A 288,358-nucleotide genomic window follows, 5' to 3' on the forward strand; every position below is an offset into this window, starting at 1 on the left:
TTTGTTACAGAACGTATAAGAAAGGATTGGAACAGTTATGACAGAGATCACATGGTTGACAAGTTCTTAAAAGTTTATTATCTGGCCCTCTTCAGAAAAAGCGTACTGTCTTCTGTCTTGGAAACAAAATTATCACTAATCTTTTTTTCTTTCTTTTTTTTTTTTTTTTTTTGAGGGGGAGTCTCCCTCTGTCACCCAGGCTGGAGTGCAGTGGCGCGATCTCGGCTCACTGCAAGCTCCGCCTCCCGGGCTCACACCATTCTCCTGCCTCAGCCTCCCGAGTTGCTGGGACTACAGGCGCCGCCACCTCGCCCGGCTAGTTTTTTGTATTTTTAGTAGAGACGGGGTTTCATCGTGTTAGTCAGGATGGTCTCGATCTCCTGACCTCGTGATCCGCCCTTCTCGGCCTCCCAAAGTGCTGGGATTACGGGCTTGAGCCACCGCGCCCGGCTTTTATCGCTAATCTTAGGAGGAGTATGTGAATAGGTAGGGGGGCACAGACTTTTTTTTTTTTGAATTGTGGCAATAAGCATGACAGACAGTATCACAATAGAATAATGCATAGTTGTTGAGGTAAGCTACATTGTGGCCCCAAAGATATCAAGTGGTAATGTCTAGAACATGCAAATGTTGTAAATGTTACCTTACTTGGATAAAGGGTCTTTACAGGTGTGATTAAGGATCTTGAGATGAGAAGATATACCTGGATTAGCTGGTGGGCCCTAAATGTCATCATGAATGTCCTCATAAGAAGACCTAAGTGGTGGAGGGAGATCTGCTATACACATAGGGAAGGCAATGTGAAGATAGAGGCAGAGATTGGAATGATAGGGCTGGCAAGTCAAGGAATGCAAGGAATGCTAGCAGCTGCCAGAAGCCAGAAGAGGCAAGGGATGGATTATCTCCAAGAGCCTCAGGAGGAAGCACAGTCACTGTTACTTTGATTTTGGACTTCTGGCTTCTAGAACTGTGAGTAAATAAATTTCTGTTGTTTTAAACCACCAAGGTGGCTATGATTATTTCCCATAATTTGTGGCAATTTGTGTTTATTTGTTACGGCAGCAATAGGAAACTAACATAGGTTGGAAGACCATTTTGGAAGATAACAACCTTTTCATTGGCCCATATGATTGAAGTCAATAGAAATTTTGTCTGCTTATGAATTCCAGACTCATTACTTCACATAATATCTGACTTTGGTGGAAGAAATGCAGGGAAATGCAAAAGAACATGCTCTGGGGACTTACGGACTTCGTGGGTATTCAAATCATTTAGCATTGTGTAAATGATTTCACAGTAATGCAGTCAAAGTTCTCAGAGTAAATCACTTTGACTCTCACTTCTGTCTGGCACAAAGAAGTAATCAGCACTTCAAAATGAGCCCTTGGCTGTTGTATTGTTGCCTCAATAACTGCTTACAGAGCACATGTGATGCCAGCTTACTTCTCCTCTGTTTTTATTATCAGCATTTCAAAGTCAGTAGTAATGTACATATATAGATTATACTACACTATTTTACAATGCATTATGTCATATGTGTGTGTATATAGATTTGAGATGGTTCTCCCACTTCATTACCGTATTTAATGTATTAAATATGCTAAATATTTAAATATTCTGCCATGCATCAGTGAAAACTATTTACGACTGGCTTTCTTATAGGTTGGCATATATTATTTGAACTCTTAGCATCTATAGTATAATGTTCTAGGTTTAATATATACTGTACTCTCCTGAGGAAGCTGTGTATCTTGGTAAAGACAGTAATCATAAAATTACCTATTAAGAGTTTGGCTGTTTAATATCAATCTTCCCGAAATGAATCCGATGATTCATTTTATTGTGCCAAGTCAAAGGCAAGTTCTACAACTCACATCAAGTGTTAATAATCCCTTTTCAGGGTAGCATACAGCTCTCTTGCCACATATCAAATTCTCCCTGCCTCCACTCTTTGTGCAGCCACAGATATGAAAGGTAATTCTGCATAGGCTTGACTTCTAATCCCATGGGTACCCTAGCAGAACAAGGACACAGGTATACCAGCTGTGCCACTCACTTCCTGCCCTGGGGTCTCTCTGAGGCCGTGTCTGTTGCTGAGGTTCATTTCATCATGATGTGAGCAGCCTCACGTGGTGGCCAACTCAACAATGCATCTTTGTGAAGACCCTCTCTTATTTCCTGTTTACCACCCTCCCTCCATCACACTTCTGAGTAGTCCAGTCAGGCAGCATCTTTTCTCTTAGTCTTCACTTTTTGGGAAACCCAGGCTAAGGTGATAGGATACCACGGTCAAGAGAAAACACCAGCAAAGATTAATTTTTAAAACCTTTCATTGTAGATATTTATAAATAAGCACAAAAGTATAGAGAAGAGTAAAAGCAACCCTCAGGAACCTTTCACCCCATCTACCCTTTCCCCAGTGTTATCTTTGAAAGACATTCCTAGACGTGGTTATTATAGAGGGGAGATAGAAAAATAAATACACATATAATTTTGTTGGTTATAACTAAATTCTGCATGATAAAGATTATATCATTGTAGATTCTTCTTACCAATGAAGTCTAAGAGAGCCTTTTTCTCTTTAGTCACCTTAATAGAGTACGTTGTCAAACTTTTGGATTTCTGCCAATCTCATCAGTGTACTTTTAATTGCATTCTTTTATTATATTAGAGATTGAGCATATTGTTGTGTTTATTTGTGGGTTCTTTCCTGGTATCTTTTGTCCATTTTTCTATAGGGCTATTAGCCTTTCTCTTCTTGTTTTCCAGAAGGTCTTCAACATAAGAGGTATTAACACTTTATTTGTGATATAATTTGAAAATACATTTATCCAGTTTTTGTCATTTAACTTTTACCTTTTTTTTGGTGTTTTCTTGAATGTTTTTGAGCATGTCTTTACAATGAGGGCCTTACAAAATAATCACTGGAGAAGAGATTTGCATGAGAGATTACGCTAAATAAATATTGAGTGAATTAGTTCGTATTAGACCATTTTGACTTCATGAAAGGATTTATAGAAAAGGTGGTGGATATGATCAGAACTGTTTTTTGGAAAGGTCAATCTGACTTTTGTATGGAAAACAGATTGTAAGAGTGCCTGAGTGGGAAGAAATCCAGACACGAGGTAGGGTCTATGATTTGAGAGAAGACAGTGAATGTGATTAGGGTGGGTGATAGCATGAGTATACCTGGTGCATTTCACAGTGGAGTACCTAATTTTTTAATACCTCCCCATGTGACAAATTATTTTCAGCAATCATCATGTGAAATAAACAGCTTCTAACAATAATGGCTAAAAAAGAAATACAAGGAAGGATTTTTTCATTGAACTTTGTGTGTATAATCATGCCAATTTTTAAAAAATTAAAAAATAAATAAGCAAGCACAAAATAGGAAAAAATAGTATTCATTCAATTATTTTTGTTTCTATTTAACATTTTGAACTTTAATGTCAGGTTATAGAGCTATTATAATATCTTATGTAAATAGTGTTTTGATAATAAGTGCATTTTAATAAAACCAAAATGTCTGCAAAAAAATACAATTTGGGAACAACGAGTTGATAACACTGATTAAATATTTTGTTTTCTTGATTGTTTGGCTTTAAGATGTTTACTAATTTATTTTTTTTAATTTTAAAGGTACTCTTCATTGGGGTAAACTAAAATTTGTAGTTAAGAAACAAAAATATTACATCTCATAATTCACACTTTCACTTTTTTGTCCTGCCATGACTTGGATATGGCCTGTTTGTCCCCCAGCAAGCCTCATATTGAAATGTAATCCTTAATGTTGGAGGTAGGGCCTGGTGCACGGTGTTTGGGTCATGGGGGCAGATCCTGCATGAATGGCTTGGAGACATTTTCTTGTATGTGAGTTCTTACTCTTAGTTCCTGCAAGAACTGATTGTTGAAAAGAGCCTGGCAGCTCCTCTTCTCTCTCTCACTTCTCTGGTTGTGTGATCCCTGCAGGCCAGCTCTCCTTTGCCTTCGGCCAAGAGTGGAAGCATCCTGAAGCCCCCACCAGAAGCAGATGCTGGTGCCTGTAGCATCTTGTACAGCCTGCAGAACCATAAGCCAAATTAACCTCTTTTCTTTATAAATCACTTAGCCTCATGAATTTCTTTATACAACACAAATGGACTAAGACAGGCTTTAAGTGGTCAACATAGAATGACAGAATTGAAGTAACTCAAATTCTGCTTCCTTGTCTTCACAATCACTGTGCTGTCATCATATATTCTGAATCTACTGTTTAAAAGAAACAATGAAAATTATATACAATATCCAAAATAAGCTCAAATGATTTCTGAACCATTAACATTTATATTAAAATGAAAGCATGTGCTGAACCAATAGGTATTAAATGCTGACTGTACAATTAATTAATTAATTAAACAATTAATTCTCTGAATTAATTTTCCTGTAAAAATATAATAGTTGTTAAAGGATACAACAGTTGTTAAAGGATAAGGGATAAAAATGTGCTAATTTAAAACTTATGTATACATTATCAAAACTTAATAGTAACCAGGAATATTATCTAGAAATTAGATCCACAAAAGATTTGGAAGAGGAGAAGTATTTTTATCACTGATAAAATGATAAAATTGTTTAGAATCACCAGCATATGATAATCATAAAAACAGATGCTTTAAAATGCTCTATAAATAATGTACCTCTTTTAACTGCTTGCACCAGAGGAAGAGCTCACCTACCATTTGATCTACTACTGGATGGCAGTGAATGTGGAGAAAAATTGATAAATTTACAGGGGAAGTAGTTCAGAAGTATAATAAACCTAGTTTCTGCTCTAAGAGAGCTTGTGCTATAGGTGGAGAAGACATTTAACTCTGATTTTAATGGCCTTCTTATACTTTCTGATAGAGAGGATAGCTAGTGAGAGTGAGCTGAGAGTGGACTTTGGCTGGAGACTGACAAAGATTCTTTGACCAAGTTCTAACCAGGCTTCTTTGATTCTTACTGTGGACTAGGCCTCAACCTTGGCCTACAAAGTCTTATAACATTAACATAGTTTCTAACAGCTTATGCTCTCATCCCTAGGACGATCCTAACCCCCCTTAAAGTACTTGACTGAGAAAACTCAAGGCTGGCAAGTTAATTTACTCTTTGTTTCAGCCAACACTTAAAGATAGGGTCCCTTTTGCCCAGCCTTCATGAGAACCTAAATTCAGTAAGTGCCAATTAACAAACCCAGGTGGGTTTCACATGGACCTATACTGCTTCCCCGTTTTGGTAACTTTTCACCTTCTTGACTATATTGAGGCCCTGATCACCTACTCCCTGTTTCTTTTTTATTTTTATTTACTGAAATAAAAAAAAATTTTTTTGTGAGTACATAGTAGGTATATCTATTTATGGGATATATGGGATATCTTGATACAGACATATAATGTATAATCCTCACATCAGGGTAAATGGGGGTATCCATCACCTCAAGTGTTTATGCTTTGTATTACGAACAATACAATTATACTCTTCTAGTTATTTTAAAATGTACAATTAAATTATTATTGACTATGGTCATCTTATGGTGCTGTCAATTATTAGATCTTATTCATTCTTTCTATTTCTTTGTACCCATTGATCATCACCCCTTCCCCCACCATCATTCTGCTCTCTATCTCCATGAATTCAACTCTTTTAATTTTTAGCTCCACAAATAAGTGAAAACATGGGAAGTTTGTCTTTCTGTGGCTTATTTCACTTAATGTAATGACCTCCAGTTCTATGTTGTTGTAAACGACAGGATCTCCTTTTTATGGCTGAATAGTAATCCATTGTGTATATACACCATCTTTTCTTTATCCATTCATCTGTTGATGGACATTTAGGATGCCTCCAAATCTTGGCCATTATGAATAGTGCTGCAATAAGCATGGGAGTGCAAATATCTCTGCAATATACTGATTTTCTTTATTTTGGGTGTATACCTAGTAGTGGGATTGCTGGGTTGTATACAAGCTCTATTTTTACATTTTGAGGAAGCTTCATACTGTTCTTCATAGTGGTTGTACTAATTTATATTCTCACCAACATGTGCAAGGGTTCCCTTTTCTCCACATCCTCGCCAGTATTTGTTATTGCCTCTCTTTTGGATATAAGCCATTTTATCTGAATTGAGATGATATCTCATTGTAGTTGATTTGCATTTCTCTGATGATCAATGATGATAAGCAATTTTTAATTTGCCATTTGTATGTCTTCTTTTGAAAAATATCTATTCAGATATTTTGCCTATTTTTAAATGGATTATTAGATTTTTTTCTTATAGAGTTATGAATCCTTTGTCAGATGGGTAGTTTGCAAATATTTTCTCCCTTTCTGTAGGTTGTCTTTTCACTTTGTTGATTGTGTTCTTTGCCGTGCATAAGCTTTTTAACTTGATGCGATCATATTTGTCCATTTTTGCTTCGGTTGCCTGTGCTTGTGGAGTTGTACTAAAAAATAATTGCCCAAACTAATGTCCTGGAGATTTTCTCCAATATTTTCTTGTGGTAGTTTCATGGTTTTATGCCTTAGATTGAAGTCTTTCATCCATTTTGATTTGAATTTTGTATATGGAAAGAAGAGTCTAGTTTCATGCTTCTGCATATGGATATCCAGTTTTCCAAGAACAATTTATTAAAGACACCATCCTTTTCCCAGTGTGTGTTTTCAGCACCGTTGTCAAAAATGATGTCACTGCAGATGTATGAATTTGTTTCTGGGTTCTCTATTCTGTTCCATTGGTCTATGTGTCTGTTTTTATGCTAGTAGCATCCCGTTTTGGTTACTATAGCTCTGCAGTATGAGTTGAAATCAGGTAATATGATTCCTCCAGCTTTGTTCTTTTTGCTCAGGATAGTTTTGGCTATTCTGGGTCTTTTGTGGTTCCATATAAATTTTAGGATTTTTTTATGTTTATATGAAGCATGTTATTGGTATTTTGATAGAGATTCCATTGAATCTGCAGATTGCTTTGGGTAGCACGGACATTTTAAATATTGATTCTTCCAATCCATGAACGTGAAGTATCTTTCCATTTTTTCTGTGTCATCTTTAATTTCTTTCACAATGTTTTATAGTTTTTATTGTAGAGCCCTTCCAGTTCTTTGGTTAATTCCTAGGCATTTAATTTCATTTGCAGCTATTGTAAATGGAATTACTTTCTTGATTTCTTTTTCAGATTGTTCACTGTTGGCATGTAGAAATACGGCTGATTTTCATATGTTGATTTTGTATCCTGTAACTTTACTAAATTTGTTTTTCAATTCAAATAGTTTCTTGGTGGAGTCTTTAGGTTTTTCCAAATATAAGATCATATCATCAATGAACAAGGATAATTCGACTTTTTTCTTTCCTATTTAGATGACCTTTATTTCTTTCTCTTGTCTGATTGCTCTAGCTAGAGATTTCAGTACTATGTTGAATAATAGTGGTGGAAGTGGGCATCCTTGTTGTGTTTCAGACCTTCAAAGCTTTCAGTTTTTCCTAATTTAGCATGATATTAACTGTGGGTCTATCATGTACAGCTTTTATTATGTTGAGGTATGTTCTTTCTACACCAAGTTTTTTGAGAGTTTTTATCAGAAAGGGATGTTGAATTTTATCAAATGCTTTTTCAGCATCAATTTAAATGATCTTATGGTTTCTGCTGTTCATTCATTCTGTTGGTTTGATATATCTCATTAATTGATTTGTATATGTTGAACCATCCTTGCATCTCACGGATACATTCCAGTTAGTCATGATGAATGATCTTTCTAATGTTGTGTTGAATTTTGTTTGCTAGTATTTTGTTGAAGATTTTTGCGTCAATGTTCATCAGAGATATCAGCCTGTTGTTTTCTTTTCTTGATGTGTCTTTGTCTGGTTTTGGTATCAGGGTAATACTGGCAACAAAGAATGAGTTTGGACGAATTCCCTTCACCTCTATTTTTTTTTTTTAAACAATAGTTTGAGTAGGATTGGTATTAGTTCTTTTTTAAATGTTTGGTAAAATTTTGCCGTGAAGGCTTTGGGCCCCAGGCTTTTCTTTGTTGGGAGATTTTCTTTAGGCTTTGATCTCATTATTTGTTATTGGTCTGTTCAGGTTTTTTATGTCTTCTTGGTTCAGTCTTGGTAGGTTGTTTGTCTAGGCATTTGTCCATTTCTTCTAGATTTTCCCATTTATTGGCATATAGTTGCTTATAGTAGGCTCTAATGTTCCTTTGGATTTCTGTTTTATCAGTTATAATGTCTCCTTTCTCATCTTTTATTTTATTTATTTTGATATTCTCTCCTTTTTTCACCACCACTGGGATTGTGCTGCAGCCAGCACAGCAATGGGTCTTGCCTGAGGCCTGCTGTAACCACTGCCTGTACCACCTATGTTCGCTCAAGGCCCTAGGGTCATACAATCAGCAGGTGGCAAAGTCAGCCAGTTTTGTGTCCTTCTCTTCAGGGCAGTTAGTTACTCTGGGCCCCTGGCAGGTCCAGAGATGCTGTTTGGGAGCCAGGGCCTGGAGTTGGAAGACTTAGAAATCTACCTGGTGTTCTTTTATACTGCGGCTGAGCTGGCACTCAAACCATGAGATGCAGTTCTTCCCACTCTTTTCTCCCCTTTCCACAAGCAGAGGAGCCTCGCCCCAAGGCCTATGGTGTGTACTATCTAGTTATTGCTGCTGATTATTCAGAGCCCAAGGTCTCTTTAGTGAGCAGGTGATGAATTCTACCAGGTCTGGGTCCTTCCCTGCAGGGCACTAGAGTCCCTTCTGGCCCACGGTATGTCTGGAAATGCTATCCAGGAGCTAGGGCCTGGAAGAGGAGACTCAGGGCTCTGCCTGATGCCTTATTCTAAAGTGGCTGGGCTGGAATACAAGCTGCAAGACAAAGTCCTCATTACTCTTCCCTCTCTTCCCCTCAAGTAAAAGAAAGGGGTCTCTTTTGGAGCTGCACACTGTGCTGCCTGAGGCTGGGGGAGGGGTGATGCGAGCACTGCCTTAGCCATCCTAACTGGTGCCTCAGTAGGTCATGTGCCCCTCCAAGTCCACTGGCTCCGAGGCCAGCACGGCAGTAGGACCTGCCTAGGAGTTGCAGTCCTTGTGATCTAGACAGGCTTTAGAGTTAATTTAGGGCTGTGCGTGGTGGCTCATGCCTGTAATCCCAGCACTTTGAGAGACTGAGGTGGGTGGATCATCTGAGGTCAGGAGTTCAAAATCAGCCTGGACAACATGGTGAAACCCTGTCTCTACTAAAAACATAAAAAATTAGCTGACTGTGGTAGTGGGTGCTTGTAATCCCAGCTATTCAGGAGGCTGAGGCAGGAAAATCTCTTGAACCCAGGAGGTGGAGGTTGCAGTGAGCCAAGATCGCAACATTGCACTCCAGCCTGGGCAACAAGAGCAAAAAACTCCATCTCAAAAAACAAAAAAGTTATTTCAGAACCCCAGAGCCCCTTAGCCCATGATGATGAGGATTGCTGAAACTCAAGCTCCAACTGCTGAAATGGACAATTCTTCTCCTGATAGAGCTGGTCTGAATGCTCCCTTTGTGGGCATCCACTGAGCTCTGCCTGGTATTGGCCGCACTGAGTTTCAATGCAAAGTTGCACAATCACTGTGCTCTCCCTCCCACAAGTGCACAGATTCTCTCTCCACACCACACATCCATTGCTGGGGGATGGGAGAGAGGTGGCTCAGCCATTCAAGACCGTGTTTTCCACCTTCTTCAGTTCTTCTTTCAGCAATATGAAGTTAAAACCAGGTACTGTAATCGCTTTCTTGATTGTCGGTTCTTATGTAGGTGCTTTTTCTGTGTGTAGAGAATTGTCAAAGTTGGTGTTCTTACAGGAAGAACAATTGGTGGAGGCTTCTATTCGTTATCTTGCTCTGCCTTTCCACCTCCCTGTTTCTTAATTCCCCCTTTAAAACACTCTGTTGCTTCTATACAAATCAAATCTGAGTTCAAGTCAGGCTGGACTTTTTATTGCAATAATATACTAGTGATTAAATCTATCCATACTACTTTAACAGATTTCCAACTTTGCTCATATTTGGCAAGATTTATAAATCAATCTAAATATATATTTGAACAAAGGCAGGCACATGAATCAAAGGCACCATTGGGATTAGATCCACAGGAAAATTCTACTACAAATATGGTCCTTCAAATGGAACACATTTGACTCTGTTGACTGTAGCTAGAAACAGAAGTCGGACCAGACATAGGACTGGTGGAAATTGAAACAGTTTGTCCGTCGGCAGGAACTAGCAATAGAGATGAAGATTCTAACTAAGGGCTTTGGAGTTGCCAGATGGAGAGGTAATGGATGGATGTCCCAGATGGATAGAGAACTTGTAGAATATACCGGGTTAGTGATAATTCTTAAGACGCCAATTTGTAAATAATTTGGAAATGTTTAAATTACAAGAGCCTTCAGATCAAACAAAAGCTTTCAGTTTTCCAACAAACTGTATGGGATGGGATGAAAGGGATAAGGCACAAATGAGAATTATTAGAGAAGGTCAAACACCATAATACTTGTGTGTGCTATTTTGACAAGTTATAGCTCCACTATACCAAGAAATGTGGCAATTTCATAGGAAGTCATATATACACAAAGAAGCACAGATTTTCTGATTATTAAATGCTGACATTATATTTGCTAATAAATCATTCATTTATTCTGTAAAATATTTATTGATGCTTGATGAATGTTAGCCTCTGGGCTATGCAGTGGTCCCCGTCTTCACAGAACATATAGATGAGTTATAATGGAGGTAGAAGTTCTCCAAGAGCCCTTAGGTGTGGGTGTCAGTCTTTTAACCATTGGTTCTTGAATCCATTCCTTGCCCTACTGCAGCTCTGCTCTGTATCTCAGAGACATAAACTTTCAGGCTACATTTCCCAGGCTTGGCACGATTTTGGCTGAGTTTGACCGAAGGAAGGAATCAAAAGGAGAATGAAAGATGGGAGGATTGTAGAAGGCAATGTACTTGTCCTCTTGCTCTACTCAGGCAGCATTTTGGAAACAGCAGCGTCTTTTGCACGGCTCCAAATTCTGCTTGACAGGCTCAGCTTCTGGTTTCTGGTGTGTGAACTCATAAGAGCTGAATCTCTTCATCTCTTCCCAGCTCTGCGTTTAGTGAAATGTTGCTATCTTGAAATCAGCCATGGTATGATATTAACACCACAGAAATTGGCAGTAAAGTTTTGTTTATCCCCAGACAGCTGGGTGTTAAGCACGAACCACTATACCATTGTTTCTAGTAATGATACTTCTACTGGTTCCTCAAACTCTAGAGGTGGTAGTTTGCTCTCTTGTGTTATTCACTCAGTTGCCTCAACTTCTCAATTCTTTCTTCCTCTGTACAATTATTTCCTTGTATTAAATCCCTTAGGCTGGAATACCTAGAGTAGTTTTTCTGATGAGATTCCAATGGATATTATAGGACACCTAACCTGGACTTGAATATTTAAATCTTGGATATACAGGAAAAAATCTTCAGAAGAAATAAAATATCTACTTTTAAAAATTTTATTTTCTTTCCTTGTAAGTTCTAGGATACATGTATGGGACATGCAGGTTTGTTACATATGTAAACATGTGCCATGGTGGTTTGCAGCACCTATCAACCCATCACCTAGGTATTAAGCCTCTCATGCATTAGCTACGTATCCTAATGCTCTCCCTCCCCCTGCCCCCCCCAACAGGCCCTAGTGTGTATTGTCCCCTTCCCTGTGTTTATATGTTGTCATTGTTCAGTTCCCACTTATAAGTGAGAGCATGTGGTGTTTGGTTTTCTGTTCTTGTGTTAGTTTGCTGAGGATAATGGCTTCCAGCTCCATCCATGTCCCTGCAAAGAACATGGTCTCATTTCTTTTCAGGGCTGCATAGTATTCCATGGTGTATATGTACCATATTTTCTTTATTCAGTCTATCATTGATGAGCATGTGGGTTGATTCCATGTCTTTGCTATTAAGACTAGTGCTAGAGTGAACATACGTGTGCATGTATCTTTATAATAATATGATTTCTATTTCCTTGGTTATATACCCAGTAATGGGATTGCTGGGTCAAATGGTATTTCTAGTTCTAGATCCTTGAGGAATTGCCACACTGTCTCCCACAGTGCTTGAACTAATTTACATTCCCACCAACAATGTAAAAGCATTCCTATTTCTCCACAGCCTTACCAGCATCTGTTATTAAAATACCTATTTTTTTTTTTTTTGAGATGGAGTCTCGCTCTGTTGCCCAGGCTGGAGTGCAGTGGCGGGATCTCAGCTCACTGCAAACTCCGCCTCGTGGGTTCCCGCCATTATCCTGCCTCAGCCTCCCCAGTAGCTGGGACTACAGGCGCCCGCCACCTCGCCCGGCTATTTTTTTGTATTTTTTTTTAGTAGAGACGGGGTTTCACCGTGTTAGCCAGGATGGTCTCGATCTCCTGACCTCATGATCCACCCGTCTCAGCCTCCCAAAGTGCTGGGATTACAGGCTTGAGCCACGGCGCCCGGCCCCAAAATACCTATTTTTAAAAGATAAAATGAACATAAGTTGGTAATAAGATGCAGGGATAGAAAAAGGGATGATCCAGCATCAGGTCTAGATTTTTGGTTTAGGAATGTAGGTGGATAATGGTGCAATTTTTCAAGAAAGAAAGCAAAATCCGAGGGTTTGGGGGTGGAAGTGGAGTTGATGAGTTGAGGTGCTTATAAGATCCCCAAGGATAAATACGTGCAGTAGGGTTCAGTGAAATCTGAAATACAGAGGGGATATCATTTCCTGAAACGCTCCTCCTCTTCCTAATCCCTTAGTTGCCTTGCCCAGTAGATTATCTTATTTCCTTTCTGTACTTTCAGAGTGCTATTCCAGGTTTCATTCGTATGTGCTCAATTCTCTCCTATCTTAAAACAACAACAACAACAACAACAACAACAAAATACTTTTCTTATTAAATTCCATATTTCCCGTCAGCTTCTGTGGAATTTCTTTTTTCCCTTCATGGGTAATTTTGTGTCCATAATAGCTGTTTCTACTTTCTCCTTTCCCATTCCTTCTTAATCCATTGAAACCTGGCTTCTAGCCCGACTCTCCTGAAAGTGATCTTGGCAAACAGCAATGACTTGCTTGTTGCTGAAGCCAATGGATTCTCAGCTCTGAGTGGGCCAGATGAGTGGCCAGTGCATAGTAAATATTCAGTAAATGGGAGTTGTTATTATTATGATTGGGCTGAATTAATTTTTTAGCGTCACTGCTAAATTTACTGTATCTCAAGAGAAATTATCTTTATAATTCATCACTTTGTGAAACCATTTTATTTCTTAGTGAATTTTTCTTTCTAATTACCTATCATTAAAACAACTGGAGAATTCAATGAGGAAAAATAACATCAATTACTTAGCGCTCCATGAAAAAAACAAAAATGTAAACTCTAAAAAACTGTTTGAGTAAAATTTTCACCTTCCTACTAGTTGTTTGTTTCATTACACAGAGAGAGCTTCAAAGGATGCAAATTGCCTTAGGGGAATGACAGATTAAAACATTTTTCTCCAAACTTTCTATGTTTTCTTGTGGTTTCCACAAATAGCTAGTACTCTTTAATAAGGAACAGAAATGAAGAATAAGGGTCGTTTACTAAGTGGCATGTTTGATTTACAGTCTGGTAGTTGCAAAGAATTAGTGGTGTATTCATATTTCAATAGCTCACAGCATAAAAGGCATGGCTATAGTGACGAGCACGCTCTTAAATCATATCTTTGCCTAAATGTAAAAGAGAATATACTTTAAAACAACTCTGCTACCTAAGCTTTCAGTATCTTTCAGAGGAAGGAACAAGATCTATAAATGAGATATGATACTTTATTTTTTACTTTTTACTTTGGCTTTCAAAAAATAGCAGTTTCTACTTTGTAGACAATTTGAATTTTGAAAGCCAAGCTTTGCCATGTGGACGTTTGTAATCATATATCCTCAGGTTTAATCCTGTGTCACTACCAATAAATCTCATGCTCTGAAGCATAAAAACCACAAGGCAATCTTGAAATCGTCAGTAAACTAACTTGCTTTGTAATGTAACACCTGTCATTGAAATCCAGGAACATTTTTAGGGTTCATTTAAGGGTACACTTAACATAGTATTTCTAATTAAAAGATTATGATGACCCAATGATCCATCTCTGTTAGATCTCAAATGAAACGTTAAAGTTGATAAACGAATTACAGATACAATCCTATATTAGTCTTAAATAAATAAACGATCCATTCTTTTAATAAATAAAGAGAGAGGAGGAGACCTAGTACCATGTTTATCTCAAATGTTCACCCATAATCTCTCTTTCATCACATGGAGAAGCTCTAAAGGAAATAAAATGCAGTGCTAAATGGAATCTGTCTTACCCAAATTACAGAATTTGAGTAAGAAAGTTCAGAAGAAAGAAGCATTTTAATTCAACATCGGGAACATTTTTTCTCATGTCTTCTCCTGCATTGTTCTTGTTTTTTTTATGCCCTTATATTCACCCAATAAGGTTATACTTAACTGCAGGATTTTAAAAAGCGAATGACCAATCAGGTAAGCTTACAAAAGAAAGAAAGCCAAAAAAAGCATCAGTGCATAGTCACACACAGGTGCACACACACAGATTGTTTTGATGATCTCTTGAAAATTTCTAAACTGTCCCTGTTTTGCTGACCACTATTAAGTTTCCTTTGGTAATTTCTCCTCTTTAACAGACTTGGGAAATAAGTCACCTTTTCTAACACATGGCATTATTTCTGTAGGTCAAAAACATCCATTCTGCTTTAAGGTATTGAGGCAAAGAACAGAGCCTCGCTCAAGTCATTGTGTGCCACAGGTTTTTCTCAGGACACATATGTAGGAATCAAGAAAAACTGAATCTTAGGAATTCTGGAAGAGCTGTGCACCCCAGGACAAGAGCTGAAAATCTTCCTGACATTTCATTCTCTTTCAAATAACCTGAAATTTTGCATAGTAGGCATTCACAACTTTAACCACTTTTCATTTGGCATTTTCAGTCTGATAAATCAACTGATTAATGAATACTTTCTTCTTCTGTTCATCCCATCCTACCTCCTTTTCGTTCTTTCCTTCTTTATTTCCTTCTTTCGTTTTGCTACCTGGAAGTTGTGCAATCTTGAGTAAGCTACTTAGCTCTTCTATGCTTTGGCTTCTTCTCTAATTGAAATAGTAATATTAACATTAATAATAGTAATATATTCTCTAGGGCTGTTGTGATGATTAAATGAGTTAATACATCTGTAATGCTCAAAGTATTGCCTATTATAAGAGCTTCAAATGTCATTTGTTATTATTAGTAGTTACTTTTCTTTCGTTTCATGAGAAGTATATAAATTTATTCTTGTAAAAACATAAAATGAATACAGAAATATGTACAGTACAATGTCAAAATTGCATTTTCTTACTTCCAATAGGCACTATCCTTGGCAGAGATAACAATTTGATATATATATAATTTTAGTTCTTTAGATAATTACATGCATGTGTGTGTCAAACACATACACAGTCCTATATATAAATAAATACACACATATTCTTAACATAAATGTGACTATATCATTTGTGTCTTTTTGGCAACACCAATAGATCTTAGATATTTTTCTATGCTAAAATACACAGTTCTATCGTATACGTTTGTAGAATAAATGAATTTATCAAACATACATTTATTCTTTACAAGATATCATTCTAGGCATTGGGGATTTAGTGATGAATAATAGATAAATTGTTTGCCCATAAAAGTTTTGATTCTAGTGAAAGATCTGGACATTAAAAAATGTGGCTCAATATTTAATATAATGTCAAGAGAAGGTAAATTAGACAAAGAAACATAAAAAGAGATAAAATGTAGAGAGGTTTGAGGTCAGGTTGGTGAGGAAAGTTCTCCCTGGGGGTGACATTTAACCAGAGACGCTGGAGAGAATGAATCAGCCTTGAGAATGGCTGGAGATATAACACGAGCAGAGGAATAAGTAAGGGCAAATGCCAGTGAGTTCTGAAGCAGGTGAGTGGTGGGGAAGGAGAGAAGAGATGAGTTCAGAAATGCAGGGACCAAATTATATGGGACTGCAGTTCAAAGTAAGGATGTTGGGTTTGATTTTAATTCTGTTGAATCCCTGCCTTTTTTTCTAATGAATGAAAATAGCATATCCTACTTCACCCTTCTTTCCTAATGATGGAAATATGTCAAATGTATCTCCTATGAACATTACAACGAAAATCCTTGCCTCATCTTTGTGCACATGTGGCTAATTTTGCAAGTTGTATTCCTGGAGTAGACTAACTGGGTTAAAAGGTGGTGAGCATAATGTAAATGCAGATAGATGCTGTCAAATTGCCTTAATAATTTTTATATTCCCACCCATGGGGTGTGGAGGTGACCATTTCCCTTTATTCTTTTCAATAGGAGATATTGTCACCCTTCTTATTTTCAATAATGAGACTTGTCACTCCTAATTTTCAACAATCCAATGGGAATAAAATCATGTCTGTCTCTTATTTTAGCTTGCATTTTCACTGCTAATAAAGCAGAAAAGGTTCTACAGGTTTATTAACCAGTTTGATTTTTTTTTTCTCTTATGAGTAGCCTATTGATCACATTTGCATTCCAGGTCATGCTCTGGCCATGCTTTGGATTGGCTGCCTTTGAGTCAAGTATTCACCCTCAATACAATCAGCTGTGTCTGGAGATCGGGGTTATATATTACAAAACATAGCTCTTTAAGGCTGCTCTTCAACATGGGCTATAAGTAGCACATGATAACCTATAAACTCTATGGGCAAAGCAGTTACAAAGCGGTTACCCTGACTAATGCCCAGTACAATTCGGTGGTGAGTGAAATTAGACATGTAACACATTATTTATTAAGCACACGCCAAAAGCGTCTAAGCTCTACTTTAGGTGTTATAGGTGACAAAAAGTTATACAAGACAGTGTCACTATCCTCAAGGAAAGACAAATTCAAAACTAATTATAATTCAGAATCCAATGTATTCTGAATTCCCCAAAATGATACTCACCAAATGTTTTGTTTTTTTTTTTTTTTTTTTTTTTTTTTTTTGAGACGGAGTCTCGCTCTGTCGCCCAGGCTGGAGTGCAGTGGCCGGATCTCAGCTCACTGCAAGCTCCGCCTCCCGGGTTCGGGCCATTCTCCTGTCTCAGCCTCCTGAGTAGCTGGGACTACAGGCGCCCGCCACCTCGCCCGGCTAGTTTTTTGTATTTTTTAGTAGAGACGGGGTTTCACCGTGTTAGCCAGGATGGTCTCGATCTCCTGACCTAGTGATCCGCCCGTCTCGGCCTCCCAAAGTGCTGGGATTACAGGCTTGAGCCACCGCGCCCGGCCGATACTCACCAAATGATAGAGTAATTCTGAGAGAAAGGAAATTGCATTCAGTCAGTAACCCTTGTAAGGTTTAGTGGTAGTAATAGTCTTTGCCCTCGATTTTGAATAGGTATAAGATTTTTTTTTTTTTTTTTTGAGACGGTGTCTCGCTCTGTCGCCCAGGCTGGAGTGCAGTGGCCGGATCTCAGCTCACTGCAAGCTCCGCCTCCCGGGTTCACGCCATTCTCCTGCCTCAGCTCCGGAGTAGCTGGGACTACAGGCGCCCGCCACCTCGCCCGGCTAGTTTTTTGTATTTTTTTAGTAGAGACGGGGTTTCACCATGTTAGCCAGGATGGTCTCGATCTCCTGACCTTGTGATCCGCCCGTCTCGGCCTCCCAAAGTGCTGGGATTACAGGCTTGAGCCACCGCGCCCGGCTGTTTTTTAAAGGCCTATATTGTTTTTGTAAAATAATTTCATGCTAATATATGACATAAAAGACCAAAGTAAAAATCAGCTATAGTGCCCCACTGGGAGAAAATCGCTATATTTTTTAGCGAATGACTCAATATTTTTGAGAAGGTCTCACCAGACATCTGTGTGTGTGTATGCATGTGTGTTCATATGAACATATGTAAAGTTTTACACCAATGGGGACTTTTTTTCTGTCAGTATTTGGTACATTGGCCAATGCAGATACTCAGTGTATATTTTTTGAATGAATGTATGTTTTATAGCTTGTTCTATGTTAATCAAAGGCATGTCTAATTAGTCATGTTTACTGACTGCATAGTGTTTCATGACATGTATAGCTGATTTAACCAGGATTCTATGCAAAACTTTTAGCTTTATATTCATCTGCTTTATTTTAAAAAAACACTGATAAAATAATCTCAGGTTAAATCTATTTTATATGTATATAACTATCTCCCTAGGGATACTTTTTAGGAATGCATTTTCTATAGGAAGGATAGAGCATATTTTAGAGCATAAATGGTGCACATAACCAAACTTCTGTCCTGCATAGAAATGTGAATTAAATTTTCAACAAGATTGGCAGCACATGGTTTCACAGACTGGCCAAAACCAGGTTTTAAAAACCTTTCGGTGAAGAGAAAAACAACAGATATTAGCATTTAACTGAGCAGGGAGGGTGAAAGGAGGGACAGGATCAGAAAAAATAACCACTGGATACGAGGCGTAGTACCTGGGTGATGAAATAATCTGTACAACAAATCTTTGTGACATGAGTTTACCTGTGTAACAAACTGTACACATGTAACCCTGAGCCTAAAATAAAAATTTAAAAAATGGATTACATTCTAGTTACTTATGTAGCAAAAAGAAATAGATAATTGAAAGTTGATTCGTTTTTTAAAGTGATGAACACGTGATAAGAAAGTCAATAGGCAGATGTCCTTAATTATTTATTATTATAAATTATGGTAATAAATTTTTTGGTGTAGTGGAAGTTAGAAATTCTAGTTGCTATTAAGTATGTGTCAGGAGGTAGAGGGGCATTGGGAGTGGGTATATTGTTTAGAAATATCATTTGCGATAAGGTTTATTTGGTCTGATTTGGAGGGTATGAATGTTCTAATTTTGTGTCTTTTACATGTTTGTCCATTTATTTTACTAATTTTATTTTTGGAAGCCACAAGCTGGTTCAGTATTTCTCAAACAAGAATCAAAGTGGACTTTTGGATGCACAGTGTATCTCCTTGTGTTCCATAATGAACGGGGAGTGGAAACTGAATTCTTATCTCTTTCTCTTTGTTAAAACTATGAGACTATGCTGAATTATACAGCTTCTTAGCAAGTTACAAAACTACATAAGCAGTTTAGCTATACCATAGTGTAACTAATCATGAACCAATTTTCAGTTATTTCAGAAGACTTTTCTGTGTATGGCTGTGCCACTTACTCCGCTATTGTCTCTCGGCTCAAACCACATTTCTAAAATTGCTTCATGATGCTGAAGCTGGAACTCTGCAAACACTATTTCTTGCTTTGCTCCCTGATTTCCCGTTATGCTCTGCCAAAAGGGGGCACAAGAGGGAGACTAGGACTGGAGGAGAAAGAAGGAACCAGGTCTTTCTTCTTTACTCCGTGTCGACTTCCTGTCCATTTGCAGTTCTTGTAAGCATCGTCTTGGCAGTGCTTCTTCACCCTGGCAGCAGTAGTTATTCCGTATGCGGTAGCTGAATTCAGTTGACAGTTTTTTAAACACTTGTGAAACAAGTCGCACTGTGTCACAGCTAACAATCACCAGCATCTGCTAACAGTATCCTGTTTTCTAAAGTCCGGGTCTCAGCCCTTGGGACTGCTCTTCCAAGCTCAGAGACACCAGTGTCTGTTGGGCAACTGAACCAGTAGCCCTCCTCAAAGCCCTGGGTTTCAGTTATGCAAGACCCCTCCTCCAGGTTTCTAAATTGTAATAAATCCAACCATGTCCCTTAGATTTTTTAACCATAAGGACGGTATCTGCTTCCTACATTTGCTGCCTCCATGATACATTAGCGTCCTCTTTTTATCTTTTCAGTTCCTGGTTCACAGCTTCATACCTGGTTGACAATTATTTACATTACATTCTCCCTGTTCAAAATCTCATATGTTTTCCATCCTCTTACCAGACCCCGATGGAGACAATGGTCATAGAAGAACTGTGGGAGTTTTGTATTAAGTATATGATAGTAGAAACCAAGTTTTGTGTTTTTAGAGAAGAAATGTTAATTCACAGCCACTATCTCTCTCTCCATCTCTCTCTCTCTTTCTCTCTCTCTCTCTCTGTATGTGTGTGTATATATATATATCTCCCTAGAAGAATTCTATGAGACAGGGAGAATGAAGAAAACCAAGGAGTGAGACTCATTCATTAAGTGTGATTCAATAAAATGTGTCCATGGAGCACTACCTTCACCACAGAGACTCCAGAAACCTCTTTGCATGTTTTTTTTTTTTTCTTCAATGTCATGAAGTCACATCTCCACAGCAGTAGCAGGATGGATTTTTTTGATGTAATCTGTCTAATAATGGGTTGTTTGTAGAGCCAAGGTGTTTCAGTGACCTGGGGTTATTCTGGAAGCTGCAATTACCTACAGAGAATAACCGTTGAAATTCCTACGTGGAGAAATCCAGGGAAATGTCATGGAGGTACATCTTTGAAATGGCCATGTTCGTAAATTATGGTTGAGGGCAGGATTTCGCGATTTACAGCAGAGAGATAAAATTCCTATCTGCAGTGACTGTGGTCATAACAGATTCTTTACTTTTGGTATTCATTTTCTATAAAGTTTTATGGTTTTAAAATTTCAAATTAACTATTAAAGCTCAACTATTGTTAAATAAGCATTAAGAATCAAGCTCATAGCTCTTCTGAAAATCAAAGTGATTGGAGAACTACTTTTTAACTGTGTTCTAGTGAAACAAGCTAATTGACCTGCTTATAGGCACAATTTCTTTTGTGCAATTAGTTCAAGGCTGTATCCATTCACCTGGAACCTTCTAGAAGTAAACCCTATTAGACTTCTTCAGTCATTGATGATTTTGGATGCAATTTCATCTGCTTTTGAAAAAAGGTTACTAAAACATTTCAGATACATTCTTCCTATCTTACAAAAGTAGACACAGCATAGCATCAAATTTATTTATGTCTGTAGTAACCTTTGTGATACATACTAATTTTCCATAAAGCTATGTTTGGGGGTTTTATGTAGATTATCTTATCAGTCGCAAATAATTACAATTTTGTTCCCTTCCCTGCCAGTCATTTTCCATTTACTTCTTCAGCTCCATTGCTTCCAATGCAATGTTGTGTAGAAATGGTGGGAGGGAGCATGCTTTCCTCACACCTGATTTGATGAGGAATAATTTTAAAGTTTCACTGCTGAGCATGTTGTTTACTGCACTCTTTTGATAAATCGCCTATATATCTATTAGAATTTAGTTCAGGAAACAAAAATCATTCTAGATATTATAAGGAGGGAAGCATGTAACAGGCACTTGAAAGGTCATTGGAAGGGCTGGAGGAGAGCATTTTGGGGATGAGGGGTGATGCTGAAATTTCATTTCATGATCACCTACCTCAGGTGTCATCAGAGGTCAGATAAATAAATTTGCTGGCACTGTCACAGCTGCCTCAAACCACAAATCTAGTACCAAAAACAGAGAATAATGAATGAACATATGTTATTGGTTCCTATTTGTTAGTAACTTTTGCCAAAGGAAGATGCCTCTGCTCTTTTATTAGTCAGCATCCGAAACAACCACAGAAGTTATTTCAGCACATGTGATTCCATACAAATATTTAAAAAGTGGTTGTTAATGTCACTCAGAAGAGGAAAAAATATTAAAAAAACCATTAGGTTGTGGAAATAGCAATCGCAGGCAGCAGTGACGCCCTCCTAGCCTTAGTGAAGAAAGAGAAGGATTAGAATTACTAAAATAAAAAGTTTTTTTGAAGAAACTTGTGGAGGTGAAACCAACCTTTCAGGAGATGAAGCTGGTTGGCTGGTGATCAGTTTCTCTGAGGAGGACTTAGGCCATTTCTGCAAGTTTTAGGAAAAAAAATCCGACTAGATTTAACTGTAGCTAAAGAAAGGAAGTGCCTCCGCTATGGTGTAGGAAAGAATTAATGTAGCAGGTCTGATGTTGCTCTTCCAAGGGCTTGCTAATCCTTGGCTGGTGTGTGAAAACTTGACTTTGGAATTTTCCCTTTGTTACTAAAGAATCCGGCTGTCTTGTATGCCTCGGTCACTGAGCCCTCCTTGCCTAGACTGTGCAAACAGTGTGATTGATGGTAAATACCTGCTTTCCTCCCAGGAACCTAGAACTTTGATAATCATTCCTGGCTACACCGGGAGAAAGTTCCGATGTGACCAGTCCGCCAGTAAAAACCTTGAACTCTCAATCTCAAGTGGGCTATCCCGGGCAAAATCACAGCACACATATTGCAGCATTTTGTTGCTAGAACAAAGAATGAGTTCTATGCCATCTATTCTAAGACCTACCTGGAAGGGAGCTTTTGCCTGGACTTTCTAGACTTTGATGCATTTTTTTTCCCTTGCTGATCTTGCTGTAAAATCAAATGAACTCCCTTGTAAAGCTGTCTGGATTCTGTTTCCATTTTTAAGTTTTAGAATTTCTTTCTCAGTGTTGTTGAAGGAATGCAACTTTATGAAATCAAACTCTTCATGATTGAAGCTCTATTCAGGTTTTCTATTTCTTCTTCACTCATTGTTTATCAAGCTCGTCAATTTAAACATTTAATTTTTTTTTTTTTTGCATTGAGGTGTTGTTTACTTACAACAAAATTCAAAAGTTTGAAGTATGCACTTTGAGTTTTGAAAAATATATAGAGTAGTATAATTAATGCAACAATTATGATATAGAACATTTCAATCTTCCCCAAAAAATTCTCTTAATGCCCCATTGAAGTCAATTCCTTAACCCACCCTACCCTTATGTTATTATACTTTGTTGTCTCCATAATTCCACATAAATGGAACTATACAGCATATAGCCTTTGGGTCTGACTTTTTTCACTTAGCACAATATTTTTGAGATTATCTGTGTTGTTTATACATAAGCAGTTTTTAAAATTGCTAAATATTATTTCTTTCTACATACTACAATTTTAAAACTTACTCACCAGTTAATGGGCATTTGGATTATTTATACATTTGGTTATTATGAATACAGTTTGCTGCAAATATTTGTTTGCAAGTGTTTGTGTGGATATGAGTGGGTTTTTAGAGAGGCTAAATTTCTAGTAGTAGAAATGCTATTATATGGTGTATTAGTCTGTTTTCCCACTGCTATAAAGATACTACATGGGACTGTAATTTATGAAGAAAAGAGGTTTAATTGACTATCAGTTTTGCATGACTGGGGAAGCCTCAGGAAATTTAGAATCATGGTGAAAGGCAAAGGGGGAAGCAAGGCACATTTTATATGGCAGCAGGAGACCGAAAGCATTCAGGGGAAACTGCCAGACACTTATCAAACAACAAGATGTCATGAGAACTCCCCCACTATCATGGGGACAGCACAGGGAAACTGCCCCCATAATCCAGTCACCTCCCACTAGGTTCTTCCCTCAACATGTAGGGATTACAATTAGAGATGAGATTTGGGTGGGGACACAGAGCCAGACCATATCCTACAGTAAGTTTTCAATTAGCTTTATTATAAAGAATTAAACTGCTTTCCAAAGTGACTATGAAATTTTACATTTTCACCAGCAATATATGAGCGTTGGAGTTGCTTCAAATCCTCTCCAACATTTAGTATTGTCAGACTTGTTAATTTTAGTAATTCAAGTAGATATATATTAGTAACTAACTGTAGTTTTAATTTGCATTTCGCTGATGCTTTGTTTATTGACACTAGTGTATCTTTACTGACATATGTGCTCAAACTATAAAAACAAAAATTGATAAAATGGATTCTAACAAAATTAAACCTTTTGCTTTTCAAAAGATACTATGAGGAAAAGTAGAAATATAAAAAGCAATTGGAAAACATATATCTGATAAAGTATTTGTATCTAGAATACATAAAGACTTCTCAATAAGAAGACAAATAACATTATAACATAGGGAGTTGTATTAGTTTATTCTCATACTGCTATAAAGATAGTACATGAGACTGGGTAATTTGTAAACAAATGAAAGAGTTTTAATTGACTCACAGTTCCTCATGGCTGGGGAGGCCTCAGGAAACTTACAACCATGGTGGAAGGGGAAACAGGTACCTTCTTCACAAGTTGGCAAGAGGGAGAAGAGTGTGTGAAGGAGGAACTGTCAAACACTTATAAAACCATCAGATCTCATGAGAATTCACTCACTATCACAAGAACAGCATGGGGGAGACTGCGCCCATGATCCAATCACCTTCCTCCCTCCACACGTGGAGATTACACATCTCACCTTCGACACATGGGGATTACAATTCCAGATGAGATTTGGGTGGGGACCTAGAGTTAAACCATTTCAGGGGACAAAGATTTGAGCACATACTTTTGTATTTTTTACTTAAAATGTATCTTATTTACAACATATAGTTTGTCCTGCATGTATATAGTTTGTCTCACCTTCTTGAAAACCCAGACTAATGATTTCTGCCTTCTGATTGGCATGTTTAGTACATTTATATTTAATATAATTAAAGATAGAATTCTATTCAGGTCTGCTATTCAACATTTGTTTTATTTTGGTTTATTTGTCTTATTCACTTTTTTATTAGTTTACCTTTGTTTTCTTCTTTTTCTGTTTTTTATGCTAATTAGGCAATTTTAATATTCTACTTTCTCTCTTAGCCCCCCTCAATATAGCTTTATTTTATTTTATTTATTTATTATGATTTTTTCAAACAGAATCTTGCTCTGTCACCCAGACTTGGGCTCGGTGGCATAATCTTGGCTCACTGCAACCTCCCAGGCTCAAGTGTTTCTCTTGCCTCAGTATCCCGAGCAGCTTGGATTACAGGCCTGAGCCACATCTACTAGCTACTTTTTTTGTATTTTTAGTAGAGATAGGGTTTTCCCATGTTGGCCAGGCTGGTCTCAAACCCTTAGCCTCAAGTGATCTGCCTGCCTTGGACTCCCAAAGTGCTGGGATTACAGGCATAATCCACCATGCCCAGCCTCTTTGTATTTTTTAAAGAAGCTGTTCTAGACATTATGATATGTATCTGACATATATCCCAATTACTTAGAGTTGAAGTTGAATTATTTCAGGTAAATGTTAGAAAACTCACAACGGAATATTTTTTATTACCCTGGGGACAGATTCATACTTTCCTGATTTTTTCTTTTTTTTTGTACATAGTTTAATTTTGGATTAAAATCTGGATATTATAGGTAACACACTGTAGCAATTCTAGAATCATCATATTGTTCAGAAGATTGGATTTTCGTTCTATGATTGTGTTATATTGCCTAGAATCAATCTAGAAACTTTGCCCCATACTCATTTCCCATGGTAGACAGCTGTTTATCATTCTAGCCCATTCTAGTGTCTTCCTACTGTTGCTTTTAAAGCTTCTCCCCCTTTCGATTTCCTCCATGCTTGCTAAATTTGGGCAGAGATGAGGAGCTAGGCAATGATTAGCATCATTCTCTCTGTTGTTTTCATGTTTCTATGAATTTTCCTAATTTTCAGCTGTTCTGTTAGGTTTGTCTTTAAACTTGGACACTTTAGGCTTTTTACCACCCAGGTTGCACATAATTGGAAAATTCAGTTTAAGAAAGAAAGAAAAGCATGTAGCTCACAAATTTGGATCCACATTGCTCTAGCTCTAAGGAGCAGATGTCTCTCTGGTCTCTGCCTGCTTTTTCATAATGCTCCCCTCTGGTTTTCCAGCACATCAATAGTTTTGCCAAGGATTTTGGCAGTCTATCTGAATTTGGGTATCACGGCTCCCCACACATTCATACAACTTCCTTCCTTTACTTGCTTCCTTAGTTAAGCATCATAGAATTTTATAACTGGAAAGTATCTTAGAAAGAATGTAGTCACCTCATTTGATATGGGAAGCACCAGCGGTCTCAAAAGGTGAAATGAGTTGTCCAGGGTCACGGAACCAGTTAATGGGTTGAATTCCTAATTCAGTCCTGATGAATAGCTGTGATGGTGGCACCGGGAGCACTGTCTGGTTCTAATGCAATTGGGCAGTGCAAAAGAAATGGAAGATACCATCCCAGTCCTCAGTACACTTGTATCTTTTTTAGGGAGATCAAATGTACACAAGAAAGCAAATCGTTAACAATTACAAAACCAACCTCACTTCTAGTTCAAAATAATATAGTACTAACTAAATACAAACTTGAGTAATAAGGCTTCAAGCTCAGGCAACCAACCTAGACTGCATTTGCCTTAGAGCCCTAGGAAAGACGACATGTTAATACATCAGAAATCCATGTAGTATTACTGTATTTCTTCAGACTACAAATGCATGATGCCAGTAAATGCATGATTGCTGTGGCACTGGTAAGTGTCAGAAGGGTTCTGAAATTTTTCCACTTTGAAATTTTGGCAAATTAAAATTGTTTTAAGTGCTTGGCTTTCAGTGTCTCTATTATGAATTCACTACAGATCTCTTTTGATAGAATGTTAGGTTACATTTCCAGGCATATAAGGACTAATTTTTAGGAACTTTCAGTTTCTTCTTCATCCCTGCATCTTTACATCTACTAATGGGAAAGGCATAACTTTATCTAGAGTATTCACTGTATCATGCAAGCTCTTGTTTGTGTATGAAGAATAGAAAATTTTTCTAATTATTTTTTCTAGGTAGCCTACTTGTTATAATGAAGTGACATAAGCATAGAGTTAAATTGTGGTTCTAAAACATGTGAATTGATGAATTAATCAAGAAGTGGATAAGTTAAATAATGATATAATTTTACATAAATATTTAATTTTTGATTAATTTGTAGCATATAACATAATTTTACTTAATTTCAAGTTTATATTCAAGGCTAGTTGTTACTCTTACAGGTATACTCCATTTAGTTTTTGTGTAAAGTCTTTGAATGGTTTATAATATGAATTGGGTGAAAGTAATAGCATATTATAAAAACAATCCCTTTCAAACTCTAGGAGCAATTAAAGCTGCGTTCGTTAACCAATTTGTTTATCTGAATAAAAGTCTTTCCGAATGAAGAATTTTATTTTGCAACACTCTTGCAAAATTCCTCCTTGGTTTTGGCTAGACTGCAGGCAGGCAGCATTCTGTTGCCCTTGTCAAATTGTCAAATGTCTTTTGATTCACAGCAATGGAAGGAAACGACTTTACCACCTTCTTCCTCTGGAAAGAAAGGAAGGATGTTGAAGCTAGAAGCAGCAATGTATTGGGCTGATACACTGATTGAACCAAAAGCCTTGTTTGAAGTGTGATATTTTGGCAGGCAGAGAGTTGTAGGGGGTGTTACATAATGGGTTCTGCAAGTGGCCACAAACTTATTTAAGTAAGCACTTACTGGAATTAATATTTATTGCCTGGGACATAAAGTGATTGCAAAATGCTCACATGAGTCTGAAATGATAAAGGCTTTCTGTATCCTGGGCCAGAGATTGGAAAAGAGAAGTTTGTCGATGGTATTTATACCCAAGTATTATGCGTAAGGATCAAAAAGCAACTATTATGGTTAAAAGTAATTTAGCTAAGACTTTTTTTGTTTGTTTTTTTGCAGCGAGCAGTTGAAGTGAAAACAAGATCACGGAAAATGAGATATTTTGATAAATTCAAGAATCCATGTTTGATAGAGTCTTCACTGAAAGAGTCAAAATTGACAACATGCTTATTGCTTTGGCTTTCGATGTCTGTTGGGAACATGGTTCTTGAACATCCACACTTCAAAGTAGATCTTACTTTTTGGAAGAGTAGAAAGCTCATTACATTAGTTAATTTGAGAAGTAAGACAAGGGCTCAGAAAGGTACTAGTTATTAGGACCTTATACACTAGCCTGCCTGGCATTCTTACCACGACAGTGAATTGTCATGGTAAGAGTTGTGGTTTTAAACCTCTTTTCCCCAGACATTGCATGGAGTAATATGTGTATCCACATACATATTAAAGTAGGGGGTAGATACTGTATTGACTGGGGACTTGTGGACATGAGACACAAAATAGGTGATGTTTGATGAAACTTGAAATGAGCCAAGAAAGGACAAATCTGGATAACACACTGTAGCTTTGGTGATGAGAAAGGAGAAAGGAAAGATAATGAAGATGGATATCATATTGTTTTGCCTTGAATTTGCAGAAAGAGATATTTGGATTATGATGTTACCTTAAAAAGGCATGTTGATACTACTCAGTGAAAGTTACGAAGCCAAGAAAACTATGTGTGTGTACATATATGTATATATATGTACATACTGTATTTCTTTTTTAAAAAAATTCTTACCTACTTCTCTACTATAACAAAATTAATTTCATTCCTTTTTGTTGCATTTAAACTTCATCTTGGTAATATTTATATTACAAATTTGCCTATATATTTGGTATTTTATTGTTACTATATAGATGTATTTGTAAGCATAAATGTGTGGTATTCGAATGTTTAACTGGTAATATTCATATTATGAATTTGCCTATGTATTTGGTATGATATTGTTACTATATTATATATTATATTATAATAGATATATTTGTAAGCATAAATGCGTGGTATTCAAATGTTTAACAACTCTCCATTTTTTCTCAAGTAACCCTCTGACAAAAGGCTGTATTTGTATAAAACTGACAGACTTTTATGGTGGATCATTTTTCTTACATTAATTACATAGGTAGTATTATTTTAGTTGGAGGTCAAATAACATACTATCAATGACAATTTAGAGATAAATTGCTTTGAAATCCTGATATGGAAGAGCTATAGAAATAACACGGGCGACCTCACGTTTTTAAGAGCCTCTGTGCACCATATGGCTAGTCCCAAATGGAGACCAAGAAAGCAAGGTCTTTTAAATCTCTACATACATCTTGCTTTCCTGGTTTAACACTAATCATTGATTGTATTCTGCATATTGGAAGGGAGCAGATGAAGGATACTAAGAATTCACTTTGAAAACATGTACTCAATGTTTCATATCCAAAAGCTCCCAGGGATTAAACAATCAGAAAACCCTACATCATTTGCATTTTAATAGATAAAAATAAAAGTTGAAACATTTCTTTACACTTAAACTACCATGAACAAGCTTGTGTAGCTATTAGGAGTGAAGTTAGGGAGAGGAGGAAGAAGGGGACTCTGAAATTTAAGGAAAATTCATTTCTTCTACAGAATTGAAGCTAGGCTGATTAAGTCAAGGTGCCTGACTCCACTAGAGACACATTTTCCTAATGAAAAATACTGTAACTTCAGACCTCTCACATTTTCCATGAATAGATGTCATTACTCATTATCACATTTATCATTACTTGTAAAACAATGAGGTGGCAGCAGGGGGAAAAGGACTAAAATAGAATTGAAAAAAAATTGATACTAGCTAAGGTAATTTCAATGAAGCTTCTTTTTCCAGAAGCAAAGGCGACCTCCATGATTACCCCATCATACCTTTGGGAAACTGACATACGGTGGTGGACAACTATGATGGAAAGAATAGTGGCTACGGTTTCTCTCCAACCTCCTCTAATTCTGCATTAGAAATGAAAAAAGCTCGACTGGTAAAATTCTGAAACAGATAATGAGTTGTTTAAGTGATAATTACTGAATCTCATTTTTAGAAGCCCATTAACAGGTATCTCTTTAGTCATGAGAAAATTATTCATAAATATTAAATTGTGTGATCACATGTGCAAGTTTCTTTCAAATTATAGTATCTGACTAATTTCACAGTAACTGTTTGCCATTAATTGGCTTTAAGATTTAATCAAGTAAAGACATCATTGATTAATTCCAATTTGTAAAGCCAAAAAAAAAAAAAAAGTGTAACATTATTATCTTTAGTCAAACTTCTTCAAATGTTCATGCAAGGTAGAAATTGAAAACAGGTACTCCTGTGCTTACAGTTTCTTCAGTTCAAAGAACGGAATTCATCAATGGGAAGCTGCAGTGGATCGAAGAGTAAAATCTTGCTGCCCAATTAGAGAATAAAAAGAGTTTGACCAGACTTGTAACAATGACATAATGGCCATTTTGGTGAGTTCTTAATGAGTTTAGTAGGTAGTGAAATGGGAAAGTTCCCTTGTCCCCCTTGCAGCGTGTGCGATGGGGGTGTGGCTTGCTTCTTCAGTGCCCCGCTGCTCAGACTTCCAGGGGAGCATACAGACGGGCAGGCTGTGGGGCTCCGACCGCACGGCAGTGTCCAGGGGTGGATGTTGACAGCTCCTGAAGCCCCGGTGGGAGTGTGTTACAGGGTGCTCTCTTAGTTTGCCCTCTCTAGGCAGCTTGTGTTAACCAGCTCAGTTGGACCCTCTACTTTGTCGCAAGGACAAAGGTCCTTCTGTATCTCGGGGTTCTTGCCTTGGGGTACCAGAAGAATCAATCACACGTGGTCTTGGAGAATGAGTGCAAAGTTTTATTGAGTGGAGGTAGCTCTCTGCTGCTCTTCCACCAGCATGCTCTCCACAACCAGCCGCTTGTGTGTTCTTCCACTGATGTGTCCTCTCAATGTCCAGACACTTCTGTCTCTGCTTTGCTAGGGTCTCGGGTTTTTATAGTCCTCGGACGGGAGGTGGTGGACCAGGGTGGTCTTGGGAAATGCAACATTTGGGCATGAAGTCAGGAGTACCTGTTCTTACCTAGGTCCACGGGGATAAAGCCCTAGCCAGGGACCATGCCTTCCTCTACCCAGCACTTCCCTTCCCCCATCACTATCTTTTAAAGGGACCACACTCTTCCTTTCCCAGCACTCCCATATCAGTAAGAAGAGAGAAGGAAACTCTAGATCACCATCAAGTTCAAGTAGTTTCACATTTTCAATGAATATATGTTCACTGTGTTCTTCAGGTACCAAGATGTAGGGAAATGATTAAAAGGCCCTGAGATATACAATACTGAATGGTAGGGGGGAGGAGGCCTTCTAGGTTGGAAAGTCCCATAGCTGACTAGCTGCTAAATGTTCTATCAGCTATTGATAAGACCGCGTTCAGAACATATGGAAATTATAGGATATAATTTTTGTATGTTACTTGTCACCAGCTGCTCAATATTATGGATTATACCTGAGACATTACAGAAGTTGAGAATGAATTGCGCCCGTAAACAGAAAACATATTAATCTATAGAATGCACTCGTTTGCCATGTAGAGACATGAATACCTCTAACTCAAGGAGTTGATATGTATAAAATAGGCAACTAGGGGTAAGCAAATATTGTAGAAATGGTGTTTCTGATTGGCACTGGCAGATTTATTATTCAAAATAATCCTGTTGGCAAATAAGGACTTTTTTTTCCATGTCACAAAATCTGATTTCAAAAACTTGCTCCTTTTTGACTTTCTCTATAAGTTTTTAAGTCTGCATTCTTCTCTCATTTTTATTTCCAGGTTCTATTGTAATTTATCTGTTGCTAAACAGTTTTCAATAAAATATATAATAAATAAGAATTTTGGTTTTTATTTTTCAATTATTCAGTTATTCATAAAGCTGACGGGAGATAGGAAATTAAAGTTTCCAGCAAGCATTCTTATAAGACTGTGGTTGTGTCTGTAGTCTTATATTTTTTGATGACTGTGAACATTAATTAAGCTATAACTATGCAGGTTGGAAGGTCTGTTATGGTCTGAATATCCACAAATTTATGTATTGAAATCCTAACTCCCAATATGATGACATTCAGATATTGGATCTTCGGGAGGCAATCATATCATGAATTCAGAGCCCTCATAAATGAGATGAGGTCCCTTAAAAGAAGACGCTCAAGGGAGTTTGTTTGCCACTTCTGCCACATGAGGACTCATGTAGAAGGTGCCCTCAATGAACTAGAAAGCAGGGCCATCACCAGACTCTGAATCTCCCAGTGCCTTTGTCTTAGAATTTTTAGTTTCTGAAACTGTGAGCAATAAATTTCTGTTGTTTAAAAACTACTCCAGAGAAGACACAAACAAATAGAAAAATGTCCTGTGCTCATGGATAGGAAGAATCAGTACCATTTAAATGGCTATACTGCAGGCATTCAGGGTGGCACTGACATGCCAGCCCCCTGCCCCTTCAGCCCCCTCTGGACTTTGGGCACTGACAAGCATGGAAGGGAGGTCGAGGTGGGGATAAGGGTGGCTTGGCACAGGCCTGCAGGGGACCCTCAGCACAAGCAGCCTGGATGCCATGGGCACTGTGGATGGCAGCTTAATGGCAGCAAGAGGCAGACAGGCTCCTGGCTGGAAAGGGGCAGGTCCCCAGTGAAACACCAGCTTCAGGCCAGGGATGACCTGAGTGGCCTGTGGGTCGGGCTGTCAGTTTCATGGACCAGAGTGAGAACTAATGGGGCTTTTTCAGGGCTTGCCTATAATCACCCATGGACCAATCAGCACGCACTTCCTCCCCTCTGAAGCCCATAAAAATCCCAGACTCAGCCAGACTCAGGCAGATGACAGGACAAACATGCCTGTGGAGAGAAGCTATCCACTGTAGGTCTCCTCTCTACTGAGAGCTCAGTAGAAGACAGGATGGCCTGCCTACATAAAGGAGGTACCCACTCCAGGGTCTCCTGTCTGCTGAGAGCTGCAGATTCATCAGGACGACCTGCCTGAGGAGAGAAGCTACCAACTACAAGTCTCTTCTGAACTGTTCTGTTGCTCAATAAAGTGCCTCTCTGCCTTGCTCACTTGTCCACATACATCATTTTTCCTGGATGTGGGACAAGAAGTCGAAACCTGCCAAATGGTGGGGCTGAAAGAGCTGTAACAAACGGTGCTGAAACATGACCCTTGCTCGCCTTGTTGCAGGTGACAAGAAGGAGAGAAGCGAGAAGGAGAGAAGAACTGTGGCTCCTAGGGGAGCCCAGACTTAGAAGCTCCCCAAGCCAGGGCAGTGACACCCTCTTTGGGGCTCTGTAGTTCCTGGTGTCTCCAAGCTTCCAGGAACCACTGTGTTTCCTGGTGCCAGCCGTGGAAGCTGTTTGCCGTACACCTGGTCCAGCCATAGCCTTGCAGTGAGCAGCCACTCGTGCCAGTACCTGGAGCTGCCTGCCCTGCCACAGCCAGAATGTCTGGCTATGCACAGTGACCAGACCCCACACTCTCTCACCCACCCCTCACCACTCCATGCCTGACTCACCCTTGGCAGGCAGAGGATCCAAGTGTAGCCTGCCAGGCCAAGTGGGTAGAAGAAGCCCAGAGGGCCTGAGCAAAACTCAGGCAAAGGTGCCACTGGCCACAGAGGTTACTGACTGGAAATGTGACACCCCAAAGATCCAGTGACAGTGTGGTGATGCGTACTTGCATTTTCTGAAACCCATATTTTGCACCTCCAAACTAGAGTCTGAAAGCTGAATATTTTATGCTGTGGACAATTTTCTGTAGCTTAAGGAAATATCAGCTACTTGGGAGGTGGGGAGGAAGCCATGCACACAGGAGAGCTGAGATGAAGTGGCATGAAATCTTTATTAGAACTCTGAGCTCTTCTGTCTCCTCTGCCCTATTCCAGGGTTCACTCCACCTTGTGGCAGACACTCTGGGGAAGGATTCTTTGTCCGTGTAACCCTGGAGCCTCTATTCCTATCAGAGATGTCTTGTAGTTTATTTTCCCTAAGTTCACCCACTTCGCCCCTGGAGCACTTTCCACTCATATTCAATCAAAATAAAAACATGCCAACATTTATATGGCATCAGGGAGGATTGACTGGCTCTTTTCCAGGATGAGGGCATGGTTGGGAGTGTCTTCCTTTTCTTCTGGAAACATTTGTTGCTTTCTTTGGACTGGCTTATTAAATTACAGTATGTTATTCTCTTGTTCGGGTTTGGTAGTTGCTGTTGAACATTTGCTGATTGGTTTTATTGCTCTGGTGTTCTTTTTTGTTCGTTTTGTGAAATTTTACGGGAGAGAAATTAAATTTTTGAACTCACGATCTTAACATGGAAGCTTGTAAACAATATTTTGCTGGCTCCCTTTATTCATCACTTAGAAAAGAAACTCAATCTACCAAAATTATACTTCAGATATAGGATTAATTATTTTGATGAAGTGAAATTTATTATACATATGGTGAGACCTAACTTGTGTTTTTAATATCCTTAAAGTGCCTCGATTGTGTGGTGATAGGAGCAATAAACATCAAATATAAATAAGTACTTTCATCTGACAAGTAATTTATAAACATTTTGCATGTACTATGACCATACTTATTTATGTACAGAAAATGCATAGTCAGACTATATCCACAAATAAAAATGCTGACCATATAAAGTGGTAATTCATAGGTATTACATGTCTCTTCTCTCTTGGTTTATTTTCCCCTGCATCTTTTCCCATAATTATTTCCTTAACTCATGGCTGTCAGTTCTTTTTCTTTTTTTTTTTTTTTTTTTTGAGACAGAGTCTTACTCTGTCACCCAGGCTGGAGTGCAATGGCACGATCTCAGCCCACTGCAACTTCCACCTCCCGGGTTCAAGCAATTCTCCTGCCTCAGCCTCCCGAGTAGCTGGGATTACAGGCACCTGCCACCATACCCAGCTAATTTTAGTATTTTTTATTAGGGACAGGGTTTCACCATGTTGGTTAGGCTGGTCTTGAACTCCAGCTGTCAGTTCTACTTTAAGGCAAAAGGCAAGGAAATGCAGTTTTTGAGTTTATGCCAGAAAGCTTTTTCTGCCTTGAAGAAAAATAATATTTCTAGCTCTACATTCCAGTTTTTAATAATCTGATGTTCCAAGTTAGCAACTGTTGTCTATTCTTGTTAAACTTTGTGTAAGCATATGTGAAATAAAGAAACTAAGTAAAGAAGCTATAGTCACAATATTATATGAAAAATAAATGCTCAAGAGAATTAATTCAGATGCCAACACTGTGTATAACCCATATTTAATTCTCTTCAGAGTTGCCACATAATCTGCTTATAGTTGATACATCTTTGAAATGTATAGATATTTCAACAAAAATTCAGTAGGACTCAAGAGAGAATATTTGATGGGATCATGAAACAGAGCTATAGCATACACACAAATGTACATAACACACACACACACACACATACACACACACACACACACACACAGAGTAAGTTAGATGCCACAGTGGCCTAAAACGTTTACCAACTACTTTAAAACAAGGAATTCAGGTGACTGTATGATATGGTTTGGCTGTGTCCCCACCCAAATCTCATCTTGAATTGTAGTTTCCATAATACCCAATGTGTCGTGGGAAGGACCCAGTGAAAGGTAATTGAATCATGGTTGAAGTTACCCCACGCTGCTGTTCTTGTGGCAGTGAGTTCCCAGAAGAGCTGATGGTTTCGTAGATTTTATAAGGGGCTTTTTCCTCTTTTGCTTGGCACTTCTCCTTCCTGCTGCCATGTGAATAAGTATGTGTTTGCTCCCCCTTCTGCCATGATTGTAAGTTTCCTGAGGCCTCTCCAGCCATCCTGAACTGTGAGTCAATTAAGCCTCTTTCCTTTATAAATTATCCAGTCTTAAGTATGTCTTAATTAGCAACATGAGAACAGACTAACACACTGTAATACAGCAATGGCTTGTAACTCTGTAAGTGACTGTCATCCCGCCCTGATTCCTGTCTCTAGCACAAAACAATTTCTATATATTCTAATATCTCATCAGTTCTATAAAGGAATAACTAATAAAAAATCTTTAATTTATTTTTCTTGTTCCAAGAAGCAAAAGTGCTAAAGGTAAGTCTAATTTATTTCATTAAAATTTATAACCACACCAACATACTTTAAACTGACAGTATGTGTAGACTACAAAAAAGATCATAATTTTATTCTATCCTCTGTTTGTTCATGTCTAGAATTATTAATAAGAAAAATCAGGAAGCCTAATAACTTTAGACACTATAATTCAGCTTATGAGAAATTTCTAATGAAATATCAATGAAGAGTCAATAGGTAATTCCAGATGCATATTATGTTGAGATGCATTTTCTACTATTTATGGGTCTAGGAGTCACTTGGATTAAGGTTATTCTTAAATTCCCAAGACAGCTCCTTCTCATTTCATTCTCTTGGAACAGCCTGAGTATACAACTAATATTCTCTAAGTGAAGCTATACAAAAAAAAATGCAATTTGATAAAGATTTGTATTTTTTTCATCTTACTGTTAGAGTATTGCTACGCTGGTTTAGAATATGTTAGTTCCAGTGCCCAAGCCCTACCAGATCTGCAAACATTCATTTATCGAGGCACGTTTTTGTGTGACTCTTCTATATGTTAGCCGTGGCTGAAATATCCTTTGACATGATAAGCTATGTCAGCTATAGCCACTACCCACATAACCTCTCTGAAATCTTTCTCTATGGTCTAGTGACTCACTCAGTGTTTACCAAAATAGAGCGGTAGGAAATAGTATAACTTGGGCACTATACATTTTCACTAGAGAATGTATATGAATGCTCTATAACCTCTGCCTCGTAAGGCTGCAGAAAGGCCCATGAACCCACTCCACTCTGCCCCCACTACCATAAAGCTACAGATGTCTCATTATACACTGACCCAACACACTCTCCAAATTTTTTCAGGTTAATTCTGAATAACCAATTGGTAAATTCATGCAATTTAAGCAGACAAAATAATTTGTTGATTCATGACCAACTTCGTGGTCCATTGGGCCAAGAATTAGAATAGCCGAATCCCACAGAAAAAAAGGGAATGACTAGTTTGGTTCTTTTTGCTAAATGAGCAGGTACTTATGTAATTATGTATTGCAGTAAATAGTCAATAAAGTCACCTTTTGCATTATCTTACTCTATGAGGACTCTGGACATTGACTACTAGAAAAGAAAATTGTCTTGCATTTTGTTTACCAAGGTGCGGTCAGTAAAATTTCCTACCACTTTAGTGAAAGTTCATTTGTTTTTCTGTCTAACTAAATAGTCACATTATTTTAGGAAGAAACTTCTAGAGACCATCTACTTAATAGGACTTAAACATTGTTACACAATATATGAAAGCCTCTCTAGTTTACTCAGTTCATTACTTTGAGTGTATTTCTTTTTAAGATTTTTATTAAAGTATAACTTACATTAATTGTGATTGTATAGCTTGATAGAAATTTACATATGTTTACACTAATGTAACCAACACCCTGATGAAGGTGTTTAAATTTCCAGCGTACCAGAAGTTATACATTTTGTAATTTTTCTGAACTTCAGAGAATAATGGGTAACAATGGGCTTTGCCCAAGTCCAAAGCACTGTGAAGTCAAATGAAGCAAATTAAAATGTCATTGGAAAACTATAAATTCCTACTCAAAGAGAAAGCTTAGCAGTAGTTGTCGTAATAGATAAGTAAGATTTCCCTTAACCTGGAGATCATTCTGTCATACTTTGTCCTTCCTATTGTATACAAACTCGCAAAAACTGATGGCTTAGCTATCAACAGATTAAATATTTCAAAGCTAGTTTTTCAAAAGCAAATTTGAAAACGATGTTTAAGCAGTCAAAAGTATTGCCATGGCATGGTTCATTAATGTTTCATCTATACTTACTTAAGTGTAAGCAGTTTAAATTATGTAATTACTGCTTCTCCTTTACTCAGGCCAAATTGTATGTATGTTTGTATCTGTATTAAAAACCATTGCCAAACTATGCAATTTGATCAGTATCTACTGGTGACAAACCAAGCAATAGGCTCGTATGGTTTATTCAATTTAAAAGAGAAATAAAACAAAACAAAGCAAAACAAAGTAGTTGTTGATATTCTCTTTAGGCAATACTAGGATATTACAACAGGATTTTTTGTTTCTGGTTTTATTTTTCCTAAAAGTTAATTGTCAGCATTAACACATTTTTTTTTTAACATTCTCTAAAGACTACATACATAACCAGAAAAATCAGCAGATTTGAAACAATAGAAAACTGTACAATTTTTTCAATGATGGATGGATTTAGTTGGATTATTGGCATTAATTTTCTAGTCATACATATTCAGTTTTTCACATACATAAATATACATGCCTACTGTATTTTTCATATTTATATTATTATAATCTATTATTTTAACTCTCTAAGGACAAGTATCACTTTGACTGTAACAGAACTTTCACCTCTTTGTTGGGCTTTAGCTAATATTCCTAGGACAGTCACAAATACAGCTCCAGAGAATTATGGGTAACTCTGAGAGAGAAATTGTTGTGTCTGCAGCCCAAGCTAGGAAACAGGTTGCCCATGGTGAGATTTATTGACTTCAACTTTCGTTTTCTAAAGTAACTAAGTTAAACTCATATTGACTCTGAGTGTCCTCAGCCATTGAAAACAATGTATACATTTAGGAAAGAATTACTGTTGTGACTATCGTAGTAAATGTGATGGTTTGGAACTGAATAGTTTCATTGCTCTGGGGCTGTCTTTGACAACTCAAGTAAAGAGCCTAATATTTTCTGAAAAGTTTTAGATAGTAATTTACTGTATATGAGAGTTGAGGGAGAGGCAGGAGCAGACTAATAGCATTAGTTTGAGTGGCATAGCCAAGAGGTTTGAAACATCCTCCTCAGAGTTCTTTTAATACTCTTCAGGCCTGACCTGAACACACAGTACTTGTCCATTGACAACAATGCAGACTGTTAATCTTCGCCCAACCCTTTCCAGTTACTGAAGAGAAACGTCCAAAAAGTAGAGTGATGCCCCAATTATTGAAACAGATTGAAAATGATTTTGGAATTTAGACTTCCTAATATAATTATTTAAAATGTTGAAATAGATTATATCATAGTTAGAATATCAATCACTGTCACTGTCATTATGTTTAAAAAATCCTTATTGTGATAGAGAAATATAATTAAGCGTTTACAGGTAAAACGTTCTGGTGATTGAGACTTGCTTTAAACATCGGTGATTGGGGAATACATGAAATAAAACTGTCAAGATGTTAACACATGGGAGTCATTATTTATTGTCTCTACTTTTAAGTATGTTGGACAAATTCCGTAATAAAAATGTGAAGAAGTCAAAGGTGATGATATGGATACCAGCACATTTGGGTTCTAGATAGAATGGAAACATTAACTAGTGGATAATCTCACAAGAGATAAATTATTTTGGTATATTGTGCTGTTTACATTTATGAAATAGGGAAGTAAGCAGCTAAAATGCCTTTCTTAAGATCTCAGAGAATTAGGTTGAGGGCGCTGTCTTTCCCAATGTTGACCAATATGTGCTGAGCAGCCTTATGTGTGGACAGAAGAGTGGCCCCTGATCCTGCTAATGTAAATAAAGTCTACTGCAGTCCAGGGAGGAAAATATTCACACCAACAGAGAATTACAATACAATGCTATAAATGCAAAGGAAGGCCATAGCATGTTTGAAGTGGTGTTAACCACAGGAGCAATAGTATGATGAACAGGAAATACATGCACTGCTGAAAAGCAACAAGCAGTTGAGTGTTGCTAGAGTTTGAAATGTAAGGTAGGAGAAAATGAGAGTGATGGAGGTGGGGCAGGCAGGGATCTTTATTCTGCGGATGGTGGGGAGCCACTGAAGAGATTTAAGGTGAGGCAGCAGGATGGAGGATAGGTTTGAGCAGACAACATCAGAGTCAGGGAAGACAGAAGTCTGTGATACTCAACCAGGTGAGAGATAATGACTTGAACTAGATCCAGACTTTCATGGGGAGAAGAGTAGGGAGGAAAGAGGATCTCAGATTAGGGTACTTTGGTAATAGTGGGTTACAATAGAATGTTAAGTGTTCCCTGCTTCTCTCTTCCTCCCCTCTCATCTCCTCTTTGTTCCCCATTTCTTGTCCCTCTCTTACCTTTCTCTTTCTCTTTCTTTTGTTGCATCTTGTGCAAATATTTAATTAAAACAATTTTTAAAATAGGTAATATATGTGAAGGGAACACAACCCAAAATTCAAAAGACACATAATTTAAAATATCTGTCTTCCTTTTCCCTTGCTCCTCAGCTGCTCAGTTCTCTTCCTTCAGTGGAACCAGCCATTGTTCCTTCCAAGGTTCTTGTGTATTGCTTCAAAGGAATGCCATGCAGTTGCAATCAGACATAACACACTTGCAAAGACTTTCAGCAATAACGTGCATGGAGAATTTGTGTACATACTTGACAAGTTAATTAGCATGCTAACTGCACTAGATTAAAATTCTATTCATTAATTTGATGGGTCATTTGATTATATAGCTCTAAAAGGAAGCGCAGGCTTGTTCTTGAAGACAACAATGAACTCATCAAGGATATTCACATGAATAATCTTTGGAAGATGAAAAATACTAAATTAAACTATCTGAGCCCATCTTTTTCTAATGGATCTGAAGACTGTTAATCGAATGTCTATCCGGAGTATTGATTAAACTTCATAAAACCTCAGTGAATACTCTTTTTTCCTGTTAAAAATCTGCTCATGCAACAACATATTACCCTGCTGAAAGGTCTTTATCCTAACTGAGCAATAAGTGAGACGCTAAATAAATTTGTTTTAGTTTTTTAAAAAATCAAAGAAAAATCCTTAACGTTTCTTCAGGGGTAGGTTGTGGCACATTCACGTGTGAAGCATTCCAGCTTTTATTTTCACCTTACGTGCACTGCAGTGAAACTCTTACCGCAATCACTCATGGAAGAGCAGAATATACGATGCTTTCATAAATAAGCGTTAGTGCATTAGTCTTCTTCCAGTCCAAGCCAGAGTTTCCTGGCTGCTTATTTCCCCAGGTGACCAGAATAATACAATCCCTAATAGAAAAACTGAACTGCTTCAGATACATATCTGATGAGAAGTCACACTTTCATAATGTTCTTGCATTTCTGTTGGTGAAATGTGGTGAGGTGTTTATCTAACACGCAAAATAAAATAGCCACACGCATGATTAGAGCAACCGTGTCTTAATTTGTGGTTATATTTTCCTTTTTAAAAAGTCTTCCTTAATAAGCACTTGCTCAAGGAGTAAGTCCTTCAAATACAGAAACATTTAGACAAAAAGAATGATTATGGCATGTGTGAATAGTTTCATTGCTCTGGGGCTATCTTTGACAACTCAAAACCAGCTTTTTCCTAATATGATTTTCAGTACTTAGAAGCATGGTGATGGAATTAAAGAGAATATAAATTCCTAAAAATATTAAGAACACTATTATCAAATTATACTTTTCCCCCAATAGGAAGCTAGCTAACATTCTCCAGGATGTCATAAGTCTCTTATATTTCAAGCAGATGCACTCCAATTTAATTGAGTACCCAAATTATGTTTAATGTTATTTTACAAAATCAGTTTGTTTTTATATGTTGGGTCTGAAATTATGTTATTGAACACAATTTCAATGTTATGCTGAATTATTTAACAATACTTTCTGCATTAATTCTCTAGAATATGTTTATTTGTTTCATTCACTGTTGTGTCCCAAAGACTTAGAACATAGTACGGGTTCAATCAATATTTTAAAAATGAACAAACATGACATTAACTATAACCCATATTTCCGTTAGAGTATCTTCTCAATCACCCATCGTACATCTTTTTCCAACCTCAATTTTATGCTTTGCTATTTCAAAATAAAACCTCTATAGCATAGGATTAAAAAATAAGATTGAAAAAATTTTGGCTTGATTAGCTCATTATATTCCAGTTGCAGCAAGGCTAGTTTAGAAAAATATTAACAATTTAATGGTTTAATTGTTTTCCATACTTTGTTTTCCTAGGTGATGATAAATATGGAAAAAGCTATGGATTCTAAAAAACAAACAAATAAACAAAATAGAGATAAAGAGGGAGGACTAGACAGCTAGGTCGTGAGTCACAGAGGCAGACATTGGTACTGGGAGGGAGAATCTTGCTTATGTGTCATTAGTGGGCCTTTTAAAACAAGGTGTCCCACACTACTCCACGCATTCCATCATGTGTTCATGAAAGAGGTGCTTTAATTAGGAAGATAGTAAGTGATTCAGAGGGTGAGAAAAGAAAGCAAGGATTCCAAACCATTGGAGCTAAACACATGAAGGGTCAGCTGCCAAGGGAGAGAAGGCCTGTGGCACAGGGCAGAAAGCAAGTAAGCTGCATGACATTGCAATAGCAGGGACTGGGAGGCAGCGACATCGTCCTCAATGAGAACTCACACCCGCACGGGTTAGAATATCACAGGGCCATGCTGGGCCTCCACCCTGACACACAGTATTAAGCCAATTTACCCTTTTTTCATTGTCAGAAGAAAAGCAGATTATCTCGAATTTTGGAAGGAGTCACTAAAATAATCTTACACTTGTTATTCACACTATTGGTTTAGTCTTAAGATCTGTAAAAGTTTTTTGACATTCCTTAGAGAGTCAATGGTCTGTCATTTGATACAGGAGAAAAAACAACAGTCCTGCTCCGAAGGAAACGTTGCCAACACTTTGACTATCAGGACACTGATCATTAGTAAGAGCTGTGCTCGTTTAGAAGAAACAGGTGAAAAATGGCATGTAAATGTGACATATGACCATAAATCACCAATACAGCATATCTCCTAGGTCTCCTTTTTCATTCCATTCTTACTCATGCTTTCTTCTCCTAGACACCCAGAGAAGCTATTTGGTGTAAGAAGAGAATACAATATTAAGGCATGATGAATACAAACAAGATTTCTATTTTTAAGAGGGAGATATTGACTTTCATCAGCATCTTAATTTAATTTTTGCTCTGGAAAACAAAGGTCTCCATAGGAATTAGTAGTGACCCTCTAGAAATGCATTGGATGAAGACCACTAAGCCAGTGCTACTCAAAATGTTAATCATAGCCTGATGCCTGCCTCTGAACTGTTACTGGATAGAAATAAGATAAGTACAGAAATGAAAATAAACATTAAAAAATTTTCACAGTAATTTGGCAAATTTTTTGTGTATTGAACTTAATCATAAAGAGTTGAGACATTTTATGAATGTCTTTCTTCATTCTTTCAGGGAATTTTCTCTTGCATAAATACTGGATTAACACTTATCTATCTTTTGATTACAAATATAAAATATCTTGCCACAGACCTTCTTTTGAATGCCTCTAAATATGCACAACTTTGAATATTATGAATTTCTGTTTCTTTATAATTTCTCTGCTATTTTACAAAGTAAATACATCTTAAATCTGGAATGCCTTTATATATTTTGGAAGGATTTTTAAAAATTCAGTCTTTGAAAATTAGAATTGAAATCATGCCTGTAAGGAACATTTCACTTTTGTATCAATAAACATTTTTAGGTGATTGTGGATGGAGATAGTAGTAGAAGAAGAGAGTCTGTCTGTACTACTCTTAGTAAACTACTAGGTTTTAAATTAAGTCATTGACAAATATCGACTGTGCCAGGAAAAATTTCTGCGCACTAAGTCATTAGATCATGTTAAGAGAAACAAATAAAACTGCAAATAATTGTGAACCAAGGCCATTTTGTCAAGTTGGACACAGGAGTACTTGAGCTGAAGGAACAATTTCAATAGTTTACAGTCATAAAACGGAGGTGTGAGAATGGACACATGTTACCAACAAATGTGAGACACCTTCAGTATCTACAGATAACTGCCAAGGCCCACGTCCTCTGCCTGAGCTACGTTCAGTCTCCAGAGACTGGGCAGCAAACCACCAGGAACTGCTAGAATACATTTTTTGAAAACTTCGCATACTACCTACCATCCTTGTTAGCTTTTTAATTTAATTTATTTAATTTAATTTAATTTTTTATAATTGATGTACAATAATTGTACTTATTTATGGAGTACATAGTGATACTTCAATCCATATAATGTATACAGATCAGATCAGTGTAATTAACATGTCCATCATCTCAAACATTTATTATTTATTTACAATGGGAATATTCAGTATCTTTCTTCTGAAACGATTTTTCTTCTAAAACTATCTTCTATTTGAAACTATATAACATTGTTGTCATTCTCTTTCTAGTCACATTTCCCCTCTTCTTCTTTTTGGCAGATTTTCCCCCTGACTACCTACATATTGCCTCAAATCCCCCTTTCAAGGCAAACAAAACAAATCCCTCTTTTCACACGTTATTGAACCTCTTCTTGAGATGACAGGAACCAGCCTGTTCCATAAGAACATAACTTTGCAAGTAGGAATTAGTTTTTTCCACATGTCCAATATGGGGACATGACATATCAGCCATCGTCCTAAAGGCTGCTTCGGGGCATTATTGCATTAGCCTTATGTAAAAATCCCCACTAATTGAGATTATTTCATCAGGTTATACTATTCTCTAGCCTTCATTTTTACTGTCACCTACTGATCTGAACACTCATTCTCATGACTTCAGTAATTTAGCGACTAACTCATTTTTTAATACTTTTTAAAAAAATTATTATACTTTAAGTTCTAGGGTACAATGTGCATAACCATTTTTTAATACTCTTAACTTCACATCCTACTCCTTTAACCACTCTATTGCTTGGTTACTTCATTTCCAGCAATGTTCCTGTCCTTAGTAACCCAGTACTGCGAGCACCCCGAGATAGTGTCATCATTTGAAACTGTCCCACCTCTGAAGCATTAACTCCGAATGCCCTGCTTTGACCACAGTCCTCCTCTGCCTGTCCTCTCTCCCAGTTATCCCCACCATTCCTCTCCTTGACTCCATGGAGCTGATGTCCTGTGATCCCTCTATTGGCTCCATCTTGTCTTTTTCTTTCTTGTCTTGCTTTGATGTCATGGACCCTCACTGCAATCATTCTTTTGGCAATTTTTAAATAAACTAGCTCCATTTCTGTTTTATCCATCCTCCTGGCAAATCCTCCATTCAAGTACCCTGTTTCTGTGTGTCTAACTTAGCTTCTGTTATTGAAGAGGTTTACACAACCGTACACATTGATAACACTATTAATTTCTGGTGGACAAACTCAACTAGGCCTTAACACTTTTCGTATTTCCTTATTCAGCTTTCTCTTTTCAAATCTTTACTATTTTCCTCACTATTGCCTGATACACTTGCCTGTTTGTTCAGAGAGAAAATAGAACTCCAACTTTCTGCCACTGAATTCCCAAACAGAAGCTCCAGGAAAGAGAAATTATTTCCCTGACTGAAGGTTAAACCCTGCATCTGTACTCACCGCCCCATCTCCGGCTTTCCCAGGAGACCCTTTCCTTTGTCTTCACTCTTTATTTTCCTTCTTCTCCTTTTCATCAGCCCAGAAACAGACTCAATGTCCTCACATTCTAATAATGTGTCCCCCAGCTTCACACCTTCTGCCAGCTTCTCTACTTTCTGACCCACTTCTTGACCACTGTGTCTAGTTCTCAGTTCTACTCACTCTTCAACCCCTTCCAATTTGGCTTTTGCTCTCAACACCCATAGAAACTGACCTTGCCAAAGTCTTCAACGATTGTCTTGCTGCTAAGTCAGTGAAGCCTTTCCTTTTTGGTCTCCCTGCTCCTCTTTCCATTGTTGAGTATCCTTTTTGTTCCGTAATGCCACACTCTCTCTCCATCCTATCTAATTGCATTGAAATCACAGGTTGCTTTGTAGAATCCTGGAATTTTGGTATTTCCCAGGGTTCTATATTAAATAGTCTCATTTCAATTTGCATAATTTCTAAGAATTGTCTCCCTCCTTTCCTGTTGTGGTTTCAAAAACCCTCTATCTATCCAGTGAAGACTCCCCCACTTTATCCTCTCTTCTCAAGGTTAGAACTGGAAATCCCTCTTCCCACAAGATGTCTCTCGCATGTTCAATGGATTCATCAAAGTCAACAGTCACATAACTGGGATCTTCTTTTTCATTAACCTGCTCCATTTCGCCTCTTGCCCACTGACAAAAACTGGCACTCCAAGCATCAGTCTTGACTGCTCCCTTTCTTCTGTGTTAAGATTCCTAGATATGGACTAATCCATCACCCTTTTCTTTATTCCCTCTGTTACTCACCTCATTCAGTACATCATGTTATTTTCAACACCGATTTTCTCTATCTAGGTGTCTCAGTTGGCTTCCTGCTGCTGTAACAGACTACTACAGACAGTGTAACTTACAAAAGCCAGACGCTTATTTGACTCACAATTCTGGAGGCTGCAAAGTCTAAGATCCAGGGGCCACATCTGGTGAGAACCTTCTTGCTGCACCATAAGATGGTGGAAGGCATCACATGGCAAAACAGCACACGTGAGAGCAAGGGAGGGTGGGAGAGAGCAAGAGAAAAATGGGGCCAAATTCATCCTTTTTACCAGGAACACACTCTTGTGATAACCACTCTCACAACGATGGCATTAGTCCATTTATGATGGTGGATCCCTCATGACCTAAGCATCTCCCATTAGGCCTCACCTACTAACAGTGTTGCATTGAGGATTCAGTTTCCAACACATGGATTTTGGAGAGGACAAACGTTCAAAAGACAGTACCTGTTCTCTCTTCAACTTATTCCTTACATTGTAGATCGTGACTTTTCTAAAACATGAGTGTAATGTTCGTGTTGCTGATAGGCTTAAAAGTGTTCAATCACTCTTCATTACACTGGGGGTAAAGTCCAAATTCTTTAGCAGGCCTCTGATGGTCCTTTCATCTTCTGGGCACTCCTTGCTATTCTTCTTTTTACCTTTTAATGTTTAAACCAGATTGCACTTCACCTAGATTTTCAAATATCTCATCTCATTTCTCTTACCCCAGCTGTCTTTCTCCCTCATGTCTTTGCATAGCCTCTTCCTTTTGTTTTGAATTTTACACACACGTGCACACACACTACACTACATGCTTTCCCTGGCTAAATTCTACACACCATCCAAGTCTCAGACATAATTTCCTCTGGGAAGACTATCTCGATACTATAACACTGGTTTGGGGATCCTCCTTTGTGCTTCCACAGCAATTAATATTTCATTTACATAATACTTATCACAATCTATTATACTTTTCTATTTTTGCCTTTTTATTCCCCATTAGCCTGTCAGCTCCATTAGAGCAAGAATTGTTTGCTTGTTTTGACTATAATGTTCTTGGCACATAGTAAGTTCTAATAATTATCCAACTCATGAATGCAGGAGGAAAAGAAAAGGATGATGGAGGCAGAGTCAAGCTAATAGAGGCAAGAAACTAAAGAGATGAAAACTAGATGTATAAGCCCAGGTCAGAAACTTAGCAAATTAGGGTTGGAAGAGTTAGGAGATGTACCTCTTTAGGCTCTCAGGTTGTAACAGGATCAGGACAAAAAGGCAAAATCCCTGCACCAAATACTTCTCTGCACTTGGACTTGTCTTTTTCATCGGGGTTGGCCCCATAAGTCCTGTCTACATGCTTCCCCAAGGGGTTGTTTCACAGTGTACAAGTCCATAGTTATTCAAAATTTCATTTCGACTATTATTGACAGTACCTGAGCATTCACTGATCTGCCTGGGATTGTTACCTAGGCATGATCCCTGCTCGCTCGAAGCCCTATACTCAGTCAAATGCAAAGCAGATACATCTAGTTGAGAAAAAATAAAATGAAAAGACTAAACAAAATTTATTTAACAAATATATACAAGGCAAATATGTTGTACCAAGTGACAAGTGAGAAGGAATCACAGGTGTTGCATGATTTAACCCACTCCTCTCAAAGTGCTCTGTGACTTACATGAATCTACTAGCCTTCTCACAGTTGTTTCCCAAATCATTCCTTCCCCACCCATTATTTATGATACCACATACCTGCTAAAGCAAATCAAAATTCCTTACGTAAACTAACTTCTCAGGATCCTGTCACTCGAGTCATCAACATGTGCAAAGGGATTTCTAAATTCTAATTTAGACTTAAACTTATACACCCATAACACTGCTAAGTTCTAAGTTGTAGATAGAGCAACTTCTTGTTTTGCAATTGATAGAACTAATAACAGTATTTCTGAAACATCAAAATTACAAACTGTGCTTCAAAGGTCATAATCAACAGAGTGAAAATGCAACCTAAGGAATCAGAGAAAGTATTTGCAAATTACATATCTCATAAGGGATTAATATCCAGATCATATAAAGAACTCCTACAGTTAAACAACAACAAAAAACAACCCAATTTAAAAGTGGGCAAAGCAGACTTCACCATTATGCAAAATATTCATGTAACAAAGCTGCACTTGTACCCCCTTGTATTAGTTCATTTTCATATTGCTATAAAGAACTACCTGAGATTGGGTAATTTATATTAAAAAAAAAAGGTTTAATTGGCTCATGGTTCTGCAGGCTGTACAGGAAGCATGGCTGGGGAGGCCTCAGGAAACTTTCAATTATGGAAGAAGGTGAAGGGGAAACCTGCACATTCCACAGGACTGGAGAATGGGAAGAGAGAGGGCAAAGGGAGAAGTGCTACACATTTTCAAACAACTGGATCTTATGAGAACTCACTCACTATCACAAGAATAGCAAGGGGTAAATCCACCCCCAAGATCCAATCGCCTCCCACCAAGTCCCTCCTCCAACATTGGGGATTACAATTCAACATGAGATTTGGGTGGGGACACAGAGCCAAACCACATCACCCATAAATCTATAAAAATAAAAAATAAAGATAAAGACAGCAGCAACATGAAAAACAAATAGGCAAAGGACTTGAATAGCTATTACTTCAAAGAAGATATACAAATGGCTAGGAAACATATGAAAATATGTTCAATGTCATTAGACAAAGGCAAACAAAACTGTGGTGACATAACACCTCATACCCATCAGGATGGCTACTTTAAAAAAACAATAACAAGTATTGGTGAGATTGTGGAGAAATTGGAACACGTACACACTGTTGGTGGAAATGTAAAATGGTGCAACTACTATGGAAAAGAGCATGGTGGTTGTTCAAAAAAATTTTAAAAAGGCCAGGCAGGGTGGCTCAGGCCTGTAATCCCAGCACTTTGGGATGCAAAGGTGGGTGGATTCCTTGAGGTCCAGGAGTTCGAGGCCAGCCCGGCCAATGTGAAACTCCATTTCATCACTCTATTTAAAAATAGAAAAGTTAGCCAGGCATGGTGGTGGGCACCTGTAGTCCTACCTACTCAGGAGGCTGAGACAAGAGAATAGCTTGAACCTGGGAGACAGAGATTGCAGTGATCACGCCACTGTACCCCAGCCTGGGCAACACAGCAAGACTCTGTCTCAAAAAATAAAATAAAATAAAATAAAATAAAATAAAATAAAATAAAGTAAAACTATGATATAATCCAGAAATTCCACTTTGGGATATATACCCAAAGGAAGTGAAAGCAGGAACTTGAACAAGTATTTGTACATGCGTGTTCATTGAGGCATTATTCACAAGAACCAAAAGGTAGAAGCAACCAAGTTTCTGTTGATGGATAAATAAAAAAACAAAGTGTGGTACAATGGCATAGTATTCAGCTCCGACACGTGCTACAACATGGATGAACTTTGAGGATATTATGCTGAGTAAAATACGCCAGTCACAAAAAGACAAATACCGTATGATTCCACTTATATGAGTTACTCAGAGTACTCAAATTTATAGAGACAGAAAGTAGAATGGTGGTGGCCTGGGTCTGGGAGGAGTGAGGAATGGAGAGTTGTTTAATGTATATAGAGTTTCAATTTTGCAAATGAAACAAGTTCTGGTGATTGGTTGCACAACAATGTGAATGTACTTAACACTACTGAACTGTACACTAACAAATGGTTAAAAATGGTGAGTTTTTACATAATATATGAGTTAACACAATTAACATTTTTTAAAAGGAGAAAAAATATTTCCAGAATGGTTGTACTGTGCATTTCTACTCAAGACCAACATTTCATGTAAATATCAAGCAAATTTGTAGATATTAAAGAATTGCATGTAGATCTCAAGCAATGGATTAAACCATTCCCTTGCCTCTACTCTATCACAAAAAAAATCATAAAATTTTTTTGGAGAAAAAATTTGCTTTCTTCTTACTAAATGTTCTATTACTCTTTTAATTGATGTATAATTTTCTTTAAAAACTAAAGCAATATATCATTATCAATGATGCAAAATATCATGATATATTCCATTAGAATATTTAGAAAATAAATGTGGAATGTTATTTGGGGTGCATCGTGTAAAATCTTTCCTGTGCTATAGTCATAGTTACCTCAATTTTTTGTTTTCTAGAAAATATGGAACTTTATTGTAATCAAACTTCAGAATGAATGAATGTGTGCACTAAGAACAATTAGTAGGTATTGATTAGTCAACAATACAGGTAGAGTAAAAATTTTAAATTCATTTAGTTGTCAGAGAACACCAATTATCTGAGAGTTTCGTAAGTCTCATGTAGCTACTATTTAGCGGCCCATTATCTTAATTCTTGTGCTATTGAGTGTACCATGGCAGGGAATCTCAAAGATGGCCCCAGTGATAACCTTCTACAATTCATGTCCTTGTATAATCAATCGCCTTCCTTCTCTAATTACGGGGCTTCTATTGAATAGAATATATCAGAAATGATGGTATGTCACTTCCCTAATTAAGTTACAAGAGATTGTGTCTTCCATCTTGGATGCCTTTTTTCCGGTCTTTGTCTCTCTCTGTCTTTCTCTTTTTGCTTCTCTCTATTTCTGTCTTCTCTTTCTTGGGAGAAACAAGCTATCAAGTTGTGAATAGCCTTATGGAGGAACCAGTGGCAGCAAAATCTGGAGATGACTTTGAGCATCTGAAGCCTGCCAAAGCCACATAAGTGAGCTTGGAAGTGGATCCTCTCCGATTTGAGAACACTATACCCCAGGCAAACATGTTTACTGAAACCTTATGAGAGACGTCAACCCAGAGGTACCCAGCTAAGCTGTGTCTGGATTTCTAGTTCACAGAAGCTATGCAATTATAAGTGTTTCTTTTTTAAAGTTGGTGAGTTTTGGGGGCAATATGTTAGACACTGATGGATACCTAATACATTCCCAAAGGTATGAAATATAATGACCTTTTAATAGTAATATTTTATATATAGTTTTTATACATTTATAGGTAAAGCTACATACTATAATTCTCTTTATTATAGTTTCTGTGCTCCTAGCTTGTCCCTAGTCTAATCCTATTACCATAGTCTAGCTTTGATGTGTGGATCACATGTGTTCAGCCTGACTCGATCAACACATTTTTCTAGTCCTATCATCTTTTCAATGTTCTTAGTAACCCCTGTCTTTTTTCTCTTGTCAATGTGAATTATAACATAATTTTTTCCAGTCTGCCTCTAAATCTTTAAAAATATTAGAAAGAAGAATAGAAAATATTTATGAGCTATAGGTGTGCTTGAGTAAGTGATGTAGTTTAAAAGGACAATTCCAATTGTTGACTAGGTCCTCAAATGCTTCAATCAGCAACAGAGTGATCCTTTGGTTCCTATTCAGAATCTGATGATTTCTCATCACCCAAAAAACCCACCATCACTTAACAGAATTATACCAATAGCTTCCGAATTGTTGTTCTTTCTTCTACTCTTACTTCTTGTTATAACCTGAATATGATGTTCCCTCAAAAATTCATGTTAAAACCCAGTCAACGAGGTGCTGGTATTGGAAGGTTGTGCTTCTGGGAGTGATTAGATCATAGGGGTTCCTCCCTCATGAATGAATTAGGGTCCTTTTAAAAAGGGCTTTGAGAGTGGGTTCTCCCTTTGAGAGTGAGTTCTCTCCCTTCCATCTTCTGCCATGTGAGGACACAGAATTTCTCCCCTCTGAAGAATGCAGCCCTCAGCAGAGAAACAAACCTGTCTTGATTTTGGACTTACCAGCCTCCAGAACTGTAAGAAGTAAATTTCTGTTCTTCATAAATTACCCAGTCTCAGGTATTTTGTTATAGCAGCACCAAATGAACTAAGACACTTTCCTTCAGTCTGTTCTCAACATAGAAGCCAGGATGATGCTGTTAAAACAAAGGTCGGGTTATGTCTCTCTTCTGTTCAAAGCTCTGCTGCAGCTTCTCATTGCACTAAGAATAAAAGACATTAGAGGCCTCAAAGTGTCTTCTAGCCCCAATTCTGTAATCCTGTACTCCATGAACTCCTTACCTACACCACAAGAACTCACTTCATTACAGCCACACTGTGCTCATTGCTAGTCTCCCACTTTCCAAGGATGCTGTCACTTCTGGGTGCTCGCTCTAGATATTTCCACTCCTGGAATCTTGTTTCCCCAAGTATGTTCTTGGCTAACTTATTACTCTTCCTTCTAGTCTTTTTTTACAATTTTAATTTACAGGGACTTACCTTGACCCCTACCCAATATAGTAACTCCTCATCCCCTGCTCCAGCCTTCTGAATTCACCACTATTTATTTGCTTCTAACATACCAAATAATATGCTTATTATTTATTGCATTTATGGTTTATTAACTGTCTCCTTCCACAAGGGATAAGTGCCATGATAAGAAGAATTCTTGTTTTGTTTACTGTTGTATCTCAATCACCTAGACCATTGCCAGGCACATAGTAGGTACTCAATAAATATTCATTGAACTGAACCGTGAACTGACTTGAATAGATGTGCCCTTTTAGCTCTCAAAATGTGAAAAGAGGTAACAAAGTATAACGATAAGTAAGTGGAAATGCTGAAAAAGTGATAGTAAGGGAAACGCTCTGGCAGCAGAATCTTTGTTTTCTCTCAAAATAACCTGATGGAGCTTATTAACAAACAGGGGCATGATTTATTCATCGCCATTTGCAACATCTTGACTGAGAAGATTAAATTGTTTTGTAGATGCTTGATACACTCGGAGACCTCTTCAATGTCTTCGCTGTTCTTCCCTTGCTAATTCTTCTTGTTTTCTTTAAAAGACTACAGGCAAGTAAGCAAAATTCTGCTCCTTTGGCAAGTAATTGATCACTTGGCCTCTTGAACTCCTTCATGGACAGTATGTCTCTGCAGGTTTACTAAGCATCCTGAGCTGGGTGATGGAATTAGAGAGGGATTTCTTACTGGAAACCATGAAAAAAAAAGAAAAGAGTCAGTGTTGCTTATTTTGGCCACAGTGCAAATGAAATAGAGAACCAGCAAAAGGCACTTTCCAACATCACTTTAAAGAGTATATATTTCACTCGCCTTTGTCTCAAAGGAAAAAAAAAGCTTCCCAATTCACCATTCCTGTTGCTGTCCATATTAGCATTAATATCAAATCACAGATTTGAAGTGGAAAGACACATTAGGTCTCTGATTTTAAATGAGAAAGTAAATTACGAAAATCAAATCAAATTCCTTTGCACTTAATATTAGCTAAAACATGATTAAAACATCATAGCTCGATTCCTTTCTAAAATATTGTTATAATGAGGATGTATGTATCTAAATAAAAATACTTCCCAAGCCTAGCTTCAGATCTAACAATTGTAAGTAACCACATCTAACACAACCAAATTTTAGAAAAGGAGTTAGTAAATCATTACCTTTTTTTGTAAATAAAGTTTTATTGGAACACATCTGTGTCCATTCTTTTATGTGTTGTCTGTGGCTGCTTTTGTGCTACGAAAGCAGAGTTGAATAGCTGTGCAGAGATTGGACCGCCTAAAACACAAAAATATGTACTATCTGACCCATTACAGAAAAAAAATTGCTGACTCTTGTCCTAGGAAAATAAAACATTGGTGCAGTTCCTTATGTTTCATCACACAGAAGTTAATCTCCATGTCCACTTCTTTCATTTAAGAGGGAAGGAGAACATGGAGAAATTTCTGAGTTTCTGAGTCTGGAGAGATGGCTGAAATTGATTAGGAAAAGACAGAAAGAGCTACTGGCTCATATGAGTCTCTCAGGCTGGCCACACTTACGGCTTCCTATAATCCCTCAATTTTCTTCCAAGTCCTCTCACTAAGTGCCTGAGGCACATGAGTCTCCCTTCAGATGCTTACTTTGAACAGAAGTGTTTAAGTTTTCCATCATGACCTTGCCTTACCTTCTTTCCTCTATCGATCTTCTCACTTTAGATTGTGGCTGGTGGTACGTGTCCACTGATTTGGCCCAATGCATTCTACAGCTCTCAGCTGCTGCATGCCCCAGTTCTGCCTCTTGGTCTTGATTGCCAAGCCTTAAACATGTGTAACAATTTCCAACTTCTGATTCTTAGATTTCCGTCTCAGGCTACCCTTCTTCTTCTGCTCCCTGATCAAACAAGAGAGAGTGACTGATAAAGAATTTATATAGCATTTTGAAATATCTAACGAGTCATCTGCGAAAAATAGTAGGACCTAGAATTAGTTAATCTTAAGGAGAGAGGGTGAATAGAAAATTATGATGCTAAATTCTTAAATTCCACAACTATATTTCATCGGGAGGAAGAAAATCATTGATTTGTATATCCATGGATACACAAATGTGAAAAAACCTGATAAACACGAAGAGTGTGATAAAACAGTAGAACAATATGTGCCAGGAATCACAAAATTTCCAGGATAGAAAAATTTCATAAACAAGACAGATATCAATTTCTTTGGATAGTCAGGTAGATATTGTAGTTTACATTCAGAGGTCAATATTGATCATCTATAAATATTTCTTCTAACTGATTGAAGTAATAGCTCTTCCGTCATTTTTACCAAGAAATGGTCAGAGACAAAGCAGAAAAGTCATGTTTTATAACATTTAAAAGAAACAACTATCATGAAAAAATATAGTTTTGAAGCATAAAATTTTACTTATTTTTAGCTACTCAAACTAGTCTTCTTCTTTAAGGCATTTGATCTTCAAGTTGCACTAAGAAGGGATTTCTTTATGCAAATTTAATAAAAATAAAAAATTTCAAGTACTTTTATGGTTTTATATTTACATTCTAGCATTTAATCCATATGGGATTTATTATATTTTTGTTTTCAGGTGGGAAGCTGAGCCTTCTTTTACCAAGTATGTATGTGGCTTTTCTGACCCCTTCGCTGAAGACTTCACCCTTACTCACTGATTTTTAAACACTGCCTTCAGAGTGTCTCTAATTCCCCTTGTCATTCATGGAGTCTACATAGACCTAATGGACTGTATAAAACTTCATATGCCTCTAATACTCAGTTCACCTTAAGAGATAGTATATTCTTACTATTTGTTATGGCAGGTCTTTATTCATCTTTTTGTTTGAAAGAATTCAGGCTACCATCCTATCTATATTCTTGCTGATCAGCTTTATAATATATGTAATCCAGTTTTGTAAAATGTACACACTGCATGCAGTGTCTATAAATACTCTGAAAAAAATTATTGCAGGCAAAGATTAAGCTGGGAAAGTTGGTTGTCTCAAGGAGGAGGAAGGAAAGGAGGGTCATGAAGTTTATGGGACCTGTTTACTGTGAGAATGGGGCTAATCTTTTGACTCAGCCTCAGGTGTCAAAGAAGGCTTTTTAAGAGTAGTCATTTGTGGCAATGGACGGTGCATTGGGCTTGTAAGAGTAGTCATTTGTATGGGATTTGAATACAAATAGAAATTGGTTGATGTGAAGAAGGAAAGGAGAATATTTAAAACAGAGGAAAAAATCATATGTAAAGTGGCATGTCTTCAGAGGACTGACTGCTAACTATTCAGAATGGTTTTAGTTCTGGGGGGTGTCTGAAGATTTGGTGACATGTTTGGGCAAGAGTCATATTATAAACAGCAATTATACCTACATCAGGAGCTTGAGTGTTTTGTAACAGTTTGGATAAATTGCTTAAAAATTCTAAACAAGGCATTGTTATGATCAGGTCTGCATCTTTAAAATGTCACTCTGATATCCAAGTGGAAGTTTGAAGGGAGTATTGAAGACATTAGAGAGAAGGTTACTGCAATATTCAACTGTGGACCGTGTAAACCTTGGTCTTCATGTGCACCGATCTCTTTGTGATGCCATAATCAAATAAACACAACTTTTGCCCTTGAAAATATTTAAATGCAACATAAGCCTTTATTAGAATTTCAGGAATAGTATTGGATCATCTTTCTTCACTCACCTTTCTATTTCTATCAAGCCCTAGCACTACGCTGAAAACTTTTTTCCATCCTTAGTTCAGGTGTAAACTTTTTAAAAAACTCTTCTCCTTGCTTTCCTGGATGTGTACCTTCTCCCCACCACCTTTCTTTCTCTCTTTCTTGGCCCTATTTATAGTTATTTCCAATTTTCAATTTTTTTAAACCATTATCACCACAGCAGATTGTTCTTAAGTAAATCCTGCAAAGGGAAGAAGGACACATAGCAAATACTTATGCAGAAGTCATTTTTATCTTCGTTAAACAGGAAAAGGTGATTAGAGCCGATTTTCACAGAGTCGTCGTAAGGATGAAGAAGAAGGCATGGATGTGAAAGTAATATTGGAAGCAGAATGGCGACATTGGGTCTTAGATGTAGAATGGCAGAAATTGGATATAGAGGGAACAAAAATGAGGGTTGTCTAGAAATATCTGCCCGGTTTGTGGCTCGGAAAAGAGGATAATTGGGGGTACTACTGACTAAGTAAGATACTACAACAGGAAGAGAAGAATTAGGGGAAATACATAATGCATTCTACCTTATGAAGATTGATTTTGAAGTGTTTTACTTTACCCAAGTGGAGCTTTCCAGAGACAGAGGGATAAATAAAATTAGACCTTAGAAGAGGAATGAACTTAACATTCATCACTGTAAAGGTGTTAGTTGAACCAGAGAATAAGGTTTAGAGGTGTCAGGACAGAATGCCAAGTAAAGAATAAGATAGAAGGCAAGGCACTTCCAACAGTCTGCAAAAATTAGAACAGAGAAGTGGGGAGAAAGTAAGGAAGTGGAGGAGGAAGATACTTCATACAGCAATGCCTAATATTACAGAGAAATTGAGAAACACGTGAACTGAGACTGGAAGTAGCCGGAAATAGTCCCAAGAATTGTCCATTGCATTTGACCCTATTAAGGGTGATTTCAATAGAAACAGGGACTGAAAGCTGATGAGGACTGGAAGGTAGACTGCTCTTTCCATAATCTTGTCTGCCAAGGAAAGAAATTGAGTTGAAATGGGGATCCAGAAGTATTAATAGACTGATCTTAGGTTCCAAGTAAAAGGAGCTGTGAGAAGGAGCAACCTTGTTTCAAGTGGACAAAATAGGAGGTCTCATCTTAAAGAAGAATCAGGTTAAAGAGGTGATTAGATGTAGGGAGAGCTGGGTGAAGTGCTTGAATGAACAGAGGAATTTATTTACAGGGAAATAAGGTTTCCAGAGAGTCCAGAGTTTCCAGAAAGAATTTAATGTAATTATCCAGCCATATATGATAACCAACTATGTGCCAGGAGCTATGGGGTAATGGGGAAAGAAGACATTATTCTTGCCTCCAAGAAGCTAATGGTCCAATAGAGATGCTTATCTCATTAACAAATATTTGGTAAGAACCTACCATGTGCTGGAAGATACTGTTCTAGGCACTGAGGATATGTTTGTAGGTACAGAACTTTCTAGGCCCTTAGAGGGATTCGATTCTAGTGGCAGCAGACATGCAAAAAAATTCTTTAACCGTTTATATCACAGCTGCTACACCTCACAAACTGGCAGTCTTCTCCATTTTTACACCCTATATGGAATGCAAACATAGAGGGGATTGTCAGTTCTATGAGGTGATGCAGCTAGCGGGAGGCAGGTGATGGTTCTCCTTTGCAGAGTTGACTGTGATGAGTCTTGAAAGGACAGTGGATTTTCACCAGGTGGAGCATGTAGTCAGGGCAGGCAGAGGGAGCAATGAGAGCAAAAGCCAGGAGGTTGGCGGGAAGTTGAGTGGGAATGGAAGGATGAGTCATAGGGGAGGAAACCGAGTAGCGTGAGGATGAGGATGTAAGAGACCAGATGATGCTGGGAGTGTGCATTTTGGGTGGAGGCCAACGATGGCAGGAATGAAAAGCTCTGCGGGATTAAGTGGCTCCAAAATTCTGAAAGACTCTGGCTTAGAGTGGTGTTCACTATGGCACAAAGAAAATCACTGATGAACGCTACAGTCTGCAGCCCAGCCCAGTCAGCAGGCTTGGTCAGGGTTCCAGAATAAATGCCTGGGCAAGGTAGTCTGTGGCTCTGTTGGGCTAGGCCCAGCATGGCTGGAAGGACAGAGGTGAAGTGGGATCACAGGCCTGATGGAAGCCTATGGGAAGTGAAAATTTCCACCAGTCTCATGGATACACAGCTATGGGGAGGCATCCAGACAAGGACTCTGGCAGGCCCATCATCGCGAGTCAGGGAGTCTCGCTTCCCTGTGGAATCCAGTTCTCATCCAAAATTAAAAAGGTCAGAATCAATGAAGTCTTAGGTCCTTTTTAGCTCTGAAATTCTAAGAATCTACTTGTGAGCACAATTTATTGAGACAAAGAAATGTGCTTTCCTTGTTTTTATTTTTCTAGTTTTACTTTGGTACAACCCCTTTCTCAAAAAAGGCAAATGACTTTTTAGGTAAAGTGCTCGCCACATAATAGAAGTACAATTAATAAGTAATTAATCGATTCGTTTCATCATGACAGGACATTTATATTCTTCACATTAAAAGTTAACCAGTCGTTATAAGTTCCATGTGCGAGTATTACGAATTGTATTTTCGTTGTAGTTTTTCTCCTTACCTTTTACTTTAGTTGACTGACTACAAATGCTTCCAAGTTTTTACTCTTTGAGATTTTCAGCTGTCAAATCAGCATGCAAATTAACCTGCATCCAAAAATCTGGGTCCCAAAAGTAGGGGGGTTGGGGATGACTAAATATCATTTTTATAGAGATTTTCAAACTTAAGAATATTCACTGCCATAAGTTCTATCATTATTTTGTTCAAATAAATATTGGAGCATAACTCAAAAACTTGAAAGATGATAAAACGACAGGCAAACTGGATTGTTTACATTGATCTACAGGTGTGGTCTAAATCTTTGAAATTCGGGAAGATATCTCTCAGTTATTTTCATATCAGTAACTTTGCAGGTGATTTTCCACTTCTATATTTCTAGCATTCTTTTGACTCAATGTAATTTTCCTTTTATTAATTTTACCCTCCTTCACATTGAGAGTCGGCTGTGATTTTATTCATATACTCTTGATTCCTTTGTAAGTAACACAGCTACTGACCAAAAATGAACTCGAATCCTGACTCATGGAGCCTCTCTGGACACTGTCTTCTGGTGGAAAACTCATCTACTGGCGCTTGATTGCACTGACATTTGTCATTACCCTTTGTTTACAGTCTTTGAGCCAGTTTTCAATCCATGCAACAGCATTTCTGTCCAAATCCACTTGTACTACTTTTTCAGTTCGGATTTCACAAGGCATTGGATCAAATGTATTGTGGAGGTCCGGGTATATGACATCTACACGTTTCCTTCCTCTAGTCATTTTGTAATTAGATTTTTTTAAAAGTCGGGGTGGCATGAGTGATGGGAGATCAAGTTTCACTGGCGCAACCTGCCTGCGCTGTGGCACCCCCTGGAGAAACCGCCATGTGGAAGTGTGGACGCCGGCATGAGCTGAATACCCACAGTAAGCTGGAGGGGTTTTCAATGAAACCGAAATGCCAGTTGCTCCTCACATTCCGCACGCCATATTGTCTAATGAAGCAGCCCCTTTTTCAACAGCTCTAGCCAGGAATCTTTGAGTCATTTTAGATCCACTTTTATCCTTTGATCAACGTTTGATCTATGGAATGAAGCCAAATTGTGAGTCCATCAGCTTCCCTCACTTGCGCTGTTTCCCTCTCTGTTTTATGCACTCAGCTATTAATACAGCCCTGAACTCATTTCTAACCAGCTGTACCTCTGCAAAGCTTTATTCTTTGGTTTAAGGTAGTCACTTAACTGTTGCAGGCTGTTTTAGTCAGCTGGTCAAGTTGACCCTGGTACCATGGGCACAGTCCTTATTACTCAGGCACTTCATGTTCTTAAATGAAGTTGCCCTGAAGTGTTGGCTAATATTGTCTCTCATCTTCAGTGGGCTGAGAGCAAACACGGCTATCTGGATTTCATTGCCATTTGTTTTTCTTTTTTAAGTCTGGAGATATTTAATCCCCAATAAAAAGTCAGCAGAGCTTGTGTGGTTGAGGTAAAGTGGTGAGCAGGGGAAGAGTTGGTGAAGTCCTTGCCTGTGCTTTCTGGGAGGGCTCTTAATACTTCTGTACAGCCTCGTGCTGTTTTAAAACAAAGGCAGTTTCAGTGCAGCTCCCTAAGTTGGGCCCCCACCCCCTTTTTTGGCAAATCACCCTGATGCAAAACTCTCAAAAGGCTAAAAAAAAAATACTGACAATAAATTATTGTAAGTGGCATGCTCATCTCCTTGTATATATTAGAATGTGTCTCTAGTCTCTCCTTCTCCAATGAAATTAGCCAATAGTTTTAATTTTTTTCTCATTTTCTAAAGTCTTGCTCTTCTCTGACTGTTTGAACTTTGCCCTGTGCAACTTTCTCAAATCTCTGCACCAAAATCCAGTTTTTAAATACTTGACCTTTTAATCTAGCAAATCAGACCCTTTTGTAATTAAATTAAACTTTTCATAGGATGAACCAAACTATCAAATGTCATCTTATCTTTAGCTGCAGAAGCTGATGCAGAAACATCAGACACTGTAGACAAGAAAGAGTCAAAACAGATCATTAACACCAGCATAAATGCCTTTAGACTGTTTTACAATGTCTTCGTGCTTAGCTGTTGAAAATAAGCTGTCAAAAACTATGTTGCTGTCTGTTCAAAGAATACAAAGTAACATACTAAGTACATTTGCTCTGAAGCTGTCTGGAGCAGCTTTGAGAAAGATCAGAAATTTAGGATGGACATGTGAGTGCTGAGGCGAATGGAATTGCCATCTTGGGGATAAGAAGCACTAAACGTAGAAGTGCTATATTATGCTTACAAGACTGCCCTTTGCTAATAAAAGCTAATGGAAAATGAGAAAGAACCAACTATTGATAGAATACATGGAATAAAAATAAACATTAGAAGATAGGGGCTAAACTGCCATTAAACATTAACATATACTTGAAATCCTTCTTAACATTTTAAAACACATTTATATTTATAATGAAAAATTCTTTCAAAAATCTATGAATAATAAACAGGTGAAGTTCAGTCATAATTTTCAAACTTCAAAAATAACTGCTGTCTTATTCCAGGCTCCAAAAATATTTAAGCAGATCTAATAAAACCAGCAAGACCTCTGAATAAAATCTGCCACATCTTATCCCCTTCATGATCTGTGAGGATCTATTTTCCGAGTAACCAAGCTGCTAGGGGATTTATTTTTTTTCATTTTTCATTTTTATTTTTTAGAGACAGGCTCTCTCTGTGTTGCCTAGGTTGAAGTGCAGTGGCATGATCATAGCTCACTGTGGCTTTGACCTCCTGGGCTTGAGTGATCATCCTGCCTCAGCCTCCCAAGTAGCTAGGACTAAAAGCGTGCACCACCACACCCAGCTAATATTATTTATTTATTTATTTGGGGAAGAGATGGGGTCTTACTAGGTTGCCCAAGCTGGGCTGGAACCGCTGGCCTCAAGTGATCCTCCTGCCTGGGCCTCCCAAAGTGTTGGGATAATGAGCATGAATACAGGCATGAACCACCACACCTGACTGCATATTTGTTACAGGCATATAAATATGTTCTTCTGTGAGGTCAAGAAGAAGCTGCTGACACCCTGTTTCTATGAACAGTAAAGGAAAGAGGTGTTGGATACAAAGCACATAACACTGGGTTTGGCACATAGTAAGTGCCCAATAAATGCCTTTCCCATTAAATAAACCTATTCAGCCAAAGTGTGATCAGATACTGTTGATAATACTTGGTGACTGGTTTGACAGCTACAAAATAAGATGCTTGCTTAGATAGGTATCTGCCTTTTCAAAGCTTAAGAGAACACAGAAATGCTCTGGTAAAGCTAACGCAGGTGGTGGTTACCCCTTGTCTCCAAAGACAAGAACGCAGAGGTCTTTGCAGTTATGTAGGCCAAAACATCTGTTTTCTAATCCAGGCCACAAGAGATACACGGCTTCAGGTCTCTCTGAGATTCAGATCTCTCATCTGAAAACTCTGAATAACACTGCCCACTTCACAGAGTTGTCATGAGCATCAAATGAAATCATGTTTGTAAAATGTGTATCAAATTGGCTAGTTATAGCAGGTGTTCATTAAATATCTTTAACAGATTAAATGTTCTTTTCCTTTTCTTTGAGGGAGTGAGTTGGCAAGAGCACAGTAGGGTGTCAAGGTGCTTGCTCAGCAGGCAGGAACAACAATTACATGGACCGAACCAACACAACTGGGGATGGTAAAGTCCATGGCAGAGTTGGCCAGGGCAGCCCATATCCCACTCTAGACCTACCATTAATTTTGTTAGCAGTAACAAAATTAATCTCAAATTACTTCCTGTTGAGCCTGCCTTATCCTTCTAGGGTCTGCATGGAGTACCAATTAGTGGTACTCAAACACATATGTAAATATCAGAATCACCCAGGGAACTTGGTAAGAATACAGAGGCCCGTATCCTATCCCTCTTCTACAATCCAGGGCCTCTGTGTTCTTTAATAGTTCTCCAGGTGATTCTGATATTCACCTGGAGAATTTTTTGTGAACAACTACAACTGGCATAGGTAAGATAGATGCAGCAGACATGGCTGAGGTCCCTTCTCTGGCTCCAGCCACACCTGGAGTAGAGAGTTCTAGTGCACTGTCCAGTTTTCTGACAGCAATGTCTTGGACTTCTGCCCTAGTTCTCTTTTGATGCCAAAGACTGAGGCCAGAGTGAGCTTCAGCAGAATAATGTTTGACCAATGGGGAATATAAGCCAGGGGATCAATGCTTCCTACCCACCCTCTGGTAGATAGTTTTGGGAAAAGCATTCTGTGGACCCTCAAGAGGTTTCAGTAGAGTAATTCACCATTCTCCACAGCAGCAGTCTCGAAAAAATATACTTATATTGGATTTTTATGCCCAATATGAGATTATATGTTCTTATTGGATTCCTCCCCGACCCCGTATTCATCCCACACTTCCTGGAAACTCGCTCCTGTTTCTTAGAGCCACCTCCCAAGTGAACTCTTGCACACAAGCCCTTACCTCAGGTGCTGCTTCGGGGAAGCCACAAGCTAAGGCAATGATGCAGTGGTTGAAAACATGTCTGGGACTGAGCAGAACATCTAGCTTCCACCAGGAAGCTTGTATCGCATGCAATGCAGTGACACAGCAAATTAAAAATAAATGAAGCTCCAAAGGGCAAGGGAGTTTTTGGTCAGAACTGTACCCAGTGGCACACTGTGGAAAAGGGAGGCATGCACAAAACTGGACCAAGTGTATATGGTCTGTTTGAGCGGACAACAGTTCAGGCCCCGGATTCTCTTACACAGATGCCAACAAGAGCATCTGGGAATACTGATAGAATATTTGATGTGTCCAAAAAACCACATCCTTGGAACAAAAATCATCTTTGCTGGTGTGCAGTAAGAATTAATTTTGTCCAAAGAAAGACTTGGTCTTTTTCCCTGGGCTCCTGGGAGGTGAATCTCTAAGACCTTGGAATGTCCTTGCCTTACACGAGTTCCTTTGTTTTCCTGGAGACCTTGGGCCACATCAGATTATCTATGCTAACAATGCGATTTATGGTGGAACAACATGTTATTTATTCTTGGGCAACATGTTACCGTTCTGACCTCTGGAGGGACTGGAGACTATGATCAGCCATGTGGTAAGTCATGGGGTCAGTGTGACCAAGTCCCCGTAAAACTCAGGACACTAAAACGTAGGTGAGCATCTCTAGTTGGTGATCCTCCATGTACACTGTCACTCATCATTGCTGGGAGAAGTAGGCACAGTCTGTACCACTGCACTGGGAGAGGACAACTGCAGCTTGCACATTTTGATGTCTCCCAGATCTGCCTTATGTGACTCTTCCCTTTATTAATTGTCATCTGTATTCTTTTGCTGTCATAACGTACAGCTGTGAATATAATGACTTTTCTGAGTTTCTGTGAATACCTCTATCAAACTAGCAAGGATAAGCATAATCTTGGAGCTTCCTGAATTTGCAGTTGGTATCAGAAGTGAGGATGGTCATGGGGACTCCAAAACTTTTCAGCTGGTACTTATAAGAAAGAGAGTGCAAACTTGATAGCAGATCTCAAAACAAACAAACAAAAAAACCTACTAATGAATAATAATAAGCCACTGCTTTACTTATTACAAAGGACAAATGCCCCATAACTGCTTAAAAGCAGGTGCTATATTTCAATTAATCTGATAAACCAGAATTCAGATCACTAATGGCTGATAGAACATTCTTGTTGAACAGTCCTGATTTAAATAAAATTGGCTGGTGGTTAAATGAATGTGATCATGCTCTTTGAATTTTGATAGTAATTCAGGTCCAGCAAGAATTATCACAATTTCCTCTCCTAAAGGCATAATTGGAATTGAGGTTAACCTGGATTAGTTAGGTCCAACTTTTCACAAAGCTGTTGATTGCCATCTCATAACTAGAGAAGATTGGTTTTCTATTTAGATTTACATAACTGGTTATATGAATATACTTTAATATGATGGTGAAATTCCTTCACTGTCTTATAAAGTAGAGTAATATTCACCTGTATTTAAATTTGCGTTCACCAGTTCGAGCTCTGTATCCTGGTATTTACACCTTTGTTTAATTTCTTCCCCCTGAGCATGAGCTGGAGTTAATGGCTTGCTTCTAAGAGACGCCACTTCCAAGATGAGGTTGTAAAAGTCAGTGACTTCTATTTTGCTCACATTCTGGGGCTGTCTTGTTTGCTCATTCTGGAAGCCAGCTGCCATGTTCTGAGCCACCCCGTGGAGAGCCCGCAAGGACTGCCTCCAGGCAACAGCCTGCAAGGAATTGAGGCCTTCACTCCAATAGCCAGCGAGGAACAGAATCCTGCCAACAACTATATGAGCTTGGAAGCGGATCCACTCTCAGTTGAACACTGGGGTGTCTGCAATTTTCTCCTAGTAAGCAACCCAGAGCCAGAGGACCCAGAGAAGCTATAAGGAATTGTGAAATAGTAAATGCTATTGTGTTAAGCCACTAAGTTGTGGAATAATTTGTTATGCAGCAGTAGATAATATATCTAGGCTTAAATCTCAGCTTCATTCCTTTGGAGTAGTATGATTGTTTATAGGTTATTTAAGCTTTATATGCCTTCATTGAATTGTCTGTAAGCTTTGGGAAAAGAGTAGTACCTACCTTATAAGGATATTGTAAGAACCAGTAAAATATATTAATCCATGGGAGGACAAAATAGAAGAAGTACAATGCATGTTAATTTTCATTCACACTGTCTCAGGAACTGTGTGGAATGACAGTGACTGTTACCTGCAAGGTGACAGGGAGTGGGGTCTTCCAAGCTGAGACAGAGTCACTTCTTCAACGATGCCATCTAATGAGACTATCAGTTGGATCTGATATTATCCAAATGATTAATTCAAATAATTTTGGGGGAAAAAGAGATATGTTGAAATTGAGTACCCAGTTTTCTATTTTGCACTAATGATTCAAAAAATAATGATAAAACCAAATATTTAAACATTTAGCACCAAATATTTAAAGTATAATTGTGACATCTGATAGACATATTATGTTCCTAAGATGTTAGCATTTCATTTTGAATACAGGCTGAAGTCAGAGGTCAATATTAGTGGTAATTAGAAAATATATACAAAGGAACTTAATATTGTCTCTTTCTTGTTAGTTTTGCATTTTGGACTATTTAAGTATCCAAGAGTTGTGAATTAGGATTTATGTTTGCCATAAAACAAATGAAATAAACTTACTGAATTTATCAGATTATCATCTTACTGTAACACATTAATTAAATATTACCTGTTGCATATTTGTGTCTATAATTACTATCCAGTAAGTATTAAACCAAGTCTGGTATTCTTGCAAATCAAACTATACAGTGCAAGTAAATTTTTACCTTCAAATCTTTTTTCTGGCCATTTGTCTCTCTCTTTTAATCATACATTTTCTTTGGAGTTGTAAAAAGAGCAAAGTCATACATTTGAGTAAGCGCAGATGGCCAAGATTAAGAGAACATTCAGGCTAGGGTCCCTCCAACATAATTTAATTTAGGGGTTCGAGAGTTCCATAAACCTTTCTGCTGGGGTAGAAAGGCATTTTAGGAGGACGTGAGTAACTGGCAGCCTTTGCCGAAGTAATTTGTATTCTCTTTCCAGCCAACTGCAATAGCATCAACTTCAAGTGATAAGAATACTGCTAAATTTGCTTTAATTAATGTCAGGTTCCTGAGTAATAAATCACTATTAATTCTTGAGTTAGTTTTTTGGAAATGGCTTAGCGTTTTTGGCTGTCGCTGAAATTTGGCTGGGAAAGTCTTCACTTGTGGAGGCCTACCTGCTCAATTATTTACTTTACTGTTCTTAGCTTTTCAAGGTGAAGATTTCATCAGGGCTGAAGGTCCATGAAATTACTCTCATTTTCTTTTGCAATTTTCCCGAAGAGTAGAATTTCATAACCTAATGTGGAATTCAAAAAAGGAAAACATTTATATGATTCTACTTTTCTGATCCCGAAGAGTAGAATTTCATAACCTAATGTGGAATTTGAAAAAGGAAAACATCTATATGATAGAAAATAACTGAACTTCTGACTTCATTTTTCAATATTTTCTGGAGATGGCAAGTAGGATACACAAAACCTGTATTTTCTTCCTCTCTTCTCCGTATAATTTAGAGATGCATTTCTGAGTTGCATAATTTCTAGAAAAGAATGTGCGTGCGTGTGCATGTGCGTGTGCATGCGCTTATGCGTGCGTGTGCGTGGGTGTGTGCACGTGGGTGTGTGCGTGTGTGTGCGTGCATGCATGTGTGTGCACTTGTGTGTGCGTGTGCGCACGTGTGTGTGCGCATGTGTGCTTGCATGTGTGTGTGCGTGTGTGCATGTGTGTGTGTGATCGTGTGCACGTGTGTGTGTGCGTGTGTGTGTGAGCGTGTGCACGTGTGTGTGTGTGCATGTGTGTATAAGTTCTCCTAGCTATTTGGTCTATCTTTAATTCAACTTCGTTGAGCTGGTTGGTCTCATCTAGTCTAACCTTGCAAAGAACCCGCTTTTCAACCAAGGATCCATCTTGTGCAATAGCTTCTTGCTTCTGAGGCTTCCTAGAGTTCTATTTTCAGTTCAATTTTGATTCGTATTTCTTGCTCCCACTGGATGACTTTATTCTTTGTAGTGTACACTGTCACAGGCATGCAGGAAATATACATAGGCAAGTCCTGGTCTGGGCTGATCCTATAGATGTTTGATATATTGTGTAATTATGCCTCCTTGATATGTAACCATAGGCCATTTCAAATTTTGTTAAATTTGAAAGATACCAAGTAGCATTATTGATTAGTTAATCCATGGACATCATAAATTCTGAACTCTTTTAATTGGCATATCTTGTATTGGTTCTTCAGTTCTCAGAGAAATGTGTCTGAACCAGGGGAAGAAAGAAACGACTTTCTTAATGCATTCCATTGCAATTCAGTGAATATGTTAAGCTACCACATTAGGAACCTGGCCAAGCTCTTTAGTCAATTTTCAATTAATTTTAAGTGGGGGGAGGGGCAAGGGGTGCTGAAAGAGAATTGGGCTAAGAATTAGAGAGCCTGACACTGACATCTGACACTTACCACAGACAATTTACTGAACCTCATTTTCACATCCATTAATTCAGTGAGAGCTGGATGGTTGGGCTAGGGAGTTCCTCATGTCCTTTCCACCGCTAACTTTCTATGAATAATTCTTAATGTCCACCTATAACCAGTCCATTGATTATCAATTTCTTTATTTCACAGGGAGTAGGAACAAAGTAAGGGTATTAAAATTCAGAAGGCTGGTTTTTTTTGTTGTTCTTACAACTTCTGGCATATAAGGTTAGGTTTGAAGGAAGAATTAAACCATTTACAAAAATAGAGAAGGAAATTATCTGCAGATTTGTGAACATACACAGCATCTTCTCATTTAGCATATAAAATTTAGAACTGGATTTTTAAAAAATAGAATCTTTGCGAAACAAATGCATATTTTTCTTTCAACTTTTCTTTGGCTACAAAAATTTCTGAATACTATTCCCCTCAATCATCACTTACAGTTCTTATGAAGCTACTGGCTTCTTAAAAGCTTTGAGTTTACTCATCTCTTGACAGTGATTATAAGAGCCTCATTTGCACTCAATCAAAAAGTATGCCTATTTCAATATCTTATTATACTTCAATGATTTTCTAGCTTCACCTCAGCAGTGATTTTGCGGGATAAAAGTGGAAACCACTGGAAAATAGAAGACTGAGCAGAATTGTGTAGCACCGTATAAGATATAGGTATGTGATGTTTTAATGGACTCCTCTTTACCCCATTATTGAGGAAGGGATTTCTACTCTAGGACTGAGGTGAGGGCCAAATACACAATACCTGGCACTGGACAGATGGGATAGACAGCAATTTATTAGTCACATATACTCACAGCCCAGGAGAGGAGGACACTGCATGCCAGGGAGTATATCACCAGGAACAGAGTGAACAACCAGAGGCTGTGGGAGCAGGTTTTGTAGTATCAAGAGGGCATGATGTCCTGGTTCCCATAAGATGATGTGATTGGCTTGTTTGAATAATTCCATAGGCTAGCTGGGAACTGAAACCTACTCCCCAATAATAGGCAGAAATTGTGCCTGGTCACCTCACTAAGGAGAGTTATTCAGCTAGGGGGCTTTATTCACAGGAGGAAAGTGAGGAGGGGAACTTGCAGTTAGACCATTTGAGACCCTCCATTTTTAGCAGATGTCATGCAAAAATAATACTGAATTTTAGTTTTAGTTCTAATGGCACATGGATACATGAGGTTATATGTTTTTTAAAAAATTTTATCCTAAAGCAACATTTTGAAAATCAAGAGGATCACATTTAAATAAACTATGGGAAACAATTATTAGGGAGAAATACATACTATTTTTTTTTTGGAATAATACGTCAGAAGATGTATTCAAGCTTTAATAAATAACATCAAAATCCTGGAGAAAATGTTTTGTTTGGATAGAAAGGGATGGGTGAATTTTAGAATCTTCCAGTTTTAAGCTTTTATCATTTATTATCACCTGATTGATAGCTTGTCTTTCTCGGGGATTTCATTAATAAGTATCTTTTTCTGGTTTGAATTACCCCTTTTGTTCTAAAGTTTCTCTGCATAGGAAATCTAAGCTCTTTCTGCATCTTACAAGCTTGAGGTTGCCTTTTCCAGTATTTACTGTCCTTGGTTTTCACAGTGCAAATCTGAATTTATGATATTAGGTTTGCTCAGCACTTTTGTATATAAGAAAATGCTCTGCAAACAACAATTCAATAGATTAGTTTATATGTAACTTATAAATTGCAACACATTTTTAATGAGAAGAAACTATTCAGAAGAATAGTATTAAGGATGAACCTAATGCTATTGAAAGACTATTTTTCAATAAGTGCTAGTGTAGTTTACAATCTTCTATGGTAGGAAATGTATTTACCGTGAGCAACTCCTTCAGTTTTCCTGGTACTTGTTTTGGTACTGAAAATATTGCATCCTAGGAAGCCCTTCAGTCCTGAGAAAACCAAGATGGGTTGGCCACTCTAGTTGTATTCCCATTAGAACTTATATTTCAGCAGGTCTGAAATAGATACAAGGTGACTGGCATATATCTTTATAAAAGTATTGTATTTCTTGCTATATCCCCGACACTTACAGGATTTCTGGGTGTGTATCTGGTTTTCAAAAAATATTTGATGGCAAAATGATTGAGAATATAGCCTACCAGTCAATGTCTAATTAATTCAGAAGGAGAAGGTGTATCTCACTGGAATATCATCTTTATCTGTTAGGAACCATCTCTTCTAATTCATGTGAGATAAAAATAGTTCTCTGATTGGAGAATACCTGGCGAAGTGTGCTGAATCAGTCGAAAGGAATTAGTGTTCCAAAATGTGAAAGCTAGTCAGTTTCTAATGAGTTATCATTGAAAATTCCAAGTTAAAAAGTCAGATGCTTGTTTACCATGTTACTCAAGACATCTTTAGTAACGTACCCAACCCTCTAAAATCATCAACTTCACCTAACCCTTTGTGAAGATTGCACATGTCCACTGAGGTCTGATGGTGTAGGAGAGGCGCTGCCGGAAACCCACGCTTGAGAAGGGACTCTGAGGCTACCTGTTGCAATCTGTCCAGCAGAGGGCGGTGGCACACCTCTGCAAAGACCAAGGCCCACGCTGGGATGCGCGAGCGTGGTCAGCAAGATGCCTAAGGCAGGCCTGCAAGCGCTGAAAAGTAAGAGCAGCGGGAATATTCTATGCAGGAAAGCTCTGAGGTCACTTGATACAAGCACAACGCTATCGTGCGCAAGTTGTGGGCTCCCAGTGAACAGTCTTAAGTCACTCACAAATATATGAAGTCTCATAATTTTACTTTAACCTAAAATAAAGCAAAAACAATAAATAATCATTCCTGAGGGCCAATGTACTAACTCCAAAGCTTATTAAAAAAAAAAAATTCAAACACTAAATACTCAAAACCAAGACAAAACACAAATGTATAAAGTTTAAAGCAAAAATCCTAATCATTTTTTCTAACTTCTGTTGATATCGAACATGTTTAGTGCCTTAAAGTTTCTCAAACTTACGCTGGCATTCTTTTAAACATACAGGCTTTTTGAGATCTTTAGGACTCCACTAGTTTTGTGTTTCGTGCCAAACTCTTGTGGCACAGAACAGTTAAGTGCTTTATTTAAGGACACATAGCTAGATGGAGTAGAGCCAGTTAGTTTGAAAATAAGTCTACTTCTGTCTGCACTCACCTATGGCACTCTCCAATTACATACCACATATTAAATAACATTATATTTGTCATTAATGACTACCCATGGGTTTTCTTTCTTTTTTTTTTTTTTTTGAGACGGAATCTCGCTCTGTCGCCCAGGCTGGAGTGCAGTGGCGCGATCTCGGCTCACTGCAAGCTCCGCCTCCCGGGTTCCCGCTATTCTCCTGCCTCAGCCTCCCGAGTAGCTGGGACTACAGGCGCCGCCACCATGCCCAGCTAGTTTTTCATATTTTTTTTTTTAGTAGAGACGAGGTTTCACCGTGTTAGCCAGGATGGACTCAATCTCCTGACCTCGTGATCCGCCCTCCTCGGCCTCCCAAAGTGCTGGGATTACAGGTGTGGGCCACCGCACCGGCTGATTACCCATGCCTTTAACTGAAGACATGTATTTCTTACAAATATTATGGTGATTTCACCAAGACTAAACTTGATAGGTAATCTGATTTGTGTCCTAAAATGTCAACTTGCCCTGTAAATAATAATTCAGAAAAAAAAAAAATTGAGTGAAGTGTTACTTTCCAAAGAGCAGGAAAAGTTCTGGGTGCAAGAAAGAAACACTATTTCTAGATATCATTAAGCGTTTCTTTAGTACTTTTAGAAAGGACACAAAGAATCTTTGGAAATGAGAAGATAATGGTGAAATGAGGGAGGTTCTGTGCTTGCCAGTGACATTCAATTTCCTTCGCTGAGGATGAAGAGGAAGATGAGGTCTCTGGGGGCAGCTCCTGACAGGCTTGCAGCAGAGTGACACTGTTGAATGCTTTTTCTGACTTCCATTTCAGGGTAGTGACAGCTGTTTGGCCTCTCCCCCTGGAATCTGCAGTCATTTGCCACCCTACAGCAAATCTGGGTGATCACAGTTAGGGAAAACTGGGTTCTGTGACTTGACATTTACATTCTGCACTAGTGTTCCTGGCCTCCATTATTTAAAAAAAAAAAAAAAAAAAAAAAAAAAGACTCTCAGGGGACTCCCTTTCTCTGGCCTTAGAAGCTACATGGCAAATCTACAGCGAAGCTATTTGAAGTGTACATGTACTTGTGAATGACAAATGGTCCGCTCACCATCAGGAACAGATCTTGTTCAAGCACAGTCATCTAATGTGAGCTGCTTGGCTTGGATCTCAGGAGTTGAACTGCATATGCTGTTTGGATTTGTTTGTGTCCGAATATATGTTTAACAGTAACTAATTTTTTTTTAATTGAGACTTCGCAACGGCAATAAAGAGTATTACTTCAGAATGACCAATCTGTAATTTACAATAAACTATATTTAATTTATTCTATTATGTATATAAAGCATATCTATGCATACATGTATGAAATGCCCAGAAACAGTGCTCAGCTTTAACTAAAATGAGATCCCTGGGTCCCCTACTAAACTTTTCTACGTTCTTTTTTTGTTTTGAGACAGAGTCTCACTCTGTCGCCTGGCTGGAGTGCAGTGGCACGATCTCGGCTCACTGCAGCCTCCATCACCTGGATTCAAGAATTCTCCTGCCTCAGCCTGAGTAGCTGGGACTACAGGCACTCGCCACCACTCCCAGCTAATTTTTGTATTTTTAGTAGAGACGGGGTTTCACCATGTTGGCCAGGATGGTCTCGATTTCTTGACCTTGTGATCCACCCGCCTTGGCCTCCCAAAGTGCTGGGATTACAGGTGTGAGCCACTGTACCTGTCCCCTACTAATCTTTTCTAGCTATGCACCATTTAGGGGGAAGGTAGCTTCAGTTTTGACCCTGATCCTCTTACTGTGTCATTATTTGAATTTTTTTTTTTTTTTTATCATGGGTTGACTTCCCTCTGTGTTCTCTGTTTTTATGTGGATTTGACTCAGTGTAGTCACTTCATTAAGTCAAGACAGATGTGCTAATTGGAATAATTCTCAGTCTCCCTCTGTTTGCAGCCATTTAGAGTTCAGACTTTAAAATATAGTCTTTGCAGCAGAATTTCCACAGCTTGTATTTCTGTTCTTATTTACTACTATACATAGCCCCGCAAGGGCTGGATATGTGAAACTGCTCCATTTCTGTGAATATGTCTATTGTAACTCTTGATTATATAATTCCTCTTCATCTCTACTATAGTGGCCTCTTCGAATTGGAATTCAGTATCCCTCTTATGTTTGCCTGTAGCACGCTACACTTGTCTTCTCACAGAACTCATCAAACTTTCTTCAAATTGTCTATTTATTATCTATTTCCCATTCGACTGTAAGGTCTGGGGACAGTAATAGTGCTATCTTTATTGGTTCATTCATGCAACCAGTGAGTTGTGTACTCCTGCGTTCATGCCACTAGTATTTGTTGAGCAGCTACTATGTGCTAGACATGTGACACCCACGTGTGCATGCACACACACACATCCTCAAACACACAAGATCAAAGCGGACATTTTCCTTGCAATCATTATGTCATCACTGAGCTTATAGGCTAATGAGGCGGGCAGAGGTTAATCAAATCATCAAACAGACAACATGAATTATCCTTAAATGTGATGAAAGAAGGAAAGGTACGTGATACCATGAGATTAATAAAAATGTAGCTGGGTGGGCAGTAGGTGAAGTGACTTCTGAACTAAAATTTAAATGATGATGAAGAGTTAACTAGAAAGAGAAGTGGGAAAATAGTATTGCAGGCTACAAAGCTGCAAGGCAGAAAGGGTAAGTTTGAGAAATGGAAGAGCACTGTGGTTGGATAACAGACAGTGAAAAAGACAGGGGTGGTAGATGAAGTTGGATTGACAGGTATGGAACGAATTATACAGGGCCTTGGCAGCCATGTTAGCAGTGTTAGCTTCCGTCTTAAGAGTCGGGGAAATCCAGTGGAGCATTTTAAACAGGAGAATATGAAATTGCTCTGGCTCCAGGGCAGAAAATGGATTGGATAGGATCCAAGTGAATGTAGAGATTTACCCAGGTGGCTCCTACAGCTGTCCAGGCAATAGATGACATAGTTTTAACTGGGATGTTGGGGGTAGAGAAGGCTAGAAATTGCCACATGGTGGGATGAAACTGGGTTCCTACAGCTTTCAGCAAAGTGAGGAAAATCTTTCCAGAAGTCACTGGTTATGAGTGCTGGGCATTACTTAGAATTTTCCCACTGTGCCTTGTTCACAATTTTATCTCCAGCACCTGACACATGCAGGTTGTTGTGGTTAGTGCTTAATACAATTTTTTTTTTTCAAGAAAAGACAGAGGAGAGTAAGAAAAGCAAGCAAAAGGGAAATGCATAATCTTACCAGGCTTTTAGTGAAAAGAAAAAAAATCTCCAGAGAGTTTTCACCACCATTCAAAATTCAGAAATCCTTTGCTGGTGTTTGATAGAAAGTAGCTCTCAAATCGAGTGCAAAATTTGATTGTTTGTTTATTTAGTGGCTACTTCCAGTGCTGGGTTGACAAGGATGCTGAGACCTGGCCTGGGCTTCACAGAACAGAGAGCTGTGCTCCTTTAACATTGTCTGCCATTGGCATGCAGTAGAGCAAAGGCAATGAAATAAGTACCACATGTTGCTGCTTCTACAGGTTACACTATAGCTCATTCCTATGTTGCATCATAATGGAAACTGTCACTGAAGGGTTTTTCTGCTTACCTATTTTATATCTAGTTGTGTTACATGTGCTCAGATCACACACGTTCATTCATACGCACACATTTTGCTGTTGTTTTGTTTTCACTAGAGTTATCATTAGTGAAAAGAACATGGTAGTTATGTTAGGTAGGTATGGGAAAAGATCTTCTTTTGACCACCTTAAATGTTGCACTCACTCTGTATAATGGATTCAAAAGACAAATAGTGCTCTCATTATTTCCATGAGAAAAGGACAAATTGGGACAGATTTAAGGACCCGTAAACCTAAACCACTCTCCAAAAGCACATTTCATGATTGAGATCACGTCTGCTTGTCCCACATCCATCCCCCGCTATTAATCCACTGCCCCCATTTCCAGCAGCTTTGCTCTTTCCACCATCTCAGTTAGTACCTGCCTCTCACGTTAGAACCTTCCACTTCACCAATGATCTGACCTTAACTCCTCTTCCTACAGGATACAGATTCTGTGTAGATTCTCAGACTCATTCCGTGGTGACTTCAAAGCTCCTCCTAGAAAAGCTGCAAGCATTTCTTTCTTTGAATTCACCCTCTTTAATTTGTGTCTTCAGGAATCTCTAAAGAATTAAGTGTGTATTTAGCTCCCGAAAGTTCAGAAGTTCAGACTGCCATCTGAACCTTTGAGTATGTTCTATCCACATAGCTAACACACAGAGTTAATTTCCTCTGTCATTAGAGATGACATTAATTGCTCCCAAATTCCCACATGCAAGAAGACTAAGCGGGAGCGTGCAACGCTAATTCCCGTCAGTCTCTAGACACCAAAACTCAACAGGAAATCCTAGGAGAAAACATTAAGCCCTCGGCAGGCTTAATTTACCCCACTGCAACAGTGTTGAGGGTTAAATGACGATATTCCCAGCAAGAACATGGTACCATACTGCTTCTGCCTAGAAATACATTGCTACTTCATGGCTCAGAAGAATAAGTGTGCATGAATATTTATTTGACTAAGAAGCAGCAGAAAATATATTGTGAAATAAAATAAAAAGAACGGTGTTAGTAACTTCTGGTGCTTATCCTAAGCTGGCTATCCTCATCTTCCTGGCACAAAGGGGAAATTGTACTTCTTTGACTTTTAAATTAAGCTGGACTATGCAACCAGCTCCTGGTAAAGTTTTGTGAGAAGCAATGATATGTGTTGTGTTGTCACTTTCACTCTAGAGCATTTAATTGTTACCGTAAGCATTCTCTTTTCCTGCTGCATCGACTGAGAAAGTGCGTGCTACAGACAATACAACTTTAGCATGGTGGAAAGTAACTCATCTGGGACCACTGAGTGAATGCATGGACAACAGACACCCTGGGGGAGTCACCAGAAACTCACAGCAGAATTTACATGAGCAAGAAATAAATGTGGACTATGTTAAACCGCTGAAGTTTGGGGTTTGCTACTTGATATGATTTGGCTTAGTGTCCCCACCCAGATCTCACCTTGAATTGTAATAATTCCCATGTGTCAAGGGTAGGACCAGGTGGAGATAATTGAATCATAAAGGTAGTTTTTCCCACGCTGTTCTCATGATAGTGAGTGAGTTCTCAAAGGATCTGATGGTTTTATAAGGGGCTTCCCCCTTCCCTAACCTCTCATTCTCTCTCCTGCTGCCTTGTGAAGAAGGATGTGTTTGCTTCCCCTTCTGCCATGATTGTAAGTTTCCTGAGGCCTCCCCAGCCGTGCAGAACTGTGAGTCAATTAAAACTTTCCTTTATAAACTACCCAGTCTCAGGTATGTCCTTACAGTAGCATGAGAATGAACTAATACACTACTATAGTATACCTGGTCTATTCTGATTAATGCGGTGACCTTAGGGAAATTGTCAATTTTTTAAACCAAGTGGAATAGCATTACCAGGTTTTGGATGGTTATACTAAGGACTTTATGGGAAGCTAGAATAAATGATGATAATCTACATCTGTTCTCTGGTCATGGCTTGGTTCTGTGTCAGTGAGTTTAGGTTTGGAATGAACTATCCCATGGTCGGGGTGATCTCAAATATATTGCATTGATTTTTTAGTTGATTTTATTGAGATACAATCCACATACACTAAAATTCACCATTTTTTTTAAACATGTAGCTTTATAAATCTTGATGAATGTAGGTATTTGTATAACCATTAATATCATCAAGATATACATAGAATATTTCCATCACTCCAAAAATTTCCCTTATACTTCTTTGTAGCACATTCTCTACCCTCATATCCAACTCCCTGACAATCATGTCTCTGATCTATGTCCCTTTAAATTTGCTTTTCTCAGATAATCATGTAACTGCAATCACATGGCATATAAGCTTTTGTGTCTGGCTTTCTTCAGTTAGCATGATGTTTTTGAGATTCATCCATGTTTTTGCATCAGTTTTTCACCTAGTTTTGCTTCTGAGTGGTACTTTGTTTAATGGAGTTATCACAATTTGTTTATCCATTCACCCCATCACTAATGATGAACATTCGTGTTGTTTTCAGTTTGAGGCAATTATGAGTAAAAAGGTTGTGAACATTCACATAGAGGTTTTTATGGGGACATGGGTTTTCATTACTCTTAGGTAAATACTTAGAGGATCTATTGATTGATCATATGTTAAGTATGTACTTATTTTTCAAATTACGTTTCAAAGTGATGATAACGTTTGCATTACTACTAGAAAAATGTATGAGTTTGAGATGTTCTACACCTTTACTGTGCTTTGTATTTTCAGCTTTTAAAGTTTTATGCACTCTAGTATAAGTGTAGTAATATCTTACTTTGATTTTAACTGGGGTTTCCCTCATGACTTGTGGTATTGGGTATCTTTTCATGAACTTACTTACCGCTTGGATTTCTCCCTTGGTGAGTTGTTTACTCAAGTTTTTTGTTAATATTTTTTATATGTGGTTTTGTGTCTTCTTTTATTATTCAGTTATAGATATTCTAGATATTTTAGTTTATATTTTTTAAACATAACTCCCTTTAATGTGTGTAAAGTAAACACTGTGTCATTTTTTAAATTAGATAAACTCAGCCAAACGGGAGAATATTGAAGGCCAGTGGTACAGTACAGGCCTGGGAAAGAAGGATCATTTTTATCCCTTTTTCTTCCCGGAGCCTTGGAGAGAAGAACAATGCATAGAGACAACATATGTAGCCTCATGCTTTTTATGTACAAATGGTGGAATTTTTCCATTTTCCATTTTCTTTCTTTATCTTCTGTATATCTTTGTCACCATGTTAGGGTAGCATCCAACCACATACCCCAAATCATCAATACCTTATGCCAATTCAGGGTGACTTAAAGATGCTTTGTATGCACTCTTATGCATAAAAGTAAGATTAAAAGATTTCAGCATATTCTCTCACTGCGACATCTTATGTTATTCTGAAATTAAGAGTTTACTAAAATTATATTCGATCATGATGAATCTTTTTAAAACCACTTAAGGAAATAGGAAACATTTCTTACATTCTGGAAATTTTGCCTGTGATAATAATTGTCATTGATTGTTATCCTTAGAATCAAAGGGGTTCATCACAAAACAACTTTTTATGGTAATGAGGAAGCAGATCATTCAAGTTTGTTTTTCTTCCTCAAGAATTCTTTGTAAATTATTTGGAAAATTTTAGTAGCCTTATTTTCTATATTAATTTTTGAATATTTAAAATAAATCATTTCTAGGTTTGAAAATTATCACCTGCATGAGGCAAATAACTAACTAAACAAAGAAGTTCTAATACTTGAATTGTAATTTCCCACATAGTATATGTATTTTTGTTCGATCTCTCTTGGATTAGGAAGAGATGAACTCAGAAGTTTGTTTCCATCTGTCATCAATAATATTTATAATAGTTCAATTACATTTCATTTATTATTTATGAATATTGAGAGATAAAAAGATTTTTCCTACATTGGAGTAGATAGGCATGTCATGATTACAAAATTAATCACTTAAACACCACCTTAAAAATTGATCCAAAAAAATATTGTGAATTAAAAAAATAAATACTGTGTGGTCAAAACTATCCCAGGGAAAGTATTCATTTCATGCAATTTAAATATCATCAGCCCCTTAGTGAAAACCTGCTTCTATGAGGGAGCATTACATGGTTTTCACCATGTTTGACTTATGTCACACAAAATAATCCTCCTCCCCTTTCTATTATCTGTCCAATGATAACTTTAAATTCTTTACTCTGGGCTAACCAAATTTTTATGTATTGTCATGTATTATTGTGTAGTCTCAATATGACTTAATGTATAATGAAAGTAAATATGATTGAAGCAGAACTTGTACAATGCAGAAGAAAGATATGGATCCCAAAAGTCATAAAGACAAAGTAGGAGACCAAAAAGCGTAGCTTGCCAAAAGTTTTTGTAGTCAAATGTTTTATTTCTTAACATGAAGTCTTTAGGGAATTGGATCATATCAAATAAAAAGAGACATGAGAAAAGTGAAACAATCACAGAAATAATCATTTGTTGAATATCTACTACATACTAGACCCTATTCTTCATGCTTTATATGCATTAACTCGCAAGCTTTACAGCAACTTAATGAGGTTGTTACTATTATTAGGCCCATTTTACAGAGTAGAAAACCAGGGTCACTCAGTCGGTAACTGACAGAGTCACAATTGCATCCTAGCAGTTGGGCCACTAAGCCCTTGGTTTTACTCAGTATGCTATGCTACCTCTCAATTAAGTTGATTAATAGCTCAAAAAGATCTTCTCTCATAACAAATTATTATAATTGTTGTTTGAAATTGGTATTGTTAGCTATAGCTCTAGAAAAAAACCTGATTTCTGTTTTCAAAGAATGTTTAGCTAATGGGTCATCTATAGATTGGATCTGTAAAGTAATGCAATTTATTAAAGTACCAACATTTATAAATCCAAATGCTTATTGTCCTTCTCAGAGTGGTTACCTTGAGAGACCTTATATTTATGGCAAAGATGCTATCATTACTCAAAATATTTTTGCTTTATCTTTTTAAATTGTCTTGGAAAACTGGGAATCTTAAAAATATTTCTGATGGTAGTAACATTAAACTTTCATTTTATTTTATTATTTTAATTGATTAATTTATTTTTGAGATGGAGTCTCACTGTGTTGCCCAGGCTAGAGTGCAGTGGCATGATCTTGGCTCACTGCAACCTCTGCCACCTAGGTTCAAGCAATTCTCATGACTCAGCCTCCCGAATAGCTAGAATTACGGGTGATCGCCACCATGCCCAGCTAATTTTTGTATTTTTAATAGAGAGAGGGTTTCACCATGTTGGCCAGGCTGGTCTTGAACTCCTGACCTCAAGTGACCCACCCGCCTCAGCCTCCCAGTGTTGGGATTACAGGCATGGGCCACTGTGCCTGGCCATATTAACTTTTTAAATGTGGATTTGAATGCTGGAAACAAGTTTGGTAGATAAAAATCCTGTTAGCCAAAATAAGATATAATTCTAAACAAAAATGAGTTCTTGCTGAGACTCAGGATGGCCTTTATTTCAGGTCTAAAACATTTAAAATGGTTGGAGAATGGGGCAATGACAATTTTGGAGTTTACTAAATTGTCTAGCTTACTAAGGTGTCTACAGCCTTGAAGCCAACTTTTGTTAATGTACATTCTGATATGTTTTATTAAAACAGACAATATTAATAGCTCATAGATCTGTGCCTAATATCTTGCTTTAACTCATAAGTGGGTTGGATGTTTCTGAATTAATAATAAAACCACTGTTTCAGTGTTCCATGTTGATCCTAATGGCAATAAAGGTGAATCGTTGATATTTTTTATCTTTGTATACAGAAGTGGTTTTTCTGCAATTTTACTTCATTAATGGATATCATATGTATTTCTCTGCCAAACCCTGTTATGAAGAAATTCACTTTTGCCTATCTGGTTGAAATGAGCAGATTTCTGCCTGTTTTTGAATAACAGGTAAGTAAATGGGAGAGCATGAACTAAGACAGACTCTTTTCTTACCACTTGCTATGTGAGTAGAGACTGGGCCATTGAAAATTATGTGTACCCTGGGAAAATGTTCCATTAACTCATTATTCTGAACTGAAATAAAATAAAACATTTTCATAATATTTTCAGAGCACAAGTTTTAGCCATAGAAATCGAGTTATTATTTAGATGAATTGTAGTGTTTCAGTGTAATTTCTGATAGTCCCATCTAGAAAGTAGACCAGTGGTTTCTAACCAGGAACAATTTCCTGATCCCAGGGACATTTGGGAATTTCTAGAGGCATGTTTTATTGACACAACTGGTGGAATGCTACTGGCACCTGGGGAGTGGAGGCCAGGGATGCTGCTAAACACAATACAATGAACAGCAAATCCTCCCACAAGAAAGAATTATCCAGCCCCAAACGTCAATCATGCCGTGACTGAAAAACTTTGGTCTAGAGAACTACCAATGAAGACAATAATAATAAGTTAAAGTGATAACTTAAAAAACAGACATAAAGTTAAGGTAAGCAGAATATTTAAAATAAATGTTTAGAGTACCAAATGTAATACCACAAATTATTTACCTCTTCAAATCTGAAGATGAGTCACTCGCTGTAGTGAATGGAATGATGGTTTCCACATAAGATATGTCCACCTGGAACCTGGGAATGTGACCTTATTCGCAAAAGGGATCTTTGCAGAGATAATTAAGTCAAGGATCTCAAGATGAGATCATCTGGAATTATCTTGATTGGCCCTAAATTCAATGAAAAATGTCCTGATACATAGAAAGGGAGAAAGCACGGGGGAGAGATCATACGAAGACAGAGGCAGAAATTGGAGTTACGTAGCTACACGTCAAGAATCTGGAATAGACAAGATTCTTGTCTATTCTCTCCCAGAGTCTTTGAAAACCTGTTGACACCTTGATTTCAGACTCTTGCCTCCACAAATATAAAAGAATGATTTTCTATAATCTTGAGCCACCAGTTTGTAATTCGTTATGACAGTCCTCGGAAACTAATACACCTGCTAATTATCCCTGCTCAAAAGAACTCAGAAAAAAAAGAAAAAAAAAAGTGAGAGAACACTTCAGGGGCATAGGAGGTTTGAAATAGTTGAAAGGATCAGGATGGACCTGTCTGAACCTTTAACTTTGCCAACAGAATGGGTCAAAAGGACTTCTAAGCCAAATCAGTCTCTTGGGGAGCCCTCTACTGGACATAATGTTCAGCCAGATTGAATTGGCTGTGAGGGATGAACTCTATATAGATACTTATCCAAAAGCCAAGACCAGAACCAAAATATGTCTAAAAGGTCAAGGCCAGAGAGGTGAAGTTTGTTAGGACGTTTATCCTGTTTCATCTTGAATGTGAAGAACATAGTATAGTATGTAGCACATCTAAAGAGAAATAAGCCCTATCACAAGAGGAAACTTTAAGGATCCCTCTTTACTTGTTTTTCTCCATTCAGAACATCAGAAACATCCATCTGGTATAGAAGGCTTTCTAAATCCAAAGTTCGTTCATTCAGCAAATACTCATTGGGTCTGTTGTTCTACATTATCTGTCCATCGAATCCTAACAGCAGATTCTTCAGCTCCAGGCTTTATGAAGAGGACAAATGGGTTTGTTAGTAGTGACTGATTCACAAATTACCATAATTTCTTGGACATGATATGGGCAAATATGGGCATCAGAGTTTGACTCTCCACTTTCTCTGGGGTAAGAAGCTGGTAGCAATCTTTAATCAGCATTATTGTAGGGAACAGCATTTTAAAAAAATTATTCGTTGTCTTACAAAGTCTGCCTTGGAATGTGTGTGTGTGTGTGTGTGTGTGTGTGTGTGTGTAAAGACCTTATTGCTAATTAGACTTAGTGTTCATGTGCATTTATTCCAAAGGCAATTTTTAATTATTTATAGTTTTACTTGATTTTTATGGAGGATTTGTTTTTCTTCACTATTTCTTAGAGTACTGTGTGAGGCTGTGTGATACTCAGTGCTACATATACTTCATTGCATGACTGTAAGCTCAGCATTCACATCTCTGGAGCAGTGTGGAAAGGGTTCTTTAAATCCCCTTTGGTAGCAAAAGTCACTCACTGCTCAGAATGTAATTAACAAGCTGATTCACTGTTGGTTAGAAACTTGGGCGCCATGCTTCCTGTGTAACATCATTAACTGCCCCCTGAGCAGTGGCCTATCAGCCTTCTCAGTTCAGTGGTGACTTGGGCAGGAAGAGCACCGTATAGTCACTTCACAGCCAAAGATTTTTATGTGGGATACAAAAAGATGATTATGTCTAAGGAGTGACATGGAGGTTGTTGATTTAGGAAGGCTTCACTATCTTTCTTGACATCTTCTTTGAAATATTAGGAATTTATTCCATTATTTCTACTTTTTAAAAAACACATTGGTCTAGATATTTAAAAAATCAAAACAATGTTTTAAAACTTTTCCTAGAGTTATTTATTAGGCTTGCAGCCTTACCACCTCTTACAATTGAGCATCTTAGGCTTGCTGCACAAGGGATGTTTTTCTTTTATAAGCTGAAAGTTGTCCATATTCACTATTAAATTTAAATTTTCCAGGGATTAATCATTTATTTGTCACTTTTTCTTTCTTTTTCCTGCTGCCTGCTTTGGACTTACTTTTCTCTGTGTGTGTGTGTGTGTGTGTGTGTGTGTGTGTGTGTGTTTCCTAGGCATTACCTTCAAGGAGTAGAGAAAGAAAAGAGATGAAAGACAAATCAGGTAACTTTATCATTCTATTTAACGTTTTACAGATGTGGAAAAGGAGCCAAATTCAATGGTTAAAGTACAAATGTATCTCTGCATTAAGTTACCAATGCTTAGCCCTGTTCATCAATACTGATACCCATGTTGATGGTAGTGAAAAATGTCCTCATGTGCATTTTAATTTTGAATAGCTGCTTTTTAGGGTAAAGGGGTTCTGCTGGCAGGGCCTGATGCATTTGTGGGCAAGCTGGGAAATCATTTCCTAATAATAAGACGGTGGGAAGGCAACACTGTTGTCCCACTTTGAGAATCCCTTCCAAGTTACTAAAATGTGCTTTGAAATCATTTATAAAACATAAATAATAGACGGTGAATCATCCTATTCAGTATTGTCACATATCTCTGCCATGATATCCACTGTTCAGCAACTCATATATTTCTTTCTGATTAAACAGTCATAGTTTTTTTTTTTTAAACAGAGTCTTGCTCTATTGCTCAGGCTAGAGTGCAGTGGCACCGTCTCAGCTCACTGCAATCTCTGCCTCCCGGGTTCAAGCAATTCTCCTGCCTCAGCCTCCCGAGTAGCTGGGATTGCAGGTGCACACCACCACGCTCAGCTAATTTTTATATTTTTAGTGGAAACGGAGTTTCACCATATTGGCCAGGCTGGTCTCGAACTCCTGACCTTGTGATCCTCCCACCTCGGCCTCTCAAAGTGTTGGGATTACAGGTGTGAGCCACCGCACCCAGACTAAAATTCTACTCTTTTTCTACTTAGCACTTGTAAATGTAATCCAGTCATTTCTCTTTCTTCTGAATGAACTGAATTAATCTTCGTTTGGGTTGAAAAAGAGTAGAATTTTAAGACCACACTCAATCCCCCTGTGTGGCACTGAGAAGGGGGAGTCATTAAGGAAACTGGTTATAAGGAAAGTAGAGCTTTGGTGTTTTTCACATTTTTATTTATTTGCAAAGATGCACATGCTTTATAGCTTTGTAGAGATGCCACATAAATCATTATATATAGGAGTCTCTCATTTCTTCTTCTAGAACCTGTACATGGTCTTATTCTGCAGCCAATATTTTACGGATTGCATTTTACCTCCATAGTGCAACTCTGAGAGCATGTCCCATATCTTTAGCCCGTGATCCTCAATTACCAGATACAGCCAGATTTTTAAATAAATGACTAAAAGTAAGAGAATTCTCAAAATTTCTTATACTCATTCCTTTAAGCCAAAACTTTAAAAGATGCTAACCATTTCAAAAGAAACTTTGCCAGAATAAATTCTTCTGTGCTTTTAAAAACAGAGAATGCAATCTTAATTCTGGTTCGTATTGTGGACTTAGGGTAGACTTCTATCCTAGTCAAATGGCAAAGCAGACCACAGTGGAGCACTGTCCCTGGGATTCTGAGGTGTGGAGAATTCCCCGTCTAGATGCCCATAGAAATACTATGCATTTTGACTTTCATTCCATACTCAACAAATATTTATTGGGCACTGGTGTGCTAGAGATGATGCTGATAACTGAGGCTACAAGGCTACAAAGGCACTAACTCTGCTCTCAAAAATTTACAAGTCAGTAAAGGACAAAGACAAATAAATGTCTGGCATATAGTTACCATTTGGGAAATGCTTTTAATAGAGGTGTGAACAGAGCTCTCCTGAGAGAATCAAGAAATAATTTTTAAATTTTCTTTTATTGAAAATATCTGTATTGCCTCTTCTGATCATAAACATGCTTGTAAAAAATTTAGCTAATATTTCAAAAGTGTAAGAAGAAAATAAGACCACTTGTAAGCTCATTACTAGAAAATAACCACAAATTCCATTTTGGTACAGTTTCTTTTGAATTTTTGTGGGGATTGTTGCATATAGTGGAGTGTATGTGTGTGTGTATGTGTGTGCACGTGTTTTTACCAGATTGTTTGCCACAAGGCGGACCCCCAGTCTACATAGCCATCCTGCCCACTTTGCAATTTCCTGCCTTCTGTCTCTATTGGGTGGGAAACCAGACAACCGAACTTGTTTGCACGGTGTCTAAAAGAAGAGCAAATTACACTGAGTGCAAGTCTGAGGGCCTCTTCTCAGAGAAAAGAGCATGAGCTTTAGCACATGGTTTCTATTTTGAGTCCTCAGAGGCCTTTTTTCCCTTGCTTCCTGGGCTTCAGCTGTGTTCCTGGTACTTGAGGTTATTGGAGAGATGACCTCTCCATAAGCGAGCCGCTTTTTTCTAAATGTAGTTCCTGACTTTTAGCAACTAATGAGAATTTGGCAATGCCCGGCTATCAATAGCTTGTCACTATTAAGCAGTGAGCAAAAGCGGCCTCAATTTTAAGCCTCTACTTTACCCCAGGAGAAGCCTGCCAATCTGCGCATAAAGGACACGTGGCAATTGGAACCCAATGCTAGTTATATTTGTTCTGTGTAAGCCTTCATCTAGGGTTGCCAGATAAAATATAGGACACCCAGTTAAATATGAGTTTAAATAAACAATGGGTGATTTTAAAATATAAGGATGTCTCATGCAATATTTGAAACATCCTTGTACTAAAAAACTGTGCCTTGTTCTATCTGAAATTCAACTGTAGCCAAGTGTTCTGTATTTTTATTTACTAAGTCTGACAATTTTACCCCATCTATTCCAGGCACCAAATCACCATCATCAAACTCTTCCCCTCCCTCTTTTACTTTTTTCTCGTTACTCACAAGGCTGGCCAGAGAGGCTCAGTTCACACAAGGCTGGCCAGAGAGGCTCAGTTCACACAAGGCTGGCCAGAGAGGCTCAGTTCACACAAGGCTGGCCAGAGAGGCTCAGTTCACACAAGGCTGGCCAGAGAGGCTCAGTTCACACAAGGCTGGCCAGAGAGGCTCAGTTCACACGAGGCTGGCCAGAGAGGCTCAGTTCACACGAGGCTGGCCAGAGAGGCTCAGTTCACACGAGGCTGGCCAGAGAGGCTCAGTTCACACGAGGCTGGCCAGAGAGGCTCAGTTCAGTTGCATAGAATTCACTTCCTACTTGGCTGTGATTCAGTTTAAACAGAAGACATGTTTGGTAATGGAATAATCTACTTTAAATAAATGAAATATCTTAACATAAATGCAGAACCTCATTCTAAGACAATTAAATTGAGGTCAAATATATATGTGTGAATAGATAGATAGAGAGGATCATTATGATTTGATAAGAAACAATTATTTCCACCTTAAGTTCATAATCTAAATCATAAGGATTTGAACAGAAAGTTACTTAACCAATAAAGGTTAAGTTAAATTATGGGGAAAGTTACCCAGAAAATAACTTTTCTCAATGCTTTTTTAGTGATTCTAAAACCATAGTCAAGGAAATTTGTCTATTAATGCCTTTAAAGCTACTGCTAGCACTAAGCCAAGTGCACTGAGATGATTGATCTACATTTCTTCCCAATGACGACAGTGATTATGATGCTTTTTAGAAAATACCTGTACAGAACTGGAGAATTTAGAGGTTTTTTGCCTATTCAATGTCTAAAATTCTGAGTTATTCTCTTATCTTAAAGTCAAAGAAGGCATAGTTAACAGTTTGTCCTGGATTAGAATTTGACCTCCGATCCTTATTTTTCAGACTGTACAGAAATCCCTTAAATGCTCTGAGCTCCAGTTCCAGTATCTGAACAAAAGGGTGATGATACCTGAGGATTTATGAGGCTTACATGAGGTGACATATGCAAAAATATCTGGCCTGGCACAGTGGTTACCCAATAAACATCATCATTGCAGTTCTTTTGGGATGTAATTGCTGTTAGACACTAAGATATCTGGAAATTAGAGCAACACACATATGAACAATCAATTCCTGCTTCTTGTGGTAAATCCTGGACTGCATCATTCATGTGTTCCCTCCTTTCTTCCTTTGCTTCTACATATCATAAGGCATGTTAAGTTACTCTGCAGTCCTTAATCTTACAATGTTCCTTTCACTTCTTGCCAAATTCCCAAAGCCATATATACAGGATGGTTTTCTCTTCAGTCTCTAACCTCTTAAGTTACCCAAGAGGTAATAAATAGAGTCTTGCATCCATGGCATTGATATTTTGCATACATTTATCTTTCCTCTGAAAATAGCCACTACTTATTTTTCTCCATTCTGGGTGAAGGAAAAGTGCTATAACCTGATATCACCTAAAAATAAAGTTTGGCCAATACTACACAGGTTTCATGTAAGTTCATCTTCAATGAAAGATAAAATGACTAAATTAAATAAAATGTCCTATAAGTGTTAAATAAAAGATATGTATAAGCATGGATTGAAACATAGCAGAAACAATTATTTTAAACAAAAAAAAATGCTGTTCAAAAATGTTACAAAGGTCACTCATTGCCTTGTTTGGAAAATTCTGGGGTTATAGTGGAGTAACATCAAATTAATATTTAAAAATATATGTTATATCAATATAATTATATAGCTTTCAATTTGAAACAAAAAAGATAAAATAGGTAGATCTACAGCTGACCTTTTTGCTATTGTTTCAGTTTGTCTTCCCCAAAACTCATGTTGAAATTTAATCCCTAACCTGGCAGTGTTGGGAGGTGAAACCTGCTGGGTGGTGCTTGGGTCACCGGGAGCAAATTTCTCATGAATGGTTTGGTGCTGTTCTCACGTTAGTGAACGAGTTCTTGCTCTGGCCAGGCTGGATTACTTCCTGTGGGAATGAATTACTTCCTGTGAGAGTGGGTTGTTAAAAAAGCAAAGAGGTCCCTTGGGTTTTGCTTCTTTGCACGTGTTTGCTTCCACTTTGATCTATACCATGTTTTGATGCAGCACCAAACCCTCACTGGAAGCCAGGGCCATGCTTTTGAATTTCTCAGCCTGCAAAACTGTGAACTAACTAAACCTGTTTTCTTCATAAATTATCCAGACTCAAGTACTCTGTTATAGCAACACAAAATATCCAAGACAGTAAGCCTCCCAGCAACCACCTCTTCCCTGTAATGCAGAGACCGTCTGAGATGTACTGTATAGTGAACAGTAGTATCTATCACTGAAGTTCTCACCAGCATGTCTATGCTATTTGAGTATTCTCAAATCATGGACCTAAACATTACAAAGTGTCTTGTGCATTTTCCTTCATATTTACTTTTAAAATAGCAGAACGCTGGCATTTTATAGTAGGTGACTGTCTTAGTCTGTTTGTACTAGTATAACAAAATACTGGATACTAGGTAATTTATAAATAGCAGAATTTTTTTTTTTCTCACAGTTCTATAGGCTGGAAAGCCTAAGATCAAGGTGCCAGCAGAGTTGGCATCTTCTGAGGGCTAGCTCCACTGATGGCATCCTCTCACAGTGACAGCCTCATATGGTGGAAGGGGGAAGAGCAAAAAGGGAAAACTATGTGTCCTCACCTAGTGGAAGAGATGGAAGGGCAAAATCGGCCTAGCTAGTCCCTTCCAGCACTTTTATCTGATCACTAATCTCATTCATGAGGGTTCTGCCTTCAGGACTTAATCACCTTCTGTATTAGTCCGTTTTCACACTGCTGAAAAAGACATAACCAAAACTGGGTAAATTAAAAAGAAAAAGAGGTTTACTGGACTCACAGTTTCCTGTGACTGGGGGAGGCCTCACAATCATGGTGGAAGGTGAAAGGCATGTCTTACATGGCAGCAGGCAAGAGAGAGAATGAGAACCAAGCGAAAGGGATTTCCCCTTCTAAAACCATCAGATCTCATAAGACTTATTCACTACCATGAGAACAGTATGGGGGAAACTGTTCCCATGGATATTGAGTATTCAATTGTCTACCACCAGGTCCCTCCTACAACATGTGGGAATTATGGGAGCTACAATTCAAGATGAGATTAGGGTGAGGACATAGCCAAACCATATCACTTCTTAAAGATCCCACCTCTTAATACAGTACTATCACACTGGAGTTGAAGTTCCAATATGAACTTTGGAGGAAATACAAATATTCAAATCATAGTATCTTTTCACTCACTTTTTAAAAAAAATTTTACTCTAAGTTATGGGATAAATGTGCAGAATGTGCAGGTTTGTTACATAGGTACACATGTGCCATTGTCATTTGCTGCATCTATCAACCTTGTTTCCCTCCCTATGTCCATGTGTTCTCATTGTTCAACTCCCACTTGGTTTTCTGTTTCTGTGTTAACTTGCTGAGGATAATGGCTTCCAGCTTCAATGTCCCTGCAAAGGACATTATCTTATTCCATTTTATGGTTGCATAGTATTCCATGGTGTATATGTACTACATTTTCTTTATCCAGTCTATCATTGATGGACATTTGGATTGGTTCTATGTCTTTGCTATTGAAAATAGTGCTGCAATAAACATACATGTACATGTGCTTTATAGTAGAACGATTTATATTCCTTTGGGTATCTACCGAGGAATGGGATTGCTGGGTTAAATGGTATTTCTGGTTCTAGATCCTTGAGGAATTGCCATACTGTCTTTCACAATGGTTGAACTAATTTACATTCCCACCAACAACGTAAAAGTGTTCCCATTTCTCCACAGCCTCGCCAGCATCTATTGTTTCTTGACTTTTTAATAATCACCATTCTGACTGACATGAGATGATATCTCATTGTGGTTTTGATTTGCATTTCTCTAATGATCAATGATGTTAAGCTTTTAAAAATATGTTTGTTGGCTGCATAAATGTCTTCTTTTGGGAAGTGTTTGCTCATATCCTTTGCTCATTTTTTGATGGGGTTGTTTGTTTCTTGTAAATTTGTTTAAGTTCCTTGTAGATTCTGGATATCAGATGTTTGTCAGATGGGTAGACTGCAAAAATTTTCTCCCATTCTGTAGGTTGCCTGTTCACTCTGATGATAGTTTCTTTTGCTGTGTGAAAGCTCTTTAATTTAATTAGATCCCATTTGTCAATTTTGGGTTTTGTTGCAATTGCTTTTGGCATTTTCATCATGAAATCTTTGCCGAGGTCTAAGTCCTGAATGGTATTGCCTAGGTTTCCTTCTAAGGTTTTTGTGGTTTTGGGTTTTACATTTAAGTCTTCAATCCACCTTGAGTTAACTTTTGTATAAGATATAAAGAAGGGGTCCAGTTTCAGTTTTCTGCATATGGCTAGCCAGTTTTCCCAGCACTATTTATTAAATAGGGAATCTTCCCCGTTGATTTTTTCGTCTGGTTTGTTGAAGATCAGATGGTTGTAGATGTGTGGTATTATTTCTGAGGTCCCTGTTCTGTTCCATTGGTCTATATGTCTGTTTTGGTACCAGTATCATGCTGTTTTGGTTACTGTAGCCTTGTAGTATAGTTTGAAGTCAGGTAGCATGATGTTTCTGACTTTGTTCTTTTTGCTTAGGATTGTCTTGGCTATAAGGGCTCTTTTTTGGTTCCATATGAAATTTAAAGTAGTTTTTTTTCTAATTCTGAGAAGACTATCAATGGTAGTTTGATGGGAGTAGTATTGAATCTTTCAAATACTTTGAGCAGTATGGACATTTTCATGATATTGATTCTTCCTATTCATGAGGATGAAATGTTTTTCCATTTGTTTGTGTCCTCTCTTATTTCCTTAAGACGTAGTTTGCAGCTCTCCTTGTAAAGGTTCTTCATGTCTTTTGTTAGCTGTATTCATAGGTATTTTATTCTCTTTGTAGCAATTGTGAATGGAAGTTCATTCATGGTTTGACTCTCTGTCTATTGTTGGTGTACAGGAATGTTTGTGATTATTGCACATTGATTTCATATCCTGAGACTTTGCTGAAGTTGCTTATCTGCTTAAGGAGTTTTTGGACTGAAACAATGGGGTTTTCTAAATACAGAATCATGTTGTCTGCAAACAGAGATGATTTGACTTCTTCTCTTCCTATCTGAATACCTTCTTTCTCTTTCCTGATGCCCTGGCCAGAACTTGCAATACTATGTTGAATAGGAGCAATGAGAGAGGGCATCCCTGTCTTGTGCCAGTTTTCAAAGAGAATACTTCCAGCTTTTGCCCATTCAATATGATATTGGCTGTGGGTTTGTCATAAATGGCTCTTATTATTTTGATATTTGTTCCATCAATACCTAGTTTATTGAGAGTTTTTAACACCAAGGGATGTTGAATTTTATTGAAGGACTTTTCTGCATCTATTGAGATAATCATGTGGTTTTTATTATTGATTCTGTTTATGTGATGGATTATGTTTATTCATTTGCATATGTTGAACCAGCTTTGCATCCCAGGGATGAAGCCGATTTGATCTTGGTGGATAAGCTTTTTGATGTAGTGCTGGTTTTAGTTTGCTGGTATTTTATTAAGATTTTTGCATCCATAACTCACCTTTGTAATCACTCCTTTGTGTAGGATCTAAGAGGAGAAAAGAAAGATTTCAACCCACTCACCAGAAAGGTTCAGCCATATCTGATGTTTTAGAGGTGGGAGAGAGTGATCTCCGAGGACAAAGGAAAGGGAACAATAAGAAGGAACTCACCAAAGAAAAGAGGTGGCATAATCCAGTGGTCTGGAGTCAGTAATAGGTCCTGGGTGGGGAGGGGGTTAACGGATGTGGGTATAGTTTGCCAGCTGATTACAGGAAGTGGACCAAACTACCTTATTTCACCTGGTAGTTGAATGATCCATCAAAGAAAACAAGATAACATTTGCAACTGAAGAAGCTTTGTTCTAGGAGCCCTGGCTGAGTATACTAGAGAAGGAACACTGTTTCTCTCACTTTGCAAGGGTGGCAGTGAGGGTTTTATCTGAATTACATTCTAAGCATGGCAGATTTTCCAGAATAAGAAATATCTTGCATTTTAGGCAGCGCTAGTTCTGATTTCAGTGACATGGAAAATGCAAGAGCCTCCATGTGGTACAGGCAGGAAGGATGGCAATGAGAGGAGAGTCTTAGCCTGGAAGAGGCCTTGGTGTTAGTGTCTGGAGCTTTAGAATTCTGGCTTATTCTCTATGGGGGTGAGTGAGAGTGTGAGGTACTGGATGCCTATTCCTTGAGACTCAACCGAAATTGCCATTAGAAGCACTAGCTAAGCCTAATGTAGGATGGGCATCATTTCTACCACCCAGTGACGCTCCACCTTCATGACAGAGGCACAGGCCCAGTTTCACTGGCATGTTGCATGTGAGATTCCCCTTGTGACCATAACAGTAGTGGCTATGAAAACAATATTTTAACCTTGGAACAGTTCTCCCATGAATCCAAACAGTTCTCCCATGAATCCAAGGGCCAAAGATTGGCGAGTTCTGGGTTGCTAGCCCTAGCAGCAAGCAACAAAGACTAACAAGTGCCCCCGGAGATGTTAGAATACTTGGGTAGGGAAACTACAAAACACTTGACTTCCTACAGTTAAACAGAAGGATAGTTTAGGAACAATACATGTAGGATATTAATATCCATGAGACTATCTTTATACTTAACTGGTAGGTGGAGTCCACAATGCTCGGACTTATTGTGAACACTTATTATCTCATGTGTTTATTCATTGACGTATCCAGGAAGGTTTACCGAACATCTGCTAGATGCTAGACACTGTGCTGTCCTCTGGGGACACATTAGAAATAAGGTAGACACGATCTCTCATTTCCCTGGATGGAATTTGCAGTCTAGCTCTTGCATATCTCCAAGGAAACTTCACTATTTTAAAATCATCTTTTCGTTAATTTAAGGCAATGAAATCCAAGGATTTAAAAATAAAAACCTTGCAAATCTGTGTAATAGTTAGGCATAGACACTACTTTTAGTGTGTAGAAATACTGATTTTTGCTATTGTTTCCTAAAATATGGTAGAGAGAAGGTGGAGCTCCTTTTATATTCTCGACTGTAGAATGTTCCTTCTTCTTCAAATAGGATGCTCATCGTCTCAATCTTATTTCACGATTTCAGCATCCAGGAATGAATAGGACAGCTGGCCAGCAAGCCAGATGAACTAATTCCACCCAGAAGTCAAATGGATTGCAGACAGTGCAGCCAAATGATCCTCTCATCCTAAAGGTTGGTGTTAGATATTTCCAATTCATGAGAGATAGGTCAAATGATTTTTCAGCTTCAGACTTTCAGAAAGAAAAATTGCTATTCCATTTTATGATAAATATGTTTGCCTAAAGTACCACCCACAACATGAAATATAACTTGGTCCTTTGGACCCTCTTTAATGGTATTATGTACATGTCAACACCTGCCATGTCAGGCATTAATAATGAGTCAAATAAAATAAATGCTTATTAACACTTAAGATGTGTTAGATTTTGCTAGGCAATAAGAAGTTTTTCAACCCTACAGAGGGATAAATAGATAATATACAGTATTGTTCAGACTGTCCAAAAATTATAATCCTATTGGGAAGATAAAATTAAAACACGTGAAACAAGACTAAACACAAAATATAAAGAAGTGTATAATGAAGTGCTGAAGCATTGGCAAGTGGTAAAGGGAATTAGGGAACATCACTAATGATTGTGACTGTCCAAGAAGGCTTTACAAACCAAACTGCACTTGTACTGAGTCTTGAGACAATGGCAAGTGTGTCACAGGTGAAAGTAAACAGGAATTTGCAGATAGCATAAAGAAAGGTGTAGGTAGTGGTATAAACTTTCTATGTTTCTAGAGCAATAAGTAAACTAGGCTCACTGGAGGGAGAAATGAAATAAGATCACTAGAAGGGTAGATGCTTTAGGGAGGATTTGAAAGCTAAACAGAGATGTTTTAGTGTGGGTAATGAGTAATAAACCATAGAAGATTCTGTTGCAGTGGAAGCACAAGCTTTAATTAGTGGCTATAGAAGAACTAATCTGAAAACAATAAGAGGGCTTGAAGTGAGAAAGATGAGTCAGGGAGACCATTAGGTTACCCAGCCACTGGCCAATGGTGTCATTGCTCCACATATAAAACTCTAGGCTTATCTATAAGGGATTTGTCGGCATGAACGGATAAGGGTATAAGTTAGAAAAGAGTAATTCAGTGAAAAGTCCAGAGACTGGGCAAGACAAGGGAGAGTCATTAGTTTAGAAAGTATGAGTTAGAAGGAGAAGACAAAAGGCAGAACATCTACTATTTGGAAGACCCTGGTAACACAATGCTCTGTGTTGGAAAGATTATCTTGGAAATTCTGTTAATGAGCAATAATTAGAGGGCCTTAAAAGAAATTATTAGCCGGGCCCTGACTCTGAATGACCTACACCACCCTGATGAAATGTACACATTATGGAGCAGTGTTTAGAGAAAAGAAAAATATTAAGGTCAATGTAAAACCCTATATCCACAAACAGGTCATTATCGGAGATCATCTCTAGATCAAAATGTGAAAAATGCACTATGTTCAAATTAGTATGCAAAATAAAGCATCAGCGTGGGGTGAATTTATGTGATTATGGCATGAATAATTCATTAGTACAAGCAGTACAATTAGCTGCTTATAATATAATGATATAACTATTGCATTCATGTACAATAAGCCTGACCCAAACTGTAGTAATAGCAAGACTTATTTTGAAAGCAAAAAAAAGCCCCAAATGTGTCAAATCCAAAAGCACTAGCATGTGTTGCTAGTGTGAAAAAAAAGTAGTAAGAGGACGGAACAAGTTTATGCCTAAAATTTGTTTTTTAAAAGGGTGTAATTGCTTATCTGAGCATTTTATCAAACATCAAATAAAATTGCTTTACTCAGCATTGTAATTTAATTGATATGTTTGCTAAATATATCTTGACACATTTAAAATTTACTATATAAAGCATGTAGATAAACAGTTAAATAGCTAGTTATGCTGAATGAAAAGCATTTTAACTATAGAAAAATCTTTCTCAGGCTTTCGGTAGATAGAAGTCAGGGTTAAACCTACAGAAGATAATCAATTCATGGGCTGGATCAATAAGTAATGGTATCTGCAGTCTGATTCAACAGCGTCTTTACTTTTCAGAATAGAGGTTCAATTCACTTTAAGTCCTGCTTTAATCATTTTTGTGATGAAATTCCATCTGTCTTGGACTTCCGCTGTGCTGGTGTAGGCTAAGCTTTCCCATTGAATAGACGTTTTGTGGGGTTTTCCTTAAAACTTAATTCTGCTCTTAAGAGTTGCCATGCTTTTACCTGTAAGAATCCAGGACAGTAATGTACTTCAACTTGGCTTTAGGTAACTTCTAGTTGATTTTGCTTTGACACTAATTAATGGACAACAGTAAAATATATGAATTGAAAATGGTAAACCAGAGTGATCATTTTTAAAAGATATACCAAAAATAATGCAATGTTCTTATCACTGTTCTTGCCATCCTCTTAGCGAGCCATTTTATGAAGGTGAGCAGTGATGCAGTGAGGTTTGAGGGGCTACTTTTAGTGAAATCATGCATCTCAAACAGGAATGCATGTTTATACTGTTTCCCACACTGGCAGTTTCAAGTTACTCATATTTCCCAGTTACAATAAGCAGTGATACATTATTGGGCATCCTTGCACATTTGTAACAATATACACAAAAGTAAACTGACATCTGATGAGTATTGGTGTAACAAGGCTCATCTTATGCTTCTTATATATATATAGTCTCTCTTAATTCCCGTAAATACCTTCTATAAGAGACTTTCATTTCTGGCAATACAGTGGGACACACATCCTCTAAAACCAATCTATTGAGAAACGTTTAACATATTGAAGAAAATACACACATGTGTGCAAAACACAGCCATACTTATATTGCTGAGTTGGCAAGAAAGGTCAAGCTAAGCCAAAACATGAGTCCAGAGCAAAGAGTGCTGGCTGAACTAGAGGTAATTTCCAGAATTATCTGAACAGGAGCTTTGATATTAATGAACTACATGTGTTAGGAAGCTATAAAACCTAAGACCTCCAAAGAGAGAACTGGGTTAGAACTTCAAATAAAGCTGGGATTTCAAAATTTGCTCATTTAAGTGGTTAGTGAGAAACAAAATAAAACCAATAAGTATCTCTTGTAAAGGTTATCATCAAAGAAAATTAGCTTTGTTCTTTGTCTTGATGAAGGGAAAAAATAAAACCCAAAAGCAAATGTAAACTAATACATTTAGCAAAGTTGCAGGATACAAAATCAACACACAAAAATCAGTTGTATTTCTATATACTAACAATAAATAATTCAGAAATAAAACTAAAAATAAATTCTTTTTATAAAAGTGTTATTTAACACTTTTATTATAAAATACTAGAATACTAGGTGATAAATTTAACAAAGGAGATACAAGACTTGTATACTGAAAACTATAAGATATTGTGGCAAGAAATTAAAGAAGACATAAATAAATGGAAAATCATCCTGTGTTAATGGATTAAAAGACAATATTGTTAAGTTGGCAATACTACTTAAAATAATCTACAGGTTCAATACAATCCCTATCAAAGTCCCAGTGACATTTTTTTCTTTGCTGAAAAAAATGCTAATGAAATTGTAAAGGGCCCTGGCTAACCAAAATAATAAAAAAAGAAGAAAAAAGAGTACTTATATTTATTGATTTTAAGACATCACAAAGCTTGAATAATCAAAATATTATAGCAGGAGAACAAGGGTAAACACATAGACTAATGAAATAAAATTGGGAGTCTAGAGATAAACCTATACATCTATGCACAATTGCTTTTCAATAATAGTGTCAAAATCATTTAATGGGGAAATATAATTTCTTCAATAAACTGTATTGGGACAACCAGATATCTACATACCAAAGAATAAAGCTGTTCCTTGATTTCATATATATAAATATTAACTCAAAGCTGATTAATGACCTAAATAGAATAAAAACTATACAACTCTTAGAAGAAAACCTTAGAAAGTTAATCATCATAATCTTAGGCTTAACAATGCATTGTTAGATATGACACTGAAAGCAACAACAAAAGCAAAAGTAAATAAATTAGACTTCAGCAAAACTGAAAATCCCTTTGTGCATCAGAGCACACTACAAAGAGTGACAATACAACCTACAAAATGGGAGCAGATATTTACAAATCATGTATCTAATAAGAGTCTATAGGCAGAATATATAAAGAACTCTTTTAACTCAACAACAAAATGACAACTCCTTTTAAAAAATGAGGAAGGACTAAGATGGCCACCTTGAAACAACTGTGGTTAGGGGGTCCCACCAAGAAGAACAAAAACAGCAGATGAATCCTGCACTGACAACTGAGGTATCCAGGTTCTTTCATTGGAACTGACTGCAGTTGGCGCAGCCCATGGAGAGTGAGGAAAAGCAGTGTGGAGCGACGGCCCACCCAGGAGCCACATGGAGCACGGAGAGCTCTCCCCCGAGCCAAGGCAGGCAGTGAGTGATGGTGCTGCCCCGCCTGGGAAACCACACTTTTTCCATGGGTCTGTGCAACCCAGAGATCAGGAGATCCCATCATGAGCCCGTGCCACCAGGAACCAGAGCTGTGCAGATTCTCAATGGCTGCTCGGCTGGAGACTGTCTAAGACGACTGAGCTCCCACGGGGAGAGGCGGTGGCCATCACTTCGGCTGCCTAAGACTACTGAGCTCCCAAGGCTTGGGGGCGGGGCGCGGTCACCGTCACTGCCGCTGCCTGGTGCCTAAGACGACTGAGCTACCGGGAGTGTGGTGGCTGCCATCACTGCAGCTCCACTCTGCCGTTTTCCCCTGCTGCGGTGGAGTTTGGACCCAGGAGGAATTCCCCACAGTGCAGCACAGTGGTTGTGGCAGATTGTGGCAACACGGCCTCTTTAGGCTGGACCTTGAACCAACCCTTATCACCAGGCAGGGCCTCCTTCTGAGAATTTCAGGACCTCCAGCCAGGCGTGTATGCACGGAACTCTGATCTCCCTGGCACAGAGCCCCTGCGGGGAGGGGTGGCCACAGTCTCCGCGGATCAGTGAACTTATTCTTTTCCCCTGCTGACTCTGAGGAATCCAGGCAGTCTGGACGAGAGGGAGTCCCCCCAGTGTAACGCACCCCCTCCACCAAGGGACAGCCAAAGTGCTTCATTAAGTGGGTTCCTGATCCCATGCCTCCTGACTGGGCAAGATCCCCCAAAAGGAGTCACCAGACACCTTATATAGGAGTGTTCCCGCTGACTTCAGCTTGGTGCACCTCTGGGACAGAGCTCCCAGAGGAAGGAGCAGGCAGCCATCTTTACTATTCTGCCTCCACTGGTGACATCTCCAGGAATCATGGGAGGGAGCCAGGCGAATAGGGTGTGGAATGGACCCCCAGCAAATGGCAGCGGCCTTACAGAAGAGGGCCTGGCTGTTGAAAGAAAAACAAACAGAAAGCAATAATAACAGTATCAACAAAATGTCCTCATAAAAACTCCATCCAAAGGTCAGCAGCCTCAAAGATTGCAGCTAAACTCATGAAGATGAGAAAAAGTCAACAAAAAATGCTGAAAACTCAAAAGGCCAGAGTGCCTCTTCTCCTCCAAGTGATCACAACACCTCTCCAGCAAGGGCACAGAACTGGGATGAGGCTGAAATGCATGACGTGACAGAAGTAGGCTTCAGAAGGTGGGTAATAATGAACTTTGCTGAGCTAAAGGAGCATTGTCTAACCCAATGCAAGGAAGATAAAAACCATGACAAAAATTACAGGAGTTGCTAATCAGAATAACCAGTTTAGAGAGTGTATTAGGGTTCCCTAGAGGGACAGAACTAATAGGATATATATACATATATAAAACTAATAGGATATATATATATTCAGAACTATAGGATATATATGTCAGAACTAATAGGATATATATAGACTAGGATATAGACAGAACTTATATATATATATATTATAATATAATTTTATATATATATATGATATTATAGGATATATATAGGGGAGTTTATTAAGTATTAACTTAGATGATCACAAGTTCCCACAATAGGCTATCTGCAAGCTTGAGGAGCAAGGAGAGCCAGTCCGATTCCCAAAGCTAAAGAACTTGAAGTCTGATGTTTGAGGGCAGAAAGCATCCAGCACAAGAGACAGATGTAGGCTGCTAGGCTAGGCCAACCTTGCCTTTTCATGTTTTTCTGCCTGCTTTATGTTCACTGGCAGCTGATTAGATTGTACCCACTAGATTAAGGGTGGGTCTGCGTTCTCCAGCCCACAAACTCAAATGTTAATCTCCTTTGACAACACCCTCACAGACACACCCAGGATCAATACTCTACATACTTCAATCCAATCAAGTTGACACTCAGTATTAACCATCACAGAGAAGAACATACATGACCTGATGGAGCTGAAAAACACAACACGAGAACTACACAATGCAACCACAAGTATGGAACAAGCAGAGGAAAGAATTTCAGAGCTTGAAGGCTATCTTGCTGAAATAAAGACAGGCAGACAAGATAAGAGAAAAAAGAATAAAAAGGAACAAACAAAACCTCCCAGAACTATAGGATTATGTAAAAAGACCAAACCTATGACTGATTGGGGTACCTGAAAGAGACGGGAAGAACGGAGGAACCAAGTTGGAAAACATACCTCAGGATATCATCCAGAATAACTTTCCCAACCTAGAAATACAGGCCAATGTTCAAATTGAAGAAATCCAGAGAACCCCAGTAAGATACTCCATGAGAAGATCAACCCCCCAAACACATAATCATCACATTCTTCAAGGTAAAAATGAAGGAAGAAATGTTAAGGGAAGCCAGAGTGAAAGATCAGGTCACCTACAAAGGGAAGCCCATTGGAATAATAGCAGACCTCTCAGCATAAACCCTACAAGCCAGAAAAGATTGGAGGGGTCAGTATTCACATTCTTAAAAAAATTTCCACCTCAGAATTTCATATCTGGCCAAACTGAGCTTTGTTAAGTGAAGGAGAAATAAAATCCTTTTCAGACAAGCAAATGCTGAGGAAATTCATTACCACCAGGCCTGTCTTGCAAGAGCTCCTGAAGGAAGCACTAAATATGGAAAGAACAAACTGTTACCAGACACTACAAAAACACACTGAAGTACACAGACTAATGACACTATGAAGCAACTACATCAACAAGCCTGCAAAATAACCCCTAGCATCATGATGACAGGATCAAATTCACACATAACAATATTAACCTTAAGTGTAAGTGGGATAAATGCCCCAATTAAATGACACAGAATGGCAAGCTGGATAAGGAGTCAAGACCCATTGGTGTGCTATATTCAAGAGAGTCATCTCACATGCAAAGACACACATAGGCTCAAAATAAAGGGATGGAGGAAAATCTACCAAGCAAATGGAAAGCGGAAAAAGCAGGAGTTGCAATCCTAGTTTCTGACAAAACAGACTTTAAAGGAACAAAGATCAAATAAGACAAAGAAGAGCATTACATGACAAAGGTTTCAATTCAACAAGAAGAGCTAACTATCCTAAATATATGTGCCCAGCACAGGAGCACCCAGATTCATAAAACAAGGTCTTGGAGACCTACGAAGAAACTTAGACTCCCACACAATAATAGTGGGAGACTTTAACACCCCACTGTTAATATTTGACAGATCACTGAGACAGAAAATTAACAAAGATATTCAGGACTTCAACTGAGCTCTGGATCAAGTCAGCCTGATAGATATCTACATAACTATCCACCCACTCCCCAAAACAGAATATACATTCTTATTGGTGCCACATGGCACTTACTCTAAAATCAATCACATAATTGTAAGTAAAACACTCCTCAGCAAATGCAAAAGAACCAAAATCAAAACAAGCAGTCTCTCAGACCACAGTGCAATCAAATTTGAACTCAAACTTAAGAAACTCACTCAAAATTACACAACTACATGAAAATTGAACAACGTGGTCCTGAATTACTCCTGGGTAAATAATGAAATTAAGGCAGAATCAAGAAATTTTTTGAAACCAATGGGAACAGAGAGACAATATACCAGAATCTCTGGAACATAACTAAAGTAGTGTGAAGAGGGAAATTTACAGCACTAAATGTCCACATAAAAAAACTAGAGAGATCTCAAATTGACATCCTAACATCACAACTAAAATAACTAGAGAAACAAGAGCAAGGAAACCCCAAAGCTAGCATAAGACAAGAAATAACCAAGATCAGAGCAGAACTGAAGGAGATATAGACAAGAAGAACTTTAAAAAAAAAAATCAATGAATCCAGAAGCTGGTTTTCTGAAAAAATTAATGAAATACATGGACTACTAGATGGACTAGAAAAGAAGAAAAGAGAGAAGAATCAAATAGACACTATAAAAAAGATAAAGGGGATATCGCCACAGACCCCACAGAAATACAAGTAAACATCAAAGAATACTACAAACACTTCTATGCAAACAAACTAGAAAATCAAGAAGAAATGGATAAGTTCCTGGACATACGCACCCTCATAAGACCGAACAAGGAAATAGTTAAATCTGTGAATAGACAAATAACAAGTTCTGAAGTTGAGACAGTAACGAAGCCTACCAACCAAAAATAGTCCAAGACCAGATGGATTTACAACTGAATTCTACCAGAGGTATGAAGAGGAGCTGGTACCATTTCTTCTAAAACTATTCCAAACAATTGAAATGGAGAGACTTCTCCCTAACTCATTTTATGAGGCCAGCATCATCCTGATGCCAAAACCTGGTGGAAATACAAAAGAAAAAAAAAACCTTCAGGCCAGTATCACTGATGAACATCACTGCAAAAATCCTCAGTAAAATACTGGCAAACCAAATTCAGCAGCACATCAAAAAGCTTAGCCACCACAATCAAGTTCATCCCTGGGATGCAAGGCTGGTTCAATATACACAAATCAATAAATGTAATTCATGACATAAACAGAACTAAAGACAAAAACTACATGATTATCTCAATATACACAGAAAAGGCCTTCAATAAAATTCAGCATTCCTTCATGTTAAAAACTCTCCATAAACTAGGTATTGATGGAGCATACCTCAAAATAATAAGAGTCGTTTATGACAAACCCACAGCCAATATTATACTGAGTGGGCAAGAGCTGGAAGCAAAATCAGCACAAGACAAGGATGCCCTATCTCAACATTCCAATTCAACATAGTATTGGAAGTTCTGGACAGAGCAATCAGGCAAGAGAAACAAATAAAAAGTATTCAAATAGAAAGAGTGGAAGCCAAACTGTCTCTGTTTACAGATGGCATGATCCTATATCTAGAAAACCCCATTGTCTCTGCCCCAAAGTTTCTAAAGTTGATAAGCCACTTCAGCAAAGTCTCAAGATACAAAATCAATATGTAAAATTATAAACATTCCTATACACGAACAATAGACAAGGAAAAAGCAAAATCATGCATGAATTCCCATTAACAACTGCTATAAAGGAAACAAAATACCTAAGAATATAGCTAACAAGGGAAGTGAAGGACCGCTTCAAGGAGAACTACAAACCACTGCTCAAGGACATCAGAGAGGACACAAACAAATGGAAAAACATTCCATGTTCGTAAATAGGAAGAATCAATATCATGAAAATGACTATACTGCCCAAAGTAATTTATAGATTCAATGCTATTCCTATTAAATTACCATTGACATTCTTCACAGAATTAGAAAAAAAACTACTTTAAAATTCATATGGCACCAAAAAGAGCCTGTATAGCCAAGACAATCCTAATCAAAAAGAAAAAAGCTGGAAGCATCATGCTACCTGACTTCAACTATACTACAAGACTATGTTAACCAAAACAGCATGGTACTGGCACAAAAACAGACACATAGACCAATGGAACAGAATAAAGAACTCAGAAATAATACTGTGTGTCCACAACCATCTGAGCTTTGATGAACCTGATAAAAACAAGCAATGGGGAAAGGATTGCCTACTTAATAAATGACGCTGGGATGCTAGTCATATGCAGAAAATGGAAACTGAACCCCTTCCTTACATCTTATACAAAAATTAACTCAAAATGCATTAAAGACTTAAATATAAAACTCCAAACTATAAAAACCCTAGAAGAAATTCCAGGCTGTGTCATTCAGGATGTAGGCATGGGCAAAGATTTCATGATGAAAATGTCAAAAGCAATTGCAAACAAAAGAAAAAATCGACAAATGGGATCTAATTAAACTAAAGAGCTCTGCACAGCACCAACAACAAACCTATCATCAGAGTGAACAGACAACCTACAGAATAGGAGAAAATTTTTGCAATCTATTCATTTGATGTAGGTCTAGTATTCAGAATCTACAAGAAACTTAAACAAATTTACAAGAAAAAAACAAAAAACTCTATCAAAAAGTGGGCAAAGGACATAAACAAACATTTCTCAAAATAAGATATTTATGTGGCCCACAAACATATGAAAAAAAAAAAGCTGAACATCACTGTTCACTAGAGAAATGCAAATCAATACTACAATGAGATACCACCTCATGCCAGTCAGAATGGTGATTATTAAAAAGTCAAGAAACAACAGATACTGGCAAGGCCGTGGAGAAATAGAAACACTTTCACACAGTTGGTGGAAATGTAAATTAGCTCAACCACTGTGGAAGACAGTGTGGTGATTCTTCAAGGATCTAGAACCAGAAATACCATTTGACTCAGCAATCCCATTACTGGGCATATACCCAAGGAATATAAATCATTATATTATAAAGATGCATGCATGCCTATGTTCACTGCAAGACTATTCACAATAGCAAAGATTGATTTCATGTCAACCCAAATGCATGTCAATGATAGACTGGATAAAGAAAATGTTGTACATATAAACCATGGAATACTATGCAGCCATAAAAAGGAAGGAGACCATGTCCTTTGCAGGGACATAGATGGAGCTGGAAGCCATTATCTTCAGCAAGCTAATGCAGGAACAGAAAACCAAGCACCAAAGTACCACATGTTTTCACTTGTAAGTGGGAGCTGAACAATGAGAACACATGGACACATAGAGAACAACACACACTGGGGCCTGCTGAGGAGAGATAGGGGAGGGAGAGCATCAGGAAAAATCGCTGGGCTTAATACCTGGGTGATGGGTTGATAGGTGGATGCATGCTGGGCTTAATACCTGGGTGATGGGTTGATAGGTGGAGCAAACCACCATGGCACACATTTACCTATGTAACAAACCTGCAGGTCCTGCACATGAATCCCGGAATTTAAAATAAAATAAAATAAAAATGAACAAACAACGTAAATGGACATTTCTCCAGAGAAGTTATCCAGATGGCCAATAAGCACATGGAAAGATTCTCAACATCATTATTTCTGAGGGAAATGCAAATCAAAACCGCAACGAGATACCACCTCACATCTGCTAGAACAGCTATATACAAAAGAAAAAAAAAAAAAGGAAAATAACCACTGTTGACGAGGATATGGAGAGATTGGAACCCTCATACATTGCTGTTGGGAATGTAAAATGGTACAACCCACAGTGGAAAACAATTTTGGGGTTCTTTAAAAAGTTAAACATACATTTACTACATGATCACAGTTCCCTTCTCAGGTATATACCTAAAAGTACTGAAAACAGATATTCAAAGACTTGAACATGAATGTTCACAGCATCACTATTCATAGTAGTCAAAAGGTATAAAAAACCCAAATGTCAATCAATGGATTAATGGCCATGCAAAATGTAATATGTGCATACAGTGGAATTTAGCCATGCAAGGGAATGAAATGCTGATACATGCTACAACATGGATGAACCTGGAAAGTATATTAAATGAAAGAAGCTAGACATCAGACATCACATTTTATATGATTCCATTTGTATAACAGATATAGAACAGGTAAGTCTATAAAGAGAGAAAGAGCACATCTGTGTTTGCCAGGGGAGAGGTAGTTGGGTAATGGGAAGTAACTGTTTAGTGTGTGTATTAGTCCATTCTCACGCTGCTAATGAAGACATACCCGAGACTGGTTTATTTATAAAGGAAAGAGGTTTAATTGACTCAGTTCTTCATGGTTGCCTAGACCTCAGGAAACTTACAATCATGGCAGAAGGGGAAGCAAACATGTCCTTCTTCACATGGTGGCAGCAAGGAGAAGTACCAAGTAAAATTTTAAAATTTTCGAAGGAAATAAAAAAAGGCATCAAATGTGTGAGTAAGGCATAAGACTGTGGAGACCGATCATGCACAGTAGCTCACACCTGTAATCCCAGCACTTTAGGAGGCTGAGGTGGGCTGATCTCCTGAGGTTGGGAGTTTAAGACCAGCCTGACTAACATGGAGAAACCCCATGTCTACTAAAAATACAAAATTAGCAACTCATGGTGGTGCATGCCTGTAATCTCAGCTACTTGGGAGGCTGAGGCAGGAGAATCTCTTGAACCCAGGAGGCAGAGGTTGCGGTGAGTTGAAATTGTGCCACTGCACTCCAGTCTGGGCAACAAGAGCAAAACTCCATCTCAAAAAAAAAAAAAAAAGAAAAAAAAAGAAAGAAAAAAAAAGAAAGAAAAAAGAAAGAAAGAAAGGAAAAAAAGCCCAATAATGTAGAAAATACTGTACTTATTTAAGTTACAAAACTGAAGTTTGGAGTATTTCCCCAAATCTACAAATAGTAATTGAGAGAGTCAGTGTTAATATCCTGGTCTATATGTCTCAAAGCATGTATTTTCTTATAATATATATACAATACTTGACCCAGCTGCATTGGTCTGCTTGGGCTGCCATAAGAAAATATAATAGACTGGGTGACTTAAACAACAAAACATTATTTTTTCATGATTCTGGAGGCTGGGAAGTTCAAGATCAAGGTGCTGACTAATTCCGTTTTTTATGAGGGCTCTCTTCCTGGCCTGCTGATGGCCCCCTTCTTGCTGCATTTTATACTGGGGATTAGAGTTTTGACATATGAATTTAGGGAGGACATATTTCAATCCATAGCATCATCCTTCCACATTGTTTAAATTCCTGAAAGTTAGTTATAAACCTGATGATTGAATTCACTCTAATTCTCATATTTAAATGGAAAATTTGGTACAAATTATTCCTTACTTTCCACACCAAATTCCTTTGCAACCCATGTTTTCCCTGCTGTGTGTCAGGAAGCTAACCCCTACTGAATCTTTTTACTGACCGATTACAGATGGTATTTTGCCACAAGATGCACTGGCAGGAGTTGACTGAGCTGCAAGGGAGGAAAGCCAGTCTTTTTCTTCTCTGCTGCCCTGTAGCTTCAGCACCACATCTTGGGCAGCTGCTACTTTTCTCCAAAACTACAGCTCCAACTTAGCAGCCCCTCCTCTGTGCTTCCAGTTCTCACTGGGTTCTGTTAACATTATTTCTTCTCATTGTCCCTTCAGCCCAAGAGGTTGTAACGTTGCTAGTCCCTGGGTAAATTATTTATTTGTTCCTAAAACTCTGCCTACACCTTTTTAGCGTCCTATCATTAACATATCTTCACTTAAACCATATTAAGGGTGAATCTCATTTCTTACTGGGACCCAGGACCTAACAGGCCTTGCTTACATATTGCATTTAAATTAAATCTCAGATTTATGGTACTTACATGCCATTCTACATTTGTATTTCAGAAAATATATATGTACATAGGCATCCATTCATTTAGGGAGAGAAAAATGAAAAGGATAAAGATGTCAGAAGGAATGAAAGGGGCCTTGCAAAACGACATAAAGAAATTCTCCCTTATGCCTTGAGAGAAACCTCACATTGCCAAAGGGTCTCTGGCAAAGAAGCCATACAGGAAAAAATGCCCCTTTGTCTCCTTATGCATAAATTGAACATCATTACCCAATGAATGTTCATTACCCAATGAACATCAATACCCATTACTGTCCATTCCTTCAATGGAAAGGTTATAAGAGGGGATTGTTCTTTTTCTTTATGATTGTTTTTTCATTTTTTTCCTTTTGGAGTGAGAATAATTAGACATTTTCAATACTTTAGTTTAAAATAGGTCATTTCCCTTTCACATTGTCAGAAAAGTCTTACTTCCCTAAATTGGGTGATTGGGGTGTATTTAGGGAGTTCCTCTACGCAGTGTAGCTGAGTTTCAAAATCAGTGTCCTTCTCGGTGTTTGAAATGTATGGTGGAAATCTTTGGGGATTGTTTTGTAAATGCAGAGCGAGGTCAGGTGAAGCCCAAAGGCAGTAGGTCAGAGTGGGCCCCGGGAATACGTCCAGCAGAGAAGCAGTTCAAATGGACAATGAGCAGGTGCAGGCAGGTTCGGATGCTGCGATAGAAAGGTCAAGAAAGGGGATCTGAAGAGAGGAGAAAAAGGACAGAGAAGGAACTTTTCTATGGGGGCAGGCCTTGTAGTTGGCTCTAACAATCTGAGAGAAAGTCTTTTTTCACATAGTAGACAAATTCACCAAGAGTATAGGAAGATGCCTAAGGAGGAACGGCTCGGGACTTCTGCTAATTCATTGAAAGTATATTTATGCATTCATGTAACATAGGTAGATTATATCCTTAAATTCTCCAGTGGTATTTTAGATGTCCCAACAACGTGTGCCACTGTGAAAGGCCAAAGTCAGAGAGAACAGTGAGTCAGGGAGGGAGGAAATTGTTTTTCACTGAGATAAGATTTTCGTCCCCTGGGTCTTTAAGAGGGTGATTACTCAAAAGCAAAGCCAAATTTAATAGCAGGGACTTCCAGGGTAGAGCATTCCAGCCCTGGCTTGTTCTCTATTAAACACCTTGAAAATTAAAAGCATGACTTTGCCACTTGGTATTCCCAATGCCCAGAACAAATGTCGTCCTCTAATAGGTAAACAGTGGATGCTTGCTGACTGATTGCAAAAACACTCACATGTCTGACTCCTTCAGTCCTCATACTCCTGGACGCACCTTAGCAGTCATGGACACAAGGAGACTGGGGCTTGCCTGGACCACCCACCTGGCCTGGGCTGTGCCAGCCGCTCTGCTCCAGTGTGTGGTTGCTCAAGTTTAGCTACAAGGCCATACAAGAGTCCTTCCAGGAGGAGGATGGGGCGAACTTTCCAGCTAGGGTTTGACCTAAGGAAAGATTTCAAAACTTGCCCCTGCAATGCTTTAACAGCATTAAAGTCAAATGGAGGCTTTTCATACAGTGAAATCCACAGTAGCTCTCTGTGGTATGCAGGGCTACCAGCCAGACAGACCTGAAAGCAAGCGCTTGCCTTGCTCTCTCTCTGCCACAGAACGATGATACAGGGATAACAAAGGGAAATACCAGGGAATGTCAAGTCAAACAAATCGTAGCTCTTCTCTGGCGGCTTCTTTGACCTTGTTCTGAGGTAAGTCACACCAGCAGGAGGGGCATTCAGGATAAGCATGTTTGTCATTTGAGGCTTCTATCTGCTCCAAAGGGAACTCTAAATCTTCCTTATGAAGGCACTGACATTTAGTTTGGCACATTTTCAGATACTAGAAAAAGAACCATGACTTGACAAAAAGAAAAAAAAAAGTTTAGTTAATATAAAGCAGAAGAGGCAATTATTTCAAGCCATTTAGAGAATAATTTGAACATAAATGTGGAAATATAGAAGTTTTTAGGTACTGGGATTTCTTTTTTTTTTTTTTTTCCTGTCAGTGAACACCAAAGGAAGATAATTACAAGTTTTTCAAGTCTTCTAAAATTGAGTAAGTTTTCTCTCTTTTTTTCCTTTGCAGTATCCAGGGATTTTGTTTGTTTGTTTATTGCCACATATGGTTTCTGTTTCAAGGTCTAAGAGCATCATATCAAGCTTTATCACATCTGAAGCTGAAGGGAGTAGTTCTTGCAGACAATCTGTAGCATCCATTTAAAAATAGATAGAAGTCTTCAGTTTGGCACGTGTTTATCTGATGAACCTCACTGTATATGTTCCACGTTTCAGTTCAATCTCATCTGAGGGAGCAGACCTATCTGTTGATTCGATGGGGCCTTTATACTCTTTTATGTGACAAAATAACCCAGAGATTCTCACAACTTAAGTGTAAGGGATCCAGAAAGGCTGAGGAGATACAAAACATTTTCCAAAATAGATGTGCAGTTTGTACTTGTTGATATACTTGCTGAGTATTTTGCTTTCTTCTTTGTTTTCAAAGGGACACCTAATTCTACATTCCCACCCTTTTCTTTCTTCTCCAACTTGTACATTCTGTAACTTCTATTGTCTTGACATTTTGAGGCAATGTTCCATCCCTCCAAGTCTGCGATATCATTTTACTCAGAAAAGCTAGCTCATGAATGAAATCAGAAGAGGAAAGTTCATTTTTGTAATTCCAGCAATGAGACATCTTCAACATTCATCACCACCCAAGTATCAGTTATTTGAAAGCAGATTTTTAAAAAAGGCCTGGTGTCAGAAACATTAGTATGTCATGCCCAAATCATACGGAGTCTCTTGAACTCAAAGGGGGAAGAAAAGGCAGCCTGCTTTTAGACCTTCTGCTTTCCTTATTAACTTTGACCTTAGCTATTTCTCAATCAGCTGCTTACACATCCATTTTATACACTAGAGGTGTAGAAAATTTCATAAGAAAAGCAACCAGCATAAAAATGACTTTTTAAAGAAAGTTCAGTAACCTCCATATAGATCGAATATGACATGTTCAAGTCACTGACTTCATTTATGAAATGCACTTCCCTGATGTGTTAAATAACTCTTCCTCCTAAGTGCAAAGGCTTTGTGTGGCTCCTCCTGCCCCCCTCTCTTCCCATCTCCATGATTTATGATGTTATCCTGACAGGCTTCATATGTCTAGGGCCCATTAGGTAGGAAGGTAGTTTAGCCTCTGGGTGAGTCCTGCAGTCATCCCGGGGTGAGTATTACTGTTTGGCAGTCTCCCTGTAAGTTTATGGAGGAACAACAAAAAAGAGAATCTCCTGGAATAGAGGTTTTAGGGAGAGATGGCCCCTGCTTGTGAAATAAGCTTTGGAGCTTTGTTTCTGGGTAAACCTTTTTTTTTTTTTTTTTTTTGAGATGGAGTTTTACTCTTGTTGCCCAGGCTGGAGTGCAGTGGCGCAATCTCGGCTCACTGCAACGTCTGCCTCCTGAGTTCAAGCAATTCTCCTGCCTCAGCCTCCTGAGTAGCTGGGATTACAGGCACCCACCACCATGCCTGGCTAATTTTTTTGTGTGTTTTTAGTAGAGACGGGGTTTCATCGTGTTGGGCAGGCTGCTCTCGAACTCCTGACCTCAGGCGATCCACCCGCCTCGACCTCCCAAAGTGCAAGGAATCCAGGTGTGAGCCACCACACCCAGCCAACTTTTATTATTATTATTTTTATTGTATAAATCCACAACGTTCTCTTTTTAAACAGAATGTTGAACTGGGGAAAAGACATTAAGAAACTGGCTCAACTGTCTGAAAAAGATTTGGGAAAAACGTGGAGCTGCCTAAGTTGTAAATTGGGGCCACTTGTGAGAACCCCGAGGACTGAAAAGTACATCTTGAATTAAAATATGGTCTTGTGCCTGTGAATCAGTAAAGGATGTTTATAGATGTGAGATGTTCTAATGTTGTCTGGAAACAGCTGCTGATCTTGGATGAGTATCAGGTGTGTGTGTGTAAAACAGACCTCCACACACAGAGAACACTGAAGCTGCTAGGGTGGATCAACTGTAAGTTAAGTATCTGAATAATTCAAGGTGACTATCTTTTCTAAACTTCTTTCCTGTAGAGTTTGATGTCTGAGAATACTTGGGAGCACTACCACCACTTCTCTGAGAATTGTTACTTTTAGGACTGATATTTAAGATGGAAATACTCAGATAGATAAAGATTTAGTCTGCAAGTATTTTGCATGAATTCCTTTAAAATGGGGTTGCAAATGTTTCAGTCTTTTCTCTTTCCTTTGGTTGGATTTTATTACTAGATCAAGAGCTGCCAACAGCTAGGCCCAGTGAAATGTGGAAATCACTCATGTCTTCCTACCTTGTAATAAGGTGAGGTTTCTGAATACCTTTTAGTTGAAGGAATAATAACAGTGCTTAAAACATAAAAATACTAGTTACTGATTGTTACCTGTCCCACGGCCTAGTTGCTAACACATTGTCATGATGAAAGAGCTCAGATCAAATCTAAATTTTGTGTTAGAAGTCCATTGCTGTATTAATCATCCGAAATAAAAATGTCACAGTTATGATTCTTTGGAAACTGCTGCACTTAACTTCCAAACTGTTGCTTTTTAAAAGGCTAATTCGGGGTTGGGTACATTAATGTCAATGTCCTATAAAACTGCCAGCTAAAAAAATGTCAGCAGAGACATTTTTTCTAGCCGATGTCAGCACAAAAGGCTGCCTCAGTTGTTTCATCTCCAAACAGCTGCATGCTTTCATTGACATTTGGTGACCTTTCTTTGTGCACCCGGCCTAACCTCTTAGGTTATTTCCTGGCCTCCCTTCTGTGACCTTTGACCAAGGCCAACCTTTAGCTGGAGAATGTGACATTTTGTTCTCCTCTGGCTGACATGTGATGCTCTCATTATTCAAAGGTATGTGAAAATAATGACCCCGAGTGACCTTTGAGTTTCCTTTCATTTATTGGTTGTTTTTGGTGCTTGTTCAGCGTGTACTCGCCTAGGTGAAGGGGGGTGAAAGTGACGATTGGGGTAGCCTTAGACGGCCCATATCTCATTTTATTTCATTTCTAATCTCTTTCCTTCCAGACATGCTACTTTACTGTTTATGACTCAACCTGATTGTTTTCTGTATACTGATCAAGGGACAAATTTGACCTGTGAAAAATGGGTCTTTTCGAAATTTAAGAAATTTGGTTTAGTGAGTGAAGCTGGTTATTTGTTTCTATCTTCTTCCTACCACAGACATGTCTGCATTTCTGAATATTATTTTCCATCTGGTAATGGTAACTCTTTTATATTTGAAAAATGAATAACATATAGAATGGTTGTAATATGTGACAAAATAAATACCTAAAAAGTTTGTCATTCATGTTTTATTTATATAATTCAGTTGGATATTTGAAAGAGTTCCTGTCTAAAAAATAATTTGCATGTTTTATCACATATTTATAATAAACTTGGTTATACTTATAGATTTAATGCTATATTAATTTAAATATGTATGTATATTAATATAGAAATGTGTACAGTGGGTACTAACTATGAAGAAGGAAAATTAAATTTAAGCACTGATAAAATAATTGTCACAAATTGCTTAAGTTAGATTTGGCATTTCAGGAACAAATTAGAGGACATTTATCCATAAGAATGTAGAGATATTTAAAATTATATTTCTCTCAAAGTATTTCACTAATTTGTGACATCTGAGACAAAGCATATTTCCATTTAAAAAATAATAAAGCAAGGAATTATCATGCTGCTTATATAACATATATCTGCATGTATTTTGCTCCTGTCAATTCTCTTCTCTAAGGTATTTACCTCTAGAATAGATCCAGCTGCTGTGGAAAATTGAAGATAAGAGTTTAGATTGCTTGGCCAAAATGTAAGCGTGGTCATTAACTCTGGGATTTCGTAACTTTCCAAGGCAAGCTGTTTAGGTGCTGATGATGAGTGACTAGAGAATTATTATAAGTACAGTAACAATTACAGTCTTTAGCAAAACACAGGGCCCTCTATCTGGACACATTCAGATAAAAAAAAGGCCATCATTCCTGAATTATGGTATCCTCTAATTTAATATCCAAATGCTAGAAGAAAAACTATAATTACACCATTTTACCAAACTGTTATTTATTTTTTAGTACAGTAAAAAATAAGACCTTTAATCCCATGACACATTTTCTACTTATGATTCAGTCCAGTGGTTAAGCCTGATTTAAGAAACTTTGACACAGACACAGTGCATTACTTCCCTACAAAAGACCTAAGATAAAACTATCCCTTCTCATTTCTGAATTCATGTGATTAATTTCAAGAAGGACACAAGAGAGGTAGGTGCTTTAAGAAGCAGGTTGTCTCAAGCCTGAACAATACCTGACAATCAACCATCCCTGATGCAGGGTGCCATTTTTCTGGAGAAAGCATGCTTTTATTTCTAATTTGCAAAAGGGTGGCATATGGGCTCTGCATTCAACAAATATCTGATAGTTACTTTATAGAGACAAAATCTACTAGACACATGGAGATAATATGAATCAGACATGCGTCTGGCCTTCAAGAAAGATGCAATCTGGTAGAAGAAAAAATCTTTATAACACACTGAAACTTCTAAGTACCACAAGAAAAAAAAAATTCCTATAGTTCCATAAATAATAAAGAACTCCAACTTAAATCAACATGTTTTGCCTATTTTTATAGCTCTATTTAAGGCATTCTAAAATTCCATTCATAGATAAGTTTTTGAGGTATCCATAAAATTCATTTCTCATGTCGTTGTCCTTGTGGCTAGTTAGTGTATATTGCTTTACCATCTACCAATCATGCAAGCAAACTTTACAAATAATTAGATTTAGACCCATTAACTACTCTAGGATGAAAGTTGAAGCTAATGTCAAAGCCGAATTTCATATTTCTCAAAAAACAACAATACATTTAAACTCCAAGATACGAGTTTTGTTTTTGTTTTTGTTTTTTGTTTTTGTTTTTTTTTTGAGACGGAGTCTCGCTCTGTCACCCAGGCTGGAGTGCTGTGGCGCTATATCTGCTCACTGCAAACTCTGCCTCCCGGGTGCACACGACTCTCCCGCCTCAGCCTCACCAAGTAGCTGGGACTACAGGTGCCCATTACCACGCCCAGCTAATTTTTTCTATCTTTAGCAGAGATGGGGTTTCGCCGTGTTAGCCAGGATGGTCTCAATCTCCTGACCTCGTGATCCACCCGCCTCAGTCTCCCAAAGTGCTGGGATTACAGGCGTGAGCCACCGCGCCCGGCCGGTTTTTTTTTTTTTTTGGCTACAAAACCAACTGGAGACATAATAATTAGAGTATGAGATTAAACTCATTTAATCAATGTAACCAAGAACACAAAGAAAAAAAAAGTAGGGTATTTACGGAATGGCTACATGTGTACTCCCAAGTTTTATCAATAAACACATTCTGCATGAACATTTGCTTCATACAAACTTTTCTTCTCTGCCTAATACTGAAAATTTAGTCTTTTATTCTTTTTTCTTTTTGCAACCAATGATATGCTTCAAAGACTTAGAAGGAAACCTCAAAAATGTCTCCGAAATGTTTCTCGTGATTCGCTGTGTGCAGACATGATCTCTCAGAGTTGTAATGGCTACTTCGTTTCCATTCAAATAGGTTTAATCCAATAAAGGAGGAAGTTTAAAATATTTCATGGGTCCTGTACTGAACTGAAGGGAGGGTATTGCACTAATTAATAAACAGACATGTATGCAGAGTAGATGTGCTGCCAGGGTAAAAATAGTCAATGAAAGGAAGCTTTAACAGGAAAACAACAAAAGCAAATAATTGATCAATATTTTAATAACTACATACCTTACATTGGAGGGAATATCTTCATTCTGTTATGTTGTAGGGTTTTAAAAATAAATTATTAGCTTTAAAATGTTTGAAGTTTCCCATTTAGAAATCCGTGGTGCATTTTTATCTCCTTTATTCATTTGTTATTTCTTTATTTTTAGAAGCAACATTAGAAACTTGTTTTTGCGCTTAGCTCACTTTGTTCTCTGTAAAGATTCTAACTTGTTGGGCATTTAATCACTATTAAAGACAAATGTTTTCACTTGTTCAAAAAAATTTTCACTTAATAATAAAATATGACTTGCCACATAAATGTCACCCTTCATGGACAAAGTGCTTTAAAGTGATAACAGGTAACCAAGTTATAAATGTTTAAAAATCATGTCTGGCAGGAGGCATAAGTTTCCCTCTCCAAATCCCAATAACCTAAAATTGAAGAGAGCCAAGGCCTGTTTCCTGCTTTGTGATACTGCCTTATTGTCATTTAGTCGTCTTTAACCACAAAGGCACCATGCTCCATGTGGTAGATTCCTAAACAGTCATAAATCTACCTCTTGACCAAGTATGGTTTTTCAGCATGTGTTTTGTTAAGCAACAGAAATGTGCACACAAGAACAGTAGGAAAGAATTACTCATATCTGGGTTCCCCTAATGGAATCCCCAGGTCTTTTGATACCTAAGGCTCCAAACATGGCCATGGTTTCTAGATTAGTATAAATTCCAAAAGTAGCACACCAAACTCTAAGAGCAGAAAAGATGTAGAAAAACTCAGTGTTGTGCAGTTTTTTAAAAGTGAATGTTTCATGGGTTGTCTGATTATATATGACAAAGTAAATTTCTCTATGGTTCTTTGTATAACTACAACTTTGTCTCCTTTTCACCTCCAGAGTGAGACATATTGTAGTTCTGGCTGATTTCACTGAAATTTCCTGTTGCTCCTCGAGAAGGAGTCTAGATATCACCAATACTTTTGTGCCATTATTAATTTAAAGGCACATATACTCCTGTTATCTCCTGGAATGAGGATTTATTTTTATTTTTTTAACCTAAATCTAATTAAGAGGAACAAATAGATTAATTTTCTAGACCATTTCTAGTCAAAACGACAGTCTCAGAAGCTATCAAAATTCACTGTATTTTTAATAGTTCTCTTTATTTTAAAATGAGTAAGAACATATTTTGAGTATCAGATTTTTGTCCTCTCATATCCAACTGATTACTTATTTTATTGGTATGAGTGAGCATGTATTCCCTTAAGAGTGAATTTTGAAATATTATTTTTAAAATTAACAGTAAAATTATTTTGATACTATACTGGAGGTTTTTGTTCCCAAAGATCAATAAATTACTCTGTAGGACATAATAACTCAGTGTGTATTCTCAAATGAAATTGAAATACCTTCCATATACATAAAATCTGCAAAGGAATTTATTTCAGTAGGATAATAGTTAATTTATAGTGTTAAGTTCAAAAAGGCAGAAGAAGATAACAACCCAATTTAGGTAAAGATGTAGCACATATAAGCTGAAGGAAAATAAATGTCAAATAGAAAACCATATCTGAAATTCAGATCATATTTAGATGCACAAAAAACTGTTAAGAGCAGTAGGGGGTGATTGTATTCCAATTAAATTTCCTTTACTCGCATCAACCAGTCTTGGCTTGAAAGTCAATCATATGATTTACTGGGCTCTTGAAACAGTAGAAAGGGGGCAGCCCATGAAAAGGAGAGGGAACTGATAACATAACATTTCTAAGAAGGCCATGAATTACAAAATTTGGGCTTGGGGTGGAGTTGGGGTAGGTTAAAAGAAAGTCATTAAAAATAATAATAAAAAAAATACAATTCGTTCTTTTTGTGTAAGTGATATCATTCACCGGCAATTTTTTTCTTTTCTGAAAAAAGGGAAAAGCCAGATAAAATATTGTAAGTTTTATGCAATCCTTCAAGAGACTATAACCAGAAATTAGAGCTTTCCTAAGGCTTGGAGTTGTTTGTCAGGGGTTTCCTGTGAACAGGATCAGGGTGGGCGCAACAGGGCATGCATTTATTGCAGTCCAGCACAAATGTCAATATATATTTTTTGGTTATGGGAAACTCAAAGAAGTTGTCTGCATCAAACTGCCTCTGGGTTTAATTTTGAGGAAATAGTACTGTTACTAGCTAGGTGAACTTGGAGAAGTAAGAAAGCATCACAAACGTGGGCCTGGAAAAGAAGTAGGTTTTGCTTTGTGCTTTTTTTCAAAACCCAAAGGGCAACACATAATCTGAAGAAGATTATAAACTGGAGACTTGGGGACAGGTCTAATGAGTTATTTATTGTTCCCAAAGGCCCTTGACATGTATACGGGATTGGACTACTACCAGCTTTATAAAACCACGGTAGCTTATAGTTGACTCTGTAAATATTGAAAAGCGCACAGCAGACTCATATGTCCACAGATTCTTGGGAAATTTTGGGTTGCTGTGGTGTCTTTAATTTCCTCTTCAATATGATGACTAACAAAAGCCATATAAATTGTTTTGACAGACATTTCAGATACTAGGAATCTTTTATTGTAAACTCTTCTATAATTTTCTTTGGAGTTTCTTGTACTCTGGAAAATCACAAAAAAGAAGACGACTAAATATCTTTATTATAGTGGCATTGTCACAGCCTTAGGTGACTTCCAATGTATTTGTTTATGCAATAATATTTTTTGATATTTTAAAAGTGTTGGTCTTAAAAATATTTCTATCATATTGGAACATAAGATGACATTAGGGACAGAGATAGTTATAAAGAAATCACTAGGAGTTATGCTGTAAATATGTATATAAGATCTTTTCATAATGCAGATTACATAAATTTGAATTGACTTATAAGAATATTGATTATTGATCTGTTAAACTATTAGAGCCATTAGGGCCTTTTGTGTAAACAACTATTTTTAAAATGCATGTAGCTTTATAATAAAAATTCTTATGAAAAACACTTATGATCTTTTGCATGCTGAATAGCCACTTTTTAACATTAAATGTCTTGGCCAAAAATGCTTTTTAAAATTAAGAATCATTTAAATTGTACAACCACAAAAAAAAAAAAAAAAAGCCCTCCTGGAATTACTCAGCATGCACCTCAGCACTATATTACTTTAAAATGGTCAAGCCACCTGTTTTAAATCCCTGTAAACGGCCGTGCACGGTGGCTCACGCCTGTAATCCCAGCACTTTGGGAGGTCAAGACAGGCAGATCACGAGGTCAGGAGATCGAGACCATCCTGGCCAACACCGTGAAACCCTGTCTCTACTAAAAATACAAAAAATGTTAGCCGGGCATGGTGGCAGACGCCTGTAGTCCCAGCTACTCGGGAGGCTGAGGCAGGAGAATGGCCTGAACCTGGGAAGCAGAGCTTGCAGTGAGCTGAGATTGTGCCACTGCACTCCAGCCTGGGTGACTGAGCGAGACTCTGTCTCAAAAAAAAAAAAAAAAAAAAAAAATTCTTGTAAACATGTCTTACATATTTTTAAAGCCATTTTATGCTTTACTGAGTACAGTATATACTCTGCCAAAAAATACCTATATATACTTTTTATTGTAGTACTAATTCCTATTTTTGAACATTTAGAATTCTCAAGAAGCCCTATGTAATGATAGCTGTATTCATAAAAACACATCATAGAAATATATCATCGCTGAAATGAAATGTGTTTAGTCTATGGATGAAAACTGAGCCTCCTTCTTTGTAGCTCTTTGTGACACCTCATCTTGGTGTAACAGAAAAAACTAGAAAGTGAACTTCCATTTACAAAATTTTGAATAAGGTCTATTAATGAATTAATGACATATCTTTGCCTAGACTGTAAGCTCCTTGAGGACAGGAACTACAGCTTATTTATTTTTAAGTACCAGCAATATTCTACTTGATAAATTGGTGGTGAATGCATGTATATAAAAGGAAGAAAATCGTTTTTCTATCCAAAGGAAAGAATTTTAGGTATCAGAAAGAAAACATATCTTTTCAAGGAAAGATATTACATAGAATGTGTCTTAGAATCATAGAATTTCGGAGTTGGAAGATATTCCTCAAAGTAAAAGTCATTGCATATACACACTCAATGCCACATTCATTCAACTTTTATACATTAGAAAAGTTTGGAGATTCCCTTTTTTTTAAGCTTGATTCTTTTGGGCTAGTCAACAGAAAATGAAACCCCAATGTATGGCACTTTTGCATGCTCAGCACTTTGTATTAAAGGAAGTTGGAAGGACTTAGAAGCTGCCCCAGAATTGAAGTTTCTCTGGCTTTCCCTTGGTTTCTCCTGCCCTGCCTTAGTTTCTCCCTCCAAGCACAGGCAGGAATTCTCTCTGAAGTTTTCTTATCTGACTGATTGAAGTTCTTCCAAAAAACACAGTTCCCTTCCCCTCACTAACCCGGGAATGTTAATCATGGGAAAAGAAACTAAGACCATGACCACACCCACCCAAACAGGCTTTTTATCTATTCCTATGAGGACTATTACCCAGAGACTTTATCTCCATAATAAGACAACCTTTGTTCACAATGCAGTGCTGCCCCTTACCCTTCTGTAAATTGTAACCATGTACCCCAGAGCCCAGAGGAAAATTATCCCAGGCTGTTGTCTGTTCTTCAGACCCATTAATCTCCTCTAAAAATCATTTTCTCTTCTATTACAATTGCCTATATCTACCACTTTCCTCTTTCCTATAAAGAGGACATTTAATCTTCAACCTTCTAGCCCTTGAGTTTTATACCTTATGTGACTCCCATGCACTTATAAATTATAAATTTGTTTAACTTTTCTCCCGTTAATCTTTCTATTGCCAATTTATTTTGGTAGATTCAATTATTGAACTTGCAGAGGAAAAGTTTGAACTTCCCTCCAATTTTCTCCCTCTCTACCAATTTGCTACTTTTCATCTTTCAGTGTAAAGGAAATAGCTCTCTCCTTTTATTGTTTACCTTATTTGGCACAATGTACATAGATAATTTTTACGATTAATATTACTTGGGCATTGAAAGGGAAATTGTTTCTCTAAACCTTTTGCCTCACTTGATTTGAGCACTATGTTAATGAGGACAGAGCAATGCATTTTCGCTCTGTAGCCACTCTTTGGCCTCTTAACCTTTTTCAGTGTTCTCAGTGAGAGGTCAGGAGAGAATAGAAGAATCTAGCACCACTGAAAAAGCAAGTCACTGTGTAGCCCTACTCTCAGCATTTCTTATACATTACTGTTTTACAGGGAAAACAGTATGATAATAATTTCTTGCAGTTCAGTCCTGAGCACTGTGGTACTACTATTATGGGATGCATAATGTCAGATTTGAGGTATACCACCTCTCCATCCTGGTTTCCATTCAATAAATGTTGATGAATACACAGAATGTTAAGGGTGGGGAATTACTATTATAAAATAATCCTAAATCATCACAAATATATCCATATAGGACAATTTCAACAGGCCAATACCCCAAGTTTCAACATGTTTTTAATGTCAGGTGAACTCCAAAAGATGCTTACCTTTCTTTGAAGCCAAGATAAATACCTGGTATTTTGTAAATGTTTGCCCTGGCATGAGAGTCTTGCTAGAATTTAAACCAGCCCTGGGCCCCCAGCTGGCACAAACATGGGGGTGAGAAGCATGGCTGAGGCAAGCTTACTCACCACCAATTCTTCTCAGGTCACTGAGCTCCATAATTACTGAAGAATCAATATTCAGTGCCAATTGTCAGGGCCTCTCTTGAGATTCCTTGGCCATGTGCTATTTTAATGTCATTTCTCTTTACCACCTGCTTTACACAGAACCTGATGCTTTTGTTGTCGTTGCTGTTGCTTTTGTTGTTGTTGTCTTTATCAGAGCATCATTTTGTTTCACGTGATTGTACGCTATAAATAATTTTAAACCTATAAGTATCTGAAGTATATTAGATGCTTAATAGAAAACGGGATCTATAACACTAGAAAGAATATCACTGAGTAAGAGCCCAATAGATAGGAATTGCCCTTTAAAAAAGGAATCTAATAGACAAACACAAAGCATTGCTGCACAGTAGCCCAAAGTAATTTCTTAGCCTAGTGGACTTCAGTAAGACAAACACATCTCAAAAATCATATCCAAGAGGCTGTATGTGTTGGGGACTGGAATCTAAAAGGTAAGTCTCGTTTACACCTAGTAGGCCCTACTGGTACTGCTAGACCAGGGTTTACAGTTGGACTTCGTTGAGATTGTCCAGAACCCAGGCAGTCCCACTTCTTGAATGTTTCAAATTATCAGCAGGTCTAAAAGGATTTTTGAAATAATTGTTTGCCTGTTGTTAAATAATACTATACTAAATACTCACTCGCTTTTTCTTCCTAAAATTTCACAGCCACGCTGGGAAATAAGCAAGCAGGATTCATTATCCCCACCTGAGTGATGAAGAAATAAGATTTAGAGGGATTAGAGAAATCTTGTGTTTGTGTTTTTCCCACACTAGTAAACCATTATTCCTGTCTACACATGTATAGCAACGAGTTCACTCCCAGCACTAGAGCTCTATTCTGTTTACAAGTGAAGCCCAAATAACTCTTCGGAGGCAGAGGCACTATTTTGCACATTAAAAACACACACCTGTCTGTGCTGGCAAAGTCCTTCCACTTCTCTGCATGCTTGCATGAGAAGAGGCAAAAGGGAAGAACTCAGAGGAGACTGTGTTCTGTCCTTACCAGTTGGAGGGCTCTGCCTAGGCCACTTCACTTCTTGGAACCTTGGTCTTCTCATCTGTAAAGTGAGGAGATAGCTGATATGGTTTGGATGTTTGTCCCCTCCAAATCTCATGTAGAAATATGATCCCCAGTGTTAGAGGTGGGGCCTAGCGGGAGGTATTTGGATCATGGAGGTGGATCCCTCATGAATGACTTGCTGCCCTCCCCACAGCAATGAGTGAGTTCTCACTCTATTACTTTACTCAAGAGCTGATTGTTTAAAGCATCCTGGCACCTCCTCCTCTCTCTTGCTGGATGACACACCTGCTCCCTCTTCATCTTCTGCCATAAGTAAAAGCTACCTGGGACTTCACCAGAAGCCAAGCTAATGCTGGTGCCATGCATATATTGCCTGCAGAACCATGAGCTAAATAAACCTCTTTTCTTCATAAATTAACCAGTTTCAGGTATTCCTTTATAGCAACGCAAAACACACTAATGTAGTGGCCCCACACTGAGGAGTGGCATTGGTTGATGCCCCCACACACCCAAATGCACCATGCTCTTTGGCTGCTGTACCTAATGCTTTCTTGTTCCTTTAAAAACTTTCTTCTGGGAAAGAAAGGAAGCTGTTTCACCAAGAAATTGATAGTGGGTACCAGCTTAAAGGGTTACTCCTCAGAAATGTTTGCATTAAAATTAATATCTGGAAGGTGATATTTTAGTAGCCATCATCAATATGCATATGGTAAGGAAGAACATTTTTGTGGAGTAACATGGGAGGTGTGTTGGTCACCTAGATGTGCCACTCAGATCCCCCTGTAGGGAGAGATGTGGTGCCCAGCTTTAGGGCATGTGGTCAACAGACAGCCTCCAACCAGTGTCCCCTCAAGGGGTGGCCCCAGCTACAGAGTGCAGCTTACCTTTCCCAAGGTCCCACCCACTCCAGGGCACCTACATCCAATGAAAAGCAAAGGTGTGTGCGAGGGAACAACAAGACCCTGCTTCATGGGGAAACCTGACAGGTAATTCCCTCTTCAGAGCTCCCTTTTGGGATATCTAGGACTTTGGTTCACCTTTAATATTGTAGGTCAGTTTCTATCCTACCTACCAATAATGGAAGCCCAGGTGGAACTGGGGGAAGGGGGAACTGGGAAGAGGAGCTGTAGAGAAAGACAAGGCATCTCACTGTCTGTTTTCTAAAACTTCATTTAACGCAGAAGAATAGGGAAACACACGTACAAAGGACCACAGTAAGAAACAGAAAAAGCAGGAAAACAAGGAATCATGGATGTTTTCTCAGGAAAGTACCTAATTGTGGAGGTCCCAAGAGACAATGATGTCGTAATGGCTGAGATTCTTCCTGGAGGACTTTGGGAAGTGTCAAGCTCAGAATAGTATCTGGCTCACTTCCTGTCCTCTCGTTTCTGTTTAGGACTCTCCTGAGGAAGGTGCTCAGTTCCACTGAATGAAGTAGTACATTTATGGCCACAGTCTTGACTTCAAAATGACTTCCAGATTTCAGTTTTTCTGTACATCCTTTCAGGAAACTGCAGGCTATGCTTGACTTTCTGCCACCATACACACAACTATCACACCAAAAACATGTAACTTACGTCAGGCCAAGGTTAATAACAGGAAAATTTGATTTCTTAGGTTTTTACAGAGGACATCATGCTATCTGTTCTTGTTTAAGAGCCACAGAACATGAAATGGTACAGTAAAAGGAGTGGTTGATGTCAGTGGCTAAGCCCTGGATGGCCCACAGAAAGGTCAGTTCTTGGTGTCAAAAGTCACAGAGATGCCACATGGCCTCTTAATGAATGCAGGGTGGAGTATTACCCTTAAGAAATACTGGCCATCAGAACAAAGGGAGTTTACTATTGTGCAAATTATTACTGTTTAAGGGATGACTCAATTTGGTGATTATACTAGTATCACCCAAAAATGGAGCTTTTGAGTTTGCTCCAGATTTTGATAAATTGATTCTTACTGAAAAGGACTAAAATCTCTATGTCAGCGTTCAGTGTCTTAACACATTATCTTCTTATCTACAGGCAGCTTAAACCGGTATCTTAAGTGAAGGGCTGGAAGCCAGGAATTTTGAGACTGGGTATAGCCTAGCAGAAAAAGCATGGGTAACAGGGCACTATTTAAAATCTCTGTTTGAAAGATGTGAAAATCTTGATTTTGAAAATCTTGAATCTCTCTTTGCCAGCTAGCCAGCTCTGAACTTGGAGGCACTTCTAAGATCCTTCTGAGCCCCACTTTCTGAATCTGCAAAAGAGGCACAATCATTCTTGCTTTGCAGAATTATTGTGAAGTTTACATTAGATCCTATATGCTATGCACAGGATGTGTGAGGTTTACAAAAAGCCTTTTCCTACAGCTTCTTGGTGAGGTAGGATGAGTTCATGTTGCACAAGAGTCCATTTTCTGAATCTAACTTACCCTTCTTATGAGAAATTAATAATTAAAAGATTGTGACATTTTTATCATTGTGACATAGCAGAAAAATACTTAACAATTGAAGTAAAATGGCATTCATCATCGATCTCGTTTTGAGAGGGTAGACTCACAAATAGAACTTCTTTTCTTGCTTATGATATTCATATAGCTATATTCATATCTTTAAGAATCATGACTTATCTTTTATCTTTATGTATATATTTCATGCTTTATTTTTTCAAATATAAATACAGTTAATATGCAATCTTCTTTTGCCTTTGAATTTCACTTCCAAAGACATGTTTCTATTTCCCAATATTTGCCTATTATCTATAATAAAATTCACCATCCTCTTAAAAATGTGTTGTGTCAATGTGCAACCCCAGTATACTTGAGTCTCTGACACACACCCTCTGAGCAGAGCGGTCAGAGTTGCACCGTGAAGCTCTCTTCTTTGTGGCACTCATTCAGAGTATACGTAGACCAAAAGACAACCCTTGTCTCACTTTCATTATGATTTCCCAATAAGCCTCCTGAAAAGCTTCTACAGTGAAACTGACTCTGCATGAAATATAATTTATGAACTTGAACAAACACATTTTTAACGTTTTGCAGCTGAGATGATATGTCATGTAAAGGGTTATCATCTCCTTTCAAAAATGATCGCCCGGTTATAAACCCATTATCAAGATACTAACTAAGACCAAAATCTTTACTGGCTTTGGAGTTAAACTTGGGTTCAAGTATTTATCCCACAATAAACTGTTTGTACAAATTTGGGAAAATTGTTTGCCTTTTTTGAGCCTCAGCTTCCTCATCTGTTAAGATTGGGTTAGTAATGATACTACTTCATGATGACATCATGAGATGATGAGAGAAAGCACATAGGGCATGTAGTAGAGCCTCCACACATAGGAGTTGGTCAATTCACAACTCCAGTTATTACCAGTTTTCTCTTCTTTACAACTGGATGATCATACCACTATAATAGGGTTATTATAAGGACAAAATGGCGGGTAATGCATGGTGCTATGAAGATGCACAGGAGAGTACCTCTCCCGAAGAGAAGGCTTTCTAGAGAAATTCTGTCTCATCTGAAACTTGAAAGATGTATAGTGTTAGCCAAGCCAAGAAGGTGTCTTAAAAGAAATGATCAAGCTTGCATAGAATATTCTTTATGGTTTTATCATACCAGTGATGGCATCTCTTGTCATATACATGCATTTAGGTCATAAACTACATTTTATTTAGCATTGAACATCTCCAGCATCCCCCTGCCTTTATAGGAATAAGCAACAAAAGATAAATTGAACTACACTGAAGTTAAAAGCTTTTGTGCTGCAAATGATACTATCAAGAAAGTGAAACGATAACCCATAGAATGGGAAAATATTTGTAACAAGGGCGAACCTTGAAAACATTAAGCTAAGTGAAAGGAACAAATTACCAAAGATTACATATTGTGTGACTTCATTTCTATGGAAGTTCATAATAGACATATCTATAGTGACAGAATGTTGATTGGGGTAACTAGGGCTGGCATGGTGGAAGAGGGAAAATCAGATTAACTGCTAATAAATAGGGGTTCTTTGGGGGAATGATGAAAAGTTCTAAACCTAGATGACAACGATGGTTACAGAACTCTCAGAATTCATTAAAACCATTCAAATTGGTAAATTTTATGGTATGTAAATTGTTTCAATGAAGAGTATTAGAAAAACGAAAACCATACAGGGGTCTATGCACCATTGTCAGAAGATGATGGAAATTCCAAAGCTCATTGCATTTCTGAGGTATTTTTGAAACTACAGATATTCTAAAAAAATGCATGTATAATTGTATTTGAAACATCCCGATGTAGAAAACAAACTACTTTTCAACTTAAGTGAAACTAGATTGAGATAAACTCAAAATAAAGTTAAGTCTGTCCAAGTGATTTGATACCACTACAAAATTATTTGACATTCACTATTTATCAGGTTAAATTTTTGTAGCCTCTTCTGAATTGCTCTCTAGGCATGTGGGATTGTGGAACTATTACTCTGGCTAATATTTAAGTATTAAGGCATAATGTCTAGCAGATACAGTAATAGACAGTATCTGATTTATCTGTTTTTGATCTGATAGTAATAGATATACTTTCATTAACATAATAAAATAATTTCACAATTATTTTAATGCACCAGCTAGACACAGAAAATAACTTTGATTTTGTGTCTAGTGCCCTTTCCCACTTAAACGTGGCCTGCAAACTTGTCTTTTCCTACTGCTTGGGTTAAATCTCAAGAATTCACACAATAAAAATTCATCCAGTCACTCTGAGTTACAAATAAGATCTCATTTTATCAACTGAAATATCTAGTACAGAGTCATAATCAGAACTCCAGACTCATGCCTATTTAGTTCTCTTCTTCTCTGACAGCTTAGTTCTGCATTATGTCTGAAAGCCCATAGCAAGAAGGGAATGGGCAGATATGACCCCCTTCTTGACTACTCGCGGACTATGCTTTCTGATCCTTCCAGGGTAAGGCTCAGGAGGGCATGAATCAGAGACCCAAAACAGGAACTTTGAGATTATTTAGCCAAGGGGTTAAGAGAAGACTGAAATTCTGCTCCCACTCTGCTTACCAACTCATGTGTCCTGGCATATGGCATTGTGTCCACCAGGAAGAAGCGATACCATTCAAATCTTCACACGCCCATCATCTGTTCACAAGTATTTTGCCCCCGGGGTGGGGCTGCATCTACTTCAAGAATGTATCATTTAGCTTTTTTTAAAAAAAAAAAAAAAAAAACTAGCACTATTTTAACATCATAAAGATAGAGCTGTCCTATACCATTACCCAGCTTAAAAAATTACCAAATCTTAGAGATGTCTTTTCATTTCAAATGAAGCTGTAGGGGAGATGGGAATTTTTCCCTCCCCCCTGAAGTTTCAAATCTGCTAAAATAAACTGACAATGGATTTATAAGAGGAAAAGCACACAAATTTATTAACATGTAAGTGTTTACGGGAACCATACAAAATATGAAACTCAAAAAGGGGCAAGGTGGTTGAAGCTTAAATACTCTCTTCATAGGGAAGAGAGAAATGAGAAATGTAGGTAATTTTAAGGGGTAGTGACTTTCAGGGAGATTGAATGAGTCCAAAGAACAGCCAATGTCCTAGAACAAAGTTTCTCTGATCTCTGAAGGATGTTCCAACAAATTGCAGCAAGGTGAGGGACAGAACTCCATACTAAGCAAAGGTCGTCGTCTTACGTAGGTAAAATCTCCCAGGTAATTTCTGAGAGCTAGTCTCAGAAGAATAGAGGAACAGTGTCTGGGCATGGTGATAGCATTTAGTCTTTTCTCTGTGCTTAATCTTCTTTGGTTATTTGATGAGATTCCTAAGAAGGGGGTTTTAAGATAATTGGGTTTCTTTTGGATGAAGTTTCTACAGCCAGACAAGAGAACTTCCAGAGAGAAGCTGTCCCTGTGCTTGGTGAGGAGGAGAAACAAGAAAAGATTAGAAAGTCCTTGTTTCTGAGTCTGCTTCTAAGGCCTTTTAATTTCCTATAGTTCAAAGTGCTCAGCATGCTGCAGTGCCATACTTTGGAGGACTGGGCCCCACCAAAGGTATCATTCTATGGACTCCCAGAGGCCTTAAACACGCTGCTTGTAAACCTACCTTAGTGATGACTTCATATGCCTTTAGGCTACATAAACCCTCCCCTCCACAGTCCTCACCACTTGTCTAAATCATACCTGTCCTTTCAGTTTCACCTCCTTTGTAAGATCCTGCACTGATTGTCCTGGCATAGCCATTCCTTCATCCATTGAGAACCCAAAGCATCCAGTACCAGTTCTCTGGATACTTTTCTAGTGATATGTTATATTCCTTCCCTCCCTTTCTCTTCCTTCACCTTTCTCCTTCCCTCTTCCTCTCTTGTTCTTTTTTCTTTTTTGTCTTTCTTCCTAATCTTTTATTTCCAATTATGGGCCTGGTTTAGAAAGTCAAGTGACCCTTTAAGTGAAAAGAGTAGTGCCTTACTCCAAACTTCTTGCCCACTAGTCCTGTGCCTCAGAGTGATCACTTTTTATTGCTTTGCTTGTCTCTTCTGCCCTTTATCCTCATGGTTCTAAATCAAATGCATCTGTTGCTTTTAGAGCTTTTTCAATTTTATACGTTGTCTTTTTACTTCCTTCCAACAAAGACTAGGATTTAGCTGTCTTATGCCAGTGCTAACACACATACTTCATGCTTTCATGGTAATTCCTTGATACATCTTAAAGTCAAGATTTGGTGTTTGCATGGTTATGTTTAAGTTAGATTTTTGTTCATATCAAGTCTTGTAGAAAACATGATAATATTTCTTTTCTTGTATAACTCTTTATTTTTCCTGGATTTAATAATTGCCTCATTTATTTGCTTGTGTCTATAATTGATGTGTCTATAATCTGTCTGACTGAACTCTAAGCCCTATAAATGCAGTCGTTCAGACTTGGTTTTATGGTGTTCTCGGAGATACCCCTCCTGGAACCATCTGTTTTCTATTCTGATCTGAACTGACTGCTCTGCTAGCCTCAGTGTAGTTATTTTCCTGGGACTTTCCTTCATCTTCATCCTGGGAATTCCCTTAGCTTGTCTTCTATGTTTGGTCCCAGTTTCTGAGTCATTTGTCTTTTTTGATTTGGAGCCTTTGATTTTGGGAACACATACACCCGTATCCTCCCAGGAAAGTGAGTGTGCCTGAGAATGGGCAGAGGGATGGATGATTGTTTTGAAATTTTGCTGCATGTCTAAAGATGTCTTTATTTTACCCACATCATTGATTTATAATTTGGAATTTTGTGTTGTTACTTGTGTTCCCTCAAATTTCACAGGTGTTCTCCACTGAATTCTAGCTTCCAGGAAGGCTACCTGTAATTCCAAAGCCATTTTAATGCTAATCTTTCTCTGCAAGCTTTTAAGATACTCTCTTTGTCTCAGGCTTTCCCACTGAGGGTTCTTTTCATTCACTGCCATGCCTGCAAGTAAATTCTTTAGAATTTGTGCTGCAGACATTTATCAAGTTCTCGCTATATGCAGGAACTATCTTAAAACTCATGTCTGGAGTGCTATAAACTTTTCTTTTATTATTTCCTATTATTTCCTATTTCCTACCCTTCATTTTCTGTCTTCTCAATTTATAAGGCTCCTATTGTCTGTCTGTTGGATATCAGATTTGACTCTCTAGTTTTCTTACCTTTTCTCACCTATTTTCAATTTCAGTTTCTTTTGAATAGTTACCTTCCTATTCAAGAGATGTCCTAAATTATCTTCTGTTCTTGTTTTAAAAATGCAACTTCTTAACTATCTGATTATATTAATTAAAGTTTTAAAGTTTATTTTTTCATTTATCTTGTTTCATGTAAGTTCATTTTTTTTTCTGTTTTGGATTTTATATTTAATAATGGCAGCATGTCTCAAATAATTGGATTTCACTCCACTTCAGAGTATGGCTCTGAGAACAGGTAGTAAGCTACGAGAGACCAGCCTTATTGTCTACAACTATATTCTCTGTAGGACTAATACATTCTGCTAAAGCTGGTCCTCCATTCTCCTGCCAATCAGGATATAAAGCTAGCATCCTTCAATCTGAATCTTCCAGGGGAAGGAAAGAGAAAGAGTGGACCAGATGTCTCACCATTTAGAATGAAAATGATCACCCAGGGTCTTCATTTTCAGTGCTGGCCTTCCTTCCATGGTCAGTGTGTCTTGTGTCCACTTACGGAAATCTTCATGATAACGCCTTTCTCCCAGAGTCAGGGACGGACAGCTGCTCAGCTGTGTGGGATGAGAGAAGGCATCTGAGGACATAGCTTTTCCCTACAATGTTTCATTCCATTCATCTGGGTCAGCGGCCTCCCACACTCCTCTTTCTAAGCTACCTGCTGCTTCTAGTCCCTGAGAGTTTTCAAGGTTTTGTGGTCTGTTCTTGGCTTCTTTTCATTAGGCGTGTACATTCCCAGAAAGTTCAAATCTGTGTGAGTTACCACTTGGTGATGACTCATCTGCTGTTTTGTCTGTTCTTTGTCTCTATGTTCTTACCATTTGGGGGATTTGGGCAGATAAGCATATATGTTCAATTGGATGCATTTAATTTCGAGTCTATTTTACTGTTTCTAGCCACTTTTCCTTTGGTCAAAACATTTTCTCTCCCCTCATTTTTTTCTTCCCAGACTCCCAGTACCCTAAAGCAATGATCATGGCCTGCCATCGGTCTGTGAAGTGGGCAGCAAAGTCATGGCAGGACTGATTTTCAAGAGATGGGAACTGAGAAAGGTGGCCTGACCTCAGCCTGTACTATGACTTTTGAGGGGCACTGTGCAGGGCATTGCTGGGCTGGTCTGGGGATGGAAGGCAGCTGGTCAGTAATAATTACTACAGGCTGAGAATTGCTCCAGGTTGCCTGGAAAGGAAAAGATGGGCATTGTAGGGATCACCTGGACCTGGTAAGGAGATTCTCAGAAACTCTAAGGAGATCCTGGGGTGATTGAGGTCACCAACTAAAAGGCAAGAATGATTTCCGTCTGCTGCATTCATGATTGCAGCTCCACGGTTTTCTAGCTGTGGGGTCCTCAGGAAACTTGCTTAATTCTCTGAAATTCAGTTTATTCAGCTGCAAAATGGGATCATTAGCCATACCTTCCTCCTAGAGTTGTGAAGATTAATCCTTTAATATATTAAATGACTAATATAGTTTCATGTAGTCACTCAAAAAAAAAAAATGATGTGGGAGGACTAGTCTTCTCATGCTTCACGTGTGACACATGGTAGGTCCTGTTAAGAAACTTTTGTTAACTAGTTGAGTGAAATCCATCTAGAGCTAATCATGCTGAATTGAATTTTATAGCCAGTTTTCTATGCTAGGCAAGAAAACTAACAAAAAACTGTTTTAGTTATTGCTTTTAGCCAGAATAATTAGCCACATAGCACTGCAATTGAAAAGATGTATACTTCCAAATCTCTTCCAATAACACTGCCAGGTAGACAAATCATGACTGATTAACCAAGAGCTATGCTTTATTTGGTCCAGTAACAACTCTGCCCCAGGCACGTCGGCACAGTCTTCCAGGGACTCTGACTGATCAGCAAAGAACCAAATGGCTGGTAATTTCTAATTTATAAACACTGCTTGACGTAGGCAGTTGGGCATTCTGCCACACTGCTATGGCCTGAAATGGCCCAACCACTTTTCAGTGCGCGAAAAGCAATTTCAAGTGACTTAATAACTCTTTACCTACCCCTCTGTTGGGGTCCACAGACACCGTTGGATGGAGATGGCCACCAAGTGGCCTCAGGACAAGGAGCTCAGATTACTGCTTCGTAGGGTTTCCAGCTGAACAATGAGTATATTGTGAAGGACCCATCTGTCAAAGTAATCAAAGTATAAAGAGGGAAATAATACAATTAGACCTTTAAGGCACATACATTTATCTTTGGTTTTTCAAAACTATTGCAATTTGGCAAGGTTTCCCTTGGCGAAGAAGATAGGAGAGATTGGCATTCGTTGATACAAACTGAAATCTTGCTTAAAATGAATCTCTGAGTACAAAGGTGAGAATACAAAGAAGCAACTAGGACTATTGAGGGGGTCTTGGAAAAGCCCTTTATATAAACTAAGTGTTCCAATAAGACAGATAACTAATTAGCTTAGGTTAAGCACTATTTTTTTTTTTTTAATGAAACATATCCACCTGCTAATAACACGGAAGGCTATATACAGAAAAAAAAAAAAAAAAGAACTGAGATAACTCCCTATGGTAAAATGCCACTGTCCTCTCTGGTTGCTGTGACCTCTAGCAGTGTTGCTGCTGGACTCCTGGTTCCCTCGTCAGTTTCCTTCTGTACTCAGGGGCCCATGCAGAATTCACACTCTCACTTTCTGCCTCCTTGGCAGCTGCAGTCGTGTCTCACTGTTTGAAACTGGTGGGATGCTCCTCCACCTTTCAGATGCTTTCCCTCTGCTCACCCCAAAGTCATTCCTCACCTCTGCCATCAGCCATCTATGCACCAGTGACACACAAGCCCCACTGCTTCAAAACAGCTATCATCCCTCAGTGACCCGAGCCCAGACTGCCACACTCAGACTAACCATCTTTAGACTCAGCCTGGAGCCACATGGTACTGGTTACGATTTCCACACAAAAATCATTACCCTTCCTGAAGGAGAACTTTGCCTCCTCTCCTATCTTCCCCATTCCCTTAGCAAAGCAAGACTCATTATCCAGGTGCTATGGCCTCTTCTTGCTTCTCTGGTGAATGAATTATTGGATATTCGGGGCACCTACAACCTTGTCTGGATCTGAAAGGGCATCTCATGGAAGGCAGGCAGACACTCAGACATCCCTTAACAACTCTGAATGCCATTAGGCTGGTGTCCTTCCTCCTGCAAGGTGCCTTAGAGGGAGGGCTCATCATCAATTGTCTAGACAAAAATCCTGATCTGTTTAATGAATCTAGCCTTACGAGAACCTCAGATACAAGCAGGAGCATCACCCCAGGACCAGTCCTAAGAAATGTGTGTTTAAGAGCCTGAATGGAATTTCTAGGCCAGATTTTGTCCTGCCAACACAGGGGAATAATGCTGGACTAAATATTCGTGAAATATCCCTCAAGATGATTAGAGATAGGCCGTCATTTTGGGGGTCCACTGTTGATTACTCCTAACTAGTTCTTCATTTTCTACCTTGATGGTAGAAAAGATCTCCTTGGGAAAGGGAAGTGCTTGCCCAGTCCCAGTCACATCTGTAAACTTCTGGCATTTAAAAACTGGGTTGATATTTACTGTGGTGCCAGTCTACTCTACCTTACATAATAGAGACACCAAGGCTTCTCATTTTAAAGGAGGCAGGGAATCCCTTTCCAGCATTGATGTCTTCCGGCAACAGTACTGGGGAAAGTCAATTGACTAATGTTAGAGCTGGACTTTTAATGATCAAGATTACTTTGGGCCACCTAGACTTCTGCTTCTTATGAGAGCTGAAGCATACCTAGAAATTGAGACTCCGAGGGATTAGATCAGGTTTCAGGGCATTTTGTGTCTTCATCAAGTAGGAGCAGCCAACCAGGAAAGCGTCATACATATCAAGGGGGAATACCCAGGACAATGGGGTTACTCCAATGTTTTACGTTTTCTGTCCCAGTAACTTCAAGCTGCAGGTGAATGAAATGACCTGGTGAAGCCAGTTCATCATTGAGCTCCATCCCCAGCCCTTTAAATCTAAGTGGTTCGCTCACACATCATGGTGCGAAGAGCATGGAATCAAACTATAAATATCAAACTCCTCTCGAATATTTGCCTGACACTTTCAGGCTTTGCCACCTGACCTGTTATTTCCAGCTCCTCAATCTTCTGGCTGTTCCAGCTCCCCAAATTTGGCTTTAATAATCCTCTTGCTATTTAGCACTCCATTCAAACCTCATTCATTGGTTTTTAACCTCAAATTCCTGCTATACTCTTGGGATCACAGCAGGGCTGTTTCCCTACATGTTTTGGCTTTCCAGAATACAGACTGTCACTCACACCCCACCATTATGGCCAGGTCAGCCCCCTTAAGCTCCTTTTTAAATTTTTGTTAGAGGAAGATGTGATTATTCATTAAATGCCTAAAGAGACATTGCCATATAAAATATTTTAACTGAATTTTTTTAACTTTTTGAGCTGTGTGTATCACCTCTGCAAGCCAAGCACATAATGCTGTAAGTCAACCTAACTCATTTTTGAAGACTCCAATTAGATGTGCTGCTATTATGGCCTCCTATCTCTATCTCCACAGCTACATTCTCATGTTATTGATGCTGAGCTAAGCAATCCATTAATACATAAACATATACTCACAAAAAATTAATCTTCCTTTCATCCCTAATTCCTGCTTGTAAATAGATTGTCTTTGCCATATCTGTGTTTGCATCTGATTCTGATTCTTGGCCATTATTTTCCTCTGGATTCAGTTAAAGTCACTTCTTTCCATTCCTGCCATTTTCTCCCAGCTGACTACCCAGCCACCTTTACACAGCAGTGTGTTCTGAGACCATCTTATGCCAAAAATTCTGTGTTTGCTCTTGAGGACAGAACCAAAATAGATAAGGTAAAATTACTGAGCAGAAAATGGTATCTTAATATAAGGAAAATCTAGCCATGTGTGATATTTTGCAATAAAGCCGGCTATCTCCAAAGCGATGAACTCAACAGCAATTAATATACTTAAGTCAAGGTTGAAGGACTAACACGATACATTTATTTTTTGGAAAGAGATGCATTAGAGAACACCAAAGAGTCTTTCTACTTCTAATATTGATATAGAAATAATATGTTCAAATAACATTAAACTCAATTTTGTCTGAGGCATCAAAGCCTGAGAGTAAATGGTGACTCTCACATCCCTGAGTGAGGTGAAGGAGCAGATTCTCTGCAAAGCACATGTTATGGGAGAGAAACTGGTTCTGCCAGCATGGGGAGCCAATCAGGAAAAGAGAATTGTTGCGGAGAAAGGGATAACCCCATAGCCTCTGCCATATATAGCTGCTGAACACCATTCTCCCGCCTCCTCCAACCAAATCTAAGCTTTGAAGAGAGAGTTTGACTTGTGTTCTTACACCCGGGGAAATGCACAGAAATAAAGAATGGGGCCAGACACAAGTTTTAGAAATTTAAAAGTGACAGGAGTCAGTCACTAAAGCTGCCTTCCTCATGGCAGAGAAAGATGACACAAGTCCTAGAAAGGGAGCTACACTTACAATAACAGGCTCAGTTTCCCCCTGGGGCAAATGAAGCTGTTCTTGAACCATCCTGAAGGAGCCTCCACCCAAGAGGGTTGCCTGAATACCAAGGCGACCCTAAAACAAACAATCCCTAGGTGAGGGAGCGCCGGGATCCGGGGCCTGAGGGCGACGGAGTGCGGGGATCCAGGGCCTGAGGGAGGAAGTGGGAAGCTGAGGCTGGAAGAAGCATTCAAGTATCAGCTAATATTCAGCCAATCAATACACACCTCTATATGTGGAGGTCCCTTGTGTGTTCTGAGGATACGTAGAATGGATTGCTTGGAATGATTGGGAGTTTGGGGAACTATCACTGGAGCATGAGGTTAGGACCAGACTTTGAAGGTCAACCTCAATTGTATGATCTAAAGCAATACACGAATTCAGCCTAGATATTAGGCTGAGAAAGATCATCACGTCAGATGACTGGGGAATATATTCTTCCTTGGTCCCACTTATTTCCCTATCATGAAGCAGGTTTTTCCCAAGTTAAATTAAACCAATTTCTACTGAGGTTTATTCCATTCTTTCCTTTATCCTTGTACTCAGCTTTTGGCTTTCCATATGTTTTTTGTTCACCTACATGAAGCCAGATTTAATCTTGTCTTCAGTGCTCTATGCTAGTATTACATTGCCTGCTAATATCATTCCTACTCCGTGATATCATTAAACACAAGGCACTGATACATTTTATCAGAGTCCTTATTTCAATTCATATCCACCAAACCCAAACTTTCTGTCTGATGTGATCCTCACTTCCTTAGAAATGCATCTGACTTGATCATCAAATCATTTTACTTAAGTCTTTCAAAATTTAGTTAAAAAATCAATTCATCTATAATGCATATAATATTTCTACAAAATCAAAGTCATTATCCCAAAGGAAAAATTCCAAATTAAAGTTATAGAAAACGATATCCATCCTAAAAAATTCCACTGTGCCTCACCTTACTTCCAACTTCTATTTAATTCTTATTTGAGCCTAGGCTCTTTCTTGAGATAGGGCTGGGTTTTGATGGAGCTGTCCACCCTAGCAAATGTCTCAGCATTTCAAAGTGTTAATTATAACAGCAGTTAGTTAGAAATGGTTCTGGCAGCTTTCTAGCTCTGAAAGTGTTTTCTAATAATAACTATTAGTGATATCAATAAACAATCATGGGAAGAACGAACAACTATATCTATAAAACTGTATTTCTCAATACGCATTATTATTGTCTCTGAAGACTCTGTTGCATATTTTTATTTGTTTATTTAATGCCAAAATCCTGGAAGTGCTCTTGTGGGACATATACAAGGAAAGTGTCTCTGGTCTCTGAGGGCTTTCCTAATTCATCAAAATGTACTAGGAAAGAAAAGTGACTATCTTGGCAAAGAACCACAGTAGTTTGCTGCGTTTGTTTGTTTTTATTAACACAACTCATATTTGAAATAAAAACACATTTTATACAGTACTCTTTGTTCCCCTCATTTTATATGCATTTTTTAAAATAAGTATATGTGGAAGGGTTTTATTTTTGTTTTCTGACTAACAGTTGAGAACGTGTGTGTGTGTGTGTGTTTTAAGAATTCCTTTAGGTCTGTTTAATTTACCTCATTTTGTTTTGTTTGTGTAACTTAAAATCACTAATCGTTTTCTTGTTTAATGTTAAAATGGTTCAGATAAAATGCAAAAGCAAGAAATTGCACCTGATACTTGAAAGTTGCTATTCCTGACAGCACTTCATCTTTTTTCATGCCCATATTGGCTTTTCTCCCAGCCCATCCATTCCTTAATGTAAGTATTATAAATTGCTCTAAAGTGCCATAAAGCATAATAAACATAAATCAATATTTCTTGGTTAAAAACTTAGAAATTCTGGTCCACCTCAGGTTGGTTGTAGGTGTCCTGAATCGATCATGTCCCTTCGTTACTTCATCTTACCAGAAGTCACTTCTGGGCCCAAGAATGCCTCCCTTTTTGTTTTTCTCTCTGACCTTTGTCCCCTGGACACTTGCAGTGACACATCAGGATGGATTGTGGGGAAGATATCATCCAGCAGCCTTAGAAAAGCCCCATTCTTTTTCCTTTTGGCCTCTCATCCTGGCAACTTTGGAGGAGTGGAGTGACGTTCTCAGACAAAGTCAGACCGCGGGCTGGCAATATGTCAGGCTCATCTGAGGCAAATTCCAGTTTGTCATGGGGAAAAAAATGTTCATTTTCTTCTGGGATTCAATGAATTAAGCAAAAGCCCACTCTTTTCCTTCTGGTTTTTACAAATGTGTCATCTGATCTAAATGGAACACCTGCAGGCAGCTTAATGACAAAAACGACACATTTGAATTCTGCTATCTTGGGAATTTTTTAATATCATATGCCGCACCCTTGGGTAGAAAACCACATCCCTCTCCTGGAAATGACAGCTTGCCCCCACAGCCAACTGATGCTATTTATGTGGCGTTGTTGTTATTTATACCCATCTCAAAGGGGATGATTGAATGGCTTTGTGGTTTCTCCCAAGATGCTGTAAGAGCTATATAGTATGAAATCTGCAAGCTCAGGTGATCATCTTTCTTGAGAAGATTTTCACAGGCGGCTCTTTGGAAATTGCATGAAAAGGTTGGTAGGACATTAGACAAAGTGATTTTATTAAGCTTATTGACTCATAGTTCACTTTTCCTACTAATTGTGATCCATTGCCCACAGAAGGCAGACTACCTTCTCCCTAAAACCTCACTCAGCTCCAGCGGAAAGCAGGTTCTCCCTGGATACCAAGAAGCAGCTTTTGCCTGAGGAAGACACAGCTACCTAGACTGTGTTTCATGGGAATAGAGATGGGGAGAATGAGACAGACTCCAATCCCCCAGTTATCCCCCTCCCACCTGTCCCAGTCTCAAACACTTTCATTGACATTCATTGCTTAGGATTTGGAAAACTTATAGATCAATAGAAAACTAAATGATCTCTAAATATATGAAAAGATGCTTAGCTGTACTCATAAGGGCAATATAAATAGAAAAGATTCTCAGATGTCATTTTTTTATGAATGATATTGGCCAATTTTAACACAAGAAGGTTTTGTTATATCATCGCTGGTGGTTCAAGCCTGGTGGAGAAGCACAAGGAGTAGCTGTCAAACTTACAGATGCAATTGCTCTTGGATTTCAGCAATTCCATCTTAGGACTTGATCATATATATACATATATATACACACACACACACACACACATATATATACACCCTGCACATATGAGTGACAAATATATGAAATTATTTCTTGCAGAACTCTGTAAACATCAAAAATTCAAAACAACTTAAATTTATTTACTAAAGAACTGGTTAAATTAACCATAGGATATACACACAATTGACTATTATACAATAGCATAAAAGAAAGTGGAGGCCGGGCGCAGTGGCTTACGCCTGTAATCCCAGCACTTTGGGAGGCCGAGGTGGGCAGATCATGAGGTCAGGAGATTGAGACCATCCTGGCTAACACAGTGAAACCCCATCTCTACTAAAAATACAAAAAATTAGCCGGGCATGGTGGCGGGCGCCTGTAGTTCCAGCTACTCGGGAGGCTGAGGCAGGAGAATGGCGTGAACCTGGGAGACGGAGCTTGCAGTGACCTGAGATCGTGCCACTGCACTCCAGCCTGGGCAACAGAGCAAGACTCTGCCAAAAAAAAAAAAAAAAAAAAAAAAAAAAAAGTGGCAGCTCTTTATATACTGGAAATAGCTCTAGGATGTATCTTTAAATGGAAAAATATAGAACAGTACATACGTGTTAATATATGTATACATGAAAGGGGCAAAAAAATCATATTTAGTCTTGCTTTCTATTTGCATAAAGATATACTTAAAATATACATTAAAAACTAGTAACAGAGGTTACCTGTGGGGAGTGGGGAGTGATGAGAGGAATAAAACTGATGAGACTGGAGAGAAGAGTGAGAATTCTCAAAGTATACTGCTATGATTTTTGAGCTATGTGAAAGTGTAACTATTCAAAACATTTTAAAGATAAGAAGTCAACATTTATTTATTTTGTAAAGCATTTTATTGTGGTAAAACGTGCATAACAAAATTTACCACTGTAACTATTTTTACGTTGAGAATTCAGTGGCATTAGTTACATTTACAATGTTGTACAACCCTCACCACTTTCGATTTCCAAAAATTTTCATCAACCTGAATAGAAACTCTGTATTCATGAAGCAATAACTTTCTGTTCTCCACTCTCCCCATCCCCTAGTAACCTCTGATGTACTTTCTGTTTCTATGAATCTGCCTACTCTCGATACTTCATATCAGTGGAATCATACAATAGTTGTCATTTTGTGTCTAACTGATTTCACTTAGCATAATGTCTTCAAGGTTCATCCATGTTGTAGCATGTATCAGAATTTCATTCCTTTTTACGGCTGAATAATATTTTATTGTACGTATATAACGTTTTGTTTATTCATCTGTAGATGGATATTAGGGTTGTTACCACCTTTTGATTATTGGGATTAGTACTTCAATACACAGTAGCATATGATTACCTGTTTGAGCCTCTGTTTTCAATTATTTTGGTTATTTACGTAGGAGTGACTTGCTGGGTCATGTGGTAATTCCATATGTAGCTTTCTGAGAAAATTCCAAACCATTTCCCATAACAGCTACCCCATTTACACTTCTACCAGAAATATACGAGGGTTCTAATTTCTCTATACTGTCATCAACACTTGTCATTTTCTGCTATTTTGATTATAGCCATCCTAATGGCTATGGAGTAATATCTCATTGGGGTTGACCTACTCAAAATGTTTAAGTTGATAAGAAAGCTATTCATAAATGCCTTCTATTAAGATGTGGAAGATAAAATTGATGACTCTTGCCTGTAATCCCAGCACTTTGGGAGGCCTAGGTGGGAGGATCGCTAGAGCTCAGGAGTACAAGGACAGCCTGTGCAACATGGTGAAACCTCTATCCTTACAAAAAATCCAAAAATTAGCCAGGTGTGGTGGTGTGTGCCTGTGGTCCTACCTACTTGGGAGGCTGAGGTAGGAGAATCGCTTGAGCCTGAGATGTAGAGATTGCAGTGAGCCAAAACTGCACCACTGCACTCCGTCCTCCAGCCTGGGTGACAGAGTGAGAACCTGTCTCAAAAAAAAAAAAAAAAAAAAAAGAGTAATACTGTGAAGAAACACTATCTCAAATTTGTTACTAAATCAACAAGTTGGCTGACATTTAGCAGACCTCAAGTTGCCAAGGTGGGGGCACTGGCTATGCCCTATCCTCTGAATGTACATAAAAGCCACTCATAATTACAGTTGGCATTATCATTGTTGAATGTCTATCAAATGCTAGCACTTTATGCCATTGTTTTCCCCTGAAAGTTCTCTGAGGTAGATATTTTTTATCCCTATTTTATAGATGAGGAAGCTAAAGGTCTTCTAGGATGAGAAAGCCAAAGTCAAACCGCTGGTAAATGGCAATGCCAGGATTTGAATTAAAGTTGTCTTGACCTCTGGATTTTTTTCCACCCAGAACAAGGCCTTTAGGCCCAAGTCTTTTCCTTTCTTTCTGATTTGATACTGTGGCATCGGAGCTAGTTTACACCATTTTCTCTGAAATCTCAGGCTCACAAGACACCACCAAAGAACACAGATCTTTCTATCTAGCTTGGCACCTGGAACTTTCTCCTTTCTTTGAGACCTGAAAATTTAAATATATCTGCAGCCAAATGGCAGCTTCCTTCATGGAAGGAAGTAAGCTGTAATGCACAAGAGACAGGCTGACTGCTCCGCTAATCTGAATTGGGATCTGACAGGAGAAAGGTGAGCAGACCCAATGGCCAGAGCTTTCCATCCATGATCTGACAAGTGGAATGAATGGTCAACCCCTTCTTTGTACAACATGCCTTACTCTGAGCACAGGGCCCTCATCTGTGAATAGCTGCTGCCAAAATGCTGGATGAAGTGGCCTAACCCACCTGAGAGAGTCTACTGAAAAGCTCACCAATCACCTCTTCTCCAGGTCCATGTGTGAGTGGGTTGTTAGCAAGACCCATCTGCACACAGGGAAATATGAAGTCCTGGGAAATTCATGATCTTGCCAATTATGCTGAATTCTTTCCCCTACAAACACAAAGTGCTTTTTTTTTTACCACTTCACTGAAACACAGAGAAGATTTTAATATAACATATTACAATAGGATATATTACAATGGTTTTATATATATATGTACACACATACATATATATACATATATACACACACTATATATATATATTTCCATATATATATATATGAAAACTACTTATTCAGGGAAAACACCACATTTCTGTTGTATTAGTCTGTTCTCACACTGCTAATAAAGACATACCCAATAGTGGTTAATTTATGAAGGAAAGAGGTTTAATTAACACAGTTTGGCAGGGCTGGGGAGGCCTCAGTAAACTTACAATCATGGTGGAAGGGGAAGCAAACACGTCCTTCTTCACAGTATGGCAGGAAGGAGAAGAATGAGTGCCCAGGAAAGGGGGAAACCCCTTACAAAATCATGAGATCTCGTGAGAACTAACTTACTATCATGAGAACAGGATGGGAGAAACCACCCTTGTGATTCAACTATCTCCACCTGGTCCCTCCCACAACATGTGGAAATTATGGGAACTACAATTCAAGATGAGACTTGGGTGGGGACACGGCAAAACCGTATCATCTATCTTGGTAGATTGTTGATTTGAGCTCAAAGGGAAGGTCAAAAGAAAATGAGATCTGGAGCCTGTTTGAAAGATCTGGAATACATGTTCCACTCTGCTTTTTCCTTTGTTCTACTTGTAACAGTGTGACTGTCCACCCAACTCAGGAATCTTCAGGACCCTACTGCTGCCTCTTTTTTTTTAGGTTTAATTATTTTTAAAATTTTATTATAAGTAGTAAAAATAAAATGTGAAATTTCTTTTTGCTGTAAACTTTTAATAGAGAAAAAGTGAATTCCCCTTACTTCTCCCCAGTCTCCTTCCACATAGATATTGTCCATTCCTAAATCCTTGTGTATTCCTTGAGGTCTTTTAATAAACACATTAGTACATTACGACTCAGCTTTTTAATCAGTGAACCTCTATACAACAAATAATTTTTAAGCACTTACTATTTAGAAGGCTTTCGGTTAGGCACAGGGGATATGGAAAGATTAAGTCATAATATATTGAAGACTTTTGCCAGGAATTTTGCTGAGGGGTTCATTTTTGGTATTGTATTTAATCTGCACAACAATCCCCAAAAATGTGCTACCATATCAATGAGAAAACTGAAACCCAGAGAAGCTAAGTAATTTCCCAAAGGTCGCATAGATGATAGAACGCAGAGCCCAGATTCAAACAGAGGGGTGGCTGTCTAGAGCACCTAGTCCTAACGACACAGCACAGCAATATACTAAAATAATTGTCAGTCTTTCATCCACTGTGTAAGACCCTTTCCTCACGACTTTACATAGATTGGCTTATTTAGTGTTCATGGGAACCTGAATGCAGACTGTTATTATGCTCATTTTACAGATGAAGCTATTGAGGCGCGGTGAGGTTAATTACCGTATTGAGATTATACTAGTTACAAGTGCAGAACTGGGACTGGAGTCACTACAGTCTGGTTCCATAGTTGCTTCTCCTGACTCCCATATTAGATGCCTATTCTAATATTATGTGCATAGATGCATACTCATGCTTGAGTACTCTGCAGCTCTTAATCACGTTTGCTTAGAGTTTTTGATAACATTGAAAAATGCTTAGCTATAATGTAATAAAAATAGAGAACTGCAGATATGCTATGATTCTAATTATATCAACTATATATAGCAGAAAAATTTTGTGAGAAATTAATCGGTTTGGGTTCCTCCTGATAAAGAGTATTTTTGTTGTTGTTATTTCAAGAAAGTCACCCATTCTCTGTGTTTCCATATCTCATTGGAGACTTTAATATCTCTGTTCTACTTGTAACAGTGTGACTGTCCACCCAACCCAGGACTCTCTCTTACCTCTTTTTTTAGGTTTAATTATTTTTAAATTTTTATTATGCCTTTAATATTAATAAAATTATTACAGGCATAATAATAATGGGAAGGTCCAAAGCAGAAGTTTCCAGACACTCCACAGATGCCGTGCCCACCTCCACCCCAGCCTCCTGGAAGAGATTGTGCTAAGTGGGGATATGGAGGGATGACTGGGAGGCAAGTGTTTCTAGAGTGAAAAAGTGGAAAAAGGAGAATTAGCAATGGAGAGGTTAGGAGCTTCTCCCATCCCTGGGAAGTGGTTGAGACTTTTGTTTCCCCCTCAGTTTCCTTCTACCTGGTGACAGCCAGCCTACTAGTAATAGAACTTTTGGAGGACTAGTGCAGGTGTGTGGTGCCCTCTCATAGGTTTTGGGGAAAAATGGTAGAATATTAAAAATCATGGACTGGGAGTCCATATCAAAGGTTCCTACACCTGGAGTTAAAAAGTTGGAGAACTGTGGTGACCAGTGTGGAATGGAGAAGCATGTTCTTTTTCAGAATTCAACTGCAGAAAACCACACACGAGTCTTTCAAAAGACATTCTGTCTACCCAATCTCCATCTAAGATAGGAGTTAATAATTGCTGGTATTTTCCTCCAACTCAGCTGGTGAGGACTACAATTTAATTTGATTTAAAAACAGAAGGAATGTGACATTCCACCTAGAGAAAAGACACAAGAAAATCCCAACAATTGTCTTCAGGTAGTAGAATGGTGGGTGATTTTTTTTTCTTTATAATTTTATATATTTTTAAGTTTTCTATGATTCTCACTTTCTACTTACAAAATCATAAAACCAATTACTTTATTTAAACTCTTATTAGTTATATCACTTCCCCATCCATCTGGCTGAGTTATGCTTTATTTTCATCTAGACATTTTTACACTGCAAATGTTTGTTACAAGTAGGACAGCTATGATTTTTCTCTAGAATCCAATCCTAGAATTTGCATTTAGATATATGTAAATTAAAACAATTTAGGCCAACATCATTCTACATCCTACTTTTAAAAGAATTTTTGAAAACTAGAGGGGTTTCATCATTTCGTTCCCTGCCATCCTTTAAATTCAGGATCAGGAACATAACAGGCAGCGTGGGCCAAGACAGAGTCATGAAGGAATGAAGCCACACCTTGAACAATGCTCCTCCAAATGGTAATTTTTGGCAACTAATTCAAACTTAAAAAATGGAATGTGGGCCAAATACATATGCCTAGAAGAGAACCTCATGAGCTGCTTGCAGAATAACAGCAACCACTTTGCGGTTTCTGCTTGAGCCAGTCACTGGTTTACGGTTGTAGTTATTCACTTCAATTAGATGTGAACTGATACCAAAAATAGATGTACTGTGTCAGGTTACTTTATCCCAGACTGTAGCCAAGTGTACTGTAATCCTACATAAAAACGAGCCCTCTTTAAGGACCATCTCGAGACAGATCTCTCCTTTAACAGTCCCCCAAAGCTTTAGCACCAGGGCTGTTAATTTCAGGTACAATTCCTAGGTATTCCCTGTTTGTCTCATATATGTGAGACTCTCAGAGGAATTTCAGTTGCTTGATAGTAATTTTTTCTGTGTCCCATAGTCCTGCCTGTAATTTGCATTGCAGTTTTTTGCAAGAACTCATTGTTTTCCCTCAAGTCATTCCACTGTGTTTTTGAGTTTATTGTCCCATTGTAACCTGGGCTAAGTAAATGCAGACTGGGTCCTAACATTCAGTCTTGTATGATTTCTTTGAGCCTGTTTGCCAGCCTTCCTTGCGTTTCCCAGAACCCCGTAGGGGTATGTTCAGATAAATGCTTGCTACTTATGGCTTCAGATCTGGACCACCTTTCTTGGCCCATTCCTGCTAAAATATATATTCCTTGGGTCATCATCTCCTCCTAATGCATCTTTCCAAGCAATAGAAGAGTACATCTTCTTACCATCTTCCTTACTCTCCAACAAATTAACATTTTGGGTCTTCATTCTTCACCACTCATATAATAAAGTTCCATAAACATTTATTGAGTAACCAACCGTCTTATGTTGACACTATTTCAGGTACACAAAGGTGAATAAAATGAAATGTTTGCCCATAACGAAGCTAAACTTTAGTGGGTTTATTTTTTCCTAGGGCTGCAGTAACAAAATGCATGACTTAGAACAACATAAATGTATTGTCTCATAGTTTTGATAGTTAAAAGTCTGAAACCAAAATCAAGGTGTCGGTTGGGTTGGTTTCTTCTAAAGGCTCTGAGGGAGAATCTGTTCCAGGCCTCTCTTGTAGCTTCTGGTGCACTCAGGCTGTGGTCTCAGTGCCTGTAGCCTCGGGCACTCTCTGGCTTGCAGACGGTGTTCTCCCTGCACCCTGAATCTTCACCATGTCTTCTCAGTATGAGCGTCTGTGTCCAAATTTCCCCATTCAGGGCCCACCCTACACCAGTATGACCTTATCTTAACTAATTACATCTGCAACATCCCTATTTCCAAATAGGGTCATATGCTGAGGTACTGGGGGTTAATCCCAACATATGAACTTTAGGGTAACTCACTTCAACCCAAAACAATAGGCAAAAATGCATACACATGAAATTAACTGGAATAAAAGATGAGAAGCTGAATACTAATGATAAGCACTAAATGCTAGCAAAGCACAAAGAAGGAGTATTACATTGTGATTGGGGTAGACTGGGCAGAGATTGCAAAATGAAGCTCTCATTCGAACAGCATTGTCAAGGATTCTCCTGGTGTTGCTGCCCGGAGCAGAGAAGAATGTCCCGCTGTTGCCGAACATGTAAAAGCCCTCCTCTTCTCTGGGCTCTTTAGGGCACACCTTTGACCCATTTCTGAGTCCACCACAGACGAAATGGTCTCCCCACAGCCTGAGCTATGCATCTAATATCTGAATATTAGACTCTACTGTACTTATCAGATTTATTAGATAAAATCACCTGAGGGCGGAAGTACCAATAAGTATGAGTAATTAAAACACTGAGCAGCAATATTATTAAAGGTATATTAAAATCAATGACATCCATTTGAAAAGATATATTTCACACCCTGTCCTCCACAGTGGGAGACGTGGCTGAGCAGAAACAGGTCAAGCAGGGAGTATTGTTAATGAAAATCCTTGTGGAAAACGCTGCCTGAGACAAAATGAGTTAAAATCTTTATTGTGTCTTGACAGCCCACATGAATCTATGATGATGATAAATGTTCTCATTTAGAACTTTTTCTTTTCCTGAGATATTTTACATGTTATCTCCAATTTGCTTTGAATTTCTCAAAAGACATATGTTCACAGAAGAAAGTCTCTGCCTGCTTTTCATTAAGTAAGATCTTATCAGGCTGTTTGCATGTGGCATCACGTTTGAACTATTAATCTTATGACAGGATATTAAAAAGGGGGGAGGGGGATTCCTTAACAGGTTGAGGGCCATTACACTTGAGAAACAGCCCTCAGCACCCAGGAACAAGAACCAGCACAGGAATTGCAACTGCGATGATTAATAAGACTTTCCTGAAGCTAACGCTCTAGGCAAAAAGGTTGCTTCTTACCAGGGCGTACACTGGACAGAGGAAGCTAAAATGACTTGTGTGCCACGTGGCTGGACTGAGGTGCTGCTGGATCATTGACCTGCAGGATCATGGTGGAGGCACCAGGGAATGATTATTAATCAGATTGGTGTCAAGCGATTGTTAACTCTCAGTGACATTAAGGCTTCTCTGGAATTGGGGCACAAACCAGTGCGGCAAAACACAGATCTAGAGTAAAAGGAAAAATAATAATTCTGTATCCCTACTATAGCAAGTCTATAAAGTACAGAAACACAAACACACTAGTGTACACTCAAACACACACACAAAGAGAGACAAAAAAACAACACTCTAAGAAACCAACAGGAAACTGGCTTAAGAGAAGGCTTTGCGGGTAAGTGAGGTCTTCGTGACTTTCTGGGCCATAAGACTAGGACAAGACTTTGACATTTGTCTCAACAGTGGTGAGAATCTTTGATGGATTTTAAGCAAAGAAAATACACAATCAGGATTGTATTTTTCAAAGGTTATTTTGACAGTGGTTATTAATCGATTTAAAATATGGCAAGAAAAAGTCAGAATGCTATAGAAGTCCAGGTGGACACCTTCGCCTATGGTTGGCCTATGGAAATGATGAAAGTATATAAATTCCAGAAGTGTTTTGAAGTTCAAATTAAAGAACTTGATGATGGCTTAAACACCAGGAATGGGGAAGAGGAGGGCATCAAGGGAGATTTCCAGTTTTCTGGGTGTACAACCAGACCAATGGTAGGGAATGAGGCAGAAATGGGGATAGCAGATATGGTGGGGCAGATCATGAGTTGGATTTTGGACATATTATGTTTGCAATGCCTATGAAGTGTCTAAGTAGGGATGTTAGGTTGTATATTTCCATCTAATGGCTATGAAATGCCATAAAGTAGCCTGGTATGTGATCTACTCAATACTGTCTAGATAACTCTCATTCATTTTTCTAAGTCTTCAATTAAAAAAATTGAAATATTTTTGCATTTGAACAAAATAGAAAATCTTAGTATTATTGCAAATTTATAAATTAAGTTGACTCAAAATATCCTGAGCTTCTTTCTCCCTTTTCCATCCAGGAAAAGTGTTGTCATTTGAAAGTCAAGGGTTTCTCAGACCACCAGAAAATGTAGCCAAACCAGGCCAATGTTGACGTGGGCCTAAGAAAAATTAGGGTTATCATCAGTAGAGAATATGTGTTTTTGCTATATGTTAACCAGTTGTTTTCTCTTCTTCTCCAGATTACCTCCTTTTGATATCTCGGCTTAGAAGAATACAGAATGTGGCCACATGTTACTCTTCTACCAATGTCAGGATAAAGCGTGCCTTAGGACCCCTCAATGGAGAACTACGTCCATTCCATGCTCCTTCCAACTACCTTGAGAAATGGCTCCAAATTTTCCTTAATATTATTCTGAATTGCTCTATGAAGTAAATGTCAAGTATTTTATTTCCATTTCCCTAAAATAGAGAATGGGTTGCTAGGGAAAATGCCTAAGCCAGCCATAAAGCATTTCCAAAGGGAGGACATGGTGAATAAAAATGTTAATTCCTGTCTTGTTTAACAATCTTTCGTGGCAGCTTCAAGGGGTAGTAAAATTTATACTCCTACCAGGACAGCTCTAGAATATGGCGTCAGCATGGGATGGAAAGTAGCCCTGGGAAACAGAATACTGTGGTTGCCTGCTACCCTTTACTTAGCGGGATAGTTTGTCTCTGCTGTGCCTAGGAGGTTTGCACCTCATGGGGTGGGAGGCGGTGCAATCAGGTAAGAATGCTCTTTACTTACTCCTTTGTCAGAAAAAGGATGACTGTAATGTGTGGGCTGGAGTGGAGTGGAACTGAGTTTAAAATCTGCACTAACAGAAAATTAAAGACTAGATATTAACAATGGCTTTGCACTCTGAGTTGCCATGGGCTGAGAGGGACAGCTGGACAGCTAGAGGGATTCCAGAGGGAGTTGGCAGGTGAGAGCAGTGTAAGCCATCCTACTGCCTCATCTGTAGGAGCACATCAGACTTCAGTAACACAAGATTTATCTCAGTATTCATTTTTTCTGATTCTCAGTTTTCTTATCCACAAAATAGATTAAATAAGATATGCTTTGTGAACTTCTTGTGAAGATTAAATGAGATGAAAAATGCAAAGTGCTGGAGGACCACCAGCAGGAGCTCTATACATGAAAAACTGTTGTTATTATTGACAAAATAAAGGTAAAGGCTGCATTCAAGACTGTTAAGAAATTGTTACAGAAAATATTTTTATTAGTCATTGTACAGATAAAGAAAGTGATTCTCATATAAAGAAAATTTTCTATTTAAACTTTTTATTTAAATTTAAATGTTCTATTTAAAATGAAAAAATTACAATGCTTCTGCCTTTTATGATGAGAGATAACAAGTCATGTTAGTAGAAGAATAAATCAAAATATTCCCTTACCTACAAAAATTGATGAGTGTACAAGCCACACTTAAGAATTTGTGATCATGTTTAAGGAAAGACGACAATATGAAGACCTTGAGTATTGCCTTAGTTTTGCAAAAGACCTCGCTACGCCTTCCTGATTAGCTCAAGAAAAGTCCCCAGAGAAGGTTTTAAGGAAGAAGAAAGAGGACAAGAAAACTGGACATAACCTAAGCGAAAATTTTGACATGGACATATCCTCATAGAACAAGACACAATACTGTAAGGGGCAGCAGGGTGGATGGCTCTGTGTGACGGTCTTGGTTGCATACTCCCCTTCACTTAGGTCAAACAAAACCCAAACATCTCTTTGTAAACACCTCTCATTTTCATTGTCCAGGTGGAGAAGCTCAGAGCTTTCATTTGGCTTAAGTGACCTACTAACCACTTTACAGCCTATTCAGGTGCAGTTTTTAATACTGCACATGTTGGAAATGAAACTGGTGCTTATAACTCCTAGAAGTATAAATTTTAATGAAGATTCTAAAAACTTTATCTTGGGCCTGTGAAGGTGTAGATTAAAAAAAGTTCCATTTCTTGGGGAAAGGATTCCCTATTTAATAAATGGTGCTGGGAAAATTGGCTAGCCATAAGTAGAAAGCTGTAACTGGATCCTTTCCTTACTCCTTATACGAAAATTAATTCAAGATGGATTAGAGACTTAAATGTTAGACCTAATACCATAAAAACCCTAGAAGAAAACCTAGGTAATACCATTCAGGACACAGGCATGGGCAAGGACTTCATGTCTAAAACACCAAAAGGAACGGCAACAAAAGCCAAAATTGACTAATGAGATCTAATTAAACTAAAGAGCTTCTGCACAGCAAAAGAAACTACCATCAGAGTGAACAGGCAACCTACAGAATGGGAGAAAATTTTTGCAATCTACTCATCTGACAAAGGGCTATATCCAGAACCTACAAAGAACTCAAACAAATTTACAAGAAAAAAACAAACAACCCCATCGAAAAGTGGGCAAAGGATATGAACAGACATTTCTCAAAAGAAGACATTCATACAGCCAACAGACACATGAAAAAATGCTCATCATCGCTGGCCATCAGAGAAATGCAAATCAAAACCACAATGAGATACCATCTCACACCAGTTAGAATGGCAATCATTAAAAAGTCAGGAAACAACAGGTGCTGGAGAGGATGTGGAGAAATAGGAACACTTTTACACTGTTGGTGGGATTGCAAACTAGTTCAACCATTATGGAAAACAGTATGGTGATTCCTCAAGGATCTAGAACTAGAAGTACCATATGACCCAGCCATCCCATTACTGGGGATATACCCAAAGGATTATAAATCATGCTGCTATAAAGACACATGCACACGTATGTTTATTGCGGCACTATTCACAATAGCAAAGACTTGGAATCAACCCAAATGTCCATCAGTGACAGACTGGATTAAGAAACTGTGGCACATATACACCATGGAATACTATGCAGCCATAAAAAAGCATGAGTTTGTGTCCTTTGTAGGGACATGGATGCAGCTGGAAACCATCATTCTCAGCAAACTATCACAAGAACAGAAAACCAAACACCGCATGTTCTCACTCATAGGTGGGAACTGAACAATGAGATCACTTGGACTCGGGAAGGGGAACATCACACACCGGGGCCTATCACGGGGAGGGGAGAGGGGGGAGGGATTGCATTGGGAGTTATACCTGATGTAAATGACGAGTTGATGGGTGCTGACGAGTTGATGGGTGCAGCACGCCAACATGGCACAGGTATACATATGTAACAAACCTGCACGTTATCCACACGTACCCTAGAACTTAAAGTATAATTTAAAAAAAAAAAAAAGTTCCGTTTCTGACATGTCTATAATGAACTTCATTGCTGCTTTTAAAAAATTTTTCCTTTCGATAAGAAATTAAAGACTGATTTCCTCTTTACAAAAGAAAATGCCACTTTATTCCCCATAGACACCCTCTCTCTTAGTAAAACAACTCTGATTTTTATAGCTGGGCATCTTGCCACCCAGTTAAAGATATATTTCCCTTGCAGCTAAATAAGGCCAAGTGACTATGCTCTTGCCAATAATATGTAAACTGAAGTGTAGCATGGTACTCTTGGAAAGTCTCTTTAAAAAGCATCCTCTCTTTTGTATTTGTCCCTTCGTCTTCCTCCTACTTGAGATGTACATATAATGGCAGGCACTTCTGTAGGCATTTTGGACCATGAAGTGTCTTTGATGGAAACTAAGAAAAGTAGAGCAACAGAATTGAAGGTTTTACAATTCTAAAACATTTGTAAAGGTTTTGTAAAACGTTTATATGGATATATCCTGTAAAAGTTTTACAAAACCTTTACAAAGGTTTTACAATTCAAGGTAATTAATATTACAGTATTAATTATAGCAAAGGTCATGCTTCTGCAGAAAAAAAAAAGAGTACCTTGACATGATGGTTCAAACAAGTTAGGAAAAGCAGACTGTGCTTCTCAAAATCACCAGAGAATCAGACTGGCCGAGCACACTGCCATCCTCAATGCATGGCTTCTCTATTGCTTTAGCATTTATCATTCGAAGCCAATAGGAAGCAAGGAGAACATCAAAGCTCATTATCAATGACTGAAAGCATCCACCACTTCTGCTAACATCATTTTGACAATGTGACAGTCTTCTTGACCACACTTGAATGCTGGGGAAGCTAAGCAGTGTAGTACAACTGGACAATCAGTTCCTATGTCCAAGAACTTTTTTAAGACAGTAGGGTAGAATGCTTACTCTTGATCAAAAAGCAGTCTCCACCAAAACTGTAGGTCTTCATATTTTATCCAGATGATAAAAAATCTACTTTTCTCTTGTTTAGCTTACTACATGCCTGGCCTTTATTATTTATAGTTGAACATAATCTTCACTGATATACCCCTTTTATGGTTTTTCAATGAACCTCATCAGTACATCATTAATTGGATTATTAGATAAGTGCTCAATAATCCTCCAGCTGTAAAATTCTAAGAACAATTAAAACTTCCTTTCTTAACATTCTTAGTGAACAACTTACAGGTTAAAAAACAAATCCAAAGAGATTATTTCCTGCAAAGAGTCTTTAGTATGGTAGCACCTACTTCTAGAAGGCCCATCATAAACTGTCGTCTAGTGAAAGTGATGAAAAGGAGTGACTGAGAGTCCATCTTATCAGGAGGTGGAACAGGTGAAGCCCTCACCAGTGAAAAATCTTGGCAGATGCAGCCACTAAGATTTCCTACTACGAAGAATAACAGCAGTTAGAAAAGCAGGTTGGAGATTTTGTTTTGTTCAACAATACTTCATTCTCTTACTTATCCCAGCAAAGTTTACTCCCATAGGATAAGAGATTTGTATTAGTCAGAATACTTTTAACTTTGCAGGTGACTGACAACTTACGCCAAAAAGACTTAAGTAATGTATGACATATATCTAGAGTTATATTTGTTTGAATAGAGAGAGCAAGTTGTTTGGATAAGAGCTTGATTCCTGGTTCAAATGAAGTCAACAGATTCATTTCTTGGTTCTGCTTCTGAGTTGACTTCATTTATAGGTGAGCCAGATCTAGGTCCCCAGCAGCACAAAAGAGAAAGCTTGCTTCCCCATTCAGCAGTCCTAGAATTGTGCCTCATTGTTCTGATTGCACAGACTTGGCTTATATCCCTGATATGAACCCAAGCACGATGACCAGGAAGTGAAACAAGCAGGTTGACTTAACCTTGGTCGCACACCAAACTGTCGTAGATTGAGAGAGAGTTGGCCTCGTGCTAAGCACATAAGCTGAATGCGGGGAAGTCAGCACACTGTGTTCCCAAAACAGAGAGTAGATAATGAGTGTCAAGGACAACAGATGAAACCTCCATGTATTCTCTTTGTTTTGTCCAAAATGTGAAACCTCAAAGGGAGACAGTTCAAGGTCTCATTTAATTAATGTGTCCATCTTCAGGTCTCAAATCTCTGAGGGATGTGCACCCAGTGAGATTAGGATACAGGTCCCCGGGGTTCACTGATCCATGGCTAATCCATGGCTAATTAACCATCCCTACATATCCGGTGTGCAATGGGGAGGAAGGACCCTGTACCTATAACCAAAACACATATAGAAAGGATGAGGGGGAATGAAAAACAATGCACAATGAATCCTATTTCATCGTACACACCTATCCCATGGGCAGGAAAAGCAATGACTCACCACTCTGGCTAAAGTCCTTTGGTCAGTCAGTGTGGCTGACCTTGGCTCTGTTCTCTTAAATCATTGCCCATTTCCATTTTTTCCCCCATATCTCCTGGTTCTGGTCTGTGGAAGGATGCCCATTGAGTACTGTCCTACTTAAGAGATGCGTAGTGAGGATGATGTCCTTTCAGGGACCTGCACCTCTTTTGAAGCCCACTTCATTTTGGTGCATGTCAGGAGCCTGAGAATTATTTTAGATGTTGACCAGAAACCTTTGGTGACTTATCTCCTCTTCTCAGAAATTTTACATTCTACGTTCAAGAGTTTGTAACACAACATTCCAGAAGTTAATTTTAATACATTTAGTGCTCTTTTACTTGAAAAAGATAAAAAGCTCAAATCAATCTGGCTTAAGCAAAAGGGGAATTTTTTGATGTAGATAACCGAGAAGTCCAGGGATAGCATTGGCTTCAGGTAGAACTTGATTTCAGCTGTGCACAATGCACGGTCTATTGATCTGCTTCTTCTATGTCTATTTCATTCTCAGACTCCCTATGGTGATGACCAGTATCTTCAAACTCATACTAGAGTAAAGCCTTGTAGGTTTTGTTTCTCTGAATCAAATCAAGATCATTACCAGAAAAGTAAACATATTCTAGATAGCATGAAACAAACAAACAAACAAACAAATGAAACCCACCACACAAATCTAGTTAATGTGTGGACAGAATGGTGAAGATTGCTCATGTTTCCTCACATTCCATATTTGAGAAGAAACCTATAAACCCAGATTCCCTGAGATAGAAAACATACAGTTTAGTCTAGCTCTAACCAGCTCAGCAGAGGGTGTGGTGCAGGAAAAATATTGCCTAAATAACTTGTATTTATGGCTTTGTTCTGTGAATACTTCTTTTTGCTCCTGAGAATTGGAAGAAAGAAAATGTACAAAAAATCAGTAAACAACACAATGTCTGAGATGATAGTAGCTGTGTAGCACCTCCCTGACATGCTCTGATGGTTAATTTGATATGTCAACATGGCTAGACCATGATACCCAGAAATTTGGTCAAATACTCAAGGGGATGTTGTTTGAAGGTATTATTTTCAGACCACATTAGCATTTGAGTCAGTAGACTGTGAGTAAAGCAAAGAATCATCTGTATTGTGGGTAGGCCTCATCTTATTAATTGAAGGCCTGAAGAGAAAAAGATCGAGTGAGGTCCCTCTAGGAAGAGGGAATTCCTCCTCCAAACTATATTTGAACATGAAATGTAACATCAGTTCTTCCCTAAGTCTCCAGCCTGCTAGTCTACCCTTGCACATTTTTTGGACTTTCCAGACTCTAAAATCATGTGAGCCAATTCCTTAAAAGAAATAATAAATACCTCTCTTTGAGTCTTTCTTTCTTTCTCTCTCTCTCTGGGTGTATCTCCCTCTCCTTCTTTCTCCTTTTCTCTCTCTCTCTCTGTCCCTCTCTACATATAAAGAAGTAATACACACACACACACACACACACACACACACACACACACACAGAGAGAGAGAGAGAGAGAGAGAGAGAGAGAGAGAGATGCCCTCACGATTCTGTTTCTCTGGGGAACCCTAGCACATGTACTAATGTAGACGTGGTGCTAATACACTGGGAAGAGCCAATATAACACTTGCCTTAGTTTCCTATTGCTGCTATAATAAATTACCATAAATTTAGTGGCTGAAAATAGCATACATTTTTATATTGTAGTTTTGGAGGTCAAAAGTGTGACACAGGTCTTGGCTAAAATCAAGGTGTTAGCAAGGCTGCATTCCCCTGGAGGCTTTAGGGGAGAATTCATCTTGTCCAGTTGCCTTTGCCGGTTCCTTGCATTCCTTGGCTCGTGACCACGTCTTCCACCATCGGAGCCAATAGCACAGCACTTTCCAGTCTCTCTCCAACTCTGGCTCTCATGCCTCTCTCTAATAAGGGCCCTTGTGATTAGAGTGGATGTACTTGGATAATCCAGGATAATCTTTCTCAAAATATAATTATATCTGCAAAGTAGCTTTTGCCATGTAAATTGACATATTCACAGGTTCTATGGATTAAGGCGTGAACATCCTGAGGGGGTATATTATTCTGCGTACTGCAGACATTTATAAAGACTGGTATTTAGTGACGCATTCAGTCATACATTCAATAAGTGCTTACTGTATAGTATGAGCTGAGACTTCTTTGTGCTACTCTAGAGGTCAACGTATCAGCCAACAGTGAAGAAAACGCATCTGATTTTTATGCCCACGGAGCTTACATCTAACAGGACCAGTCAAAAATAGATAAGAAGATTATATGGTCTGAATGTTTGTGTCCCTCCAAAATTCAATGTTGAATTTCTAATTCCCAAGATGATGGTTTCAGGAGATGAGAACTTTGCAGGGACGTGCTCTTATGAATGGAATTTGTGTTCTTATAAAAGAGGCCTGGGAAAATGAGCACTGTAGTCCCTTCTAATATATGAAGTGACAGTGAGAAGACATCCATCTATGAAGAAAGTGGGCCCTCATCAACACCCCCCATGCTAGTTCTCTGATCTTGGACTTCTCAGCATTGAGGACTATGAGACACAAATTTCTGATTTTTATAAGCTACCCAATTTATGGTGTTTTTGTTATAGCAGCCCAGGTGGCTTTAAACAGGAAGTAAATGTGTACACAAGACAATTTCAAATAGTGATAAGAAAGTTGAAAAAACAAAACGTGATAGAGTAACCGGATGTAGGATGAGGTAGCTTCTAAGGTGAAGGCTTTCCAGCTGCCACTTGAATTAGCAGTCTCCAGCCCTGTGAGGATCTGTGAGAAGAGATTTCAGGCAGAGGAAATAGCTGTTGCTCAGGCCAGGTTGGGATTAGGGTGATTTTTTTTTTGTCTTGTGTTGTTTTGTTTTTTGAGATAGAGTCTTACTCTGTCACCCAGGCTGGAGTGCAGTGTTGCCATTTCGGATCACTGCAACCTCCGCCTTCCGGCTTCAAGCAATTCTCATGCTTCAGCCTCCCAAGAAGCTGGGATTACAGACATGCGCCACCATGCCTGGCTAATTTTTGTATTTTTAGTAGAGATGGGGTTTCCCCATGTGGGCCAGGTTGGTCTCGAAGTACTAGCCTCAAGAGATCCACTCGCCTCAGCCTCCCAAAGTTCTGGGATTACAGGTAAGAGCTACTGTGCCCGACCGTGAATTAGTGTGATGTAGTTGAGAAAATGGTCACACCAGAGCACACTGACCAAGTGAAAGCATAGTACAAGATGGTGTCAGAAAGATAGGCAGAGCCATACCACGTAGGACTTTGTTAAAGGGTTTGGAGAATATGTTAGTCCATTCTTGCATTACTATGAAGAAATACCTGAGACTGGGTCATTTCTTAACAAAAAGAAAGAAAGAAAAAAAAGAGGTTTAATTGGCTTACAGTTCTGCAGGCTTTACACACATGGTGCCTGCATCTGCCTGGCTTCTTGGGAGGCCTCAGGGAGCTTTTACCCATGGTGGAAGGTGAAGCAGGAGTGGGTGTCACACTGCAAAAGCAGGAATAAGAGAGAGAGAAGGGAGAAGTCCCACATGGTTTTAAATAAGGAGATCTGTGTCAGTGAGAGCTCATGTTCTACCAAGACCAGGGAACCAAGCCATGAGGCATCAGCTCCCATGATCCAAACACCTCCCACCAGGCCCCACCTCCAACCCTGGAGATTACATTTCAACATGAGATTTCAGGGGCTAAACATCCAAACTGTATCAGAGAACCCATTATTTTTCCCTCATGAGATGCTCCTTGGTAGAGAAAAATGTAATAATATTAAGAATCTGCTCACCACATAAAGTGTTGATCACCAGAATCCTTCCTACCAGACCATCGATTTGTCAGAGTTAGTGTGCCTGCAGAATTTAAGCAGTTAGTACAAATTATTTGAGCTTACATACAAATATCTGGATTTGCTGATCATTTCCAAGTGCATTTTGCTATGGGTATGTGGAAATATCCATGGAATATTCATAGGAAAAAAAGGAAATGAGTTATGTTGTACTCCTAGCCAACAATTTAGTATTAGGTTTTTTTTTTTATCACTAACCAATAAAAAAGTATAGGTGCTCTTTGCTTCTCCCCCATTACAACATAGCTAGGTTTGGAAAAGATCTATTTTAGGTTTCTTTATTTCACAACAGGAGAAAGTCTGTGTTTCTCAACACTTATAGAGCTGCGGGAAAAAGAGCTGAAAATAAAAGGGAAAATTGCTTTGGTCATTTTGCAGGATAATTCAACTTGAAAAGAATCAATGTTACGACCTTATATTTAAAGTCCAAATAAAAAGAAATGTGTCCTGTGGTGTCTGGGAAGACAGGCCAGAAATCAGGAGCCCAGATAATTAGCAATTTGAGAATCGTGGTCAGAAAATAGTAAATTAAACAAAAAGCGTTATAGGGGAAAAATAACACCATGACAAACTAAGGCTGACTTGGTCCTTGATAAATATTTAGTTGTTCTCTCTCTCTCTCTCTCTCTCTCTCTCTCTCTCTCTAGCTTTATCCATATCTGAATTCTCCCTTCCTCACATTTCCACCCATTTTCATTAATTTATTGTTATTCTTTCTGTGTTTCTTTTAGCAAAAATAAGAAACTATATAGATATTCTTATTACCTTGTCTTTCTTATAAAAAAATGGAAACATAGTACCCTGTGTTTTGCTTTTGGTCCACATATCTTTGTAAAAAATCTTTCGTATCTGTTGATTTCTTTCTCTCTCTGTGATTTCACAGTACCTTGTTTTACGGCTCTTCGGTGTACTCAGTATCCCATAAATGGTTATTTGGGCTGTTTTCTCTATATTGCTACTATATTGCTATATTATCTATCTATATCGTATTATCTATATTATATAATAGATTATATTATCTATATTGTATAATATATTATCTATATTGTATAATATATTATCTATATTATATTATCTATATATTGCTATTATAAATAATGATGCATGTGTAACTCGGTTTTGTTATTTGTGGGCGTATGTCTTCAGACATATTCCTAGAAGTGGATTGTTGCATCAGAGGATAAATGTGTGTGGCGTTTTGTTGGACACTGCCACTTCCCTTCCATAGGGATGGTATCATTTTGCACACACACCAGCAATTTCTAACTGCCTTTTTTCTCCAAAGCCTCACCAACAGAGTGGGTTCTTAAGCTTTTTAATTGGTGCCAAACAAGTTAATAGGTAAGAAATTGTAGCACAAGGTAGCTTTAATTAGCATTTCTTTGAATATGAGTGAAGTTGAGTACTTTCCCCATGTTTTTTAAATGCCATTTTTTTTCTGTCAGATTTTGATATTTCCTCCCTTTGACAGTAAAGGACTCTTTATGCATCCAGGAAATCAGCCTTTTATCCATGACACCTCAACTATTTTATCACAGTGTTATTTTCTTTATCTTTTACTATGGTTTATTTGTCATGCAATTTGTTTCTATTCAGTAAAATTTACTACTCTTTTTGTTGTTATTATTATTGCAACTGGATTTTGAGTCAAATTACAAAGGTTTTCCTTACTTTAAGCTTATAAAAAATGTGCCCATGTTTTCCTCTTGTACATATCTCTCTCATTGTTTATACTTACATTTCAGATCCATTTGGAGTTCTTTCTGATGCATTATGTGAGTATGAATCCAATTTTCTTTTTCTTTTTCCAAATGACTATCCAGTTGTGCCAAATTCATTTATTTAATGTCCATGTCTGCCTCAATGATTTGAGGTCTTACCTATGTTAAGTTTCCATATGCACTTCAGCTTGTTCCCAGGCTCTCTATTGTGTTTCATTGGTGTGTCTGTCTGTTATATCTCAGTATCACATTTTAAAAATAGAACTTAATAGCGTATTTTAATGTCTAGTAGGGCTAGTTCCCCTTTATTCCTCTTCTTCTTAAGGGGTTTTCAAGCTATTTTTGCACATTGATTTTTGTTGATTTTTTTCATTCGGTCTTCAGAACAACTTATCTTATTCCAGAGAAATAAGCAAACAAATGAACACATTATTTGTATTGCAATTGCACTAAATTTATACATGAAACTGAAAAAAATTGATATCTTTATGAAGTTGCATAATCCTATCCAAGGACAGATATCTCCTTCCATTTGGTAAGTCTTTCTCAGAAATGCTTTCAAGTTTTCATCATATATGCTTTGCTCATTTCTTGTTAAGTTTATTTCTAAGTATTAGAAGGGAAGGGCAGAATTATAAGAGATTTTTTCCTAACATTTTCCAATGATTTATTCTCTCTATTTATGAAAGTTATTGATTTTTATGTAAATTTTATATCTTGTTGCCATACTTAAATGTTGTGTTAGTTTTACTTTAGATCTTCCTCGTTAATAGGTGCTCTTTGACACATAATATATTATTAAATTTTATAAAATTTTAATGGATGTTGGAAAAGTGCATGCTCAATTTTTAAAGTAGAAAATTCAATATATCCATGAACTGGTGCTCAAGAATTCTGCTAGTCAAATTTTCTGAGTTAGTTCTGGCATATTTGATCACAAAGTCTGTTGATATTTGTTAACGTTTCCCAACTGAAAAAGTTATATTTAAAAATTTTTTCCTTTTTCTAATAGCTTTTGCTTTACTAATTTGAATCCATGTGATTTGTCAAGTGATAATTTGTACTATATCTTCATTGTGCATTATAGTCATCAACTTAACTATGTCATTCATATATTCCTCAAATTAAGGTTATCATTTTGCTTTATTTTTTCTGTCTCAACAATGACATTTTTACTCTTTTTAGTCTAAGTTTTCCTTTTACCTTTTGTTTTACACATATTTCTTCTAAGGAGACTCTTATTTTTGTGGCTATAGTGTAATTTTACTACATGTTTTCAAATGTGGTAGAGACCACCAAACTGTTCTCCCAAAATATACTTAGTGATTTGTACCCCACCAGCAGCCAACGAGAGTTCAGATTGCACCATATTTTCACAAGTCCATACATTTCACCCAGATGATGGCGGTAAAATGGATTTACATTGTGACTTTTTAAACATTTTTTCTTTTCTTTTTTTCTAATTTCAATTTTTAGATTCAGGGAGTACATGTGCAGTTTATGTGACTACACTGCATGATGCTGAGAAAGGGGTATGGATCCTGTCATGCAGATAGTGAGTATAATACCCACAAGGTGGTTTTTCAACCCATGAGTCTTTGTGTCCATGAGCACCCAATGTTTAGTTCCTATTTTCTTGTTCTCCACTTCTGCAAAATGCTTGTTTAGATACTTACTTGTATTTCCCTTATTAATTTGTAGTTCTCTAAACATTCTGGATGCTACTCATTTGTGAGTATACTCACTGGGAATTTTTGTTCATTTTTTATTTATTGATTTTTTTTAACAGTTTTTGGTTTCAATTTTAGTTTCTAAATGGTATTTTATAATGAACAAAAGTATAGTTTAATACAAATAGGTTATTGATCTTTGCTTTCATGACTTGTGCTTCTTTTGTGTCTTATTTAAAAATGCTTCTGTGAGTTCTAGCCAGAGCAATCAGCCAAGAGAAAGAAAGAAAGGTCATCCAAATAGGAAAAGAAGTCCGAATATCTCTCTTCACTGACTGTATAATTCTATACCTAGAAACTGTAAAGACTCCACCAAAGGTCTCTTAGAACTAATAAATGACTTCGGTAAAGCTTTAGGACACAAATTAATGTACAAAAGTCATTAGCATTTTGATACACTGATAACGTTCAAGCGGAGAGTGAAATCAGGAACACAATCTCATTACCATATAGCCATGTACAAAAAAAAAAAAATGCCTAGGAATACATCTAGCCAAGGAGGTGAAAGATCTCTACAAGGAGAACTACAAAACACTGCTTAAAAAATCATAGATAACACAAAAAAATGGAAAAATATTCCATGCTCATGGATTGGAAGAATCAATATCGTTAAAATGGCCACACTGCCCAAAGCAATCTATAGATTCAGTGCTAGTGCTATCAAGCTACCAATGTCATTTTTCACAGAACTAGAAAAAAAAATACTAAAATTCATATGGAACCAAAAAAGAGTCTGAAAAACCAAAGCAATCTTAAGTAAAAAGAACAAAGCTGGAAACAGACAAATGAAACAGAATAGAGAATCCAGAAATAAAGCCACACATGTACAGCCATCTGATCTTCAACAAAATCAACAAAAATAAGCAATGGGGAAAGGACTTCCTATTCAATAAATAGTACAGGGATAGCTGACTACTCATATGCAGGAGAATGAAACTGGACTTATACCTTTTATTATATACTGAAATTCACTCAAGATGGATTAAAGATTTAAATGTAAGACCTCAAACTATAAGAAACCTGGAAGAAAATCTGGGAAACAGCATTCTGAATGTTGGCCTTGGGAAAGAATTTATCATTAAGTCCTCAAAAGCAATTGTGAGTCCTGTCTCTACAAAAAGTAAAAACAATTAGCTAGGCATGATAGTGCATGCCTGTGTGAGGCTGAGGTGGGAGGATAACTTGAGCCCAGGAAGTTGAGGCTGTGGTGAGCCATGTTTGCACCACTGCACTCCAGCATGGGCAACAGAGTGAGACCCTCTTTCAAAAAAAAAAAAAAAAAAGCAATTGACAAGTGGAACCTAATCAAACTAAAGAGCTTCTGCATAGCAAAAGAAACTATCGACAGAGTAAACAGACAATCCACAGAATGGGAAAAATATTCACAAACTATACATCTAACAAATATCTAGTATCCAGAACCTATAAGGAACTTAATTCAACAAACAAAATAACAAATAACTCCATTAAAAAATGGGCAAAAGACGACTGGGCATGGTGGCTCATGCCTGGAATCCCAGCACTTTGGGAGGCCAAGGCAGGCAGTGAGGTCAGGAGTTCAAGACCAGCCTGGTCAATGTGGTGAAACCCCATCTCTACTAAAAATACAAAAATTAGTCGGACGTGGTGGCACACACTGGTAATCCCAGATACTTGGGAGGCTGAGGCAGGAGAATTGCTGGAGCCCAGGAGACAGAGGTTGCAGTGAGCCAAGATTGTGCCACCTCTCTCCAGCCTAGCCTACAGAGTAAGACTCTGTCTCAAAAAAAAAAAAAAAAAAAAAGGCAAAAGACATGAACAGGTACTTCTCCAAAGAAGACAAGAAAGCAAACGACATATGAAACGTTGCTAGTATCGCTAATCATCAAAGAAATGCAAATCAAAATTACAATGAGATACCATCTCACACTAGTCAGAATGGCTCTTATTAAAATGTCAAAAACAACATGTTGAGGCTGTGGAGAAAAGGGAATGCTTATACACTATCGATGGAAATGTAAATTAATTAAACTGCTGTGGAAGGCAGTTAGGGAATTTCTCAAAGAACTTAAAACAGAGCTACCATTTGACCCACCAATCTCATTAATGGGTATATACTCAAAAGAAAATAAATTGTTCTACCAAACACACAGGCACTCGTGTGTTCATCACAGTGCTATTCACAATAGCAAAGACATGGACTCAATCCAGGTGCCCATCAATGGTGTGTTAAAAGAAAAAATTTAGCCACATCAAATTTAAAAGAGTTTAATTGCGCAAAGAATCATTTGTGAATCAAGCAGCCTGGTGAGCCACAGTAGGCTCAGAGACTCCAGTGCAGCCACGTAGTGGAATAAGATCATGGACAGAAAAAGGAAAGTGATCTACAGAACATGGAAGTGAGGTACAAAAACAGATGGATTGGTTACAGCTCAGTGTTTGCATTATTTGAACACTCTTTGAATAGGTGGCCACCTTTGGTCAAAACTCAGTGATTGGCACAACAGTAATTTACAGTCTATTTATAATTCAATTTAAGTTACAGTTTGTGATGTACAGAGAAATGTTTAGGCTGAACTTAAAGTATGTAAGGAGGCAGTTTTAGGCTAAACTTGATTTAACAGGTGCATTGAATACAGAAAATGTGATATACATACACCGTGAAATACTACACAGCCATGAAAAGGAATGAAATCATGTCCTTTGCAGCAACATAGGTGCAGCTGGAGAGCATTTTCCTAATTGAATTAATGTAGGAACAGTAAACCAAATATTGCATGCTCTCACTTATAAGTGGAAGCTAGGCACTGGGTACTCATGAACGTAAGGATGGCAACAACACACACTGGGGACTACTAGAGAGAGGAAGGAGGAAGTGGAGCAAGATTTGAAAAACTATTGGGTACTATGGGCACTACCTGGTGATGGGATCATTCACATCCTAACTTCAGCATCATGCAATATACTCATGTAGCAGACCTGCACGTGTACCCCAAAACCTAAAAGTTGAAATCATTTTTAAAACTTATAAATGATATAAAATATTTATAGAAAATAGAAACAGAAAAACCCTTCTTTGAGGCTTTTTTTTCTTTGTTTCTTTTCCTTTTTTTGTTCTCTTTGAGGTTTAAAACATAATCTCTATTATTTTCTACTGAGATTTTACACTGTTTCTTTTTCACTTTTAAGTTTTGGATACATCTGAAATTGACTTTTTTGCATGGTGTAAGGTAGGCATAGAATTTAATGTTTCTCTATATGAATAACCAGTTTTCCCAACTTATATTTAATAGTCTATACTTCCCATGCTGTTCTAAAATGACACTTTGCTTTACTTCAAATTTTCTTTATTTATGGTACTATTTATGGACTTTCTATCGTGTTGTATTGGCCTCTTTGTCTTTACCTATCTTAAAATTATGTGGCAGTGCATTTTATTGCTTTATAATAAACCTTGATATCTGGTGGAAAATTTATGTCAGTTTTCTGGCTATTCTTTGCCTTTCATGTGAATTTTATAATAAGCTTGTCAGGACATGAAAATCCTTGTTAAGATTTTTACAGTCATCCTTTGGTATTGGCAGAGATTGGTTCCAGGAATCCCTGAAGGTACCAACCAACATTCATGAATGCTCAAGTCCTTTATATAAAATGGTATAGTAGTATTTGTATATAGCCTACATACATCCTTCCATATACTTGCAAATAGCTCTAGATTACCAATAGTGCCTAATACACTGTGAATAACCATGTAAATCATTATTTTACTGTATGTTCAGGGAATAATGACAAGAAAAAAATGTTTGTACATGTTTAATACAGATGCAACCATTCATTGTTTTCCAAATATTTTACATCCACAGTTGGTTGAATGCAGGGATGCAGAACCCATGGACCACAGAGGGCAACTGTATTTAAAATGCTTTCTATTTATGCATTCACTTCTTGTAGAATTAATACTGAGTCACCCTATCCATGAATACAGCCTACCACTCCATTTATCTCATTTGTCTTTAATGTCATTTCCCCATAGGTTGGATATTTCCTCTTATTTGTGCTATTTGTTCTTGTTATACTCAATTATCTTTCAGAGAAATTTTAAGAGCATGAAAAATGTCTTTTATATCTACAAGCATATTTAACATTTCTGGTGTTCTTCTCCTCTTTGGGCAGATTTGGTTTTCCATCTGTCATCACTTTCCTTCAGCCTGAAGAATTTTAACATTTCTTGTAATGGAGGTTTGTTGGCAATAAAGTTGTTCATAATATTACCTTATTATACTTTGCATGTGTATAGTATTCTTTTGCGATTTCCTTTCTTGCATTACTGATACTGGCAAATTGTGTTTTCTCTTAATTTTCTTGATTAGTGTAGCTAGAAGTTTGTTTGCCCTCTGTGGTCCATTAGTTAACTTGATTGATCTTTGCAGAGAACCAAATTTTGCTTTTAATAACTTACTCTATTCAATTCCCTTTCTAGATCTTTGACTTCTGTTGTTTTCTTTATTACTTCCTTCACTACTCTTACTTGTTTTCTTTGCTCTACTTTTATTTAACTTAGGATGGAAGCTTATATAATTTACACCTTTCTTTTTTACTAATGTGTAGGCATGAAAATCATAAATTTATCTCTAAGTATTGTTTGTATTTCACAAAGTGTGTATGTTGTGTTTTTGTTATCATCCAGTTCCGAATATTTTCTAACTTCACCTAGAACTTTTCTTCTGACCCACGAGTTATTTAGAATTCTTTTCACTCTGTTTTTGAAAATTTCTTTCTTTACTTTCATTTTTGCAAAATATTTTTACTGGATATAGTATTCAATAGCAATTATTTTTTTCATTTCAGCAGTTTAAAAATGTCAATTTCTTGTGTTTTATCTTGCATTGTTTGTGATGAGAAACAATGTCTTTTTTCTTCCTCTTTGTAACCTGTCTCTTTTTCTCTGGTTGCTTTTAAGATTTCTCTTAATCATTATTTTTTATAAATTTGATTACAATATGTTTTGTGGTTTTTCTTGGGCTTCTTTTCTTGAACTTTATTGATCTTCTTGGATGTGTATGTGGATAGCTTTCATTAAATACAGAGAATGTCTGGCTCAGTATTTCTTTAAATACATTTTCTGACTTCTGTGGTCTCCATGGGAGTCAATGACATGTTTGTTAGACTGCTTCATATTATCTTACAGGTCAGTGAAGCTCTGCTTTGATTGCTTTATACTATTTTTTATGTTTTAGAATTGGGGGGGTCTCACTCTGTCAACCAGGCTGGGGTGCACTGGTGCAGTCAAAGCTTACTGCAGCCTTGAAATCCTGGGCTCAAGCAATCCTCCCACCTTAGGCTCCTGTGTAGCTGGAATTACAGGTGTCCACAACCACTTATCCTACATTGTTTTCTACTTGCTTGGATTATATCATCAAGTTCCCTGATCTTTTCTCTTGCCATGTATATACTCTATCTTAGCCCATCTAGGAATATTTTTTTTTCTGATATTTTATCTTTTGGCTTTTGATGTTCTATTTCTTAATGACATAATTTCCTTTCCCCCATCTAACCCCCACCCCACAAATCCTAGCTGCTGGTAACATCATTCTGTTCTTGGCTTTTATGTGTTCTTTCTCTCTCTTTTTTCTTAAGCTTTCACATATGAGAGTATGCAGTGTTTATCTTTCTCTGTCTGGCTTATTTCACTTAGCATAATGTCCTCCAGGTTCATCCATTGTGTTATAAGTGACATAATTTCTCTCTTCTTTAAATGCTGACTAGTATTCCATTGTGTATATATACCACATGTTAAAATCAACCCATCGGTTGATGGACGCCTAGGTTGATTCTATAAGTTGGCTATTGTGAATAATGCTGAAATAAACATGGAAGTACAGATATATCTCTGACATAGTGATTTCAAATCCTTAGGATGTGTACCCAGAAGTGGGACTGCTGGATCATACTGAAGCAGGGTAGTTCCCTTGACTCCTATGCAGGACTTGTAAAGGGGTGGCTCGCTTAGTCCACAGCACTCAAACCCCTTGCAGGAGCAGGGGGCACGCAGGTGAGCAGGTGCAGGAGCCGGGGAGAGTGCCTTAAAACCCCATACCAGCCTGTGGCAGCATGTAGGGGTTGCCCACGAACTCTTGAGCCACAAAGGGCATGTGTTACAGTGCACTCCTTTAGCTTTGCTGTCCACGGATGGCTTAAGTGTTAAGCAGCTCAGTGGAGGGTCAGTGTGACAGCCTCTTTCACCCACACCTGGATCCTTGTCTGGTGTCCAGGAGGAATGAGGTTGTGCAAACAGATTGGAGGGTGGTTCATGCAAAGCATTTTATTGAGCAGTGGAAGTGGCTCTCAGTGGGATGGGGAGCTGGAAAGGGGATGGAGTGTCCAGCAGGTCTTTCCCTGGGGTTCAGCCATCCCTGGCCAAACTCCTTTCCAACAATAGTCTCCAATGTCCAGCTGCTTCTTTCCTCTCGATGTTCAGACACTTTTCTCTTTTAGTTTTTACTAAAAGACAAATTTAGTGAGCTTAATACGTGAGCTTCTTGGGATTGCTACTGGATGCCCAGCATACTGAGTGAGCTCACTTAACTCTGGATGGCTGGAACTTGAATATCTTCTACTCTTCTGGTCTATGGATTTCAGTAGTTGTCCAGTTTATTATTACTCAGTGCTTTGTCATTCTCCAGGAGTTATTTGTTCTGATTTGTAAAATGCACAGAAATCTGTGCAGGGGCTCTTTTGAGTCTCTGGCAAACGCTAAGATTTCTGGGCATCTTTCTCTGAATAATTCCCTTCTTTTCATTCAGCCCCACAAATTCTAGACACCTAATCCTTCCCAAGTTCTGATCAATGTTTCTTTAATTCAAAGAGACCACACTGTTCTTAAATGTTTTCCACTTCCATGCACCAGTCTGGAGCATGCCTCCAAGCAGAAACCTGGGGAAATGATAGGGCTCATCTCATTTGTTTCCTTTCTCTCAGAGATTATAGTCTCGCAATTTTTTCCCCAAAGTCTAGAAATAGTTATCTTTCATAATTTTTTTCACTTTTAATATGGTTTACATCAGAAACTGTTTACATCAGTAGTTACTCCAGTACTAGTTACCTCATCATGGCTAGAAGTGGGAGCTCTCTGCATAGCACTTTACTCTTCAAAGAAGTCAAGACTACTACAGTTAGAAAAAAAAATCTCATGAGTCATCAATAGATCAATCCACCCCAACCTCATAGGACTTGAATTTCATTTTCTAACTATTCAATAAATGGCTATTTAGGCTATACTTGGTCACCTCTAGTGATGATGAGATCACTCTCTCCAAGGTAGGCATACATTTCAGGCTGGCAGGATCATCTTCTTTTTCATGTTCAGAACTCCATCTCTCTGCAACTCACTCTTGTCTTACCTCTTGATTCTGTGTATGGAAGACACTACTCTCTCTTCCACTAAACAGTCCTACAAATAGTTGACAGTAGCATCGTGTTCCCACAGAGCCAGCTTTTCTTCATGATAAGCATGCCCAGTTTCTTCAACTTATTCCACAAGAGTGAACAAGTAAGGTAAAAAGACAACTGCTTTATTCTCCTCCCTGCCCTTAAGTATATGCCCTAAGACTTTTGAAATCTCAGGAGAAAATTCCTTTTGAAGCCCTCCTGCACTCTTAGCTTGAATCAGACATGCTTAATTTGATCATTTGATCAAAGGATCACTCAGCCATTGCAAACAGTCTATGTAGTTAGCATCTTCAACATCTCCTAGGACTGTACGAATACAGCCTCTTCCTAGTTTTATGATGCAGAAAACGCCAGTCCTGACCATGCCCTCAAATGGAACTACAGAACTATTAGATAATTGCTTCATTTATTGGGAAGTGGGAACTAGAAGAGACCAAAGTATAATTCTATTGAATTACATGTTTCCATTTTCTAATTGATAACTTTAAGAATAAGATTGAACATAACATTTCAGGCCCCAATGGTCAGTTAACATATCTGAAGATTAGGGGTACATTATGGTCCTAATATTATTTGTTGCTCAACTTATTTTATTTATTTATTTTTTTTGAGATGGAGTTTTGCTCTTTTGCCCACACTGGAGTGAAGTGGCGTGATCTTGGCTCGCTGCAACCTCTACTTCCTAGGTTCAAGCAATTCTCCTGCCTCGGCTCCCGAGTAGTTAGGATTATAGGTGCCTGCCACCACACCCAGCTAATTTTTGTATTTTTAGTAGAAACAGGGTTTCACCATGTTGGTCAGGTTGCTCTCAAACTCCTGACCTCAGGTGATTTGCCTGCCTCGGCCTCCCAAAGTGCTGAGATTACAGGTGTGAGCCACCATGCCCGGCCGACTTTTCAGTCCTAAAATTGAGCTTTCAGTACTTTGTTTTTACTCCAAAGTCAGGATTAATCTTACTTAATAACTGTCTTGTAGTGAGGTTAAATAAAAGTCCTGAAAAACATGTTCACCTGCACCTCTTCATTCTTAATAAGAACAGGTTTGGGGGCAGTGGGCCTCATAGACTAAACCTGACAGTTTGTTTTAATTGGTTTCTGATTCATCTCTTTAGGCTACGCCTTATTTCTCTTAGTCTCCAGGTCTGTACAAATCTGCATAACAGCATTAACAGAACATTGCAAAACATAATTCTCACTCATTAAAAAAATGCAGATGCTAAATGTCACACATTTACATTTTGAAACAGTGATTTCCTTCAATCTACTTTATCTTATTTAACTTTTAAAAAATGATTTTCCAAGGGCTATAGTGTAGGAAAACCTTGGTAAGTAACTTTACCTCAAGCATTTTTTAATCACATAGAGAGATAACAGTTGCACCAAAGTGTCTCCTTATTAGCATGTAATGTCTCTTATGGTGTGATGGGTTCTGCAGCTGAGGAATAGCTATAAACATTTTTTGTTGCCTAAGACAAAATGGTTGATGGTTAATACTTGCTTTCTCTTAACAGGCTCTTTATTTGCCCAATTAAACTTGTCTCATAAACTCTCTCATTTTAATATAATGATGAGGCTCTAGGGTTAGATCTGATGCTGGAGTCAGATATTTAGCTGTTCACCTTTACTACCCACAGAGAGGAAATGTTTTCAGTAGCTTGTGATAAAAAATAGAAGGGAATAATAGATTTGAAGTGTCTGATATTTTGTAATCTGTTACATTTTCCTTGTCACTTCAAGACATGGCTGGAAAAAGAAAAGGAAGTGACCAGAAGATAGGCCTGGAAGTTGGTTTCAAATAGAGGAGTTGGACAAACTCTGCACTGCAGGCTTTGACAGTCAATGAACTAGAGTCTGAACAGCAAGGACTAACCTGCAACTTCTATCATTAGTCTTCACCTTATTTCTAATACTAGGTGACTGTGGACCCACAGGCATTAGTCACCACCAAATAGGGGTCAAGAGCTCTCTAGTTTTAGCTAATTTTTATTAATTTCTCTGTCCCCACTCCACCACCAACATTCTTTTTTTAAATTCACCAAACTACATTGCACTCTTACTGTGAGCCAAGCCCGAAACTAGGTGCTAGAAATGCAAAAATAAATGTCAAGTTCTCTGCCTTAAAAGAAATTCACAGATAGGACTATAAAACAGGCAATTCAAAAACAGTTTGATAAGGCTTACAACCAAGATTGGCCAAGTTCAAAACTAAATTTTAGTGGATCAGAGAGAATTTCTTGAAAGAATTAAAACATAAACTAAACTTAACGGATAAGTGGTTAGCTTAGACAATGCAGGGGTAGAAGAGATGAAAATGTTGGGAATGAGAGAGAAAGGAGACTTCAGGTACCATAGTGTGGAAGTCTGAAGGAACATGATGGCCTCAGGTAATGATAATTGGTTTAGTGTGGTGGGGACTTTAGGCATTTGTATGTTAGCCCCTATTTCTATTATTAGTATGAATCAGTTGCCCAAATGAGAGACCTACCTTTGCATATGCCTTAGTATTACAGCCTCAGACATGGCTTTGAAATATAATTCCTCTCTCTATCCTCACTATCACTGCCTTAGGTCTCCCCTGGACTATTGTGTCTTCTACCTGGAAGTCAAGCCTTCGTGCTGTCTTTTCTCCATTCCAACCTCCATGGGAAGAAGAGATAATATCATTTTCTAGCTGTATATAAAAAAAAGTACCAGGAATTTTTTGTTGACTACAGGTATATTTAAAACCCTTTATCTTGTCATACAAGTCTCAATCTAACTGAGCTGAGCTTACCTTATCAAGCTACATTCTTGCCACTCCCACATCATACAGGTCATTCTGTAACCCATGACATATTTTTAGAATTCTACTTTGAGGTCTTCCCTGAGACTTGAATGTACAATTTTTCTTCTCTTTTTAGACAAATACCTACTCATCTATCAGGATCCAGCTCAAATGCAATTTTGCTATGAATCTCTCCGTGGCTTTACTGATGAAATTAGTCAGTCTATCATTTCTCTTCTCTTAGTACATTGTAAATAATTCTATTAAACATCTTATATTATGTGGCGATTATGTTTTCATATCTATAAACAGATTGCAAGGTCTAAGCATATCCATTTTGTGACTCATGGTGCCAAACTCTAGATACTGTAGTGAGTTGAATGATGGCCCCCAAAAAGATATGTCCATGTCCTGATCTTGGGAACCTGTGAATGTTACCTTATTTGAAGAAACGGTCTTTGTAGCTGTAATTAAATGAAGGATTTTTTTAGATAAGGAGATCATCCTGGATTATCCATACAGGCCCTAAATCCAATGACAAGTGCTTTTATAAAGGTGAGACGGTGAGATATTTGACACAGAACAGGAGGAGCCAATGTGACCCTGGAGGAGTCATTAGAATATGGTCCCAGCCAAGGAATGCCAGCAGCTACCAGAATCTGAAAGAGGCAAAAATTGGATTTTCTGCTAGAGCCTCCAGAGGAAGTTTGGCCCTGGCAATACCTTGATTTGAGATTTCTTACCACTAGAACTGTAAAAGAATAAATTTCTGCAAATTTAAGCCATGCAGTTTGTAGTAATTTATTGCAGAAGTTACAGGACACTAATAGACTAAAAGGTGGTGAGTATCACTCTTATTGTCATTAATAGAATACAAATTCACCAGGATATAAAATGTATACATTACATTTCAGGTTCCTTTTTATGCCATAAATATAAATAACAAGATTCACCTATATCGTTCATTCATTAATTTATTCACATATAAGTATTTATGGTTTGAGCCTTTTCTATGTGCTAAGTAGTATGCTTAGGACCTTAAATATATTATCTACTTGAATATTCACAGCAACATTCTTAGGGAGAAATAATTATTACAGCTTTGCAGATGACTTGAAAGAGACTCTAAGTTTTAAGTATTTTGTTCAGTCATGAGGAAGTGACTGAGGCAAAATTAAAACCAGTTTTTTCTGAACCTAAAGTCTATACCCTTAACCCTGATGATCCACAACCATATGATTTTAAAACATGCAGCCAAAATTAGGTATGTGACAACATAAACAGTATTTGTTTTAGTGATTCTTCTTTTGCCAAAGTCCAAAGTTACATGTCAATCAAAAACATATTCTTAAACATTATCATATTGGATAAAACAAATAGACTTCATTTCACTGTTTTTATTAATGGAACTAAGTTGCATAGTCCCATTCCAATGATAAATATTATTTATCTAAAACTTCAAGCTTAGAATTTAAAAATAACATAGGATTTCACTCTAATAGTTTCTACTAGCGAAACAAGAGAGTTCCCTGACGCCCTTCACAGGATGTGCGACAGGAGTGTGGCTTGTGTGTTCAGCTGCTATGTGCTCAAACCCCTTACAGAAGGGGGAGCATGGAGATGGGCAGGTGCAGGAGCTTGGACAAGCACTTTGGGACTCCAATCCCACAGTAGCATCTAGGGTGGGTGCCTCCAACTCCTGAAGCCCAAGTTGGCATGGCATGTGTTACAGTGCACTCCTTTAGCTTTGCCATCTGCAGATGGCTTAAGTGTTAACCAGCTCAGTGCCCTCTTGGTACTCAGGTCCTTGTCTGGTGTTCAGGAAGAATCAGGTCACACATGGACTTGAAAGATGAATGCAGGGGTTTTACTGATTGGTGGAGGTGGCTTTCAGTGGGATGGATGGGGAGCTGGAAAGCGGATGGAGTGGGAAGATGATCTTCTGGAGTTTGGCTATCCAGCAGCCGATCTCCTCTTTGACTGCCCCCAGTTAAACTCTTCTTGGCGTTTGGATGTTCCTTCTCTTCTCTCTGCTGTGCTGTTCTGCCATTCTTCTACTCTTCTGCTCGTCTCTGCCTTGTGTGCTTCTGGAACCTGGGGTCTGGGGTTTATATGAGTACAAGATGGGAGGGTGTGGTGGGCCAAAAGGCAACTTTTGGGTGCAAAACCAGGAATGCCTGTTCCCACTTAGGGTCATGGGTTTTCAGACTTGAGGGTGGGGCCTTTGCAGGGGAACTGCCTTCTTCTACACAGTATTTTCCTGTCTCCTTTCCATGTCATTAGTAGCAGATACACTTGAATCAAAGTAATAATAGGATTCAACCAAGGTAAAGAGAGGAGAATTTGAGTTTTCACTCAAAAATACAACTCTGTTCTATAAGAAAATAATTTGGTCATCAACTGCCTTAATCTTTACTTGGATTACCTTAATTACATTTTGTTAATTCTACTCTAGTTTCTTCAGAGACTGACAGGCACAGTTTTGTTGTTGTATTTTATTTAAGTGGATCAGGTTTGTAGACAACCTGTTTTCAGAAACATCAACAGGATTATCTTCTGTATCAAATAAAGGATGATAATCTGTTTTTAAAGCTTATAGCAGAATAGTTCTGAAAGCAGTAATGGAGTCCAGGAAGAGATGAGGTAGAGATGGCAAAAGGCCATTGATTGCCCAGAAGTTTTCTTCCAAAATCTTAGACCTTGCACAAATATACAAATACCATTAACCATAAATAATTACATTACTTTAGCCTGAGCTATATTTAAGCTAGGTCATTTGTTAGTTTGCTTATTTGTTTTAAGATCAGTGTTTCGTAAGGAAAATCATGTTTATGGTAAGACAAAAACTCAATCCACACTACTAATACAGAGCTGCAAATATCTACAAAGCCACTTCTGTCTTACTTTTTCAGGAAATAACAGATATAAAAGACATTATTTGTATGGCATGAGCCTCATATTTGTCAGAGCTTAGTCATGGATGTCTGCCAACTTGGTAGTGTGAAAGCGCACTGGACTGAATTGGGAGATGTAGGTGCTAATCCTCTTTCATTACTAATTGTAGGAACCTCAGATAGTCACTTTTCTCCCTGGGTTTTAGTTTTTTATTATAAAGACAATGAGTAGGGCAAGATGCCCCTAAGGTCCATTTCTAACTTTAAAGTTTACCATTTCAATCCCAAAAGAAAGGAATTAGGTATAATATTTTTATTTTGTTTCATCCAAGATCAAATGATACCCATTTACAGTGCAACTTCTAAGAGGCTCCATTAGCTTCATATTGTTTCACAGAACTTCAGGCTTTGCCTTACATAGTTATTTTACAAAATTATGGGCTTAACATATATTTTGGAGGTTGAATTGACAAGATTTTGTGGTGATATGAATACGGAAATAAAGCAGAAAAAAAGTGTTAAAGATGAAATGCTTGTTCCTGGCATAAACCATTGGGTGGTTGCTAAAATCAGAAATACTGGAAGAAAACTAGATTGGAAGGAAAGGTCAAAAATTTCGTTTTGGGCAACTCAAATCTGGGGTGCTTCTAAGAATGAAATGTATATGTAGGTAAATATTCAAGTTTGGAGTTTAGAAGAGAGGTCAGGCAGGGAGATATGAATATGGCTATGATAAAAATATGTTAATGGGAGCAGTATGAAAGCAAAAACCAGGCAAAGCAGGTAGTCATAGGGTAGGGAGCTCTTACAAGTTTCCTGTCCCTTCCCATCACCACTGAAGGAGCCTTGCTTTGCCCCAGGGACAGAGGAGGAGGATGTCCTAAGTCACTTGCCCTTGGTGGCTATGCCACAAGCAAAATGTCCTATTACATCTTTACCCCTTTTCTTTCTTCATCTAGAAGGACTTTCTTCCATGTATTTCCAAATAAAATCCTACTAATTCTCCAAAAAACAATTTAAATGCCTTAAACCTTCCTTAATATCCCCAGATCAAAGTTGCCTTTATTTCTTCTGAGTTCAAATATTCCTTGTCCTTCTTTGTTAATCATTTTCTTTTTATAGGATTTACTATCTTTATCAGACTGTCAATCCCTTCATATCAGGAACCAAGTCCTCTCACCTTTGCTCTTAGCAAAACGTTTTAAGCAAAGACTTACTAACTACCTATTGAATTGAAACAGAATACAAATTGTTGAGGTATATTGTTGCAATACAATGTATTTTGTAGACGTGTAATGTGTATTTTTGAGATTTGTCATTATCTCCTTCCAAGTGAAATGGGAGAGTTCTCTGACCTCCCTGACGGGACATGCAACAGAGGCGTGGTTTGTGTGTTCAGCTCCCACATACTCAAACCCCTTATGGGAGGGGGAACATGCAGATGGGCAGGTGCAGGAGCCAAGGTGAGTGCTTCTGGTCTGTGGCCCCATGGTAGCTTCTAGGCGTGGGTGCCTGTGACTCTCAAAGCCCCAGTGGGTGTGTTACAGTGCTCCTTTAGCTCTGTGTATTAAGTCATCATACACAGATGACTTAAGTGTTAGCCAGCTCAGTGTCCTTTTGCTACCTAAATTCTTGTCTGGCATCCAGGAAGAATCAAGCCACATGGACAGATTGAAGGATGGTAAATGTGGGGGATTTTATTGCTGGATAGAGGTGGTTCTCAGTGGGATGAATGGGGAGCTGGAAATGGGATGGAGTGGGAAGATGATCTTCACCAGGAGATCAGCCTTCCTGCTGCTGATCTCCTCTCTGAACGCCCCCAGACAAACTCCTCTTGATGTTCAGATGCTCCTTTTCTCCTCTCCTTCTCTGCCACACCATTCTGCTACTCTGCTGCTCTTCTGCCCCTCTTCTCTTCCGCTCATGGAGCCTGGGATTTGGGGTTTACATGGGTACAGAATAGGGGAATGGGGCCAAAAGGCAACTTTCAGGCATGAAAACAGGAATGCCTGTTCCTATTTAGGGCCATGGGTTTCCAGGCTTAGAGTGGGGCTTTTGCCAGGGAACTGTCCTCTTCTACCCAGTATTTCCCTGCCTCCTCCCCATATGACAAGCAAATACCCTCTTGAAGTTAGGTGTCCCCATGTGACTTGCATTGGGCAACAAAATGAGAACAGAAACGGAGGTCGTCACTTCTGAGTTGAGGCATGTAGAGTGGTGTGTTTCCCCCACACTCTCTTCCCCTGCTGGGGAAGCCCCTGCAGACGTGGAGGTGCTTTACGAGCCTGGCAGCCTGCAGTGCTGAGCCTCCACATGAGGGCAGTTGCCTTGGAGAGTTGCTGGATGATGAAATTTTTGAGCTGTTTGTTCCCCAGCATAATGAAATTTATGTTGAGGTAAAAGAAAGTCAAGTTTTAAAAGAGAGAGAGAGAGAGAGAGAGAGAGAGAGCTGAATTCAAATCCTGGATTTGCCACTTCACAGTAATGTGACTTTTAAGAAGTTCAGTAAAATCTTATACCTCAGTTTCTTTGTTTGTAAAATGGAAGCTGTTACTCTCTCTACCTTCCACATTTAACAGAAGGTTATAGAAAATATCATAAGTATTGATCATATAACAGATGCTTAATAAATAGTATTTATTTATCTATAATATTATATCATATATATCTTACATTTTCGCACTTTCTGGGTCACCTAGCACAATGCCAAGAATAATACCATGGCCTGGGTAAAGTTGGCTGATTAATCTGAATATTTATAATAGAATACCTATAGACTATACAATGAGAGACTTACAGAGGTACTCAAGAGACCATTTCTAAATTAACAAAGAATGCAAATGAAGTCTGGTATAAAGTTGACCCTGACCTTTAGAGAATTCAGAGGGCAGTGTGTTCTTAAATAATGAACTGTACTTGAATAATTTCTTCAATGTGTTGGTTCCAGCCATTCAGCATACATTGCATACCAGACCTCCCTGTTCTCACTGCCTTGTTCCTAGATGATTGTTCTGTAATTAACTTTGGACAACTCCCACTCTTCATTTTTCCTCCTCTTGTATCCTTCCTAATGTATCATTTAGCCAATGTAGAGGTTTGGCTTGATCCAGCTTCTAAGGTTTTGATTTCTCAGACTCATTACACACTGGCAACATGCCATGATCATCAACACTAGCCATTTCTATTTAATAGAAAATTAATTATTCTACTCCATAACATTCATGGTTTTTTTCTTTTTTTACTGCTATTGCTCTGTTTGCCTAAGAAAGATTTGAGATTAAAAAAACTCTCATTACAAAATGGTATTTTGTTCTAAATGTCTAAATAATTTAAACTCAATCATAAAGATGTAAAGGATAGTTTGGAAGATGTTTGATGTTGTCAGGGAAAGAGCATGGGCTTTAGAATGAGAGGAGAATCTGAATTTTAGCTTCTCCACTTGATAGCTCTTTATTTAGGGTAAATCTGGCTTTTTACAACCTCACTGTCTCACTTCCTTTATCTGTGAAGTTCAGATAATAATAATATTTACATCTTAGATTAGTAAGACTGGATGAAATAATATTTAAAAATCCATGTAAAATCCATAGAAGTGCCTACTAGAAAGTTAGCACTGGATGAAAATGTGGGTTCCATCACGGAAGTTACAGTTTACTTAGGAGATAAATGGAAACATTTGATATTGAAGAAGGAGCTCTGTAAAATTGATCTTGAATGAGCATCTTTATCCACAGAAAGGGCAATTAAGGGCTGATTTCTGTGATAAGCACTTTAGGTGCACCAGCAGGGCACAGGAGGAGGCGGCCAGTGAATGCAGGAGATGAGAATTTTAGTGCTTAGAGAACCTTAAAGAGAAACCAATGATATGATGCAGGATTTGAGATTTTATCTGAACTCAGGAGTGTAGATACGACTTGGATAGATGAAGACATTAGGTGGGAGGTAGAAAGCACAGCTGAGGTGCTATGTTATGACAATAGAATTTTTTCATATATGGAAAAGAATAAGATGATCAGCTAACTGGAGCTACGAGTTTGCCTTAGGAACCAGCATAAAAATGGGAGGGAAGGATTGCATTCATTTAGGGAGAATCTGAGATCCACAGTTACTTTCACTTTACCTTGAAGGAAATTTGGAGCCATTTTAGGGTAGTAACATGACAAAGCAGTGCTTTAGTATGATTCTCTCTGGCAGCTGTGCTTGCAAGATGATATCAGATGTAGCACACATTGGGGCAGAACGGTTTGTTAAAGAGATGATGAGAGTAATACTTATTTGGGAGATGGAGACTTGAAGTAGTGGCAAACGTGAATAGAAGATAAATGGTGACATCCACAGCCATTCTCAGGAAAACATAGGGTTTGACAGTAGATTCCTAACAGGAAATTAAGAAGAGGTAATAATTATGAATGACCTATAGATGAGTGTTTGTGCATCAAACTCAGAAAGTCCATCTCACTCACCAAAGAATCTTTGAAAACTCCCTATTGTGAAGCATTCATTGAACTTTGCATGATGAATTAGAACAAAATTGTATGTTATTATGTTTTAAGGTGGCCTTTGTGTTGACTGGTTTATTGGGAGAGACAAAGTATCAATACCAGTCTGCTTTGCCTGGTACCTAATAGACCTATAGGCTCAAAATGGAAAGATGTGGATATCTTGTATTTTATTTGTTTACCCACTTTCGCATCATGGAGCTGGAGACTCAGAAGGCAACCTAGACAAGTTCCTGCTCTGCTCTAAATGTGGTGATGACTTCTGTCGCAAGAAAGGGCTTGTTCCATCATATCAATTCTCATATAACCTGAAAATTCCTCATGCGGTTGGCTTTCACACCCTGTGCATGTCTGATCCTACTCTCTTCCTTTTATCAATGGTGGTTTATGCATGGACTCCCCCTTTGTTAGCAACAAGCTCACATTTACGTAACTCACCCCAATGGGAAATTAACATGCCACAAAGTCAGGGGAAAAATGAACTAAATTGAAAAATGTGCTAAGTGGGAACAAAATGTGTACATAAATTTGTATCTTTCAGCCCAACATTTAAAGAACTGCATCAAGAGAACAGGTCTGGAGAGATCATTTAGTCCATACAAATAACTTCAGCGAACGTAGGGGCTCTCAACCCTGAATACGTAGGAGAATTTTACAGGAACTTCTGATAGATACCAATCTCATCCCCAGAGATCCTGTTTAATTATGTATAGAGGGATACCTTGAGATCAGGACATTTTGAAATCTCCCTAGGAAACTGTAAAGTGCAACTAGGGTTGAGACATATTCTTTTGTACCCTGGCCTGGCTGCTCATTAGGATCAATTGGGGAGTCTATAAAAAAATATGCCCAGTTTCAACTCCCAAAAGATTCTCGTGTAAGTGGTCTTGGGCAAAATCTGAGCATTGATGTATTGGAAAGTTCTCCACGTGATTCTCCTGTAGAGCCAGTTTGAGAATCTATGAGCTGAGGAGTAACTCCTAAACATCAAAATCCCCTGAAAAGGTTGTCAACACAAAAGATTGCTGGATCCCATTTCCACAAACTCTGCTTCAGTAGTTGTGGGTGGAACCAGATAATTTACATGTCCAACAAGTTCCTAGGTTCTGTTGCTGTTGCCAGTGTGGAGACTCCATTTTGAGAAACACGGAAGTAAAACTCGTCTGTATTAAAAATATCTCTGAAGTAGATTAGTCTCCTTTGTAAATATCCTACAACACTTCAGCCTCACCTTAATGCATCCAATTTATTTCCTTAACAAGGTCTTAGTTATTTGAAGTTGAGATGGTCAGTGAATTCATATGAACACCACTAGTTACCAATGAATTCCTTCACTTATTATCCCTCTCTCCCCCTAAAAAGTGATTTTTTTTTCTTTTGTAATTTCAGTTCAGAAGAAATGTAAGCAAATAACTGCTAACCATTCAAAATTTGATTTTTGACTTCTAAGGGTTAAGGTCCACTGATCCACAGTAATTTAAAAAAATCATATAAACACAAAAGAGTAGGAGGCACAGATAAGACACCATTGCAGGTATCATATAATAAAACTCAAGGTCACGTTGACCCATAGGTTAGAGAATGCTATCTACAAAGCACAAAGGAAAACAAATTGTCACATTTTTTTTTTCTGTCAGTGGTTGTAAATGAAAGAAGATATTTTGAGGAACAGGATTAATAAAACATTAAAATAACTAGGAAAAAAGGCTGGTAATTAAAGATGTACTGTAATTCAAACCCAGCCTGAACAATGGCTCTTCTCTTCTGATGCTGCTTCTTTTTAATTACAGAAATAACAGCTCTTCCTGGATCAGCCCTCTCCCGTCTGTCATCTCCAACAGATACAAAGCCAGCTTTAAAAAGACCAAACCTGCAAAAATCATTCATGCTCTCTGCCTCCATGTTTTTCTTTCCAACCTAGTTCCTCCAGAAAATGTAAAAGAGCAACCGAACCGTCAACTGGTACAATGACTTCTACACGTCAGACCTCGGCCACACCACAGCCATCAGATTATTCTATCACAGCGTCTCTCAACCGTGGAATATGGTCTCCAAGGGAAACAAGCCAGAGAGGGCTCAGGAGCATTGCTATAAAGCAGAAGGCAAATGGAAATCTTTCCCCAAAGGGCATACTAGGATTGTTAGGTGAGGGCTGCTCAATCCATTAAAAGTTAAACTAACAAAAAAAAAAAAAAAAGAAAAAAAAAAGAAAAATAAACCTTTTGAAAAAAAGCAACCTGTTCCAGATTTTAAGTATAAAAGAGAGTTTATTCAGGGGACTGAAATGTTGACAGTGAGTCAATTGGGAGGATATTTTCAATCAGGACCGTCAGACTGACAGCTTTCATATTATTAATGCACATACTAGGAGACATCAAATTTGAAGGGCAGGCATTGTGCTAAGTCAAACTTCTACCTAAAAATGCATTACATTTTGTCTGTAAATCAAGGTCAGTTATTAAATTAAGGTGCTCTTATCCCTAAATACTTTATTCCATCATTGTGTTTAATTAATCACAAACCCCTTACTTGGGGTTCTTTAGGATGTGATGAGCAAAACCCATAAAAAATTAAGAGAAAAAGTGACAGATATCTTTAAAGAAACAGGGAATAAGTGCAAGGAAATTTAAGTATAAGTAAAAAAATTTGCATGATTCTTTAAATAAATGATAGATACAATAATAATAATTTTGGAGCCCTACAATTCCACAGCACATTAATCTTTTCAAATTGTTATTTTTCATCATTAAAACAATCATGTAAAACAGGTAGAGTACATCAATATTCCAATTTCACAGATGCGTACACTGAATCAAGGAAAAGTTAAGTTTATCTATTAAGTCATCCAGCTTACTGGAAATGGAACTGAGACTTGAAAGCATATCTTCTAAATCCCACCTCTTCTCTAAAGATGGTGTCACCTCTTCTCCAAAGATAGTGTCAGGACATAGAAAGCAGAAGTTAAACTGTATGCACTATTCTGCCTTCCATATTTATTTTTCCCAATAAGTAATTTAAAAAACACATCAGAGATAATGCTTGTGAAACACTTTGCTAAATGCTAAATTGTGCAAATACTTTGGAAAAGAGTGGCAGTTTCTTAAAAAATTAACAAAGAATTACCATATGACCCAGCAATTCCACTCCTAGCCGTGTACCCAAGAGAACTGAAAATATGCGTTCATGTAAGAACTTAAGAGTTAAATATTTGTAGCAGCTTTATTTAAAATATCCAAAGAGTGGAAACAACCGCAAAAAATGTACCTCAATGATGGATGTGTAAATAAAACATGCTGTATATATAACAATGAAATATTATTTAGCCACAAAAAGAAATGAAGTTTCTTTTTCTATTACTTGGTCATAAAGTGTTTTGTTTATTTGTTTGTTTGTTTGTTTTTGTAGCATGTACTGACCTGGAAAACCTCATGCTAAGTGAAAGAAGGCAGTTACAAAGGACCACATAGTTTTGATACCATTTATATAACATGTCTAGAACAGGCAAATCTAGAGAGATGGAAAGTAGGTTAGTGGTTGTCTAGTACTACAGTAAGCAGGGATTGGAGAGTGTTGGCTAAGGAATACAGGGTTTCTTTCCGTGGTGATTTTATTAAAAAGTTCTAAAATTGATTGTTGTGTTGTTTGCACAATGCTGTGAATATCCTAAAAGCTATTGAGTGATACACTTTAAATGGGTGAATTGTATTGTAGGTAAATTATGTCTCAAGAAAACTGTGAAAAAAACACACAAGCATACTCTGTTTCAAGTGGTGCATAAGATCATCTCTGCCTTCAAAAGAGATAAAAGAAACTCTCTTTCTTTACTTCCTTTACTTTTTCTTCTATCAGTCTTCCCAGTTTTTAGGATCAGAACTCAAGTTGTTGTGATAAGTAATTTGCAAAGTACGAAGGAGTTTGATTCACTTTGATTTGCCTGAGATCTAAACCCAGATGTAGTACTTTGATGGGCATTCTGAGTTTTCAGCATCTTACTCACAGAAAGACTGCCTGGAAGGGCATAATCCTTCTGTACAAAGGACACTGAGTATTCTTTAATCTTGTATCTATTTTTGTTTCTGCCTCTTACCTGGATTCTTGTGTTGCATCATCCACATTTAACATAACAATTCATGACTTCAACTCCAGGCCATTAGATTAGTGGGTTTAAAAAACCCTGTAGCCAAGCATGGTGCCTTAGGCCTGTTATCTCAGCATTTCGGGAGGCCGAGGTGGGAGGATGGCTTGTGGCCAGGGGTTCAAGACCAGCCAGAGCAATGCAGTCAGATCCTGTCTCTACAAAAAAATGAAAAAACTAGCCAGGCATGTCACCCGCATGCCTGCAGTCCTAACTACTCAAGAGGCTGAGGTGGAAGGATCGCTTGAGCCCAGGAAATTGAAGCTGCATGAACTATGATTATAGGATGGCATCCCAGCCTGGGCACACAGCAAATAAAATAAAATAAAATAAAATAATAAAATAAAATAAAATAGAATAAAACAAAACAAAATAAAATAAAATAAAATAGAAAAATTTTAAAATAGACACTGTAACCACTATTACTTACTTGACTTCCCATCTTTCCTTTTTCTAGTTTTTAGAGAAATGGCTCTTAGTATCTCTGCAAACCACCTACCTAATCACTAGCTTCATTTGATATAATAAAATAAAATTTACATAAAATCATTCCCATAGTAACTATCTACACAATTAGATACAATAGTTCTCTAATTTTAAGAGGTGACTGCTCTCTTTTCAGGTGCAAAGTTAACCTAAAAAGAGCACAATGTATTTTTTTAAAAATACATTAGTCAAATCTAAGCAGGCATGTTAAACAATAAAAGGAGGTGATTTCCTCACATGCACAAAGCTGAAAACTTTTTTCTTGCTTAATTATTTAAAGATTGTGAACTTTTTGATGGAAAGATGTGTTTTTTAATTCATTTTTATGCCCGTAAATATCTTGAATATTTCCTACCATATAATGGGTGCTTAATGTGAATGAATGGATAAACAAAGGAGTGAATGAAAGTCTGAATTAGCCACATCTGTTTTTAACAGACTGGAATTAAAGAGCCCTGGACCCGAGACATGATTTTTTCAATTCCTTTTTTTGTACATGTGTGTAATTTGATATCGGTTAGACTTAGTTTTCTCATCAGCTACATGGGGTTGCTAATGTGTTGTGAGCATAAATAACAGTGTGAACTCAGAAAATCTGAGACAGGTTACAGTTAATTTAGAAAGTTTACTTTGCCACAGTTGATGATGTGCATATGACACAGCCTTGGGAAATCCTGACCATACGTGCCCAAGGTGGTTGGGGCACAGCCTGATTTTATACATTTTAGGGAGACATGAGACATCAATCAATGTATGTAAGAAGTGCATTGGTTCCATCTGGAAAGGCGGGACAACTTGAAGCAAAGGCAGGAGGACTGGAAGTGGGGAGGGAGCTTCCAGGTCACAGATGAGAGACACAGAAGAATAGGTTGCATTCTTTTGACTTTCTGATTAGCCTTTCCAAAGGAGGCAATCAGATATGCATCCATGTCAGTGAGCAGAGGGGATAACTTTGAATAGAGTGGGAGGCAGGTTTGCCCTAAGCAGTTTCCAGTTTGAGTTTTCCTTAGTGATTTCAGGGGCCCAAGATATTTTCCTTTCACAACAGCATACAGTTCCAGAAAAGCAGGTAGCATTGAAAACATGTAGACTATTAGCTTATAGGCATTACTTTATGTAATAATCAGGTGGGTCACAGAAAAAGCCAGAACTTATAGATAAACAGGAGAAGAAAGAGGAAAAGAGGATGAAACCAAAGCAAATTTACTAGCTGAATATGATTGTGATCAGCCTGATGATTTTGAAGAACTATGAGGAAAAAATCCAAATTTGTTGCAAATCATCATTATGGTTTGTTGCAAATCATGTCCTCCATTCCGTGAAGCAGACGTTTTTCTTACTGTCCTGAAAACTTTGATGGTGGGGACTTGTAAAGAAATAAATTATGACTTAAAGAAAGGTCAAGAATAATCTATTCCAGCTGCGGCTTGAGGAAGCTAATTTGAATTTAAAAGAAAGCAAAAATCCTTTTTATTTCCCTCCTTCACTCAAGATTTTTAATATTGTGGACTTCTAACAGATATAATTTCATGGCATTAATAGAGGACTCAAAAGGAATACTCAAATGGTAGAAAATCTACGGATAGTTTGGAGAAGAATCCCTGATACATTTATTGAAAAAGTAAATTATGTACGGTAGCTGTCAGGCCCAGACAAAGGTTGTTCTTGTTAAATATAGTGAACTCCAAGTTTCTCTTCAAAGAATCAGTATGTCAGTATGTTCAGCTCTCTTATTCTCTGTTCTCCATTTTAAACTGTGACTTCCTGGTTCTCTTTGCCCCCTTGCCTCTAGTTTCTGTAAACAATTTTCCCACCAGTTCTAATCAATAGTTCAAATCTGTTCCCCTGGTCACCTGCTTTGACCTGAGTCACCCCTGGTCACCTGCTCCATCCCGACTCATCCTGAGTCATCTGTTCTGTAACCGTCCTTCCTGCCAAACTACTCGCCCCACCACTCCAACTCATACCCCTGCTGTCTTTAAAATAGCCAATCAGAATTAGCTTAGACTGTGTGGTCCAATCCTAGCCAGTAGGGGAATGACACAGCAGTAGGGGCTACCTGTGTCAGGAATAAAATCCCCTTTGCCTCCCTTGTTCAGGTGTGCTCTTGGCATTGCTCCATCCATGAGATGCACCCTTCTATGGAAGTAAAAAATTGCCTTGCTGAGAAAATTTATATTTGAGTGTTATTCTTTTATTTTTGTGGCACCAAAAAATTTGCTTCTAACATTCTTCTCCCAACATGGCACCCAAACCCTGCCCTGCTCTGCTGCCTCATTCAACCTCTTCCCATTGTGGTCACTTATGATTTTTGGCACGTAGTTTCATTGTTCTGTCTAATAGTCCTCCAGAGTTCACTGAAATCCTGCTACCTGGGAGTGTATCCTTGGCTAGCAAGTATTGGAGAAGACATGGTCTCATTCCCTGAAAGACCCTAAAATCTGCTGTAGAAAATTCATCCTTCTTTCTACCACTCATTATTTCTTATAATCTTATTTTATCACTGAAGCTTTGGGAATTTAGTAGAGTGCTCTCTTAACCTCAAATTGTTGCTACTTTTCAGCTATTTTGGTGAGATAAAACTTTTCAGTTATATAATAGCTGATTTTCCTAAAATTTTTTCTTGACCCGGAAAGAATTTTATTAAAGATTATATGAAATAAACATATTTGACCAGCTCCCAACTACTCTGGTCAGATAAGCTTTCTTTTGGGTTTATATTGTTTAAAACTTCTGCAAATGTTCAGAATACTTCTTTTTAAAAGAGTTTTGTGAAAGATAGGTTATTTTGCAAAGTAATACTACTAAAAGATGTGAGAATAAAACTATTTATTCTACAAAAAATACTCACATTTTAGTGTGAGATTAGACTTGGCAAAGTCCATTTTACTGATTTCTTATGATGAGATAAATTTTCAAATATTTACTATATATTATGCTATTTGCAAGTTATTCTTAGATATTCAAGTTATTCTAAGAATAACTTGATTCTATAGAATATCAAGTTATTCTAAGAATAATTCTTATTCTTAGAATTATTAACACATATGTATTTAGAGAAATTTTAATTGTATGCTGTGTCATTTTATACAGGGTTAGGCATCCCTAATCAGACTATATTTGTAAGGTGTATATGGAACATAAATGAATTTTGTGTTTAGACTTAGGGCTCATCTCCAAGATACCTCACCAGGCATATGCAAATATTTCTTAATCTGGAAATATCCTAAATCTAAAACACTTCTGGTCCTAAGCATGGATAGATAGATATAGATAAAGGATACTCAATCTATAATTGATATTTCATATTGGAACAAGTTTATCTACTGGAAAGTTGAAGAAAGATTGAGATTTCTTTTTTTTTTTAGTCTCTTTCTTCTAAGATAACATTCACCATGATAGATCATATACAGAGCCATAAAAAGTCTTAATATTTCCAATAATTGAAACCATATGGAGTATGATTTCTAACTGCAACAAAATCAATCTATAAATCTAGATGAAAAGATATTTTAAACATTCCTAAAATTTGGAGCCCTAAAAACACACCACCAGGTAAGCCATGCATCAAAGGAGAAATAACAAGTTAACTACAAAGAATAAATTGAATATAAATAAAAATGAAACATATCAAAATTTAATGCATACAGTTAAAGTATTCCTTGGAGTTTTTTCTATAACTTTTAGAAGAAATACAGAGCAAAACATTTATATGATTGGGTAGGCAAAAATTTTTAGGACACAAAAAACATGAGTCTTAAAAGAAAAAAATGATGAATTAGATTTCATTCAAATTAAAAACTTATAGTCTTTGCAAGACACCATTTAGAAATTAAAAGGCAAGCCACAGATTGGGAGAAAATATTGACAATACTTATTTCTGACAAATAATTTATAACTAGAATACATTAAGAACTCCTACAATTCAATAAGACAAACAACTTTTAAAACTGCTAAAAGATTTGAACAGAAGGCTCACAAAAGAAAATGTACAAATGAACAATAACATAAAAAGATGCTTAACATCATTAGTCATCAGGAAAAGGCAAATAATTGAAATAATAGGTAGTGCAGAGTGTCGCTGAAGATACAAAGCAACTGAAAATGTTCTTGCTACTATTGGGAAAAGTAAAATTTTGCAACCACTTTGGTAAAAAAATTTGGCAGGTTATTTTTATGAGGTTAAAAGTTCACTTATACAACTCAGCAATTCTACTCTTAGGTGTTTACCCAAGAGAAACCAAAACATATATTCACATGAAGACTTAGGTATGAATGTTCATAGCAACTGTGGTCATAATAGCAAAAAACTAGAAACCAACAGTCTATCAAGAGATAAATATATAAATAAACTGTGGTTTATCTGTCCATACAATGAAATACTTCTTGGAAACAAACAAACAAAAAACACACACAAATCTGTAATATATACAACAACATAAGAGAATATCAAAAATATGCTGAGTAAAAGAAGCAGATCTAAAGGAGTAGGTACTGTATGATTTCATTTATATACAATTCTACAAAGGCAAAACAATTTATAAAGATAGAAAGTGTACATGGTGGCTCATGCCTGTAATCCCAGCATGTTGGGAGGCTGAGGCAGGTGGATCACTTGAGGTCAGGAGTTCAAGACAAGCCTGGCCAACATGGCAAAACTACTTCTCTACTAAAAATACAAAAATTAGCCAGTCATAGTGGTGGGTGTTTCTAGTCCCAGCTACCTGGGAGGCTAAGGCCGGAGAATCGCTTGAACCCAGGAGGTGGAGATTGTAGTGAGCCGAGATAGTACTACTGCACTTGAGCCTAGGCGACACAGCAAGAGTCCATCTCAAAAAAAAAAAAAAAAAAAAAGAGAAAGAAAGCATATTGATGACTGCCAAGGGCCAAGGATGAGGGTGTAAAGTTGAGTTCCTGGGAAAATGAAGGAACTTTTTGCTTTGGTGGTGGTTACTTGCTGTACACATTTATCAAAAACCATTGAACTATACACCTAAAAGGGGTGCATTTTATTATATGAAAATTATGCCTCAATTAAATTGATTTTTTTCAAAGCTGACAAAAAAACCACCAAGATCAGCTTTGTATTGATGAACTAAAGAATTAGGGTTTTCCCTTGTTTTTTTTTACTTTTTTCCTCTCTTTCCTATATGTTTTTAAATGTGCAAGCATTTCTTCTATAGTAGAAAAATACCAATATTCTTAAAAGCTCCTATACAAATTTCCATATAGGTTTGCTTTCTTCTATTTCATACTGCCTTGTTACTTCTTTGCTTTTTAAAAAGACTGGAGTACTAAGGGAGTATTAAAAAGGATATCTCACATATTCCTCAATTTTCAGGTCTCACCGTTTTAAAGTAAAATATCCCTCGCACACAGGTCTTCTACATGTTTTATTTGCCAGAAAATTATGTGGGTTGAAGAGCTCAGCAGAGCTATTGTTTGTGATCACTCTGCTGCCTCATCTCGACCTTTATGTCATCAAAGTTGAGCTTCTGAGGAACAGAAGGAAGGGTGTTTCATTTAGCATTTCCAGGGTACTGCCGATCCTTCCTTCTTCTCTGGTCTTAAAGCCACCTTAGCAAAGTTAACATTGGAGACTCCCAGTTTCTACAGGCAGTCTGATTAAGCAGGTTGTTGAAATGGTACAAGGGGTAATTTTGTGTACATTCATTTAAAAAGTAAAAAGGAATACCCTGGCACAAGGCCATGCTGCCCTCTCCTACTTAGTAAAATTAATTAAATTGGCCTATTCCTAGGTGGGGTTTTCTGCTTGAGTTTGAATAGTTAGTGCAGGTAAGGTTTACAAAACTCTGTTTGTATAGGTGTCCAATTATATTTTCCAATTTAGGCTGTGCTGAGCTGATATACATTTTTGAGCCATTCGGTGCATTTTGATTTTCTAATTTTCTGGGTCATGTTTTCCAGCACTACAGAGGCTAAAAGAACATACTTGATGAATCAGTGAAATCAAAAAGGAAACAAAGCATTTCTAATACATGGAGAGAATCCAGAGAAAATATTCACAGGCCTCTTCTTCATTTATCTTTTAGTGGCAATCTTACTATTGTCAATCATTCACTTACTCATCTTATGTGATCTCTTATATTTTTCATTTATTCTGTCATTTGTTTATTGAGTCCATACTAAGCACCCAGTCCTCAAAGATGTGATGATAATAACAGCTACCATTTTCAGAACATCTTAGGTTTGCGGCATTGTACGTACTTCGTTTCTAACATTAAAATTATTTTTGAAAGCAACGTCTTAATTATCCTTTTTCTAGATGAGGGCAATGAAACTGAACCAGGATTTGAACTCAAATATCATCGATAGAAAAACTCAGACTCATTTCACTAAACCACCCTGGCTTCCAAGTCATATTCTAGAGATAAACTCAAAAGGTTTAATAGTAATTAAGACAGCATGCAAAGCTGGAAAAAGCACAAGTCTAGGAGGTAAGAATTCTAATCCTATCTTTGACAAACTAGACTTGGGATCTTGGAGAGACACTTTATCTGTGGGAGATGGATGTATAAATCCCCTATAAAACAGGAAGTGCATTAAGTTATTTTTTATGATTGCTTCTCTTCCAATTGTAAACATTTCTAATTCTGTCATTTTTGCCTTGAACATTATAAACAGTTGACTTGAAATTTCAGTTTTTAGAGATTTTGCAATTTTAAAACTTATTCTGTTTTCTGCTTTCTCTCCTTTCTAACTAGCTCAGCAGTTAAGCTCCAAAATGATAAAAAGAGGTATTGGGTACCTAAATTTGGGGGAAATCAGCTATTGAACTATCAACTGATTCCAAATTATGTCAAGCAACTTGTGAGCTGGTGGCTCTTGAGCTCCAGTTTCTCACATTCCTCTTGGCAATGGTCCTCGAACATGACAACATAATGATGTTCTGAATTTGGTGATTTTTTAAATATTTTAATCTTAATGAATGAATACGGAATAAGTTGTGTTTGCTGAGCTCAAATTTCACCAAGTGTGAGAAAACTACATTTCAGTTGTATGTCCTGTTACACAATGTTCTTGGAACTTCTCATATGTCATTCTGTCTGTTCATGTGCAATCTGATAACTAACTGCAATTAGCAAACGAAATATTTATGTATGCTGCCACATACTCAGTCCATATGTGCAAAATATTGCAAGTTCCTCAGTAGCATTTAGCATCACCCATTGTTATGTTAGTTTCTTGAAACAGACCTTATGGTGCCTTACAAAGTGTGTCCAAAACGCATGCAATTTCCTTGCTTTGCATGTTCATGGTAGAGCTGAAGTCAGCCTCGGTGAGGTTTGTTCTCTAACAAAATTCAGCACCACCAACACAGAGTCATCCTCTGTGTCACTCACATCCTTAACTTATAAGTTACTCCCTGTCCCACAGAGCAGTGTACGTCCACATGGCCCAACCAGTTACTGTTTTATTTTAAACGATTTCTAGTCATTGCTCCAACAGAAATAGTGGAAGGTTGCACTGAGACTCTCAAAAAGGAAATTTCAACCTTGAACAGAGACACATTCTCTATAATTAGCACATGCACAACAGGACGAGTTTGTTGACTTTTTAAAAACTCTTCCTGAAAGTGGAAATTCATAAATGGAAAGAAAACATGCATTGGATTGACTTCTGAATTAAATTAAAGGACGTTCAACAGTTGAAAGAATACAGGGCAGCTGCCCTCCGTAAAATACCGGTATTTGTAGGCTTTCTCCCCTTCCAAGTCTGATCACATTACATTAAGCAATGGAGAGTGTAAGAAAGTGAGATTCTGCCTGCAACCTTAGGTTTGTGAATAACCTTATTTATCAAAAAGGTTCAAGCGATCCCAAATAAATCACAACACAAAACAGAGAGGGAGAGGGAATGCAGAAGAGACAGAGAAGAGGGAGAGGTGAAGGAGAACATGAGGTGATTGACGTGCCCCTTGTGAGGGGTTCTGGTACTTGCGCTGGTACGAAGTATCTGGTATGAACAAGATACTTGTAACCTGAGCTAATGATACAGCCAATCGAAATTGCTGAAATGTGGTGAGCAGAGAAAGGTCCTGGTTATTAGACCAATATAAATAAGAACATCTCTAAACACAGCTAAGATCTAGTTCCAGGGGATATTGATGCCATTAATTTATGACCTGTATGTTTTTTATAATACAAACCGTGTTAATAATACAGTCTCTTGAAACGTACAATTCCACAGCTCTTAAGAACAACCTTGAAAAAGAAGGTAGTTTATGTTACAATAATGGCGTCGTGTCACTACAGTTGGAAGGAGGGAGGGATGCATTATTTCCTGTCTTTTTATATTGTAATAGATTTGTGGTGGGATGGTTTAAGAGGCTCCTGCTGTCTCAAACTGTTCCCTTCAAGTGCTGACCATGAACTGGGCTCCGAGATGATTTGGACACTTAACATTCTCAAGGACAAAAATTTCTCCCTATGTGGCAGAGAGAGCAAGATGGGAAGAAAAGATTATTTTATCATTCTGCTTTACTCTACCAAGGCAAACTCAGAGACAGGGGAGAGACTAAAAAAACAGAGATTCCAATACTGAACTTGCAGTGCATAATTGCATACCGTATAAATTAATGGCATAAATGCCTACAAAGGAATAAAAATACACAGTGCTATTTAAGCAATGGTTTAAACAAATACAGCATATTTTCAGTTAGAAATGCTAACTTGGCCACTCACTGCCAAATCTCTTTGCAAGGCCTGTCGGCCACACTGTTTCCCCCACCGTGACAGATTGGACTTAATTGAAAAGTTGCTAGTTCAGAGCTGTCGCTGAAAACTTGTATCACAAAAGAAAATCATCCTCGTGATTGCCCTTCAGTCTATTTTTATATAGGCTCTTCATCCTGGTCATCAATTTTTTTTAGGAATTAATATTAATATTTCCCAAAGCCATAAAAAATATTTAACCCAGAGGGGTACTATATTTTAAAACTATCAAAGTCTCAGAGATCATTACTGCTTCTGATTCTTGTTTCCTGACATCAGTGAACTTTATGTGCCCTGTTCATTACATGGGATGGTTTTTAAAGAGACACTTGTAACCTAGTTAGCTTGCTCTCAAAATGAAGTGAGGTGAGCAAACTGGAATAAATAATCTATAGGAGAGGGAGTAACATGAAGGCAAATAAGGAAGAAGGTGGGAAATCAAGAAGTTAATGAGTCTAACTGTCCCAGTTGGGAACACTCCATATTTCTTTAAGTCTTGTTTCCTAAATTTCTCTCCAATGCCTATTGCTGCATGTGACTTAGAGCATCCTCATGGACAAAATCAGTTTCGGTGAGTTGTCACGTAATGATCTATCTTTCACAAAAATTACCAGGAGTTTTCTGTTGTCCAGAGCTACACTGCAGGCAAGCTTTATGAGCCTTTTCAAAGGAAATAGAAGGCGTGGTTGCTACTCAGAAAGTAAAAATTTAATTATACCTCAGTAAATATCAGTAAGTAGTTATCCTGGTGACTGTGATCCTAAGGAGCCCCCATGCCTTGCTACTCAACATTTGCTCATGAATCAGCATCATCAGGATTACCTGGGAGCTTGTTGGAGATGCAGATTATCAGGCCCTGCTTAAATCTGCAATTTAGCAAGATCCTACAGTGATTCAGTATGCTCTCAAAACTCCAGAGGCCTCTCCCCAGTGAATATGTATGGGACACCTGTGTGAATTTCCTTGAAAAATTCTTTAAGTTTAGAAAGTATCCTCTACTTTTCTTATTCTCATTTTTAACCACATAGACCTGCAAAACAGATGGCTACATTTAGAATTTAAGAAAACAGGTCCAGGAAAGGCAGTCTGATTTTTGACATTGGAGTTTCCACCATCCAGGTGCTTAGTCCATTTGGAGACAGGAAACGACGCCCGAAGAGTGAGGACTAAGGACGCTGTGGGTTGATGGCAAACTCAATTGCACACAGGTGCAGAGGATACATTAAGTAGCTACTGCGCTGACACATATTAGCATCAGCTATGTAAGCATAATTATTGGTCAAGGGCAGATTGTTGTAAAACAGCTAATAAACAGGAAACATTAACTTCCCTCACACTGGACCTTCGCAAAACCAATATTAGGCCTATGTGTTCTGTACATGTATTTTCTCTGAAGCCAATTAACCTCTTTATTGGAAAACAAGAGCTTCGTTATTGTTGAACATGGCAGCTAATCCTTCACAGTAGATAACTTTCATTGAGCAAGAGTGGAATAAGTTGTGTTTACTTCACTGACTGACATTCCTATACAATTAAAGGCAAGATTAATTGTTTAATTTCCTCAACATTGGTGCTGGTGAAGGCTAGGAGATCCATAAAACTAAAAACTGTAGTTTTTCATTTATCCAAGGCCAAGGGAGCAGTGGAAATTAATTTTGGTATGGTATATATCTTTTTATTATCCTGACCATGTAAGGAAGGTTGAGGGCTTGAGTATCTTTGCAGAATCAATTTTTATTATATTTCCCTCCATATAACTTTGAAGGTTTAGAATGGAACAAGATACGAGCCCATAGATCTGTCAAATCACTTTGATGTTTCAGACTTAGACTATCTGGCTGATACACAGTGCATGGAATACGCTAACAGAGAAGAATAACAAAAATATGAGCAATGACCACTTCAGTAGATAAAAAATGCTGAAGGTATACTTAATAATAATAACTTGTACCATTACACTGAGTCCACCCAAACTTGCAGGAAGAAATTTCATGAGCAATAATAGTGCAAAATCATCGACCTTGCTGAATGTACTTGGAAATCAAATATATGAGATTTGCAGTATAGGGTAACAAATCAAGAGGATAGGAGCTCTGTGGCGGGGGTGTGTGTGTGTGTCTACTGTGGTACTCTTGTTATTTTGCATTGATGTTTCATCAACTGATCCATTGGCTTTGCTTTCTGCAGTCATTTGATTCCCTAACTATATTGCTCCCCTTTTTCCTTTTTCTTGAACTTTCTTCTCCACACATCCAGGTTAAAGTCCATCCTTCCTTATTTCATTTCTTAGAGTGGAAAACTTTTGTTTCCTTTATTTTTTAAAGTGACTTCAGGCACGGAAGTCATAGAGATACAAATATCTAAGGCCGGCTTCTAGGTCAGAAACAGAATGTGAGCAACCTGTGCAACTTTAAATTGTTACATAGAATTTTCTAATAGAAATGTTAAAAAGTAAAACAAATTATTTTAATAATGTACGTATTTAACCAAATATGTCCAAATTATTATCTTTCCAACATGTAATCAAAATAAGAATATGATTGAGATATTTTACATTTTTTTGTGGGGGATTTGAAATCCTACATATATTTCACACTTCATAGCACATCTCGATTCAGACTAGCCACATTTTAAATGTCCAATAGCCACATGTGGCTAGGGGCTACCATATCATCAGATGATAAATCTTATATCACAAAGGACTGAATGTTTTTTCTTCCATGAATGCAAAATACCATTTATAAACAGGGAAAGTATACTTTCCTTATTAGACCAGGGGAAGGCCCATCTCCATCAAGGACAATAACACATATAGGACTTTAGAGTGTTTGTTGAACAACTGTCAATTTGAAAACTATTACTTTGATAGGTACTTTTCATCTTATTCTCTCTTGTTAAAAACCTAAACACCTTAATATAACTATATGTTATTTTTCCTCATTCATTTTTGGCTGAGGGTCGTATGGAAGAGGACATAGACTTCCTTCTCTGGAAGGGTTCTTGCACACACCTCTTTTGATTTATAGGCTCCCAGAAAAATCAAAGGACTTGGATAATTCACACTGATAAAATGTAATAATAATGTCACCATTTATGTTGATGTTTTCTATTTTTTATTACAGCTTTGACTGTCCTTGGCATGTTATAGTGTCTTTAAAGTATTTGTGATGACGATACCCCATCTTCTTTCTAAAGCTTTCCTCTGCCTCCTGAGTAGAAATGTGTACAGCATGTCTTATTAGTCAGAAAAGCCCACGGGATGTCCTGTCTTTCAAGTACTTTAAAAAAATCTCTTAGGTTTGTTCTGCCACTTCCAGCAACCTTTATCAAGGGAAAGAACATAATTCTCAATGTCAACTTTGTGATCCAGATCACAGAGCATGCTCTAAAATGGGTTTATCAAAGACAGCTCATATTATCTTTTAGGGCACAAGTTAGGAAAACTGTAAAGGAATAGAGATGGCCCCAAATTTAAGACGACCTGAAATATGAAAACCCAAACCCGTTAAAGAGATGCAGTGGAGGGAGTTTCTTCTGTGGCTCAAAATGATTTTTCTTTTCACCATTAGAATTGCTTTAAATCAAAATCTCTTCATCTTCCTTACATTTAAGTATTCGTTTGTAAATCAATAACTACTTGAAAGACTAAAGAAAAGAGAAAATGAAAGCTGAAGCATTGGGAATCAGTGCCAAATTGAGATTAATAAAAAATGAAGATAAACTATCTTTAAATTTACCGAAAGTCAAGGGGAAAATAAGGTCTAACATTTAAACTTTCAATTGTGCTCATTTTCACCTTAATGTGTGCCTGAAGAAATTATGAAATAAAATTCTACAATTATCTATACTCATTAATGGCCTTCTTAAAACTAATGTCCCTGAGCGCCCCTACACGCTACCATGAAATACACACCCACACAGACATATTTCCAGTTTCGTTCCAAACAACTCCATGATGCCCTTGTGAAATCATAGCCACTGATTAATGTTTATCTGAGGAGTATAACCGTAAGTTTCCAGAGCTGCTGGAAAGCCAGTTCTTACCCAAAACAGCTGTGAAACCAGACTGACTTTTAACCTCCCCTGTTGAATACAGGAACTCTTGGCACAATTACAGTGCAGTTAGCACAGAACCTATGGGGTTACCATTATAGAAACAGACTTGGCCAGCAGGAAATGTTTACATCCTGCACGAAACCCTGATGTTTGACATAAAACTGGAACTGCTCACCATAGTTTTAGAAAACAAAAGTCTCCCTCTTTGAACTTGCCTCGTGGCCCAAACGAACAAATGGTCCCATTTCCTTTCCATCAAATACCTCAATCCCAACTATTTCTTTCATTGAACTGTTTTTATACTCTGTAGATACAGGAAATAAACAGCCCTGCAGTGTTCTGCCTGTAATGGAATACAAGCCACTTCCACCAAGGATAACACTCAGTAAGTAACAATAAAGAGAGACAGACTCTGGGTTGGTCCTTGCAATTCCTCAAGCATCTCATAGGTAAGGCAATTATATTTTAATAAAATGAACTAGGCTTCATACTACAAAAGCAACACCACCAGATTTCTCTATAACTTACTGAATTTGAGTCTTAGAACTCAAGAGGTAATATTTACATGCTGGCTTTCACCAGTTTCTCCTTTATCAAAGATAGCCATGTGAAGATGGCAAAATGAAGAAAACCTGGGCTAAGAGGTTGAGCTGGCTGAACCCAAGGATTTAGAAGAGATAAGTTAAAGCCTTTTTACAACTTCCAGCAGCCCTCGGCAAAGTTACAGCACCAGAAAACCACCTGGTCACCCAGTTTCCTGCCAGTAACTGGACAAAAGAGGGAGGCTAGCGAAGCCCCCCAAAGGACTGTTAATTAGTTTAAGGGACAACCTACACCTGATGCCCTTGATTATTTCTCCTCCCCTGTTAGCAAAAAATTAAAGGGACAGGAAACATGAAGAGGTCACCGACTATTATCTTTCATTGTGGCTGATAAATGCATCTTTCTCTTTTTTTTTTTTTTTTAAAGCAAATTACTGGTATTGCTGTTTTCTTAGGTGTAACGCAGAGCCTCTCAGAGGTCAGACAATTTTGTTGTGACCTCAGCAGGCTACTATGATTAGACTATATTGGTTTGTTCCTTTCATGTGTTAAGATGACCATGCAAATGCGTGGACTTCTTAACTGCAGAAGGCCAAAAGGAAATCGGGCAGCCAAAAGGAAATTGTGCGTAATCATCCCTCTTCCAAATTGACTTGGATTTCTTAAGCATATATGGGCAGAGAATGTTTGAAAGCCTTTGAAGCAATGTGCCTGGGGGCAGGGTGGAAAGTGGGTTTTAGTGCTGGATCCATTCTGTTATTTGGAGTATCTTATAAATATATTTAATCTCTCCGTTTCTTCATCTACAATGAAGGAATAAATCGCCTTCTCAGGACATTCAGGTACAGTGGGGAAGGGTCCAGGCACTCTAGACCAGTACCTATACTTGAATATGAGGGAAGGAAACTGCTTCTCATTTGAAATCTTCAAATTCACCATTTTGGTTGTTTCTTCATTCAACTGAAAAAAAAAAGTCATGACACTATGTATTAATTTTCCATTGCAGCTGTAACACAGTGCCACAGATGTTGTAGATGAAAACCACAAATTCATTTTCTTGCACTTCTCTAGATTAGACGTGTGACATAGACCAAACGGGGGTAAAAGCATGGTGTTAGCAGGGCTGTGTTTCTTCCTGGAGAATCTGTTTCCTTCCTTTTTCCAGCTTCTAGAGGCCACCCACAAGCCATGGCTCATGGCCCTCTTCCTCTGTCTTCAATATCAGCAAGATTACGTCTTCCTGACCATAGCCAAGACAGTTTTCTGATTTTTAAGGAGCCATGTGATCACATGGAGCTCACCTGGATAATCCAGAATATTCTTCCCCATCTCAAAGTCCATTTTTAATCACATCGGCAAAGTCTCTCTTGCCCTGTAAGGTAACATGTTCACAGGTTCCTGGGAATAGGATGTGGAAATCTTTGGGAACCACTGTTCTGTCTACCATACTCTGGAAAGTAGCAGAATCTTATAAATGCTCATTATTTATTAGAATACATCTTTGCAGCCTTGACCCTGTTTTTAGGGTATATATGGGCAATTCTAGAACTTTCCACTGTCCTCCAAATAGTTTCCGAGTGTCGAATGTGATAATATCAAGTAAATTGGATAGGAAATAAGATTTAACTGCATCTAATTTTTTGGTCAGATTATGTACAAGATATGTTTTTGACCAACTATTTTAAAATGTCAGTTTTTTTACAGAAAAATTAGGCCAAAGGTGTTGAATAATCTAACAACTAAGTTGCTGGAACTATACATTTCAAAAATAGTAAAATCAATATCATGTCTTAATCACCATCAAAATGTAGACATCAATATTTCTGTCCCTTTTAAATATTCCCAAGGTCATCAAAAATATCAATGACTCTCATATTCTGATCATTTTTCTCATTATAGCTACAGACTTCTTTGACCCAAATTGTTTTCAATTTACACTACTCAATTACACCCAATACCCACCAGAATCCTGCTATAACACGTTCTAGTCCTTTTTGATCTTTTTAGCTGAGTGCTTCCTTCCTGCATTATTAGAGTTTAAATGTTAGAATTCCCAGGAGTCCGTTTTAGGGTAATGTTATTTAGTTACACTAAATCCTTGCCTAATCACATCAGGTCCTACAGCTTTATCTAACATCTGTATTCTAACAAATGCTAAAGTTATATTTCCAGGCCCAACCTCTGCCAAAGTCACATATGACATCTCTACCTAGATGCCTAATACCCATATGAAACCTACACTTTCAGAAGTCTTGCCCATCTCAGTAAACGGCAAAATGGCAACTATATTGTCTATGTTGCCCAAACTCTCCAGTGTTCCTTGATAATCTTCTGTCTCTCGCAGTCAACATATGTAAACTATGACAGCTCTCTTCTTTCCAAAGGCATCCAGAATATGATTGCTTTTCTCACTGCCAGACTCACTATTTTTCTAGCCCATGACACCATCATCTCTCACCAGGATTACTGCAGTAGTTCCTAAATGCTCTTCTTGCTTCTATCCTTACCTTCTCCTTTGTTCAAAAATGCCCTGTGATTTCCTATGTCGCTCAGAATAAATTACTACAAAGTCCACATTATGGAAACAAGGCCCCATATAATCCAGCCTCTACCTCACTGCTCTCATTTCCTGCTGTTCACTCGTTTGCCTACTAGGCTTCGGGCACTCTGGCCTCGTTGGGTCCTTCCGACTTGCTATGCTAAAGACCTTCCATTTTTCCCTGAAGATCCACTCTCCGTGCTTCTCTTCTCTATTCTGTGCCCTGAGAGGGAGAACGGTATGGACTTTATCAATGGGTGCATTAGCCTTCTGTTTTCAGCCAATAGTGGGCAGTGTCAAGAAATCAGAGGGAGGACAAGAGTAAGATTAGAGTGTATATTCACTGTCTGCCTCTCTACAGGTTCTTTGCTGGCAGGACACAGGCATCCTTTGTTGAAGGGATTTACTCCTACAAAGTAGCCCTCTTTACACATTTCTCTCTGTCTCTGATTCCTACAATTAATCTCACCCCTCGCCCTTTTGGGTCTAACATCAGTAATGGAGACTTACTGTTATTAGTCCTAGGTACTGTATTTTTCCCAATGACTTTCTTATATTCTCTTTGTTCTTTATATAGAGTATTGATTAGACTCTACTCAAATTATTTTGCTGGGAGCCAGACTGATATAAATGCCAATCACAGTCCTGCTTTAAGGTATTTGCAGTTATTCTTTTCTTTTTTTAAAATAATTTCAACTTTATTTTGTATAGATTCAGTGGGTACATGTGAAGGTTTGCTACATGGGTGTATTACAAAATGCTGAGGTTTAGGGTGTGATTGATTCCATCACCCAGGTACTGAGCATACTTCCTAATAGTTAGTTTTCCAACTCTTTCTTCCCTCCTATTCTCCCACCTCTAGTAGTTCTCAGTGTCCATTGTTCTCTTATTTATTTATTTATTTATTTATTTATTGAGATGGAGTCTTGCTCTGTCACCCAGGCTGCAATGCAGTGGCACAATCTTGGCTCACTGCAACCTCTGCCTCCCAGGTTCAAGCGATTCTCCTGTCTCAGCCTCCTGAGTAGCTGGGGCTAAAGGCACATGCTACCATGCCCGGCTGATTTTTGTATTTTTAGTAGAGATGGGGTTTCACCATATTGGTCAGGCTGGTGTCGAACTCCTGATCTTAAGTGATCCACCTGCCTCTGCCTCCCAAAGTGCTGAGGTTACAGGCGTGAGCCACCGTGCCTGGCCCATTGCTCCCACCTTTATATCCATGTGTAGTCAGAGTTTATCTCCCAGTTATAAGTGAGAACATGTGTATTTGTTCTGTTCCTGCCTTTATTCACTTATGATAATGGCCTCCAACTGCATTCATGTTCCTGCAGAGAACATGATTTCATTTGTTTTTATGACTACGTAGTATTCTGTTTTTATGGCTACATAGCAGTAAACTAAAATATATCTATAAAATATATAACACATTTTCTTTATCCAATCCACCATTGATGGGCACTTATGTTGATTCCATGCCTTTGCTATTGTGAATAGTGCTGTCATAAATATATAGTGAAGGTATCTGTTGGTAGAATAATTTATTTGCTTTTGGATATATACACAGTAATGGGATTATTGGGTTAAATGGTAGTTCTGTTGTAAGTTCTTTTATTTATTTATTTTTTAATACAGAGTCTTGCTCTGTTGCCCAGGCTGGAGTGCAGTGACACGATCTCAGCTCACTGCAACCTCTGCCTCCCACATTCAAGTGATTCTCCTGCCTCACCCTCCTGAGTAGCTGGGATTACAGGCATGCACCATGATGCCTGGCTACTTTTCTGTATTTTTAGTAGAGAGGGGGTTTCGCCATGTTGACCAGGCTGGTCTAGAATTTCTGACCTCACGTGATCCACTCACCTCAGCCTCCCAAAGTGCTGGAATTACAGGTGTGAGCCACCGTGCCCAGCCTGTTTTAAGTTCTTTGAGAAATAAATCTCCAAACAGCTTCCCACAGTGGCTGAACCAATTCCCACCACTGGTGGCATTCCCACTAATGGTGTATAAGTGTTTCCTTTACTCAGCAGCCCTGCCAGCATCGTTGTTTTTTGACTTTTTTTTTTTTTTTTTTTTTTTGAGATGGAGTCTTGCACTGTTACCCAGGCTGGTATGCAGTGGTGCAATCTCTGCTCACTGAAACCTCCACCTCCCAGTTTCAACTGATTCTCCTGCCTCAGCCTCCAGAGTAACTGGGATTACAGGTGTCTGCCACCACGCCCAGCTAATGTTTTTGTATTTTTAGTAGAGACAGGGTTTCACTATGATGGCCAGGCTGGTCTTGAACTCCTGACCTCGTGATCTGCCCTCCTCAACCTCCCAAAGTTTTGGATTACAGGCTTGAGCCACCGCACCCTGCAGTTTTTTGACTTTTTAATAAGAGCCTCTCTGATGGATGTGAGATGCTATGCCACCATAGTTTTGATTCACATTTCTCTGATGATTGGTGATGTTGAGATGTGAGATGCTATTCCACCATCTTTTTGATTCATGTTTCTCTGATGATTGGTGATGTTGAGGTGTGAGATGCTATCCCACCATCGTTTTGATTCACGTTTCTCTGATGATTGGTGATGTTGAGCATTTGTTCGTATTTTTGTTGGTCACTTGTACGACTTCTTTTGAGAAGTGTTTGTTCATGTCTTTTGGTCATTTTTTAATGGGATTATTTGTTTCTCGTTTGTTGAGTTTGTAATGTTCTTTGTAGATTCTGGATATTAGACCTTTTTCAGATTTGTGGTTTGCAAATATTTGCTCATTCTTTAGGCTGACTGTTACCTTGTTGATAATTTCATTTGCTGTGCAGAAGCACTTTAGTTTAATTAGCTACCACTTTTCAGTTTGTTGTTGTGATTGCTTTTTAGGACTTAGCTATACATTCTTTTCCAAATTTCTTGTAGGATTTTTATAGTTTGAGGTCTAACATTTAAATATTTAATCCATCTTGAGTGAATTTTTATGTATTGTGAGAGATAAGGTGTAGTTTCATTCTTCTGAAAATATCTAGACAGCTACCCCTGTACCATTTATTGAATAAGGAGTCTTTCATGTATGTTTATTGAGGCACTATTCACAATGCCAAAGACTTGGAATCAACCCAAATGTCCATCAGTGACAGACTGGATTAAGAAAATGTGGCACATATACACCATGGAATACTATGCAGCCATCAAAAAGGATGAGTTTGTGTCCTTTGTAGGGACATGGATGCAGCTGGAAACCATCATTCTCAGCAAACTATCACAAGAACAGAAAACCAAATACTGCATGTTCTCACTCATAGGTGGGAATTGAACAATGAGATCACTTGGACACAGGAAGGGGAACATCACACACTGGGTCCTATTGTGGGGAATGGGGGAGGGATAGCATTAGGAGATATACCTAATGTAAATGACGAGTTAATGGGTGCAGCACACCAACATGGCACATGTATACATATGTAACAAACCTGCACGTTGTGCACATGTACCCTAGAACTTGAAGTATAATAATAATAAAAAAAGGAGTCTTTTCCACGTAGATTATTTTTGTCAACTTAGTTTGTCAAAGATCAGATGACTGTAGGTATGTGACTTTATGCCTGGGTTCTCTAGACCATTTCCTTTGTCTATGTGTCTGTTTTTGTACAACTACTAAGCTCTTTGGGTTACTGTAGTCTTATAGTATAGTTTGAAGTTGGGTAATGTGATGCCTCCAGCTTTGTTCTTTTTGCTTAGGATTGCTTTGGCTATTCAAGCTCTTCCATTATTCCATATACATTTTAGAATATTTTTTTCTAGCTCTGTGATAAATGACAGTAGTTTGATAGGAATAGCATTGAATCTGCAGATTGCTTTGGGTAGTATGGCCATTTTAATAATATTGATTCCTCCAATCTATAAGCATGGAATGTTTTCCAATTTGTTTGTGTTATCTACAATTTATTTCAGCATTGTTTTGTAGTTTTTCTTGTAGACACCTTTCACCTTCTTGGTAAGATGTATTCCTAGATATTTTATTTTCTTTTTATTTTTTTTGCAGCTATTGTAAATGGGATTACATTTTTGATTTTGTTCTCAGATTGAATGTTATCAGTGTATAGAAATGCTACTAATTTTTATACATTTATTTTGTATCCTGACACTTTACTAAAGTCCTTTATCAGTTCTAGGAGGCTTTCAGTGGAATCTTTAGGGTTTTCGAGGTATAGAAGGTGGAGTCTTTAGAGCTTTCTATCATATAGTCAGTGAAGAGAGATAGTTTTTCTTCTTTTCCAATTTGGATGCCTTTTATTTCTTTTGTCTGATTGCATTGGATGGGATTTCTAGTGCTACGTTTCAAAGGAGTAGCGAGGGTAGGTATCCTTAGCTTGTTCTCAAGAGGAATGCTTTCAGTTTTGCCCATTCAGTGTGATGTTAGCTGTGGGTTTGTCATACATGGTTCTAATTATTTTGAGGTCTATTCCTTTAATGCCTAGTTTGTTGAGGGTTTTTTATTTTTTTTTTAATCATGAAACGATGTTAAATTTATCTAAAGTTTTTTTCCATGTCTATGGAGATAATCATAGTTTTTGTTTTTAATTTTGTTTCTGTGGTGAATCACATTTATTTATTTGCATATGTTGAACCAATTTTGCATCCCAGGAGTGAAGCCTACTTGATCATAGTGAATTAACTTCTTGATGATTAGGTTTGCTACTATTTTGTTGAGGACTTTTGCGTCTATGTTCATCAGGGATATTGGCCTGCAGTTTTCTTTATTTGTTGTTTCTTTTCCAGGTTTTGGTGTCAGGGTAATGCTGATTTTGTAGATTGAGTTAGCAAGGAGTCCCTCTGCCTCAATTTTTGGAATAGTTTTGGTAAGATTGGTACTCCCTCTTCTTTGTCTGCATGGCAGAATTCAGCTGTGAATCCATCTGGTCCAGGAAATTTTTTTGGTTGGTAGGTTTTTACTATTGATTCAATTTTGAAGCTTGATATTGTTCTGCAGGGTTTCAATTTCTTCCTGATTCCATCTTGGGAGATTGTGTGTTTCCAGAAATTTATCCATTTCCTCTAGATTTCCTGGTTCACAGAGGCATTCATAGTAATCTCACAGATACTATAGTATTTCTGTGAGATTGGTTGTGGTGTCTGATTTTATGCAAGAAGAATTCAAAGAGCAGTGAAAGAAAGTTTGTGTGTTTCTGGAAATTTATCTGATTTGTTTTTTCTGATTTTGCTTATTTAAATCTCTCTTCTTCATTAATCTAGCTAGATGTCAATCCATCTTGTTTATCCTTTCAGAAAACCAACTTCTGATTCTGTTGATTCTTTGCATGGATTTCAGGGTCTCAATTTCATTCAGTTTTGTTCTGATTTTAGTTATTTCTTTTCTCCTGCTAGTTTTGGAATTGGTTTGTTTTTGTTTTTCTAGTCCTCCGGTGTGATGTTAGATCATTAGTTTGAAATCTTTTTAACTTTTTGAGATAGGTCTTTAGTGCTATAAACTTTCCTCTTAACACTGCTTTTACTGTATCCCAGAGATTTTGGTATGTCATGTGTCTGTTTTCATTTATTTCATAAATTTTCCTATTTCTGTCTTAATTTTGTTGTTTACCTAAAACTCATTGAAGAGCAAGTTGTTTAATTTGTATATTAATTGTGTGCTTTCGAGGATTATTTTGGTATTCATTTCTATTTTCATTCCACTGTGGTCCAAATGTATAGTTGATGTTATTTCAATTTTTAAAAGTTTATTCATTCTTGCTTTATGTCTGAGCATGTGGTTGATCTTGGAATATGTTCTGTGTTTGCACTTATTCTTTCCCATGCTAGGTTCATTCATTGCATTGACAGTCCTATGGCTCATTTCCTCCTTCATATTCTGTTCAAATATCACCCGCAAAGAGAGGCTTTACTTGACTAGTCTATGTAAATAACACAATGTCCTCCACCTCCCTATCCTATTGCCTTGTTAGTTTTCTTTTCCTGAAAGCATATTTCTTCCACCAATGTGCTATGTATCTCTTTGTTTATTGTCTGTCTTCTCCTATAGGAAAACAAGAAAGACTTTGTTTGGAAAGAAACTATGTTGTGCTCTGTAGTATCCCTCAAGCTTAGAACATGACTGTCCATATACAAGGCACACAGTTACTGTATGTTGAATGAATAACTTAATTGAATCACATTTTGAATAACATGGGCAGAGGTTGTAGTTAATGAGAGCCCTGGGAACACTCCATTATTATGTCTTGACGTCGCATCTGGAAAAGGACATTATATCAAGTGTCTAGTGTTTCTCCCACATGACCTCTATATTGTTTCTGATCCTGCACTCTCTATTCAAACTTTCTTTCACTCCTCTTTGAATTCTTCTTGCATAAATCAAATGAAGGGAAACAACTGTGGAAGATATAAATGTAGTTTGAAGACAGAATAAAAGAGAACCATATTGAAGACTGTGATGAGCAGAAATAGAGTTGAAACCTACAAAGTTTAAGCAGAATATGAATGAGGGGAATGGGAAGAAGGATGAGTCTAGATCTAGAAAGAGAAAACTATTCTGCCCTAGAGACATCTGGGATTGACAGTTCATCTATTGTTCCTGATTGATTTTCAGGAACAAAATAGAAGGGTGGGTTGGTAGTCGAAGTAACTGTGACTTGATATATGTTACCTACTTATTGTAAGTTATCTTTAAGGCACCAGTAGTGTTTATTGAACAGTTTATTTTTAAGATTATGGAATAAAAGCGTAAGAGAGTAGACCACAGAAGCAAGTAAATTTTCAGGAGGTAAAGCTACATTTCTCTCATTTTAATCATTAAAAGTTGCAAACAGACCAGGTGTGTGGCTCACACCTGTAATCCCAGCACTTTGGGAGGCCGAGGCAGGTGGATCACCTGAGGTCAGGAGTTCAAGACCAACCTGACAAACATGGGGAAATCACATCTCTACTAAAAATACGAAAAAATCAGCCAGGCCTGGTGGCAGGTGCCTATAGTCCCAGCTACTCCGGAGGCTGAGGCAGGAGAATCACTTGCAACCAGGAGGTGAAGGTTGTAGTAAGCCGAGATCATGCCATTGCACTCCAGCCTGGGTGACAGGAGCAAAACTCCGTCTCAAAAAAAAAAAAAAAAAAAAAATTGCAAACAGACAAAGTGAGTAATACCACCTAAAATCATTGTGTAGCTTAATAATAACTGTGAGTTTCAGGAACTGGTAAACATATTTCATCTTTTGATGAATTTCCCATTAATTTTATAAGTAGAATCACTGAAAATCATGCATTAAAATATACATGTCTTCTGGATGAGAATCACTTAGTGTTGTATATTTTAAAAATCTGTTCAGTTGTTTAACATGAATGTTAGAAGTGCAGTTTAATTCCCCCAAAATTTTTCAAGTATCTTCTATATATTAATCACATATTCATATTCTAAAGAGACATAAATAAAGAAAACTCCTGGTTCTTCCCCTGAAGAAATTTACAGTCTATTAAAGGAAACAAGCATTTCACAAGAAGTGATTATTATCAAAGGTGTTTTGCTAGAGCACACATAAAATACTGTGGGAAACTGAAGAAGGGAAAGGTTAATATCTCATGGAAGATAATTAAACTAAAAGACTATCAGTAAAAGTTTTAAAGGGAATCACACTGGAATTTAACCCTGGAAATTATTTTTTTTTTGTAATAGTTCGTTAAGAAACATCACTCAGGTAAAGAAAACATCAGGGACAAAGATAGATTTTCAGGAAATAGTGAGAAAAGACCAAAAAGTGAGTAGGCAGATAAGAATTCATAACATTGAGACACATTAAGGATAGGATGAAAAGATAAGAGAACCACTTGTTTTCTATATATATAAAACTATAAAGAATGGATAAGATGTGACGGATTCAAAAAACATTTCAGAGTTAGATTTGACAAGACACACTAACTGATTGAATTTGTGTGGAGAGAATGGAAGAAGTCAAAGTTGGCTCCTAAACTTCTAGTTTGGGAAAATAAATGTGCGAATAATAACCCCAATATTGAATAAAGTAAGGATATCAGGTTTCAAGAGTTGGAAGATGGCTGCAGTTTGGAACACAATGTGGAGAGGAACCTCTGTAACTTTCCTTGTATAAGTAAATTTATACGTGAGGCTAATTCATGGAATGGATTAAATAAACCATGGAGAAGACATCAAGGAAAAAGAACTGAATTTCTAGACTAGAAATAGATGGAGAACAATTACATTTGCGTTTGGCCATGTAGATTTTGCCCTGTACAATTTTAGGAAGACAATTCATTTACACTATGAAGTGAACGGTGTTACTGGACTTGTTCAATGTAGGCATCCTGAGATTAGAAAAAATAAATCAGATAGAATATCTCAAGAGAAGAGACATGAGATTGAAGGACAATGAGGAACACCAAATGTCAGGGGTAGAAGACAAAGAAGAATCTAAATATATGAATAAGAATTGTTAGAAAGGTAAGATGTAAATCAGAAGTACTGTGCTTGGAAACAGAGGAGCCTTGATTCTCAATTTTAAATTCCATGAAATGATCAAGTAAGATGCAGAATTAAGGAATGATTGCTGGTGCCAGTAAGATCCAAGATTAAGGCATGGATCAGAAGTCATAGTGTAGCAGGTTAAATAATGACTTAGAAAAGATAACATGGAATTAATGCATGGACATTATATCTACAAAGACATTGGTTTAATATTTTTGTTATTTGGGTGTACATTTTATCTCCCCTTCTAAATTCTTTGTTCTTTCTATTCAGAGAAAGAATATTATGAGACTTTATTTTTTACATATCGCTACAGCATCTCTGCAGAGCATTCCACCCTGCTGAACAAGGCTAATAAGCTCATTCCAGCCTCTGTGTTCCTAACATTCCCATGACCTGGAATACCTTCTTTCTGTGACTCTCACATAGGATCCAATGGTGTTCTACAGAAATTATACATTTTAAATTAACGAATAGGCATTAAAGTTTTGCTCTTGTTTACCTAACTCTACAAATTATATTTTACTGATTGACTATTAATTTACATGTCTATCTGTTTAGCTGTAGTGGAGACATCGATCTCTGTGCTATTTCTAATAAATGGAGTTGTTGCTTTGAGAGCTGTATTCAGAAGGATTTTGTATCTGCTCAACTCAAAAGTGCAAAAATATCCATCACAAAAAACTGAAGGGTGCCCCATGCTCATTTTGAGAATAATGACTTTATCTCTTTTTATAGCCCCAACACCTTGTGCAATTTCTGTTCCAGGCAATGAATAACTGTTGAGAGAATGAATGAATATAGTCTGAATTATAGTTGATTTGATTTGAGTCTTAATAAATAAACAGGATTCAATTTGACTTGATCCATGCTTTTCGATCAATGCCATGATACACCTGTGGCACGGGCTATAGATAATTTGCTGCTAAAATAATTTGCAAAGCCTTGCCAATTATTTCATTTAAAACAATAGATTTGGTTCACAGTATATAATTCTCTCTTATATTCCAACTTTATTTCCGGAATGAAAGATAAATGAGATTTAGAGCTGAATTTCTAAGAAGCATAAGAGATGCTGGTTACATGCAGTTATGGTGGTGTTTCCCAGGCATGCGCTTCATCCATCATAATAATGAGGTACATAGAAAATCATAAAAAGTGTTGAGTCACTATAGATAGGGGAGAGAAAGAAAAATATCAGACAGAAAGAAGGTATTCCAGGTCATGGGAATGTTAGGAACAGAGAGGCTGGAATGAGTTTGGCACAAGCAAGGACATACACTAGCCTTGTTCAGCAGGATGGAATGCTCTGTAGAGATGCTGTAGAGATATGTAAAAAATAAGGTCTCATTACGGTCATACATGAGGTGAAATATTGGGAAATATGTTCTCCCTTCGCCTGGAAAAAAGGAATTGGATTTCTACTTAATGAGAGAGTCAGTGTGGTTTATTACCAAGGCCAAAAACATGGTAGAAATAAAAAGCCATTCAATACAATCGTAGATTCTGGTTGAAAGAGGGCAATGCCACAGAAACATTTACTGGTCAAGTTTTCCAGACTGACCTTCAAAAAGTGAAATAGCCATTATCCTAACAGCGCATGAAATGCATACAATGTAAGTAAGTAATATCATTTTATCATTCTAGGTCATGTTAACCTTCTTGAAGATAGAGCCAAGTACTCCCTAAGTTAATCATCAGTTACTTTAGACTTGATGGCTATTTTGGCTTTAAGTTTTGTTTAGAATAAGCATGTGAAAGACTGTTGAATTGCTATATTTGTTTATGTAAGGTCAGATTAACCTAGAGGTCTTCAAGTATTATAAAGTGGAAAAAAATTTAGATTAGTCCACTGTTGTGTGTTTGATTGTGCAAAAGATAAACCCTTCTTTGCCACCCTACGAGGTCATGCTACTCTTAATGCTAAGTGCACTTTACTGAAATAGTAACCATTCAACTGACTGTGAAATACACTTGATGCATAGACTTATCTAGAAAGTTTTATCACAAAACATTTTTTTTCAGTGTATAGAAGAAGCAAATGTAGGCATTGAGAGTAGTGTCAAATCTTGAGAATTACTTTAAGACATCATAAAAGAGAGCCCTCAGTTATAAAGTTAATAATTCACTGACTCATGTCTAAACAATCAGCATATTTTTTGGTGAAGAGACTACTGGTCTGAAAATTAACAATTAATTTTATATTAAGTTTGGCAGAATGGGAACAGCACAGTCAATAGTGCTAGCAAACACTATGATTTATATATCACTTTTAATTAAACATGAATTCCTTAAAGTTATTATAAAAATGAACACATTGAATTTGGTTCCTTTATGATAAATATTTTAGTAGGGCTATAATGGGTGCAATTTTATACATGCGTGTTTTTTTACATACCATCGGTGCTACCTGTCTAAATGCCAATATATGGATGAAAACAATGATTACAAAGATAAATGACCCAAAGGAGACTTTCAGAACAACTGATAATGAAGCTGAGATGAATTTGATATTTTAAGTGATCTTTCTCAAGGAACAGCATGTTATTTGGAAGCAGCCATTCAATTTTTTAGCATTAAATGTTTTCCAGCTATTACAATTGAAACGAGCTAAAAACTTATGACTAAGTAAAATTCAGGAGGAGAGAATATATTTCTATATGTTAAGCTTGGAAAAAAGTCTTGAATAGGAAGGCTGCCATTTTTCAAAAAATAAGCATTTTCTTTTCCTTAGTAGAGGTCAGTTTAGAAGTCTTCAGAATGATTTAGGATGATTGGCTTTAAACTGAGTAACTTCAATAAAATACAGATACGTGATCTCAAGTATTGCTTTTCTAAGAAGTATAATGCAAGAAATATTGTGGCAAAGGAAATATGAATGAGGACACAAATGAGAGGGAAACTTTTACCTCCAGAAATCTATTGATAAACCACAAAGTTGAACAATGTGGAAAAACAAACAGAAATCATACCGTAAATATTTAACTTTAGAAATATATGTAGAATAGCCCTCTAAATCTAAGTAATATTCTGTGAATTATTTGATGAATGTTTTATTTAAGAAATATTAATAGACTATTCATTAATTTCCAGGCACTGTGCTGGGAAAAAGCATAGAACAGGAAGTTAAGAGAGAGATTTGTTTTCTGATCACCCAAAGCTTACAGGCTACTGAGGGTGACAAAGACTCATAAAATCATACTAGCAAGTATATGATTACAACTGATGCCCATAGGCTGTCAAAAGAAAGAAAAAGGATTCTGACAAAGAAATCCAACTTTCACTGAGAATTCCAAGAATATCTGAGCTTCGGTTTTAAGTTTGAGTTGAAATCAACTAGGGGAAAGGGGAACTCTCAAGTTAGATTTGCTGAATGAATAAAAAGAAATTCCAGATAGTTGTCCTGTGGCAACAGATAGCATAGTATCATAGTTCACCTGCAAAATTTAACAAAAGTCAACGAGGTCAGAGCACAGAGAGCAGAGTTAAATTGGTTAAAAAAAAAAAGTAGGCAGAGACCAATACATACAGGGACTTGGTCTTTGAGGAACAAGAATGTACTAGTCCGTTTTCACACTGCTATAAAGAAATGTTCCAGACTGGGTAACTTATAAAGGAAAGAGGTTTAATTGACTCTCAATTTCATGGCTGAGGAAGCCTTAGGAAATTTACAATCGTAGCGGAAGGGGAAGCACGCACCTTCTTCACAAGGTGGCAGGAGAGAGAGCCTCTGAGGCAGGAACCGTGAAACACATAAAACCGTCAGATCTCATGAGACCTCACTCACTAGCATGAGAATAGCATGGAGGAAACCACCTCCGTGATCCACTCACCTCCCTCCCTCCACACATGGGGATTACAGATCCCTCCCTCCACACATGGGAAATATAATTCAAGATAAGATTTGGGTGCGGACACAGAGCCAAACAATATCAAAGAAGAAGCCATTAAAGGATTTAAGCCAAGTGAAATGATCAGTTTGTGTTTTTAACAGTTCCCTCTAGCGGCAGTGTAGATGAATTCTGAAAGGATATGCAAGGATATGGGTAGAAGAGGTCGGAAGTCATTGCCTTAGAATGAAAATAGGTGCTTTAGCTTGCACTTTCATGGTAGTAGTAATGAAGATTGAGACACATGGAGAGTTTCCAAGGTAATTAGGAAAGAAAACTGAAAGTCTTTAGCAATTGTGCTGATCAAGTTTCTTGGTTGAGAATAACAGAAGCCAACTCCAGAAGATGAGGAATTTATTGGAAAGATATCAGGAAGCTAACAGAATTGATGGGAAATTGGAAAATTGATGTTGGAAAACACGTGAGAACAAAAGAAGAGTAGGTAGCCAAGAATACAGTCAAAGTCATTCCAGAGGAATAGGCTGTAAGAACACCACACTGGACTCTCAATCTCACCATGTCCACTGTGGACAATCACAAACTGTTCTTGCATCTTTGCATATTCACATCTCAAGAGTCAAAGACCTAGCTGGGGAATCCACTTTCCATAGTCTAATTTATAAGCCAATGACTTGATGGCTGTGGAAGAAAGAAGATAAAATATTTGCTCCTGCTCAGTTTCTACCCTTGGATAATAGGCTCTGTCTCCCACAGTGACCCAACCAATCAAGGAATACCCTAATTGTTAGTTTATTCACACTATGCCTAACAATAAAATTGCAACGGATGCACTAGACAGTGTTGGACTGGATATGGCTGATAGCGGAGAGCAAGACAGGGGAGACGACCATGGCATGCTACTTCCTTAGGTGGGAACCCTGAAAAAGTGATTGGTTTCATTTAGGCTTAGGGATTTTTTTTTTTTTCCTGAGGAAAAGGGGGAATCAAGAGGGTTTTTTTGTTTGTTTTTTTGTGGTTTTTTTTTTTTTTTGGGGGCAGGTAGGTGCCTTTGGGTAAGACTTGGACCTAAATTTTATTATCTTATTCCCTTTGCCCCAAAGCATTCAAATATTGATATCTCTAAGAAGGGAACTCTGTCTGCTGTTAGTTAAAATGAGCAAAGTTTAGTCATTATTACTAATAGAGTATGTATCTTTTTCATCTTAATCATTTAAAACACTCTTTCTTTGATAAAATATTTTTCATAATATTTAATGTAAATAAAATGAGATGGTTCCCCTCATTCTGTCACTCTATAGCACACTTATTTTATTAATGCCTTAGGTAACAGCCATGGATGAGAAACAGTTTACTGCTGGTTATTGTAGGTACCTACCAGAAATCATCCAGAAAATTAACTCTATGTATCACTGAATTTTTAATTAGTAGCTTACAAATGTTCTGGACATGTTAAAATAACTGTAGTCTGTAGTCACGTAGTTCAGACTAAGAAAGATATTCTCTGCTAGTGAAGAATGACACTCCATGGGAATCAGTTTTAAACAGTGTGTTTTGAGGAAGGACCATTCTTAAAAATGAATAGGTGCTCTAACTCCCAATTAGTTTAAAATACTCATATACAGAACATAAAAGATGATTGGAATTAGTGTATAACTCAAAATAAATGATTTTTAAAGTTCTTTTCTAAACTCAGCTGTAATTTGTATAACATAAAACACACCATTTAAAAAATAATGTTTAACTGAGAAAGAAAAATTGTATATACATCTTGTACAACATGATGTTTTTAAATATTTATACATTGCGTAATGGCTAGATCAAGCTAATTAACATACGCATTACCTCACATATTTATTTTTCATAATAAAAGCACTTGAAATCTACTCTCTTAGCAATTGTCAAGAAAATAATACATTGTCGTTAACTATTGTCATCATGCTATACATTAAGTATCTTGAACTTACTCTTTCTATCTACTTGAAATTTTATATCCTTTGACCAACACCTTCCCAACTGCCTTCTTTCCAGTCCCTGGCAACCATCATTGTATTCGCTGCTTCCCTGAGTTCAAGTGTTTTAGATTCCACATGTAAGTGAGATCATGAGGGATTGTCTTTCTGAGCCTGGTTTGTTTCACTTAACATAATGTTCTCCAAATTCACTCATGTTGTTTCAAATGACAGTATTTGCGTCTTTTTAAAGGCTGAATGGTGTTCCATACGTTCTACATGTTCGTTATCCATTCCTCTGTTGATGGACACTTAGGTTGATTCTATATCTTGGCGATTCTGAATAACGTTGCAATAAAAATGGGTGTGCAGATATCTAACATACTGATTTCATTTCCCTTGAATATACATGCACTAGTCGGATTGCTTGATCATACAGTAGTTCTATTTTTAATTTTTTGAGCAATCTCCATTGTTTTCATTATGGCTGTATTAATTTTTATTCCACCAATAGTGTGCAAGGGTTTCCCTTTCTCCACATCCTTGCCAATGCTTGTTATTTTTCTTTTTTCTTATAATAGCGATTTTAACAGATATGATGTGATATCTCTTTGTTGTTTTAATTTGCATTTCCCTGATGATGAGTGATGCTGAGTGTTTTTTCATGTACCTGTTGACTATTTGTAAGTCTTCTATTGAGATGTCTATTCAGGTCCCTTGCCCATTTTAAACAGTGGTATTTCTTTCCTTGCTGCTGAGTTGTTTGAATTTCTTATATATTTTGGATATTAACCCCTTATCAGCCATGTAGTTTGAAAATAGCTTTCTCCCATTCCAGAGGTTGACTCTGTTGGTCCTTTCCTTTGCTGCATAGAAGCATTTTAGTTTGATTTAGTGCCACCTGTTTGTTTTTGCCTTTTGTTGCCTGTCCTTTTGGTGTCATTTAAAAGAAAATGCCAAAACCAACATTATGGAGCATTTCCTCTATGCTATCTTCTGGTAGTTCTCAGTTTCAGGTCTTAAGTTCAACTATTTAATCCATTTTGAATTGATTTTGGTATGTGGTGTGAGATATTGGTCTAATTTCATTCTTCTGCATGCGTATGTCCAATTTTCTCAACACCACTTATTGAAGAGACTGTCCTTTCCCCATTGGGTATTCTCAGCACCTGTGTCAAAAATTAATCAACTGTAAATGTATGGATTTATTTCTGGGCAAAATCCACCATTTTATAGTGTATGATTCAGAGAGTTTTTAGCATATTCATTATGTTGTACAACTATCATCATTATCTAATTCCAGAACATTTTCATCACCTCAAAAAGAAACTAGTATGTATCAGCCATTAGGCCCAATCACCTCTCCCCACAATCTCCTGCACATATGAATCTACCTTCCACTTGTATGGATTTGTCTGTACTGGACATTCCATAGAAAAGGTATCATACAATATGTGACCTTTTATGTCTGGCTCATTTCACTTAGCATAATGTTTTCAAGGTTCATCTGTGTTGCAGCATGTAACAGTGCTTCATTTCTTTTTGTGGTTAAATAATATTCCATTATATGAATATAATACATTTTCTTTATTCATTAGATGATGAACATTGGGGGGCCATTTCTACATTTTGGCCATTATGAATAATGCTGCTATGAACTCTTGTGTTCCAGATTTTTATGTAGATATATGTTTGTATTTCTTTTTTCTTTTTTCTTTTTTTTTTGGAGACAGAGTCTCGGCCTGTCACCCAGGTTGGAGTGCAGTGATCTCGGCTCACTGCAAGCTCCACCTCCTGGGTTCCTGCCATTCTCCTGCCTCAGCCTCCCGAGTAGCTGGGACTACAGGCCCCCGCCACCACACCTGGCTAATTTTTTATTTTTATTTTTAGTAGAGACAGGGTTTCACTGTGTTAGCCAAGATTGTCTTGATCTCCTAACCTCGTGATCTGCCTGTCTCGGCCTCCCAAAGTGCTGGGATTATAGGCGTGAGCCACCGTGCCCAGCCATATTTGTATTTCTTTTGGGTATATAACTAGGAGTGGAATTGTTGGAGTATATGGTAAATCTTTGTTTAACTTTTTCATGAACAAAACTGTCTTCGATAGTAACTGCAATATTTTATATTCTTTCCAGCAGTGTATTAGTATTCCACTTTCTCCACATTCTCACTAACACCTGTTCTAGTCCTTAAAAAAGTTATTATTATTGCCATCTTCATAATTGTAATGTGGTTCTCATTAAAGGTTTAATTTGTGTCTCCCTAATAATTAATGATGGATATTTTTATATCTTTTCTTCCCTAAAAATGTCTCTTTTGATCCTTTATTTTTTGATTGGGTTACTTGTCTTTTTACTGTTGAGTTGTAAGTGTTCTTTATGTATTCTGTATGCTAGACCTCTTAACAATTGTATGATTTGCAAATATTTCCTCCCAATCTGTGGGTTGTCTTTTTCCTTTCTTGATAGTGTCATTTAAAGCACAAAAGTTTTTAACTTATTATAGTCAAATTTATGCACTGTTTATTATTATTACTTATGCTTTTGGTGGCCATATCTAAGAAACTATTCTCTAGTCCAAGACTTTGCAGACTTACACCTATGTTTTCTTCTGATAGTATTATGAAACACTATACATTTAGCTCTTGGATCCATTTTGAGTTAATTCTTGTGTATGGTATGAAGCAGGGGTCCAATTTCTTTTTTCTGTAGATGGCTATTCATTTGTTCCAGCACTATTTGTTGAAAATACTATTTTTTCCCTCATCGCATGGCCTTGGTACTCTGTGGAAAATCAGTTTTATATGGACAAATGGATTTTTTTTTGGACTATCAATTCTATCCCATGCATCTGTATGTGTGTCATTATGCCACTACCTCACTGTCCTAATGAATGTAGCCTTGTAGTAAGATTTGAAGGTGAGATGTATGATTCTTCCAACTTTCTTTTTCTGTTTTGACTATTCAGGGTTCCTTGAATTTCTGTATAAATTTTAGGATAATCTTGTCAGTTTTTGAAAAAAAGAAAAAAGAAGAAGAAGCAGTTGAAATGTTGATGAGATTATGTTGAATCTTCAGAAAAATTTTGAAATTGTGATTGCCTTAACATTAATAGGTCTTCAAGCCCATGACACAAGATGTCTTTTTATTTATTTAGATATTTAATTTATTTCAACAATGCTTTATAATTTTCAGTGTACGAGTCTTTCACTTCTTTGGCAAAATTTATCATTATGGTGGATAAAGAAAATATGCATACACCATAGAATACTATGTAGCCATAAAAACTGATGAAATCATGTTTTTCCCAGGAACATGGATGGGATGGGAGGACATTACCCTAAGTGAAATAACTCTGAAACATAAAATCAAATGCCTCACCTTCCCTCTTTAAGTGAGAGCTAAACAATGTCTACACATGTTCATAAAGATGGAGATAAACACTGGGGACTCCAAAAGATGGGAAAGTAGGAGTAGGTTGAGAGTTGTAAAACTATTAGGTACTCTGTTTACTATTTGGGAGACAAGTTTACTAGAAGCCCAAACTTCAATATTAGACAATATACCTACGTAACAAAACTACATACGTACCCCCTTGAATTTATAATTTTTTATAAAAAGAGAAAAATTATCATGTGTTTTATTCTTTTTGATCTATTATAAATGGACTTGTACCAATTTTACTACATGTTGTTAATTTCTACTGTTTAAATATCCAGCTGATGTTTATATATTGTTCTTGTATACTACAACTTTGCTGAATTCATTTATTAGCTCTAAAACATCTAGGAGTTTATATATATAAGATCATGTCCTCTTAAATACAGGTACTTTTACTTTTTTCTCTTCAATCTGCCTAACTTCATTTTTATTTGTTTATCTTGTTTAATTGCCCAGACTGGAACCTCAAATATAATGTTTAATAGAATGACAAGAGCAGACATTCATGTCCTTATTCCCGATTTTGGAAAGAATATTTTCAGTTTAGTAAATAATATTTTAGAGTAGATTTTATTCTTGTACTTTCTTTTGAGTGCTGGTGTACATTACTTGGGAATTTGCAATACTTAAGTAAAATATTTTAAAAATCCAGTGTGAAGCCCTGAATCAGCAGAAGCAGGAAAGTAACTCACGTTTTGCCTCTTGGTCTTATTTATTTCTTTGCCAATTCAATTTCACATTCAAATTGTTCTATGACATTAGCTTTAAATGAGTTGTCCTTTTGCTGAATCACTTGCTTTTCAGCATTTTCTTTTAGCTGAAAAGCATGATAAAATATTTTATCTTTAAAAACCTGCCTGCAGAGTGATATCAATAAGATGGTGGAGATACCAACCTTTGCCTCCTCACCAGAAAAACAATTAGAAAGTTATCCATGAAAGAAAATAGCCCTGAAATAGCTCAAGAGTCCAATTAAGAATATGCAGCAACACAGTGGAGCAAACAAGAGAGAATAACCACACAGCATTTTTGGGGAAGATAGGCATACCTAGGCTATCTAGAGATGATAGGAGCAAAGAAGGGCAAGAGCTATTGAAATCAGCCACAGGACAGGTGACACCACAGCCACCAGCAGCCTGCTCTGCAGAGGACCCCATCCATATTTGCTATTAAGGACCTCAACAGCCTTGTGGTAAGGCTACAGAGTCCCTGCAACTTTTACAGTGAAAGTGTGTTCGCCCAGTGTTCATTGGTCTGGATCACAGTGGTCTCCGTCATAAAAAAAAAAAAAAAAAACACTAAAACACTGTCAGATTTCACCACTGAGGTAACTAGTAGCCATTGCCACTGTGGACCCCCTGAAGAGGGAGTTCCTAGTGCATATCTTTCTCCTCCAAGAAGAATCTGTTGTTGTGCTTCCTTGTGACTGCACCCCCACCTCCAACCCTGTACCTGTGCTCAGGACCCCAGTTTTGCTGCCACGCTGTGAGCCCCTGCCTCTTAAATATAAAAGTTACAGCTAAAGTGAGCTAGATTTAGCTCCAGACTTCAACTCTGCAGATGCTTTACAAGCTCTTGCACCGTAGACACTACTGCAGCAGGCCTATCAATGCCTCAAATTTCAGAACATCGGTTGCTCTGCACATTCTTGTGTGGCTGCTTCAGGATCTCCTATACCTACAACTGGAAACACCACCATAGTGGTGTGCCTGAGCCCCAGACCTCAGAATTGCTGCAGCTCTGGTTGTGCCTATACTCTGAACCCTGGCTACCCAGGTGCTTCCCACGCAGCTTTATCTTGCACATCATTACCAATGCTGTGGCAAGTCCATCTGTGCATAGGCCACAGTGCCACCACTGTTCCATATCCCACAGTCGTGATCTCTGCACGCATGCCTGCATTCTAGACTCTGGTACAGTGGCTGCTCCGTGGGTGCTACACATCAGACTCCAGTGAAACCACCACTGCAAGCATGCCTGTGGTCTGAAACCAGTGACAAACAGATCCTATCAGCCATTACTTCTCCATTTGGGAAAAAAATGATAAGGAAGATCCCAGCAGCAGCTTTTACCTGCTGGGTAAATGCACACGGTTTTGGCTGATGAGGACCCCTAAAATCTTCACAAACACTGACCTCAGCTGACAGAGCTGCAAAGAGACGATGCCACTGAGCCAGATCCACCATAGCCCACCCAACTGGTGCCCTCACACTCACTGTCAAGTGAATGTCATTCCCCACCAAAACCAGTTCATAGTGTGCAATAGGTGACTGCAATAGGTGACTGCTCCATTACATGCATAGACATCTACACAGCACAAAAAGAAACATGAAAAAAAAATGGGAAAATATGATACCAAAAAAGGAACATAATAAATCTCCAGTTACCAGCCCTGGAGGTAATCTCCAGTTACCTTAGCACTTTGGGAGGCCAAGGCAGGCAGATCATGAGGTCAGGAGTTTGAGACCTGTCTGACCAACATGGTGAAACCCCGTCTCTACTAAAAATACAAAAATTAGCCAGGCGTGGTGGTGCACACCTATAATTCCAGCCACTCAGGAGGCTGAGGCAGGAGAATCACTTGAACCTGGGAGGCGGAGGTTGCAGTCACTGCACTCAGGCCTGGGTGACACAACAAGATTCCATCTCAAAAAACAACAACAACAACAACAGACAAACATAAGAACAAAATCAAAATGAGAAGCCTGAAAAAGAGATAGAAATTTTTTTAAAAAAGAGAACCAAATAGAAATACTAGGTCTAAAGAATAAAATAAATTAAATGAAATATGCAATAAAGAGCATCAGTAGCTTACTTGACCAAGCAGAAAAAGAAATCTGTAAACTCAAAGACAGATCATTTAAAAATATCCCATCATACAAGAAAAACTATAAAAAAAAAAGTCTATGCAATTTCTGAGACACAATCAAGAATGTTAACTTTTTCATTATACTATTTTAAGAAAGACAAAAGAGAGAGACAGGGCTAGAAAAAATCTTTAAAGAAATCATTCATGACTAAAAGCTCCCTAAATCTGGAGAGAGAGATGTACATCAAGGTATATAAAACTTAAATATCTCCAATCAGGTTTAACCCAAAAGAGTCTTCACCAAGAAACATTATAATCAAACTGTCAGAGGCTGCCAGGGGAACCTTCCTTCCCCAGGGAAGTGGTGAGTGAATGTGTGACCGCAGGAAACCATGCTTCTCCTATGGATCTTTGTAACTCTTGAGTAAGAAGACCTTTCTGTGAAACCACGCCACCAGGGCCTTTAGTCTGACAGACAGAGCTGGGTGGAATCTCAGCAGAGCAGCCACTCAGGCACAGGTAGCGACTCAGGAGCTTTAGATACTCGGGCTTTCTGGCAGAAGGAGCTGCAGGTCCAGCGCAGTGGGAGGTTAGCCTCTGTACATAACCCTAGGAAAGAGACTGAATCCAGGGGGCTGAGCAGGAACACCTGGCAAGCCCCACTTCGACGGCACCTCACAGGATAAGAACCACTGGCTTGCAATTCCAGCCAGCCACTGGTAGCAGTTTTGCACCGCCCTGAGAGGGAGCTCCCAGAGGGTGGGCCAGGTCGCCATCTTTGCTGTTTGGGCAACTTAGCCACTCCGGCCTTCAGGCTTTGGACAGTCTGAGCTGACTGGGGGCAGAAATCCCCCAGTACAGCACTGCTGCTCTATGAAAGCATAGCCAGATTGCTGCTAAGTGGGTTCCAAATCCTATTTCTCTTCACTGGGCAGGACCTCCCAACCGGGGCTTCCAACCACCCCACTGCTGTTCTCCAGCTGACAGAGATTTGTAACCTCCCAGAGGGAGGGGCAGACCACCATTGTTGCTGTTTGGGCGATTTAGCCGTTCCAGTCTTCAGGCTTTGGAATGTCCAAGGTGACTGGGGGTTGAAGTGGACCCCCAGCACAGAACAGACGCTCTACCAAAACATGGCCAGACTGCTTTTTGAAGCAGGTCCCCAATCCCATTCCTCCTCACTAGGAGGGATCTCCTAACTGGGGTCTCCAGCCCCCTCCTACAGGTGTGTTTGAGCCAGCAACAGGGATGAATGTCCCTGGGATGAAGCTCCCAGAAGGAGGGGTAGGCTGCCATCTTTGCTGTTTTGCAGGCTTCACTGTTGCTATTGCCAGGTACTGAAAAATTCGAGGTGACTAGAGACTGGGATGGGTCCTCAGCATACCACAGCAGCCCTGTGGAAAAGTAGCTAGATTGTTATGTGGGTGGTGGTTCTTATATCTCCTCACCATGCAGGTCCTCCAGGCCTAGGCCTCCAGTTGCCCCCTGCCAGAGCTATTGAGTCAGTAGCAAACTCAGCAACTCCCTGGATAGAGCCTTCAGGGGCAACTGAAAGCCGCTCTGCTACTGCCCCTGCAGTAGAACTGCCCTTGCCACCCTTGCGCTAATGAAGAGGCAGAAAACCTAAGTGCTTTATCCACATCTTCAACAAGCTATAGTTGACACAAGGAAAGGAGGCCAGTCCATCTCTCGTGGGTCACACACACATCCTACTGCTTATCAGCAGACCCCTAGCTTGGGACCACAGCACAGACCCTCCATCCTGGGCTGATTACACTGAGTGATTAATGACCTGAATCTCTCTGAGGTGGAGCCCTCAGGAGATAAGCAAATGACCCTTGACCTCAACCACTACTGAGCTTCCTTCCTCTCTTGCCTCCAAGTTGGGGAAAGAATATAACCACCGTGATTGCCTCAGAGCTGCACTGGTCAACCAAGGAGTGCCAAGCTGGGATCTACAGCCAGCACACAAGGGAAAGAAGAACCCACACTTTCAGAGCACTGAGAGGGAACACAGCTGCAACTGTGAAGAAACACAAAAGAACCACAAAATCGAGCAAGAGTCTACCAACTGAACAATAAGCCTAAATGCCACCTGCTGGATCCCACAGCTTCAACACCAAAAATACCTCACTAACATACTCCATTCTGAAACAAGGAACAGGAAGTCAGCTTCAAATAAAAACCCTGCACAAAGCCTCAGCTCAGTGAAAATATCCAGAAAATAAGTCATGACTATACTTAATCTACACTGAAGTTAAAGGAACACCCACATTCAGAGATAAGAAAGAACCAGCACAAGAACTCCAGTAGCTCAAAGGGCCAGAGTGTCGTATGTCCTCCAAACAACTGTACCTGTTCTCCAATAAGAGTTCTTAACTAGGCTAAACTGGCAGAAATGACAGAAATAGGTAGGAACAAAGATTGGTAAGATTCAGGAGGATGACAAAGCTCAGTCCAAGGAAAGTAAGAACCATAATAAAGCAACACATGAGGTGAAGGACAAAATAGTTAGTAGAAAAAAGAATCTAATGGATCTCACAGAGCTGAATAACACAAGGCAGGAGTTTCACAATGTGATCACAAGTATTAACGGCAGAATAAAGCAAGCTGAGGAAATCATTTCAGACCTTGAAGACTGGTTCACTGAAATAAGACAGTCAGACAAAGATAAAGAAAAAATAATAAAAAGGAAGAAACAAAACCTCTGGAAGTATGGAATTATTTAAAGAAGCCAAATCTATGAATCACTGGCATCACTGAAAGGAAGGGAAAGAAAGCAAAAAACTTGGAAGACATAATTTAGGGTAATACGTAATACCCATGATAATGTCCCCAACCTTGCTAGAGAGGCCAACAGTCAAATTCAGGAAATACAGAGAACTCCTGCAAGCTTCTATATAAGAAGATCATTCTCAAGAAACATAACCATCATATTTTCCAAGGTCAAAATTAAAAAAAAAAAAAAAGAATGTTAAAGGCAGCTAGAGAGAAAGGACACATCACCTACAAAGGGAACTTCATCAGGCTAACAGCAGATATCTCAGCTGAAACCTTACAAGCCAGATGATATTGGGGGCCTATAGTCAACATTTTAAAGAAAAAAATCTTCAACCAAGAATTTCACTTCTAGCCAAATCAAGCTTCCTAAGTGAAGGAGAAAGATCCTTTTCAGATAAGCAAATGTTAAGAGAATCTATTACCAACAGACCTGTTTTACAAGAGATATTGAAAGGAGCACTAAATATAGAAAAATGTTACTACCAGCTAATACAAAAGCACACTTAAACACACAGACCAGTGTGACTCTATAAAGCTACCATACAAACAAACCAACATAATAACCAGCTAACAGCACAATGACAGGATCAAATCCACACATATCAATACTAACCTTGATGTAAATGGGTTAAATGCTCCACTTAAAAGGCACAGAGTGGAAAGCTGGATAAAAAAGCAAGATCCAATAGTATGCTGTCTTCAGAAGCCCATCTCACATGTAATGACCTTCATAGGCTCAAAATGAAGGGATGGAGGAAAATCTATCAAGCAAATGGAGAACAGAAAAAAGCAGGAGTTGCAATTCTAATTTCAGACAAAACAGACTTCAAATCAACAAAGATTTAAAAAAAAAAAAAGACACAGAAGGACATTACATAATGGTTAAGGGTTTAATTCAACAACAAGAACTAACTATCCTGAATATATATGTACCCAACAAAGGAGCACCCAGATTCATCCAAAGCAAGTTCTTAGAGACCTAGAAAGAGACATTGATTCACACACAGTGATAGTGGAAGACTCCAACACTCCACTGACAGTACCAGACAGATCATCAAAGCAGAAAATAAACAAAGATATTCAGGACCTGAACTTAACATTAGACCAAACCGATCTGATAGGCCTTTGCATAACTCCTTACTGAAAAACAACAGAATATGCATTCTTCTCATTGCCACATGTCACTTGCTCTAAAATCGACCACATAATTGGACATAAAACAATTCTCAACAAATGCAAAAGAAACAAAATCATACCAAACACACACTCAGACCACTTAGAAATGAAAATAAAAGTCAAGACTATGAAAATCACTCAAAACCATGCAATTACATGTAAATTAAACAACATGTTCCTGAATGACTTTTAGGTAAATAATGACATTAAGACAGAAATTAATAAGTGGAAATAATCACAACAAAGATACAACATACCAAAATCACTGAGGCACAGCTAAGGCAATGTTAAGAGGAAAATTCATAACATTAATGTTCCCATTAAAAAGTTAGAAAGATCTCAATTTAATAACCTAACATTACAACTGAAAGAATTAGAGAAGCAAGAATGAATCAACCCCAAAGCCAGCGGATGAAAAGAAAAATTAAAATCACAGCTGAACTGAAGGAAATAGTGACACGAAAAACCATTCAAAAGCAGTGAATCCAGTTTTTTTTGTTTTTTTTTTTTTTTTTTGGAAAAATTTAATAAGATAGGTCTATAGGTAGGCTAATAAAGAAGAAAAGAGACAAGAGTCAAATAAACACAATTAGAAATGATGAAGGGAATGTTACTATTGACCCCAGAAAAATTAAAAATACCCATCATAAACCTCTGTGCACACAAACTATAAAACCCAGAAGAGATTAATAAATCCCTGGACACATACACCCTCCCAAGACTGAGCTAGGAAAAAAATTGATTTCCTGAAAAGACCAATACGAAGCTTTTACACTGAATTAGTAATAAACAGCCTACCAACCAAAAACAGCCAACGAACTGATGGTTTTACAGCTGAATTCCACCAGATGTACAAAGAGGAGTTCATACTATTTCTACAGAAACTATTTCAAAAAATTGAGAAGAAGCAACTCCTCCTCAGCTCATTCTATAAGGCCAGTATCATCTTGATACACAAATCTGGCAGAGACACAACAAAAAAAGATTTCAGGCCAATATCTTTGATGAATATCAGCTCAAAAAATTCTCAACAAAGTACTTTCAAACAGAATCCAACAGCACATCAAAAAGCGAACCCACCATGATTAAATAGGCTTTATCCCCAAGATGCAAAGTTTGTTTCAACATACGCAAATCAATAATTGTGATTTACCACAGAAACAGAACTAAAGACAAAATGCACATGATCATCTCCATAGATGCAGAAAAGGCTTTTAATAAGATTCGACACCACTTCATGTTAAAAACTGTCAATAAGCTAGGTGTTGAAGGAACATACCTCAAAATAATAAGAGGTCATCTATGAGAAACCCACAGCCAACATCACACTGAATTGGCAAAAGCTAGAAACATTCCCCTTGAAAAGTGGCATGAGACAAAAATGCCCTCTCTCACCACTTCTATTCAACATAGTATTGGATGTCCTAGCCAGAGCAATCAGGCAAGAGAAAGAAATAAAGGGCATACAAATAGGAAGCAAGGAAGTCAAACTATCTCTGTTTGCAGGTTACATAATTGTATATCTAGAAAAACCCATAGTCTTGGCTCAAAAGCTCCTTCAGTATTAATTTGGTGTCCTAGTATGCTAGTGATAGACAACTTTGCTGAAGTTGTTTATACTAGCATACTAGGAGACCAAATTAATATACAAAAATTATTAGCATTCCTATACAGCAACAACAGCCAAACCAAGAGCCAAACCAGAAAGATAATCTCATTCACAACTGCCACAAAAAGAATAAAATACGTAGGACTACAGCTAACCAGGGAGGTGAAAGATCCCTACAATTAGAATTTCAAAATGCTGCTCAAAGAAATTAGAGAAGATGCAAACAAATGGAAAAACATCCCATGCCATGGAAAGGAAGAATCAATATCATTAAAATTACTATAGCGCCCAAAGCAGGTTACAGATTCAATGCTATTCCTATCAAAAAGCCAACAACATTCTTCACAGAAGAAGAAAAAACTATTTTAAAAGTCGTACAGAACCAAAAAAGAGCCTGACTAGCCAAGGCAATTCTAAGCAAAATGAATAAAGTTGGAAGCATCATGTTACCCAACTTCAAACAATACTAGAGGGTTACAGTAATGAAAGCCGCATGATACTGGTACAAAAACAGGTGCACAGACCAATGGAACAGAATAGAGAGCCCACAAATAAGGCCACACATCTATGACCATATGATCTTTAATAAAGCTGACAAAAAAAGGGGGGAAGACTCCATATTCAATAAATGGTGCTAGTTAAACTGGCTAGCCATATGCAGAAGATCGAAGCTGAACCACTTCCTTACACCATATACAAAAATCAACTCCAGAGGAAATAAAGACTTAAATGTAAAACTCAAAACTCTAAAACCCCTGGAAGACAACCTAGGCAATACCATCCTGGACATAGGAATGGGCAAAGATTTCTTGACAAAGACCCCAAAAGTAATCACAACAAAAGCAAAAGTTGACAAATGGGATCTAATTAAACTTGTTTCTGCTTGTTTTTTTATTTTAAACTTGTTACCTTTTAAAATTAGAATGTAAAACATTAACATTATTTTAAAAGTCTAAACTGTATTAAAGGGTGTTCTCGGTGAATGCATCCTCTCCACCCATGCCCATTCCCTGATCCTTTCCTGCAGGTCTCCAATCTCATTAGCTTGTAGTTTATTCTTCTTGTGTTTCTTTTTGTACAAATGAACAGACAGATGTGTATTTTCTAACTTTTCTTCCTTTCTAACTCAAAAGGTAGCATGCTATAAATAGTCCTTTGCTTTTTTCCAATAGGTCCTGGAAATTACTTCATACCGATTTCTTCTTCTCTTTTACAGCTGCACTCTACTCCATTGTGTGCATGTATATAGTTTGCTCGCCTACTCTCTTATGTATGAGTGTATAGCTTATTTCCTATATTTTGCCTTTTTAAATTTTTCCATAGGTTATTGGGGTACACGTAGTTACATGAGTAAGTTCTTTAATGGTGATTTGTGAGATTTTGGTGCACCCGTCACGCGAGCAGTATACACTGCATCCTATTTGTAGTCTTTTAACCCTCCCACCTTTCCTCCCAAGTCCCCGAAGTCCATTGTATCATTCTTACACCTTTGTGTCCTCATAAGTTAGCTTCCATATATCAGTGAGAACATACGACGTTTGGTTTTTCATTCCTAAGTTACTTCAATCAGAATAATAGTCTCCAATCTCATTCAGGTACCTGTGACTGCCATTAGTTTATACCTTTTTATAGCTGATTTGTGTGTGTGTGTGTGTGTGTGTGTGTGTATATATATATATATCTCCAATGCGTGGATAAAGAAACTATCGTTGATTCTTGGGCATTTGGGTTGGTTCCACAATTCTGCAATTGTGAATCGTGCTGCTATAAACATGCGTATGCAGGTATCTTTCTCGTATAATGACTTCTCTGGGTAGATACCCAGTAGTGGGATTGCTGGATCAAATGGTAGTTCTATTTTTAGTTATTTAAGGAATCTTCACACTGTTTTCCATAGTGTCTGTATTAGTTTACATTCCCAACAGCATTATAGAAGTGTTCCCTGATAACCACATCCACATCAACATCTACTGTTTTATGATTTTTTTATTTTGGCCATACTTGCAGTAGTAAGGTGATATTGCTTTGTGGTTTTGATTTGCATTTCCTTGATTATTAGTGATGTTGAGCATTTTTTCATAAATTTGTTCGCCATTTGTCTACCTTCTTTTGAGAATTGTCTATTCATGTCCTTAGTCCACTTTTTGATGGGATTTTTTTTTTTTAAATTTTTTCTTGATGATTGGTTTGAGTTTGTCGTAGATTTTTTGTAGATTCTGGATATTAGTCCTTTGTCAGATGTATAGATTGTGAAGATTTTCTTCCAATCTGTGGGTTGTCAGTTTACTCTGCTGACTGTTCCATTTGCTGTGCAAAAGCTCTTTAGTTTAATTAAGTCCCAGCTATTTATCTTTGTTTATATTGCATTTGCTTTTGGTTTCTTGGTTATGAAATCCTTGCCTAAGGCTGGGCGTGGTGGCTCATGCCTGTAATCCTAGCACTTTGGGAGGCTGAGGCGGGTGGATCACGAGATCAGGAGATCGAGATCATCCTGGCCAACAGGGTGAAACCCCGTCTCTACTAAAAATACAAAAAATTAGCTGGGCATGGTGGCACACGCCTGTAGTCCCAGCTACTCGGGTGGCTGAGGCAGGAGAACCGCTTGAACTTGGGAGGCGGAGCTTGCAGTGAGCCAAGATCACACCACTCTACTACAGCCTGGCAACAGAGCAAAACTCTGTCTCCAAAACAAACAAACAAACAAACAAATAAATCCTTGCCTAAGTCAATGTCTAGAAGGGTTTTTTCAATGTTATCTTCTGGAAGTTCTATAGTTTCTGGTATTATATTTAGTCTATCTAGAGTTGATTTTTGTATACGGTGTAAGGAAGGGGTTCAGCTTCAATCTTCCGCATATGGCTCGTCAGATTAACTAGCACCATTTATTGAATAGGGAGTCTTTCCCCCCTTAGTTTTTTCTGTCCTTAATCCATCTTTAGTTGATTTTTGTATAGATGAGAGATGAAGATCCAGTTTCATTCTTCTACATGTGGCTAGCCAATTATCCCAGCACCACTTGTTGAAAAGGGTGTCCTTTCCCTACTTCATGTTTTTGTTTGTTTTGTTAAAGATCAGTTGGCTATAAGTATTTGGGAATGTTTCTTGTTCTCTATTCTGTTCCACTATCCCATGTGCCTATTTTTATACCAGTATCATGATGTTTTGGTGACTATGGCCTTATGGGATAGTTTGAAATCAGGTGGCGTGATACCTCCAAGTTTGTTCTTTTTGCTTAGTGTTGCTTTGGCTATGCAGGCTCTTTTTTGATTCCATATGAATTGATTTTTCTAATTCTATGAAGAAATATGGTGGTATTTTGATGGGGATTGTGTTGAATTTGTAGATTGCTTTCGGCAGTGTGGTCATTTTCAAAATATTGATTCTACCCATCCATGAGCATGGAATGTGTTTCCATTTGTTTGTGTCATCTATGATTTCTTTCAGCAGTGTTTTGTAGTTTTCCTTTTACAGGTCTTTTGCCTCCATGGTTAGGTATATGTGTAAGTATTTTATTTTTTATTTTTAGCATTATCTCAAGAGGGGTTGAGTTCTTGATTCAATTATCTCTTTGTTTGCTGTTGGTGTATAGAAAAGCCACTGATTTGTGTACATTAATCTTATATCTGGAAACTTTGCTGAATTCTTTTATAAGTTCTAGGAGCTTTCTGGAGGAGACTTTAGGGTTTTCTAGGTAAACAATCATATCATCAGCAAGCAGTGACAGTTTGACTTTCTGTTTACTGATTTGGATGCCCTTTATTTCTTTCTCTTGTCTGATTGATCTGGCTAGGACTTCCAGTACTGTGATGAAGAGGAGTGGTGAGAGTGGACATCCTTGTCTTGTTCCAATTCTCGGAGGGAATGCTTTCAATTTTTCCCCATTCTGTATTATGTTCTCTGTGGGTTTGTCATAGATGGCTTTTGTTATATTGAGGTATGTTCCTTGTATGCCAATTTTGCTGAGAGTTTTAATCATAAAGCAATGCTGGATTTTGTCAAATGCTTTTTCTGCATCTATTGAGATGATCATGTGATTTTTGCTTTTAATTCTGTTTATATGGTGTATCACATTTATTGACTTGTATATGTTAAACCATTCCTGCATCCCTGGTATGAAACTCACCCGATCATGGTGGATTATCCTGTTGATAGGTTGTTGAATTTGGTTAGCTAGTATTTAGTTAAGGATTTTAGCATTTATGTTGGTCAGTGATATATGTCTGTAGTATTCTTTTTTGGTTATGTCCTTTCCTGGTTTTGGTATTAGGGTGATTCTGGCTTTATAGAATAAATTAGGGAAGGTTCCCTCTTCTTTATCTTGTAGAATAGTGTCAAAAGAATTGGTATCATTTCTTATTTAAATGTCTGGTATAATTCTGCTGTGAATTGGTCTGGTCCTTACCTTTCTTTTGTTGGTAATTTTTAAATTACCATTTCATCCTCACTGCTTGTTATTGGTCTGTTCAGGGCGTCTAATTCTTCCTGATTTAATCTAGGAGGGTTATATTTTTCCAGGAATTTATGCATCTGTTCTAGGTTTTCTAGTTTGTGTGCATAAAGGTGTTCCTAATAGACTTGAATAACTTTTTGTATTTCTGTGATGTCAGTTGTAATATCTCTCATTTCATTTCTTATTGAGGTTATTTGGATTTCCTCTCTTCTTGGTTAATCTTGCTAATGGTCTATGAATTTTATTTATGTTTTTAAAGAACCAGCTTTTTGTTTCTTTTATCTTTTGTATTTTTCTTTCAATTTCATTTAGTTCTGCTCTGATCTAGGTTATTTCCTTTCTTCTGCTGGGTTTGGGTTTGGTTTGTTCTTGTTTCTCAAGTTCCTTGAGGTGTGACTTTAGAAGGTCAGTTTGTGCTCTTTCAGTCTTTTTGATGTGGTCATTTGGGGCTATGAACTTTCCTCTGAGCACCACCTTTGCTATATCCCAGAGGTTTTGAAAGGTTGTGTCATTATTGTCGTTGAGTTCAAATAATTTTTTAATTTCCAACTTGATTTTGGTTTTGATCCATTGATCATTCAAGAGCAGGTTATTGAATTTCCATGTATTTGCATGGTTTTAAAGGTTCCTTTTGGAGTTGATTTCCAGTTTTATTGCACTGGGGTCTGAAAGAGTGCTTCCTGTAATTTCAATTTTCTTAAATTTATTGAGGCTTGCTTTGTGGCCTGTCATATGGTCTATCTTGGAGAAAGTTCCGTGTGCTGTTCAATGGAATGTGTATTCCACGGTTATTGAAATGTTCTGTAACGTCTGTTACAGAATGAAATATAGAATGAAATGTTCTGTATACATCTGTTAAGTCCATTTGCTCCAAGGGATACTTTAAATCCATTGTTTCTTTGCTGACTTTCTGTCTTGATGACCTGTCCAGTGCTGTCAGTGCAGTATAGAAGTCCCCCACTAGTATTGCATTTCTGCCTATCTCATTTCTTCAGTCTATTTGTAATTGTTTCATAAATTTGGGACCTCCAGTGGCAGATGCATACATGTTTAGGATTGTAATATTTTCTTGTTGGACAAGGCCTTTTACCATTATACAATGCCTCTCTTTGTCTTTTGTAACTGCAGTTGCTTTAAAATTTTTTTTATCTGATATAAGAATAGCTACTGTTGCTTGGTTTTGATGTGCATTTGCATGAAATGCCTTTTTCCACTCCTTTACTTTAAGTTTATGTGTTAGGTGAGTCTCTTGAAGGCAGCAGATAGTTGGTTGGTGAGTTCTTTCCAGTGTTCAGTTCTATATCTTTTAAAAGGAGGATTTAGGCCATTTACATTCAATGCTAGCATTGAGGTGTGAGGTACCATTCCATTCATCATGCTATTTGTTACCTGTGTATCTTGGTTTGTTGTTGTTGTTGTTGTTGTTGTTGTTGCTTTTTAAATTGCATTTTGTTTTATAGGTCCTGTGAGATTTATGCTTTGAGAAGGTTCTGTTTTGATGTGTTTCCACAATTTTTTTCAGGATGGATAGCTCCTTTTAGCAGTTCTTATAGTGGTGGCTTGGTAGTGGCAAATTCTCTCACCATTTGTTTGTCTGAAAAAAGACTATATCTTTCCTTCATATATGATGCTTAGTTTCCCTGGATACAAAATTATTGGCTGATAATTGTTTTGTTTGAGCAGGCTGAAGATAGGCTGAGAAATCTGGGGTTAATCTGATAGGTTTTTCTTTATAGATTACCCGGTGTTTTTGTCTCACAGCTCTTAAGAGTCTTTCCTTCATCTTAACTTTAGATAATCTGATGACAATGTGCTAAGCGATAATCTTTTGGCAATGAATTTCCCAAGTGTTCTTTGTTCTTCTTGTATTTGGATATGAAGGTCTCTAGTAGGGCTGAGGATGTTTTCCTTGGTTATCCCTCCAAACATATTTTCCAAACTCTTGGATTTCTCTTCTTCCTCAGGAAGGCTGATTATTCTTAGGTTTGGTCATTTAACATAATTCCAGAATTCTTGGAGGCTTTGTTCATATTTTCTTATTCTTTTTTTCTGTCTTTGTGGTATTGAGTTAATTCAGAGACCTTGTCTTTGAGCTCTGAATTTCTTTCTTCTACTTGTTCAAATCTATTGCTGAGACTTTCCAGAGCATTTTGTTTCTATAATTGTGTCCAATGTTTTCTGAAGTTTTGATTTCATTATAACACTATCTATTTCCTTGAATATTTTTCCCTTCACTTTTTGTATCATTTTTTTGATTTCCTAGCATTGGGCTTCACCTTTCTCTGGTGGCTCCCTGATTAGCTTAATAACTAACCTTCTGAATTCGTTCAGGCAAATTAGGGATTTCTTCTTGGTTTGGATCCATTGCTGGTAAGCTAGGGTGATTTTTTGGGGGTGTTAAAGACCTTCATTTTGTCATATTACCAAAGTTGGTTTTCTGATTCCTTCTTATTTGAGTAAGCTCTGTCAAAAGGAAGGTCTAAGCCTGAAAGCTGTTGTTCAGATTCTTTTGTCCCATAGGGTATTTCCCTTCATGGAGTAATCCCCCACTTTTCCTATGGATGTGGCTTCCTGAGAGCTGAGCTTCAGTGATTGTTATCTCTTTTCTGGGTCTAGCCATCCCACAAGTCTACCAGGTTCTGGGCTGGTACTGGAGGTTGTCTGCCCAGAGTCCTCTGATGTGAAAAGTCTATGGGTCTCTCAGCCGTGGATCCCAGCACCTGCTCCAGTGGAGGTGGTAGGGGGTGTGAAACGGACTCTGTGAGCGTTCTTAGCTTTGGTGGTTTAGTGTTCTCTTTTTATGCTGGTTGGCCTCCTGCTGGGAGTTGGCCCTTTCCAGAGAACATCAGCTGTGTTAGTATGGACAGGAACCGGCAGTGGATTGGGTCCTAGAACTTCCAAGAGTATATACCCTTTGTCTTCTGATACCACAGTGGATAGAGAAGGGCCATCAGGTTGGGGCAGGGCTAGTCATGTCTGAGCTCAGAGTCTCCTTGGGCGGGTCTTGCTGTAGCTGCTGTGGAGCGTGGGGAGTGAGGCTCCCAGGTCAATGGAGTTGTGTACCTAGGAGAATTATGGTTGCCTCTGCTGAATCATGCAGGTTTTCAGGGAAGTGGGGGAAAGCTGGCAATCACATGCCTCACCCGGCTTCCATGCAATCTGGAGGGCACTCTCATTCCCACCATGCACTCCAACAGCACCAAGTCTGTCTCCAGGTAGTGGGCAAGCAGGGCTGAGAACTTGCCCCAGGCTACCTGCCTCCCAGCTGCAAAAGAAGAGGGCTTTAGTTCTTCCTCCACCTGTGGAGTCTGCACGCTGGATTCGTGCCCTTCCCCAAGTTCTAGCCAGGAGGCTTCTCACTCAGTTCAAATGGTTACAAAGTTCAGCTGGAGACTTCCTTCTCTCTGTAGCAATTTCCCCTTGCCTCTGGCCACCCTCCCAAAGGATCCCTGTAGTGCCAGGCAGGAATGTCCTGCTTGTGGACCCAGTGAGATCCCAAGACCTTTCCTGCTGCTTCCTCTACCCCTATATTTTGCTCAGCTCTCTAAATTGACTCAGCTCCAGGTAGGGTCAGAAACTTCTCCCCGAAACTAAACCTTCAGTTTCCCCAGTGGGGGTGTGTTTACAATGGCAGACGATTTCCCTTTCCCACTTCTGTGGTTTGGGAACTCACAGTATTTGGGGTGTCTCCCAGGTCATGCAGGAGCTGTTCACTTCCTTCAGAGGGTATTTGGGTCCTCTTGGGATTGCTGGTTTATTCCTACAGTCTTTCTGGAGTTAAGATTTACGATGTGAGCCTCCACACACTGCTCTGTGCAACCTAAATGCCCACCATTGACAGATTGGATAAAGAAAATGTGATACATATACACCATGGAATACTATGCAGCCATCAAAAAAACTGAGATTATGTATTTTGTGGGAACATGGACGGAGCTGGAGGCTATTATCCTTAGCCAACTAATGCAGGAACAGAAAACCAAATATCACATATTCTCACTTATAAGTGGGAGCTAATGATAAGAGCTTATGAAGACAAAGGAGAAAACAACAGACTGGAGTCTACTTTTAGGGGGTAAGTTGGGAGGAGGAAAAAGAGCAGAAAAGATAACCACTGGGCACTGGGCTTAATACCTGGATGATGAAATAATCTGTTCAACAAAGCCCTGTGACATGAGCTTACCTATGTAACAAACCATCACAATGTACCCCCCGAACCTAAAATTTAAAAAAAAATTAGTGAAGTTTTAGTACACAGAATCCACATACAAAAATCATTTGCATTTCTATACACTAGCAAAGATCCAAAAAATAAATTAAGAAGACAATTCCACCTACAAGAGTATCAGAAAAAAAATATTTAGGAATATATTTAACCCAGGAGGTTAAAAAGTTGGTAAATTAAAAATTATAAAACATTGATAAAAGAAATTATATCAGAAATAAATGAAAAGGTGTATCATGTTCGTGGCTTGGGATAATTAATAATGTCAGAATGTTCATAGCACCCAGAGTGAGTTACAGATCAGTGCAATGCCTACCAATATTTTTTTTTCCTTTTTTTTCTTTTTTTTTTGTGATGGAGTCTCGCTTTGTCGCCCAGGTTGGAGTGCAGTAGCGTGATCTCAGCTCACTGCAAGCTCCGCCTCCCGGGTTCACGCCATTCTCCTGCCTCAGCCTCCCGAGGCAGGACTATAGGTGCCTGCCACCGGGCTTGGCTAATTTTTTATATTTTTTAATGTTTTAATATTTTTTATATTTTTAGTAGAGATGGGGTTTCACCATGTTAGCCAGGATGGTCTCGATCTCCTGACCTTGTGACCCACCTGCCTCGACCTCCCAAAGTACTGGGATTACAGCCATAAGCCACTGCGCCCAGCTCCCTGTCCATATTTTAATAGAATTTTTTTTTAAGAAATAAAAAATAAATCCTAAAACATATGTTACCACAGAAGAACCCAAATGGCTAAAGTGATCTTGAGCAAAAGGAAGAATGCTGAGGCATCACACTTCTTGATTTCAAACTCTACAATGAAGCTGTAGCAATAAAAACAATATAGTACTTCCATGAAAATACACACATAGATCAAAAGAACAGAAGTGAGTGCTCTAAAACATGCTCATGCATATTTGGTCAACTATACTTTAACAAGGGCACCAAGAACCCACAATAGGATAAGAATAGCATCTTCAATAAGAGGTGTTGGGAAAACTGGATATCCACGTGCCAAAAAAAAGAAAAATAAAAATAAAAAAAAAAAAGAAACTGGACCTATATCTTACATCACTTACCAAAAAAATAACACAAATGATTAAAGTCCTAAATTCAAATGTAAAACCTGAAACCATAAAATTCCTAAAAGAAAACAAGAAAAACCCTCTTTGACATTGATCTCAGCAATGATTTTTTGGATATGACATCTAAATAAATGATTTCTTGGATATGACATCTAAGGCACAGGGAACAAAAGCAAAAATAAACAAGTGAGACTAAATCAAAACAAAGTTCTGCACAGCAAAATAAACAATTAACAAAATAGAAAGGCACCTATGGAATGGAAGGAAATATTTGCAAACTAAATGTGAGGATGTATGCATTTGTATGAGTTTCTTGTACATTTTGGATTTTAACCCCTAATCGTGTATCTGATATGTATGATAAGTTTTAGTATACAAATCAACATACAAACTTTTTAAAATTTCTTTCTGCAGTAATAAATTAAACTTATCTTACTATAACGTTCTAACTTTATAACCCCTTGTCATACATCTGATAATGGGTTAAAATCTAAAATGTACAAGAAACTTGTACCACTCAATACCAAAAAAAAAAAAAAAAAAAACACAGAAAGTAAATAAATGACCTAATTTTAAGAATGGGCAAAGAACCTAAATAGAAATTTTTCTAAAGAAGATATACAAATGGCCAACTGGTATAGAAAAAGTGCTCAACATCACTAATCTTCAGGAAAATGCAAATCAAAACCACAATAAGATATTACCTCATACCCTAGAATGGCTATCATCAAGGCAAGAGATAACCACTGGCAAGGATGTGGAGAAAAGGAAACACTTGTACGCTATTAGTGGGACTACAAATTGGTACAGCCACTATGGAAAATAATATGAAGGTTTCCAAATGCATTAAAAATGGTACTAGCATATGATTCATCAATTGTGGGTGTATATACTAAATCAGTACCATGAAGATATATCTGCACTCTCATGTTCATCGCAGCATTATTCTCAACAGTCAAGTTATAGAAACAATCTGAGTGTCCTTCAAAGAATGAATGGATAAATAAAATAGATAAATAAATCAAATATATACATACATACACACACACATACTCACACATAATTGTATATTATGGAGCTATAAACAAAAAAAAATTTGTCATTTATTTCAGCATGAATGAACCTTGAATTAGTCTGTTTCCATGCTGCTGATAAAGATATACCCAGGACTGGGCAATTTACAAAAGAAAGAGGTGTATTGGACTTACAGTTGCACGTGACTGGGGAGGTCTCACAATCATGGTGGGAAATGAAAGGGCCATCTCATGGCAGCGGACAAGAGAAAGGAGCTTCTACAGGGAAACTCCCCTTTTTAAAACCATCAGATTTTGTGAGACTTATTCACTATCACGAGAACAGCATGGGCATGTGAGAATTTAAGATGAGATTTGGGTGGGGACACAGCCAAATTATTTCAAACCTGGAGGACATTATGCTTTCTGAATTAAACTAGACAGAGAAAGACACATAATTTATGATATCACTCATATGTGGATTCTAAAAAATAAAATGAAATAAAAAGTTGAATGCAAAGAGGCAGAGAGCAGAGAGTGTTGGTTGAATGAGGCTTAAGGGTGAGGGAAATGAAGAGATGATGGTCAAAGAGTACAAAATTTCAGTTCAGAGTTGAATGAGTTTTGAGAAGCTACTGTACAGTATGATGACTATAGTTAATAATACTGTACTGTATATTATATCATTGAAATTTCCTTAAAAACTCTATTTTAAATGTTTTCACAGAAACAAAAAACAAAACAAAAAGTAAACACAGTTATGCACCACTTGAGGTGGGAATACATTCTGAGAAATGTGTCCTTAGGAAATTTTATTGTGTGAACATTTAAGAGAGTATTTGCACAAACCTACGTGGTATAGACTACTACGTACCTAGGCTATATGATATGGTGTATTGCTCCTAGGTTACAAATATGTATAGCTGTTACTGTTCTGAATACCGTAGGCAACTGTAACACAGTGGTAAGTACTTGTTATGTAAACATATCTAAATATAGAAATGGTACAGTAAAAAAATGATATAAAATATTTAAAAGAAGGTACACCTGTATAGGGCACTGTATTATTCTATTCTCTCATGCTATAAAGAACTACCTGAGACTGGGTAATTTATGAAGTAAAGAAGTTTAAACTGACTCACGGTTCTGCAGGCTTAACATGAGTCATGACTGGAAAGCCTCAAGAAACTTACAACCATGGCGGAAGGCAAAGGGGAAGCAAGCACGTCTTACCATGGTGTAGCAGGAGAGAAGGAGCAAAGGGGGAAGTGCCACACACTGTCAAACAACCAGTTCTCATGAGAACTCACACACTATCATGAGAACAGCAAGGGAGAAGTCTGCCCTCATGATTCAGTCACCTTCCACCAGGCCTCTCCCATGACACGTGGAGGCTACAATTTGAGATGAGATTTGGGAAGCGACACAGAGCCAAACCATATCAGGCACTTACCATGAATGGATCTTGCAGGACTGGAAGTGGCTCTGAGTGAGTCAGAAAGGGAGTGGTGAATGAATTCAAAGGCCTAGTACATTACTTTACACTGCTGTAGACTTTATAAACACTGTACACTTAGGCTACACTAAATTTATTTAAATGTTTTTTTCTGAAAGAATAAATTAAACTTAGCTCGCTGTAACTTTTTAACTTTATAAAAGTTTTAATTTCAAAAACACTTTTTGACTCTTTTTAATTTATATGGTTTGGATCTGTGTCCCCACTCAGATCTCAGTACATTGATAATCCCTAATGTTGGCGGTGTAACCCAATCTTGTGTCAAGATACAGAACGTTATCATCCCGCCAGATAGGTCACTAGTGTCTCTTTTTAGTCATTCTCTTCCTGCCCACAAGAGGCAACTAATATTTTAAATTTTTTCCACCACAGATTTATTTTGCTTGTTTTCATATAAGTGGAATTATACAAGATGTATTCTTTTGTAAGTCTCACGCTTAGCAAAAAAGTTTCGAGATTAATTCTTGTTGTATGTATCAGTAGTTCATATTTTAAAAATTTCTAGTAATATTTCATACTGCAGTTTGTCTATTCTGTTGATGGACATTTGGGCCATTTCTGGTTTTCAGTTAATATAAATAAAACTGCCATGAACTCTCCTGTTGTGGACCTGATGTTTCATTTATCTTGGGAAGTAACTAAGAGTTGAACTACTAGGTGACAAGGTTTAGTTTCATGAGCAACTGCACAGTTTTTTTTTTCTTAGAGTAGTTGTAATATTTTATTCTCCTATGAACAATGTATGAGAGTTGTGATTATGACAAAAGATTGAGTTACACAGGCTTATGAATTTGTCAAAACTCATTGAATGGAACAATTGTGAGATATGCATTATATCATATACAAATGTTGCTCAGTAGGAAAAGCAGTAGACAAATGTTAAACTTTATTTAGTAAAACATGTGCTGACCTGGTTAGTGGGCAAGTGTACTGAATATGAGCAACTTATTTTGAAATGCATAAGATACACACAGTATGCATTAAAGGATAGATATATGCACAAACAACTGATAACACAACTAGAAGAAAATGTTACTTGTAGAATCTAGGTAGTGGGTATACGAGTATTCCTATACAATTCCTTCTACTTTTGTACATGGTTAAATTTTTTTACAATAAAATGCTGGAGAAAACCTAGTGAAAGATGAAAAATGTCACAATTCCTATTATCAAGCCTGTGTAACCCTAACAATGAAATCTGGCAATGACTTACACACGTACATGCACGCAAACACACGCAAGTGAGCACATAGTGCAACAAAAGATCTATAGACTAGTCCTACTTGTGTGAAAAAGGGGTTTTTAAACTTAAAGAAAACACTAGAAACTCTAGAAGATTTTATAAAACAAAAATTATGACCGAATAGATTTTATTCTGGAAAGGCACCATTGGTTTAATTTATAAAAATGTATTAGTGCTCTATGTCATGTCTGTGCATCAAATAAAAATAATATAATCATCTCAATAGACCTTGAAGTGACCCTTAATAAATCGAGATCTATTTCTAGTTGAAACAAAATGTTTTCAATGTGTTAGGAATAGATCACAAAGAATAAACAAGAAAAACAGCCACTTCTTACAAATTAAAAATAATGAGGAACACTAAAAGAAAATTCGTTGGCTGGTAAATAACTTAGGAATAAATGAGAGTTAAACCACTACTCTTAAACAATGTACCTGCAATTATTCAAATATAGTTAAATCCAGATTCAGCAGATCTGGGTGAAGTCTAAGACTCCACACTTCTAATAAACTCCTAAGTGATTCTAATAGTCCTGCTCTCTGGGACATACTTTGTATAGTAAAGCGTTATATGATAAAGAGGACATTTTAAATAAATTAGAAAGGAATAATTATTCAAAACTTATTATTTACATGTAATCAATTGATACATATTGGGATACCTAATTAAGCATTTATAAGGAATAACATGAAATTGCCACCTCATGTGATATATTAAAATAATTGTCAAATATGGTAAAATTAATTTTAAAATGAGCAAACATTGTTTTAATTTCATAAATATGAATATCTACGCAGTTTTGGTAGGGAGTCTTTTCAATGATCGTCAATTATGATAAAAAACATAAAAGGAAGTGATTAAAAAGTTTGACTATTAAATTACTTTCTTGTATGCCAAAAATACTTAGAATATTAAGTTGAATGACAAATTATAAAAATATTTGCAATATATTTTACCTCAAGTTTAATGTCTTTAGCATATAAAGAGCTCTTACAAATAAATAAGATGGAAACACATTGAACATTAAAATTAGGTAAAAATATTTACAGAAAATAATTCATAGAAGACATTTTATGACTGACAAAAGAATATTTTCAACTTACTAACAATTAAGAATTGAAAATTTAAAATATGAAGTATTTTTCTTATCAAATTGGTAATAAGGTAAAAATTTTGGAAAGAATATAGAGAAGTTGACATTCTCATGATTGGCAAAACAATTTTTTGGTACAACTGGTCGATATAAATAAAAAGACTTAAAAAACGAGCATACTATGATTAGCAATTCTATTTCTAGAAATTTAACCTAAAGAAACAATCAGTGTTGTATGTAAATATTTGTATCTAAAGATGTGCACTGTAGTACAATTTACTGTGGCAAAAATATATGTATATTCTAGAGTCAAAACATATAGATGTGAAATAAGCAGGTTTAAAATATGTGTGCTCAATGTATAAGGTAGAGTTGTTTGGTTGTAAGCACAAAACCCCGCTTTGGCTCAGGCAGGCAAGAGAATATAGACAAAGAAATCCAAGAAGCAGGGTAAGACATAAATCAGGAAATAGAGCAGAAAACTACTCAACCATGTTTTCCATCTTATCTATGGAGACAAATGAGCCCCCCATGTTTTATATCCTTCACCTCCATCCCACCCATCTTTCTGTCACTTCACTCAAGATCCACAATCTTGGGAGAGACTGAATTGCTCTGTCTTGGGCCAGTTGTCAATCCCTTGGTTGGGGATGGAAAAGGCTTCTTAATTTAGGATCCTGCCAAGACAATACACAATGATGAGGTGATATTGAAATAGGAAATTCGGACTCATTAGGAAGGGAATAAATGACAAATGAATCCAAATAATTCAAAATATCCATTATTTACAATGTCACCCCAAATCCATAAATTATTAATGTATATATGTATGTGTACTATAGACAAGAAAAAAATACTATAAAATAATATCATCACTTCACAGTAGTACTCCTTCTGTGCCAGAGTATGTTTGAATTTTACTTTATACCTGGTCCTTTTCTGTGTTGTCCATATTTTTGTTTAACAAAGAAAACCATTGGTATGGATTAAAATATAGAAAAAATAATTTTAATACATTTACAACACATGACTTGGTTTGCTTTCTATTGATTTTCAAACTTCATATATTAAATAACCAGAGCTACTTTTTCCAAGAGCTATATTCCTATTCCAAATATTGGTAAGTTTTGAAATATAGTGAAACACAAATTTTTCTTGGTTTGCATGAAGTACCTAATGCAGTCTCATCTTGATCCTGCAGAATGCATTACCTGAAAAACAGACTCGTGGAAAATCCATATTGTGCCAAAGAAATTGCTTCAGTTTTGTTCAAGATCAGGACTTAGTATCACTCCCCAACAAATAATGTTCCGTTTTGTAATGATGAATTCTACAGAGAGATGATCTGTCTACTGCTGTGTTCTAAAGGGCACCCTGAATGTCATGGCCAAGATTTCACACTGCCACATAAGAGATCACGAACTTCTTGGAACATCTCTACTTTATATGAATGTGATTTTGTTTTTGCTGTATGAGAATGTTGAATTCTGAATCTGCTTGTTTATAACACAAACCCATGCTTCAGGTGATTGGGATCCAAATCAAACACAGATCACATGCAAAACCAATTGCTATTCCCTTTGCCAGTGCCCCACTTCAAACTCAAGTCTTTCAGTAATCATAGTTTATAATAACAAAGGTACATTACTAGTGGGATATGTGAATAGAATTATCAAAAGTTAGCAAGAAGAGCAAACACTCCTGTTTTCTCATTATTAGCAGAATAATGAATGTATTTTAAGTAGAAATGATCATGTTTCACAAAATTTTGCTCTTCTCAAATTACAATATCTTGAGCAAATACAATTAATAGTCATATGAAAAATGAGTTCTAATTCCCAAAGATTAAGTTCAATGATATATGGGGATAATTGCCAATATAAAAATGCTCTCTTTCCAGAGTACCAAATAGTAACTCTGAAATAAAGAGCGAAGAACACTTAAAAATCCATGCCATTTATCTACCATCTAGAAAATTCCAGAATAAAAATGAACAAGTTAATCAGCTGTAAAGTGGCAATAGACAGTCAAGTAACTTGTGACTTGCATAATGCAAAAGTGATTTTTATTCTCTTCCGGATGGAATTGTATGGTTTGGGGCTTTTAGGCAGTATTTAGTAAATGTAATTTTATTAGTCTTAATATGCTAATGTGGTCTCTAAATATATCTAACAGTAAACAAAGTGCTCCAAAGACTTACTGAAGTAGATGTCTCAGTGAAATGTAGAAGAAAGTGAAGACATGAATCTCAGAGAGACTACAAATAACACATATTAATAAATATAAATTATCACCATGAAAATTTGGGAGAGAGGAGCTTCGTCCATCATGGTTTGCCATAAAAAGGTTTCCAGAACTTCAATTTGACAGAGGAAAAGGGGGTGTTATGGAGGAGTTAAGGAAGTTATTTAATGTAAAGTTCAGTTTCTGTTTGTTTTATAGTGATATTGTTATGTTTTATATGATATTGATATGTTGGGGTGTCACTTTTCTAGCCAGAAACCTGTGGCCGAAAGCACCTTTGCCCAAATTTTGCTCAGGCTGGCTGGACTGATTCCATCCACTCAGCCTGGCAGGCTGCACTCAGTTCACACTAACAGTCTGGATCCCACACCTCCAAGGGAGACTGGAGTCAGGCATGGAGCAGCACAGGGTGTGTGTCTGATTGTGAGGTCCGGCCACTGTGCAGCAGACATGCTGCTGCCATGCGGTGGGCAGATCCAGGTCTCAGCATGGAAGCCAGCTCACCGTGAGGCTGAGGCTGGACCAGGTGCACCACAAGCAGCTTCCCCATCTGGCCCCAGGGAATGCAGTGGCACCCAGAAGCTTGGAGACACCCGGAACTGCAAGGCCCCAAAGAAGGAGTCACAGCCTTGGCTCGGGGATCTCCCAGGTCTGGGCTCCCTGAAGGACTGCAGCTCTTCTCTCCTTCTCTTCTCCTGCAACATGGTGAGCAAGGGGCATGTTTAGCTCTGTTTTTGTTACAGCTCTGTTAGTCTTGCCATTCGGAAGGTCCTGAGTTCTTGTCCTGCAGCCAGGAAGAATGAGACAAGTGGAGGGTGAGCAAGGCAAAGAGGAGCTTTACTGAGCAACAGAACAGCTCAGAGGAGACCCGCAGTGGGCAGCTCCTCTCCATAGCCAGGGTGTCCCCAGCAAGTGTTCAGCTCATAGCAGACAGGGTAGCTCCTCTCTGCAGGCAGATCACCCAAACAAGTGTTCGGTTCTCAGCAGAGACGATAGCTCCTGTCTGCAGCTGGTCATCTCATCATCTGCAGCTCTTGGCAGAGAGGAGGCCCTAGAGTGGGTGGCTCACCTCTGCAGGCAGGTTGTCGAGTCATCTCTGCAGCTCTCAGCAGAGAGGGTAGTTCCTCTCTGCAGCTTGTTGTCCTGTCCTCTCTCCATTCTCAGCTCTGGCTGAGCCTGAGGCTTTTATGGGCCTCAGAGGGGTGGAAGTGCATGCCAACGGGTCCATGAGAGGCCAGGGGTAGCCTAGAAAAGGCACCATGAGTTCCCACTTTGGTCCACAGGGCTAACAGCCCAGACCTCAGCCTTTAGGCCCTACCAGGCCTGAAGGTGGGGCCTCACCAGGGACCCACCTTCTTCTGCCCAGGAGCCTGTCTGGCTCCCGCCCCCCCATTCATGGCACCCAGGCTGCTCGCACCCTGGGGCAACTGAAGACCAGTGCAGAGCTGCCCTCAGCCCCCCATCAGCTTCCCCTGCCTCCCCCGCACTCATCAGTGCCCCAAATACGGAGGGGGTCTGAGATGGCAGGGGACTGGCATGTCAGTGCTGCCCTGAGTGTGTGCACACCTGGCCAGACTGTGACAACACCTGGGCTTGGCCCCAACTTTGATCCAAGTTTGGAGTGGGTGCCAGGATTGGGGAGAGCCAGACAGAGGGAGCAGAAACACCCCAACCTGTGGGGGCAGCAGGGTGACCTTCCCAAGCCCCCAGGCGTTCAGACTGCCCTGAGGCTCTGGTCCCACCTGGCTCACAGCCCTGCCCAGGGGGCACCTCCAAGAGTGGATTGCAGGCCCCAGGCACAGGAATGTCAGGCCTGGAGGTCACCCCAATGCTAGGTGGACCCCAAGGACGTGGCCCTGGGTGGCCCTGCACAGAACCTGCTCCTGAGATGGAGAAACCCGGCACCCTTGGTGGAATGGGCACAGTGACTGCACCACTGGCCAGGACCCCCAAGCAGGGCACTTACTGCCCCGAGCCCCCACACTCTGCACAAGCAGGGCACCAACGACCTGGGCCCAGCTTCACCTCAGAGCCCCTCTCTGTCCAACCATGCTGCTTCACAGCTGGTGGGCAACTCGACCCAGTCCCACTGTGACAGCCCCCAGGGCAGTGGGTTCCAGGAACTGTCCACGTCTTCCCCACACCCTCCCTGCAGCGGCAGCAAGTGCGATTGGTAATGCAGGGACAGGGTCCGGAGGAACTCAGGCTCCGGGCCTGGGGGTGGGTCCTGCCTGGCCACACGAAGGTGGAGGCAGTTCATTTGGCTGCCTTGGGGACACGGGGCACAGGGGACGCAGGGCACAGTAGTCCCCCGACAGCCGCTCCTGCCGCCTATGCTTACAGCTCTTCACTGCAGCAGGCGCGGTGGTAGCGGCTGTTCCGGACAGCCTGCTGCTGCCGTCAATATGTTTGTCTGCAACTTTAAAGCCAGTCTATGCAATATGGTTCACAAATTCAGTGACCGATGAAGAAAAAAATGAGTTTATTTATATGAGTATATATAAAAAACAAATATTTTAAACCATCTTTTATTCAGAGTTTTTCTTTGATTTTTTTCTAAACTATTTTAAATCAAATCTTTAAATTGCCAACACATGTGAACAATAGATTTGCACTTACCTATATCCAAACCTAAAAACAATGTAAGGCATTTTTAAAAGCAATCACATTTATTTTTATTTTTCATGTAAAGGTGTTGACTTGAATAAATTAAAATTCATTTTACCTATTTTCATGTTCTCTGATAAATGGTGATAACTTGTCCAATAAAAAGAGACTAGTTTATTCTATAATTACAGTAGAGTTACTTTGTGGAGCCAATCAGAAATTCAAATTAATCAAAATATTGAAAGAAGTTCATAGCATTTTTATGAAAATGTACTTTTTCAATCATGGGTTAAAAAAACAACTATTTTTCCTCACTTCATAAATTGATGTGATCTCAATGTATTAATTTGTTATTAGTTATATTAAGCAAAGTCAGCTTTAATGAATATTTGCCAGTCTCCACATTGATGCTTAGAGAACCCTCTCTTACCACAGATACAGGATTCTAAGTTTTTTCACTCTTATCTAGTTTCTTCTGCTTGCCTATATGCCAAAGATGTGATCTTAAGGTTTTATTAGATATTTGATTGCTTTGATGATAATGACCTTCAGCCTCCACATGAGATGACCCTCCAGATACATCTTTTCTGGAACATTATGTCTTATTTTAAATGATCAGCACCAAAGGTTAGGTTGTCAGGGATGAATGGGAGGATTTTTACTTTTTATTCTGAAACCACTGGTAAAATCCCTGGTTAGTTTATGACTGGGTTCAATAGTCTCACAGGGCTGTTGGGGAAAAATCCAGCTTGTTTGATTTAGTAAAAGGCAATGCTCTATGTAACATTTCATTTTACTGCTTATTGGTTTGATGGGCAGTGATGTTCATGTGCATCTTTTACTTCTATGACAATAGATTTTAATAACATATTATGCAGCATAACATTTCATACTAAATATGGTGGAATTCTAAGTTGTTATTGTGTTAATAATTTTTATTAAAACAGCAAAGGACCTGTTTATAAATTTGGAATACAATGGGAGCATTAGGACATCCACTGTCCCATCCCCCCTTTTGGAATAAAGGCAGGATTAGCTTCGTGGGGTTAAAAGGTCAGAACAGAAGGTCATCCTTTTTGTCAATATTCAAATGGAAAGCTGATTCAGACAGAAAGATACAGCTTAATGGACCGATGAACTCAGTCATTATTTTGCCAAGAGTATTTTCAAAGTTGAAGGCTGATCTCTGAAAATGTTAGCACCTTCTTTTGCAACATTTCCTAATTCAAAACAGGCTACATTTACTCCCTTGATGAGCACCTTAAATAGTATTATTGCAAACCATGCCGGTGTAGTAGTGACTGCCGAATTGACAGTTTATACCACACTTTCCAACGATGAAAGTTACATAAGTCAGGGTAGATGAAAAATTTTTGAAAGTTGAAACTTCCTATCTTCAATTTCAGATTTATGCAGTGGATAACAAAAGTCATATTACAGGCAATATTTTGACTATACAGAAGATGTATTGAAAATTGCATAGACTTAGGTACATATTTTCAAGGACTTTAGTCACTGAAACCTAAAACTGAACAGCAAGATCATAAAGGTCACCTAGGAATACTTAAACAGGCATCATTAAAAGCAAACAAAATACAAAAAGACTACCTGAAACATAAGTACCCTCTTTTACTGTAACATTTTCCATAAAACATCCAACTTTCATCTGGGAGTAAATGACTAAGTACGAACTCTTTTTGTGACAGTTCATCTACTCCTTAAAATTGTAGCGACAACATGATGTTGTTTGTTAAGAGTAGACTCTGCGAGTATGAACAATTGTTATTAAATTAAAATTTACAATAGTTAATAAAGCACATTTAATCATATGCACATTGTTATTGTCAAATGAAAAAACAAACTACACAGCATTTACATAAATGACTATTAATTGCATAGAGTCGAGCCTTAATTTTCACTCTCCTCCTTTCCACAGTTAGTTCTTCTATTTCTGTAACCAGGATCCAGGTGGAGAGGAAAGCATTTAGTTCAGTCACTGTAGGTAGACACTCTCTCACAGACACATGTTAAAGCAAAAGTTCAGAGATCTGACCTCTCTGGCCTCAGGCTGATGGTCTCTGACTCTTGCCAGTACCCTTTCACCTCTCCAGTCCTTTCTGAGACTCCAAGAACCTGCTGGGTCCTCAAACAGCACAGCTGCTCCTTCTGCACCCTGACATTTCCGGCTCCCTCTCACTCCTCCAATAGTTTCTCTACATTCTGGAGGGCTTGTAGTAACTAGATATCTGAACATTTAATGTTTGTTTGTTTGTTTTTCACTCCTTTAGGTAAAATTATCAATTCTATTCATTAAATAGAATGTGGACCATGATATTAGAAGATATAAACATTTTTTTCATGACTAATGAATTGAATAAATCAGACTCATCCTCAAGAACGGCATTCATATAGTAAGACTTCATTGGTTAAGGGAAGATCTGACAAATACCTCCTTGGTGGCTGATGTCTGAAATTCCTTTAAGGAGAAAAAGATACTCTATAAATAAGTTAAAATTTAAAGACTAAAAACAGCACTATAAAGCAAAAGGACAACAGATTGATATCAGAACTTCTCTCATGGGGGTAATAAGGGAGGTAGTAAGTAGGAGGATGGCTAAACTACAGGGGGCATTACAAAACAGCAACTCTGGAAAAATTTTGGTTCACGGCAGCGTAGTTTAGTATTAATCATGTTGGAACTTAGAAAGGGGCATTACATATTCTATTCATTTCTGGGAACAAGAGTTCTGAACCATGTTGAGAAGGCCATTCAATATTATTATTTTACTTAATCAGTTGTATCAGGCATCTTATTTTGTGCAAGCTCCAAATTATTCTACACTTTTAGTTTTAACTGCCTCACAGTATTTCACTCAGTTTTCAATTCCACAAATGTTTATAAAATACCTACTCAGTGCCAGCCACTGCAACAACAGCTGAGGATGAATAAAACAAGTTATAGTGTGTAGTTAAAACAAGTTAAAGTATGTTAAAGTGTGTAGAGTCTGGTAGAAATTCGACTTTTTAAGAGTTAAAGTTAAAAAAAAAAAGTCATAAAAGGTATAGTGCTGTATGTAGCATGGAATAGAGAAGAAAGAAAAATGTGCCGAAATTTGACTTTCTGAGGTGAAGGAAGCTAATAGAGGTGCTATATGACATCCTTTATTCATTCAACAAATGCATATATTGGAGGGAAGTTCTCACTCTGTCACCCAGGCTGGAGTACAGTAGCACAATCTTGACTCACTGCAGTTTTGACCTCCTGGGTTCACGGACCCTCCCACCTCAGCCTCCTGAGTAGCTGGGACTACAGGTATGTGCCACCACATCCATATAATTTTTTTTTTTTTTGGTATTTTTTGTAGAGACAAAGTCTTATTATGTTGCCCATGCTGTGTTAGAACTCTTGGGCTCTCAATCTTCCTGCATCAGCCTTTCTAAGTGCTGGGATTACAGGTGTGAGCCACTACACTTGGCTCACTCAACAAATATTTACCGAGTACCTACAAATACCAGGAAAACACCAGAAGATACAGAAGGTACCATTGTGGGCAACGCAAGCAAAAATCACTGCTCCCATAATACATATCCTCTAGTGGGTAAGATAGAAATTAATCAAGATAAATAATATATATAAGAAGTGAGAATAAAAGATAAAATAGAGATCACTGCAAAAGAAAATGAATTAAAAACTTAAACATAAGACCTCGAACTATATGGTAATACTATGGTATTTATCCAAGAAAAGGCAATAAGTATATCAAAGGGATACCTGCACCCACATGTTTATTGCAGCACTATTCACAAGAGCTGAAATATGGGATTAACTTAAATGTCCACCAACAGATGACTGAATAAAGAAATTGTGGTGTATATACACAATAGTATATTATTCAGTCACAAAAAGAATGCAATTCTATCATTAGTGCCAATGTGGGTGAGCCTGGAGGACACTAAGCTAAACAAAGTAAGATAGGCACAGAAAGATAAATACCACATGTTCTCACTCATATGTGGAAGTTATGAAAGACAATTTGAGCCCACGGAGGTGGAGAATAGAATTGTGAGTATTAGAGGCTGAAAAGAAGAGGGGAGAGGATAGGGTGAGGAAAAGACAATTAATTGTTACAAAATTACATCCAGATATGAGTAATGAGTTCTGGTGTTCTGCAGCCTTGTAGGGTGAATATGGTTAACTATAATTTATCGTATATTCTTGAAAATCTAGAAGAGAGGATTTTGAATGTTCACAATGCAAAGAGATGGTAAATATTTGAATTGATCGATATGCTAATTGCCCTGACTTGATCATTGCACATTGTGTACACACATCAAGATATCACTCTGTATTCCCCTAAAACATGTATAATTATTATGTGTCAATTAAAAATAAAAGGAAAAAAATAAAACAGAAGGGAAGAAAATGAAATGTTGAAAGGAGTGACACTTTTTGTAAGATGCTCATGGATGATTTCCTTGAGAAAATGAGTTATGAGTAAAGATCTGTTTGGGGAGAAATTTGCCAAGTAAATGAGAATTTGGGGAAACATATTTGAGACAGAGAACTTGCAGCATAATGTATGTTTAGGGAATAGCAAGTTGTGGGGTTGAATTGTATGTGTGTGCGCGCGCATGCACTTGTACTGTTGACAAGAAAAATAAAGGAAAGGTTGGATTGGGACCAAGGTGTGAGGCACTCTGCTCACTTTGCTAAGGAGTTTGAGCTTTATCAGGACAATGAGACTGCATCCTAAGCTTTAAACGTGGTAATGATAAGAGTTATGAATCTGAAAGTTTGGCTAGAGCTGTATCACTGTGGCATTGGGGCATGATTAGCATTAAATTGTGCATAACCCTAAACAAACCAAGACCCTAAACAAACCAAGATCTACCCAAGCAGTTGTGAGCTCTCCTTGCACTCATATATGTTGATTTCATTTTGTACATAGATGGCAATGGACAGAGTTACTGACATGCAAGAGAAGAGGAGCAAATGAGAAGGTGACTAAACAAGAGAATCTTGTGAAAATGAGAAAAGAGCTGGGTGATAAACATTTAAGAACACTTTTAGATCTAGTCCATTAGTTATTACATACATAGAAATATTGATATTTTTTATTTTATCTACCTGCTCTTTAAAGTATTTTTAAAAACAATAAAATTGTTTTGTATTTTTAAAGTAGCAGTTCTCAACGCTGGATATGCAGTCTTGGAGGGATTTCCAAGAATTTCCCAAAGATCCACAAACTAAAAACTGTTTACATAAAAATACTGTGAAGCTATTTGTCTTTCTACTGTGTTGACGTTGGAACTGATGATGGAAAAGCAATGGGGCTGTTACCTTCGTATGAATGGAGGTAGCAGCACCAGACTGTAACAGCGGTCATTGTAGTCTTCACTGCCACAGCCTCATAGGGAAAAGAAAATAAAAAAGCTGCCTTCACATAAGAATCTCTTTAATTAAGCATTAATTTCATTAAACCTTCACCCATGAACACACTTTTTAAAAATTTTGTGTGATGAAAATGTACTTACATGGAAAATACATGTAAAGTATGTTTGCCGATGTATGACAGTTCTCATGAGGAAAATGTCATTTGTGTTACAAGCTGAACCAGCCACTTTTTTTTTTTTTTTAATGGAACACCATCTCTACTTGAGAAAATGGCTATGGTTATTGAGACTTGCATATTTAGCAGAAATATTTTTTAAAAATAATCAAAATGAGCCTGTTATTTCAAGGAAAACGATTGCTAGGATTTATGGCCAATGATAAAATTTGAACTTTCAAGTGGAAATTAGTATTTTGGGAAACTCCTATTCACCTCCTTGAGCTTGACATCTTCTTAATACTGAAACAGACTCCTCTTATGAAATTAGTGGTGACATTAACAAATGTGATTTTTAAAATATTGTATAAAGATCATTTGAAAGAACTACATAAATCAATAAACCAGTTATTTTTCAAATGGCCAGTGTCCATGATGTTATAAAGTTAAGGCAGGAATAAAAGATCCATTCAAAGTGTAAGACGGACAGACTTTAGTACGACCAAGTATAAAAATTCACTGCCATGATTTCAGATGTTTTAAAAATAAGGCAGGAATAAAACGTCCATTCAAGGCATAAGACAGACAAACAGATTTTAGTATGACCAGGTATGGAAAATTCACTGCCATGATTTCATACGTTTTATTGCAACTAACCTTTAAGGAACTATCAGTTATTGGCTGGGCGTGGTGGCTCATGCCTGTATCCCAGTACTTTGGGAGGCTGAGGCAGGCAGATCACTTGAGTTCAGGAGTTTCAGACTAGCCTGCCCAACATGACAAAAGCCCATCTCCACTAAAAATATCAAAAAAAAAAAAAAAAAATAGCTGGGTGTGGTGGTGTGTGCGTGTAGTCCCAGCTACTCAGGAGACTGAGGCAGGAGAATCGCTTGACTGGAGGCAGTGGTTGCAGTGAGTTGAGATTGTGCCACTGCACTCTAGCTGGGCAATGGAGTGAGACTCTGTCTCAAAAAAAAAAAAAAAAAGAAAAGAAAAGAAAAGAAACTATCAGTTGTTAATTTTGAGTGTAGCATCAAAGAATAATATCCACAATCTTCTGAAAAAGCATTAAGATATTCTTCCCTTTTCTAAAGTATTTATCTATGTGAGGCCATATTTTTTTTCATGTACTTTAACCAAAACGACATACTGCAATAGTCTCAGGGCAAATGCAGGTAGGATAATCTACCTGTCCTTTATTAAACTAGACATTAAAGAGACTGGCAAAAATGTACAATGCCAATTTGTTCATTGTTTTTAGGAAAAATGAATATTTCTTCATGAAGTTGTTACTTATGTAATAGATCTATTGTTATCTTAATGAATACTTTACAACTTTTTTTTAGTTTTAATTTATAATATTTAAAATACTAACAGACATAGCTAAGATAAAAAATGAAATAAGGTTTGTCAGATTTACTAAATAAAAATACAAGACACAGAGTAAACTTACATTTCAAATACATGTGAATACTTATTAGTATACATATGTTCCATGTAATATTTGGGACATACTTGTGTTTTTAATTCACTCTTTATTTGAAATTCGAATTTACCTAGTCATACAATATTTTATCTAGCAAGACCACTTGGGAGTTCTCAATAATTTGTAATGGTATAAAGGAGTCCCAAGATCATGGTTTGAAAACCAATGCTTTAATGCATTCTGTAGGTTACCCTTTTTCCATTTTCTGTTTCTTTTTTCTTCTACTTACTCAGAATTAGTGTGGTTTAACTATAACTAATTACTGTACATGCCTTATTATCTCTAGACTTAATTGCTATTGAACCTTTTGTTTTCGCAGTCAGTTCTAGACACAGCTTATTCATCTATGTATATTTTGCTCAAGTAGAAAATGAATGTGTTGTAGTAGCATAACTGATAAATTTATTTTAAGTTTTATAGCATATTTCGTGGAGAACAATGGTGGACCCTTATGCATGCATGGTATGAAACCATGTTGGAGATGCTCTTATTAAAATATTAAATATGATGAAATAGCTCCTATAGTCTCTTTGTATAGCAGTATAAAAATGAAGTATTTGGTCTAGATGCCTAAAAATTTGTGATTTTAGACAAATGTTCCAGAAAGAGGGCATAATGAAAGGTAATATGTCTCAGAGATATGATATCAGTTTTTTTGTTTAATGCTTGCAAGTACCTTGCCTGTCCTGGGTTGACTAAATGGCATATTTGCATAGCAAATAATAGCACTTATGGAAAAACAATAGACTTTGAAATGAGATGCTAGGTAAAATTGTATAAAACTGAACCCAAATTTATTAAACAAGTTAGTTGTCTATGTTAGCATAATGTATTAGTCCATTTTCATGCTACTGATAAAGACATACCCGAGATTGGGCAATTGACAAAAGAAAGAGGTTTATTGGATTTACAGTTCCACATGGCTAGGGAGGCCTCACAATTATGGCAGAAGGCAAAGGAGGAGCAAGTCACATCTTACATGGATGGCAACAGGCAAAGAGGGAGCTTGTGCAGAGAAATTTCCATTTCTTAAACCATCAGATCTCGTGAGACCTGCTCACTATCAAGAGAACAGCACGGGAAAGACCTGCCACCATAATTCAATCATCTCCCACCAGGTCCCTCCCACAACATGTGGGAATTATGGGAACTACAAGATGAGATTTGGGTGGGGACACAGAATCAAACCATATCACACATAGAAACCATACCTGTGTCCTTTGCAAGGACATGGATGCAGCTGGAAACCATCATTCTCAGCAAACCATCACAAGGACAGAAAACCAAACACCGCATGTTCTCACTCATAGGTGGGGATTGAACAATGAGAACACGTGGACACAGGGCAGGGAACATCACACACCAGGGCCTGTTGGGGGTTGCAGGGCTGGGGGAGGGACAGCATTAGGAGAAATACGTAATGTAAATGATGAGTTGATGGGTACAGCAAACCAACATGGCACATGTGTACCACCTACGTAACAAACCTGCACGTTGTACACATGTACCCTAGAACTTGAAGTATAATAGAAAAAAAAAGAAAAGAAAAGAAAAGAAAAGAAACCATAGTTGTGAAGAAATCAGTGGTCCCCAGAGGTTTTTTCCTAGGAAAAATAAACAAATTCAGAGTGCCACACACCCTAACTAAAAATGTGAATCTTAAACAAAGCTAAATTCATTTAAAAGTGTGATCTAAAGATTTTATATCTACAGAAAAAAGTATGCATACGTACAGAAAAATATTAACTGCAGTTATCATGGGAGATTAGGATTATAGAGAACTTTCTATTGCATGTGCATCTATAAAATAGATTTATATCTTTGGACTACATTTAAAATCTGAAAAAAAGCCATCAAGATAAGGCATTTTAAAAATTAGCTTTCTTTTTTTTTTTTTTTTTTTTTTTTTGAGACAAAGTTTCACTCTTGTTGCCCAGGCTGGAGTGCAGTGGCGCGATCTTGGCTCACTGCAACCTCCACCTCCTGGGTTCAAGCGATTCCCCTGCCTCAGCCTCGTGAGTCGCTGGGACTACAGGCACGTGCCACCATGCCCGGCTAATTTTTTTGTATTTTAGTAGAGACCGTGTTTCACCATGTTGGCCAGAATGGTCTCGATCTTCTGACCTCATGATCTGCTCACCTTGGCCTCCCAAAGTGCTGGGATTACAGGCATGAGCCATCGCGCCCGGCTAAAAATTACCTTTCCTTTAAAAAGTGAGATCAGACTTTACAAACCACTCTTTAACTTGTGTTTAAAACGTGTCTTAGGTCTCTTTCCACGTCAGTATCTATATCCGTATCTTTTAATTGCTACATAGCAGGATACACTAATGATTTTACCCTTTCTCAAGCACCTTTTGTTGCTACTTCTAACAGTGCTGTCATAAACATGATTATGCAAATCTTTGTGCCACTGTGGGAAGTTCACAGGGCAATAGGATACAATAAAAAATTGTTTTGGGGTAGTGGCATGGATGGAAAGGAAGCATGCATACAATTATTTTTATTTGTATATCATTTTGTGGCACTTAGACACAGGACTTTGTCTTCCTGAGAGCTCACAGAAGGTTTGGAAACGCCAAAGAATTTGTCTTAATGGAACCTGTCTTTTTGTTATTATGCTGTGTCCAAACCCTAAATTGCTTTGTACAGCATCCATTCTAACCTACCGGTCACATGAAGCAGCTGGAAAGTTCAACTACATTTCTCAGACACATTGGAGGCTAGAACATGATTTATGTTCCTTCATACTCGCGAGAATGTTTAGAGTCTGAATCAAATGGAAGAAAAAGCCAAGTTTGAGGCATCTATTTTGCTGGCGAGGATCAAGGCCGAGGTGGCAGCTTTAGCAGTGACTGCCCAATGTGGTAGGTGGATTCCTGATTCAGCAGCTTCCTGGAGCAGCCGTGGCATATTTCTGGATCATGGCAGAGTAGCCTGGGACTGAAGTCAGCAGTATTAGCAGCAGATTCATAATTTGTCAGCTTCCTGCATCTGTGGTGGTTGTTTACCTGCTCAAGGCAAAGGCAGAGTATTTCTGGGAGCTACTGTTTGTTCCTGGGTATTAAGAATAGAACTGTTCTTCCATTTCTTCCAATAAATGTGTTGGTTTTGAATTCTTAAAGTTTCTTGTTACTTATACGATCTAGAGCATAGGTCAGCAAACTATGGCTCATAGGCCAAAGCTAGCTTACTGCCTGTTTTTGTATAGCTTACAAAATGGTTTTTACTGTTTTTTATTTATTTATTTATTTTTTTGAGACAGAGTTTTGCTCTGTCACCCAGGATGGAGTGCAGTGGCACGATCTTGGCTCACTGCAACCTCCGCCTCCTGGTTCAAGCAATTCTCCTGCCTCAGCCTCCCAAGTAGCTGGAATTACAGGTGCACCTCACCACGCCTGGCTAATTTTTGTATTTTTAGTACAGATGGGGTTTCACCATGTTGGTCAGGCGGGGTTTCACTATGTTGGTCAGGCTGGTCTCGAACTCCTGACATTGTGATCCACTCACCTCAGCCTCCCAAAGTGCTGGGATTACAGGTGTGAGCCACCACGCCCGGCTACATTTTTAACTGATTAGAAAAGAATTAAAAGGGCCGGGCACAGTGGCTCACGCCTGTAAACGCATCAGTTTGGAAGGCTGGGTCAGGTGGATCATGAGGTCAGGAGATTGAGACCATCCTGGTTAATACGGTTAAACCCCGTCTCTACTAAAAATACAAAAAAGTAGCCGGACATGGTGACGGGCGCCTGTAGTCCCAGCTGCTCAGGAGGCTGAGGCAGCAGAATGGCACGAATCTGGGAGGCAGAGGTTGCAGTGAGTCAAGATCACCCCACTGCACTCCAACCTGGGCGACACAGCGAGACTCCGCTTCAAAAAAAAAAAAAGAAAAAAAAAAAAGATTGAAAAGAAGAAGAGTATTTTGTGACATGTACAAATTACATGAGATTCACATTTCAGTGTCCATAAATAACGTTGTATTGGAAGACATCACTTTGACACATTTGCATGTTAGCTATCCCTGCTTTCACACTAAAACAGCAGAACTGACAAGCTGCAACAGAGACTGTATGCCCACAAAGCCTAAAGTATTTATTATCTGACCCTTTACACAAGAAGTTTGTCAACCCCTGATATAGAGTGAACACTCTTGATCCAACTGAACACTGAGTACTATAGATGCCACTGTATTAAGACATATAAGAACACAGAGGCACAAATTATAAACAACACATTAATTACATTGAAATTGAAGTCATTGATATCTTTTCTATTTCTCATATATAGTCCTGTCACATAATTTTCATGTTGGAACAATAAACTATAAAGTGACAAAGGGTTTACAAGTGATGATAGCCATTAGCACTCTTCACCAATGATTTCTGTCCCTACGCATGGGCTTATGACAAAATTGTACTTCTACACCCGGTTGATATTAGATATGACCATGTGACTTGCTTTAGCCAATAACATTTGAGCAGAAAGAATACATCTCACATTAAAGCAAAGGTTTAAGAGCCAGTGTGAATCTTGCTATATTCCCTTTTTCTCCTGTCATGGTTATTTATCAGCAACTTTGAGATGGCGAGACTCCATCCACCAAGATCTCTGAGTCACTATGATGAATTGTAGCCCCTCAACTCTCATGCATGTAGAATGAGTGAGAAATTAATTAACCTTTGTTGTTTTAAGGGAACAAGGTTTGGGGGCATTTGTTACTGCAACATAACCAAACTATCCTGACTAATACTTCATTACATAAATTGTGATGAAGTTCTTAAATCCTATAAGTTGGATATGTAAAATACAAACATGCTTTTTCTATTTCTAAAAATATTACATGTTGATCAGAAGATCTCATTCCCAAAGATGGGGGGAAATATTAAAACTTGCCAATAATGAGTAACTTTTTACTTTGTTACTGTTTTCAATAAAGAAATTAAAAGTGTTTTTGTTTGGTAAAGAAATATTCAGCATATCCAAAATTTAAATCCTTACCAAGGATATTTCTTTACTGTCAACAGATGTATATTTCCCTTCCTTGCCAAGCTGGCATCTAAGTAAACGGGGATTCCTAAGATTTACAGGGTAAGGGTGGGACTGTAGGTACATGTCCTCTTCCCCAAGTGCTTTTGCTTCAGATGGTTGCCATGTGTTGTGTATTCTTTTCCCTGGGCAGCCAGCAACGATGAGACTAGATGGCGTGATCATTAGGTCTTGGGTCATGATACTGGCTCTTGCTGTTGTTGAACTATGTGAAGGTCCCTGTATGCCACAATGTTCTTGTCCTGACTCCAGGTTCTCTCATTCTCTCAGCCCTTCTTTACTTCCACGTGGAATTCTCAGTTGCTTTATCCTACTCTCACCTGAAGTGCACAGAGCTCAGGGAAGCTTTTTTCAAGCTCATCTTTCTTGACTTTTTCTAACCTACTGCTTGGTGTCTTGTTGAATGCAGCCCTCAAAAGACAGCTTCTCTAAGAGAATTGCCATTTTTTCCAGGACATGTCTAGGATTCCCCAAAACCTATGTGAGTATTTCTATGCCTTTAGGTCTTTGGATTTGAACAAAAGGGAGGAAGCAAGAGAGCCCACATGTCTTACTCCTACAGTTACCTTTCTCTGGCTCTCACCCTCCCCTTTATCTTCTGGAGTCAAGGGGTCTTTCCACTGCCTCACCCAGCTGGTAGGAGTTACTCTAGGCTCATTCTTCTTCATTTCTGGGTATTCATGCTTCCCTTCTCTATTGCAATATAGCTGATGGGCCACAGGGCATAAATGTGGCTACCAGGAGGAGAATATTACTTCAGAAGGTATTTCAAAAATATTATCCTTATTATGTTACTCTCGGTATTAGCCCATTCACATTGCTATAAAGATACTACCTGAGACTGGGTAATTTATAAATAAAAGACGTTTAATTGACTCACAGTTCCACATGGCTGGGGAGGCCTCAGGAAACTTACAATCATTGTGGAAGGCAAAGGAGAAGCAACCACCTTCTTAACAAGGCAGCAGGAGAGAGAGAGCGTAGAGGGGAAACTGACACTTTTGAAACCATAATGTCTTGTGAGCACTCCCTCACTATCATGAGAACAGCAGGGAGGTACCTCCCTCGTGATCCAATCACCTCCCACTAGGCTCTTCCTCGATATGTGCAGATTACAACTTGAGATGAGATTTGGGTGAGGACACAGAGCCAAACCATATCACTTTCCATAGACCCACTAATTAAGAAAACAAAAATACCATATATGTTTAAATAACAGGTGAGTTAATTTTTTTAAATTATGGCTTAGAAATAAGAAAGTCATCTGGAAGAATTTTGATGTTAAATAGTACCCCAGCATTTTAATAATAAATTTATACTTGGGAAAGTTCCATTAACCCCAAACACTTATGTGATTACATTTTTTAAAAGAGGCAACTGGAATATGCCATGATTATCACAAGTTTTGGATATAAACATATCTTTTATGTATTGCTTTAAGAAGTAAAGTAGTGACGACTAAGTTGTCCAAATAATAACTAACTACCAAATGAATATTTGTGGCTTGGGGTAAAACTTAAAGTGATCACCTTTCCTGCAAATGATCAAAAAGCTGTATCTGCAACAACTTATATGGAAGGGAAGGTCATAAGCTCTCTGGTTTAGAAGACTCAAAAAGGCTTCTAGTTACAGCAAAGATACTGAGGTCTAAAGGATACTTTTAAAAAATACCTTTTATTATAGGCAGGCATTATAAAATATCTATACAAGTGATGAGGTTTCATATAGTTGCTTCCTAGAATGGAATACAAAAAAAGAGCAACATACGATCATTAATGTATCATTTAAAATAATATGTGATTTTTAAATTGTGTGCAGCCAAAACAGATGTTCCTTGCCCTGTGATGCAGCTATATCCTGATAAACCCATTGTAAGTTGAAAATATTGTCAAAAATGAATTTAACACACCTAACCCACTGAACATCATAGCTTTGTCTAACCTACATTAAATGTGCTCAGAACACTTATATTTAGCCTAAAATTGGGAAAAATAATCTGACACAAAGCCTATTTTATTATAAACTGTTGAATCTCTCTTATACGCAGTACTTTGCCAAGATAGAGAAGGATGAAAATTCAAAATTCGAAGTAAAATTTCTTTTGAATTCCTATAGCTTTCACATCATCATAAAGTCAGAAAGTCATAAGTGGAATCATCATAAGTCAGACTGCCTGTAATTAAATTTCATAAAAAGATTTTTAAGCTGCATCTCTAAAATGATGTATATTCAAGTTAACAAACAATATAAAACAAACACACATAAAAAATCTCCTTTTAGAATCCTCTCTTGGGAAAATGGGGGATCATTTTATATTCAAGTTTGCTTAGCATTCAATACATTACAGAATTTTAAGTCTCTCCAACCCATATTTTTCTGCATGAATGTAGCTCCTACTACTTAGGAATAACTATACTTTTTTTTCAAAGTTTTCAAATTTCTGTTCTGATGAGCCTGCGGTAGTTAGCAGGTTTATACACATTTTTTGAAGTTTTCATAGTATCTTCTATTTACTAAATTCTGAGCTAACATGTCCAGCATCTCTTAGCAGCATTATGAGTAAGTCTCATCTAATGAAAAAAATCCTTTCTCATTGGATATTGCTATTCCTCTTCTACCTATTCTAAGACCCCAGACTAAATCTCAGGCATTTCCAGTATGATATTCACTGGACCCCAATTGGTCTCTGTTGGACCTACCTTTCATAAAATAACAGTGACCTCTGTTTTTCACAATTTATCCCAAAGATTATTTTTTATATTGTTTGACAAAAACAAAGAAGCTCTTCAGTTTGAACATAGAAGCTATTCTACAGCAGATAAAGAGAGAGGAAAAAATGCAAAAGAAAGAGAAAAGACAACAAAAAAAAAATGAAGAGATGAAAGGCCCTGTAGAAAGCTAAGGGAATTTGGTGCAAAACCAGCTTGCAGTGTCTAAAAATGTGATTCCAAGTTTGGAACCACTTTCATTTTCCAGAAATGGCAAATTTCTGCTTGAAGAGGTCTTACAAAAATTTTTTAAAATATTCTTAATTACCAATCTGAAATAAACCTAGAAGAAAGTAACTATGTATTTCCTAAATTCAGGGACTCTTTTTAAAACTGTCCATCCCCACAGTCCTTTCTACTTTTTAAAAGAACTTTCCCATGTTTTATTTTAGAATAGACAAAGGGGATATTATCTCTTCGTTTTCGAAGAAAGCCAAAGGTAAAATAGGTGCGGTGACTTGCTCAGGATCACACAGCTAAGCCAGAGGCAGAAAGAGGACTGGACCAGGCCCAGGATCCTCCCAGCATCACTGTACTGCCAGCTTCAATTATATAACAAGTCTCCCGGGTTCTCATCTGGATTTAGCAACGTTAGCAGGCGGGATGCCCAGTAACAACCCTCATCTAGTATTCCAAGTCACCAGGGCAAGGTTAAATTAAACGATAATTTAATCTCAGCATTTTTTTTCCCTCTTACCTTTAACCCAAGGGATGAATACATTATTCCAAGAAGCAACTGCCCCATGGCTGGTATTGTACATTACACTCTAAAGGCTGATGGTTGATTACAAGTGGTTACTATTTCGGGCCCAACGAGTGGACTCGAACCCAGTAATCATATTGCAGTTTTCCATGCAGCAGAATCCAAACCTACTTTCTTTTCCTACCTTTTCCCTCTGTGCTGGTGTGCACAGGTGCACCAATCTAGTGTGCCAAAAGCAATCTCTTTGTGTGTGCTGAATGGATTTCTTACCCTCTTAGCAAGAGCAACATTTACATCTGGGCACGGACCAAAAGAAAGTTGCTTTAGAAAATTTTTAGTCATTTTGGATTTAGGGATTAAAAAGATCTGATCTGATCTCATGTTTTATTGTGTTCTCTGTGACTCATAGCTAATTTCTGGAATTAACCATAAAGGAAAGAGAAGAAAATGTGGCTCTAGAGTTTTTCATGCCATTGTGGATATGGTTTTGAACGTCTTGACTGCTGTGTATCCACAGGCATAACAAGAGCAAGTTTCTGAGGTCTTATTCACATTATAAATCACCCTGTAACAGTTCACAGAGTATGTTGATACTCGTTGGCAGAGGAGGAGAATATTCAGTTACAAGAAGCATTTCCTAGTGATGTGTGAAATATGTGGTGAAAAATCATGACTAAACAAATGTGCTACCTTGGTCTCTGAGAGGTGGACATTTGTATCCACTGGGTTGTTCAACTCCACTCTCCCTTGACTTCAACAAGGCTACACTCTTCAGGTTCTCCTGCTTCTCTAACAACTTCCTAATTTCCTTCTATGATCCCTCTTCCCCAAAAGGCGACAGTGTTCCCCAACATTCAATCTTCAGTGGTCTCTCCACTTTGTGTCCCTCGTACTTTACCCTCTCAAAGCTGTTATCTGAATGGCCATTACCTTCAACAGCTTAATTTTAAGCCTTCTAAGAAAGCATTAGAAATTTAGTCAAACTTTACTGTTAGAATAATCTCTACATCTAAATTCTCCCTCCAACAATTTTCAAATGGATATTTCTCCTTCAACTGACTCTTTGGCATTCAACTCAAATTCAACCTGACTAAAATATATCATTTCTAGGCATCCCCGTCTCACCTCCTATCCAAACAATTTCCTCCCCAACTTTCCTAGCTCCACTAACTTGCCTCTCTGCCTTCATTCTTTCTCTGGCAAAGCAGCCAGATTCAAATGCTGCCAGATTCATCTGTCCAAAGAACAACCATTAGCCTGCTAAAAACCCACAAAATGATCATTTTGTGCTTATAAGTAAGACTATTCAGCCTGAAATACAGAACCTGCCAAAATCTGGTCTTATCCTGTCTTTGCAAAGTTATCTTTCATTGCTGTTTTAGGGACTCTCTACTTCTGTCTCCTTAGAGTTTCCAGTACATTTTGAACTTTCAAATCCTCTCTCTGCCTTAGTTCATTCTGCTCTCATTGCTGGGAACTCCCTTTCTTCATTCTTTCCTGATATTTAAATCTCATTTATCTTTCAGGGCCCAGACAAAACCAATCTCCTTTGTTAGGACTTATCCTGATCATCCAGTACTAAATGACCACTCCCTTCTCTGCCTTCCTCAAGTTTTGTGGCCTGCACCTACTTTCCTGTCTTTCTTTCTTTCTGTCTTCCTTCCTTCCTTCCCCTTTTTCTTTCTTCTTTTTCTTTCTTTCCTTCCTTCCTTCCTCCCTCCCTCCTTCCTCCCTCCTCCCTCCCACCCTCCTTCCTTCCTTCCTTCCTTCCTTCCTTCTTTCTTTCTTTCTTTCTTTCTTTCTTTCTTTCTTTCTTTCTTTCTTTCTTTCTTTCTTCCTTCCTTCCTTTCTTTCTTTCTTTTCTTTCTTTCTCTTTCTTTCTTCCCTCCGTCCCTCCCCCCTCCTTCCTTCCTTCCTTCCTTCCTTCCTTCCTTCCTTCCTTTCTTTCAGAGATGGAGTCTTGCTTTGTTGCCCAGTCTAGAGCACAGTGCTGCGATCTCAGCTCACTGCTACCTCCACCTCCCGGGTTAAAGCAATTCTCCTTCCTCACCCTCCCAAATAGCTGGGACTACAGGCATGTGCCATCATGCCCGGCTAATTTTTGTTATTTTTAGTAGCGATGAGGTTTCATCATGTTGGCTAGGCTGGTGTCAAACTCCTGAATCCAAGTGATCCACCTGCCTTAGCTTCCCAAAGTGCTGGGATTACAAGCGTGAGCCACAGCACCCAGGTCTGCACCACTTTCTAAGAACTGATTACTCTTAGCCCCATGTTGTTTGTTATAATTTTATTCATTGTCATATCATCTCCCTTAATACTCATATGCCTCCTGAGAAGCTAGAGTACCAAACCACTTATGTATCTTTACATTTGTAATTTTTCCACAACAAAAACATCAGCAATTTGTTGATATTCATTTTTATTACTATTGTAACAAACAATATTCAGAAAATGTGTTATAGGCACACATACATTGAATTATGTGTATAGTTAGCTGTCAATGAATTTCAGTCAGATGAAACCTGAACACAAGCAGAGTTTGCAATTGAATGGAGTGGAAAGATAAAAATTTTAATGTCCAGCATAATCAAAAGTAAGAATAAAAGAATAAATAAGACGAAAACTTTTACTTCTTATAATGCATATGAAAGAATTAAAAAGGGAAGGCGGTGAGAAAGACTTTAAAATGCCTTGTGGTGCCCAGGGGAATTTTCTTGCTAAAATAATGGCAAAGATGAGAAAGAGAATGCCACATTCAATCATCAAAATCAACCCAAAGAAATGGTAAAAGTGTGATACTATCAACCAAAGAAATGGTAAAAGTGTGATACCATGGAAGCAATTGTATATTTGTAAAAGTAATAGATGTTTGCTTATGCAGCATGGTGGAAACTTACAAACTTATAAAAAGTGCATAGAAGTAGACTATTTAGTGTTTTTCCTAAGTAATTTTTCTTAAGTAATGTCTATTATGCCACGACTTCAAGTCTGTATTTTCCCTGCCGATCTTACTGACACCTCTTCCGGATTCGTTAGCTCGAACATATGACTATAAATTCACCTCGTATTATGTCATCAGCCTATTTTACTGGATCCATCTCTTTTGCAAAGTAAATGAAATGTGTGCTGTTAAATTTTTTTACTATTGCCACGGAAATTTCAGCTTCAATGTTACTAATGGCTTGTGATTTTTAATTAACAGATCATTTGATTTTTATAAATATGTGCATGACCTTCCTAATATCATTTTAATTGATTTTGTTTAAATAGCTTTATTTCTAAAACTGCAATCAATATGGTTCCTAGAAAAAGGAAGCGGACCAAAAATACTGGATGTAAGCCATTTTACAAGATGTCTTTCTGTTCAAGCAAATTATTTAGAAGAAAGATGACCTTTTAATTATGCTATTCAATTATTTTCTACTACGCCAAATGTATTTCAGTTTTTTGTAGTTATAAGGCAGACTTGCGTGGGTCATTCCGATGAGTTCTCAAACACATGCTCAAGAAATACTTGCAAAACTAACTCGTTCCTGTTAACGAAAACAAACACTATTACTGTAGGTGGTTTAGATCCTAAGCACATGGAAAACAGATTAGTTTTTAAACATTTTTATTATAGGTCAGAGTAATTTTTTATAAGTACATTTGCCTTAAAAAACAATGCTCATTTGAGTAAACATGTCTGAGTACGTACTGGAAAGGATATAAATAGGAGACATCACTTCCGATGTAAAAATTCACATTTTTATAGTTCCTTTTGGTTGGTTTAATGTGTTTTTCATGTCAATGGAAAGTTATATTTGTGGAGAACTCTAGAAACAATGAATTATCATTATCAGCTTCAGGTAAGATGAAATGCAGAGAAAATAGCCAGTATAAACATCCCACAATTTCATGGTTATCTATCCCGCCAAAAAAATTTCTCTGATAAATCATTCATATTTAGGTCAGGGGTGTGCAGGGAAGATGAGAGAGAAATTTGGAGGCACAGGAAAGAGGAGAATCTACTCACATGACCTTTGGGATACATGGAATATTGATTTTCAGTCAACTCCTCTGGTTAATGGGAGTACACTAGTCTTTTGAACACTAGCAGATGGGCTAAGTATTACAGATGGGTAATGAAAAGAATTGAGGGGTGTTAGGAGTACGCAAAAAATGTAAATGAGTCTAGTACGTTTTGCAGACTAAAATGAATTTTGTTGAGCCTCATGATCTTCAAAAACTATTTGTCCGTCTGAAGTAAGCAATTTTTTACATAGAAGTCTATTTGGAGTTACACTTTTTTTGAAAATATATTTAGGGGCTAAAGTGCAGATTTCTTACCTGCGTATATTGCACAGTGGTGAAGTGCGGGCTTTTAATGCACCCCTCACCCAAAAGGTGAACATTGTACCCAGTAAGTAATTTTTCAAACTTCACTTCTTTCCCACCCTCCTACCTTTTGTAGTCTCCAATGTCTATTGTTCTGTTTAAAGATATGCTTTTAAATATCCTTATTTTTCAATGCTATATTAGGTTATGAAAATGTTGCCTATTTAAAAAATCATTCAGTGACAAAATAAATGAGCAATTAAGTCACAAAAAGGTATAGAGTACTGTTACATGCATAGCATTAGGTGAAAGAAGCCAGTCTGAAAAGGCCACATACTATATGATTCCAAAGATATGACATTCTGGAAAAGGTAAAACTATAGAGACAGTGAAAAGATTAGTGGTTGTTAGGGGCTCAAGGGGAGGGAGGGAAGGAAGGGATGAATAGGTGGATCACAGAGGATTTTTAAGGTGGTGAAATTATTCAGTATGAAATGATAATGGTTAATACATATCATTATACATTTATTAAAATCATAGAACTGTACAACACAAAGTGTGAACCTTTATATAAACTGTGAACCACAGTTAATAATGTATCAATATTCATTTATTAATTGTAACAAATGCACTAGACTAATGCAAGATGTTAATAATAGGAGAAACTGTTGTGGATGGGAAAAGTATATGGAATTCTATGTACTATCTGCTCAATTATTTTGAAAATCTAAAACCGTATTAAAAATAAGTCAATGAATTATTTTAAAAGCTATTCTCATATGTTTAGTTCCCATTCTTTTTATTAAAATAAGAATGGCAGTTTTTCCCTCAAAGGAAACAAATACTTTCTCTTCATGGGTTAAAAAAATAGTTTTCATGCTTAATGTTGAAAAACATTTAGGTTTATTTTTACCATTAATTCAGTAGTTCAAAGTGACTAGTGCTTTTTGTTTAATGCCAAATCACTAAATTTTTGTAGTTAAATAAAAAAAATAGGATGACAGTATATGTGTAATTTTAGTGAACTCTAAGTTGTCCTGGGCATTGTGAATCCAGTAAGTAAAAGGTTAAGACTCCTAAGTCGTACATTTTTCAAATATATCCCATCCCTGAAGTATTAGGGATTTCCCAAAAAGGTTAAACTGTATTTTCCTATTGGCTGAGGTCAGAGAGAGAAAGAAAGCAGCCTTTGAAACAATGTGTGCTCAATAGTTAAAGTCTGTTGAGCCAGATGGCTATGAGGCGGAGGGAAGCACATTCACCTTTTGTCTTCTTTATGTTATGGCTTCTGATTGTTCTTAGCAATCCCAGATGTTCCTTGCTTTAAACCTCTTTCTCTCCTCGTTCCTAACCTTATGTCTTCTGTATTTCTTCTGGAAAGGTCTGTGGAATTGCCTTTCCCATATTGTGCTGAGATTAAGTCTTTAATGATGCATTTCCAAATGACCACAGCCCTTTACTCTAAGACAATAAAAGTGTTTTCCATCTTTCCTAGCCTCACTCTTTAAAAGATTACCTATAATGGCTTAATTCATATTCCGAAAATAATTAAAATGAGGTCACCCTAGAATAAAACAATGCTGTGATGTGTGTGGTTCCACTTATAGCATCTCATTTCAAAGGTAATAAATGTATTTTTAACTGTTAATTTTTAATACACTGTTAAAATTATTATACATGCCAGAATTTCCAATATGGTTTTGATTTTAAATATGGTATTTCCATGCCCACTTAAAGTATCAGTCAGACCTTCAAAGTTGCAAAATTTTAGCAAATAGCGATTAAGTTACATAAGCTCATTAATATTAAACTAAAAACATGCAAATAAGACAAAAAACTTTTAGCACCAAATAAAGGAAAGATGTGGATATTAGTTATAACATAATTAGTTATATAAAATTATATGTAGCTGTATAATTATATGTAGTTACATAAGTAACTAGTTTTATATATATGTAAAGGCATGACTGTGATGCTTTACAAAATACTAAGGCTGTTGAAATCTTGAGAATATAAAAATGGTTTATAAATGTTTCAGCAAGACAGCAATATAAGGTGAAAATACCCTCAAGGTATAATTACAGTTATTGTTTTTACAGTTTGCTATTTATTCAAAATTGCATAACTTAAAATTATTAACATTATCAGAAGTTGTCTAAAATAACAAGACAAAGATCACTCTTGAGGAAACTTTGCAAGGAAAATAAGTACCTTTTTCTAAAAAAAATACCGTATTTCCACACATTATTTCACGTTCAATATGTTAGCTGGATAAACAGTGCTCTCGCTGAAAATCTGCCATCAGTTTATCAAAGAAGCAGAATTTGCCTCTCAAGTAAGTAGTCAAAAAGAATTTTTTAAATAAAAGATAATCCTCTTTTCATGAGGTTTTGAATTTACAAAAAGTACAATTGAATATCATCCTCTGAAAAACAGTTTCAGATTTAAGCATGCAACTTTAGTCTTTTTTTTTTCATTGTTTATAACAAAAATTTCATCAAAAATGAAAGCAAAGTAACTGTAAAAAATACATTGCTTCCAAAGCAAAGAAGATTTTTCTGATAGGTATTAGACAAAATCACTCATCTCATCCTTATGACTAATTTATCTATCTACAAATATAAAGTGATTTCTATACTAAATTAGCACATACCAAAGTGGACGGGAAACAGATAGCAAAACTCTAAGAGGACATCAGGCATTTGAAATGAACAATAATGGTGGAGGTGGGCAGAGAAGCCATGTGCTGGTGATGGGGTGCTGGGTGGCACAGAACGTAAATAAAAGACAGTCTATGATAATACTATAGGCATGTTCCTTGTGGACACGGAATGTAACCAGAGAGGAAGAATGCAAAACTGTAGCTGCCTGAGAAGTGGGAAAAGTTTGCACAACACAGAAAGAGAGTTTGAGGGTTTTTATTTTGTTTTGTTTGTGTTTTTGTTTTGTTTTGTGTTTTGTAAATTAGAGACACTGAGTATGTGGGAACTATGCCATCATGAAAACTCACATTGACTAAAGCTAGCATTCCAAACATTTAAAAATACCCTGAAGTGTTCATTTACTGCAATCCAGAGGTCATTTTTATACTGATTAAGAACACTGGGGTCCTGGACAAGCCATGGATGCCCAATTAGAACCATTTAACCAATCTTTATAATACACATGAATTACTAGTGGCTTGCCAAGATACAGTTGACGAAGGAAAGACCAAGGCAATCAGAGATCACTAAACAAAGAGTACTGGAGAAGAGGGGGGTGCACAGAGTTAACCAAAAATCTGCTAAGAGTTCGTCTCTTAATTGAACAAGCAAATTTCTCTCTTAACTGAACAAGCAAATTTCTTCAAGAAAGTCCAAGAGAACAATAGAACATCAACTTGAACTCTGCACTGGACAGGCCAAGCCTGAGAAAGGCTGTCACACATGCACATCCTTTTCTGAGGGAAAACACCTCACCCACCTCCGATTTCCCATACACTAGATACACTAGTTACATAAGCTCATAAATATTAAACTAAAAACATGCAAATAAAACAACAAAACCTTTTAGCACCAAATAAAGGGAAGATGTGGATATTAGTTATAACGTAATTAGTTATATAAAACTATATGTAATTCTCACAGACACTGCTGATCCGACCAGATCAGGGCACCAAATACAGAGCTGGCTAGAAAGTTAGGGTATGGCCCGAGGTTAAACAAAAAGGAGAGGGATCAAGAGATGCCTTCTCAGAACATGCACTGAGAAGCAGTGATGGATTGAGTCAGTTAAAGTGGGAGTTACAAAGGGTATAATGGACACGCAGGAGATGAATCAGAGGGCCTGATGGGAAATAGGTGAGGTAAAGTCATAGGAACTGCGAATAAGCAGAGAAAGGCAATGAAATGAAGAGCAAAGCAGAATGCTGAGGGAGGATGAGAGTGCTGCGTCTCTGTAGCCTATACCTGGGACTCTTTTGGCCTGGATCCATTTCCAGTGATAGATCTGGGCCACACGTAGACTTGAAGTAACTCAAGTATACACAATCATACGATTTTGAAGACAATAATCTCAGGTCAGCTTAGGACTGTTGTTAAAACAAAGATTCCAGAGTCAACCTGCCTGGTTCAAATTCCCGCTCATTCACTTTCTAGCCTGTGCCAAGGGCAAGTTACTTATGTTCTCTGTGCCTCAAATTCTACTCCTTTATAAAGTGAGTATAAATATAGTAACCATCTCATAGGTGGATGTGAGGATTAATCAGTTAATATGTGTAAAACCTACATCTACCCAAAGCTATGTAAATATTAATTATTGTTTTATTAGTTTTCAGTGTCAAAATTCACAGCACGAATTTTATATTATTTTTATCTCAAAAGACCAAAGTCTAAGTATTTTACCTATTATTGGGAAGAGGAATTCAGTATTGTGCCTGAAAATAGTGAAGCTATTTCCCTTGATGACTGTTCAGCTGTGAGCATCATGTAAGTTTTGTGTAAGGAAAATTGATGTGCTGTGGTCAAGAATAGGCTGAGGCAGACACCCAGTCCAACATGACTCAGCAAGTTTGGAGCACAGGCGCACAGCCCCGCACATTAGGTAATCACGCCCTGTGAGGCTCATTAGGCACGGAGCCATTATTGTCTATAAAAGGTATAACCTGCTAACACCATACATACAGTTTGCTTGTGCCCAGGCTCACACTTGCTCATACCCAGACTCACTCATGCCCAGAGAAAGAGTAAAGCCATGTCGAAACCGTCTATGATTCCTCGAGTGTTTTTCCAGCTATCTGCCAACTCACCGACTCCCCTTGGACCTCAGTTACCTAAGCTTTCTATAGCACGTCACTTAAAGTACTCTTTACTAACAATTCCTAGCAAACACTGGGAAACCATATGACTCAGAATTCAGCTTTCCATGACAACATTAATTGGGTTTGCTTAAAGCTGTAATAGTAACAATGTTGACAACTTTTCAGGTTAAAATCACCCCGGCAGCTTTTATAACTGTTCCACTCAAAATGGATTAGATTTACCTTTGGGAGAAGTGAGTTAAGCAGCATTCAAAGCTAACCAATAAACAAGGCTCATCTTCTTAGAGTTTATTAAAAAGACTATCTCTATATTAAAACAAATATATTTTATTGAGAGGTGTACATTTTGGAATCGCAAGTTGAAATTTAAAGAAATTGTCAATCTATGGAACAGATCTTTGGGAATTGACCCCAAATCCTGACAGTAAAAGTTCAACTTGACCTTGCCATTAGGAGAACCTTGATGGAAATATTTGAGAAGCTTAGCCATATTAGACAGCAACCTCCCATTCCCCATCTGCGGCATGAGAAAATTCAGCTCACAACACTGGTTAGGGTTCTGAATTTTCTAATTATAGATTGGCTTTTTACCAATTCATGTGGATTCTAAATCTTACTAATCTGTCTTCATCATAAACATAAAACCTCAGCCAAGGTCCTCACCTGAGGGTTGCCTTGAGCAATTTGCTGTAATCCTGCTCCTAACAAATAGGAAGTATCAACCAAGAACCAGTCTCAGTATTTCATACCTCCAGGCATTCTAAATTTACCCTTGGATCAGAATTGAACACATGCTGGCATCAAATTCTCTGGGCTCCTCCCAGAACTGTTTTTCTCCCTGATGTTTTAATATTATGATTTTGACTTTTATTGAAGGCCTTTACAAGAAAGAGCTGCATGAGGCCCATTTCTGCATTTTCTGTGAAATTGGCATAAGGACATTGCCCATTACATGACTCAATGTTCCCCGCCTAAGACCCACAAGAGAACTTGGTCTGAGTTTAGTACCAGGAAAATAATGTGCCTTGAGAAAGCATTAAATTTTCTTCTTTTCTATTAGTTAGCTATGTAACCCATTTTGTGTGTGTGTGTGTGTGTGTGTGTGTGTGTGTGTGTGTGTGTTTAACTTTGAATGCTAAAACATACAGCCAGTTTTAATGTGTAATCATACACACTGGACTTGCCTCTGCAGTTGGCATGCTTAATTATTCTTCTTTCTTCTCAACTTTCTTTCCTCTAACTTATTCTGATACTGTTAGTGTGTAGATCTTTTTCTGCAAGCCAGCTAAAATCCACATTGGGAAGAGGATGAGTATACTCAAGTCAAATTTAAAAATATATTGCTTTACTTGATATAGGTTTTTAAATTATATTTTCAGTTTTGTTTCATAAAATATTATTGAATTCAACATAGGATAAACACCTTGTTAAATGTATAAATCAATGTGATGTAATCATATGTCTCTGGCAAAATTTTCTAGACATAAAGTTATAAATCAGGGAAAAAAATCCTTGGGGCAGAATCACAATAGCCATAGCGAAAATCAATTCATTCATTCATCATTTGAGTTGAGTCCAGCATTCAACAAATGTTTCACAGTGTCAGCTTTGTGTAAAGCAGTATGCTGATCACTGTGAAGAATAAAAACGTGGATTAAAAATGGATCACCCAAGATGAATTAACGGTTTAGCAGTTAAGAGCCAAGGTGTTTACCAATCTCACTTAAAGCAGGAATGAAGTATTTCCTGTCTGCCAACATCCTATGCCACTATGCCAGGATTTTTTTTTTTAATTGAAGTTGGAAAAAAAAGTCTGGTAAAGATAAAATAAAATTTTGTTCTGAAGAATTTTGATGCAAAGAGAAGAAAAAGTTTACACAAAAACATTAATAATTAAACTTCCCTCAAATCGAGTTATTTGCTAAAAAGAATTATGAGGAGTAAAAATACTAAGCATGACATTATTGCAATCTGCCAGCAGTTAGACATGTAGAATTTATTTTATTTTATGTATGTTTGTATGTATGCATATATTTGAGACAGAGTTTCACTCTTGTTGCCCAGGCTGGAGTGCAGTGGTGAGATTTCAGCTCACCACAACCTCCACCTCCCGGATTCAAGTGATTCTCCTACCTCAGCCTCCCGAGTAGCTGGGATTACAGGCATGTGCCACCACGCCTGGCTAATTTTGTATTTTTTAAGTGAGACGGGGTTTCTCCGTGTTGGTCAGGCTGGTCTTGAACTCCCGACCTCAGGTGATCCACCCGCCTTGGCCTCCCAAAGTGCTGGAATAACAGGTGTGAGCCACCGCGCCCAGCCAATTTCTTTTATTTTAGTGTAAGCAATATTCTTTCAAAATAACACTTTCTTAATGGCAGACAGCATTACTGTTATACGTGGGCTGACAATATAAACATTTTATCAGTGTCCTAAGCCCTCACACAGGAAGTAGGGTCATGGGAATATTTTCACAGCTTGCTGTTGGCCTTTCAGGAATTGAGGGTGGAAGGTTGCTACAATCATTTGCTTCTCATATTCTGCTTGTCTTTTTTCATGAGGTGAATAATGCAAGGGTCTGGAAATCCATGCTGGGTTGGGGATTTTGCCTAGAGATCTGTTTAGAATAGCTACCAAAATTCCCAGCTTGTGGTCACTGAAGGTCACTTGGTTGATAGCTGAAATTTCAATTGGAGCCTTGTCATATAATCAGGATTTAAAGCCCAGCTGAGACTTTGTCTCTCCTGTGAAAGGGGAGGTTGTTTTATGATTAGCTTCAGAATGTTAAATTAGGTCTTGGCAATTATGAACCATTTTTGTAGCTAAAATTGCACTATAGAAACACCTGTCCAGAATAGCAAAGTAAGACAGGCTTTAAAAAAAAGTCATGATTCTCTTATGCACTGATTCTATTATGCATGAATAGTTCTGCGTTCATTATCAAACCCTAGAAGCCACACTTAACCACTCCTGAGAAAAAATACTTTCTGTATCCTTTAACAGTGATTTCCAAGAACAAGCACCAAATTAAGGTATCTTTTGTATGTGGCACAGAGAAATGATTTGCATAAAGATTCAGTTTTTAAAATGACTGAAATATTTCCCAATGTATTTCCAATAATGTTTTTTTCCTTCTAGTAGTAGTCCTCATGTTCTTAGAAAACGTCTATTGATAACCTATAAAATCATGTCCTAAAGTAGGCAAGGTTCAATAAATTCTTCTGCTATTTATTACAAAGGAGACTCAGCACCTTCAAGTAAGAGACAATTGAGAAAAAAGAGAATCAAGAAGATAGGAAAGAAACTGAACAAATTTCAAAATTACTAAAGTTGTTCTTATCAAAATAATACATCAATTTTTTTTTTTCCGCAGACCATGCTGGAATAGGGGCTTAGTACAGAGTGTGCAGTGAGAGCACCACACACACACACACACACACACACAGTGTTTATATACATATATATACACACAGAGACACATACGTATACATATATACATACATTTGAATGATATTGAAGTATGGATTTCCATTTCTGGCTAAGATGGAATCACAAGGACTAAAATCATCCTCCTGCCTAAAACAACAAAACAAAACAATTTAAGCAATGGCTTTCAAGAAACTGGACATTGGGTAATGAAGGAAGTTATTTTAAAGAGGTGAGACCTTGCTTGCCCCCAGCTTCCTGCTTTGAGAGTTTCTAGGCGGTAGGATAGGCAAGGGAGACCCAAGAGGAGCCCGTCAGACTCCCTGAGATGCAGAGATAGAGTTGAGAGTCTGGGGAGACCAAGACAATCAGAAATCACTAGACAAAGAGTACTAGAGAGGAGGGGGATGCACAGAGTTAAAAACCCAAAAGTCTGCTAAGAGTTCCTCTCAAGTAGCACTCAACATAGTACTGATCACCACATACATGTAAGGAAATGACTGAAGGATAAGAAAGAATCATCTAAGAAGATTAAGGGAACAGTGTCTGGAATTCACACAGGGCCTGGAATGGTGCTTCTTCCTATCAAACTGACTGGGGAAATCGCATAATTCTACCATAATTGGGTAGAAAACTCAAAAGGATCTTAATCTGTCTTAGTAAGCGCTATTCTGGTCCCGCCTAACAATTCTTAAAAGTAAGACCTGAAAATGACAAACTGCTTCCAAGAAATTTTACTATGCCCCCCAGATCAAAATTCAAGAATATTTGTAGGAATGCAAATCACTTTGGTTCAAATCCCATCTTTGCCACTTACCTGCTGTGTGACCTTAGGCAAGTTACTTAGCCTCTTTGATGCTCTGTTTCTTTATCCTTGAAGTAAATATAATGACACCTATTTGATGAGGTTGTTGTGAACATAAAATTAATCTCAATATATGTAAATATTTGTACATGGTCGCCTCTCACTAAATATTGTCCAGGAGTGTCTTTCCAAAAAAAGATAAATATATACATAATATGTAAATTATACACACACACACACACACACACATACACATAATAGGCATGGAACATGGTAAAATTCACAGTATCTGACATACAATAAAAAATTATCAACATGCAAGAAATGGGAAAATACAACCAATAGTGAAATTCAGGCACTCAATTGAAACTGACCCAGAACTGATACAGGCATTAGAATTAGCAGAAAAGGGTATTAAAACATATGTGACTGTATTCCATATGTGCACAATACTAAGTGGAGAGATAGAAGATGCTTAAAAATACCTAAGTTGAATGTCTAGAGCAGGAGTCCCCAGCCCGTGGCCCATAGACTTGGTATGGTGGCCTGTTAGGAACCAGGCCACACAGCAGGACATGAGCTGCAGGCAAGTCAGCGAAGCTTCCTCTGTATCTTCATCCGCTCCCCACTGCTCACATTACCACCTGCGCTCCACTTCCTGTCACACCAGCATAGCATTAGATTCTCACTGGAGCACAGCCCCTATTGTGAACTGCGCACGCAAGGGATCTAGGTTACGTGCTCCTTTTGAGACTCTAATGTCTGATGATCTGTCACTCTCCCACCACCCCTAGATGGGACTGTCTAGTTGCAGGACAGTAAGCTCAGGGCTCCCACTGAGCTTATTCTACATTATGGAGTGTTGTATAATTATTTCAATATATATTACAATGTAATAATAACAGAAATAAAGAGCACAATAAATATAACGCACTTCAACCATCCTGAAACCATCTCCCCATTCCCCTGTCCGAGGAAAAATTGTCTTCCACAAAACCAGTGCCTGGTGCCTAACAGGTTGGAGACCGCTGGTCTAGAGATGTTCCTGACACCTCTACAATTTGAAAATCATGTCTCTACACTGGAAAACTACAATGTGTAAGATGAAAACACACTGAAGAGGATTTATAGTAGATCAGATCGTGCAGAAGAAAAGGCTAGTAAACTTGGAGATATTACAGTAGAAACTATTCAAAATGCAGCACATAAACATACAGAAAAAAAGAAAAAATGAACAGATCATCAGTGAGTTTGGGGGTAACTTAATCAAATTGTATATTTTAAAAATATGCAGTCGATCATGTGTCAGTTATACTTCAATAAAGATGTTTAAAAATAAGAAATCTGATAGTATGCTAAAGAAATTTATAGTCTAGTCATTAAATCAAGGAAGATTTATAAACAACATGCTACATAGTAGCATAAACTGTTACCACCTTACAACCACTAAGGTAATAGGCATGCAAAACAATTCTTACTAATAAAATTAAATCACACTTTTTCCATACAGAGAACAGTTTTAGCATCTTATACTTTTTAATATCTTAAACTTTTAAGCATCTGATAACAAATCTAATGTTACTGAAATAACATTTGGAATAACCTCTTTTAACCTTTATAAAATACATTATCCCAATTCACATTTTCAACATACAATTAATTTTTTAGAGATAAAACTTTTGAGTAGATTTAATTGCCAAAATAACTACCTAGGAAATGGAAATAACCTTCAATTATGAACTGTGATCAAAGAGAGCTTTTTCATTTTTCACACTGTTTTGTGAAATGACTTTCATTCCCCCATCACCTTCTAAGTAACTTTGACATAACATTTATTTTTTATCACTAGTAAAATACTTTTGGTTGAATACAATTTAATGAGACAAAGCCTTTGGCCAATTCTAACACAAATAGATTTATATTGGAGGAGAAAGGGCAGCCAGGTGCTAAAATGAAGCTCTCTTGTCTTGATATCATCCATGTCTGAATGCTTCCACCAGACTCTGGATAACTATTGTAAGGTATGAAGGTTTACTAAAACTGACTTCTAAATTAGTGACAAGGAAACATCTCTTGTCATTAATTCACTGAGAATATATGGATCTCCCTGGCAGGATTGGAAAACCAAATTTATCTTATTCTTTCACCATTCTCAGAGACTTTGCCTCATTGCTCGCTACATAAATTAACTTCTGAAGGATAAAAACGAAGAAAATGGATAGAGAACTTAGAAGCTGTTGAATAACAATGGAAAGTCCTCATCTCTGAAAAATGTTTTTGGAAGAGTAAACAGAAGTTTATATTAGCACATTTTCTTTATTCTAAAAGTACATCAGTTACACAGTGAACCATCAGTTTAAGAACTTGTTACATTAAATGTCCACCTAGATTGTAAGATGCAACCCAATGTCAGAAACATTTGAGTCTTTGAATCAAGGAAACTTTACCATAATCAGAATTTAAAATTCTAATATACTTTAAACAAATATGTATATGAAAAGAGAACCTTGAAAGTAATACATCAGCTTCAATGCAATTTATCTCTATAGGTAAATTTAAGGAAACTTTCAAATATATATGACTTTACACCTGAATTTATTTACCTCCAGCTCTTTCTACACATTTAGAAATCATATGGCCATGGTGCAAAAGAAGGAATGAGTTTCTGTAGCCAGGGGAAATGTGATTATTATTAGGTAGATTATGTATATTTTCACTTTACTTTAAAATAATTGCTTATAGAAATTTGAATCTATCTGAATGTTACCTAATTCTTCCTCACATGTTTAGCTTAGGGTCTATCTTAAATTGCATAGTGAAATATTTTGTGCGTGTATCTTGCTCACAAAAGTAAAAGAGATAATAAGATTTAAAATATTTCACAATTAGAAGTACAGTTTTTAAATTGACTCCCCTTTCATTAAATCTGTCTCAATCGACAGTCTGCTCATCAATAATTACTCATTGGAACTTAACATATACAAAATATTTCATTACACTTTCATCAATGGTGAGAACACAACCAAACACTAACATCTCTAAATGGGTAATATTAACACATTGAATATGAACACTGGAAGTTGTGTCCTTTGCTTAAATAAATGATGTTAGTATCACTGGCTGAGTAGCCAACACCTGGAAAGTAAAAGTGCTTTGAGACTAGAGGAATGGAATGGGAATGCGAGGCTCCCCGGGACTCTTGGAAAAGATGGAATCTATGAAGGAGGAGGTTTTGCTTCTATCTGGCTGAAATACCTTAGACATGACTCATTCAGTAGTCAAATAAGGTAGCCTTGAGTGAGACATTAATCTGAGGGAAATCAGTGCCTCTCCCACCATTCATTTTCAGGGCCTGACTTGCCTGCTTCTGCCTGTTTTCCTTGTTCATTAAAGCTCTCTTCATTTCATTACTCTTCTGTTTTCTCGCTTGGTTCCCATCAGTGCTCCGCTTCTCACTAATTGCAATTCTTACGAACATCCTCAGAAGTAGCTGGTGCATGTAATTTGGAAGTGAGCTCCTAAAAACTTTCTCATTAGTATACTGTAAGAGTTAGAACATACCAGGATTTCAAATATTTTGGAAGATCTCTACCATTAGTCTTGAGTTTGAAAGACATGCTTTATCTTTTTTCACTGTTTTGAGAAATTCTTCCATATTAATGTATATAAGATTCTGTTTCTGCATTTTTCTGGAAGAAGTTTCATAGTTTATATCACATTCTGAGATACATTTTCCTTCCCAAAAGGATGAAAATCATGGTTTCTTCACTCAGCCAGTATTTATGAAGACTGTATTATAATCCTAAGAGTATGTTTAATACCGAGAAACATAGGAGAGTAGTAGCTTCTTTCCAGAAGGAGTTTTTTGGGATAGACAAACATCTAAATTGACCACCGTAGTACAATGAAGCAAATTCTGTAATAAAAGTTGCTGAGTGCTCTTTAAGGACAGAGGAGGGAGAAACTGAGTCTAGGAAAAATTATAAAAGTGTTCATTCAAGTTGGGACATTGTTCATGGGTCTGAAAGCCTAAGGAGAAGATGAGCATTGTTGCTCCATTCCTTGGATCAGGCATGGATAAACTGTAATACACAGCCATCGGGGGTTTAGTGACTGAAAATTCTAGTCTCTCACCAGTACTTAAAAGGAATGTAGCCCAAACTTTACTGATTTCAGAGATTCTATTGACTTCTCTCTCTCTAAGAGTCTCTTCCACTTCCTAGTTACTTCTAAGTTTTCTGCAGTATAATTCTGCATGCATTTTGAAATTACTCTGGGCATTCCTCTCCGGCCTGCTTATTTGGCCCCCATCCTTTTGCTCTGCTACTAATAACCCTCAGAAAGTCTCTTCTCTGTTGAGCACAGTGGGATGTCCATGACCAATAGTGATTCCTTTAGCTGGGCCCAGGAGTCCAAGTCCTGGTATGTCTCATACTTCCTAGTGGGGCTAGGCATGGCCACTTGAGGACAAAGGACTCCATTACTGCCCAGAGATGATTGCTTAAAAAGCTGTCGCTTCTATGTTCTACTGTTCTTGCTATGACTGCAGCTGGCAGTAAAAAGGGCAAGGTCTGTGCTTATTCTGCCTCCTAGCCTGCTTCTCCATAACCAGGTGTATTGGATACTATTGGTGTTCCTTCACATCTCTGTTGCCAGTTTTTTATGCCATTCCCAGTTCTGTGATCTACTAACTGCTTGCACCTGCAGCTTCTCAGCGGCCTGCTCTTGAGTGCCAGAAGCAGAACTGAAAGTATCTGGAGTTTACAAATCCTCATTCCTATCCGCCTAGCCCAGCCTGTAGCCAATGACTAACTGCTGCTGCAAGCAGATGCAATTCAAGCCCATTTGCCTCAAGGCAGGGCAATGTCTGAGGTGGAGTATACACTCCAGAGTTCCCCAGAGGGTAAAGCCCAGGCTGGGACTTTACCTGAAATTACATCCTTTCTTGGCTTTTTCCCCTCACATAACCTGCTTCTCCTGTATCCTTTCCTATTTCCTCTCCATAAACCACTTACATGCAAATCTTCTCACATCAGAATTTGTATTGTGGAAACTCAACCTAAAATTCTAGGTTAATACCATGCCTGGAAGTCCCTGGTCCTGAGGAAGTAAGATGTTTCTCCAGTCCCGAGAGCAAACACATACCTTATTGCTTGTCCCATGTTGAAAAAGTTCCCAAGATGTTTGACAAGATCACATTTTTTTTTTTCTTTTTCAGGGAGAAAAGTGTGGCCTTGCCTCAAGGCACCAACAAGATGATCTCAAAATAGACTGATATTAGTATTTTCAATATCTGGATGATACAATCCATGGTCATGAAACTTTTTTCAGAGTTTGAGCTGGGGTGGGGGGGAGAAGCTAATAGTACACAAATATTGCAGAAGAAAAGATTATCATAAGAATTCCAATATGACTGGAGGAGAGTACATGTAGCTGTGAATGATAAAAGATGAGAATCCAGATGCTGATGGACTTTACACCACACTTAAGAGTTTGACCTGTATCCTACAAGCATCAGGGTTTTTAAACGAGGTAGAGATATGAAGCAGTGCATTCTTTTTATTAATAAAAGATGAAGGTCAGAATGGACTGGATGAAATGACAAGGGGAGATGACTGGACGTACAGATTGAGAAGTCATCTGCACATGGAAACATGGCTCATAATATAAAATAAAGCTATTGATAAAAATGGGATCATGTAGGGCTGCTGTAAAAGAAAAGAAATGAAGATGGAGGATCGTACCTTTACATACTGAGGGAACACCCACACGGTGCAATGGGTGAGCCCATTGAAAGGCGGAAAAGCAAACACAAACTAGGAGAGATTAGTGATGGCAGCGGCGGCCTGTCTAGAGGGCTGCTGCCATGACTCCAGCTGCACTCGGGGAGGCGTGGCTAGGGCTAGGAGCTGCCTGTAGCTGGTGGGAGCGGGAACAGGCAGAAGCCCCACCCCCTTCTCAGTTGACAGGGTGGAAGCTTCGCACTCCTTGGGCGCAACTGCAGACCCAGGCCTCCCCGTACTCTCAGGGGCCGGGAGCTGGCAGTAGCCCCACCATACAGGGTGCAGCTGCAGCTGCCCAAGCTGTGGCTGTGGACCTTGGCATCTCTGCACTCTCGGTCCCGGGAAGGCCTCCCTGCTCCCCTCCTGCAGGCTGGGAAGTGCCTGCTCCCGCTGCCTGGCCTTTCCTTGCTCCCAGCGCTGGCTCCGATCTCAGAGCAAAGTTGAGGCCAACCCGGCCAACCCTGGGCACTGTCACAACCCGGCTGGGTGTGTGCTCGTTCCAGGCAGTGCTGACACACCAGCCCCCTGCTGCCTCAGGCCCCTCCAGACTTTGGGCCCCGATGAGCATAGGAGGGAGGTTGAGGGGATGCTGAGGGTGGCTCATCACTGGCCTGCAGGCTCCTCTCAGCACGAACAGCCTGGGCACCATGAACAGCAGCTGGAAGCAGACAAGCTCCTGGGCAGAACGGGGCAGGTCCCCCGTGAAACCCCACCTTCAAGCAAGGAAGGCCTGAAGCCTGGAGGCAGGACTGCCAGTCCCTCAGAGGAAGTGGTAACCTACGTGCTTTTTCTGGGCCCATCTATGGCTGCCCATGGACTAACCAGCATGCACTTCTTCCCTCTGAAGCCCATAACCCTCCCCACCCACCCACTCAGCCAGACTTGGAGAGTTGATGACCAGCTGCAGAGAGGAGTTACCCACCCCAAGGTCTCCTTTCTACTGAAAGTTCAACACTTGTCAGGACACCCTTCCTGTGGAGAGGAGCTGAACACCACAGGAGCTGCCCATTGTGGGTCTCCTCTGAGCTATTCTGTTGCTCAATAAAACTCTTCTTCGCCTTGCTCACCCTTCACTTGTCTGCATACCTCATTCTTCCTGGACACAGGACAACAACTCAGGAACCACCAAACAGCGGGGCTAAAAGAGCTGTAATGCAAACCGGACTGAAACATGTCCCTTGCTTGTCATGTTGCAGGTGACAAGAAGAAGAGAAGAGAGAAGGAGAGAAGACTTGCAATCCTTCAGGGAGCCCAGACCTAGGACGTCCCCAGGCCTGGGCTGTGACACCCTCTTTGGGGCTCTCCGGTTCCTGCCATCTCCAAGCTTCTGGGTACCACCACTGTCCCCGGTGCCAGCTGTGGAAGTTGCAATACACCTGGTCCAGCCACAACCTTGCAGGGAGCCGGCACCTGTGCTGGCACCTGGAGCTGTGTGCCCTGCCACAGTCAGCATGCCTGACTTGTGCACAGTTCCCGGACCCCACGTTTGCTCACACACCCCTCACCGCTCTGCACCTGGCTCATCCTTGGCAGGCATGGGATCCAGGCTGGTAGTGTGAGCTAAGTGCAGCCTGCCAGGCCAAGTGGGTGGAGCAAGCCCAGCAGGCCCAAGCAAAACTCGGGCAAAGGTGCCACTGGCCATAGGAGTTCCCGACTGGTGAAGTGATGCCCCAGAATCTCGTGGCATTAGTACCATACAATTCCTACAAAAAATAATATCAAGCATCAAATTTTGTAGGGAAATTAAGTAATGTGACCAAAAGCAAAAGATTTGGTGATGAGAATGTCATTTGTGATTAAGGGAGAACAGTCTTCTTTAATCACAGGGTGATTAAAAGATGATAAGAAAGAACACCAGATTGTAGTAAGTGAAGGACTGTATGAAATTCGAGAACATGGAGCCAGGAAGTGTGTTCTTTTTTCTATCTTTTTTTTTTTTTTAATCTCCCCTCACCCCATGAAAGAGAAATTAGTAAGTTGCTTAAATAGGATGTAGGGATAAAATAACATATTTTGAGGGTGAGGAAGACTTGGACATATCAATATAACTCTGGAGGAGGGTTTCAGAAGAGAAAAGAAATGTGGAATATTTACAAAAAGGGGACCTAAATGATGATCAAGGTCTTAGAGTATGGGGGAAGGATGTTATATCAGTCAGGGTTCCCCAGAGAAGCAGAACCAGAAGGATGTGTATAGGAAGAGATTTGTTGTGAGGAATTGGCTCACCCAATTATGAAGGCTGAGAAGTCCCGCGATCTGCCAACTGCAAGCTGAATCCCTGAAAAAGCCAATTTCAGTCTGAGTCTGAAGGCCTGAGATTCAGGGGAGCCGATGGTGTAAACCTCAGTCCATGGGAAAGAGAAAGCTGATGTCCCAGCTCAAGGAGGCAGGCCAGACGCAAAAAGCGACAAATTGCCCCTTCTTTCCCCTTTTATTCTATTCAGCCCTCAATGGATTAGATGATGCTCACATTTATTGGGAAGGGTGATATTTACTGAAGCCACTGATTCAAATGCCAATATCAGCTGGAAATTCCCTTGCAGACACACCCAGAAATAACGTTTGGGTACCCCTTGACCGAGTCAAGTTGATGCACAAAATTAACCATCACAGATATCTTAGAGAGAAGGTCCAGGGATACCTTGCTCTAAAACAGGAGGGAAGATGGATAAGGATGGGTTCTATAAGCAGAGGCCAGCATGCCAGGGAGAACGGGTTCCAATGGTCCTTACCTTGTTTGAGGAATCAGGCAGAGTTGACTGCTGAGACTTAGAGAGATGGGGTTAGGAAGAAAAAATGAGCAGAATTTTAAAAAATCTGAACAGTAAATACAGAAAACATAAAAAGGCCAAAATTATACACAAGAGAAAGAATTATCTAGTGGTACTGAGGGACCAGTTGGTTTGGAATAAATGTGTGGTGGTACCATTCAGAAGCTTTACAGAATTCTAACGTTCTGCGCCAAGGACAAATACTAAAGAAAAAGGATGATTAGAAATGAAAAGAATGGGTATATTTGTTTTTGATTGGGTATTACAATAGTCATGGCTGGGAGTAGATAATGGCTAAAGAAAGATGAAATAGAAGAGAAATTGAGGGTGCTGATAGAAGTGCATTCATGTGATTGAACCACGATGTCTAGGTTGAGTTGGAAAGAGATTGATTTCAAAAGGATATTGTCCAATCTGGCAAACCGGTAGGACATATCAGGCAAGGAGGAGAGGATAAAGCAATCTTCAGAGGCAGACAAGCCTTCACAAAGTGTAATGATAGTAAGGGAGGCCCTACACAGGAAGAGAGTATGTGCTGTGGTATGGAGGTGGACAGCTGGTGGGCATTGAAAGCCCAGTGGAGCTAGTAAGCTAACTCCACACAAACAGAGAAGGGGCAGATCCCAGATGATCCTTGAAAGGAAAGAATGTAAAGCTTAATGGAAGCTGAGACATAGAGAATGACAGTAAGAAGTGAAAGCAAAGATGATACCCATATTCCTAACTTCTTGCCCTGAAAACCAGAAGGATAAGAATATCCCTAACAGAATGTCATAAACAGGGAAACAGGTCCAAGTTGAGAGGGAGGCGAAGTTAGTGTAAGTTAGTGTAAGATGTGAGGAAACTGGCAAGTAAAAATTTCATCTAGACTGCTGGAAATACACTGAAAATATGAACTGAAATGTTCTTGGGGTCAGGCCTAGAGTGTTCTGTTTTTAGATCTCAACAACTTCTGGCCTTATATATTGACCTGTTGTCACTAGGACAAACTTCCCCCACACCATCTAGTTTTCTCCAATGATTAACAACTTAAAATTTATACTGTGGCCATTCAGAATAATTAAAACCTAGCAGAAGTCAAGTGCAGTGGCTCATGCCCGTAATCCTAATGCTTTGGGAGGCCGAGGCAGGAGGATCGCTTGAGGCTAGGAGCTTTAGACCAACATACACAGCATAGTAAGATCCTATTTCTACAAAATATTTAAAAATTAGCTGGGCATGGTGACATGTGCCTGTAGTCTTTACTACTTGGGAGCCTGGGGCAGGAGGATCATTTGAGTACATGAGGTTGAGGCTGCAGTGAGCTATAATTGTGCCACTGAACTACAGCCTGGGTAACAGAGTCATTGAGACCCTGTCTCAAGAAAAAAAACATCTGGAAGGTAAACACAAAATATTTCAACTAGAACACTAAATCACAGATGGAATTCAGGATACTTATCACTTTTGTAAAATAACTTGACTTGTAATTGATAAGCAGCAGTATGGTGATGTTGGAGCTGAATAGTGATTGATTCACACACACTGAGGTGGGAGTGGATGGGAGTGGAGAAAAGAAGAGCATCTTGCCAGGCTTATAAAAGTTATCAAGCATTGGCTTAAATTATAGTACAGGTCTGCCAGGGGGAGTTATCAGGATGCTCTGTATGGACAAATGCATAATTTCTAGCCATTAGGATACTTAAAACTCTAGGCAGTGAAGTGACTTAAAATATGTATACCCCGGGCCTAATGGAGTTAATTCTCCTTCAGAAACCTAGATTTTATTTTTCTCTTCAAAGGAAGATCATGCTCATCATATTGCAAAATAATTTATTCATCATAAGTACATATGTATTAGTAATTTATGGCTTACAAATATTGTCTCTAGAGCTCTTCTCTTATCCATAGCACTGTATAAATCGTCTTTATTAAGCCAAGTCCATGAGCTATACCTGCTAATTCTGAGGTTAATGCAAAAGACATGGAGATGAGCCTCTCAATCCAACTAACCAATAGTTCCTTCTTTATATCTCTCTTTTTTTCTCTTCCTACTTGAATATTGTCACTCTGGCACAATAAAGTTTTATATTTCTTATTAGAAAAAGTCAACTTTTTTTCAAATTAAAATAATACATGAGTTTGGTGGTTCAATCTTGCATTATTTCTTCCATTCAAATCACAGATAAAACAACTTATCACAAAGTACATGCAGTTATTATCCAACCCGGTAGACTTAATTTCTCAGCTTCCTTCCCAAGTATTTAACAATTCTATCCACAGCCCAATAAAATCCCTTATCACCAAGGGTGTATCCTTCCAGTGACTGACCAAGCACAGGTGTTGTTCATGAGGACGTAGAAATGAAATGCTCTCCCCAGAGTGCACAACTTCTTACGAGAATATTCAGAGTACAGTGTGTTCCAGGCATGCAGCACCTGTTACTCACTTGTTTAAATGTCTCATGAAGGGGACAGAGAAAAAATAGTTTCTCTCTGTCTCTGGGAACATACATAAATTTAGCATACAGTTCTTTTTCGGCCAAGCACAAGTTTGAATTACCTTAAGAAAGGCCATAAGATATAATTTCTTGAAGATGCTCTTCACATTACAATTTCTTCCATAAAATGAGAGAGGAGGTGGTGGCCAGGAGAAAGGAGGGTAAAGATGGAGATAAAAGAAATGAAAAATAAAATGGAAGGCAAGATGATAAATCTAGAAATGAAGCTGGGATAAAAAAGAGAACTCATCAGTTCATCCCTACTAGTAATGTTTGCATTATGTCACAGTAGTTGATCTAATTCTATTCACTTGTGGTCTTGTGAGATCCAGAGAGCTGGTTTTTAAATATTGAAAAATCACTTTCTATCTATGAAGATGTTATTGACCAACTTGACTTAGGAAATAGACTGAGTTTGTATTATTTTTCCTGTATTTTGAGATGAACTCAATCTAAATAGGAGACCTGAATGTTTTCTTCTCCCATGAGACCAACCAGCCTTAATCTCATTAAAATCATACTGGTAGCTGGGCATGGTGGCTCACACCTGTAATCCCAGCCCTTTGGAAGGCTGAGGCAGGAGGATCATTTGGGGCCAGGAGTTCAAGACCAGCCTGACCAACATGATGAAACCCCGCCACTACTAAAAATACAAAAATTAGCAAGGTGTGGTGGTAATCCCAAGGTAATGCCTGGAATCCCAGCTACTCTAGAGGCTGAGGCATGAGAATTGCTTGAAACAGGGAGGCAGAGGTTATAGTGAGCTGAGATACCGCCACTGCACTCCAGCCTGGATGACAGAGCAAGACTCTGTCTCAAAATAAATAAATAAATAAATAAAATCATACTGGAAAAAACTAAAATATTTAGGTCCAACATTACTTTATTAAGTTTCTTTTTAAGTAGTGATATGGTTTTACTGTGTCCCCGCCCAAATCCCACTTTGAACTGTAATAATCCCCACGTGTCAAGGGTGGGGCCAGGTAGAGATAATTGAATCATGGGGGCAGTTTCCTCCATACTGTTCTCGTGGTAGTAAGTAAGTCTCACGATATCTGATGGCTTTATAAAGGAGAGCTCCTCTGCACAAGCTTTCTCTTGCCTGCCACTACGTAAGACAAGACTTTGCTTTTCATTCGCCTTCCACCATGATTGTGAGGTCTCCCCAACCATGTGGAACTGTGAATCAACTAAACCTCTTTGCTTTACAAATTATCCACTCTTTGGTATGTCTTTATTAGCAGTGTGAGAACAGACTAATACAGTATAGTCATTGACATTGCTGAAACCAAGGAACATTGGAATGGGAAGCACTTACTATGTGCATTCTGTGGTGGATAATGCTTATAAAGAGCACATTCTCACTTAAATCAATATAGCAATGATTGGAAGCAAATCATTTGTTACTGCAGAGTGCGCATAGTAAGTGCTTCCCCAAAGTGCATGTGCATTAGTTGCATGTATACACGGGAGTGTGTGTACTCACAGGCACATACACACATATACCCTGCAGTGTTCAGACAAAGCTGTGACTGCTGAACACCTGCACTGCTTCAGCATTTCATTACAATATTGAAGTAAAACACCTGTCTACACACTTTGGACTTCTGTCACTTTTATATGTACCACTGTTTATTAATAGCCACTTTGTGAGTCGTTTTCCAGCCTTCTGGGGCTGCTTTTAGAATTGCAGACATACTCAGAAGAAGGGAATTCAAGGTCAGCAGTCAGTGTTAAGCAAGTCCTATATTTATAAAATTTTTAGAAATGAATAACTTATCATTCTTCATCTCCATCCTTGCTGGGCTCAGGACCAGCCACTATTTTCACCAAATCTTTTTTTAACACAGGGATGAACATCTAGCGGGCATCTGTGGTTCAAGCTCACTCAAGGTTTGTCACGCTGGTGATTGGTTAAGGAATAACAGGTTGGAATCAGCTCTGCCTTCTCTTCCTGCCAATCTGGCTCACCTCAGGACCAGGTGCACATTTCATGGGAGCATCCAGCCTCCGAAAAACTCTTCCTAGTCGCTGCCATTCTTTCCAGGAAGGATAAGAAGTGCAGAGATGGACGACGTGTTTTTTTGTTGGTGTATTTCTGCATATGTGTTTTGTTTACTCTCTTTTTGTTTCCCTTTTTTCTTTTTTTAATTTGCTTTTCACCAAACTGGAGTGAGGGCTTGTGTTAGGTTTTGGACTCTGATCTGCCTTTGAAGACTCTTCCAAATGCAAAGACTTCATGTTCCTTGTTTATTATGGAAAAATAAACAATGAAGGTTTGTATAATATTGAGTACGTAGTCAGTGTATAATATGGGTAAACAAAAAATGTATGCACAGAATTATGAACAAAGCCATAAAAAAATCAACAATTAAAATAAAAGCTATAAAATGAATGTATTTGGTCACATGTGGAAGTCTTCCCAGGGAATGATTAAAGCAAATAATGGGAATTCCTTAAATTTCATCAGGAAACCAGGTACTTCCCAGGAATCTCATTAAAAAGACATAAATTTAAAACGTAACTAATATCTGACAAAGAATAATGAAATAATACATACCACTATATATATGGTACAGAGTGGATGCTTCATAAATATTTCTTTCTCACTCAGATAATTGTATAATCTATTTTTATAACAAATATTAGTAGAATTTGTGAAGAATAAAAAAAGGAAGAATGGAAAGTTGCCTGTGGATTATCAGAACTGTCCAGTGGTAATTCCTGGCTGCCCAGTTTAATCATTCTATTTATTTTGGCAGGCACCTGCTTACATCAGGGATGTGGCATCAGGCTAGGTAATACTACATAAACCGTAAAGAACATTTAGCTTTCTCTGCTATCACTCAATACTCATCATGAATGTTTAGATCTTTATTTGACGTCTGAAGCTGACTCTTTTAGTAGAACAAGATTGCTTTTGGCAATCAAAAGAAATATTCTAATTTACTTAGTGATAATATTTGCAAGTATTAATTAATGCACTGTAATTCTCTTTTAAAAATAAATTTCTGACAAGTGTTACAATGAGAATCTATCCCTCAAAATCTGATCATGAGATCTGTGATTCTTAAATTGATGGAATCAGGACACTTCCACCCCTCTCCTCTCAAAATCCAACCCCCTAAAATTCAGGAAAATAGAACAAAAACAAATAAACAAAAAATTGAATATATTCATTAAGAATTAATAGATATTTGTAGTCCCAAGCCACAGAGTTTGAAGACTAAAATCAATGTAGGAATAATAAATAATTTAGAAGAGTGGAGGAGAATAAGCTCTTGCAGACGGATATACGTATTTGGCCCCTAAAAGTTAGAAAAGGCTCAGGAATTGGAATTACACAGAATAATGTGAAGGAATTAAGGAGAGGATTTGAGAAACTGCTAGGGAGCAATTAGCCTCAAATTCCTGGTTCCCGCCCACTCTGAGCACCTTCAGATGACTGCTCCACTTCTACTACCCCTGCGGGCATGAGGCATCAAAGACAGCAAAGTACCATACAGAAAAACAAATGGAATTAATCTAACTGAACTGTGGACCCTGAGCCTTTCTTTTCCACCAGATTCTAGAATGCTGGTAGCCAAGCTAATAACTCCCAGGTAGGTGTAAGAGAGAATGTACTGCCTCTGAGAAAACTCCTGTGGGAATACAGGCATTTGGGATTTCACAACACAGAAGCTAACTGGCCAGTTGTGGTAACCTCAGGAGGTTTAGCAGTGCAAAACTGCAGCCTCCACACATAGAACTTTCTATTTACTTCTGAAGGCTTTGATATTAATTAGACAAGAACAAAAACATCATAGAAAACATCTAAAATTAAAATGAGAAAAGAACTATAGTGAATTCAGGGAACGAACAAACCAAAACCAAAACCAAAAAGCACTGTAATTCATATCCCTGGAGAGGTAAAAGAGGTGTTGAACCCACAGAACAACATGAAAATGCATGAAAAGGAACACTCGTGAAACAAGAAATAGATATTTAGAAAATAAAAGTTTAACAAAAGAATTGAAAGATCAAAAACATAAAGAGATAACCAATAGGAGGGAAAAGATTAAAGAAAATATTAAGCAAAAAGGCCCAACATCTGACTAACAGGAGTTTCATAGAGAAAATCAGATAATTCCTCACTTTGAAGGATGTAAGTCTCCAGATGGAAAAGGCTTACTACCAAGTGTCTAAAGCTATAAATGAAAAAAAAAAAAAAAGACAAGAAAAAGCAAGAATAAAGAGAAAATCTTCCCGGGAGAAAAAGGGGGTACATTAAAAGATAAGGAATAAAAATTATTTTTGCTTTTTAACAGCAACATAGAAAGCTAGAGGACGGTAGTGAGACAGCCAAGTATAAAGGAGTCCCCGGAAAACCTCCGACTGGCCAGTGCACTAGGAGAACGCGGTGGAGCCATGGGAAGTTTGTGCCCTTTGCAGCGGGGAGGAGCCTGGCTTCTTTTCCAGGATAGTAACTAGGGTTTCAGTCTGTGAGGCAAGAAACCTACTCGCAGGACTCTTGCTTTGCTGAGGGTCCCTATTTCCCTTTTTTGCCTTTCACCCAATGAACCCTGCTCTTCTCATCCTTCAAAGTATCTGTGAGGCTAATCTTTCGTGGTCATGTGACAAGTTCCCAGCTTTCAGCTGAACTAAGGAGGAAGTCTTACAAGAGTAGCACAATCCATTTCAAATTCTTGATATAAATGATATCCATTCTGGTCGTTCATGTCCAATGACACGATCAGCCTTACATGAAAATGAAATAAGAATATTTTATGAAATGTTGTCTTAAAAAAATTACCTGTGAACTCTGTTTCTCCAGGAACTAGTGGATGCTCTACCCATAATGGAATAAACCAAGAAGGAGCAAGACTAAGGTCAACAGAAAGCAGAAAGCAGGTAATCCAAAATCGAGAGAGACAAAAGAAACGACCAGGAGGTACAGAGGGTCCAAGATTATAACTGGGCAGAAGCTTTCACATAGAGGAGAGCCATTTCAGATTGGACAAAACCACGCCCCGCCCCCACCACCGGAAGGATGCTTCCAGGGGAAAGAGAGATGAAGAAGAAATGGAGAGATTACCAGGTAGATTTCACTGTACCGGAATTTGAATGAGACAGGATTTTATACGGCTTGTTGGAAGGTGTATGATGACTTAACCACAATTTGAAGACAAACTGAGAAAACTGAAAGAAAAAGTTTCAGTTCT

The 288,358-nt window shown here is 38.0% G+C and overlaps 1 long non-coding RNA gene across 1 annotated transcript; it reads left to right on the forward strand.

Annotated features, from left to right (window-relative positions):
- Window positions 1–9,639: 9,639 nt before the first annotated feature.
- On the forward strand, window positions 9,640–149,952 carry LOC106997317 (uncharacterized). The gene is made up of 5 exons (XR_013414953.1): window positions 9,640–9,747; window positions 92,780–92,887; window positions 110,618–110,687; window positions 111,126–111,235; window positions 146,877–149,952. It is a non-coding gene; the product is annotated as an uncharacterized LOC106997317 (long non-coding RNA).
- The last annotated feature ends 138,406 nt before the right edge of the window (window positions 149,953–288,358 follow it).

The sequence above is a fragment of the Macaca mulatta genome, chromosome 3 (assembly GCF_049350105.2).
Source record: "Macaca mulatta isolate MMU2019108-1 chromosome 3, T2T-MMU8v2.0, whole genome shotgun sequence".
Taxonomy (NCBI): domain Eukaryota; kingdom Metazoa; phylum Chordata; class Mammalia; order Primates; family Cercopithecidae; genus Macaca; species Macaca mulatta.